The sequence below is a fragment of the Phaenicophaeus curvirostris genome, chromosome 17 (assembly GCF_032191515.1).
Source record: "Phaenicophaeus curvirostris isolate KB17595 chromosome 17, BPBGC_Pcur_1.0, whole genome shotgun sequence".
Classification (NCBI taxonomy): Eukaryota; Metazoa; Chordata; class Aves; order Cuculiformes; family Cuculidae; genus Phaenicophaeus; species Phaenicophaeus curvirostris.
The window spans coordinates 4,486,074-4,757,646 of NC_091408.1; the positions used below are offsets into that span (position 1 = coordinate 4,486,074).

Consider the following 271,573-nt stretch of genomic DNA (forward strand, 5'->3'; position numbering starts at 1 on the left):
ATGCCAGGGTGAAAGCACTGACAAATCATCAACTCACAACAGGGCTGGAGCAGGAAAAAGGCAGCTTTGGCTCTTTATCCCTGCTGTGGGGCACGTTGCAACACTGCCTTCGGGACCGGCTGCCTAAAAGAAGTCCTGAAGGCCACACTGCTTCCCTCTGAACCACCCAGCCCCTGACCTACCTCCTCACAGAAGTCCCAGCTCAGACTGGCGTAAATATTCTTGGATGCTCCAAACCTGAACAAGAAGAGGGCACACAACTGGTTTTACTCCATCAGTGGCAGGACAGAGTCAGAGGAGTTCAATCTTCACAGGAGATAATGGGATATGAAAGGGACCAAGAGCCTCAGGTGGAGCCGGTGCTAAAGATGCTAGCATGACCTCACTACTCCAACAGCAGAGAGAGTTCTGCTGGCTCCAACCCTTCCAAAACAGCCAAGCTTGTTTGCTTTTGAATGATAAGGCAACAGGTGAAACAGTTTCTTGCTCTGAATGCAAATGTCTACTGGCCACAAGGACAATGTCATGTTGTGACACGCACCGTGAGTATGAAATCAGTGCTTTCTAGGAGGGATCAGAGAATGGTTTTAAAACTTCTGCAGAGAACTAGGACACCATCCCTCTTGGCCTTGGGGCTAGTCAGCGAATCACTTCTGCTATTTTTTCCTCTCCCCTGGTAACAAAGGGATAACAGGCTCTTCCCAAGTACTTTGTTAAAAGCAACTGAGAGGCACTGCATGGCATCTCCTGGACACAGTATTTTTGCAACACACCTCCCAGTGCGCCCCATCTCACTGTAGAGGTGCAATGCAAGCAACAACAGAAGAGCCTACCTGTAAAAAACTGTAGCTAGGGCTTTAGCCACTGATATGGGATCTTTCTTCTGCAAAGGAACAGCCTCAACCCACTTAGTGAAGTAGTCAGTCACAAGGAGGATGTGTGTATTGCTCTGGCTTGTCTCAGGAAAAGGTCCTGCATAAAGAGGCATCAAGAAAAATCAATGTGCCCCTGTAATAGCACCCAAATAAGGAAAGTTAAAAACCCAACCCAGCAAAACAAGCACTGTGAAAATGACCATGACTCTCATCTGCAATGTCACTTGGCCACTACGTTCCTGTGACCTTTGTCAGCAAAAATACACCCATCACAGATTCAGTTCTGGGAAGTAACGCACTCCCACAGCTCCCACTGTGTGTGGGGAGGCAGCCAAGCCAGTCATGCGGATCAGGTTGCAGCTTGGTTAGGCTGCTGTGACAGCCTTGAAAAGCCTGTCCACCAGCTGCAAGCACTCACCATGGATGTCTAATCCTAGCACTTCCCAGGGCGATTCCACTTTGACAGGCCTTGCTTTCCGTGATACGTTCTTGTGGTGCTCTGTGTTCTGGCACGTTTCACACATTTTAATCTGGGAAGGGGAAAAAACATATCAAAGGATTTGAAAATACACTGTCAAATTCTGTCAGACTGAGACTGGACAGGTTATGAAGGGATGAGATGGACAGCTTTCTCTGACACAATAACCAATTTTCTCAACGTGGCCTATAGCTAAGACATTTCTCACCCTGTTTTTAGAGAAATACTTATTGTATTTTAAACTTCTGCTGCTGGCTAGAAAAATCATCAACCTTAGGATGCTGGAGGAGCATGGGCTGCTCGGACCATGCAATGCAACCACACTGCTTCCAACCACACTGTTGCAGAGTCCTGCTGCAGGGAACTTTCAGCAATAAAACAGATGAGGCAAAGCACCCAAGAAGAGCTGGCAGGAACACCGAGCTCCTCCTGTTACAATAGTTTAGGGAACTGGGCAGCTCTGGCAGGAATTCAGCCTACTCAAAGCTAGACTCAGCAAAACTCGTTTGAAACAATCCCACATTCCCAACTTCGCCAAAACTGCCCTGCACGAGGAGTCCTACCTGTGCAGGTTTTCTGATGCTCAGGGGAAAGACATCCAATCTATCCAGCTGCTTCAGGACGTTCCAACAGTTTCACCTGCAGAGTTACTTAGTGCACGGTGTCAAAGCAACAGGCACTAGAAACGCCATCATCCCTGCATCAGGGCTCTTCTAGCTGCTCACTTGGGATTGCTGCCTGAACGTCCTGGGAAGTACTGGTGCCACTGACATGGTCAACGCTCTGCTCTCAACTTACCCAGTCCACAACATCCTTCACAATCCCTAGCCAGTAGTACCGGCTCTGAATCCGGTGCACTGTCTTTTTCTGGCCCAGATGGTTCCCGATTTCAGTGAAATGGCTTTCCAGAAAGACCTGCCGCCTCCGTTCAGGATCCACAATCACCTCACGCTTTTCCTCCTTCTTGGGTCCCACATAGTAGAGGCAGCCACCTGCAGATGTGAGAGGTTTATCTTAACCAACGAGATCTCGCAGCCACTCAGTCCCAGCTCAAAGGTAATTTTCTACACTGGGAAAAATAGGCGAGACACAACAAAGTGGGACTGTTGCCTTGGGAGCTTCTGTAACGCCTCTGGAGAAGCTGCTGAACTGAAATAATCCCCAGATAAGTCCAGGGATCTGTTTTCTGCAACAAGACTGAGCAAAATCCTCTGCTATGATACACGCCAGCTGAAACCTACCCTGCGGCGCACCGATGCTGCCCCACCTTGCCATGATCCCCATCCCGTACCCCAGAAGCGTCACAGAGAGAGGCAGCAGGTACCAGCAATGCTGCTCTCCATGGCGAGGGCCAAGAAGCCACGTATCATAGAATAGAATCAGAGAGTGGTTTGGGTTGGAAAGGACTGTGAAGGTCATCCAGTCCACCCACCCTGCAGGGAGCAGGGATATCTTCCACTCGATCAGGCTGCTCAGAGCCCCATCTGACCTGACCTTGAATGTTTCCAGGGATGAGGCATCTACCACCTCTCTGGGCAACCTGTGCCAGTGTTTCACCATCCTCAGCGTAAAGATTCCTTCCTAATATCTAGTCCAAATATCCCCTCTTTTAGTTTAAAGCTGTTACCCTTTGATTGCTAAAAGCCCTGCTAAAAAACTTTCCCCTCATCTTTCTTACAAGCCCCCTTTAAGTATTGAAAGGCTGCACAACTTCTCCTCGGAGTCTTCTCTCCTCTAGGCTGGACAACCCCAACCCTCCCAGCTTCTCTTCACAGGGGAGGTGTTCTAGGCCTTTGATCATTTTGGTGCCCTGCTCTGGACTCGCTCCAACGGCTCCATGTCCTCCCTGTGCCGAGGACTCCAGGACTGCACACAGGGCTCCAGGTTTGGTCTCAGCAGAGGGGAGCAGAGGGGTAGAATCCTCTCCCTTCCCCTGCCGGCCCCTCTGCTTTGGATGCAGCCCAGGATACGGTACCCCCTCTCCTCGGCTGTGGGGAGGGTGGCTCTGTCCTCACGTCTGGGGCTGCAGAGATGCCACCCCCTCCTCCCAGCGGGTCCCTGTCCCCACAGCCCCCATACCCGGCCACCCCAGCCCTCATTCGTGCCGCCCCGCGGTGCCACCCGCGTCCCCACCGTCCACGACGAACTTCTGGGCGTAGCGCTTGAGGTTCTTCCTCTTGATGGAGCAGAAGCTGGGCGGGAAGCAGCCCTCGGCCAGCAGCCGGTAAATGTCCTCGAATTTGCTGTTGGGGCCGCACGGTTCGGCTGCCACCACCTCCTCGGCCACCTGCAGCGCCGAGTCCATGGCCGGTCACCCCGGGGCCGGGAAAGGGGCTGGAAGCGGGGCCGGCCCGGCCGCCCCGGGGCTGGGGTCGAGGCAGGGAGCGGCGCTGGAACCGGGACCGGCGCTGGGGTGGAGGCAGGGACCTTAACACGCGGGGCAGGGCCGGTTGCCTCGGGGCTGGGGCGGGACCGGGCGCGGTCGCCTCGGGGAAGGGGCGGGGGTCGAAGAAGCAAGAGCCGCGGCCGGAGCCGGTCACCCCGGGGCCGGGGTCCCCCCCAGGCTCGGTGTCAGCCCCGGGGCGGCGCCGCCGCGGGCTCCGACTGCCGTGACACCGCCGGAATGCCAAAAAAAAGAGGAAATAAGTGTAAAACGGGAAAAATCAACCGAGCTTCGCCTCTCCTCCACTCGCGCGGGATTCCTCTCAGCTCCCTCGGCCGGAAGTGGCGCGGCGGAGCCCTTTGGCGGCCGCACCGGCTCGCGGTGCCGCGCTGTCCTTCCCTGCACCCCCCCCCCCCCCCCGCACCCCCCCAACCCCCTCCGGCGGGAAACATGGCCGCGCGCCGTCCGTTCCTGTCCTGCGCCTGCTTCTTCACCGACAACGTCTTCGTGGGGCGCTACGGGCTGCACGTTCGGTACCGGGACGAGGAGCAGCTCCGCCGCGACCACGGGCGGGTAACGGCGGCGTCGTGTCCCGTCCCCCCTGTCCCCCTCGTCCTCCTTCGGCCGGGGCCGGGCGCGGGGTGACGGCGCCGCGTGCGTTGCAGGCGCTGCGGGAGCGGGGCTGCAGGACCGAGGAGGCCTTCGCCGCCGCCGTGAGGGAGGTGAGCGCGGCCCGGGGCGGGGAGCCGTGTTCCTGCCCCTGCAGGGGACCCCCCGCACCCCCGGCTCTCCTTAGGGACCCCTTTCTCCCCCTCCACAGGCGACCCGAGGGGACCCCGTGTCCCTGCTCTGTCAGGGATCCCCCCTCGTGCATGGGTGCCCTGAGGGGACCCCCTGTCCCTGCCCTTGCAGGGGACCCCTCGCACCCACGGGTGGGACAGTGGGGACCCCATGTTCCGGCCCCCCTTAGGGACCCCTCTCCTGCACGGGTGGCCCGTGGGGACCCCGCAGTCTGGCTCCATGAAGGATCTCCCCTCATGAACGAGTGTCCTGGCTCTCCTCAGGACCCCCCATTCACACACAGGCAGCCTGGGGGGACCCCCTGTCCCTGTCCCCCATTGGTGGGACAGGAGGACCCCACAGCCTGGCTCTCCTTAGGGACCCCCCATCACACACAGGCAGCCTGGGGGGACCCCATATCCCAGCCCCCCGTGGGGACCCCCATCATGCATAAGTGGCCTCTGCGCCCTGGCTCCCCGCAGGACCCCCCTGTCACACACAGGCAGCCTCGGGGGGGGCCTTGTCCCTGCAGGGGACCCTCCCCACCCATGGGTAGGACAAGGGGACATCACACCCCCCTTAGGGACACATCCCCCTTTAGGGACTCCCTGCTCCTGCGCGGGTGACCTAGGGGGACCCCACACCCTGGCTCCTTGCAGGGACCCCCCTCATACATGGGTGGCCTCTGCGCCCTGGCTCTCCTCAGGACCCCCCCTCACACACAGGAAGCCTGGAGGAACCCTGCACCCCAGCCCCTGCAGGGACCCCCCCATTCATGGCATCTCCACACACAGAAGCACTCGCTGAAGCCACCAGCCCTGCCCCAGACACCCGTGGGACACTGCTCCTCGTGGGACGCTGCTCCTCAGTGCCTTGTCCAGGTCAAACCCGCTGCCAGGTTGAGACCAACAGGGAAATTCCACGCTGACACCTTGACCTGGGGCAGGATGCAGTCTGCGAATCATGTGGACAGGGAACACCCTGCAAGTAAATACTGGAAAAAAACTGGAACACATTATGAAAATGGCCTTCCGTGCCGCACCCTGACTGGTTTCATTCAGCTGGCTCCCAGCACCCTGCTTGTTTGTCTTTCCTCATCCCTTCTTTTATCAATTAAAGGGTGCCTTGGGCTGGGATCACTCAGGATTCCAGAGCGCACGTGAAGTCTACTGAAGAAGGCAGCGCTACCCAGCGTATATCGCGGGAACTCTCTCCAGGACACTTTCTTCGGGAGGGATCTGTCTGTCTTTCCTTCCAGGCCAGGGATCTGTCACACAACCAGCCCCAGTTTCACCGTGACATTAAGGGGACAGCCAGGTTCTTTTAAGGATCCTTGTCAGGATGATGCCAGCACTAAACCATAGTTACAATTAAGGTTTTATTTTCTTAGCAGGACATTTTGATTAGTATAGCGCAGAATTTATTATTAGAGTGGCACAGGATTTCTGCAAGCAGAATTGATGTAGCACGGTATGCAGCATAAAAAAAATTATAACACAAGTTAACTTTGGATTTCTAAATCCTAGTTTAACTTCCAGATTCTGATCACTTAGACCCTAACTTAGGTTAAAATTTCTAACCACCTGGAGCATCTGCTGATTGGGTCAGATCTTAATACATGGTTTGCTGTATCAATATAGCAATCATAATCTATACTTGAAAATCATATAAAAGAATATGAGTCACTCAGTCCTCAGAGGAAGGAGACCATGGTGCAGGTGCCTCTGGCCACTATGGGGTCCATGTCTAGCAGCCGTTTCAGTCCAAGTTGCTCACTTAGGTGCCCAGGAAGCTTGAGGCTGGCAGGGAGGGGAAGAAGGAATCTGTTTGGTTTGGTTTGGTTCACAGGACCTCCAGGGCCTGATAATGAGGAAAAGGAACTAATGCATGACCCGCTCAGTCACAGAGAATGGCTGCTTGCCTTATAAAATGGTGTTAGTTATGCTAACCACATTACTAGGGGTTGGGAGCAGGGGGTACCGGTCATACCCCTTTTCCTTTGATTGCTAAGGAATGTTATAAACTAGTCTCATGGGGGTGTTATTAAATAGGAAGAGCTGCCTGAATGAGCTGCTGCTACAGCTCTTTCATCTGAATTGACAGATGAGACTATCCCCACAACACTTAGTGGTAATCCCTGCGTGTCAAGTCTTGTCTCCCTCCCAGCTGATGTCTTTATTTTGGACAATGCTTATATTGTCAGAACATAAGCCAGACTCCTAAAGCGCAGGCCAGTGATTACTGAGGTGTCAGAATGCCTGAAAGGGCTGAAACCTCACAGCTCCACTTGACATATCTGCAGAAAGACCTTAGTTATTTTTTAAGCCATCTGTAATGAGAATATGTCTCAAATCCCTCTTAGGCATTTGGCTTTTCAGATATTTATTGGACTTGTCTTGACTATAGAAAAGCAAAGCTGTATACTTTGTCTTCCAGAGATGCCCAGAACAAAACCAACTGGTTTAAAACAATGAGCAAGTTCCTAGAATTTAGTTATATCTTTTGATTTTCTAACAATATGATCTATTGTTTACTTGTAGATTGAGGCAGAAGTGGAGAGAAGAAAACAATTAATTCATCAGTCAGTAGAACGCAAAGCCATCATCTCAAAGAGCTACAAACGAAAACACCCAGAAGTGTACATTCTGCAGGTAGACAGTATGTTTGGAATCTATTTTGCACTCAAGTTTATTTTTACAGTAGGAAGACCCCTTCTTGGGACTGATCACAGTGCTAGAGCTGGACTGAATTAAAACCAAAGCGTAGCATATTAAAACTGAATTAAAAACTTTCACAGCATAGCGTATTCTCCAGGCAAGATAGCTGGGTAAGGGTCCCTCTGTATTGAAGCTGCACCAGCCCCTGGTACTGGACTCAGAATATCATCAGGAATTGAGACTTAAAGTATCACTGCAGCAAACGGGGTCGGTGAGGTCTGTCTAACAAACAGCCACAGAAATCGGCCTTGATGGGCTTAACACACAGACAAGTATTTAGTGGCAGCTGAAGGGGACAGCAGGCTGCTGGCATGTGTGCATCCCAGCGCAAATGCAGGGGAGCCCTTGTCGTGGGTTACTCTGCTTTGAATTTTCTCATGTTTGCCAGACCCAAGACTTGCCAGCTGGATAATAACCACAGATCAGCAGTAACACACAAATAAGTTCACACAGATTTACTGCTCTATGAACCTTTAGTAACAAGTTCTGGCGTTGCCTGTTCTGCTGCTGTCTCTCTTGAGCTGCCTGGGGAAGTGCTTATAGCAGAGCACAGTCACTCTGTTGTGCTGAGACCATGACAAGATGCAAAATCTGCTAGAGAAGACTTTGCACTTACCTGTTAGGAGTCGATCATGCCAAGCCAGGCTCTTTCCCATCAAACTAAGGATAAATTTAGCCAGATATACTTGGAAACCGCTGAACTAGAGCAAGCAGCAACTTACCTAAACCACCAAGAAAAATACCAGCAACATTCTGCATTTCCTGCCACAGCAGTAAGCTAAATGTGAGTCTCAACCTTGCTCTCTAGTCCCTACATATTTTCCTGTGGCTGCCTGAAAGTCCATTTCCCTCTTGGGCTGTAAAAAACTGCACAGGCTAATTGTGTTTCTGTGTATTTTTATCATCCTTCCCTGGATGCCAGGAATCATTCCTGGCCCCAGATTTTCTAGAAATTGTGAGATACTGCAGGTCACCGGATGCTCGTCTCCACGGCCTCCTGCGCTACATTGAGTCCTTCTCAGGTAAGGAAAACAAAGATCTCCGTGTGTGACACTGCAAATTCAGTGCTGACAGCTGTTTCCAAGCCCTGTCTTTAATAGCTCAGATTTGATACGCAGCTGAGACAAACAGGATGTTATTTTCTGCTTGACAAGAGTCTCTGGAGAGGCAGTATTGCTCTGGATGAGGTCCTGCATTCTGCTTTTCCAGTCCCAGTCTGCTGGTGTTTCATCAGAGGCTTTAGCTGCAGCAGGGCTGGGGTTTTGCTTTTACCATGACCTTGCTGGGGAGCCTGCTGAAGGAACACTGTTAGCCCGGGGAGCTTGGTTTTCTCTCCCAAAGTGCTTTACCATTTCAGATAATCTCTGTTGGTTAGTCTGAGCTGAAAAAGCTTCAGTCTGGGTTTCAGCCTTTTTAAAAGAGATCTGGGTTTTAAGCTTCCCTGGAGGCATCTGTGAAGCATTCTCCCTCCCAGACATGCTGACAACATGTAGAGGGGAAGCTGCAAAGTTACCCGCTTTTCTCAAGACAAAAAGAAAGACACAAATGTTGCATATGTGCAGGGCTCCTGGATTTGTCCAAGGGGTGATTTCCAGACACAGAGCCTTTTCATGTTTTTTTTATCTCAGCTTCCTCGATACTGAGCTTTACACAGACCTTTAGGGCTTTACGCTGGTTTTCCCAGAAGACTGGCACTGGATAAGTGAATCCCACATCCCCTAAATGACCTTGGGCCTCCTTCTTCCAGGAGACTGTGTTTGGACAGCCTGTGATGAGCCGTTGGTTCATTGCCCTCCCTCTAGATTTAAAACATTTCCTTGGCGCTTGCAGGAGGCCTTTAAATCAGTGCCAGATCCCCCGAATGGATGGGGAAGCCTGGAAATGAGGGGCTAACATGAAAAACAACAAATGCATCCCAGAGCTGATCCCAGGGAAAAGTTCCAGCCCTTACAGAAGTCTGAGCACAAAGTGAAGTGTGTGGGTCCTGCTTTCTCACCAACAGCAGCACAGCATAGCTGGACAGCATGAGAGCCAAGAGTCTCACCTGTTTCTGTCTCCAGCAAACGGTGTCTCCCTTCTCTTGACAGATAAGAGGATCTATCGACTCCCAGTGTTCACAGAGGAGTTCTGCCAGGCTTTTGTGGATGAGCTGGAGAACTTCGAGCAGTCGGATATGCCTAAAGGCAGGCCCAACACTATGAATAACTATGGGGTAGGACTCACTATCTCTTGTGCTTGTTTAGGGGGTGCATTCAGGAGCAGACACTACCTCCACTACCTCCTTGCTTCACACTCCTTTTTCTTCCAAAATGCCTGTAATTTGAGCACAGAGCAATTTAAGTACAGCCCCCTTGAAGTGCAAAGGTTGAGGGAGCGTGAATTCAACAGACAAAAGGGCAGGGAAAGGTGATAGAAGTTGGTATCTCAGAGCAAAAGGGCAGGGCAACCCAGGGGAAGGGGATAGGAGTTGGTATCTCAGAGCAAAGAACACCTTGTATTGAAGCAATACACATTTAAATCAAGGAGTGAGTTTCTAAAGAACACTCAGCTTTTGATCTTACTCTGTCTTTTCCTTGTCACTTTCCACCTTGATCCTCCTCCTTTTGCCTGTAGCTGGAGCCACCGCTCTCACGTTCTTTATCTGAACAAGCAGCAGGGTTGGAAGAGAACAAGACAGCTCTGATGAAGCAGCAGATACAGTTGATCAGCTTTTCCCATCTCCTCTCTTTGAGACAGGTTTTGCTAAATGAGCTTGGGATGGATGAAACTTTCATCACACCCCTGCGTGAAAAATACCTGCAGCCCATAACGGCCCTGCTTTATCCTGACTTGGGAGGCGCTTGTCTGGACAGCCATAGAGCATTTGTTGTCAAGTACTCGCTCCATGAAGATCTGGATTTGAGCTCTCACTATGACAATGCAGAAGTCACCTTAAACGTTTCACTGGGAAAAGACTTCACAGAAGGCAACTTGTACTTTGGGGATTTCAGCCAGGTACTGAGCATATTCCTAATCTAGACCCTGATTCTCTTCCCCATCATCCGCTCACATGCAGTTTTAAGGCACTAACTGTGTTCTAAAATACAATTATTCAGTTCTGATGGTCAGATTTGCTTTGTCCCTTCTTTTTTTTAAAATATCTTGGTTATATGGGAGCATTTTCTGCCACAAGCATGTTACTAATATTAAAGCTAATTGCAGCCAATTCAGAGGGGACAGAAACTGGAGTGAAACAAACCAGCCCGTCTTTCCCTAACTGCTGAGCGAGAGAAAAGTAATTTCAGATGAGACAAACCTAAATCTGTAGCCCCTTGGCAAGAGAAGGGTAAAAGCACCTAAATGCTGTTGAAACAATGTTTTTGATTGAAACTGTCTTTAAATTCCCTCTGGATCTGGCACTGACAGTGTCTTACTTGGAAACAGTTGTACTAAACTGCTGGCAGGGACTGCTGAAGTGGCTGCATGGTGCAGTGAGGCCTCTCCATGTTGCTTACTGGGTGCTGTGGATAAAGAGGTGACAAGTAAAAGTTTCAACTATTTGAGCATTGTTCTGCTAGGGACATTCTGGTGTGATGCTCTATCTGTCTCCCTTTGTTCCAGGATCCTAGCCCTGTACCAAAATACATAGAGATTGAACATGTGGGAGCCCAGGGGCTGTTACACCGAGGAGGGCAGATCCACGGGGCGCTTCCCATTGCCTCTGGGGAACGCTGGAACCTCATTATTTGGATGCGATCATCTGCCATCCGCAACCAGCTCTGCCCCATGTGCAACAAGAAACCTGAGCTGGTGGAAGCAGAGGGGTTTGGAGATGGGTTCACGGAAACCCTTGAAGATGATGTGCCTGAGACTGTGAATCTCTGTTCCTTGTGGTAGCAGACAGCAGGGCCTGATTACTCCAGACCAAGTTGCCTAAAGCTCCTTTCTGACCTCTCAGCCTGCACTAACGGATGGATGCACGAGTCATATAAGAAGTAGTTCTTGCCTTGGAAAGTGATGCAAACCCAATCCTGCTGCGAGGAGGGAAGCCAACTGCTTTGGCAGCTGAATTTGAAGCTGGTTCTTTGGCTCGTCAGCACTTGCGTTGGTGCTGGAGAGCTGGGGGACTGCTTGAAAGATGTAGAAAAACCTCAACACTTTGTTTTCCTGCAAAGGCTCTGTAAATATTTTCAGGTGGACGGAGGAAACACCCAAAGCTGCTTGGCCATTGTGAAAAACCCCTGTGCAGTATTGCGGGTCCTGCTGTAAACTGAAAAGAACAGCACAATAAAGCTTTGCACTTACCACTCTGCTGTTCATGGGGACTCCTGTCCTCTGCTAGGGGAAGAGCTTTTGTGTTTCTGCTTGACAGTGAAGGGTCTGCTCGAAAGCGAGATACAGGTGATTGACAACAGGCTGCTGGGAATGGCTTGGACTTATCGTCACCGGAGGCTTACCCTAACCCAGGCTCAGAAAAATCCATCAGGAGCAATACAGCACCAAGCATCACTCACTTGGTATATTCTTTTATTAGTATTATTATTGTTATGATTTTTCTTCCTTTGCAGTTCTGACCTGTCTTTATCCCAATCCACAAGTTCCACCTTTTTCTTTCCAATTCTCCTCCTCATCCCACCAGGAGAAGGAGTGAGCAATCGGCCATGAAGTGCATAGTTGCTGGCTGCACCATAGCAGCTATTAAGGAGGAAATTAACTCCAACCTAGCCAAAACCACAACAGTCTGTTTCACTTGATGTTCCTGCAGGCGTGCACCTTTTGGTCATGCTGCGTTTCTTCAAAGCACCAGGCTGTAGGGGAGTTCAGTTTTCTGAGCACCAAGTTCATGGACATCTTGTCGTGGCAGACCTGAGAAGCTGGCCAGCCAGAGAACTCAGAGTGAGCCACTTAAGCCTCAAGTGATCTGCTAGGAGCTGTAGTGCAGCCTTTGCCTGGGAGGACACGGGAAAGGCATCTTACTTGCTGCTGACCCAGGGCGAGATGGGACTCAGGGCTCCAAAGGCTCCAAATTCCAGCACTCTGATGAAATTACCTGGAAGAGCAAGTTGATCAAAGCAGTGCAAGCCTGACAGAGTGACAACAGAATAGAGGGTCACTTTAGCTCATCAAAGAGCTCTTGAGCCATTGCATCTCAAAGAATCAGCAGCAAAAGTATGCAATAAGGTGACTGCTAGGAAAGATTCTATGCTCCAGCGCTCTTCCTGATGATCCCAGGTCCCTGCAGCAGCCCAGGAGGCCACCCTCTTCTACAAGGATCCTTAGCCTCTGACTTTTAGCCTGGTGACAACTCCACCTGTATCCAGAAACCTCTGATTCAGGAACCTCACAGGCAAGTGCTAACTTGCCACCTCAAACCACCAAGATGTCACCTCCTCCACTCACGCTTACACAGGGACCGTGTTTTGATCTCCTCTGTGCTGCTCCAAGTCTTAGTCCTGGCCTCCTCTTCCATAACCCAAGACTTATTTTTAAGTTGCTGCGAGGTTCTTACTGAGACTCTGTGCCAGGCAGGACGTTCTGCTCTGCCAGGCACAGCATGTGAATAACCCCTATTTGCGAAAAGGGTACTCGCACTTCTCCCTCACTGTAACCACCCAGCCGCCCCTCCCGGTGTGTCAGGCACAGCTCCTAGTTATTTTAAAAATAAATATTTATAAAAGAAGGAGTTTCAGAGAACTATGTTAACAATCTTCCTGCCCACAGCACAAATGTCTTTTTCAGGTAAAGTCCCAAGTTGTACACCAACTGGCTAGAATCCCTGTCTCCTCATCAGCCACCATCGTCTTCCACCACAGGAATCTGCGCCTTGCATCGCAGCAGCCAGCTCCTCTGCGCTTCTCCAGGACTTGGGCTGGGGCTTCTCAGTCTCCTTTTGTGATCAAGTCCTCGATGTACGCATCCAATTCATCATCTGTGTTGATATCAATGTCCTGGAACCAAAGGCACAAGAAATACCAGTGAGAAGTGACTCTTGGAAGAACAGTGCGAGCACAGAGAAGACAGCAGCACAGCACCCTCTGCAGCATCTGTCCTGGGCAGCCTTCATGCCCCAGCTCCCAGCATTCTCCAGCTCCTAATATCTGTGGAAACACCACCAGCTTTGCTCGCTGGAGCCTGACAGACCGTGCCTGGACACCAGCCAGCACTTGCTGTTCATGCAACGCACTCAGGCCACAATGCTCCTGGGCTGATCAGGGCCACGTCAGTAGTTCCCTTTTAGCTTTAACGCACCTTGTGCTAACAGGGAGCAGCTACTTCCATCTGCTTTCAGTAGCTTTTCAATTGGAAGGTCTTACAGTTATCTCAAGTAGTTTATTTTTTTAATTTAAGGTTTTGTTTTTTAAAGCTTTTATTTAAATCTATATTTGCTAGTTAAATTTAATATTTAATAATATAATAAAAAAAAGATTTCACCGTACTTTTAAAAATATATTATTATTTGTTTAGAGGCTTGCATTTCTATACATGAGGTTCAGAATCTTGTACCACCTTTCTGCCCAAGAATGGGACAGAAATTCCCTGCAGAAGCCTGCCCAGGCCCAGGGGAATTCTGCAGCCTCATGTTAAAGAGCAGAAAGCAGAAAACTGACAGAAGCTGTGCACCACAAACATGCCATGAAAAATCCGTCTGTGAAAATTGACTTATTGGGATCCCCAGGGCCCAGACCCCAAAGGTGGGCAGCAACAGCAGCCACGCACTCCGCTGCTTCTCATGGTCCAGGCTGCATCCAACTAAGAAAAGGCTGGAGCCCAGGTAATTGCTGGATTAAACATCTCGGTGCCTGGAGGGGCCCGGGGAAGGCTGCCGCCCGCGGGGCAGCTCTGGTTTCACACTCTGTCCTCACCCACCTCTTGCACTTTCTGCAGAAGGGCCACAATGTTGGTCCTCAGCTTCTGCAGTTTCTCCTCCGTCTCCTTCAGCTTCCTCTCCATGTTGCAGAGGTTCTCCTCACAGGCTTTGGCCCGGGCATCGGCACGCGTCTGATACGAGTTGCACAGGTTCTGCAGACCGACCTCATACTGTTTGAAATATTCTTTCTGTAGAGGACAAAACACAACAGATGACACTTTAAGAAGTGGCACCGAGCATCAAGAAACCCCCAGCACTTGTGCCTTATAGAGGAATCCAGCTCCCAGCACCCCGTGACCAAAGCCCCAGCCTAATGCCGTGCCTCAGCACGCCCTGCCCGCGGCCGTTACCACGCTCACATTTCCATTTCTGATTTGCCTACTGCAGGCGGCATGAAAATCACATGGGTTTTCCCATTCCTCAAAGACCAGAACTACAACAAAAGGCAGTAACTGTGCTTTAGGCTTTTTAAAACATGATGTATCCTTATCTGAGCACAGTTACGCTGTAGAGAGATCTGGCAACCTCAGTGCAGGGGAGCACACAGCTGATGGCTGCGAGGCAGGAACACACTCACAGAAAACTCCAGATGAGCCCAGCGTGTCCTGTGGATGCAGCGAGGCGTAACTCAAGCCGCCTCCTGAATTAATGGAGAGAAAAGAGGAATAGACAAGAGAAACTGCCAGTGCATGCACTTGAAGGGAGGGCACTTTGAAGACTAATGCAGAAGCTTTTGTCCTGTAGAGGATCGTGTCACACAGAGATGCCTCTGGAAAAAAGGCCTCCTTCTGCAACCCCCTAACTTGGCCTCTCCTTTTTAAAAGCTTCACAGTGATGGACAAGAAGTGAGAACAGCAGCAACCAAGAGCTCTCCCAAAGCTAGGTGGTCATTACAAAAGTCCTCAGGCAACACTGTCAAAGGCCTGAGGCACATTTCAGAAGCGCTCGTTCTTTTCCTCAGCCACATTCGCTTGCTGAGGATCCAAACAACCTTCTGAAGAGTGCAGTCTTGCACCAATAGGATGTACGCTTGCTGTAACAATGGAATGTGAGTGGAGAAAAACCTCATCCTTACTTGACAGAAATATTGAACTCACCAATGGAAACGCCAACAACCCTTCCGAGCTCATGGAACTCAGCTCCGTCTTGGAGATTGGAAAATTTGGAGGCAAGAAGTACCGCAAACAATTTCTATGAGGGAAAGAAAACCACAAAGCCAGAATTGGGATTTTAACAGACTGAAGAATCAGACTGCAGTAGCTCACAAGAACTGCAGGGAACCCACCGAAGGATCTGGACGAGTGAGTCTACTGTTTCTTGGCTGATGCTGGGACCAGTGGTGTCTGGCTCAATTCTGACGCAGTCTGAGGTAGAAGGTTCAGCCACAACCACCTCTTCTTCCTGCTGCGTATCTGGAGCCTGGTACTCAGGAGAGGGGGGCTTCATCAACCTCACATCCTCACTGCCCTTCTCCACCCTGAAAAAAAAAATAAGGGAAAGTCAGGAGATGGTTTCCTACGCTGGCCATACCCGAAACACTGTGAGCAGACTCCTCAGAACCTGTACCCAGCTGATAACACATCAATCTGCACAGGAACATCACTGTAGGGAGTCTGTCCTGCTTACTTCTCATGAAGCAGCTGACAGGCCTAAGCACACACGTGCTGCCTGACATGATGACAACATACTTGTCTTCAGCATCGATGGAAGTAAAATAGGTTCCTCCTCCTAAAAGCAAAACAAGTCTCCAAAATCCAGTAGCCTGAGATAATTACCAGCGATCCCTCGGTGTGGTGTCTGTAGGGACATAATCAAACTTCACTTTCCAGCGCACTGCATGCTTGCCCACTTCCACAGCTGTGACACGGCCTGTGAACCACTCCTTGTTCACACGCACTTCCACATGCAGCCCTTTATCTGCAAGGACAACAGTAAAGGTGTTTGCAAGCACTCAGATGGCGGCCAACACATTCTGCACTGAGTCACGGCAAACCTAAACCTGGGACAATTCCTTTGAATGGCGCGGAACCCATAAAGCCACTCCTGTCACATGGTTTGGCTCCTGCTGAGAAACATGAGGATGCAAGGAAATTCCATGGCACTTTCAGAGGTTTCTCCTGCACTGTGGGCTCTCTGGCATGGGCTTTCCAGGCTTGTGTTGGCCACCAGGACAATTTGTCATGTGTTCCTAGAGAGTCATTTTCCAGACAGCTCCTTGGGAACAAGCTGAAGAGATGCTGTGCTCTGGTAGAAGGTGAAATACCATCCCTGCTGTCATCTTCCTTGGGAGTCTCTCAGCCCTTCTCCTCTCACAGCAGGTCTCAATACAGGCCTCAGCGCTTCCCAGCTAACATATTCCACAATCCACTCAGTTAGGAAGGGCAAGCACGATACCAGCCAACACCACAGAGCCAAGCACCGCACCTGCTAATGGGGTGCAGCCCACAGATGATAGATCCTCCCACCATAATTGCCTCTTGTCTAATCAAGAGGTTCCCGGCCAAAATGTTTCATGTGAATTAAGAGTCACATCAGGGTTTGAGATCCAAATTTACACTAGTTCTTATTCTAAAAGGCTCATTAATGAAATTGCACATCTCAACAGCAAGTCTAGTTCTGCAACAGTTCTTTCCCACTGTGTCTGATGCCAGAGGCAGCTCAAGGGCTCATTTCTCACCTTTCTGAGCTTTCTTCAGTTCCGCCAGCTCTTCTTCCCCAGCGCTGTCCGTGAGCTGCGAGCAGAAAGCGCATATTAGCTGCCTCCCAACAAGAGTATGAACACTTGACACCTTGAAACCAGCGCACTCTCACCTCCACCACTACCTCACCAGTGTCCTTCTTCTTTGCTTCTTCCGCTGCCGCAAATCTGGCCCGTTTGGCCTTCTCTTTCTTGTGCTCTCCCTCCTCCTCAGACGTATCCTCTGTGCTGTTCAAGGTCCTCTTCCGAGTGGTGGAGCCCTGCAAGAAGCACACAAGCTCCAGCTCTAATTCCCACCTGCTATCGACCAAAACTTTAAGTTTAAAAAGCTCAGCATCAATGTGCTTCCTTTGCAGTTTATTGGTGTTTCCAGCAGGTGTCAGTGAGTGCTGTGTGAGCATAGAAATGCTCACACTGTCACTCCACTATTTTTTTTTTCTGGGGGAAGCATCTGGTCTAACAGGGAACAGACAGAACAAGTCCTTATGAGAGGTGCGGAACAGCACCCTAACCCAAGAGACAAAGCAAAAGTTATCCTGTCCTGCACAGGGACCGCAGTGCAAACCCCGTGTGACAGGGCGAGACAGGCTACACAGGAGGGCAGGGAAGCAGCCGACAGCTTTCATTCCATCAAGTCTCACCTGTGGGCATTTGACAGTGGCAGATTTCTTTAGTGCTGGCGACTTGGCAGCTTTTGGAGAGGATGTTTCACAGGAGCTTTTGGGGTTCTGCTGGGCAGCAGACAGTGCTTTCGTTGTTGAACCTGCTTTGGCAAGAGTTTTTAAAGTGCTGTTAGACTTCCCAGCTGTCACAGCATGCTGGGGTGTCCTGGAAGTGTTGGCCTCCTCCTTGGAGAGGACGCTCGCTGCTTTGGAAGTGCTGGTGTTTGGCGAAGTTGAAGAGCTCTTTTTCAGCTGACTGCTGGACTTGGAAGGAAGTGTTGATGACGGTGGTCTGCTGGGAGCGTTCTTGATTACATCAGGTAACGGAGGAGATCGCGGGCGCTGGAGCTGGGTCTGTGACTGGGGATTCTGAAACAAATGAGCGAATAGAGAGAGAAAGGACAGAAGAGTCAGGCACTACTGTTCAGAGCAGCCAAGGAGAGCACAGACAGCACAAAGCCAACAGTGGTCCCCTGTTTACCTCCCCTGTAGGCCGTGTGCTCACTTCCAGTGGCAGTTTCTTTAAGTCAGCTTGAGATCGAACCGGAGTGGTTTTCTGTTGAAAAAAATATAACAAAGATCAGCAAGGGCATCTCTACAAGCTGTCAGGGCCTGCCTGCACCAGCCCATCAAACAGTTTTCCAGTTTAAAATCAGGTGTGTTCTGTGGCCTTCAAGAGACATCTCTTCATCCAAACACCTGCAGTCACTCCTGTTTGCCTAGCAGAAAATGAAACACAAGCCAAGATGTTCGTTTTCTGTTACTAAAACCACCCCTGTCCTCTGGAGGAGTGCAGGTGGCACTAGAGGCTGCGACAGACATGACTCGGCATCATCCGTTTGCACTAGGGAGGTCCCTCAAACCTGCTGGGCTTCGCTGGAGATTCACCTGCAGAGCTTCCAGCTTTTCCTGCTGCTGGCGGATTTTCTCTGTCAGTTGTTTCTGCTTCGCCTCCTGCGATTTCAAGTCTTTCTTCAGAGTTCCCAGTGGTACTTTCTGCTTCTGCTCTGCAGCTTCACAGCTAGCACGGAAGGAATGCAAAACGACCTCAGCAACGCCAGCAGAACCTGTCCTGTCTCACACCCACAGCACTGTCCCCACATCCCACCCCAAATGCAGCAGCAAAACCACTTCACGTCCCACAGTAGCCACAATCTCAAAACCAATGGTTTTCTTTTTGGCAACCACATACATGATGTGAGCATCAAAAGCAGAGCTGTTAAAAACCAAGCCATTTGATGCTGGGAATTACCAGTTCCAAGCACTGAAGCTGAACACAGCTTAGGATTGGCTGCGGTGAGCTTTCTGTACCTTTTCTGCACTCTGACTTTTACAGCAATTTTCCTTCTTATCAACTTACATCTTCATCACAATTACTCTTTTTACAGACCTCATCCCCATTTTAGAAAGAATCATAGAATGGTTTGAGTTGGAAGGGACCTTAAAGATCATCTAATTCCAACACGCACCAGACCAGGCTGCTCAATGCCCCATCCAACCTGGCCCTGAACATCTCCAGGGATGGGGCAGCCACCACTTCCCTAGGCAGCCTGTTCCAGTGTCTCACCACCCTCGCTGTGAAGAAAGGAATGCTTATGATCAGTAACTCGCAAGTGAGATCCCATTTACACAAGCCTTCCCAGAGGCTGCCTTTCGCCTCGCTGCCCGAGGCCGCGCTTCCCTTTGCAATAAGCTGGAACTATTTGCTTTTCCCATCCTGTTCACCTTGTGGCCTACAAAGCGGTGGTGAGCATCCCACTGCCACAGGTTCTCGCAGATGCAGAATCCTGGAAGGGAGCTTGAGAGAGGAGGAAAACAAAGGGAGGAAAGACATGAAAGTGGACTGGCATCGCTTTCAAGCTTGTAGCTGAGCAGCTGGTCAGGAGCACTGCCAGAGGGGACTGAGGAGTTCCCAGGCTCATCTCCTGTCACAGGAATGAGTCACAGACAGACGCAAATGGGATCAGCTCCTTCAGGACAAAGTCACACAGGGATGATATGAGTTAGGAAAGCAGTAGCACTAAGACAACTCTTGCACTACACAGGAGACCCAACCAACTCCTGCAGTGGGCTGGGCGGGTGATACTGCACAGCCCCCCATGGTGCACCAGCTTGAGGCCACAACCATGGTGGGGACAGCAATGCTTCCTGAATCCTCAGTCCTCCCTCCTACAGCACAAATACCTGGAATGGAACAGCTAGGGTGCACGGTCAAGATACAGAGGGGAAGGTATCCAAACCCACAGCACAAGGACACAGCAGGAAACATCAGGGAGTAGAGCCCTTGGGAGGGAGGTTCGGAAGTGCAGTGACTGTGCAAGGAAGCCCTGCTTTCTGCTGGCTCCAGCCAAGCCAGAACACGGCCAGCACAGTTCCTGCAGAAACCCTAGTGCCTGCTGTAAAAGGACACAACTGCACCCACTGTTGGAAAATGCACGAGCCTACTCGATCCAAAAATATGAGTTACTTATTCTCCCAGAGATCCCTTTTGAAGAAGCTGAAATGACCAGAGTTTTGGATCACCTCTCCAAAGCACCTCAGCTGCAAGGGGGACGTGGGCCAACTCCATGTGTGCACCCACTGCGGAGGCACTCTAACTTGCTTCAGCCAGCATCCCAACATGTTCCCACGTGAAATGCAGCCAAACTCCTTCAAATTTGCAAGGTATTGCAAATACAAAATGTAAATTCTTCCATTAGTAAATCAAATTCCTGTTAGGTTACACGGTAAAAACACTCGTCTGCAAGCAAACAAGCAGAAACATGGCTGCAGGTGGGAGAACCTGAGTGTCTACCAGAAATGCATTCCCAGCCTTGCTACTCCTGCCCGGGGGCTGGAGGTGCCTGCAGATGGGGCCCTATCCCAGCAGTTTTGTGGGGGAACACCCCCGGCACCACCATGCTCTGTGCAACTCCACACCAGGGCACAAAGATACAGAGCAAGAGGGAAGTCAGCATCGGCATTCCTCCCAGGATGAGTGCCAGAAGGAAGAAGCCAGAAAATCACTACTTGCCAAATACCACTACCACTTCTTTTCTAGCCTTTTCAGCCAAGATGTTAAAATTGTTACTCAAATTCAAAGTTACCACCTGGATTCATTCCCTTTGTCTTTGAGCCAAGGCACCCAAGTTGTGGTTGAGGAGCTCCCCTCTTTATAGAGAGACAAGGATCAGCTTCTGGCAGAGTCTCTCCCTACAGACAAGCAGCAACCTACAGCAGTTGTATTCCTATTTCAAATGAATGACCAGATTCTACCTAGATGTTATCACCATGAAGCACATCACTGAGAAATGAATCATTGCCTTGCTCCGTGAAGGGTCCACAAGGTTGTTCCTCACTGCACCTCAGAGGTGCTGCTGCAGTTTGGGTGCCAAACAGCTGTGGTAACAATAAAGGCAATTGCAGAGCCCCCACTGAACACCCATCATTTCCAGCCTGCGCTTGTGACTGTTCTGAAATTGCTCTGGTGCTACCTCAAATAAAATTAACATACATAAACTAAAGCTATGACTGTATGTCCAGTGACAGTGCAGAAAATCCGTAAAGGAACCTAATGTCATCAAACCCTTAGCAGAGGCTGAAGGCAGCTCCGAGGTCCATTAGGTCCCATCGCTGCTCAGGCAGGGCCACCCAGAGCCATCTACCAAGGATCATGTCCTGGAATATCTCCAGCGATAGAGACTCCCCAGCTTCCCCAGGCAATTGGTGCCAGGGCTCGGTCACCCTCACAGAGGCAAAGTGTTTCCTGATGGGCAGAGGGAACCTCCCGTGTTTCGGTTTGTGTCCATGGCCTCTGGTCCTGCCACTGGGCACCACCGAGAAAAGCCAGGCTCTGTCCTTTCTGCCATCGCCACTGCTCTTTCACAGACTGCAAGCACAGCACAAAGGCTCTGCCTGTCCCCCCAGCTCTTCTCAAAGAACAGATGACCAGAAAACCAGTCCCACGTATGCAAATACCGCATGCTGTGGAGAAGTCTCTGAATTAACCGGTTCTCACCTGTCCTGCTCAGGATCGGGGTTCATGGAGCACACCCAGCTGTCAGGGTAATTCTTCTCCACGGAGCTCAGCTGGAATGGGAGCGTCCGCCACTTCAGACACACATCTGTCAGACAAACACCGTGCCCGTCAGGAACGCACAGCCGGAACCACAGAACTGTTTCTTTCCATAGCACTTCTCAAGCCCATTGAACGCCCAAGGACCACACCGATTTCCCAGGTCTATCCCATGCAATAAGACCAGTGTGAGAAGCCACAGGAGATGCTGAGTCAGTTCTTGCTTCATGTTCACAAAATGCTTGGTGGAGACCTCACGCCTGGCATCATCCAGTGCTAGAGGAGCTCACGCTCACTGCTGCAGTGACAGCACGTACTGAGCACACTGAGCAGCCACTCCGGAAATCGCTGCTCACCACAGCAATCCAGCTGTCTCTTACCGACAGCAACACAAAACAAATCTGAGAGTTATCCACCAGAAAAAGAGTTTGTAACAATCTAATCAACTTTAGATGAACAAGGAAGATCGATTTGGCTCCCAGAGCATTGCTGGCCTACCAGGAAACGAACTGCTTAACTCAAATCCAAATTTTGCCAAGAAAACAAACATTCTTAAATCAGGCTCTGGAAGGATATCAACAGCAGTGGACAAGCAGAATGATGGGAAAGCTCCTCCTCCTTGGGTAGAACTTGGAAAGGCCTGAGAAAACCATCAAGGCAGGAAAGCCTAACAACATAACTCTGTAAGACTCACATTCTTCGCTACATCTTCATCCCCAAGTCCTGTGGTGAAAATGAGGTCAAGGGAGTCTAGTGACCCTCTACCATGAGACAAAGTGGTTGTGCTGACATCTCCCATACCCCAAGTAAGGGCTCAGCCAGAGCTGATTAGAGATGCACACCAGGGAACTCGCACTGCATTTAAAAGTTGACTGTAAATGGTTCCCTTCTGCGCTCACATCTGGTTCCAATTAGCAGGCCAGTGCATCAGAATAGAAATTACTGGGCCACTTCCCACTACCTATGGGGAAATTTCAGATCTTATTCTGGTGCCGAGGTGGGTGCTTTGGACAGTTCCTGTTCATGACCTGTTCTCGGCACTGCCACTGGCTGCAGCTGCTCCGTTCCCTAAGGGCACCTGAGAACATCATGGTTATAAACTGTGGAGGGAAGGAACTCTGCCAGGATGTCCAAGTGCAAAGGCAACCCACAGAAGGAGACAAGCCCTAGAAACAGATAGTGACTGTGAAGCTCATCTCAGATCTCCTCCCCACTGATCTGCTCCGCAGCTGCTGCCAGGAGTCCCCTCCTCCGTCCCCAGGATCAGCCTCATTACCACAGCTGGCTTGGACACACCGCATTGAATCGTGGTAGGGATCTCCATGGCTCTCCGGCGTTTGTACCGCAGTTCACTGGATGGAGGCTGGTTCCAGTTTGCTGACAAATAACCAAATTCATCCCAAAATTTGATGATACCTCTCTGGGCTGGAAAACAAACAAGCCCTTGCTTAGAATGAAGCCATTTCCACAAACATTCCCCCCTGCTCCTGGCTGCCCTGCCCCTCAGCTGCCTTCAGCCACCAGAGCTTCCCCTTCCAGCCCCTGGTACCTGCAAAGCTTTGTTACCTATAGCAACGTCCTTCCAGTACTGAGCCAAATGCTCTCCCATGGCCTTCAGCAAGTGTCGATACTCTTTGGCATCAGCAAAGTCCTGTTTATTATGGGTTGGCTCCAGAACCAAATAGGGCACATCCACCACGCCCACCACTCCACCACAGGCCCTGCAAGAGGGACATGCGGTCACAACCACAGTTAACTACCAGGTCACTGCTCACAGAGTTGCCCAGAGAAGTCATGGCTGCCCCATCCCTGGAGGTGTTCAAGGCCAGGCTGGATGGGGCTTGGAGCAACCTGATCCAGTGGGAGGTGTCCCTGCCCATGGCAGGGGCGTTGGAACTGGGTGGACTTCAAGGTCCCTTCCAACCCAAACCAGCCTGTGATTCTATGATACTGAAGTCAGCAGGTCATGCTCACCCACCCACCCACTCCTGCAGCAGCAGCAGCTTTAGTTCATTGGCTTTCTAAGACTTGAGCCAGCATGCAGAAAGTAAGGTAGGCTCAAATATTTGTATTTGCTTCAGGACTTATTCTCCTGTCCCTAGAGTGATGCAGCATTGCTACCAGCACTCATCACCCCAAACACTAGCACTGAGCACAAACATGTCACAGTGCTGCAGGCGTGACCAAAATCTGCGCTGAGAGCTCTATCCAGAACCCAGGGAACTACGGGGCAATATTGAATATGATTTGTTTGGTAGAATCCAAACTAAAGGCTGACAAAATGAGTGAACCTCATTCTGGTGAAGAATGATTAATACAGAAGCAGGTTATGGCACAGCCTAAAATGTACATGGGGACGCGCCCGGCTTACACAAAATGACTGTGGGAAGATCTGCAGGGACTCACATGCCGCCCTCCAGCTGCGGGCCCACCTTCTCATACATCTTTATCAGCCGGCTGCAGTTATAGATGAACATGCCGTCCAGCTCACGCTGCTCAATATTCACCCCAAAGATGAAATTCAGTTCTTTAGGTTCCTTCAGTGCCCTGTAAGACAATGGAACAGAGCCCCAGGGACAGTGAAAATAGAACAAATGATTGGCTGTCATTAGATAGGGGGTGTGGAAATGCAGCACCTTTTGGCACTAGGGGTCTGCTGACACTGCTCCTGCAGTCTGCTCTTTCTCAAACCCACAAAGCATTTGTTGGATGTGCGTTACAACTCAACAGGAACAAAACACAACAGCCACAGGAACCTGGGCTTTGGGCTGAACTGCTCCCTCCAGCACACAGGCAAAGCAAGAGGCATCCAACCGCACGGAGTGACGAGCCTGGGAAAATCAGAGCTTTGAACCAACCCGCACTCACCGCTGCTTTGCATCTTTGATCCTTTTTTTGACATCAGCCTCCCGGCGCAGGGTTATTGCAGAGTTCTGGACCTGACGCAGTGTGACCTGCAAATGGCATCACACAGTAAAAACACTGCTGTGAGATCCTTGATGTTAACTCACTTCCATAATTTTCCCCCCCCATTCAAGAAGATTTCAGGAATGTTTTGAAGAATTCATATAAAGAACTGTAAAGAACTCAGAAATTACAGAGGGTGACACTCAGCACAGCTTTGCATTAAGGCAGCACTAGCTGCTGGGTTCAGCAGCTGCACAGCAGCTGGAAGAAAATGTCTGAATGTAATAAATGCCCACGGTAACCAGAATCAGAGGGCACGGAGGCACAGGGAAATGGCCAGGGTTCTTGGATACTGCTTTTTCCATTAGATGCCAATAGGAAGTACAGTTATTTTAAGCTGGTGTCATCTGCTGACCTACCGCGTGTTGCCACAAACCCTCCTCCCAAAGCTTCCTCCTGGGAAGCAAACAGCTCCTCTCCAAGAGCCGCTGCCCAAATGCTCGAGAGCCAGCTGTGCCAGCAGGGAGAGGGAACAGTTGAAAAGCACTGAGTTCTGCTGCTGTTCAAACACCTCACTCTGGCCCCTTCTGCAGAGTCTGACATCAAACAATATGCCCAGGGGCCAGGGATTGCCTTCCCAATACAAATATACTGGAGGCTGCAGGCAGGGGAACATCAGTACAGGCTGAAAACCACAGGTAGATGTTTGAGCACAGCCTTTGGTGATGAGAGCACAGAGCTGCTGGAACGCTGCAGGCAACTTGCTGCTGACTGAGGTTGCCACTCAGCTATCCTACACACCTGGGGCTACCCCTGGGCCACTGACTGGCCAGCACGGCGAGTTGCCCCTCAGTGCCCAACCCATGAGGTGCTGCCGAAGCACAAGGCTCACCCTGGACTCCCGCGTGAGATCCCCTCCAAGGCGCAGCTCAAGGGCACGGGCTTTACTCTCTGCCTCGTGAGCCTTCTCCTCCGCTGAAACAGACCGGGAAAGGGGGCTGTCAGTCAGTCAGAACAGACAATGTGTCCCGAGGCACTCACCTGAGGAGACCAGTTTCCATGCAGCCTTTGCTAGACCAGCATGCGCAGGGGTACAAAGGTCACACAGAAGGATACGAGGTAAAGCCTTACATACAAGAACGCACCACTAACATCCCATGTGAAACCTGCTCAGAGCCTGCAGGCACCACCAGCACAGCAGCAAGGCTAAACTCTGCAAAAAAAGGTTTAAAGGAAGAATCCTTGAGGAAGTCAGTGAGGAACTGGGAAGAGGGAGGATGCAAACAGCCCTGTCTGTGCTGCACAAAAGCATGAAGGCAGAGAAAAGCTCTCACAGAACAAAGACTGAGTTCAGGCTTGAAAAGGAGTTGGAAAGGGGTAATTTTCTTGCAGAGATGAAGAGAAAGGAGTCTTTCAGAAATGCTTTTATCTTTGATAATTGCTAAACTTTGCCTGGAAAAAGACAAATCAGCACTGCACACAAAACAAGATGCAGCATTCAGAAACCTCCCGCTACACCTGATCTTTGCGTGCACAAAGTTCACCCCTAAAAGCAGATTCTCCTTTTGTTTCTCTCCCAGACTCCCACAAGCCTGCCTGATGGCAGGTTCACATCACTCAAATTGTTCAAGATTCATTCAATAAATTTAATTTTTGGCAAGGGGACCCGTTCCTAAAACAGACACAGGATGCTTTGGTAAAAGAGCAGGTGTGACTTGAAGGGGGAAAAAAACCCACAAGAAACAAACCCAGAGCCCCTCATGCCTCCAGATCAATTGCTGTGCATCGAGTGACACAACAAAAATCTGGTTTTAGAAATATTGCCTCAACAGGGAAGGAGCAGAAGGAGAACAGAACTAAAAGCTAATGATGTGCACGCGGTGAGAGCAGAAATGCAGGTAAAAGGCCAGCAGCTTCAGATTCTACACAGAGCAAAGGCAGAGGGCAGTGAGTCCCAGGGTTATTCTGTACATGGATTCCCCAGAGGAAGTGGGCTAAATAACAATGCACGTGCCTTTCCCTTGCAAGGAAGTAAGGCTGAGTCATCCATAGTCGCTGATTCCCTGAGCAACCACAATGATCAGAGAAGCAAGCAATTTCAGGTCATATTCAGCAAGGCAGCCTCTTTGTCCTTTCCTTCACTACAGAAAATCAGGATGAATGCATACCCCAGAGACTCACCTATCCTCGCCACGTGTTCTGCTTTCTTCACTTCTTGTTCTGCACGGGTCTTGAAACGGTTTGAAGTGTATTTGTACATCCTGTGACGATTAAAACTCATTAATTAGCAAACTCAGCAGTAAGGTCAAAGCAAGCTTCCATCACTGTGTGAGAGAACAAGGTCTCTGCTTGCTGCTCTACTCTTCCCAACATACTCCCTGCCACATGACAGAGAATTCACGAGAAATCACCTTACACATGTGAAAAAATTCATTTAGGTATGTTTCTGTGGGTGAGCATGCATGGATGTTAATGCTGATGTCAGAAACAGTCTCACCAACAGAAATCTCTTGTTCTCAAATCCAGAAAATTCACACCACAAGCACAGCCCACAGCAGTGGGACAATGAGCAGTTGAGACCAGAGATCCCACATTTTTAGTGTGATGTAAGTTGTTTGTTTAACGATATAAAATCTGAACCCTTCGCAGCAATCGTTGGAGACCCCACCTATGAGTGGACGTGCTGCGTAGGACCCCTAGTTGTCTGGGATAGACTCCCCAAATCTTCACAACTGTGGATCACTCTAGATGTGTTGCCTTAAAAGCTGCTACTGCTAACTTGTTAATCACTACTAATCATTTGTTAACTTTCTTGTTATAGTAAGTTAAGTAAAACTTGACTTCACAGAGTATTTCAAAGTATGAGCTTTTATGCTGATTGTGCTTTGTGCTTAGCGCCCTGTGGTAAAAAGAAACCCTACAGCCCATGCTGGATTTCCATCCTTTGCTCTCCAGCACTGACACATGGCCCTGCAGCCAAGCCATTGCACGTGCCTTCCCGGCAGAGGTGAAGGCACCCTGGCCCGCAGCCGAATGCAGAAGGGGAGCTGCTGCAGCTGGAAGACAATCCTGCTGAGAAGATCTTGGGAGCAGCCCTGACAGAGACAAGTCAAGGGCTGTATCAACCGATGCTCAAAGTAAGGTATGAAAGCATGGGTAGATAAGGAAAGGAATTTCCCAATCTCTACTTAAACCCAGATCAGGTACCTAAAAAAGTGAATTCCCAAAGCAGCTGTTGCAAAGTGCTCAGTCTGGTTTCTTTTTAGTAGCCATTCTAACACCCACCACATGTATCTCCTTGTCCTTCCTAAAAAAAACAGTTACCCAACAGTTCTGGATGGACACAGCATCTTGAGCAACCAGGACTTCATTGGTTTGCTCTGAGAAGGAGCCCAGTTGCAGAAATTACACAGGCAATTTTCAAAGGCATTTGATTTTCCACTCTCCATCTCTTTTTCCATGACGTCAATACCATATCCCATTCTTACAATCTGTGTCTGGAGCTTTAGCGTGGAATCATGCAGGACACACCTGGAAATGCTAAAGCTTTTCTGTAGGGAAACTCCAAAGGCCCCACGCGCCTGCAGACCCTGGGCCCCACACGCACCTTGGCTTGTACAGGCAGCACGACAGTCGCTTGGTTTGGACTTTGTGCCCATTGATGAAGATCCTCATTCTGGGATCAATGTAAAGCACAGCCGTGTAGGCACGGAAGGAGCGGCGCTCGGGCTTCCTGCAAGAGAGGAGACGCTTAAAGAGACCACCCGGCTTGTGTGGCGCCTCCTTGTAGGGATTCCCCTAGTCTGGTCCATGTGGCCCCAAGATGGGTCCCTCAGTTCATCCCCTGAGCAACGGGCAACTCTTTAGTCAGAGTGCTCCTCGTAGCTCATTCTTCAGGCTGCGTTCTGCTTCCTCCTCCCTTCCCAGTTTTTCCCCTTCATTCCCCTCCAACTGAGAAGAGCCAGGACACACCACCGCACACAGCAACTCCAAACTGCTGAAGAATGAACACAATATTTTCTAAATTCTTCAATTCACCACAGGAAGAGCAGCTCTTAAAACGTGTGCACACAGAATACAGCCAGCCCTGCCCCAGCTTTTGATCAGAGCCCAAGGGCCCATAACACTCCTCACACTTACGTTCCCTCAGGGGGTGTTCCTGCCATCTGAATGTCACGGGGGTCAGAAGTCACATCCAGCTCTGGCTCTCCATTATCCATTAGTTTGAGGTTAAAGATGATCACCAGGGTGCCTGAGCAAGGGACAAGTCGATCAGGTGAATCCCAGCCAAACCCCAAACACCTTGCCCTTAACCGCACCCTCCGTACTGACCTTTCTCACCAGGAATCTTATTAAACTGCTCCATCACCTCCCGTTCTGATTTGAACGGGGAATACTTGTAAATCAGTTCCGTCTCAATAGCAAACTTCTCCATGTTGTCAGTCACAGGCTCCCAACTCCGTGCACTCCAAGAGGGCAGGGGAACGATGACCTGCAAATCGCACAGTGCCAAGAGCGACTCAGGCTCACCACTCCAGTCAGACCTTCCTGCACATCACAGTGAGCGACTTCACCCCTCCCAACAGCCTCTACACCACTGCAAGAGCCCCTCCTAGCTTGTCAGTAGTTTGCATGCCTGTCAAACGCTTGAGGACAGCTCTTTGCCAGCCTCTGAGCTGCCTTTCTCCAACATCTCCTCAGACCGCGCCATCCCCAGTAATCTGTACAGTAACAGCTGCTCACACACTCAGGGGTATTTTTCCTTTCCTCTTGTAAAAACTTTGAAAACACCACCCAAAACTATCAGCCCCTGCACTTAACTCCTCTCTTGAACTCAAATTCCCTTCACTCGTGTTTAACACAATCACACTTTATTATTCTCATGGGAGTCTAGCAAGGTTATCGGTAGTTTCTGTCCTTTAGAACAAAATCACTGATGGAATTACAGACTGCAGCTGCCTGTCAGGCACAGTGAATCCCCTCCTCAGGTTAGAGCCAAACGCAAGCCAAGATCTCTGACTTCAGAGCCAGAGGGAACCACAACCCTGTCCCCAGCTCGCCTCACCCAGCAATCGCCACCAGCAAGCACCGCTCCCTCCCTGCTTCTCTTTAGAGCTCTCTCTACGATCACAGTGGGAAAGGCTTCCTTCAATACCATCCCAGGGCAATTTCAACACATTATTGACCTTGCTTGGAAAATACTTGTGCTTGAGCACAAAAATACTTCCACATTAGAGTCTGGATCCAGGACAATGCTGTCTGAATTATCTGTTCAGATCCACAAGTGTTCAAGGTAGAACCACACTAATTTGTTATTAAAAAAGATCCAAAAGAAGAGATATGTCCACTGTTTTGTGACCTTTAATTCTCTACAGCAAATCAAATCAGATCAATAAGATTAAATATATCCCAAACTAAAAATTTTGCAGAAAAAAGAAAATGGAAGAAGTCTGGGCACATCCCGAACTCAGCAGCAGTGACTGTGAGTGCCCAAGATGAGCCCTTCAAACCTACTAGTGTTCAGAGTGGCCTCTTAAACAGAACCAAAACCCAAAGGAAAATGCCTCTGATGACTTCTCAGATCCCTATGAGTGTCTCACCAAAGTAAAAACCAACACTGACCCAATCCAAGCAGCACCCACCCCTGACACAGACCCTTTTGGGGGAGCTGGGCAAACCTCATCGATGCCTTCTTCCTCATGGAACGTTCGTGACAAAAGGAGGCAAGTCATGGTGTTGTCCTTCTTCGTGAACAGGATAAAATCCTTCCCAATCCGCATGGAGCCCCTGCAGACAGGTTTCAGGCCACACATTACCCCAATGCACAGCATGTCCTAGAACACAGACCCCAACACTGAATGTCCCTCCCACCACAGTCGATTATCACACGCCAGAACCAGGGGGAGCAGAACAGGAGCTCAAAGAGCTACTACCATTTCTTTCCAAACAGCTCATTCTTTCCACCAGACAACTCATGCTGGTCATTTCCATAACTTTTCAAAACAACTAACACCAGCCTCCCAGTTGCAGCCGCTCAGTGCAGCTTGCCAGGCTCAGGCTGCATAGAGACTTTTTTTTAATCTTAAGATGAGCAAGACGAGATGAGACAACAATCTGCAAATGTATGAGCAGGAACGTGAGAAAGTGCAAGCACCCTTCGTTGTACTGTACACAGAAGGAAGAGCAGCAGGCAAGTTTCTGGGAGACAGAATTTATTTCATGTCTAACTCAAAAGACTTGCCGACACCTCAGCTGAAGTGACGTCGCAGCCAGTTGTGAGGAAAAGGGACAGTCCCACCTTCCTCCCCAGTCTCCTGTCCTCAGTGGTGCCTTCCCCATCTCCCTTTTTCCCCTCTTACCCAACTCGTCCCAGAAACCTCAACAGAGAAAAGCAGCATTGCATCCAAAGAATGATGGGCGTTCTGCCAGCACTGTTCACTATGGACTAGCTCAAGGTGACACCAAAGCTCACCCTGCACATGGCGAGCCCTCAGGCTGCATTTCTCAGCTGAAATCTAGTGCCTCTCTTGTTCGAGAGTAAGAACAGGACAGGGATCTCTCCTGGAAGTGCACAGGCGGGATCCGGGATCTGTCCTGCACTACAGCTCAATCAACCGTATCTCAAGATCCCTTTTTCTGTCTCTCCCCAGATTACAGAGTCCCACAAATTTCCCCTCTAGGATGCAAAGAAATAACCAAGCCCCAGAGAACAGCAGGAAGCAGAGCAGCTGATTGGAGTGAGCCCCTGTCTTGGTTTGTCTGGGATAGTTAATTCTCTTCCCAGTAGCTGGGATAGTGCTGTGTTTTGGATTCAGGATGAGAATAACGCACTGACTGTGCTGCTGCTCCTAAGTAATGTTTACACTAACTCAAGGACTTCTCAGCTTCCCACATCCATTCTCATATGCCGCGAGAAGCCTTGAGGTGCGCAGGACACAGCAAAGAGAATGGACCCGCAAGATATTCCACACAAAGGACATTGTGTTCAGCACATGAACTGGGAGGAAGGTGGGGGTGCAACCACGGCTCAGGGCCAGGCTGGGCATCAGTCAACAGATGGGGAGCAATCATGTTGTGCAGCACTGGTTGTGTTTGCTCTGTTATTATCATTACATTTTCTTCCTCTGCTGTCCTACTGATCTGTCTGTATCCCAACCCAGGAGTTTCGACTCATTTTCCCAAATCTCTCCCCATCCCGCGGGGTCGGTGTGAGCAGACGGCTGCATGCTGCTTTGCTGCCAGTCAGAGCCATGAAAGCCCAAAGACATCAGTTCACCATAGCAAACTCACCTCTTTTCTAGCAAAACTCTTCCAACCCTTCCTACTACTGTTCCTCTGCCATTCTGTATCACTCCTCCTCTCATCCTTTCCATCATTCCCCTCTTCTCCTTGCATATGTTTAAGAACAAAAGTTTCAGTCCCTCTGACCTGCCCCCCACAACTTTCCCGGTGAGAGCCTGCAGTGCTGTTTTGCTACAATTTCCCTGCCTTCCACAGGGTTTGTTATGGGTTTGTTTCCTGCTCTTTCACCACCTTCCCTAGCTCTGATCTGTATCCTCTGCACCGTGCAAACACAACAGCAATCGCTGCCATCAGCTGTGGGCAGACATCTCTGCTACAGCGGGTGTTCAGAGCTCCTGCCCACCAAACCATAAACTCTGTATTTAGATTGCATCTGCTTTTCTCCTTTTTTTTCCTGGAAAAAGGCTCTACAGCTCTAAGCAAACCCACAATTACCACGTGCCCTCTGACCTCCGCAGGCCTGGGAGGCCGGCTCTTGTTATACCTACGATTTCAAGCCGTTCCCGTACTGCCCAATCTGGGTTGACTCTGGTGACTGCTTGGCTGATTTCCCAAACTGAATAACACTGGCGGCTTCACCTGGGAAGAGATTGGGAACAAACAAAGCTTATTTTAACCTACAGACACCTTTTAAAGAAACTTATTCACTGCTGTAAGTAGCACAGAAGGAGCAGGAGCCCAAGCTGAAGCCTCATCCTGAAGCTCCACCAACCCACCCTCCCAGCCCCATGCTGCTCTCTGGTGCTGATGTTATTGAGACAACGTTTTAAGCTCTAGACCAGGCCAGTGCTTCAGCTGGAGGCACAAAGACATTTCCTTTTACGAAAACAGTCTATCAGATTATCTGTTGTGTCTCCCACAGTTATCAACACACCCACAACCCACACACACCCAGGGCCACTGCCGCTCTGCCAGCATCATGGACCTGACCGCGCTGGCACAGAGCAGGGGTCAGCACTGTAAAGAAGGCCTGGAGTTTGGATAAATACTGCTTCTTCTCCCCAGTGTTGAGCTGAACGCCACAATCAATGAAGGGAAAAGCAGCTGAACAGGTACCGCAGCAATTAATGAGGATTTCATTACCTCAAGACAAAAGAAAAGGACAAGATGACTTTACAGCTGAGAGGAGCTGTCATTTTTAGTCCGCGCCTTTCTATTGTTCAAGGGACAAAGCCTTTTCACATCACCCACAGGACAGAACAATTCCTTCCCCTCCCCCAGGAGATTGCTATCATTTCACCAGAGAGGCTACTTTGAGAAATGAAATGCATTCCAGAAACGAAGAACACGAAGTGCTTTACCAGGAAGAACACTGACAATCACCGCCCTCAAACACACACAGCAGCCAGCGATGGACAGACTGGATGGAATCCCATGGGAAACTCCCACAGGCACCGACAGGGACCTGTTCCGGCAGGGTGTTCAGTATCAGCTCCACCGAGCTGGGAGTCAGAATGCCTTTGCCATGGAAATCACATTCAGATTTAAAGCCACAAATTACAAGCTGAAACTACAGGAGAAAGACTGTGTGAGCACCCGTTGCCTTGACTTGGGGTGCTCAGAGCAGAGGCTTCAGCTGTTTCCAGCCAGTTCCCGACTGGACGTGCGTCTCCTGCTGGTCCAGCCCACAGCAGCGTGTTCCAGCCTAACACAGAAACACGAGGCTCTCTCGGATTTGAGACCCGGGTAAGGCTCTTGGTGATGATCTTTTTACTATCACTATTATCACACTGTGTCAGCTTTACAGCCTGCTCAAAGAAGGGGACAGGAGACGCTGGGAAGAGGCGGCTTGGGAGCCCTTTTTGCTCTACGAAAACTTCCATCAACTACTATTTTTAACAGCACTTGAAGAAGCCTTAAAGGGTAAAGGAAGGACTGTCTGAAGCATTTCCTCTCTCAGAAAGCGCGTCCATGTGTTTTATCACTCAGTGCTGAGCGCTCAAACCCACCCCATGGAGATTCCTGGGCGATGCTGAGCAGATGGGATCACGCAGGAGCAGGGCAGCACCTCCCTCTGCCCATGCTTGCTGTCTCCGAGAGAGATTTCACCTTCATCTCCACAAAGGGATCGAGACACAAGCAGGTTTATTACGGTGTTCCTGATCCCGTCTCTGCAGACAGCAGCTCTGCAGGCTATTTCAGTCCCACCACGTTCATTTTGTCCTCTTGCACAGTTACTGGATTTAAAAAAAAGCAAGCTTCCTGTCAACAAGAAGGAGGTGATGGGTTCTCTGCCAGACAGAGAGGAAAACCAGTCCAAAGGGATTCAGTCAGGATGGCAGAGATCTTCAGAGCCCCAGAACAGGAACCAAGGGCACAGATGTTTCCTAATAAGAAACTTCAGCCACCTAGGATGTGCAGCATGAGATCCAATGCTTGGTTTTCTCACTGACTCCTGTTGAGTCCCTTATGAAGGAGCCAAACTCCTGGGCCAGCACTGCCGTCCTAACACCTCCCTATGGGAATGCCTTCTTAAAAAGTCTCTGTACCGGGGCACCACTGAACTCTCAGATCTGCTGACAACCTGCGATGCTACAGCACGAGACATTCCAGCTCGAGGACAAACGTACTTTGATCTCAGATCACAGGAACCCCTGTGATCATTAACAGAACCAATGCCCAAGGTCTGAATGCGACTGCAGGAGTCACTTGACAGACACATCAGGTTTTCAGAAATGCTGATCACTTACTCCCACTAATTTTAGTTGCAGAGCTGCGGTCTGGTTTGACAACTGGGGGCTCTCAGAGCACTCAAACTTGGCCCTCTGCCCGCTGTACCCTTCTCTTACCAGACAGATCCAGAGCCATCCAACATAGAACAAGACTGGAGGGCAGCAGGACAGAGTAACACAGAGAACATGTTAACAGAGCCGTTCAGCTCTTCCCTATGTGTGCAAGTGCCCAGAGATACCTGGGTTCATCCACTAATTCTCCTAGACGATGCTCAGTCAAAAGCAACTGAAAACTCAACCAACACATGAATCCGAGTTCATCACAAACTTGGCTTTGTCGGAGCAACAAGGCTGTAAGCATCACTCTCAGACTTCGCAGCATCAGAACAGATGTTGTCACTTGCTGCTCTTGATCCAGAGACAAACACACAGTTTTCCATGAAGTAAAGTCATGTTTCTGTACTTCTTCCCCGGGGTCCAAACACTTGCTTGAAGACCACAGCTCAGTCTCTGAATCTGTTTTATTGATGGGCCTTAATCGCTTCCTTCCATCACACCAGTGACAGAAAAGCACTCTCAGCAGACCTGTTCAGCATCCTTGACCACATTCCAGAGAACACACAGAAGGTATCAGAGTTCAAACTGAACTCCTTCAGACAGGTCAGAAATCCATGTATCAGAGACACTGATGTGTGTTTATAAGCATTAACAAATGGAACTAAACATTTCCAATCACCAGAGGGCCTCAAAATACTGAGAGACCAGAATAAAAACGTTGTTTGACACTTGTTTATCCATCTCCATGCCTTCTCCAAAACCTTCCAATTCAGTCCAGCTTTCCTGCCCAGCAGAGGAATCCTCTTCGTGGGAGGATTTACTCATCTCCAGCACACAAAGGTGAGGTGGGTCGGCACTGCTGTTTGCGGACGCTACATCAAAGCAAGAAGACACAACAGGGATGTCCAGCAACTCTCACGGTGAGGCAGAAGCACGTGTGTTATATTTTTCTCGTACTCCTACAATTGTCGAGTGCTGATCCCCATCACAACGCCAATGATGGAACGATGGTGAAACACTTCCAAAGCCAAGCTTTTCACTTCTGCCACAGCGAACATTCTGATCAGCACAGAGATACACTGACTGCTTGGCAGACTCTCATGGGAAAAGGCTTGTGTCCATCAAATCTTCTGCTTGTTCCCTTTTCTAGCCACACTATTCCCCATCCAGCCTCAAGGTTGTGCTGGAAAAATGTGGGCCAGGCAGACTCAGCTTTATTATGCAGCAAAACAATTCTCTTTGTTCTCTTTCGGTGAGAACATTTTTCTGCATCTGAAGAGGCAAGTGGTTTGATCAACGATATGGTGTGAAAGACGCCGTGCAGAGGTGGGAACACAGATCCAGGCACGGAACACGCCCCTTTCAATTGAACCAAGCTGTTAATTCAGCTTAAGTCATACCATGAAACCTTAGGAAGTGTAACCTCCTGTCACTTACTTGGATTCATTCCCGTTCCATCATCCAAAAAGCACAGCATGAATCCACCTCGTAGTTCCTCCCGTTGCTCTGCAAGAGAAGAGTAATTCACTGCCCCCACCAAACAAGGGTTACAATTTCCATGAAAAGGAATAGAAGTTCATGATGGCAGTAACACAACGCAGAGGGCTTCCACAGCTCTGACATGGCTGAGCTGTAGGGAAAGGCACCAGATTTGTGTCACGCAATGACTAGAATTTCTTCTGCCCTCTAGGCTGTATCTGAACACACGCTAGAGGAGTTTGCTGTATGAGCAGGTTCCCGACACATCCAGGACACACAGCTCCTCCTCGCCAGGCTGCAGCTGAGCACTGATCCAAACGCTCAGCACTGGGGCACAGGACAAACTGTGGAATCCTAGAATCCTACAACTATTTAGGTTGGAAAAGACCCATAAATCCAACCATAAACCTCACACTCTCAAGTTCACCACTAAACCCTATCCCTGTACACCACATCCAGTTACCTGCGGATGAACTGCTGACTGGCAAGGGAGCAGCAGGAGTGACTTACCAGGATAAATGTCTATTCTCGTGGCATCTGCGTCTCTACAAAGCAACAAACACACAATCAGTATTTAAACGCCAAACAGAAGTGAAGTACAAACCCAGGCACATACAATAATTTCTGGAATGAACTGGCTGTACAGGTCGAAGCCCACGGAGGCCCCACAGTCAGCACCGGCAGACAGGAGAAAAGAGACAATGTTCTACTTTGTGCTGGCTTAAGCCCAAACTCCAGCACAAGACTTTGCTGCCACACGACTAAACCAGGTATGTTATTTCTGGCATTTTAACACTGGTCAGGTTGGATGGGGAGATCAAACAAGCCCACACTGCTGGACTCCTTCCTGTACCAAACAAACACCACCTCTTTGTTTTCTGCCAAGCTGCCTATGAGAAGTTTAGTAACTCCACATAAAACGCCATCCACATACACTCAAGGCTGTCAGAGGAAACACTCATTGCAAGATCATTCCAGCGATGCCCCTCATCTACTGTGCCTCTGACAGAGCAGCGCACACAGCACCTCTGCCCTCCTCAGACCTAGGTCTGATGTGTTTTTCATACAGAACATCACACTATGGGTTTGCTAAGCAGAACAGCCCAGTTGTGCTGCTGTATGAAACCCCACTTTCCAATTGCCCCAGGTACTCTGTGCTGTCCTTGATTCCCCAGCCGAGCATGGTCACCTCTTCCCAGGCAGCCAACCTCTCTCCTGCCTGAACTGATAGGATGAGGATGAAGCGTAATCACCCCTAACCCCAGAGATGTGACAGGTTGTAGCAGGTTGTGTGTGTTGTAGCAGAAGCAAGGACAGCACCAGCATGCACACACGGCTGATTCCTGCTCAGAATATCTCCTGTCCAGCAATGTCCCAGTTCCAGCTCCTCACATTAGGAACTGCAGAGTGTGACAGTTCACACTTGACAGAAAATGATCGCCAAGTGTTTCCATAATGCCACATCAGAATATTTTGAGAAGCTCAGAGATCAGCTTGCAAGGCGTTGGACACAGCAAGAGATGGGATTCCCTAGTGCAACGATGAGAAACATGGCTTCACACCTGCAATTGCCAACCACCACGTCTCCTCTCAGCTGTCACAACTGCTCCAACTGGCTCTGTTTTCCAGTATCCTGCTTCTGATTTCATTTTTACCCTGTCACCACACCTGACACTATGAACTGAGGGTCCCAGCTCCAGTAATTATCATTTTACCAATTTATTTAAACAAAAAGGCACAGTTTTTCCTAAATCTCTCTTGTATCTCTAACAATCTCCCTCCCTATCTGAGTTGCTCCATGATCCATTCACACTTACCTTCTCAGGAAGAGTGTATTTTTATTTTCAGGGGGTGGCAGTATGAGAGGACCAGGGGCACCGTTCACACAAAGCTACAGAAAAGGCGTCTATTCTGCATTTTCTGTACAGGGCACTGTTAGTGAAAATTACTCCAGACCGACAGGCTAATTAGATCCAAACTGGATTCACCCCCGGAGTCAGGCATGCTCAGGTACGTACCTGGCATTATCCACAAGCTCAGCAAGGGCCCCAAACAGGAACTCGTGGGTAGTTCTGTAATGAGACAGAGAGTCAGCAGGGCTACAGGGACACTCGCAAAGAGAGACCTTCAAGTAAACGAGAATCCCAACCCCATTTTGAACAGACCCTACTGTCCATCCACCACGCTACCGCCTGCTGCAGGCAGCAGGCTGGACATGAGCATTTTATCATCCACCCGAGGCAGCTGCCAGCCTGGCCTGAGGAGGCTGATCCAACAAACCGCTGTTCATTGTAGCCTAAAAAACCTCATATGGTGAACAGCCCCACCAGAGAACATTAGTGACCTAATACATCAGTCTATGAACCACACAGCAGTTCACACAAACCCTTAATTATTCTCCACGCTGACATCAAATGAACACTGCCCATGTGGTGAAACACCAACAGATGGGGATTAGGCACGAGGTCCATCTCCCCATGCGCACTTCCACTTTGCAGGAGTTATTTCTGACAGAAAAGAAGCTTCCAGATCCTGGAAGTCTTCCCATAGCTGCAACTGCTCCTGATGTAGAGTAGGACAGCCTGCTGCCTCCACTCTACCACGCCGCTGCCCAAACTCAGCACTAAATCATCTCATCAGGTGCCATTTCAGCACAATCCCCAAAGCCACATTCAGGTCCCAGCTGGTGAATTGTTGCCTTGCACAAGCAGCACCCATTGGTTGGACTTGATGATCCAGTGGGTCTTTTCTGTCCTAGTGGTTCTGCAATTCTGTGAAAGCCATTACTGTGCTTTGGCCACAGAAGAAGATACATATTTAGAAAACCTAACAGAACTAATGAAACTGCTACAGTACGTTGTCTGCCAACATCTCCACTGAATGCTCAATCAGGAATCACAGAGTGTTTGTGGTTGGATGGAGCCCTAAAGCCCATCCAGATCCAACCTGGTGACCTGTCTTCAAAATCCAACAGTTATTTTGGGTGCTGATGAGCCACATGGACCCTGATATTAACAGCAGCTACAAGACTGGAGAAACAGCTGCTGGAATTGTTGCTCTTCTAGGATGTTCGATGAAGAGACTGAGTCCTCAGAAACTGGTGTTATCAACATTTGTATTTGCATGAAACGTCCTCACACACAGCTGCTTCACAGCTGCACAGAGGCCAGCAGGTGACAAACAGAAAAGGTTATATATTCATATTTCCAGCTTTTGAAGAACAGACACACAGACACTTCCCACACATGAAATACAGAGCTATCTGTGGTGCTAATAATCACAGAATGGACCTTTGTACCCTTCTTTGGTGTCAGGACACCTAACGTATCAGTGTAGCTCCAGAGATAAAACACTTTGGCTTTCAAAGTTGTAACTAGAACCACGGAAATGGAGCTCTGCAAGCCGCCATCTGCCCAGGCAGAGACAGAAGACAGCAGGGAATGGTGTTTGGAAGGCTGTCTTCCCGACCGGAAAGCTCCACAGCTCAAACTTGGCTTTCTTCCCTTGGAGCAGGATTTCCTGTGCATGGATTTCAAGTGCTCGCTGAAGTTCACAAGCACCCATTCAGCTCCACAAACCAACAATGGGAAAACGTTTCAGTTTGGCACCTGTGCCAAGGAACATGAGCGATCCTTGCTGTACGGCATTCCGCTTCAGGCCAGAACAGAAAACACGCACAGAAGAGATATCAGAGCTCAGGATGATGTCATTGATCTACCATCAGCAGCACTCCTCAAGCCCACTGCATCGAAATAAAATCTGTCTGAGCTCACACGCTTTCCTGGGCAGAAGAGCAGCCCAAATGAACATTGTCCTCAGGCTGCTCTGGATAGCTCAGATTTGCTCAGGTTTCTCTTGGGTAAGCAGAAGCGTTGTTTCTTGGTCATGGATTGGTTTGGGGTTGATTTTGCTTTTAAAAATGACTTCCAGTGTTTCCATTCACATTCTTAGGGAAATGTATCAATCCCCGTGATCTTGCACAGCTCTTCACTCTTGACGGAAGGAGAGCCCTGGCTTGTGTTTATTCACATGCACCAGCCTCCAGCTCCTCCCAGCCGTTCTGCAGGCAGTCACACACTGCAGACATGCAGCATACTGGGAGCAGAACAGAGAGCACAGTGACTACGTGAAGCAGCTTGAACGTTGAACGCCACAGGGAGGCCGCAACACAGCAGCCCTCCTGCAGCCGGAGCGCTGGTGCTTGACAGCAAACCCCAGCTGCTGACAGAGCTCCGCCATTGAGTCTTCCAATCCATAAAAATGTTTGTTCTCTGCAACCAAACACCAGAATTTCACACCTCAGCGACAGCACCATGAATGTGAATCACTATCGTCCCTCATCTTTAGGCACCAGACCACTTGTTCCGCACGCGGCTGCTCCCAGCTGCAGCAAAGCCACAGGACGCGGACGTGAGGGCTGTTATCAGGATCTTCTATGCAGAACATTTTACTTTCCTGATCCTTAGAAGAAATGGGTGATAACGCTCTTGGCACACAGTTCATCTTAGTTGCTCTTGCAGATGTGCCTGGTTTCATTAACAAAACCAGTCAGATCAACTCCAAAATCAAGACACCAGTGTTTCTGTGCATGAGAAGTCTCCAGATGGCTGCACAGCACTGCAGTCCCCTGCTAAACCTTATCTTCACACACCGAAAAGGGAAAGGGAGAAGATAAGCCTGCGTTTTATTTCTTCTTCTGTTGACAGCGACAGTAAACATCGACTCTCCCACAAAACATCAGAAGACAACCTTACTCCTGTGAGCAACTTATGAGAATGAAGAAATACCAGGACCAGTTCCCATTGTTCTTCCAGGGCAGTCAGACCAGGACCAGCTTTCTTTAAATTCCTCTGTAGGTAGCACTACAGGTGTAGGTGCAACACACAGGGCTCAGATGGGTGCTCAGCACCATTCCCTAGTGGCACCTCTCATCTTCCAGACATATACTCGGCAGCACTCATGTTAAAGAAGAACTTTGTCTCTTCTCAGATTTTATTTGAAGGGATTCATCAATGACAGGCTGTCCTGGTTCCAGCTGACATAAATTCTCTTCCTCGCAGCTGGTTCAGTGCCGGGTTCTTTATTTAGGATGCCAATCATGTTGATAACACACTGATGGCGCAGTTGCTGCTAAGACAAGGACTACTCAGCTTCCCACACCCTGCAGCGAGGAGGCTGGAGGTGCGTGGGACACGGGGAAGGGGCACAGCTGGGAGACCAGACCCATGGGATATTCCACACTAGTGATATCGTGTTCAGCACATGGACTGGAGGGAAGGTGGGGTGCAACTGCTGCTCAGGGCCAGGCTGGGCATCGGTCAGCAGATGGGGAGCAATCGTGTTGTGCAGCACTGGTTGTGTTTGTTCTGTTATCAGTTATTATCTTCCCCAATGAATTCGGTGGCCTTCTATGACAGGGCCACAAAACTGGTGGATGAGGAAACAGTAACCTGCATTTGACACTGTCTCGTACAACAGCCTTATCCCTAAACTGGAGAGATAGAGATTTGATGGATGGACCACTTGGTGGATTAGGAATTGGGTGTATGGTCAATGGCTCAATGTCCAAGTGGAAACTGGTGATAAGCAGCATCTGCAGGTGTTGGGATTTGGACCACTGCTGTTTAACATCTTTGTTGCAGACATGGACAGTAGGATTGAGGGCACCCTCAGCGAGTTTGCTGACAACACCAAGCTGTGTGTTGCAGTCGACATGCTGGAGGGAAGGATCCAGAGACACCTGGACAGGAGGGAGAAGTGGGGCTGTGCAAACCTCATGAGGTTCAGCAAGGCCAAGTGCAAGGTGTTCTGCCTGGTTCAAGATAATCCTACGCACAACTAAAGGCGGGGTGGAGAATGGATTGAGAGCAGTCCTGAGAAGGATTTGGGATGCTTGGGGATGAGAAGCTCAACATGAGCCAGAAACGTGTGCTTGCAGCCCAGAAACCAACCGTGTCTTGGGCTGCATCCAGAGCAGTGGGACCAGCAAGGCCAGAGAGGGGATTCTGTCCCTCTGCTCCACTTTGGTGAGACCTCTCCTGGAGCCCTGTGTCCAGTTCTCAAAGTCTTCAGCACAGGAAGGACATGGAGCTGTTGGAGCAAGTCCAGAGGAGGCCACGGAGATGATCCAAAGGCTGGAGCACCTCCCGTACAAGGTCAGGCTGAGAGAGTTGGGGCTGTTCAGCCTGGAGAAGAGAAGGCTGTGGGGAGACCTTAGAGCAGCTTCCAGTGCTGAAAGGGGCTCCAGGAAAGCTGGGGAGGGGCTCTTGATCAGGGAGTGCAGGGATAGGATGGAGGGAATGGTTTTGAGATGAAAGAGGGGAGATAGATGAGATGAGATCTTCAGGAAAAACGCTTTGCTGTGAGGGTGGGGAGGCCCTGGCCCAGGTTGCCCAGAGAAGTTATGGTTGCTCCATCCCTGGAGGTGTTCAAGGCCAGGTTGGATGGGACTTGGAGCCCCTGATCCAGCGGGAGGTGTCCCTGCCCATGGCAGGGGTGGAACTGGCTGGGCTTTGAGGTCTCTTCCAGCCCAAACCATTCCACGGTTATTCCCTCGCTGTCCCGCTGCTGCCTTTATCCCAACCCGGCAGCTCCGCCTCCCTCCGTGCCCCGCAGGGCCGGCGTGGCCGTTGGCTGGGCGGGGCCCTCTCGGAGCCCTCAGGCTCCGCCGGTAAAACCGGCAGGGCCCCCTCAGCGCCTCCCGTTACTCACGAGTTGGTGTGCAGGTACTCGAACGTCAGCTGCGCGCGGCTCAGGCCGCTGTAGTTGCCCAGGGCCATGGCGGCCGCGTGCCCCTCCCGTTGTCCTCCTCGTTGTTGTTGTTCTTCTCCTTCTTCTCCTCCTCCTCCTCCTCCTCGTCGCCCCCCTCCCCCCCCGGCCCCGGTCCCCGCCGCCCCCGCCGCGCTTTGTCCCGGCTCGGGGCGTGGCGGCGCCTCCCGCCGCCCGTTGGCTGCGGCGCGTCACGTGACCTCCCCCCCCCTCGCGCCGCAGAGGGGCGGGGCTTCCGCGCGCCGCGTGACGGGCGCGAGCGGTGAGTGCGGCGCGCGCACGGGGGACCCCCCGCGCACCAACCCCCCCCCCCCCCCCCGGACAGACAGACAGACAGACCGACCGGGGAGGGAGAAGGGGGGGGGGGTTTAAATGGGGGAATGGGGGTGAGGGGGGCGCATCGCCTGCGCCGTGACGCGAACCGAGCTCCGCGAGATGCGGGGAGGGCGGCGGAGGGGGGCGGGGACCGAGATGTGCCAGGTCTGAGCCGTCCGAGATGCGCGGTGTCCAGGATGCACAGAGTCCAGGATGCAGAGAATCCAAGGTGCACAGAGTCCAGGATGCACAGAGTCCAGGATGCACTGAATCCAGGATGCGCGGTGCCCAGGATGCACAGAATCCAGGATGCACAGAATCCAGGATGCACAGAGTCCAGGATGCACAGAATCCAAGGTGCATGGTGTCCTGGATGCGCAGTGTCCAGGATGCACAGAGTCCAGGATGCACAGAATCCAAGGTGCATGCAGTTCTGGATGCACGGTGTCCGAGATGCGCAGTGCCCAGGATGCACAGAGTCCAGGATGCACAGAGTCCAAGGTGCACGCAGTCCTGGGTGTGCGGTGTCCGAGATGCATGGTGCCCAGGATGCACAGAGTCCAGGAGGCACAGAATCCAAGGTGCATGGTGTCCTGGATGCACAGATTCCAGGAGGCACAGAATCCAAGGTGCATGGTGTCCTGGATGCGCAGTGTCCAGGATGCACAGTGTCCAGGATGCACAGAATCCAAGGTGCATGGTGTCCTGGATGCGCAGTGTCCAGGATGCACAGAATCCAAGGTGCACGCAGTCCTGGATGCGCGGTGTCCGAGATGCGCGGTGCCCAGGATGCACAGAATCCAGGATGCACAGAATCCAGGATGCACAGAGTCCAGGATGCACAGAATCCAAGGTGCACGCAGTTCTGGATGCACGGTGTCCGAGATGCGCAGTGCCCAGGATGCACAGAGTCCAAGGTGCACGCAGTCCTGGATGCACGGTGTCCGAGATGCGCAGTGCCCAGGATGCACAGATTCCAGGAGGCACAGAATCCAAGGTGCATGGTGTCCTGGATGCGCAGTGTCCAGGATGCACAGAGTCCAGGATGCACAGAGTCCAAGGTGCACGCAGTCCTGGGTGTGCGGTGTCCGAGATGCATGGTGCCCAGGATGCACAGAGTCCAGGAGGCACAGAATCCAAGGTGCACGGTGTCCTGGATGCACAGATTCCAGGAGGCACAGAATCCAAGGTGCACAGAGTCCAGGATGCACAGAATCCAAGGTGCACACAGTCCTGGATGCGCAGTGTCTGAGATGTGCGGTGCTCCGGATGCACAGAATCCAAGGTGCACGGTGTCCTGGATGCACGGTGTCCAAGATGCGCAGTGCCCAGGATGCACAGAGTCCAGGATGCACGGTGTCCGAGATGCAGAGTGTCTGAGACATGCATTCACCATGCTGCACAGTGTCCAAGATGCACATTGAGATGCGCAGATTCCAAGATGTGCAGAGATCGAGATGCGCAGTGTGTTGAGATGCACAACATCCAAGGTGCACGGAGTCAAGGATGCACACAGTCCAGGATGCACAGATTCCACGATGCACAGAGTCCAAGATGCACGGTCACCATGCTGCACGGTGTCCAAGATACACAATGTCTGAGATGCACAGTGTCCGAGATGCACGTTCACCGTACTGCACAGTGTCCAAGATGCGCAGTGTCTGAAATATGCGGTCACCATGCTGCACAGTGTCCAAGATACGCAGTATCGAAGCTTCACAGTGTCCAAGGTGCGCAGAGTCTGAGGTCTGCAGCATCCAAGATGTGCAGTGTCTGAGGGGCACAGTGCTGAGCTTCACGGTGTCCAAGGTGCACAGAGTCCGAGGTGTGCAGTGTCCAAGATGCGCAGTATTGAAGCTTCACAGTGTCCAAGGTGCACAGAGTCTGTGGTCTGCAGCATCCAAGATGTGCAGTGTCCGAGGGGCGCAGTGACGAAGCCGTGCAGGGAGCGAGCCGCACAGTGTCCAAGGTGCACAGTGCCCAAGCAGCGCGTCTGAGCAGCATGTTGTCCGAGGGGCACGGTGTCGAAGATGTGCAGAGTCTGAGCTGCACAGTGTCCAAGGTGCACAGTCCAAGATGCACGGTGTCCGAGGGACGCAGTGCTGAGCTTCACAGTGTCCAAGGTGTGCAGTGTCCAAGATGTGCAGTGTCCGAGGTGCACAGTCTGACGTGCACAGTATCCAAAGTGCACAGAGTCAGAGGTGCACAGTATCCAAGATACACAGTGTCCGAGCTGCACAGTGTCCAAGGTGCGGAGCGTCCGAGGTGCGCGGTATCCAAGATGTGCAGTATCCAGGATGCACAGTGTCCAAGATACGCAATGTCTGAGCAGCGCAGTGTCTGAGGGGCGCAGTGTTCGAGCCACGCAGCATCCAACCTGCACAGTCACCATGCTGCACAGTGTCCGAGCCACACAACATCCGAGCAGCACAGTGACCAAGCCACGCAGTGTTGAGGTGCATGGTATCTGAGCCACACAGTGTTGAGGTGCATGATATCTGAGCCACACAGTGTCCTAGCAGCACAGTGTCCAAGCTGCACAATGTCTGAGCCACACAATGTCTGAGCTGCACTGTGTCCAAGGTACACAATGTCCAAGCCACACAGTGCCCAGGATGGTCGATGTCCAAGCTGCACAGTGTCTGAGGTGCTCAGTGTCCAACCCCCACAGGTGAGTAGCTGGAGCCCAGGCTGCTGTGAGAGCCACTTGTACCCCAGTCTGTTGGCCACACCACCAGATTGGTGTTTGTGACGGGTTTCCTGAGCTGGTGAGTTGGTGGCACTGCCCGTAGCACTTCACCACCTGGTGCTCTGTCCAGTTCTGTTCATCCTTTTCCACCTCTGCGGGGCTAAAGACTTGTTCCAGCTGCTGGGATCACTGCACGTGTGCCGGGAGAGGCTGACACAGCGATGGAGCATGGCAGCGCTTGGGAGCAGAGCCCTTGGGCACTTGCCTGATGCTCTGGTGGGATCTCATTTGCTCCCAGGACTGATGGGCTGGTTCCAGTGCTTCCCATCTGGCCCTTGGGAGAAGACCAGTGCATTGCAGTTCTGGTGTACTTGGCCAGTCTCAGGTGAGTCCCTCAGGACTCCTCTCTAGAACAACACGCACAGCAAAGCACTGGAGCAACAGCTAAGAGTTGGGAAAACTGCTGGCAACAGCTGTGTTTGGGTCATCGAGTTTGTGACAGAATGTGCTGGTGTTGGCTTGAACCTTTTAAAGACTGCGGCATCATCTATTGTCCTCAGCTTTTACTCCTTCATTGCAGTCAGTATCAGCAGCAGAGTGGTGAGGAGGAATGTGAATCCCAGGAGCTTGACTAATTCAATGTGTGTTCCTCACAATGTGTGGATAGAAACCACGGAGTATTTCCCCCTGGCTTTTCCTGGTAAGGAGCAACGTCTCACGTGACCGGCACAGCCTTGGTCCTTGTGTTCATAGCCACATCTGTCCACATCATGGAATCTGTGTCACGCAGCAGAGCCCTTGCTGACTAAAGGCTAAGGAGTCATGAGGTGAGACCACTCTTCGTGGAAGTCTCTCTGGCTCCATTGTTGGGAGGCTTCACTCTTGCCTTCCTTCCCTCTGGAACACTCTGAGCGGTCTGTGAGTCAGTCCTTAAAGACACACAGAGCAGGTTGTTCCAATGCAGACCAAGGTGTTGAAACACGAGTTCGTGGCATCAAAGCTTCAAGACCTTTCCTGGAGTGCCACACATCATCTCCTTGCTGTTTTCTCTCCAGAGAATGTCCCAGCATGGGTTTGAACACATTGCTTCCATCTAGGAGCTATTTGCAGCATGACAGTGACTCTGTGAGTGAGTTTGCAGGAATGGAAAGGGGAGGGATAGATGGGATCACGGAGACGTCTTGAAGTGAGAATTGGGAAGTGGCCAACAGAATGGTGAATGGAGAGGATCCAGCCAGGCTCCCTCTGTCCCAAGCCCAGCTTTGATGGATGAACTGACCAAAGCATGGAATTGGCAGACAAGAACAAAATGTGAGATATCTGTCATGTTGCTCCACCCTTTCAGGCCTAAGACAGGAAAAACTTGCTGTCTTTGTAAGAAGACGTCAGAGAGCCCACAGGGAGCCAGGAGAAGAGCAGCGATGGTGGCATCTCAGAAGAATTTATTTAAACGTCTACTGTCGTCTCTGAAGGCATTTACCTCCCCTAAACAGATCTGGACAGGTACAAGATGCACCAGGACCCCAGGCTGCCTATCTGCATGAGATGAAGGGGACATCAGAGAAGACAGCGGGGCTGCTGTGGTGGGAAGGAATGAAGGGAACGCAGAGCTGCACAGCATCTTCTCTGGTGTGTGATGGTTCGCAGTGGTGCCATCTGATAACTGCACACATGAAAGCAGGAGGTGCAGCAAGAGTGGGGTCAGTACACAGCTCCAGAGGCTGTCCTGCACTAGAGCAGGGGCTGCCAGGAAGCCTGGATGTTCTTAGGAGGCAAAATAAAAGAAGCTGTGGGGCGATGGCATTTTTTTCAGTAACTTTGCTCTGAAGTTATTTGTTCTTGCTGCTCAAATCCATCATCCAGACATGGTTATTTTCACTAAGCAACTCAGGAAAGGTTTCATTAGCACGGTTGGATCATCAGTGTGATGGTGTAACCAGTCCTCAGCAGTGCTGCAATCTTTCACCATCCAGTGTGGAGATCATGGAGATGCCACCATGCTTGTTCCATGCATTCTGAGCTCCTCTTCCCCATGGAGTCTGGCTTTGTCCTGCATGAGTGATCTGGAGAGGACATGTTCTCCATAGTCCATATTCTCCATGTCTGTGCTTTTCTCACATGAGCCTAAACATTTTAGAAAGACAAAGACCTCTGTACAGTTGGCTTTGCCAACGTGCCTCTTCCAAACTGTGTCTCTGCCCCTCCCCACCTAACCTGGCTTGACAAGTGAGAACAAGTATTTGTAGGCTCACGAGAAGCGTGGTCGAGGCATGTTCCCTGCAGGCATGTGGGATGGTGGGGATATGAAAGGGAAGATTTGTCTCCAGCCTGCGCTGGAGCTGGCTGAGACGCTGTGGGAGCTGTGGTGGCAGTGGGAAGGTCGGGAGATGCCAGTGTTGGTGGCATTGGGGCCGTGGTTGTGGCACACGGAGGGTACAGCCAGGGCTGTTGAGAGTGGAGAGGCGGCACTGGGGCTGAGCAAATGGAGCAAGGAACACCAGACAGAGTGCTGGAAGGTGGGGTCAGACCTGTCCTGGCTGCAGAGCACCTGCCTGGCTGGGGTCGTGCACCAGGGCTGCAATTACTGAGCAAGGGTGCAAAGTCAGTGAAACTTAAGCTTGCAGGAGAGTGGGTGAGAGGGGAAGAACTCGGAGGGGTTGTTGGTATGGCAAGGGGGAATGGGGTGGAAAAGAGGGCAAAGCAAAGCCTGTGGCTGAGGTCTTGGGGGCTGAGGTGGTCAGAGACAGTCAGGAGCAGGACAGTAAATCTGCCATGGCCACACCAGTGGGTTTACCTGGCTTCTGCAACCAGGCCAGCAGGGCAGCAGCCCCCAGCACCCTGGAATAAATACCCTCATGATGATGTCTGCAGGAGGCGTGGCTCCAATTAGCATCTCCATTCATCTTGAATCTCAGAAAAGATGACCTGTGTCTCCATGATGCGTGGTGACCTGTCTCTCCATGATGCATGATGACTCTCCATCTGCAGAGTCCTCCATACAAAACAACTGGAGAAGGGAGGAACGTCATGCAAGACCCACTACTCCTGCCCAAGCATCTGAACTGCAATGTTCCCGAGCATCTGGCTTGCCCTGGGAGGTGACCCTTGCCAGAAGGAGCTCTGCCATGTGCCACCAGACTGGCAGGGCACCCCGCTGCCACCAGGAGCCATCCTGACTCCAGACCCTACATGGGGAAGCTGCCTGGGACATGAGGAAAAGCTCGTGTATCAGGAGTGACTCAGGGGCTGGTATATTGCGTTCCCAAATATTTATTTCAGTGTTCTTGTAAATGTTTTCTTTGAAGAAAAATATTGTAATTGGCCAATATTCCACAGAATCCAAATATTTTGCTGTGAGACAGCACTTTCCGCTCAGAGGTTTGATTCTTTGCTGCTGACGTGGACTGAGCTCTGGGCATGCCGAGGGCTCCCCCCCTCTGCCGGCTGTTCCCGTGGGACTCAGGCCCAATCCGACCAGAGCCACAGCAGGAGAGGACAGTTTAGCCTTGGGGAAAGTTGAAAAACAGTTTTTCATCTGGCAGCCCATTCCATGGAGAGCAAGGAGGGTGGAGAAAGTGTGCTTGGGAAGAGGATGGGACAACTTGGAGGAAAAGCTAAGCCTTCCACTGGCACCAGCTGTGCTGGGAATGAGGGGCACGCACGGGTGGTCTCCAAGGTTGTGGGGAGCGAGAAGTGGGGGCTCCATGCTGCGCCGAGACTCTCTGAGCTCCTCGAGGATGAGCTTCTTGGGATGAGCTCCTTGGGATGAGCTCCTTGGGATGAGCTGTTGCCAGGTTTCTGTCTCTGCTGTCCTACCATTAGGCAGAAGAAGCAGCCGGGAGGGCAGGCAACAGCCGCCAGTCGGGTGTTTCCAGTGGGGCTGCAGGATTTCTGCTGTGAGATGCTGCTGTTCCTCCAGAGGTGTGGGTGGGGGTGTCAGGGCAGCAAAACTCAGGAGAGAACAAACTGCAGCGATCAGAACTGTGACGCTGAGGTCCCCTGGGGCTTTTACTGTGCAATAGGCCTGGGAAAAGTCCAGCGGCCACGGAGGATGCTGTGAGGCATCAGATGCTGGGAAGTCTGCTGTTTTGCAGGGAGGTTCCTGCCCCTTGGCTTCATATGGGAAATAAAATGACCTCCAAGCCACCACCAGTACCTTCTTTAGAGCAGGTCTGTGATGTTGCAGGTAGCAGCCTTTCCCCTCACTAGGCCTCCTGGTGCTGGGCTTTTGGGAGGTGATGGTTGCAGTGGTGGAAGCCAAAGAGGCTGCAGAGCTCCACACATAGAAGGCAGCAACTCTTCTGTTCCCGTGGCGTGGGGGAAAAGGACAAAGGAATGATACCCTCTAAGAAGAGCCGGTGTTCTGAAAGCGAGCAAAGAGCCCTTGCGACACAGCAAACACCGGTGCAAGAGCAGCACAGACGGGGTTGGTGGGGGTAGAGAACACAGGGGCTCATCTACCTCTGGGTAACCAGAGCCAGAGCTCAGCAGTCGCTGAAGTGCAGGATCTGCTGATGTGCAACGCTCAGCTGTAAGAGATGCCAGGGAACACACAACTGGGCTGTGAGTGCCACACGTGCTGGAGCAGCAGATGACCCCAACTTTGTGGCTGAAGTTGGGATTTGCGAGAATGACCTCCAGAGAAGGGAAGGGAAGGAAATCACATGGAGCCCATGGAGCAACATGGGGTGTTGGTGCGAGCGTTTGCTGTGGGATAAGGACCTGTATGTACTGGCAAATCCATCTTACATCTCCAAAGGGAATTTGAAGCAACATATGAAATGCTGAACGGTGTGCTAGAAGTGTTTTTATGCGCGGACAGGGCATTTTAATGCAACACAGCTCGGCCTGCCTGCAGCAGACTGGACGTGCTGAGGAGGATTGAGTCCATTGCAAGACTTGGCAGAGTCGGAGCCGGGCAGGGACGACTCCTGACAAGGCGGCTGTTTGGTGCTTTCTTATATAAACTGTCTAGACCAGATAAGAAGGAATGAAGCGAGCCCTGGCATGGGACCATTGCTCCCTGAACAGATGGTCTCCAACCTACAGCCATCGTATTTGAGCTTGTGCAAAGCAAGGGGGAGCAGAAGAAGGATGTTGGTATCTGGCCAGATGGCATCAGGGAAAAGTCTGTGGACAACTATAAAAATAATGGAAAAGAACCGTAAGCAGTGAGATTTGTTACAGCAAGGAAAAGCTTTGAAGGGCTGGAGCACCTCCCGTACGAGGACAGGCTGAGAGAGTTGGGGTTGTTCAGCCTGGAGAAGAGAAGGTTCCAAGGAGACCTTAGAGCGACCTTCCAGTACCTGAAGGGGCTACAAGAAAGCTGGGGAGGGACTGTTTGCAAAGGCTTGGAGTGACAGGACAAGGCACAATGGCTATAAACTGGAGAGGGGCAGATTTAGACCAGATATAAGGAGGAATTTCTTCACTGTGAGAGTGGTGAGGCACTGGAACAGTGAAGCTGTGGCTGTCCCATCCCTGGAGGTGCTCAATGCCAGCTTGGATGGGGCTTTGGACAGCCTGATCCAGTAGGACGTGTCCCTTCCCCTCGCAGGGAGTTTGGAGCTAGATGATCTTTGAGATCCCTTCCAACCCAAACTATTCTATGATTCTATATTTCGCACATTGAAGGGAGAGTGTGGCCAAGCAATGGGTCCCCGCGACTCGGGCAGTGCTGGGGGACACGGCATGGGGTGGTGGGAGAGGGGAAGGGTGATCCTGGGGAGCAGCAGCCCTGCAGGGCACAGGCACACTCAGAGATGTTTCACCTTAATTCCTTGTGGCTGGCCCAGCGGAGAATCAAGGGAAGATCAGGAAACAGCCTGGCCTTCAAACAGGTCACCTGGGAAATGAGACGGAACGGCTGGGTCAGGCTCTGAGGCCACCAGAGCTTTCACCGGAGAGCAGCAGAGCAAGGCTCATCCTCTGGGTGTAGGGACATGAGTCCTGAAGCAGCATCACTGCCAGCGGACTGGAGGAAGCCAGAGATGTGAGATGCAGCCAAACTGTGTCGCATGACAGGGCACGACGTGCTGGGTGCAGCTCATGACAGCCCCTCTCCGGCTTTCCTGGAGCCCCTGGAAGCTGCTCTAAGGTCTCCCCACAGCCTTCTCTTCTCTAGGCTGAACAACCCCAACTCTTCCAGCCTGTCCTTGGCTCCCCCTCAGTGTCCTGATGGCCAAACCACCCAGCAGACAAGGAAGCTTCTCGGGGATGCGGGTGGCTGCTGTGGGGGCTGGCAGGGCTGGCGTGTCTCCTGGTGTCTGAAGTCCGAGGTTTAGGGGTAAGTTACCAGGAGTGGCATCTTTCCTGACCCCGGGTCCTTTTTCCATGCTCTTCCTTTCTTGGCCACAGCAGATCTCGGCATTGTGATTTATCGGCTCTAGAGGTGTCCCAAAAAGGGAAAAAATAGCTGTGTTCACTCAGTGTGACAAAGAAATTGGAAAGGCAAGGGCGGGGGGGGGGGGTGGTACTGGGGAGGGACAGGTCACCTCTTAGGAATGTCCTGCCCATGGAAACACTGGAGCAGCTTCCCTCCTCGTCCCACAGCCAGGGCCTCGCACAAGCTTCCAGTGCTGAGGCTGAGCCGTAGCCTCCCGTGGGCTGGAAGTCCCCAGGCTGGGTTCTGAGCAGGTAGCAGCTCCAGCTCCAGGTCAGCCTCTGCTTCCAACCTCCCTCTGCTCCTGGTGGACACGACGTCCTGCTGTGGCCGCATCCTGTGCTGTGGGCTGCTCTGCATCCATGGTCCATCCCCGGGGTTGCTGGGCTCCTGCAGTGCTGGGCACTGACAGCTCTTCCCTCTCCTCCCTAGGGGCCCAGGCAAGGTGGCTTCATGGCCAAGAGGTCCCCGGGGAGGACCAGGCAGTGTCCCGGGCGCTGCAGCAGGAGCAGATCCAGGCTCCCATGGTGGATGTGGTGCCACAGGACAGACCATGGCACAGGGGTCTGTGTGGTCCCTGGCAGGGCTGCTCCTCAGGATCCCTGGGGAACCACGCAGGACAGGGGCCACAGGTGAGCAGAGGGAACATTCCAGTTGATGGATCCACTCGTCTGAGGTTTAACTCCTGCCGCCCAGAGCCATGGCAGAGGAGCTCAGTGCCCCGGTGCTGCAGCCCCTGCCGTGGGACATGGAGATGCTGTGTGTGCTCCATGCCTGCTGGTTCCTGTATGTGCCAGCCCAGCATGACAATCGGAGTCCTCGGTGCCCACAGTACCAGGAGTTGGACCTTCCCTATCACATGGCTCCTTCCCATCCCGGATGATGCAGGAGCCCCTGGATGGGGGCAAACAACAGGATGCGAGGATTCCATCACACCTGATCCTGCCCTGGCTCCCAGCAGGATGCGAGGATTCCATCATACCTGATCCTGCCCTGGCTCCCAGCAGGATGCGAGGATTCCATCACACCTGATCCTGCCCTGGCTCCCAGCAGGATGCGAGGATTCCATCATACCTGGTTGTGCTCTGGCTCCCAGCAGGATGTGAGTCACACCTGGGTAATGGGGACATGTGCTCAGGCATGCGTGCCCTGTCCTGAGCAAACAGCACCAGCTCACCAGTTCTGTGCTGCCTTCTCGGACCTCTTTGCACTGCTGCTCCAGGGATGGTGTCCCCTGCATCCCCCCAGCCCCGAGCCGAGCCTCCATCCCCACCCAGGGCAGAGCTGGGGGGCAGTTCTCACCCGTCCCTCGTGCTGCCACAGCTCCATGGGCTGCACCCGACCCAGGGGTGCCCTGGCAAGCAAATCTGAGCACCCCGAAACTCAGCCAGGGTGACCTCACCGGTTCTACTAGCAGGGTGCTGCTGCTGGCACGCAGAGGAGGGGCAGCGTCATGCTGCACGTGTGCTTGCCGTGGGCAAACAGCGCAGCACTGTGAAGCCAAGAGCTGTCCTCCTCGCTCTGCTCCTTCTCCTCCCTAAGCTCTTCCAGCTTCCAGAGGAGATTGAGATGAGATTTTGGGAAGAAATGTTTGGCTGCAAGGGTGATGAGGCTCTAGCCCAGGTTGCCCAGAGAAGTGGTGGCTGCCCCATCCCTGGAGGTGTTCAAGGCTAAGTTGGATGGGGCTTGGAGCAACCTGATCAGTGGGAGGTGTCCTTGCCCGTGGCAGGAGGTTGGAACTGGATGGGCTGTGCAGTCCCTTCCATTCTGTGATTCTATGAATTCTCCTTACCTGGCGCTGCAGCCAGTCCCCTACCCTGACCTGCATCCTCCCACCCTTGAGTCAGGCAAAGGTCCCCAAACCTGTGCTGGCACAATAAAATTCTATCACTAGTATTTGCGATTACGTTTAGAATCTACAAGAGGAATCCAAAGGACTAAGCCCTCCTCCTGCGCTTCTCCCCTGGCTGGAGGAGCCCCAGGGCCCAGCCATCCTGGTTATTGCTGCGGGCAGGTGAGATCCCCCCCTCACCTGGCTGGTGCCGACCCTCCCTCCTCTCCCTAGAGCCCCTGTGACCCCGAGGGGGTTGGACATCTCCCCTCGCTCCACTTTCACGGGAACAAGGAGGTGTGCTCCTCCGGTGATGGGCGAACCTCACTGCCCTGGGGAGCCCAGGGGACTGTGCGGGGCAGGGACGGGGACAGGGACAGGGGAAAGGGAAGGGACGGGGGCTCGAGACAGGGACAGGGGCTCAGGGTAAGGGCTCAGGACAGGGGGAAGGGGCTGGGGCAGGGTCAGAGGAGGGGACAGGGACAGGGGTAGGGAGAGGGATGAGGACAGGGACAGTGGAGGGGACAGGGGCAGTGACAGGGGAAGGGACAAGGACGGGGCAGGGATGGGGACTGGGAAGGGGACGGGGAAGGGACAGGGATGGGGATGGGGGACAGGGAAGGGGATGGGGACAGGGACGGGGACAGTGATATTGGAAGGGACAGAGGCTCGAGGCAGGGACAGAGGTAGGTGCAGGGACAGGAGCAGGAGCTGGGGCTTAGGACAGGGACAGGTGCTTAGGACAGGAGCAGGGGCTGGGGCAGGGGACAGGGGCTGAAACAGGGATAGGGGCTGGGGCAGTGGCTGGGAACAGGGGCAGGGGCTGGGGACAGGGGGCAGGGGCTGGGGACGGGGGGCAGAGGCTGGGGACAGAGGCAGGGGATGGGGACAGGGGGCAGGGATAGAGTCAGAGGCTGGGGCGGGGGAGGGGGACAGGGGCTGGGGACAGGGGACAGGGGCTGAAACAGGGATAGGGGCTGGGGCAGTGGCTGGGAGCAGGGGCAGGGGCTAGGGACAGAGGCAGGGACAGTGGCAGGGGATGGGGACAGGGGGCAGGGATAGAGTCAGAGGCTGGGGCAGGGGAGGGGGACAGGGGGCTGGGGCAGGGGACAGGGGGCTGGGGACAGGGGACAGGGGCTGAAACAGGAATAGGGGATGGGGACAGGGGGCTGAGGCGGGGACAGAGGGCTGAGGCAGGGGCAGGGGCTGGGGACAGGGGGCAGGGGCTGGGGACAGTGGCAGGGGACGGGGACGGGGGCAGGGATAGAGTCAGAGGCTGGGGGGCAGGGGCTGGGGACAGGGACTGGGGCAGGGGACAGGGGATGGGGACAGGGGACAGGGGACAGGGGCTGAAACAGGGATAGGGGCTGGGGCAGTGGCTGGGGACAGGGGGCAGTGGCTGGGGACAGGGAGCAGTGGCTGGGGACAGGGGGCAGGAGCTGGGGACAGGGGGCAGGGATAGAGTCAGAGGCTGGGGCAGGGGAGGGGCACAGGGGCTGGGGACAGGGGACAGGGGACAGGGGCTGAAACAGGGATAGGGGCTGGGGCAGTGGCTGGGAGCAGGGGCAGGGGCTAGGGACAGAGGCAGGGACAGTGGCAGGGGATGGGGACAGGGGGCAGGGGCTAGAGACAGAAGCAGGGGCAGAGGCAGGAGCTGGGGACAGGGGGCAGGGATAGAGTCAGAGGCTGGGGCAGGGGAGGGGGACAGGGGGCTGAGGCAGGGACAGGTGATGGGGCAGGGGACAGGGCCTGGGGACAGGGGACAGGGGCTGAAAGAGGGACATAGGATGGGGCCAGGGGGCTGGGGCGGGGCCAGGGGCTGGGGACCGAGGGGCAGGGCCAGGCTGTCGGGGGCGGGCTCCGCGGGGCGGGCCGGGCCCGTCCCTCCGCGGGCTCAGCCAGTGCGGGGCCGGGCCGGGGCGGGCGCGGGGCCGGAGCGCGGGGAGCGGAGCCGCGGCGGCCGCCCAGCCCCGGCGGGCGCGATGTCGCAGGAGAGCCTGCTCGGCATGGACGAGGCGGCGCTGCGGAGGCTGGTGAGACCCCGCGGGGCTCCGGCGGCGCCCGGTGCCGGTGGGACCCGCGCTCCGGGGTTCCTTCCCCCCCGAACCCCGATTCCCTCCCGGCCGCTTCCCTGCTCCCTTTGTTCCCCGGCGAGCGAGAGCCGGGGCCGCGCGGGCCCGGGGGGGTCAGCGCCCTCGGCCCGGGGGCTGCGGGGGCTCTAAGGGGTCTGCTTGGGGGGGCTCTAAGGGGTCTGCTTGGGGGGCTCTAAGGGGTCTGCTGGGGGGGGCCCTAGGGGTCTGCTGGGGGGGGCCCTAGGGGTCTGCTTGGGGGGCTCTAAGGGGTCTGCTTGGGGGGGCTCTATGGGGTCTGCTGGGGGGGGTTCTAAGGGGTCTGCTTGGGGGGGCCCTAGGGGTCTGCTTGGGGGGGCTCTATGGGGTCTGCTGGGGGGGCTCTAGGGGTTTGCTGGGGGGGGCTCTAAGGGGTCTGCGGGGGAGGCTGTAAGGGGTTTGCTGGGGGGTCTGCGGGAGTTTCTAGGGGGTCTGCGGGGGCTCTAGGTGCGGGGCTCTCTGGGCTCTGCGAGGGGACCCTGTGGGGGGGTCGACGGGGGTGGGGCTCTGGGGTCTGCTAGGGGGGCTCTACTGGTCTGCGGGGGTTCTGGGTGCGGGGGGCTCTATGGGGTCCGCGGGGGGCTGGGTGCGGGCTCGGGGGGGGGCTCTGGGTGCAGGGTTCGGAGCGCTGGGCTCTATGGGGTCTGCTTGGGGGAGCTCTATGAGGTGTGCTGGGAGGGCTCTAAGGGGTCCACGAGGGGCTGGGTGCGGACTCTGAGGGGCTCCAGGTGCAAGGTTCGGAGCGCTGGGCTCTGTGGGGTCTGCTTGGGGGGGGCTCTAAGGGGTCTGCTTGGGGGGCCTCTATGGGGTCCGCGAGGGGCTGGGTGCGGGCTCTGGGTGCAGAGTTCGGAGCGCTGGGCTCTATGGGGTCTGCTGGGGGGGCTCTAGGGGGTCCGCGAGGGGTTGGGTGCGGGCTCTGGGGGGGCTCTGGGTGCAGGGTTTGGAGCGCTGGGCTCTATAGGGTCTGCTTGGGGGGGCTCTGTGGGGTCTGCTGGGGGGGCTCTGTGGGGTCCGCGGTGGGCTGGGTGCGGGCTCTGGGGGGGCTCTGGCTGCAGGGTTCGGAGCGCTGGGCTCTACGGGGTCTGCGGGGGCACTAGTTGCGGGGCTCCGGGGGTCCGCGGGGTCTCTGGGTGCAGCGTTCGAGGCTGCCGAGGCCCGGCGGGGAGGCTCGGTGCAGGGTTGGGGGCTGCGAGGACGGGAAGGAGCCGGGGGAGCGGAGCAGCGGGGTCCGGCACCGCCCGGGGGACGCGGATGGGCGGGCCGGTTCCTCCCTGTCCGGCCCGGGGCTCTGCCGGAGCCCGGTCGGGTCCCCGGGGGTCCCGTACGAGCCCCGAGCGCGGCTTTGAGCCGCTGGGCTCCGCGGGTCTGAGCAGGGACAGCCCGCTCCGAGCTGACGTGAGGCGGGGAAGCGAGTATTTTTCTTTCTGGTGAGGTTTTGGCTCCGCTCAGCTGGCAGGCGATTAGCCCTTATAAGGGAAAACTGCGTCTCCCACCGCTTCCTCCCGGCTTCCCCCAGTCCTCAGCCCCAGGCTGCTTCTCCTCCACCTTTCTGGGGCTGTGTAACATCCCTGGGGGTCCTGGAAGAAGGCTGGGGGGACACGAGTAGGTCCCCGCAGCCCGCCTTGCAGGGTTTGTTGTGCTGGCTGGGCTGGGGGCTGCGAGGAGCATCCTGCTTCACCCCCACCCCAGCGTCACCCTCCTGTAGGCATTGAATCATAGAATAGTTTGGGTTGGAAGGGACCTCAAAGATCATCCAGTTCCAATCCCTCTGTGATGAGCAGGGACACCCCTCACTGGATCAGGCTGCCCAAGCCCCATCCAACCTGGCCTTGAACACCTCCAGGGATGGGGCAGCCACAGCTTCCCTGGGCAACCTGTTCCAGTGCCTCACTGCTCTCATCATGAAGAATTTCCTCCTTATGTCTCGTGTAATTCTGCCCCTCTCCAGCTGATAACCATTGCCCCTAGTCCTATTGCTACAATCCCCATGGCTCCCTTGCCAGCTGCCTGCTGGTACCCCGGGGCTGGAGAGCCTGGCTGGGATGAGCCCGTGATGCAGCGTGAAGTTGACCAAGGGCTTGGAGGAGCCCAGGGAGCGAGGTGGGTGCTGCTGCAGGGTGGCCCTTAGCTTGGTGTCTAGAAACAGTTATTTGGGTGCTCCAGGCTGTGCTGATCTCCAAGATGTGGTCTCCTGGCCCTGGGCTGTGGAATACTCCCCTCTCCTGGCCTCTCCTGATCTCAGCCTGGTTAATTAGATAGGCAGGATGCAAATCCCCTTGCAGGCAGAGGCAGGGCAGGCTTGAGCTTGGAAAGTCACAACCATGAGGTCCCTTCTTCTCATACCCGGTGGCCTTTGGGAAAAGCTTTGATGGCCCTGAAGAGTGCAGCATCCCAGCCGCGTCCCCATCGTCCAGCTGTCCTTCCTGCTTCCCTCTGCCTGGGAGACAGCCCTGCTCTCTAGAGCTCCTTCCAGAGGTGACAGCAAAGCGTGGGGCAGCAGCAGATGCTCAGCGTGCCTGGCTCCTGTCCCCAGAGCAGCTTCCCTGTGCCTGAGCTCCAGCCTCCAAGTGCTTTGGGGAGCCGGATGGATGCTGGGTTGATCGCAGCCCTCCCTACACGCTGGTGTGTGTGGGCATCATCGGGAGAGCAGCCCACGGGGGCCTTGCCAGCGCCCTTTCCACAAAGCCACTTTGTGTGTGTGCCGAGGCGGGCGTTTGCTCCTCACCATCTAATTTACTATGGGCTGGGCAGGGCTGGCGGGGCCCTGGCATGTGCGGATCCCTGCCCGTGCCGGCAGCGCTGGGGCCCTCGGCCCCTTCCCACCCCCGGCTCCAGCTGTGGTTTCTGACGTGCTGCCTCTCGCCACTGGCCACGGAGCTTCCAAAGCTGCTCATTTCGCCTCATCCTGGCTCCCTGCTGACGTGGGCTCGGGACGAGGCTCTTTCTCCTGCTCTGCTGCTGTTTCTGCTGTGGGAAGAAGCCTTCCAGGACGCGGCTGCAGGTCGGGTCCCAGCTGGACAGACCCTAGAGCTGGTGGGTGGGTGTCGCACAGCGTGCAGGTGCCAGGGTGTCCCGTGCTCCGAGGGGCGTGGGGCTGCTGTCTTGTTGCGTCCCCTGTTTCCCAGCACTCACAGCTGCTGCCCCCCTGACCCGGCTGCCAGCAGCTCACGCAGGGAAGGGCTGGGGGCACATGTGCTCAGTGCTGGGTTGAGCTGCCCTGGAGGTCAGCAGGTCTGGCCAACCAGCATCCTGCTGGGCTCTCCAGGCAGGTGCTTTGGCTGGAGAAGAGAAGGCTGTGGGTTCATCTTAGACCTGCTTCCAGTACTGAAACGGGCTCCAGAAAAGCTGGGATGGGGCTCTTGATCAGAGACTGCAGGGATAGGAGGAGGGGGAATGGTTTTCAGCTGCAAGAGGGGAGATTGAGGTGAGATCTCAGGGAGAAATGTTTTGGTGTGAGGGTGGGGAGGCCCTGGACCAAGTTGCCCAGAGCAGTGGTGGCTGCCCCATCCCTGGAGGGGTTCAAGGCCAGGTTGGATGGGGCTTGGAGCCCCTGATCCAGCGGGAGGTGTCCCTGCCCATGGCAGGGGTGCAACTGGATGGGCTTTGAGGTTCCTTCCAACCCAAACCATTCTATGGTTCTATGATCTTCCCAGCTGGGGAAGAAGGCGGCTCCTGGCTGGGTCTCTTCAGTGTCAGGAGCCCGAGTACCACAGTTTTGGCTGTCACTGGGGCTGCACATGGCAAGTCTACTCCTGCTGGCTTCCCTACGTTGGGAATATCCTCCTCTGGTCCTCAGCTACTAAGCAGAGAGGGCAAAGGGTGATGGCTTTGCTGGGGGCTCTATGCAGGGGCTGCTTCTTGCAGGCAGTGGGTTGGGGCCCCCGGTGCTGGGTCTGGCTGAGGGACCAGTTCTAGATTCCAGCTGCAGCAGAACCTGCAGAGCCTGGCTCAGTGGCCTGGCGGACTGGAGGGAGGAGACTGATGTTTTTGTCCCGTGGCGCAGTCGCGGCTGCTCCCAGCGTGCCAGGGCTTGGTGCTGACAGCAGCTGGTGTGGGTCATGGGGTTTATTTTTAACGAGCTCCTTGGGAAATGGCCTCCTGGGTTCCCACAGTGGCTTGGTCCTGATGTCCCACAGCAGGACAGCGGGAGCACAGCGGAGCTCTGCCTGCCCTGGCTGGCCTTTCCCTGCCGATCCAGCTGCCGTCTGTCGTGCTTCAGCGCAGAGGGACTTGTGCGCAGCCCCCTCAGAGCACTTGGGCCAGCGGCAAGGCTGGGGCTGTGGAACTGACTTGGAAGAGGGGAAGCAGCTTTGGGTGCCCATGCCAGGTCCTGGTGGTGGCCCTGGGTGGCTGAGGAGCACCCTTCGGATTTTACGGGCTGTTGAGGGGGGGTGTCGTGGCCGCGTTTCCCACATTCAGGAGGACTTGGATTTCTCTCTAAGCTGCCTGTCATTCAGGGGAGGTTCAGGCTGAACATTAAGAAAAAACTTATCACGGAAAGGGTCACTGGGCACTGGCAGAGGCTGCCCAGGGGGCTGGTTGAGTCACCTTCCCTGGAGGTGTTGAAGGGACGGGTGGACGAGGTGCTGTGGGACATGGGTTAGTGATTGATGGGAATGGTTGGACTCGATGATCCCATGGGTCTTTCCAACCGGGTGATTCTATGATTCTATGATCCCTTTGCCCTGGGTGAGGGTGGGAACTGGGGTTGCCCTCCTTGGTGCAGTGCTGAGACCCTCCCAACCAGCACATGCTGGGGCTGTGTGGTGGGATGGACGCAGGCTCTGCTGTCCCTCCCTGCTGCTGGAGGGGGGCTGGCATGGATGGGAGGGCTCGTCCCTGTGAGGAGGGGTGCAGGGCTGCACAGAACTGACCCCAGGACACGCACAGACAGCAGCATTCATGCCCCCTGCCCCTATCTTCTTGCCCCTCGCAAACCAGGAGGTCTTGCTTGCCACTGTGGCAGCCCCTCCTCCCCATGGCTAGTGCCAGCATCCTGTCCTGGGGTAGGAGGGCTGCCCGTGGGGCCAGGCTGTGCTGGGCAGCGTGCGCCGTGCGCGTGGGCTCCACCAGACAGACGAGCCCATTGTCCGGCGCATGGACAGCCCCATTGTCCAGTGCGTGGGCAGCCGGGCAGAGGGTGGCACCAGGGCCAGGCCGGGGGCTACAGTGGCCGGAGCTGAGCCCTGCCCTGTCACTCCCAGCTGGAGGCAACGCTGGACTTGGCTGAGCGGCGTCGCATCCGCTCGGCCATCAGGGAGCTGCAGCGGCAGGAGCTGGAGCGGGACGAGGAGGCGCTGGCATCCAAGCGCTTCCGCCCCGAGCGCGGGAGCCACCGACAAGACGATAAGGAGAACTGGCCACGGTGAGTCCAGCGTGAGGCTGAGGGTTCTGCTCGCGCCCTGCGGCTTCGATGCCCCCTCCTTGGACAGGTTTGGGTGGGCGCAAGGGTGGGAGCAGCCTGGCGCATCCAGGGGGGGAAATTATCTGAATTTGCCAGCTGCCCACGAGGGCATTTTGCTCGTGCGCGCCCATGGCAGCTCCTGGCTGCTCTTGCCCCTGCGCAGGTCGCGGCGCCTGGAGGAGGAGCAGCAGGCAGCACTGGCTGCCTTATCCCAGCAGCTCGAAGCCATCACTGATGTGGAGGAGCTGACGAAACTGGTGAGTAGCTGCGTGCCGGGGATGGCTGTGTGCGGGGCCGGCTGCGTGCTGGGATAAGCCTCCTTCTCTCCCGGGTCTTTCCCTCTTGCAGCTGCGAGCGGCGGGTGAGTATGAGGAGCGCAAGCTGATCCGAGCTGCCATCCGCAAGCTGCGGGCAGAGGAGATCGAAGGTGAGGCCCGATCCATGTGTCCTGGGGCAGTTACCCCATACAGCCTGCGATGTGCGTGGGCAGCTCCTTCCTAACCTGAGTTTCCTTCCCTTTTGCTCCAATCCAGCTGCAGCGCTGGCTGGGAATGTGCAGTGCAGGCAGAGGGATGACAGCGAGCCCCACGTTGTGCCTGGGGATGTGAAAAGCAGCCGGAGGGGCGATGCTGAAACACCAGCCCTGGCTGGGAGCGGGATGAGCAGCCAGAGGGGAGATACTGAGCCACCAGCCCTGGTCAGGAGTGAGGAGAGCTGCGCTGAGGGCAGCGCTGAGGCCCAGACCACAGCCAGGAGCGTGAAGAGCAGCCAGGGAAATGATGCCGAGCAGCCGGTGCTGGCTGGGGCGGAGGAGAGTGGCTGTGTCAGGGCTGGGGACCTTGCCCAGGAGCCCCAGCAGGCAGTGGTGAGTGTACAGGGGGCTGCTGGGGGGGGAACGGGACCAGCAAAGACCTCGCCCTTCCTTGGGCACCTGTGATATGAGGCACAAACCCCCTTGTAGCACAATCCCCTGAGCCTGCTAACCCTTAGGGACCGAGGCAGGTGGAGCTGGGGTCTCTGTGGGCAGGGGGGCCGCGGCTGGGCTGTGCAGGGGTGATCTGGGGCTGGGGTCTGCAGGACCTCAGTATGCTTGGTGCAGCCCTTCCTGCTGCAGATCAGGGTGAGGGGCCTCTTTGGGGGCGACAGCTGCTCAGTCTGCCTGCATCAGTTCCCTTGCACAGGCAGAAACCTGCATTCCCCCGTCTTCCCACGCTGGCTGTTCCTGCTGGCACCGAGGGGCTGGTGCCAGTGACTGGGGGGTGGATCAGGCTGGGGGAGGGAGAGGCTGGTGGGCAGGAATGGGCACAAGCCTGGGTTTCTTGCACAGCAGCAGTGACCCCGCAGGGAACTGTGGCTCTCGTGAGCGTAAGAGCTCCCTGCAGAGGTACCGTACAGGGTTGTCCTCCGAGGGAATGGGTGGGAAGTGATGGTTATAACCGCAGCCGAGCAGGAAGGTGTGGGTCCCCACATCCACCTCTGTTCAGCCCAGCTTCCCCCTCCACCAGCTCCGGGGCCATGGCAAGAGGCTGCAGGGGTTTTGTGGCTCTGTGCCACCTTTCAGCACTGTTTGCCTTCTCCATCCAGATGTGCTGGCACGTTGCCTCTGGTCCTGGTTGTACTGAGACATCTCCCGAGCAGCCAGTGGGGTTTGTCCCACTCTGTCCGGCCAATCGCTCCAAACCCGATGTCATTTTTCTTGCATGGTGGCTGCGGTGGTGCCAGGGTTTGGGTCCTGGTTCCCCTGTAACCCCTCTGGGGTATGAGCCCCTTTCTGCCTCACCCTGCCCTGGAGTCAGGCCAGCACTTGGAGCCTGTGGCGCCCTGTGCCTTGGCTGGTGACACCAGGACACCCTGGCCCTGCTCAGCACGTCAGGGATGCTCCTGTCACCTGCGTGTGGTTCTGTGGCCCAGAGCATCCCATCATTTGCTGAGCAAAGCTGCCTGTGCTATGGGCAGGGACAGAGCGATGCAAAACTGGGTGCTCCCTGCTTTGTGGAGCCCTGGGGACAAAAGGGGATGGGGACGCTGACTGGGGGCCGTCCTCTTCTCCCACCTCCTGGCATTCTTGCTGGACGAGGCTGGTGTACGTGTGGCAGAGGCTGCAGAGGGACTCAAGAGCCAGCTCCTTGCTACGTGTCTTGGTGCTTATCAGCCCCCTGCAGAGGAGCACCAGGAGCCGTGGGGTGCGCAGGTTTTGGGGCCCCCCTTCAGCAGACACAGCACCCGCCTCCCAGGCAGTGTGCAGACTGGGACCCGCGTGGCATGGGAAGAGGTCACAGCCCACAGCGTGTCCCCAGCCGGGTGGCAGGGAGGGGACAGGGTGACCTAGTCAGAAGCCGGAGCAGGGCTGGTCCCACTCTCAACCCCTGTTCTCCCGAGGCCCCTGAGCAGGATGATGCAGAGGAGCAGGAGCACATCCCTGCTGGGATGCAGGAGCTACGCAGCCAGGAGATTGGAGACCCCCAGCCGCCCAGCACCCAAGGTGAGTCCCCGTGAATGCTGGTGGCACAGCCCCATCAGGGTGCGTGCCCAGGGCCACAGCAGCACCGGGGCTGGAAGAACGGGGTTGGAAACACGGCATCTCCCAAAGGTGCGGGCAGGGGAGCCAGGGAGCAGGGATGCTCCGCAAGCAGCTTGGGCTTCCCCTGTGCAAGAGCCCCTTCTCTCTCCCACAGCCGTGGTCTCGGGGACCCTTGTGCTCCTGGAGCTGCAGCCGGCCCTGGAGCCGAATACGGAGTCTGGAGATGATAGTGAAGAGCCGGAGCGGGGCCAGCCGTGCTCCTCAGATGCTGCCCAGCCCAAGGGGCAGCACCAGGCAGCCTGGAAGGAAAGCAGCCCTGCCACTGCCACCGAGCAAAGCCGGGTGGAGCAGCCCCCTCCGGAGCAGCCCAGCGCTACCAGGCAGGGCAGCCAGGTACGGAACTGGGGCAGCTGGGGCTGCCGCTGCCCTCCTTGCCGGTGGCTGGTGGTCCTGGCAGGGTGGCAGCTCGAGGGCATGGGGACGGGGTGCGTGGGGTCCCCCCAGCTGACTGCTTTGTCCCTTTCGCTCCTTGCAGCTCGGTATCCGTGTGCAGGGGCCGGCAGGGAGGCGCGGGGAGCCACCAGTGGGTAAGTGCCATCCCACAGGGGGACATGTGGCACTGTGCCCCCTTGCTGGGCGGTGCTGCCCAGGACCCCTCCTGCCCCGCAGCAGCGTGGGATGGGCGTCAGCCTCGATAATGTGACTCAAGCCCACGCAGGCTGGGGCAGGAACGGGAGGGGACGTGGTGCAGGACGTGGCTGGGCCAAGGGCCATCCCCAGCCGGTGGCCGCTTGCCACCTGGCCGTGCGGTGTCGGTGCTGCCCAGGCTGAGTGTCAGGGGAGCAGGGGTGCCAGCCGGGCTGTTTACCAGTCTCTCTGCTCCGGGCAGCAGCAGGGCCATGAAAGGGAATCGGTGCAGGCAGCTAAACCCCAGCCTTTTGCATTCTTTGTCCCAATAAGGCCAGGAACCGCACGGCTGCTGGCCCCGACCCCCCCCGGGGGCCAAGCTCACTGGCCTGGCCGGGGCCTCGCACCCTCCAGGTCCTCCCCACAGCCCTGAGCGATGGTGGTGGCCAGCAGCTGCCCTCTTCGTACTGCTGGGAACGTTGTCCCTGCACCTGTGCTGGGGGAAAAAGGGGCAAGGGGGGCAACGGAGAGCAGTTCTCCACTCCCAAGGGTCACGGTCCCACTTAAAGCCACCCTTGCAGGCAGAGACCCTGCCCCTCCAAGGACCCCTGGGGGATCTGGGGGATGCAGAGACCCTGGGGCAAGGCAGAGGGGTGGGGGCTGCAGCGTGTGCAGCCCTGGGATGGAGGGAAACGTGCAGGACCTGACTGCCCTCACCTCACCTGTGAGCTCAGACCTGGGCACTGGGGAAAGAATGAGCCCCCCACTACTTGGGCATCAGTGGCTTGAGCCCCAGGCCAGAGCAATGCCTGTTTGGTACCTGCCTGCACCCTGGGGGAGGGCTAAGCCACGAGCCTCCACGCTCTCCTCTGGAAGTGATGCTCAGGGCTGATCCCAGTCGTTTGGCACAGCCCCCCCGGTACCGCTCACTGCCCAGCTGGGGTGCAGGTACCCACCTCGCCCCCTCTTCACCTTGGTTTGGCACAGCAGAGCGGCCTCCGAGCGCTGCTTGGGTTTGACACCGCGCTCTGGGAAATGTGGGGTGATGGGGGGGAGCCCTGGGGCAGGGGTGGCAGCATCACCCTGAGCTGCGCTCACCCTCTGCTCTGCTTGTCCTGTCCCTTCCCTAGTGGCAGTGCCCACCCAGGATGCAGCAGGGACCCCGGCCGGCCCCAACACTCACCCGTGGGAGCAGGTGTCCTCCTCCACGCGCCCAGCCGGCTGCACGGGTAAGGGCCCGGCGGCAGCTGCCTCCGCTCTCTCTGCTTCCCCGTGGTGGAGCCTGGGCAGGCGCAGGGCTCTGGGGTGGCGGGATGCCACGCGTCGCTGCTGTGAGGGCTGGCTGCTGGCTGCTCACCTTTTCCAGCACCCATCCCTCCCCACCAGGAGCCGAGGGCTGCAGGCACCTGGGGGGCGACAGCGAGTGGCAGGGCAGCCAGAGGAGTTGCATGCGGCTAGGGGTATCCTGGGGGGGCTGGAGCAGGAGATGTAGCATGTGTGGAAGTGACCCCTGTGGGTGGCTGCAGCCCCGGTGACCCTGGCCCCAGGTGCTCCCATCCTGCCTGCTTCCCCAGGCTCCCCATGGTCCCCCCTGTCCCCCACAGCCCTGATGTCCCAGTGCCCCTTGTCCCCACACATCCTGGTGACCCTGGTCCACCCTGTCCCTGCACCCCCAGTGACCCAATCCCCACTGTCCCTGCAGCCCCTGCTCCCTGGTGACTCTTGTCTCCTGATCCTGCATGTCCCTGCACCCTGGTGACTCTATCCCCCTGTCCCGCATCCCGCTTGCTCCCCTTTTCCCCCCGACCTTGCTCCCCTTTCCCCCCGACTCCGCCTGCTCCCTGCTGATGCTGTTCCTTGTCCCTTCTCCTCAGTGACTCTCGGTGTCCCCTTCTCCCCGCTGACCCCAGGTCTCCCGAAGCTCCTGCTCCCCTTTCCCCCCCTGTCCCCTTCTCCCGGTGCCTCTCCATGTCCCCGCTCTCCTCTCCCCGGTGCCTCTGTCCCCACCCCTTCTCCCCACTGACCCCAGGTGTCCCACAGCCCCCTGTCCCCCCGCCTTCTCCCCCTTTCCCCCGTCCCCCCCCTTCTCCCCACTGACCCTGGGTGTCCCCCCCTTTCTCCCCTGTCCCCCCCTTTCTCCCCTGTTCCCACACTTCTCCCTTTTCTCCCCTGTTCTCCCCCTTCTCTCCACTGACCCCAGGTGTCCCCCCCTTTCTCCCCTGTCCCCCCTTTCTCCCCACTGACCCCGGGTGTCCCACAGACACCTGTCCCCCTGCCTTCCCCCCCTTTCTCCCCCTGCCTTCCCCCCCTTTCTCCCCCTGCCTTCCCCCCCTTTCTCCCCCTGCCTTCCCCCCCTTTCTCCCCCTGCCTTCCCCCCCTTTCTCCCCCTGCCTTCCCCCCCTTTCTCCCCCTGTCCCCCCCCTTTCTCCCCCTGTCCCCCCCCCTTTCTCCCTCTGTCCCCCCCTTCTCCTCCTTCCCCCAGTCCCCCACCTTTTTCCCCCCGTCCCCCCCTTCTCCCCTTTTTCCCCCCGTCCCCCCCTTTCTCCCCTGTCCCCCCTTTCTCCCCACTGACCCCGGGTGTCCCACAGACACCTGTCCCCCTGCCTTCCCCCCCTTTTTCCCCCCGTCCCCCCCTTTTTCCCCCGTCCCCCCCTTTTTCCCCCCGTCCCCCCCTTTTTCCCCCCGTCCCCCCTTTTTCCCCCCGTCCCCCCTTTCTCCCCTGTCCCTCTCCTTCTCCTCCTTCCCCCCTTCGTCCCCCCGCTTTCTCCCCCGTCCCCCCCCTTCTCCCCCGTCCCCCCCGGTCCCTTCTCCCCGGTGACTGTCCCCTGTCCCGCAGCCCCCGGCCGCTCCTCGGTGCGGGAGCGCGCCCAGCGGTTCGGGGCGGGGGCGGGCGCGGGGGGGGGCCGGCCCGGCGCGGGCCAATGGCAGCGGGAGCCCCGCGCGGCCCCGCCGAGCCCCGCTCAAAACGCGGCTCCCCGCCCGCACCCGGCCCCGCTCCGCGGCGGCCTCGACGCCATGAAGACCTGCTTCACCATCGAGATCCGCGACGGGCGCCTGCAGCCCCGCGGCCCCGCGCCGCGCACGCAGCGCGCAGGTGGGTGCGGGAGAGGGGGTGCGCGGGGGGAGGCTGGGGGTCCCCATCGCCTCGGGACACCGCGGGGGGAGAGAAGTGGCTCCTGGGCGCCTTGGGGACGATGGGTTTAAGCGGACGGTGCTCACGTGGGGCTGGAAATGGGGGGTGTCATGGGGCGCAGGGGCACCCAGCAATGGGGTGGGATGAGGGGGATGCATGGGGTGGGATGAGAAGGATCCATGGGGCGAGGCAGGAGGTCTCCATCGTGTCAGGAGATTGGGTGGGGAGGGTGGCACCTGGGTGCCTTGGGGACGATGGGTTTAAGCGGATATCGCTCGTGGGGCTGGAAATGTGGGTGTCATGGGGTGCGGGGGCACCCAGCGGTGGGGTGGGATGAGAAGGATCCATGGGGCAAGGTAGGAGTTCTCCATCGTGTCAGGAGATTGTGTGGGGAGCATGGCAGCTGGGCACTTTGGGGACAATGGGTTTAAGCAGACGGCGCTCACATGGGGCTGGAAATGTGGGTGTCATGGGGCGCAGGGGCACCCAGCAATGGGGTGGGATGAGGGAGATGCGTGGGGCGGGATGAGAAGGATCCATGGGGCAAGGCAGGAGGTCTCCATCGTGTCAGGAGACTGGGTGGGGAGGGTGGCACCTGGGCCCCTTGGGGATGATGGGTTTAAGCGGATATCGCTCGTGGGGCTGGAAATGTGGGTGTCATAGGGTGTGGGGGCACCCAGCGGTGGGGTGGGATGAGAAGGATCCATGGGGCAAGGTAGGAGTTCTCCATCGTGTCAGGAGACTGGGTGGGGAGCATGGCAGCTGGGCACCTTGGGGATGATGGGTTTAAGCGGACATCGCTCACGTGGGGCTGGAAATGTGGGTGTCATGGGGTGTGGGGGCACCCAGCAGTGGGATGGGATGAGGGAGATGCATGGGGTCAAATGAGGAAGATCCATGGGGCAAGGCAGGAGTTCTCCATCGTGTCAGGAGATTGGGTGGGGAGGGTGGCCCTGGGCACCTTGGGGACGGTGGGTTTAAACGGATGGCACTCACATGGGGCTGGAAAATGTGGGTGTTGTGGGTGCGGGGGCATGCAGCGGTGGGGTGGGATAAGAAGGATCCATGAGGCAAGGCAGGAGTTCTCCATCATGTCAGGAGATTGGGTGGGGAGCATGGCAGCTGGGCACCTTTGGGACGATGGGTTTAAGTGGACGGTGCTCACGTAGGGCTGGAAAGGTGGGTGTCATGGGGCGCAGGGGCACCCAGCAATGGGGTGGGATGAGGGAGATGCGTGGGGTCAAATGAGGAAGGTGTGTGGGGCGGGATGAGAAAGATCCATGGGGCGAGGCAGGTGTTCTCCATTGTGTCAGGAGACTGGGTGGGGAGGATGGCAGCTGGGCACCTTTGGGATGATGGGCTCGAGTGGGCATCACTTGGATGAGGCTGGAAAGGTGGGCGTCGTGGGGCAGTAGAGGAACAATTGACAGGGTGAGATGAGGGAGATCTGTGGCGTGAGGCAGTTCTCCATCGTGTCAGGAGATTGGGTGGGGCAGATGGCAACTGAGCATCTTTAGGATGATGGGTTCACGTGGGGCTGGAAAGGTGGGTGCCATGGGGTGCAGAGGTAACCATCGATGGGGTGGGATGAAGGAGATCCGTGGGGTGGGAAAGGGAGGTCCATGGGGTGAGGCAGGAGTTCTCCGTCACATCACAAGACTGGTCAGGGAGGATGGCAGCTGGGCACCATGGGGGTGATGGGATCAGGTGGGTGTAACTGGTGTGGGGCTGGAAAGGTGGGTGTCATGGGGCAATAGAGGAACCATTGACAAGGAGAAGGATCCATGGTGTAAGGCCAGAGTTCTGCATCGCGTCAGGAGATTGGGTGGGGAAGATGGCAGCTGAGCATCTTTGGGATGATGGACTCGAGTGGGCATCGCTCACGTGGGGCTGGAAAAGCGTGTGTCATGGGGCGCAGGGGCAACCATCAATGGGGTGGGATGAGGAAGATCTGTGGTGTGAGGCGGGAGTTCTCTGTCATGTCAGGAACCTGACAAGGGAGGATGGGAGCTGGGCACCTTTGGGATGATGGGTTCACGTGGGCGTCGCTCGTGTGGGGCTGGAAAGGTGGACGTCGTGGGGCAATGGGCGCAGTGGAGTGGGACAGGGAAGATGTACAGCACAGGTAGGATTTCTCCGCATCAAGAGACTGGGCGGTGCGGATGGGCAGTGAGGACAGCTGGGCACTGTCAGGATGATGGGCATGAGCAGGAATCGCTCAAGGAGACGGGGCTGGAATAGCTGGGCAGTGGGCACCAGCGGGCAGGGCTGTAAGCGCCGTGGGCTGGTGCTCTTGTTGGGATGATGTGTGCAGTCAGGCAGCGGAGCAAGTGGGCACAGTGGGCATCTGGGCACTGTTAGGGCAGAGGGCACTGGTGAGCAGGTGGAAACCAGCAGCAGCGGGCAGTGGTTGGTGGTGGGACATGCCAGCAGCCAGTGGCATTTGGGTGCTGGCGGCCCTGAGGCTGAGCGGAGCCGAGTCCACAAGCAGGAACGTGCCTGGCAGCCCGTGCTATTTGGCAGGGATGTTCAGCCCACATGTGGCATCCCAGTCCAGGGAGGCTGTCTGGCCCTGCTGCCTGTCCCCAGCCACACCATCCTGCCAAACCGTGCCCAGGGCCCTACCCGAGCTCCCTGTCCTATGTCCATGCTCTGTCCCCACTGTCCTGCTGGTCCCTGCTGGCCTGCTCTGTCCCATCCCTGCGTCCTATCCTGTAGGTGTGGCTGGCTCGGGATTCTTCTGGGGCAATCCCTTACACCAGGAGGTCTTGGCTCCAGCTGGAATGCTGTGGAAAGTGTCCTTCTGTGGGGAGGTGCATGAGCCAGGGTGGCAAGGAGGGCGCCCTGTGGCTTTCCCCAGAGCCTTTGCCTGTGCCAGAGCTCAGCACCTAGTGCTGAGGCTGGATGTGTGCTGCAGCTCAGCCGGAGATGCTCCCCAGGTGTGGGGCTGAGCCTGCTGGGATGGGACTGAGATAAACCCTGTGTCCTCCTTGCTTCCCTTGTAGAGGTGACCCTGGGGCTGCAGAGCTCCCCCATCCGCATCACTGCTGTCCCCAACACCATCACCACCATCCCTGGTACCCCTATCCGCATCACCACCGTTCCCGGGCCCGTCGGCAGTGTCACCACCGTTCCCGGGCCCGTCGGCAGTGTCACCACCGTTCCCGGGCCCGTCGGCAGCGTCACCACCGTCCCCAGGACCATCGGCAGCGTCACCACCATCCCCGGGACCGTCAGCAGCATCACCACCATCCCCAGGACCGTCAGCAGCATCACCACTGTCCCTGGGTCCATTGGCAGCGTCACCACTGTCCCTGGGTCCATTGGCAGCGTCACCACTGTCCCTGGGTCCATTGGCAGCGTCACCACCGTCCCCGGGACCATTGGCAGTGTCACCACCGTCCCCGGGCCCGTCGGCAGCATCACCACCATACCCAGTGCCCCTGTCCACATCACCACCATCCCCAGCAGTGTCCCCACTGTCCCCACCAGCACCAGCAGCAATGTCACCAAGGTGAGTGCCCCAAAGGACAGGTGCCATGAGGCTGTGCCCTGCTTGGGCATGGTCTGGGGTGAGGAGCGATGACCAAGGTGGGCAGGTTGGTGGTGGCAGCACAGTCCAGAGGTTCTGACTGGTTTGTTTTTACAAAGAGGCCCTGGGTTCTGAACGCCCTGGGCTGTGCCGTCCTGTATGGAGACGTGTGGGAGTATAGGGGAGGGTGGACTGGAAGCCTTTTGTGGGTCTCCCCTCTGTTTTAAACACTTCTAGGGTGGCAGCAGCTCAGAGAAAAAAACATTGCCATGCACCCCTCTGTTTTCCCTCCTGGGAGTGGATTCTGGTGGTGGTGGTCTCTGAGGGTCTCTCACCCACCTTGTGGCGCTGGGCTGGGGTCCTGCCTCCTCCCACTTTCCAATCCTGAGCTGCTGGTGGAGCAGCAGCGCCAGCTGCCTGGCCCAGGAAGGGATTCCTGGGTGCGAATGGAGGAAAACAAAATATCCCTCTGCTCTGAGCAGGGGGGGAGAGCACGGGCCGTGACCGCGCTGGCCCCTGCGGGTGGCAGGGCTGGGTGTGCGCAGGAGGCAGCCCCACACGTGCAGCCCTTCAAGTGCCTTTATCTGCTCCTGGCCATCTAGGGTAATGCGAGATGCTCACGCGCCCGACCTTGGCAGGAGCTGGGGTATTGAGCACGGAGCTGGGATGTTGAGCGCAGCGCTGCCTCGCTCGTGGCCCTGCGTCCGCACGCCTTTGCTGCTGGCCATGGCACTGCTGGTGGCTGCGGTGCCCCAGGCTGGCTCTGTCCTCGGCGTGCGACAGGCAGTGCCCGCGGTCCCGCTGCCCTGCGCAGCGCGCTGCCTGCAGAGAGGTGGCTTCCCCGTGCTAATGCGCTTGGGCAGGCTTGGCCCCGAGCAGCCCGTCAGCTCGCATTAAGGTATTAGCGGCGCTGCCCAGCGCGCTGCGGGGCTTGGGATCCAGCGGCTGCCGGGCTGGAGACGTGGGCTCCAGGTGTGCTTCCAGGGGGCAGGGAGGAGGAGGCGGCAGCGGTGCCCGCAGCCCTGCCAGGTAGGGGTGAGAGAGAGGGTCTGATGGGATGTGGGTGTCTGTGCGGTTCTCTCGCTGCCGGGGCACCGCCGGTGCCCGTTGTGCAGGGAATGGCTCCCACTGGGGCACTTGTTGGGCAGTGTGGGGCGATGAGGGCCCCAGAAATCGGCTGAGGTTCTGACAGCAGAACTGGAGGTGCCTGCGTGGAGCTGTGAGGCTGCTCTGGTGCAAGGGTGTGTGCGGGGTCCGCAGGCTGGTGGCACACTTAGGCCAGCAATGATCTGGGGCAGATCCCAGGGCAGCCTCTACCCCCCCTACTGTGCCCCACACCCCCCCCAGGATGGCGTTGAGGACAGGCGGACCCCCTTGGCAGGGCTCCCCCTTGCCGGGCCACCTGGTCCTGGGGCTAGGAATGCTGCTGAGCGGTGACATCTGCTTGACACCCCGGCTGTGGCGACAGGAATAGCCCAGAGGACACAGAGCCGAGCCAGCCCCCGGCTGGAGGAGGTGCCCCCGCGCCCCTATAAAGGGCAGCTGCGCCGCGGGGCTCGCCACGGCACCGCCACCATGCCGGGGATCAGCCCGGAGGGGCTCCCGTGCGCCGGGGCAGCCGAGCTGGAGGAGCTGCGGCAGGAGCTGGGGGCTTTCCGGGGGGAGCTGGAGGAGCAGCTGGAGCAGGTGCTGCGGCAAGTGCAGCCCCTGGTACGGGCACTGCAGGCGCTGGAGGACGAGCACCTGGAGCTGCGGGCAGAGCTGGCGCGCCTGGGCCACCACCTCGACCTCCTGGCACCGCGGCTCGTGCCACCGGAGCCCCCCCGGCAGGACCTCAGCGCCCTCCTTCTGGAAGCACAGGACCCTTGTGCCCAGTTTGAGGGCACCGAGGAGCCCGGTGGCCCTGTGGCTCATCCGCCTGCGTTCTCCAACATGTGTCCGCGCCTCTCCCGGAGCAACAGCAGCGTGAGTGCGGGTAGCCCTGCCCCACGGCAGCGCCCAGCACAGGGCAGGAGGGGTTGGTGTGGGTCGAGGTTGGTGTTGGAGGGGGGGTCTGGAGCTATGAGGAAGCTCCTGGCGCAAGATGGGACTGCGGCTGCGGGACAGGAGCCGACACGGTGACACCAGGATCTGCCGCCATTCGGGCTCGCTGCGCGGCATTGCAAGCTGCGGGCGGCTGTCCTGCCCTGGCTCAGACCCAGCAGTGGGGAGCACAGGTGGTGGCACAGGTGGTGGCAGAGCCCTGCGTGGCCAGCGTCCCCTCCCACCGGCGGCTTTGCCGTGGGGCGCAGGATGGGGCAGCTGAGCAGCGGGGCTGCTCCGGCCCGACGCCAGCACCTCCTGCCCTGCGGGGCCTGGCCCGCTGCCTGTGCGCATTGCTGGGGGGCCGTGCTGAAAGGGACTTGGCGTCCTGGCTTCGCTCCGGTGGGGGCCGAGCTGGCCTAGATCCTGAGCAGAGATGCGGGGGAGGCTCTTGATCTCCTGCACAAGCTCTTCTCTCTGCTAAGTCCCTTAATTCCCTGAAAATCCCTTGCGCTGCTAACAGCGCGCGCTGGTCTTGCTAGTACCTTGCTGCTGGGAGGGTCTGGCAGCCTGCAGTGGTGGGGAATATTTGAAGACTTGTTGGCAGCCAAACTGGCAGCAGATGAGAGACTCTCTGGCTTTCCTAGTGCTGCAGGGAAGGATGTGGAGCTCTCCTGCCTGTCTTGGTAGTTGCAGGTGCCTGTGGCACCTCACCAGCTGTGAGCTCTTGTGCCACATCTTCTCCAGGGTCCCAGCTGCCTGTGGTACTGGGCAAGTGTCAGGATGATGGAGGCTTGGACCCTGAGTAGGATGGAAAGGGGTTTGCGGAGCTGGTGGGGGCTCAGTTGCACAGTGCTGTCCTTGTAGATGGAACCGGAGGTGGTGGAGCAGCCCCGTGCACCAAGGCTGGAGCCGGAGCTGCCTAACAGCACGGAGAAGGTCCAAGTGAAGGAGCCGGAGAGAAGGAGCAAGCTGAACATTGAGGAGCTGAACCGGATTGAGGATGAGGATGTCCTGGATAAGATGGTACCTCTTCTGCTGCCGGGCTTGTGAGGGAAGGTGAGGGGAGCCTGAGCTGGTGGCAGTAGAGTGATGCTGACCTCCACTTCCTCCTGCAGCTGGATCGGACAGTGGACTTTGAGGAGCGCCGACTGATCCGAAATGCCATGCGGGAGCTGCGCCAGCGCAAGCGAGGTACTCAGATAGGGTGACCCCCGAGGGGGTCCAGGCTCTGGTGGTGGCATTGCAGGTGGAGTCAGCAGGGAGCTGGAGCGGGGCCGTCCGGCTGTGATGAAGCAGGAGGGGTGCGGTGGGTCTTCTGGCTGTACCAGGCTGAGGACATCATCCTCCCTAGGAGCCAGTTACGGAGTGACAGCAGCTGACAGGGCCCCTGGCCTCTCACTGCTGACGCTGTCTCCTGTTTACATTTGCAGAGCAGCGGGAGAAGGAGCGGGACCAGCGGCTGCAGGAGATGAGGAGCCAGGCTTTGGCAGGGCGAGCTGGCCATACCACGGAGACGACCACCACGCAGAGCAGCCAGAGCGCCGATGGCTCCGCACGCAGCACTGTCACCAAGACTGAGCGCCTCGTCCAGTCCAGTACGGGTTGTGCTATGGGGCACGGGGCTCACTTGCCCAGCAGGGCTGGTTGCCAGCCCTGTGGGAAGCCACGAAGAGCGTTTCTTGGTTCTGCTTCTCTCTGCCGCTCTCGCCTCTTGCCCTGTGTCTGGCTTGACTGTGCTGGGAAGAGAACTGAGGTCTGGGGCTGCGTTCTCTGGCTTGCCCAGAGCCTGCCTGGGGATCCTTAAGGAATCTGCTCTGGAGCCTTCCTGCAGGATCCTCTGCCCCGTTGGGTGGCAGAGACCTCGTCTGCACCTCCGGGCATGTCTCCTGTCCGAGCCCCAGAGCAGCAGGGTCACTGCTGGCAGCTGAGGGATGCTCCATCTCCCCTCTTTGTTCTGCCTGGGAGGAAGCGCTGGCTGTCCCCACTCTGCCTGCCCTGGCCAGGGCTCTGCCACTGAGGACTTTTCCCTGTTACGCTTTCCGGATGGAGGGGGCTTGGCAGCAGTGGGTGGCTGTGGGTGCTGCTACCCGGCCCCAGCTGATCCCACGTTGCTTTGCCACCCGTAGGTGATGGCACCAAGACCTCCCGTACCACAACAATGGAATCAAGTTATGTGAAGAGATCAGACAGTAAGAGCTTTTGCTGCCCTTTCCCCGTGGCACCCCCTGGCTCTGACCCCAGGGGTGTTGCTGCCACTGAGCTAGCCCTGCCCGTGGTGTGAGCAGAGCTCTCCTGCCTGATGCTGCTTCCCTCAGCTCCTGCCCAAGGCGTCTCTTTCTTTCTCTCATTCTGCAGCTGGCAACAGCACGTTTGTTCAAACCAAGTCATCCTACAGCTCCTCTGCCAAGAAGACAGGCAGGTGAGCGGCCGTGCCTCCCTGGGGCTGCTCTGTGCAGTCCCTGCCAGCTCTCCGCTTGCCCAAACCCTCTGCCCAGCACGTGGTGTCCCTGCATGGGGAGAAAACCAAAGTCTGGTCCTTGGGGCATGATCGCTGTCTCCAGCGGTGTCCCCATGGGTCCCTCCATGGACACAGGGACATCTGCCAGCTGGGGACCTTTAGTCACCCCTCTTCTGTCCCGGGGATTTGGAGGTCTCTGAAGCACCTGGGCTGGCAATGGGCTGAGGCCACTACCTGCTAGGCTGGCTACATCTCCGCTTAACTTTGTCTCTCTCCTAGCATCTTCGACCGGGAAGACGAGAGTGCCTCCAGGCAGAGTAGCCTGGCTGCTCTGGAGCGACGCCAGGCTGAGAAGAAGAAGGAACTGATGAAAGCTCAGAGCTTGCCCAAGACATCGGCCTCGCAGGCCCGCAAGGCCATGATGGAGAAGCTGCAGAAGGAGGGCGGGAGGTGAGACTGGGCCAGGGGCAGGCTGGCCGGGGCGGCAGCGAGCACCACGTGGGTAACTCCCTGCATCTTCTGCTTCAGCTCGCCAAACCCTGCGGCAGCGGGCACCGCTGTGCAACGCTCCTCCAGCTTCGGTGTGCCCAACGCCAACAGCATCAAGCAGATGTTGCTGGACTGGTGCAGAGCCAAGACCCGGGGCTACGAGGTGAGCACCACCTCCTTTCCCCATCCCCGGGGCTGGTTGCTCTGCCTCTCTCAGTAACTCACCTGCCCTTGTAGCACGTGGACATCCAGAACTTCTCATCCAGCTGGAGTGATGGCATGGCCTTCTGCGCCCTGGTCCACAACTTCTTCCCTGAGGCGTTTGACTACAGCCAACTAACACCCCAGAACCGCCGCCACAACTTCGAGGTGGCCTTCTCCTCCGCAGAGTACGTAGCACTCGTGCCATCGCGTGGGCTTGGGGCAGCTGGGAGCAGCAATCCCGCTTGCCGCCTGGGGCAGGAGGGATGCGGGCAGGGGCGATGGCGCTGGAGATAGGGGCTCATCAGCATCGCTGCCCCCATCTTGCGCAGCAAAGTTTGAAGCCCAGGGGGGAGCGGTGGCTGTGTGGACAGAGCCACGAGAGGCCAGCGCAACCCAGTCTGGTGTGGCAAGGGTGGGCACGGGCACCTGGGCTGCATGGGTGTGGGGCAGAGCCCCCCAGCAGGCCGATCAGCAGCCCCCCAAGCCTGCCAGGCTGTGGGAAGTAGATCCCATGAGATGCAGTGCCAGGTGTAGGACTGCAGTCCCTGGGGAGGGTTTGTTTGTCCCAGGTGCCTCCTTTCCCGGTTGTAGGGGCTCAAACACCATCGCAGCTTCTCCAGTCTCTTCCCTTCCCTTTTTGCTTCTGGTTTTCCTGGGTGCTGAGAGATGGGAGCGCGTCCAGCTGGAGGGCTGGCAGCCAGGCCCTCTCTCCTTCCTTCTGTCTCTCTCCCACCCGCTCTTCCTCCCCTCCAGCCTCCTGAGCAGGGGCAGGGCTGGGAGGGGTGGGCATTCCATCCCAGCCGGTGCCTGGGGTGGTGGTGTGAGCTGGGAGCTCCCGCGAGCTCCCTGGGTGCCACGGTGCTGTTTGGTGGAGTGAGAAGGGTGCCGTGTGCCTGGCTCTTGGTGCTCCTGGTAATGGACTTTTTGCCTTAATTGGGAAACCGGTGCGTGGACTTGAGAGAGCCATCATCTCTCCGACCTGGAAGCCAGGTGGCCTCTCGTCCTTCCTCCTCCTCCAGCTCTTGTGAGCGTCTTCTCCCAAGCTTCCTGCACCAGAGCTGTGCTGTGTGGTTCCAAGCGGAGCTGGGCAGGAGAGCTGGGCTTGTCCCGCTATCCTCTCGGCGGGTCTATATAGGGCTATATAGAGCGCCGCTCCGCTCTGGAACCCACTCCCCGAGCACCCGGCGTGCCAGAACACCTCACTCCTCCTCCTCCTCCATCTGTCCTTCCCTCTGGACCTCACGCCTCTCCACGCTGCTCACTGCCCTCCCCCTCCCTTGCTTGTGCCCCCCAAATCTCACTGAATGGCCTTGGCGCGGCGATGCCTGGAGCCCTCCCGCCCCTGCATCGCGCACCCCCAGAGCATGAGAGCAGAGCAGCATCTGCCCCGGGGGAGGGATGGGAACTGCACTGATCTGTGTCTCTTGTTTTCTCTCTTCCTCCCCTCCTCGACTGGGCTGCGGTCACTGGCTTGCCCCTCTCTCTCCCTGCCCCCAGGAAGCACGCGGAGTGTCCGCAGTTGCTGGACGTGGAGGACATGGTCCGGATGCGTGAGCCAGATTGGAAGTGTGTGTACACATACATTCAGGAATTCTATCGCTGCCTGGTCCAGAAGGGGCTGGTAAAAACCAAAAAGTCGTAGCCCATTTCCATCCCCCTGGGAGCGATGGTGAGAACCTTCCCCTCTGAATATCTGCCTGCACCCCACCGCTGCCGCTCGGCCGGGGAGCGGCCGCCGTGGCCGGGGAAGAGGCTGGGGGATGCTGGTGGGTGACGGGTGAGTCCTGGTGGGGCCAAGCTGTGGCCAGGAGAGGGATGGAGGCGGCTCTCTGTCCTCTGGCCTTTTAGAACGGCACCTCTGGGGCTTCGGGGAGGGGGCGACTGCCTCGCCTGGGGGTCTGTTGGCTCTCAGCCGGGGGGAGCACGGTAGTAGGAGGGAATGGAGCTGCCACAGCTCTTCCCTCCCCAGAGGATGAGCTGCTGGGGCTGCCGCTCGGGGTGCGGCGCAGCAGCGTGAGCCCCAGCGGTGCCGCCTGTGGGTGGTGGGCGAGCGCCCCAGGGCTGCTCCAGCATCACTGCTCGCCCTGGTTGGGGTGCGTGGGGGCTGCAGCCGCGGGGCCCGGCGTGGGAAGGGTGTTTGTCCTCGAGGCGCTGCCACCTGCTCATATATGGGCACGAGTGGGGAGCCTGGAAAGTGTGACTCAAGGCTTGATCCTGCCTCGGCTTGCGGTGTTTGCGCCTGTCTTCAGGGGCATCCCAGCTGGCGCCGGAGCTGCTGCTCCCCCGCCTCCGTGCAGCCCCAGCAGGGCCCAAACAATGGCTTTATAAGGGCACGGCCGCTCTCCTGGCGCTGCTCTTCCTCTGCCATCGGCCCCAGAGCCGGGGCTGCAGGAGCAGGGTCCTGGCAGAGCCCTAGGTGATGTGCGCTGGGGTTCCTGCAGCGGGGGACGAGGGGAGAGAGGGCTCGAGGGGTGGCAACTCTGAGCGCAGCCCTTTCTCTTGTGCACCTTGTGCTGGGGCAGAGCTCCTGCTGGAGGGTGGCCCAGGGCTGGAGCAGCTGTGCCGGCCCTGGCATCAAGAGGGGCCACCGCTGCCAGCATCATCCCTGCCCTGCGCACTCACGGCTACTTCAGCTGTTATCGGAGCAGCAGCCTGGGATGCTCCGGTACTGCCTGTTCCCAGCCATGCTGCTGGGCAGGGACCCAGGCAGGGACAGGGTCTGTGCCCCCAGAAGAGCTCAGAGGCAAACAGATCCCCTTCCTGCCCTGCCTGGCGCTGCTCTGCTGGACCCCTCGGGGTCAGCAACCTTGGGAGCCCCCAGCGTGGCACCAGAGCCATACTGGGAGGCGGTAGGCACAGGCCAGTGTTGAGCTGGGGTGCTTCCTGGTCATCAAACTCAGCCCAGGGCGCGGGTGAGAACCCAGCTGGTAGAGCTGATGGGAGGCTGGAGAGGCAGGAGGAGTGAGGGGCAGCACAGGCCCAGGATCCTCATCCTGGTTGTGGCCTGGCCGCTGGCGTTGGGGATGGGGGCACAGTGCAGACCCGTGGGCAGGCAGGGCTCTCCTTCTGCTGCACCGGCATCACCTGAGGAGGAGGATGGTGGCCACCAGCACCATGAGCTGGGGCAGAGAGCACGAGGGTGGTGACGAGCACAGGCAGCGTGCACTCCTGCTCCGTGCCAGGAGCAGCAGGACTAGGGGAACGACGGGGCAGGCAGGAGCTTGGTGACCCAGGGTCCCCACGGCAGCCCCCGAGGCTGTGCTGAGGCTGCGTCTCCACAGGATGCTGGCGGACTGCGTTCCCCTGGTGGAGGTGGAAGACATGATGATCATGGGGAAGAAGCCGGACTCCAAGTGCGTCTTCACCTACGTGCAGTCCCTCTACAACCACCTGCGTCGCCACGAGTTGCGCATGCGGCAGAAAGAGGGTTAGCGCCCGTCCCGCCTGCCACCCCGCTGCCCCGCGGGGCTGCTGCCGCCCAGGGGCACCTCCTGCCCCTCCAGGGTCCGGGGAGGGACGGGACCAGTGCTGGGGACGGGGGGGCTCTGCCCCTGCGCCGCAGGAGCTGCCGCTGGCCCATCCTGGGGACCGGGCACGGCAGGGCCAGGCGCTGCCAGGGCTGCTCGCCTCGCTCCAGCACGTTAAGTTATTCTTTTTCTCAGGTGGGGGCTGATGCGGGGTGGGGCTGCGCAGCCTGGGCTGGGGTGCAGCACCCCTGGGAGCGCTCTCTTGGCCCCTGTGAGGAAGCCCCTGTACCCAACCCCTGCTTCCCCCCGCTCACCTGCACCCTGAGGTGCTTCCACACTGGGGCGGATGCAGCCCCCGTGTGCCGGGGAGGCGAGGGGGTCCCGGGGAGCGTGGGGTCCATGGAGGGAGCCTGAAGGGCAGTCCCCCCCTCTCCTCCCCAGCCCTGCTCAGGCACCACGTGCTCAGTGCCGCTCACCCCTCCAGCACCAGCTCTACACCCACGCTGCCGTGTACAACACCAGCCAGACAATAAAGGTTTACTGCTACAGGGTGACACCTCCACCTTGGGTGCTTCTCTCCAGCCACGCTGCTTCGTGCCACTGGGGCAGCGCCTAGGGCTGCTGCTCCCTGAGCCCTCTGCCTGCAGGCTCATGGCTCAGCTGCCCCAGGGAGAGATGTGGGACGTGTGCTGCTCTGAGATGATGCCCAGAGCTTTGGTTCAGCTCCACAGGACCCTGTGCGAGCAGGTCAGCCCAGGCTGTGGTGCCCCATCCACCCACCCATTGCACTGGGGTCAGGGGTGGCGCAGGAGCAGGGGTTTAGCAGCAGAGGCTGTGACCCTGCGCTCCATTCCTACCTCTGTGAGCGGCTCTGGGGCTCTCGGCGCCTCCCAGCACCCAGAGCTGGGCAGGATGTGCCCCCCCAAGCCCTCCCTGGGAAGATGACACAGTACAGCCGATTGTACGCAAGGGCTTTACTTGGGAGCTTGATAAAACACAACCCGGCTGCAGGGGCATAACGTCACCACCCTCCCCCCTGGCAGCTGTCCCACCTCTGGGACTCAGCACATCTACCCTCAGCACCTGGGGTTTCTGCTGAGGGCTTCATCCTGTCCCATGCAGGTGAGATAATGCTGCCCAGCACCAGGAGGCAGCTAAACCTCGGAGCATGGGGAGGGGGGACTCCGGTGCTCCTCCCAACTGGTCAGGGATGCTGGGCTGCTGCGGGGAGAGGGCAACAGGCACACAGAACCCCTGGGGTGTCCTCAGTGCCCAAGCGCCTGCTTGAAGCTGGAGCTGTCAGAGCATCCTCGGGGCAGAGGCTGCACAGAAGCAGCAGCCGGAGCACGTTGGCCACCCTGCAGCCCCATCCCCGGCTGCTCTAACGCCCTCATCCCTGCGCACTGCAGGACCTGAGCTCAGCACCCCTCGCTTAGAGGTCTGGGTGTGCTCCCTCCTCACGTTCATCTGATGTCTTGTCATCAGCAGCCGGAGCTTTGTGGGGCAGCAGGGTGGGCAGGGGCCTGGCAGGGGCAAACTGGAATTCCTCGGGCACAGGGGCATCAGGGGTTTCCTTGCGGTAGAAGCCCAGCTCCTGCACCAGCCGGTTGATCTCCTCCCGGGTCATGTCACTCAAGGGGATTCTCTGCGTGCAGACAGGGATTGCAGCCTGGGGGGCACCAACCACCCCAGCCCCTGTTGGGGCAGTAGGTGCTATGCTACCCACTCACCTCGAGTTCCTCGTATCGGTGGCTGAGGAGCACAAGCTCGGGGTCAGCACCAGGCAGATGTTTCATCTCCAGGTTATGGCTGGGCAGTGTGTTAAGGAGCAGACAGTACTGGGCAGGCCATGCAGCTCCCCATCCCACCCTGTTCTATCCCACATCCCAACCTGCCTCATCCTCATCCCACCCCATCTTTTCCTATCCTTTCTTCATTTTATCCCATCCTGCCCTCCACCCCTCATCCAGTTCTACTCTCCATTCCGTCCTGTCCTCTGTCTCTGCCCTTCTTGTATCGCCCTCCATCCCATCTCCCATCACATCCTACAACCAATCCCATACTCCATCCCATCTCATCTCCTCCTCCATCCCATCTCATTTCCTCTTCCATCCCACCCTATCTCATTTCCTCCTCCATCCCATCCCATCTCCTTCCTCATCCCATCTCAACTCTGCTCTCCACTGCATCCTGTTCCATTCTCCATCCCATCCAGCCCAGTCTTACCCTATCCCATCCCACCGCGGGTACTAGAGAGGGATGTCCTGGGTGACGAAAGCCTTGACCTGTGGGCACAGCGGTGACACAGCCAGATCAGCCTGGGGGTCCCGGCCTCAGCCCCAAACCCAGCCCCGTTCCTGGCACCTACCTCCCTCAGCCGGTTCAGCCATCACCCGCCACACGTCTGGGGAGGAGACACTGTCACCTCGGTGCCCCCACATCCCTGGCATCCCACACCCTGGCACCCCTATACCCAGCACCCCCAGAATCCCTACATCCCTGCATCCCCACATCCCAGGCATCGTCCACCCCTGTACCCAGCACCCCCAGCATCCCCGCACCCCAGCACTCCCCCCAATCCTGGGCATCCCACACCTTTGTACCCAGCACCCCAGAATCCCTGCATCCCCATGGCCCCACACCCCCCATCCCGGGCATCCAGCACTCCCATGCCCCAGCACCCCTGAACCCCGACGTTACAGACATTGTACACTCTGACACCCCTGTACCCAGCACCCCCAGAATCCCTGAACCCCTGCATCCCCACAACCCAGCCATCCGGCACCCCCATATCCAGCACCTTGGCACCCCTACACCCAGCACCCCCAGAATCCCTGCATCCCCCATCCCGAGCATCCCGCACCCAGCCCCCCCGCCCCGCTCTCGCCTCCACTTTGCCCCTCGCCAGGTCCCTCAGCGCGGCCCCGCGGGGTCGGGGGGGTCCCGAGCCGCCCCCCAGCGCCAGCGCCGCCGCCAGCAGCGACAGCGACAGCGGCAGCCGCGTCCCCGTCCTCATCCTCATCCTCATCCCGCGGCGCCACGTCAGGACCGGGAGGGGCGGGAGCGAGCGCGGGGACCTCCGCCTCCCGCCCCCCCGCGTGTGCAAACCCCGCCCCGCGTGTGCAAACCCCGCCCCCCCGCTCAGACGGTGCAAACACGGACACACGCACAGCTGGGAGTGTGCACACGTGCAGCGAAGAGCCGAGCATACACTGAACTGCAGGCACACACGTTTACACACCCACAGAGCTCGGTACACACACACATTTACACACCCACAGCTCTGTATGCACACGCACACCTGCACACACAGAGGCCTGTATGCACACACACATTCACACACGCAGAGCTCTGTATGCACACACACATTTACACATGCAGAGCTCTTTATATGCACACACACACATTTACACACACCCAGCTCTATGCACACACCCATTTACACACACAGAGCTCTGTATGCATACGCTCAGCTGCTCACACACAGCTCTGTATGCACACACACATTTACACACACACAGAGCTCTATGCACATACATATTTACACACACAGAACTCTGTATGCACACGCACTGCTGCACACACACCTGCACACACACATTTACACACAGAGAGCTCTGTGTGCATACGCTCAGCTGCTCACACGCAGCTCTGTATGCACACACACATTTACATACACGGAGCTCTGTTTGCACACGCAGCTATACACACAGAGCTCTGTATGCACACATTTACACACACAGAGCTCTGTATGCATATGCTCAGCTGCTCACACGCAGCTCTGTATGCACACACACATTCACACATGCAGAGCTCTGTATGCACACACACACCTGCACACACAGAGAGCTCTAGATATGCACACACACAGAGCTCTGTATGCACACACACACATTTACACACACACAGCTCTATGCACACACCCATTTACACACACAGAGCTCTGTATGCATACGCTCAGCTGCTCACACACAGCTCTGTATGCACACACACATTTACACACACACAGAGCTCTATGCACATACATATTTACACACACAGAACTCTGTATGCACACGCACACCTGCACACACATCTGCACACACACCTGCACATGCAGGGCTCTGCATGCACTCACACATTTACACACACAGAGCTCTGTATGCATACGCTCAGCTGCTCACATGCAGCTCTGTATGCACACACACATTTACATACACGGAGCTCTGTTTGCACACGCAGCTATACACACAGAGCTCTGTATGCACACATTTACACACACAGCTCTGTATGCATACGCTCAGCTGCTCACACGCAGCTCTGTATGCACACACACATTTACACATGCAGATCTCTGTATGCACACACACACCTGCACACACAGAGAGCTCTAGATATGCACACACACAGAGCTCTATGCACACACACACATTTACACACACACAGCTCTATGCACACACCCATTTACACACACAGAGCTCTGTATGCATACGCTCAGCTGCTCACACGCAGCTCTGTATGCACACACACATTTACACACACAGAGAGCTCTATGCACGTACATGTTTACACACACAGAATTCTGTGTGCACACTCACATCTGCACACAGCTCTGTGTGCACACACAGCTGGACGTACACAGAGCTCTGTATGCACACACACATTTACACACACAGAGCTCTGTATGCATATGCTCAGCTGCTCACACGCAGCTCTGTATGCACACACACATTTACACACGCAGATCTCTGTACGCACACACACACCTGCACACACAGAGCTCTGTATGCACACGTATCTATACACGCAGAGCTCTGTATGAACACACACACACAGAGAGCTGTGTATGCACACGCTCAGCTGCTCACATGCAGCTTGGTAGGTACACACACATTTACACACACACAGCTCTGTATGCACACACACATTTACACACACACCTGCACACACACCTGCACATGCAGAGCTCTGTATGCACTCACACATTTACACACACACAGAGCTCTGTATGCACACGTAGCTATATACACAGAGCTCTGCATGCACACATTTACACACACATTTACACACACACAGAGCTCTGTATGCACACGCTCAGGTGCTCGCACACAGCTCTATGCACACACACATTTACACGCACAGAGCTCTATGCACATGCATATTTACACATGCAGAGCTCTGTATGCACACGCACTGCTGCACACACACCTCTATACACACAGAGCTCTGAATGCACACTCACATCTGCACACAGCTCTGTGTGCACACACAGCTGGACGTACACAGAGCTCTGTACGAACACGCACACCTGCACACACACCTGCACACGCAGAGGTCTATATGCACACACACATTTACACACACAGAGCTCTGTGTGCATACGCTCAGCTGCTCACACGCAGCTCTGTATGCACACACACATTTACACATGCAGGTCTCTGTATGCACACACACACCTGCACACACAGAGAGCTCTAGATATGCACACACACAGAGCTCTGTATGCACACACACATTTACACACACAGAGAGCTCTATGCACATACATATTTAGAACACACAGAATTCTGTGTGCACACTCACATCTGCACACAGCTCTGTGTGCACACAGCTGGACGTACACAGAGCTCTGTATGCACACACACATTTACACACACAGAGCTCTGTATGCATACGCTCAGCTGCTCACACGCAGCTCTGTATGCACACACACATTTACACATGCAGATCTCTGTACGCACACACACACCTGCACACACAGAGCTCTGTATGCACATGTATCTATACACGCAGAGCTCTGTATGAACACACACACAGAGAGAGCTGTGTATGCACACGCTCAGCTGCTCACATGCAGCTTGGTAGGTACACACACATTTACACGCACAGAGCTCTATGCACATGCATATTTACACATGCAGAGCTCTGTATGCACACGCACTGCTGCACACACCCCTCTATACACACAGAGCTCTGAATGCACACTCACATCTGCACACAGCTCTGTGTGCACACACAGCTGGACGTACACAGAGCTCTGTACGAACACGCACACCTGCACACACACCTGCACACGCAGAGGTCTGTATGCACACACACATTTACACACACAGAGCTCTGTTTGCACACGTAGCTATACACACAGAGCTCTGTATGCACACATTCACACACACAGAGCTCTATATATGCGCAGACACACACGCGCGCACATTTGCACGCGCACAGCCCTCTGCACACACCCATTTACACGCACACACACGCTCAGCCCCGCACACACACACTGTAAGCGCCGCGGGGGCTGCAGCAGCTCCAGCTCGGGGCTCTCGCTCGGCTCTGTCGGGCTCGGGGGAGGGGGGGGGGTGTCCGCCCCTCCAGCACCGCCCCCCGCTCCCTCCCCGTTCCCGGTGACGCGGGGCAGGTGGGGCGGTGTGGGGGGCGGTCCCGCAAGGTGCGCGGGGCTCCCCCCCCCCCGGCGATGGAGCCGGCGCGGCGCGGCGGCGCCGCCGATGCCCCCGGGCCGCCCCCACCGACCCCGGCCCCAGCCCCGGCCCCGGCCCCGGGCCGCCCCGCCCGCAGGAGCCCCCGGCCGGGCCCCCCGGGCCCCGCGCGGCCGCTGCCCAAGGCCGAGTCCAGCGAGCGCATCGCCCCCCGCGGCCCCGCGCTGCCCCGCGCCGCCTCCAGCGAGGCCATCGGCAGCCGCGGCCCCGCGCCCCCGGCCCTCCGGTGAGCGGGGACGGCGGGGAGGGGGCCGGGGAGAGGGGGGGAACGGGGGTGGGAGGGGGGGAGCGGGGCTGGAGCGGGGATAGAATGAGGCTGGGGGGGGATAGAGCGGGGATGAGGGGGAGAGCGGGGCTGGAGGGGGATGAACGGGGATGGGAGGGGGAGAACGGGGCTGGAGGGGGGATAGAATGAGGAGGAGGGGGGATAGAGCAGGGATGAGGGGGAGAACGGGGCTGGAGGGGGGATAGAATGAGGCTGGGGGGATAGAACGGGGATTGGGGGGAGAACGGGGCTGGAGGGGGATGAACGGGGATGGGAGGGGGGTAATGGGGCTTGGGAGGGGGATAGAACGGGAATAGAACGGGACTGGGGGGGATAGAACGAGGCTGGAGGGGATAAAAGCGGGCTTGGGGGGAGGACGGGGCTTGAGGGGGATGGGGATGGATGGGATAGAACGGGAAGAGGGGGAGAACGGGGCTGGGGGGGATAAAACGAGGAGGGGGGGAGAACGGGGCTGGATGGGATAGAATGAGGAGGGGGATAGAATGAGGAGGGGGGGAGAGTGGGTAGAGGGGGGAGAATGGGGCTGTGGGGGAGAACCGGGATGGATGGGATAGAATGGGGCTGGGTGGGGATGGAACGGGGCTGGGGGAGAACAGGGTTGGTGGGAGATAGAATGGGGCTTGAGGGGGGGAGAACAGGGATGGGAGGGGGATAGAATGGAGCTGAGGAGGAGAACAGGGATGGATGGGATAGACCAAGGCTGGGGGTAAGCGGGATGGGGGGGTGAACAGGGATGGATGGGGTGAACGGGGCTGTTGGGGGATGAACGAGGCTGAGAGGATACAGTAGGGCTGGGGGGATGAATGGGGGTCTGAGGGAGAACAGGAATAGTGGGATGAATGGTGCTGGGGGGTGAACAGGGTTGGAGGAGAGCAGGGACATGGGGGGTGAATGTGGCTGGTGGCGAGTGGGTCTGGAGGGGGAGCTGGGGGGAGAGAGTGGGCAAGCAGAGTTGGAGGGAGGACTAGGGGCAAGTGGGGCTGGTAGGAGGGCGAGCAGGGCTGGAGGGGGAGGTGGGGGCAAGTGGAGCTGGTAGGGGGTGAGCAGAGCTGGAGTTGGGGCTGTGGGCAAGTGGAGCTGGCTGGGGAGCCAGTGGGGCTGGAGCGGGGCTTGAAGGCAAGTGGAGTTGGCTGGGGGCGAGCCAGACTGGAGCGGGAGCTGGGGGTGAGTGGACCTGTGTGGGGGGCAAGTGGGACTGGAGAGGGGGCTGTGGGCATGCAGGGCTGGAGAGGGGGCGAGCAGAGCTGGAGGGGGAGATGGGGGTGAGCAGGCCTGGCGCGAGGGCGAGCAGGGCTGGAGGGGGCACTGGGGGCGAGCTGGGCTGGTTGGGAAGCTGTGGGCTAGTGGGGCTGGATGGGGGTGAGTGGGGTGAGTGGGAGGGTGCCTGGTGCCCGTGTTGGCACAGGGGGCATCCAGGGCAGTGGGTGCTGCGCAGGCTGCCCTGCCACTCGTCCCTGCTGTGCCTGAGCTCGGGGGGGCCGTGGTGCTGCCCCCCCTCCGTGCTGAAACGTGTGTCCCCCCCCGTGACCGAGGCTGTCCTCATGCTGCCGAGAGAGCCCGCGGCTGCTGGCGCGTGCTGCGTGACGGCATTGATGTGTTGTGACGGGTGGTGGCTCTGCTGCGGTGAAGGACACTGCTGCGGGGTGGCAGCGCTGCTGTCACACGCCGTGCCCTGGCCTTTGGGGCTGGCAGGCTCCGGGGACTGAGATCTAGGTCCTTTTCTCCAGAAGCCTGCGGAAAGCGTGATTCCTGAGGAAGGGAAGCGCTTTCCCAGGGACACGCTGTCTGGCAGGCTGTGCCACCCTGCCTGTGGCAGCCGGCGGCGACGCGAGCGAGGGTTCTTTGTGCTGGTTTCTGGTGTTTCACCAGCAGGGCCGCCACGTGCGGAGCTGTAGGAATTCATAGAATCACCAGGTTGGAAAAGACCCACCGGATCATCGAGTCCAACCATTCCTATCAAACACTAACCCATGTCCCTCAGCACCTCGTCCACCCGTCCCTTAAACACCTCCAGGGAAGGTGACTCAACCCCCTCCCTGGGCAGCCTCTGCCAGGGACCAATGACCCTCTCCGTGAAAATCTTTTTCCTAATATTCAGCCTGAACCTCCCCTGGTGGAGGCAACGACCCATGTCCCTCAAACAGGAGTTTCAGCTGTGGCCCCTTCTTTTGCAGGCAGAGCTTTCTTGGTGAGGCTAAGGGCTGAACGGCGGTTACGGGGAACAGCTCTGAGCCTCTGTTTTTCCTTTATCCTCCCAAGCATCACCGTGGTCACCTGGAACGTGGGCACAGCCATGCCCCCGAGCGATGTGACGTCCCTGCTGCACCTCAACACGGGCGAGACAAACGACGCGGATGTGATCGCCATTGGGTAAGAGGGCGAGGACGGGGCTCCCTCCCCACCACGTCCCTTCGCAGGGATCCTCGGAGAGCTGGGAATGGAAGACCTGTAGCCCCAGCCTCCCTAGGGCATGGTGAGCAGGGAGGGATGCGCATCCCAAGCAGTAAAATAGCAGAAAAGGGGATGGAGAATCGGCTTGTGGAGAGCAGGAGCGCTCAGAGGAACTGGAGCCCTCAAATCCTGAGTAACACTGAACCTTGGAACAGGCTGCACCTGGCTGTGCTGCGCGGTGCTGGGCCTCAGCGAGCCCCGCTCTTGCCGTGCGCCCCGGCAGTCCTGGCAGCAGGTCCGTAGAGGCATTGAAGAGTCCTCTGGGACCGTTTTCCTCGTCTCAGCTTTTGCCCGTAGCGTGCAGGCCTCAAGGGCACAGATCTGCTGCTCTCTCGCAGCTGGGTTGGCGCTGTGCCCCGGCAGCGCCGCCTCCGCGCACTCGTCCTGAGCTGGGGTGGCTGGCGAGGTGAGCTCTGCCGGAGGCGAAGGGAAAACCGGTCCCTCGGGCTTTGCCGTGGGGCCTGTGGGTTCCTGCTGAGGCCAGGGACGTGCTGCCTTTGCGCCAAGCATGAGGTCGAAGAGCTGTCTCTGCCTCCAGGGGCTCCCCCGGTTCTCCTCGTCCCGCAGAGGTGAGCAGTGAGGCTGCTGGAGCGATGCTGCTGTGCTGGAGTCATTCTCCTGGTCCCCTGGCCCTGCAGACCAGCGGGATGGGGCTGTAGAGACCAGAGCCTGGATGGATGGGGCAGAGGGTGTAGCTGGTGGCAAGGGGACCGTGTGCAGGACAGGGTGTCCTTCTGCTCCCCGCCGCCAGGACGCCTCCGCCAGGCTCTGTCCTTCCTCTGACCTGCATCTTTGCGCCCTGAGCACTTGATATTTTTGGGCAAGACGTTTCTGATTCTGCCACTCTCTGCGGATGTTCTCCTTTCCTCTCTTCACCAATAGCTGAGCCAGGAGGAGCACTGTTAACCCTCTGTGTGCTGCTGCTCTGAGCTGGGTGGCTAGGATGCATCTGGACTCCCTGTGCTGAACTACCTATGAGACCTGGCTTCTCTGTAGAGACCAGTGCAGCTGAAATGTCCCGTAAGCTCCTCTTGCACCTCGAGATAGGCTTCAGGCTGCTGCCCAGCCCTTTGCAGCTGAACTGCTCCTGGTTTAAAAAGGGCCAAGGCCCTTGTGGGTGCAGGGCCACTTGTGCCTTCTGCTAGCGCGTGACCCAGCATCGCTGGAGCAAGGATATGGCTGGTTTGTGCTCTAAGCCCTGGGTCCTCCCTGGAATTGCCCTTCCCGGCCTGGCCCCGCTCCCCAGCACTGTGCTTTGGCACCTCTCCCGAAGAGCGCTCGCTAGCTGGGACGCAGATGCCTTCCCGGTGTGGCTGAGGGACCTGTCCCTCTTCCTCCCAGGCTGCAAGAGGTAAACTCCAAGATAAACAAGCGCCTCAAGGATGCCCTCTTCACCGATCAGTGGAGTGAGCTCTTCATGGATGTGCTGAGCCCCTTCCACTTTGTCCTGGTAAGGAGGTCCCAGAGGGGCTGAGCGGTTTGGCGTTCCCTCTGTCTGCCAGGCACCGGGAGGGAGAGGGGGAGGCGTGGTGGGAGGGCTGGCTGGAGCCACCGCCTGCCAGAGGGACAGCTTGAAGCCATCCGAGCGGTGTGCGGGGCTGTCCTGCACCTTAGGCAGCCCCCACGGTGCTCTGGGGATGCCTCTTGTTGCCGGCTGCATCGCACCAGGCCGAGGAGGTGGATGTGGGAACAAGCTTGTGCTTCTGGCAGCAGCCTGCGGCTCCCAGGGCAGGGTCTGCTCCCCAGGGCGCTTATCCCAGCGCATCCATGAGCCTTAAGACCGCTGGGCTGACCTTGCTGGAGGACGTGCACGGGTCTCTGAGCTCAACGTGTGCAAGGAGGGGGCACACAGAGGATGGAGGTGCCACCTGGCTGGCCTGGAGGTGGGGCAAGCTGGCCCGGCCGCTATGGGCTGTGCTGTGGCTACTGTCGCGTTTCATCCCGTGTTCCCATTCCAGGTCAGCACGGTGCGGATGCAAGGTGTGATCCTACTGGTATTTGCCAAATATTACCACCTGCCCTTCCTGCAGGACATCCAGACAGACTGCACGCGGACGGGGCTGGGAGGCTACTGGGTGAGTGTGGCCCTGGGGTGGATGGAGAGGGGCTGCCTTCCCCAGGAGTCACGGGATCCTCTCGGTGCAGGGCAACAAGGGTGGGGTGAGCGTTCGTCTCTCCATCTTCGGCCACATGGTCTGCTTCCTGAACTGCCACCTGCCAGCGCACCTGGAGAAGGCGGAGCAGCGCAAGGAGGACTTTGCCACCATACTGCACATGCAGCAGTTTGAGGGGCGTGCAGCCAGCGGCATCCTGGACCACGAGTGCGTACCCGACCACTTTGCTCCCCACTCTGGGCCAGGGCTTTAGCGCCAACCTCCATCCTTGGCCGCCTTCCGATAGGGTCTGGGCTCTGGCCCCTGAATCCCAGCGCAGGTCGGAGCTGAGGTCTTGCCTGCTGATGTGCAGAATTGTCCCGTGGCCCAGTGGGGACCCGGCACGGGCGTTAAGGTCCTTGGTCTCCCCCGGGGCACATCCAGGCTTGGTGCAGCTCTTGTTGTGCTGGTGCTGTTGGGGTTGAGCACTGGTGGGGTGGGAGGGCCCGACTCTGTGCCAGTGTCTTGGCTCTGTGATCTGACCCCACCATGGGCTTCACGGTTGAAGTGTCTGCCTGCAATTCCTGCCCAGGGAGGTCAAGCCCGCATGGTTCCTGGTGCTTGGAGGGCTGGGAGAGCTGTTGGCCGAGCGCTGACCGGCCCCAGTGCTCCTGGCTGAGCTGCCCACGGGCTGAGGACGTTGTCCCCCTGGCTTCGGGAGCCTTAGCCCTTCCAGTCCACCCACCTCCCTCCCACCTGCAGCCTCGTGTTCTGGTTTGGGGACCTCAACTTCCGCATCGAGAGCCTCGACATCCGCTTTGTGAAGTACGCCATCGACAGCAACATCCTGAGCCAGCTCTGGGAGAAGGACCAGGTGAGCGGGCTGGGCGCGCTGCTGCTCCTCGGCCCCTCGTGGCTCTGGGCTCTCGCTAAACCTCCCTGTGCAGCTGTGGGACGGGGCACATGCCCACACTGCCCTGAGGGCTCTCCTGGCTCTGTGGGGAGGGGGCAGCACAGTCCCAGGATCAGAGAATCGTCGAGTCCCTAGGTAGGCACAGAGGGTGGAGAGGTCTCGGAGGCATGTGGAGGGGTCTGACCTGCTCTTTCTCCCACAGCTGAACATCGCTAAGAGCACCTGGCCTGTCCTCAGTGGCTTTCAGGAGGGCCCCCTCAACTTCCCACCCACCTTCAAGTTCGATGTGGGCACCAACAAGTACGACAGCAGGTGGGAAAGCAGAATGGGGCCGGCGGGCTCTGGGGGTGCTGGTGCTGGCAGGGCAGGGGGTGACGCTGGTGCGGATGGTTGGGAGGAGCCGTGCTGGGGAGCGGGGATGGCAGGTGGGACGCGGCTGTTGTGCTGGTGCCAGCACGGGTCTGTCCCTGCAGCCGCACGGAGCCGTGTGCCGAGATGAGCCGTGTGCGGTAGTGCCGGGGGAGGCAGTTTGGGGTGCAGCCCCCTGCCCTCTGCCAGGCGAGAGATGCCCCTCTGTGCCCCGCAGTGCCAAGAAGCGAAAACCTGCCTGGACCGATCGCATCCTCTGGAAGATCAAATCTCCCGGTGCCGGGTTGGGTGCAGGCGGGCGCCGACCGAGCCGGGGGGTCCTGTCGGTGAGCCAGCTCTGCTACTGCAGCCACATGGAGTACACGGTCAGCGACCACAAGCCCGTAGCTGCAATTTTTGCAGTGCAGGTGAGCGCTGGGCACGCAGGCAGGAGCCGCGGGGCTGCGTGCGGTGGCTTGGATTATCTTTGGCAAGCGCAGCTTCTCGCCGCTGGGGCTGGAGCTGCTGGCGGGGTCTGCGTGAGGGCCAGACCCTTGGTGGGCAGCATGGGGGACTCTTTGGCCCCGTCTCGCTTACCACGCGCACGTCTCTGGCAGTTTGCTTCCAAGGCAGACAAGCCCCCGGTCGAGATCTTTGTGGCTGACGAGTGGAGCAGGCCGGAGCAAGCAGTTGTCAGGTACAAGATCGCTGCTGGCTTCCACCGGAGCTCCTGGGACTGGATAGGACTCTACCGGGTAGGGGCTTGGGGGCTGCTGGGGCTGGAGGGAGTGGGGAGCGCTGCACAGCACCGCGGGGGCCCTTTGCAACTGCCTCCAGCCGGCAGGCGCGGGTGCATGGCACGGACCTGCGCTGTGCGCTCCCTTCCCCTGGGAGGCCCTGGCAGTTAGCGGCAGGATTGGTCCCTGCGTCAGGAGGCTCGTGTCTGGCAGTTCCCTCTTTCTTCTGCTCCGTGGGGGCTGCAGGGTCCAAAGCCTGGTGTTCCCAGGGTGCTGGGTGGGCGCGGAGCAGCTCTTGGTGCCTCTGGGCGAGGAGAGTTCAGGCTGGGTGTGGGTGCGGGGGCTGAGCGGGGCTGATGTTCTCCCAGTCACCCCTCTTCTCCCGTGTATGTGCACCCAGGTGGGCTTCCGGCATCCCAAAGACTATGTGTCCTACGTCTGGGCCAGGAGCGATGATGGAGAGCGCTGCCTGGAGAAGCAGCTGTGTGCACAGGTGAGCTGGGGCCAGCCCTGCTGTCACACATAGACAAGCGTGTCCCATTGGGGGAGGACAGTGACCCCTTTACACCCCTGATGGAGTGGGAGGACACCTCCTTAGAGCTTTGTGTGGGGCTGGAGGTGGGATGGGGTCCAGCCCTGGTGCCCAGCAGCTCTTTCTGGGCTGCAGGTGATGTTCTCGGATGAGGCCCTGCCTAAGGGGAAGGGCGAGTACATCCTCGGATACTACAGCAACAACTCCAGTAGCATCGCCGGCGTGACCGAGCCCTTCCAGGTGAGTGCGGGCAGCAGGTGAGGGTGGGGGTGCCTGGCGGGAGGAGGCTGGTGCCTCACAGCCTCCGGTGAGGATCAGCCAGCAGTGCTGATGCCAGGGTGCAGATCTCCCTGCCCAGGTCGGAGGAGGGCAGCAGCTCCACAGACAGCTCAGGCAGCAGCTCCGAAGAGGAGGATGACAGCACCCTTGTCCTGCTGGCCCCCAAATCCCGTAGCCCCAGCCCGGGCAAGATGAAACGGCACCGGAGCCGAAGCCCCAGCCTGGCCAAGTTCCAGGGCCTCATCCTGCGGCCGTCGAGCCGGGACAGGGCTACGAGCCGCAGCCCTTCACCCCAGAGCCGCCGAGGCCTCCCTGGGGACATCCCCACCATCCACCTGCCCCAGGAGGAGCCAGGGGGGCTTGGAGCCAAAGCCAAGGAGCCAGGGCGGGCGGCTGACGGCCACGAGGGCAGCTCCTTCTACCAGACTGTGCGGGAGCAGAGCCGCCCGCGGCGCGTCTCTGCCGACAACCCCCTGGCCAGGGCCGACCCCAGGAACCTGGGGCTGCTGCCCGCGCTCCGCCTGGAGATGATCGACCAGGCCATGGGCTGGCGCCGGGAGAGCGGGGACCAGGGCTACCCGTGCCGGAGGATGAGCCCCACCAGCCCCCCCGGCTGCAGCACCTCCCCGAAGGAGGGGAGCAGCCCTCAGGAGCTGGGCAGCCCTGGCTGTGCCATGGGCCGCTGAGGCAGCGGCTCCCTCCGTCCTCCCCATAGCGCGCTTGCTGTGTGCTTTCCTCTGCCCCTTTCCTGCTGAGCCGCCCCCCTCCCTTATTTATTGACTCCTCACCCCTGGCGCGTGCCTGGCAGGGGCCTCCCCCCAGCCTGAGCTGCTGCCCTGGTAGGGCTGGGAGGTGGCATGGGGTGGCGGGGAGCCCCTTGTGACATTCCAAGCGCAAGATGCTTTGGTCCTAGGGGAGGAGTGCTGGCCTCACACCTGGGTGGGACAGGAGGCCAGGGCAGGGCTCTGGCGATGGGCAGAGAGCGAGGACCACCCCAGGGTACCCCCGAGATCAAAGCTCGCTCCTTCCTTGCTGCTACCACCGTGCCTCAGCCTTGGATGTAGTGTGCGTGACAAAATAAACCATCCTGCCCACCTCAGCCACCCTGTGCTTACTGTGGGGGGCAGGATCAGCCCCTGCCGGGTTGGGGCACAAGGCTCGGCCCCGGCACCACCCTCAGCCCACCCTTTATTTATCTTTCCCTGCGCACGGGGGCCAACTCCTTGCCAGGGCAGAGCCTGGCACCTGCTTTTGGCTCCTGCACAGACCCCAGCCCTCCCCTGCAGCCCCTCTGCCCTTCCTGGGGAAGCGACCAGGATCCCCACCACACTGAAGGGGCACAAATCCAGGGGTGGGGGGGCCTGCCACCCCCTGCACCAGTGAAATCCTCCAGGATGCAAAGGGGGGGGAAGATGGGGGGTTTCCCCCTTTTCTCAGTTCCCCCCCTCCCTTTCCTTGTGCCTTGATGCTCACTCGCAGGTGGCCACAGCCACCCTACAGTCACAGCTCCTTGAGAGCCACCTCAGTCCCTCTCCCTGTGCTCCCCAACTGTGTGCCCTGTGCTCAGTGCTAGCCTTCATCTCAAGGACCAGAAATCGAGCAGCTCCACGCAGTGGCTGCTGCACAGCGCATCTTCCTCGCGTGAGGCAGGGCTTCTCCGGCACTGGGGCACCACGTGAGGCAGAGCATTGGGCTTCTGCTCCGAGGCTGCTTGGAACTGCTCGGCTTGGTTTGGAACCACTTGGCTCAGCTCCTCTCAGGTACTGTGTCTGCTTCTTCTGGGACCTGGGGCCCTGGCTTCTCCCCAGGCACTCCTCGGGACTCTTCTCCCTTGCAGGATCCTCTCTCCCTGGCCCCTCACGGCTCCCCTGCGCCTTCCCGCAGGACCCCCTGCCTGCAGCCTCGCCCCTCGCCTGGGCAGGAGGGACCTGTGGCATGGGGAGGGAGCCTTTCCCACCAGGACGCTGGGCAGAAACCCTGTGGCTCTGGGCTGACAGCACTGTCACCTCCCTATGGCCCCAAGATTGCCTGCACTGATGCTGCTCTCTCGTCCTTCCCCCACCAGTGCCAGGGGAACTGGGGCAGCCCTGGCCCCAGGGGCGGTGCCAGCCCTGGGCACCTTGACCTCGCTGCGGGGTGTTGGCGCTGGGGACACAGCTTTGTCACCAGGTGTGGCCTTGCCCATGCTGCGAAGCACAGGATGGGATCCATCCAGGTACTGGCAACCTTGGCTGCTGCGTGTAGGGAAAGATTGTTTCCTGCCAGGGTCGGACAGATTAAGATCCCAACAGTTCCCATTTGGTGCTGGTTTTATTGGAATCCCATGGAATGCTTTCTCAGTGTCACCATCCCGAGTTCTGACGCTTGGGATCGTAAAGCTTGTTGCTTTTTGCCTAAAAACTCCAGGGTGTGAAGAAAAAAGACATTGGAACTCAACAGCTTCAGGATGCTAATTTGAACACGGAAACAAAGTAGAATTCCATTGGAAGCATTTGCCAGCTAGGAGCAGCAGCAGGAAAAGCTGAACCGCAACAGAAACAACAGCCTCTGCCACTCACTGCATGTTTCCCTTTCCACACCAATCCCTGTTTCAGGTCAGTTCTTCCCACCAAAAAGATGCTGCAGTGGCGCAAAGATGATGCTGGGGAAACAAGAGCAACAGGAGCGTGTTAGATGGGAAATGAGCTTGGAGAAGGAGGGAATTTCTGCCTCCCAGAATGATACAACCCCAGCACAAAATAACAGAGAGGGAGCCTGAAAAAAACAGAGGGAACCAAAAGCTGTGCCAGCCTGGCTGTGCCCACTCACTGCTGCAGGACCAGTACCTTCTCCAGAGCTGGGAGAGACCTCTTCCTGCCAACTCCCCGGGGCCTTTGGGATCTGTTTGGTCCGGTTGCTGATGTGGCCAAACCGCTCCCTCAGCCGGATTAGCCTCTGCTCTTTGGTCCAGGTTTGATGCCACAAGGCCCCCTGCAAGAACAGCAGTGACAACAGAATCCTGAGCTCTCTCTCCCAACATCCCCAGCAGCAAAGCTGGACGTGGATAGGGCATCCAGCCTGGCTGATGGGATGCTGGGGAGTTTTCTAAGCAATCCTAGAGTAGATTGATCCAGGGGGAGGCTCTCATCCCACAATTCCGCTCGGAAAGAGCTGCATGGCCTGGCTCCAGGGGCAGGAGTTGTTAGGCGGGATTAGAGTCCCAGCCGCGGGCACCACCGCAAGGGTGGGAGTTGGAATTCCCAGTCTCACAGGCTGGAAAATCCCAACCAGGATTTGTAAAGGAAAAGCAATGCCAAGGTCATCCTTGCAGCTTTGGATTGAACATGGCCAGTGTGAACGGAACAGCCCAGGAATTCCTCACTTACAGCAACTCCCGCGGTCCCAGCCCTCGGGAAGGGCTGCTGGGCTGAAATCACCCTCATCGGCGGTGGAGGAATTCTGAAAGGAAAAGGAGCCTCAGTGGGAGTTCTAGTGTGCGGGAGATTTTTCTTTCTTTGGTTGCTCAAAGAACTAAAAGGCCAGTGATTCAAAAATCAAATCAAATCACGGCTGTGATTTGATTCCTTTTAGTGCTACTGCCAGAACTTTCTTCCCCAAGGAATTCCTGCTCCTCCCTCCTCAGGCCATTCCCAGGCCGAAGGCAAAGCTTGGATGCGCTGAGCACACTTCAGAATTGCAGAGAGGGAAAGAACAGCAGCAGCTCTGGCAGAGACAGAGATTTTAAAGAACATGAGCAGAGGTGCTGTGGGAAATAACAGCTCCTGGACACCAGTCCTGCTGAGACACAGCTGGGGCTCTGCACAAAGGAGGTTGGAGGGCAAAGAGGCCTGGAGTTGGGAAGACAAAGTAGGGATCCTGCAGGCACAACTCTGAGAGGCTCCGCTCACCCCTGGAGTTCTTGAGAGCCAGGAAAGCTCCCTGTGATACTCGCCTGCAAGCTGAGTTTAATTAGAAGGAATCACCCTTGCAGGGGATGCAGGCAAAAAGGGACAAAACATCACCTGCATGCATTTCTCTGCTGGGCACTTTGAGAACCTGGGACCAAACAGATGCCGTGGACTCTTCCTGAATTTCCCATAGCTTCCCGCTTCCAGTCGATGCTTGGCTTTACGCAGATGGGGAACACACTTGGCTCCAGCGCTGGAAAGAAGTCAAATAAGGAAGAACTGAGTAGATAAAAATACATAAAAAGGAAGCAATCTTGGCAATGGCTGCTCCAAGGATTCCATTAGAAACCAGGATTTTAGTGCCCCAAGCCAACACGATGGAGATCTCGAATTTCTACTGGTGTTCACTGCTCAAAGTCTCATTCAAACAATGAAAATTCACCTGCATCCCAGTACCCGGCTTTCTGCTTTTCCAGTAAAACCAACAAGCAGTTCCAGAGACAACTCATTCCAGGACCAGGAAAGAGGGAGAAGCAGAGAGGGGAGAAAGCTGGCAAATCCCAGCAGGTTCCTGATGCCAGGAGAAGGGCAGGGAGCAAAGAACCACCGAGAGGTTCCACCAGCCTTGGCCTTGGAGGAAGGTCCAAGAAGATATTAAACGCTGACAGAGGGATCCTGGGAGATGAGTTTGTAGCCCACTGACCTGTCCATGCCTGACTGAGGGCATGAGGGTTCTGCTCCGGCTGCCACTCTGCTCCACTGCCCAGAGCCTTCCCCTGCAGCCCCTGCAGTTTCACTGCTCCTCCTGACCTTCAGACCATCACAGCTGGGCGCTGGTAACGTCTGATGGGGACTTTGCTGCTTCAGATCAAAACCCAGAGTTAATGCACATTCCTGTTGTACAAAACTGTTCCTGTATATACGACAGAACCCAAATGATTCAGGAATCCCAGGTCGGCTGCCTTGTTCCAGCAGAAGGGAAGCACCGAGAGCCCGCCCAGAGAATTGTGCTCCGCATTTTTAAACAAGAAATTCTGCTTTCCCAGACACTGGATGGGCTCCGTTCTTACAGCATGGCCCAGTAAGGGATCGTAATTAGCAGGAATGTGATGCTGGCAGAGCCAGGGGGATTTTCTGTTGGGAATCTGGATAGGGCATCTTCCCTCATTCACTGCATCTCCAGACCTTGACCCGCGCTGAAAACAAACCCACTCAGAGCACCCATGAAACAAAAATTTCCCCAAGCAGCTGCACTTGGCTGTTCATGGCACACAGCCCCGAGGAGACAACGGAATCACCCAGCACTATCGCCTTCCCGCAGGCCCTCACAGCCAGGAAAGCCCTGGGCAGCTCAGCTCAGCCCTGCACAAACCCACAGAGCTGGAGCCAGTGGGGCTTCCGGTCCGGAGCCAGGAATGCCTTCTGAGTTCGATGGGTCTGGTGGGAAGAGTTTTCCTAGCATGGAGAGCTCTGGGTGAGAATTCAGGGCCACTTCCCCTTGCCTGACAGACCCCAGCCAGACCAGTGCTGCCCTGAGAGAGATTTTGCTGCTGTGACAGTAGAACCTGAGAACATTCCCATCCCTTTGGAATGTTTAGAACAGAACTTCTAACCCAACTGCAGCACGGGAACACAGGCACTACTTACGAGCTTCTCCCTGCCTGTAGTTCCTTCTGTACCTGGAACAGAGGGATTAGAACATTTGGTGAATATTTGGTGCCTGGCCTTTCTTTCCCCAACTTCAAAGCTCCCTTGCCCCTTGCTCTGAGAACAAGATCAGCTCCTCAGAAACAGCGCTGGGCTCGCACAGGAGCGGTTGAAGAGGAAAAACTGCAAAGCCAGCACTCTGCACAGGATCCCTGGTGATGAACGGCACACAGTGATAGCAGAGGGACAACTGCTTTTCCTGGGGCAGTGCGGGGGGGGCTGCAGAAGAACAGGAGGAACTGGAGAGCTGCTAGCATTCCCTGTGCTCCGGGCACCAGGTGGAAGCTGCCCGGGTGGCTGGAGCCCACCCCCACAGAACATTCCCAGCTGAACTGTGCCACAGGGATCCATCCATGGCTTCCTGGGGAAAAAGCCCTGCCAACAGGAACTGGGAACATCCCTATCAGCCTGACAGGAACAGCACATTCTGCAGAGAGTATGGCTGTCAGCAGAGGGCAATTCCATGCTGGAGGGAGGGGCACAGGGAAGGGAGTAGCTTCTCCACGGTCAGAAGTGTTGTCACCCTAACATGGGGTGTTTGATGGGGGATGCTGCATGCAAGCAAATGGGTGAGACTGAGGAATGGCTCCAAGTCCGTTTTATACAGGACAGCAGAACATCCATGGCACAGGCGTCAGGAATACCAGCAGCTTTTCCAGGGACCCAGAACCAGAGCAGGGAATTGTGAGCATCAGCACCTGGGTTAGATGGCAGAGGAGGGGAAACATCGAGTCCCAGCCAGGTCTCAGCTGGGGCTGGAGGCTTTGCAGGGAATTCATAGAAACCTGGAAAAGCAGACCCCGGTGGGGTAGCAACATCTGCCAATCGCAGCAAAGGCACTGTCACCATTGCTGCTGCCAGGACTGAGAAACACCAACACATTCTTTCTTTAGGAAAAGAGAAACAAAGAGTGAGAATTCACCCTCAACAAATGTAGTCAGGGACAAGGGAAAAAAACATGCGTTCACATCCATATCCACATCCATATCCATGTCCCTATCTATATCCCCATCTCTGTGCTGGCTGTAGCCCAGCTCCTGACATCTGGGAATGAAGCTGGGGGCCACAGAGCATGGGTCCATAAAACCCCAGCTGAGGAGCTGGCAGTGGCTGGGAAGGCTAAGAGGAATTTGGAAATGCTGGGCAAAGCAAAATGGCACAAAGGAGAACACCCGGCTCAGCTCTATCCTGAGCCCACGGCACAGCCACCCCGCACACAGCTCTGCTCCCTCCAATTCCAAGATGCAGGAGATGAAGGGAATGGGAAAAGTGAGACAGAGGGCACCGTTGTTCCCAGCAATTCCCCAAGCATCCCCACAGTGACTCACCAGTGGATCCGTGCTGCGGGAAGGAGTTCCGCTCCAGGTACAGAGTGCACACGTAGGGATACGGCGTGAGACGGGTGTTCCCATGAGTGAATCTCATCTTCCACGCTCTCTCCCATTTGCTCAGATCTGAGTGGGATGCTCACAGCTAAGGACACAGCACAGACATTCCTGAGGTCAGGAGTCCAGACAGGGTCTTCTTGGAAAGCTCCACTAGCCAGACCCCTGTACGTCCAGACCCAGAAGCAAATCCAGTCTGTCGTTGTGGGACTGGGAGAAACACCAGGACTGTGGGCCTAGAAACATGTATCCAGGGATCCTCTCCCATTGGCCAGTGTTCCCGGTGCTGGGTTTCCCTCACTGTGCCTGGCTGCAGCCCTGACGTTCTCCTGCGAGAAACAATGTGCCAGGCTCTCCCAGCCCTGAGAATAAAACCTCATCGGTTTCCCTAACGGAAAAGGAATTCCTTTAAAAATGAGCTCAGAAATGGCAAAGGACAAGGATTCAGAGGAGCAGCATCCTGACATCCCCTCCTCCCTGCTGTTCTGAGCAGGAAAGAAAGGATACATGGGAAGACAGTGAAGTGGTCTGTAGAAAAGGGATGCAAATCATCCAGATTGCCGAGGATCACTCGAATCGCTTCCTGAAGAGGCCAAAACCAGAAATGAAGGAAGAGCATTAACAGCAGTGCCACAATTCCACTGGGAAGGGCAGCTACAAGGCTTGTGAACAATTTGTAATCATCGTTTTCTTGAACCATGGCAGAGCAGGGGCAAGAGTTTTGCTTTTCCCTTTCCCCTCCTTCACCTGCTCCCTCCCATCCCCTTGGAGTTGTGGTACCAACAGACTCCGAGGAACTGAGGGGAATTCTTGTCTGACTCTTGGATGGAGCCAGCAGTGCTGCTCTGGAGAGCAGGGCTGGACTGGGACAGGGGCCACATCTGACCATTAAGAAGCCTCCTTTTTCCCAGCAAACACCAGCAGCGTCGACCTGTCCCAAAAATCAACAGAGAATTCCCCGTTTCTCCTACTGGAAATGCTGCATTGGACAAAATGTCCTCCCCCTCCTCACGAACCAAAGGTTTGCTCAGCTGAATGCTAAGCTCAGGGCCCTGTCCCTACTCCAGCTCCTACCTCCAGCTCCTCAGCAGCCCCTGGAGTGCTGTCAGGATCAGGAGCACTGGGAAGCAAACAGAGAGAGTCAGGCCCAGCCCAAGCAAAAAAAAAAAAAAGGATCAACATTTGCTGGGAGAGTTTCAATGCCACCTCTGCCTTGTTCCCACGGCAGAGGGAAAACACTCAGCAGGCAGAGGAATTCCTAACTCACTGTTCTTAAAAACCATCTGTTATTCCATAGGGACTGTTCCTTGGGAATTTCATGCCCATTTGTATTTTGCGTGGCTGAGGATACGATGGATGGGAGATGGGATCTTTCCAGCTGAGCCTGAGGAACCTTTAGGTGTGGCACGAGACCTAACGTGGCTGCAGGCCAGGAGATAGTCAGACTGGTGGGATGTTCCCAACACTTTCTCTTCTGTTTCCTCCGCAGCTGGCAGCCCCCACTTCCAGAACAAACTCTGGCTCTGGCCAGGGATCTCAGCCTGCTGGGATCGCAGCCTCCAGGATCCCAAGTCCTCTCCCAAATTCAAAGCCCCAGAGCTCCATGGCAGAGCTGCCAAAGCCTTCACCCAGCATCCCCAAGGAACCGTCAAGCATGACGGAGCCCTTATTTCCCAAGGCAAATCCCCTGCTTGTTGATGGAAAGCATGGAATGAATTCCTGATTCTGCTTTGCTTGCATGCATGGCTTTGGCTTTACTTAGGAAGCTGTCTTTATCCCAATCCGCAAGCTCTCTTCCTGGGACCTTTCTGCCTCTCTCCCTCATCCCACTGTGGGCAGGGAGGGAGCAGCCGCGTGGGGCAGCAGAACAGGAGCATTTTTACAGCTCCCATTGTTCTCCCAGGTCAATGCTCAGCCCGGGCAAAAGCAGCAGCAACTTTTAAAAGCCCGCTTTCCCGGGAAGTGGGAGAAAGCAGGGAATGAGGAGCCCACGTGTAACCATTAAACCACAGGCAGACTTTCCAGCAGGAGCGCGCTCACCTGGGGAAGCGGCCGTACCGGATTTTAAACTTGTAGACGTGCCGGCCCGCATGGAGGAACCTCGTCTGGGGCAGCAGTGAGGGGAGCGGTTCCAGAGGCATCTCCCGCTTTCCGAGTGCCGGCCTAGGGAAGCAGGAGCAGCCCAGGTCAATCCCCCCTCACAGCTCGAGCGTTGCCTGGAGAGAAGAGCCCACAGGTGGCTTCTCCTCTCAGAGACAGATTCCCACCTGGCCCCATATTCCTGACCCCAGTGCCCGTTCCAGAGGAGCCGGGCATTCCCCATGGGATCAGGGCATTCCCTGTGGGATCAGGGCATTCCCCACAGGAATAAGGCATCATTCCCCACAGGATCAGGGCATTCTTTGTGGGATGAGGGCATTCCCCTTGGGATCAGGGCGTTTCCCACAGGATCAAGGCATTTTTGCGATGAGGGCATTCCCTGTGGGATTAGGGCACTCGCCCCCAGGAGTAAGGCATTATTCCCCACAGGATCAGGGCATTCCCTGTGGGATCAGGGCATTCCCTGTGGGATTAGGGCATTCCCCACAGGAATAAGGCATTATTCCCCACAGGATCAGGGCATTCTTTGTGGGATGAGGGCATTCCCTGCAGGATCAGGGCATTCCCCACAAGAATAAGGCTTTCCCACAGGCTCAGAGCATTCCCACAGGATCAGGCCCGCGCTCCCAGCCGCTGCACGCCTGTGCCTGAGAGGAGCAGAGCCGAACCCACCCGAGCGGAGCCGAGCGGAGCCGAACCCACCCGAGCAGAGCCGAGCGGAGCCCATCCCGCCCGAGCAGAGCAGATCCCGCCGAGCGGAGCCGAACCCACCCGAGCGGAGCCGAACCCACCCGAGCGGAACCGAACCCACCCGAGCGGAACCGAACCCACCCGAGCGGAGCCGAAGCCGTCCGATCCCGCCCCTCGGCTCCCCCCGCCCCGCTGCTGGTGGCGCTACCGCTTCATAGGTTGCTGCATCTCGGGGCTTGGAGCCCCGTGGGCGCCAGCGGGAGCCCAGAGCATCGGAGGAGGCGGCCCTGACCTTGTGGCAGGTCTGGCAGCCGCTCTCAGAGGGGCCTGGGCTCTGCCCGTGCCTCTCAGGCCAGCGTTCACTCTGGTGCCTAATGACGGCCCCTCGACCGGTCCTTTTTCTCCCAGGCTGTAATGGTGCCAGGTTTGCCTTTTCCAGGTTCAGGCACCTTTCCTGCCCGGAGTCCCAGGGGTTTTTCCACCCCTCTGCTGCACACACCGAGGGATCCCTGGAGACACCACGGAAATGCAGGAGTAGCCGCAGCTTGAGTCTTATATGGGGTTTGGGGAGGAAACTCCCTATTTGAGCCACTTTTTATCCCTTGATGCCAGACAGCGGCATTTGCAGGGAAAACAACGTCCCGCTCCATTCTCTGTCCACTCCAAGGCTCTGCACTGGCCTCTCTCTTTGCCTGCACTGGCTGAGAAGGCGCTTTAACATCAGGCCAGCCTTGACGTCACCCAGCACTTTCAGTTTCTTGGGAAGTGACAGAATCAAGACCTTCGCCATCCTGTACGACTAGCGGAGCCACCATGGCCGAACAGCAGCTCCCGGATGAGGGGCCCAGCGAGTTCCCCATCACCTTTACCTTAGGATTCGTCACAGAGGCCACAGTGTTGGTGTCTCCAGATGAGACCGTGCAGGAGTTCGTGGACAGGCTGAAAACCAGATACTCCTGCGTGTCCCTCAAACTGGGAAAGCTGATCCACAAAACCAAGTTGCTGGAGGCTGGGAAGACCCTGCGCCACTACGGAATCACCCCCAACTCCAAGGTGCACTATATCCAAAATAGTAAGTGCAGTGTGGCCGGGGCAGGCTCTGTCTGGAGGTGGGAGAGGGGCTGTGGGTGCAGATCTGGTGCCTCCCGAGCAGGGACCCCGGCCAGGACCGCAGGTGGGAGGGAAGGGGCAAGGTGGCTGTGGCCGTGAGCGCATCAGGGAGCTGCCTCGCTGGGAGGAAGTTGAGGGCCTGCGAATAGGAGCATTCTGTGCTCCTGTGCAGGGGGATGGCAGGAGGGAGAGGAAGGACTCTGCTCCTGGAAGTGGAGCAAGAAATCTGCTCTCTGGGTGGGAGCAGGGAGGGATGGAGAGGTGGCAGCTGGGAGCACGTTTGCAGCCCCGCAGGGGCAGCTGGGGGGATTCTTGTAGGAATCAAACTGGAGGGAAGAGGCTTCATGGCAAAGGTGTGAAGAAGAGAGAGAAGACGGGCAGAGGTACGGGCAGATACTGAAAGTATCCCATCCTCTGCGACCTTCCAGTACCTGAAGGGGGTGCACAAGAAAGCTGAGGACGGGCTTTTTACAAAGGCTTGGGGTGATAGGATGAGGGGGAATGGCTTTATATTGAAGCGGGGCAGATTTAGACTAGACATAAGGAGGAAATTCTTCACAACGAGGGCGGAGAGGCCCTGGCCCAGGTGGCTCAGGGAGGTTGTGGCTGCTCCATCCCTGGAGGTGTTGAAGGACAGGTTGGATGGGCCTTGAGCAGCCTGATCCAGTGGGAGGTGTCCCTGTCCGTGGCAGGGGGGGTTTGGAATTAGATGATCTTTAAGGTGCCTACCAACACAAACGATTCTGTGATTCCATGATACTCCTCTGACTGTGACCTGGCTCCTGAGCTCTCCTCTGCTTTGTGTTCCTGTTGTAGTTCGAGGTGGAGATGATCGATTCCTGTCTGGATCTACAAGTAAGGCCATGCCCTGGTCCTCACTGACCACCCGGTGCAGCAGGGCTGGGGGAGCTGCACGGTGGTCAGCAAAGGACCTCAGCTCACAGCGTGGTGGTGAGCGTGTCCCTGCCACAGCCCATGAGGAGGGTGGGAGCTGCGGTTGATGTGGGAGTGTGAGGTGGTGCAGGATGGGGTCAGCGTGGTTAGTGGGATTGGGAAGGCTGGGCAAAGGCTGCTTGAGGACGGCTTCTTCTCCCAAATTTGAGGCAAAAATGACCATGTATTCCTCTTGTTCCAGGTAGACACTTGTTCTCTGCCCTAAGGCGGATGAAAGTCTCTGACAGCAGTGATAAGGTCTCAGAAAGCACAGAGGTGAGGTCTTGCAGGACGTGATAGCTGGGGCTGCAGTGCCTGAGTGAAGAGCTCACAGCCCGCCCTGTGCGTGGGGGTCCCGCGCTGCCCATCACACCACAGCACTACGCTGGGTGGCAGGAGCTGGTGGGTGCTGCCCTTGGTCCCAGCAGAGGGATCTCACCCTGCGGGCAGGCCAGGCGGGCACAGCGCCTGCGCCAGCCTGCTGCCTCCCTGCAGGATCGAGGAGCAGCACCAGCTCTCCACCCGGTGCTGGGGCTGTTGCTCTTGCCCTCAGCAGACCTTCTTCCTGTAGGCACCGCGGTCTTCAGAGCAGACACACAGCTTGGGAGCGCCTCCTCCCATGGTCCCTACACAGGAGACACCTCACTGGCAGAACCTGGGCTCACGATCGCAGGGACACTGCTGGGTCTGCCAAGAGCCGGTAAGGGCTTTGCTGTCAAGGACAGGTAACGCTTTGCTGGTTCTGACAGGGCACTGCCACGCTTAAAGAAAACAGCAGCGCAGGGAGCCTGGGACTGACTCTGTCTAGGGGTTTTTGCATCCCTTCCAATTCTGTTATTCCCAGCAATTTGTCATGCTCCAGAAGAGTCCAGTCCCTTTTGCTACACTAACTCAGCACACAGCACCCCAGTTTTCAGGTTTGTGGGAAGACACTTGCATCCCACAATCATTCTCTCTGCGTCTGCCTGTGGCTGCTGTCCTCTTGCTGCTTCACCACAGCAGAAGGGGAAGAGCCCAGGCTTCCCTCACAAGAAAGGCCCCAAGCTCCCACTCTAAGCTGCCTTGTGCTTCACTGTAAATCCCAGCACCCCATTCAGGCCCAAACTGGCCACACTTGTGTTCCAGAGTTTTCCAGAAGTGACGCCAACCATAACCCAAGTCTCTTCGAAGAACCGCCTCAAGTACCAGTAAGAGCCGTTGGGTGAAGCAGGAGCACCCAAAAGCCGTGCCACGGGTGGCATGAGCCTGTCATCTCTCCCACCTGCAGAGCTCACCTGCCTCGTGAAGGTATCTACCAGTGCTCCATCACAGGCCTTGCATTTGAGGTGAAATCAGCAGTGACCGTCACCTACTGGAACACCAGGTGGACCAGGCACCTGAGCGAGGATGAGCAGGACACCCTAATGCCTGTCGGACCCCTCTTCCACATTGAGGTGCAGGCTGGAGTTGTGCAGAAAGTGTTTCTCCCGCATTTCATCTGCCTCGCAGGTACAGCAGCTGCAGGGACCTGGGCCTCCCAAGTTATCATCCCTCAGCCTGTCCCCCTCCAGGACATCTCCAGCTCCTTGGAGACCTCTCTCCAAGGTCCCTTGTGTTCCCCTGCTAAAGCCTTCCTGAGAAGGAGGCAGCCCGAGAGGTGCCAGGATGACTCAACAGAACCTCGATGCCTTTGCTGTCTGCCTCTTGCAGAGTGTGGAGCTGACAGACCATGCTTCATTGCCCATTTTAAATATGAGAAGATGACCCTGGAGACACCGACCCTACTGATGCCTTTCTATGCTGTCCTAGACAATCCCAGCTTCTCACTGCTTGGGGTGCTCTGGAGGAAAATGCGTTCAAGCTTTGGTTCAGTGCCTGTGCACTCCCTGGTGCTGCTCTTCCAGCAGCTCAGTGCTGCAAACACAACCCTTCACCTCTACCTCATCCCAAATGACAAATCTGTGAAGCAGGTAAGATGGAGGGAGCTTGGCCACCTCAAAAGAGGATGACATCTGTGGTGGCTGCAGGAGCAGGGACTGGGTTTGATAAGCAAATGCCTCCCACTTTTTCTGCCACCAGCCTCTGATTCAGTGAGAATGACTGAGGTTGGAAAAGCCCTCTGAGATAACGCAGTCCAACCGTGCCCGTGTTCGTGCCCGTGCTGAGCACGCCCCAGAGCGCGGTGCTGCCTGTGGCACACGCTCAGCAGGCTGTTCTGACTGGGTCAGTTTCATCTCGACTTGCTGTGTCCATAGCTCTGGGGTTTATTCCTCTCTTAGAAGTGATGCTTGATGTTTGCAGGACATCGAAAAACAAGAAATGGATTGGAATTCAAAGGTTATTCCCAAGCCTTCCCCACTCAACCCTCTGTTCCTCGGCTGCGTTTACCGTGTGGCCGGCACAAATTCCGTGGAGATAACGCCTGACGTAAGTGGGATGAGAAAACAGAAGAAGGCTCTGCCTTCAGCCACGTCCCACGGCCAGAATCTGCCTCACCAGGTCTCAGGGCCTGCAGTGCTGGGGGCTGTTCTGGTTACACGTGGCAAAGGCATTTCATGATACACATAGAAACAGGGAGTGGTTTGGGTCAAAGGGACCTCAAAGCCCACCCAGTTCCAACCCCCTGCCATGGATCAGGTTGCTCCAAGCCCCATCCAACCTGGCCTTGAACCCCTCCAGGGACGGGGCAGCCACCCCTGCTCTGGGCAACCTGTGCCAGGGCCTCCCCTTCCTCACAACAAAACATTTCTCTCTAAGATCTCATCTCAATCTCCCCTCTTTCAAATCAAAACCGTTCCCCCTCATCCTAGCCCTGCACCCCCTGATCCCAGTTTTCCTTTAGCCCCCTTCAATACTGGAAGCTTCTCTAAGCTCTCCCCACAGCCTTCTCTTCTCCAGGCTGAACAACCCCAACTCTCTCAGCCTGTCCTCATACAGGAGGTGCTCCAGCCCTCAGATCACCTCCATGGCCTCTCCTGGACTCACTCTAACATCCCCAGAAACAGCTCAGAGCATACCCCAGCGTCCCAGTGGGGCTGTGTTTGGTTACAGGATGATGTATGTGGATTCCCTGCAGCTCTCCGTGCTGAGGGAGACTCAACTTGCTTCTTCCCTTGGCAGGAACACTTGACGTTCTGCTACAAGAGTCCAAAGAAACAGCAGCTCTTTGTTGAGATCTACATCAAGAATGTGGAGGAGGACACTGAGCTTTCTATGACAAACACACGCGACAATGTCCGGGTCTGGAAGACGTTACTGAGATCAGGTGGGAACAGCAGGTCCATCTAGGGGCTCATTCACCTTAGCAAAAGCAGAGGGGCAGCACCCAAACAGACCTCCTGCATGTTGTGGTCATGGTCATCCATGCCTCCTGCAGGGAAATCAACCCCTGCGTGTGCTATTGGCTACTGAAGGGCTTGGAAGGACACCCCACTGTCATTAAATCAGAGCCTCAGATTGAACCTGGAGTTTCAGATGCTGGAGTTTAAGAGAGCCTGACAGCGCTGTTGGTGGCTCTCTGTTCCCTTGGCTACTGCTTGGGTAGAAATGTGTCTGCTCTTTAAAAGTGAATGTAACGAGCACCCATGCACGTGCTGGTGCGACCACTGTGCGATGCAGAGCAGGGAAGGAGAATGCCACCATTTTAGTAAAAAGCAACATCAAAACCTACATGTAACAGTCAGCGCTGCTCTTGGGATTTGCTGGGTGTGACACTGGTGTGTGAAACAACACCCAGAGTGCCCGGAATTGGAGCAAGGACAGGTGGAGCAGAGCCTGCCTTCACCACCCCTTTCTGCTCACAGTAGCATCATGGACGTGCTGGGGATCTGCTCTCCTGTGGCAGCAAGAGACCCTTGCTTAGAGCTGTTCTGCTTTAGGGCTTTTGGGAGGGGCTCTTGATCAAGAGCACAGGGTTAGAACGAGGGGGAACGGTTTTGAGATGAATGAGGGGAGACTGAGATGAGATCTTAGGCAGAAATATTTAGCTGTGAGTGTGGAGAGGCCCTGGCCCAGGTTGCCCACGGCAGTGGTGGCTGCCCCATCCCTGGAGGGGTTCAAGGCCAGGTTGGATGGGGCTTGGAGCCCCTGATCCAGTGGGAGGTGTCCCTGCCCATGGCAGGGGGGGAACTGGATGGGCTTTGAGGTCCCTTCGACCCAAACCATTCCATGATTTTGTGATCCTATCAAAAGGAGGAAGCTGGGAACAAGGCCATGCAAGGACACAGACCTTCTATGATTTCAGTGTTCAGTGATGTCTCTCTCCTTTCTCTTTCAGGTGATATAAGGCTTACTCCCCAAAAGCCTCCTCCCCACGGCTGCCACACCCCATCAGGTCAGTACAGAGTTTCAGAGCTGACACAAAGCTGGACATTTCAGTGTTCCCTGATGGGCAGGTGCAGTCACCACACTGACCTACAACCTGCCCGAGAGAGCAGGAGAGTAGAGGGGCAGGCAAGAGCAAAGATAGGACCAGGGGTTTTCAGCTGAAAGGGGAGATTGAGATGACATCTGGGGAAGAAATGTTTTGCTGTGAGCATGGGGAGGCCCTAGGCCAGGTTGCCCCATCCCTAGAGGCCAGGTTGGATAGGCTTGGAGCCCCTGATCAGTGGGAGGTGTCCTGCCTCTGGCAGGGGGGTGGACTGTAAGATGTTCAAAGTCCCTTCCAACTCAAACCATTTTGCGATTCTACAAGGAAATGCCACCTGGGTGCCCAATTCAGCCTCACATAGGAGGACTGGGTGGAGGCTCAGGAGGAGAAGCTGGGCAGCGCTGCCCTGCCCCGAGGTTGCTCAGCACCCTGCTGGTGTCACCTGCCTTCCCAGCTTCTGTATCTTTACAAACTGCTTGCAACCCTGTGAGGTCTCAGGGCTCTGAGGCAGCAGCTCCTCATCTTGCAGGTGGGTGCAGGACAGCAGCTTCAGCCCCAGGCACTGCAGGAATCCCAGCGGGGACAGGTGCCACCACCTGACCTCCCCCAGCCCCTTCCCCTTCCCACCCCTTTCCCTGTCCGGCCTCGGGTGCTCCCGTCCTTCTTGGTGGAGGATGGAGACCCGTGGCCGTGGGACAGGGTGCGCAGCCGTGGTGTCGCTGGCTCAGGGAGCCCCAGACCGTGGCGTGGACACCCCTGCGGCTGCCTGGCCGCTTGCAGCACAGTGACGTGGGCTTGGCCTCTGCTAGGAGCAGCCTTTGTGAAGAAGAACAAGACCGAGCTTTGCTCCAGGATGGCACAGGTGCCCTCCATTGTGCTACACCTACAGGATGCAAACGTCATCAACAAGGATGAAGAAGAGGAGGTGCTCAGCCAAGATACACGTCAAAGGAAGAACCGAGTCTTGCTGGACCTACTGGAGAGGAAAGGCCCGGAGGCCCAGGAGCAGCTCTACCAGATCCTCAGGGATAAAGACCCATACCTCATCGCAGACCTGGAGAAGTCCAGCTAGGCCTGGGAGGGCAGATTGCATCTGCTCCCACTGCTCAGCCTGAGTTGGGCTCCAAGGAGCTCCAAGTGCCTGGTTTGGTATCCCCGCCCCAGCCGAAGGGGCAGCTGTATCCCAATTCCTCCCCAGGGAAAGGGGGGAGGAAATGAGAGAAAGAGGGGCCTGCGGGTTGGAAATGAAAACTAAAGCAGCTTTAAAGAAACAATAAGCCTAAAAGAGAAACCGCAATAATAGATACTGGACTCAAGAACTGGATTCAGGAACATGCGGATGGGTTCAGGGCCAGCAGACAGATGGGATCCTCCCCGAATGTCGCCTGTCGAGGACACAGGGGTGATCCTTGGGATCCCTAAGCTTTTATCCCAAGTACGACGTGTACGGCCACCACCACCAGAGGCAGCCGCTGCCTGAAAAACATGCTGGTGCCTTTCAGAAGCCGAAGACCCTCAGAGGAGGCTTAGCTGGGAAATCAGAGGACACGTTTTGCTCAACCCAGAACGAAAGAGCTGAACCTCCCTGGCAGAGCTGCAGGCATCCAGCCAGGGAGAGCAGCCGCTCTGCTGAAAGGAGCCATGGAAGGACTGTTGGGTTCACCGACGCCAGAGTCCTTGCATTTCAAAGCCTCTCTTGCCTTTTTGTATTTTCACATTAAATATTTTCTTAACTATATCTCCACACCATCTCTCGCTCTGTCCCGTGTGAGCGTGTGCTGCGGGGACTGAGGGCCACAGCCTGCTGAGCCTGCGGGTCAGGGGCCTTGGGGTCACCGACTGGAGGGATTGGGGCCCGGGTGCAGATCCCAGAGGGAACGGGGTCCTGGTGCAGCTCCCGGAGGGATCGGGATGCCAGTGCATCTCCTGCAGGGATTGGGGTCCAGTTCAGGTATCCTCAGCCCACGAAGGACATAAAGCTGTTGGAGTGAGTCCAGAGGAGGCCATGGAGAGGATGCGAGCACCTCCCGTGCGAAGACAGGCTGAGAGAATTGGGGTTGTTGAGCCTGGAGAAGGCTCAGGGAAACATCACAGCAGCTTCCAGGCCAGAAACCTCTCCCTAGGCCAGGCTTAGCAGGCTCTGCTTGCATCTCACCTCAGTCCAGGCAGGGTGCCTCATCCCAGCTCAGCTCCTCTGAGGATGCCCTGGCTCACCCCATCACTACAGCCCCTCATCCTGGCTCTGGGGACGGCATCACATGCCCCTGGGAGCCCCTTCCCCAGTAGCAGAGCCTTCACCTTCCTACACGACAGATCCCAAGGGCTCCTGGTGCCATGGGGCCAGAGCATGACTGGAGCACAGAATCACAGAACGTCCTGAGCTGGAAGGGACCCACGAGGATCATCGAGTCCAGCTCCTGTCCCTGCACAGGACAACCCCAACATTCACACTGTGGGGCTGAGAGCATTGGCCCAAGGCTGCTGCAATATTGTCAGGCTTCAAAGCCTCTCTTACCTTTTTGTATTTTCACATTAAATATTTTCTTAATTGAGAAATTGAGGTTTGGGGGGATCCAACATGGCGGGCACCAATCAGCGAGCGGTCCCGCCTCCCCCTTCCGGGGGAGGCGGGACCGCTCGCTGATTGGTGCCCGCAGGGGGCGGGACCAGAGGAATCTCTCACCCCATTGGTGGAGGCGCCCGCGCGGGGCTGTGACGCTGCTCTCTGATTGGCGGGCGCTCCCCGCGGGGGTGGGGAGGGCTGCGCTCTGATTGGTTCTCTCGGCGCGGGGCGGTTCCGCGGGAAGCGCGCGCCGCGCGGGAAATCCGCGGCCGCGGGACCGGGATGCGCCGGGGCCGCCGGGACGGGGCGGGGGGGGTTGATGGAGCCGGGACCGGGGGGGCTGATAGGGACGATGGCCCCGCGCTGTCCGCTCTCAAGCGCCTGGAGCGCTCGCAGCGCACGGACAGGTTGGATGCGCTGTTCGGCTTCGAGCGGCCGGCGGAGCCCGGCGAGCGCACGGGCTGGCTCGTCAACATGCACCCGGTACGGGGCCGGGGGGGGGTGCTAGGGTGGGCCCCGGGGAGAACCCCCGGTAAAGGTGGCTGGCTGGCCTGGGGAGACCCTCCGGGGGCCTTGGGAGGGGTGAGTGACCCTCAGGGACATCCCTGGTTGGGCCCGGGGTGGGTGTCCCATGGGGAGACCCCCAGTAGGGCCCAGGGAGACCCCTAGTAGGGACTGGGAGGGGTGGGTGACCCGGGGAGGAGTGGGTGTCCTATGAGGAGAACCCTAGTAAGGGCTGGGAGGGGTGAGTGAGCTCCAAGGAGGCCCCCAGTAGGGCTCAGGTAGGGAGTAGGTGAGTTCCAGGGAGACCCCTAGTAGGGATGGAGAGGGGTGGGTGACCGGGGGAAGGGGCAGGTGTCCCATGGGGAGACCCCCAGTAGGGCCCAGGGAGACCCCTAGTAGGGACTGGGAGGGGTGGATGAGCTCCAAGGAGGCCCCCAGTAGGGCTTAGGTAGGGAGTAGGTGAGTTCCAGGGAGACCCCTAGTAGGGATGGAGAGGGGTGGTTGACCTGGAGAGGGGCAGGTGTCCCCTGGGGAGATCCCCAAGTAGGGCCCAGGGAGACCCCTAGTAGGGACTGGGAGGGGTGGGTGACCTGGTGAAGGATGGATGTCCCATGGGGAGAACCCTAGTAGGGACTGGGAGGGGTGGGTGAGCTCCAAGGAGACCCCCAGTAGGGCCTTTTTGGGGGTAGGTGAGCTCCAGGGAGACCCCTAGTAGGGATGGAGAGGGGTGGGTGACTGAGGGAGGGGCAGGTGTCCCATGGGGAGACCCCCAGTAGGGCCCAGGGAGACCCCTAGTAGGGACTGGGAGGGGTGGGTGACCCGGGGAGGGGTGGGTGTCCCATGAGGAGAACCCTAGTAAGGGCTGGGAAGGGGTGGGTGAGCTCCAGGAAGACCCCCCGATTGGGTCTAGTGTGGAGAGTGATGTGGGGAGGGGTAGGGGATCCGTGAAGAGACCCCCATTAGGGGCTGGCCTGGTTGTGTGTCCATATGGAAACCCCCACTAGGACCTCGGGAGGTGTAGGTGACTCCTAGGCAGATCTCCTGGTAGGATCAGGGGGTGGTGGGTGATCCCGAGGCCCTTTCCCCTGCCCCGATAGGGCCTGGGGAGGGGTGGGTGACCAGAAGAGGGGTGGGTGTCCCTCTGGGACACCTCTAGTAGGGCTGGGGAGTGGTGGATTATCCTGCTGAGCCCTTGATGCCCACGGGCAGACGGAGGTATTGGATGAGGACCGGCGGTCGGTGAGCGCTGTGGACTACTACTTCATCCAGGAAGATGGGAGCCGCTTCAAGGTAAGTCCCTAGGGGTCTGGGCAAGGCGTGGGATCCCCATAGAGGGACCTACTGCCAACAGTCATCTACTGTCTCCTAGGTGGCACTGCCCTACAAGCCCTACTTCTACATTGCTACCCAAAAGGTGAGGAGGGGCCCCTGGGAGGGCTGAAGTCCCTAAGGAGGGGGACAGCAGGTCCTGGGGAGTCAAGACCTACTGGGCATTCTGCTTTGGGATGGTCTTCTCCTATCAGATAGAGCCGTGCTGCTCAGCCTCTGCATCACTCAACAGGGCTGTGAGCGAGAAGTGTCCTCCTTCCTCTCCAAGAAGTTCCAAGGGAAGATTGCAAAGTTGGAAACTGTCCCCAAAGAAGACTTGGACCTGGTCTGTATCCTCTGCCCTTGCTGCTCTTGTGTAGTGGAGGAATCTGGGGCCTTGCACAGCTCCGGTGAGGTGGGAAGGGACAGAGCAGTGAAGTGGAACAACATGCTTGATGGTATTCTCTCCTTGTGCTGCTTGTGGTGCCCATCAGAAATGTGTCAGGGCGTGCTGATTGCTTCTCAGGAGTAATTATATTCCTCTCCTTGGGCTTTCCTCAACATGTCCAAGTTTAACTGCAGGAACAAGTTGCTCAGAGAAGCTGTGGCTGCCTCATCCCTGGAGGTGTTCAAGGCCAAGTTGGATGGGGCTTGGAGCCCCTGATCCAGTGGGAGGTGTCCCTGCCCATGGCAGTGAGGGTGGAAATGGGTGGGCTTTAATGTCCCTTCCAACCCAAACCATTCTATGATTCTATGAATTAAAGAATGATTGGAGCAGGGGAGGGTACTGTTGAAAGGAGATGCAGCTCATGGTTCCTCCTCTTTCCAGGGTGCATCCCTCCAGTGGTCCCAGGGCAGCAGGGCTGACTGGGTGCTTGCTGTGAACCAGTGCGGCTCTTGCTCTCTTTCCTGACACACCACTAGGGTCTCTTCTCTGTGCTTGACTCTCCCACCATTGGCACCTCTTTTTTTGGCCTATTTTTCCACCTGTATCAGCCTGCTCTGCCTTTCCAACCCTCTCGTGGTGGCCATCCCTCAGTGTTCGTCCCCCTGAGCCTGCGTTGTCTTGCTGCTTTGCAGCCAAACCACTTGGTGGGCCTGAAGAGGAACTACATCAAGCTGTCCTTCAACACGGTGGATGACTTGGTGAAGGTGCGGAAGGAGATCTCTCCTGCTGTGAGGAAAAACAGAGAGCGAGACCAGGCGAGCGATGTCTACACGGCCATGCTGTCGAGGTGGGGACTCTCCTTATGCCAGCCGCTCAGTCTCTCGTGTTGATGATGAGACTCCCTTGGCTGTCTCTTAGCGATGCCTGTGGATGTGTGCTCCGGTAAGGCGGCTGCGTCCTCTCCTTGCAGCGCTCTGAGCGGAGGCAGCCTGAGCATGGATGAGGAAGGTGCTTCCAGGAAGGTTGCCAACCAGATGGACAACATCGTGGACATGCGGGAGTATGACGTACCCTACCACATTCGCCTCTCCATCGACCTCAAGATCCACGTGGTGAGTAAGGAACAGGGAAACTGGAAGAGCTTCGCTTTCCTGCTGCCAGGGAAGAAATATTTTCTTTCCAGGAGCTTTGTGAGGGTGTCAGTGGTGATGAGTTAATGTGTAAAGCTCAGTTCTGGATGGCTTTGCCTTCTCCTTAATTAATGATATGCAGAGAATTGAGATGCTTGATGCGCAGCCACAGTTGGAGCCTTGCTCCGGGCTGGGTTGACATCGCACAGCTCGGTCCCCAGCAGCCGGACAGGAGGGACTGGAGGAGGTGGCTCTGCAGTCAGGCGCTGCCTGCCCTCCTCTCTTGGCAGGCTCACTGGTACAACGTGAGATACCGCGGCAGCACCTACCCCCCCGAAATCACCCGCCGGGACGACCTCGTGGAGCGACCGGTGAGCGTTGAGTGGGCAGGCATCGCTCTGTTCGGGTGCGCGGCCCTGAGGAGCTGGTTCTGATGTAGGGGAAAAGCTTTGTCTCCGGGCTTGTGGGGTGATTTTGGGGTTGATAAAGCACTGAATGGTTACTGGGGAGGGTGTGGATCGCTTGTTGGGCTTAATGGGAATCACTCTTCAACTTCCAGTCAGCTTTAGAATATTTCCTAATGGGTTTGGTCCTGCGCAGGATCCGGTTGTCCTTGCCTTCGACATCGAAACTACCAAACTCCCTTTGAAGTTCCCTGATGCAGAGACAGACCAGATCATGATGATCTCCTACATGATTGATGGGCAGGTAAGGGACAGCAGAGTGGTTTTCTCTGTCCTCCAGTTCAATTTGCAGATGACACTGAGCTGAGTGGGAGTGTCTATATCCTGGAGGGCAGGGAGGTTCTGCAGAGGGATCTGGACAGGTTAGATCTGTGGGCTGTGACCAACGGGATGAGGTTCAACGAGGCCAAGCGCCAGGTCCTGCGCTCGGGTCACAACAAGCCCAGGCAGCGCTCCAGGCTTGAGGAAATGCAGCTGGAAAACTGTGTGGCGAAGGAGGACCTGGGAGTGCTGGTCAACAGCAGCTGAACATGAGCCAGCAGTGGCCCAGATGGCCAGGAAGACCAACAGCATCCTGGCTTGGATCAGCCATGGGGTGGCCAGCAGGAGCAGTGCAGGGATTATCCTCTGGACTCAGTGCTCTTGAGGCTACACCTTGAATCCTGGGGTCAGTTCTGGGCCTCTCACTCCAAGAAGGACATTGAAGGGCTGGAGTGTTTCCAGAGAAGGGAATGGAGCTGGGCAAGGGTCTGGAGCACAGGGGCTCTGCTGTCGCACGGTGTCTTTCCATGCCCTCCACAGCTGATGGGCAGCAATGACTCCCAAACAGTTCTTCCCTGTGACAAAAGCTCTGGTTGTCAAGAGGAAGATGTCCTATTGTTTGGACAGCATTGTTGGGTTGCCTGCAAGCTGTGTCTTCCCGATTACCTTCTTGTCACCTCCCTAGGGCTACCTGATCACCAACAGGGAGATTGTCTCGGAGGATATAGAAGACTTCGAGTTTACTCCCAAGCCAGAGTATGAGGGTCCATTCTGTGTCTTTAATGAACCAGATGAAGTAAGTCAACTCTTCCCTGCAGACCTTTTACCTGCCTGGGGCCCTTGTTGGCCAGAGAGAGCTGATTGCTGGGCAGGTGGCCCTGCTAGAGTCGTGATGGGTGCGGCAGCCCTGGGCAGGCTCCAGGAAATCTGGGGAAGGGCTTTTGATCAGGCTGTGCAGCGATAGGATGAGGGGGAATGATTTTGAGCTGAACGAGGGGAGATCGAGATGAGAACTTGGGAAGAAATTCTTCATGATGCATGTGAGGAGGCCCTGTCCCAGGTTGCCCAGAGTAGTTGATTACTACCCTGTCCCTGGAGATGCTCAAGGTCAGGTTGGATGGGACTTGGAGGAACCTGATCCAGTGGGAGGTGTCCCTGGCTATGGCAGAGGGTTGGTATGGACAGCCTGTAAGGGTCCCTTCCAATCCAAATAATTCTGTGTTTTTATTGTTCTATATCCACCACCTCTCCCCAGAGGAGATGAAATTGCTTTGTATGTCTATCTTCTCTTCCATTTCATCCTAGGCTCATTTAATCCAGAGGTGGTTTGAACATGTTCAGGAGACCAAACCCACCATCATTGTCACGTACAACGGAGACTTCTTTGACTGGTAAGCTCAGGAATGAAAGCTCAGCTGCGTAGGTGCCATCTGAGCTATGGGCCAGGGTCAGGAACCGGCCTTGATGTCGTTTCGTAGCTCACATGGTGGTGTGTGATCCGTGCTGACTGTCTGGCCAGTTTGAGCACCTCACCAAATCCTGTTGTCACTGGCTTGGAAGCATGAGCTTCCGTAGAGACCCATCCACTTGGCTGAGCTGCTTTAAACCCTTGTCAAGGTGGCAATGTTGGTGTGTGGATGAGTCCAGCCTCAGAGAGTGGGGAGAGGGGTGCAGGCAAGCCTTAGGGAGGAGGAGCCATGAGAGTCATCTCCTGGTGCAGGATGCAAGCAGCTTGGCCTTGGGTCATGCTGCAGCCCTGCCCTGCAGGAAGCTTTTCCACGGCCAGATACCTCAGACACATCACACGAGGAATTCTTTAGGTGGTTTGTAATGAAGCAGTGGCAAAGCTGTAGGTGGAAATGGAAGGGAAATGGCTATTCTGTTCTTCTCTTCACGTTGCCTCCTTCTCCAGGCCCTTTGTGGAAGCAAGAGCAGCAGCTCACGGAATGGATATGTATCAGGAAATTGGATTTCAGAAGGACAGCCAGGGGGAGTACAAAGCGTCCCAGTGCATCCACATGGACTGTCTAAGGTACCAAATGCTGCCCCTCTGCCCTATACCTGTGTCTTTATCTCTTGGGTTTATATAAGACACCTACAGCTACTTTGGCTTGAGTTCCTTAAATGTTTATTTCAAAGCTGCTGGTGGGGTTGGAAGGTAGCAAATGTGAACAATGGAGACGTTGGGGAGAGTGGGGTTTGATTTAACTGGCTAAAGCTGAGCAGCCTCTGATTCGGTTGTGCTGGGATGCTTGGCTCTCAGCTGCCCTCTGTGGGAGTCAGGTCCCCTTCACAAGCCTGCGCCCGTTTTGGAAGGGCAGGGCTGGTTCCTCTGCACAAACTGGTCGTGTCCTCTTTCTTTGCAGGTGGGTGAAGAGAGACAGTTACCTCCCAGTGGGGAGTCACAACCTGAAAGCAGCAGCTAAAGCCAAACTGGGTTACGATCCAGTGGAGCTGGACCCTGAAGAGATGTGCCGGATGGCTACGGAGGAGCCTCAGGTATTCCTTCCCTTCTGAGCAATTGGAAACCAAACCTTAAAGCAGCTGCAATGGCATTGAACCGTTAAGTTCTACCTTAACCTGGTGGGTCTGAGAAGAGAACTCCATCTGTCTCTCCAAACTGCAGATTCCTTAAACATTTGAGCTCTTGGCGAGGGCTGGATTCCTCTGTAGTGGTTCTCACGCCAGCATTGCGCTGTGTATTCTCTGTATTTCTTTAGGTCAGTGTGAGGTGGAAGGCACCACCTCGCTCTGAAATACCACACAGAGCCATGATTTGCTGGAGGGACCAGAAACAAACTTAGTGCTCCAAGTGTTGTTTCTGTTGAAGTCTTGGAGCACCCTCCTGGTGCCCAAACAGGGCAGCACCTGTGCCATGAGCACATCCTCCCCGCTTCTTGTTCAAAGCTGGCATATCGCTGTGTGTGTAGAGCTGGAGCATGATGTCCTGGAAACAAATGGATTATTCCTTACGATCCAGGATAAGGCGAATTACACCTTTCCCTTCTTCCTGCTGATATCATAGGATAGTTTGGGTTGGAAAGCACCTTTACAGGTCATCCAATCCAACCCCCCTGCAAGAGCTGGGACATCTTTAACCAGATCAGGTTGCTCAGAGCCCCATCTGACCTTACCTTGAATGTTTCCAGGGGTGAGGCCTCCACCACCTGCCTGGGCAACCTGAGCCACTCTCATTATGCTCATATGAGCATGTCCAGCAAGAAGCTATGAGAGATTGTTGTCATTGAGCTGCTCTGCCACATGGAACTGGGATTTATTTGCCTCTCACCTTTCTCCACAGACCTTGGCCACCTATTCAGTGTCCGATGCTGTTGCTACCTATTACATGTACATGAAGTACGTGCACCCTTTCATTTTCGCCTTGTGCACCATCATTCCGATGGAGCCTGATGAGGTGGGTGTGCTATTCAAGTGATGAGTTCTTTGCTGGGTGAAGAGCCACGTCTCTCGTGCTGCAGGGATGCTCTGGCCATGGAGCTGATTCCTGGACACCTTCCCATCCATGTCAGAGAGGGCAGGAAGATGGATTGGGAAGCTATTTCTTTCTTTCCACAGCCTCTTAAGAACACGAGGCCCAAGGGCTGGTGGTGTGCAGGTGGAGGAAGAACATATGGTTGATGCTCCATGCTCAGCCAATTTTATTTGCAGTCGTGGTCCTGCAAAGCTGGATCTTCTGGTGGCTGTTGTCAGCTGTAGGGAGGATGGTTGTGCAGCTCTCTGGTGTAGCTGTAAGGCCAGGCCAGGCCCCACAGCACTAGTGCACCACCTCTGGCTGAACCACAGCATGGTTTGGGCTGGAAAGGGCTCTCAAAGATCACCACCGCCCTGCCATGGGCAGGGACTCCTCCCACTGGATCAGGGTGCTCTAAGCCCCATCCAACCTGGCCTGGAACACCTCCAGGGATGGGGCAGCCACCATTTCTCTGAGCAGCCTGGGCCTCCCCGCTCTCACAGCAAAACATTTCTGCCTTGTACCTAATCTAAATCTCCTCTTTTGGAGTTTAAAACTACCTTTGTCTCTCCTGCAGGTGTTAAGGAAAGGATCTGGGACGCTGTGTGAGGCACTGCTGATGGTTCAGGCATATCACGCCAACATCATCTTCCCCAACAAGCAGGAGCAGGAATTCAACAAACTTACAGAAGATGGTCATGTGCTGGACTCAGAGACGTACGTGGGAGGTCATGTGGAAGCACTGGAGTCTGGAGTCTTCCGCAGCGACATCCCCTGCCGCTTCAAAATGGTGAGGGGCCACACAGGCAAGGCCTGTCCTTGTGGAGCAAAGTGGTGAGGAACCACCCTCTGCTCCTCCTGTGCATCTCCTGTGTGTCCCTGCTGGGCTTGGGCAGTACTTGTGCTTCAGGAGACCTTGAGCTGGGCTGGGAAGGGATGGGAAGAGGCTTCCAAGTGACTGTGCTTCCCTGGGAGAGCAAGTGTCTTAGGTATCACTGGAAGCAAACCAGACCTTGCTGACAGCAGTGGAGAGAAGTGGTGGCTGCCCCATCCCTGGAGGTGTTCAAGGCCAGGTTGGATGGGGCTTGGAGCAACCTTATCCAATGGGAGGTGTCCCTTCCCTTGGCAGTGGATGAGCTTTGAGGTCCCTTCCAGCCCAAACCATTCCATGATTCTATAAGTCAGGCAGGGACATGGCCTGTGGCCAAGCACGGCTGCCTGTGGTCTCAGTGCTGTCCTCACAACCCTGCAGAATCCTGCTGCCTTTGACTACCTGGTGCAGCATGTAGAGAAGACGCTGCGGCACGCCATCGAGGAGGAGGAGGGTTTGCCACTCGATCAAGTCACCAACTTCCAGGAGGTTTGTCGGCTTGGCTGGGAGGGCTGAGCTGCCAGACTGTGGCTGCAGCTTTAAAGTGCCTGTTTGGCTCATTTTATGCAGCAGAGAGGGACCAAGCAGCCCAGCACTGGGTACCTGCAGAGGAGGTGGTGTTAAGGGATGTTTTAAGTAGCTGCTGCCTCCAGTGGCCCCAGCCAGGACCCTCCTACCCAGCCTGGGGACCCAGGGTCTCTGTCCCAGCTGAGGGATGTGGTCCTGCTTTCTTTCCCCTTGCAGTTTCTATCAGGAGCAAAGCTCTGAGGGTGCTGCAAAGGGATTTAGTGAGAAGACAGACCCCTCAGATAGCACAAATACATTCTTCCTGTTCCCTGCTTCTTATCTACCAAGTGCTGGCTGCCCCTCTCCAAAGCCGAGTCTAGAGTTTCCTGGAGGACATCATCCATAAGTGACTGGGGACTTCTGATCTTCTCTGTTGTCTTATTTAACACATTTGCACTGAAAAGGTCCTTGATTGAGTAACCTTTAGGAAGCAGCTGCTTTCACCTTCCCTGCACCCCTACAGATAAAGCCTGCCTTGGGGGTCCAAAACAAATCCCAGAGTCCTGGTGGCTGAGGGGGCCCTCATACTGCTCCTTTGGTCCCCAGCATCAGTGGCTCGTGTCCCTGGGCAGGAGTAAAGGACAAATTCAATGAGTATTTGACTCATGAACTTCTTCCTCTGAGTTTCACTTCTTCTCATCTTACCATCTTGCTGCAGGTTTGTGATGAAATCAAGGCCAAATTAAATTCCCTGAAGGATGTTCCAAACAGGATCGAGTGTCCCCTGATCTATCATCTTGACGTAGGGGCCATGTACCCCAACATCATTCTGACCAACAGGCTGCAGGTGGGTAACATCAACCTCCTCTCTTTTAATTTGGCTTTTGGGTGACCTCGGTGTTCCCTTATGTTCGATCCCCTCAACAGCAAGGGGTGAACTTTCTGCTCGGGGCTGGAGGATCATATCAGCCTGGGTGGGAAATTCAGCCAAGCTACCATAGGTGCCAGGTCTGCGGAGGTTGAGCTACAACTTTAGCTAGGACTCTGACCAGAAACAGCTATTGGTTTTGTGAGTTTTGTGTTCCTGAAGGGTTCTGGACAGGAGAACTCGCTGAGTGCTCTCTCAGATGTTCCCACCTTTGCCCTGCAGTGCCTGTTCTGGTCTGAGCCATCACTTGGAGAGCTGTCCCCTCTATTGTAACGCTCCTGTGTCTTTTCTTGTGTCCAGCCCTCAGCCATGGTGGATGAGGCCACGTGCGCTGCCTGCGACTTCAACAAGCCGGGGGCCAACTGCCAGCGCCGCATGACTTGGCAGTGGAGAGGAGAGTTCAGTAAGTACAGAAAGGACCGTGCGGTCCGACCCACGGAGATGGAGAGGAATTTCAGCCCCTCCGCTGGGGATCTGAGAGCCTCCCTCCTCTGCAGTGCCCGCCAGCCGCAGTGAATATCACCGCATCCAGCAGCAGCTGGAGTCGGAGAAGTTCCCTCCCCTGTTCCCCGATGGAGCCCCCCGCGCCTTCCATGAGCTCTCCCGGGAAGAGCAGGCCAAGTACGAGAAAAAGCGGCTTGCAGGTAAAAAAAAAAAAAAGACCCAAGCAATGTTGCAATCAGTGGTGGTTTTGCAGTCTGGGCTGAGTGGTGCTTACCATTAATGACCCTTGGGATGAACCCCACAGCCATCAGAGCAGGTCTGGGCTCGCACAGACCTTCTCCAGGATCCCCACAGGCTCCTGTGTGCTTCCCAGAGAGGAGCCCAGCCCTGATGCCTGTGTCAGCGTTTCTCATTTTTGCCTATTGAGAGCCATGAATGTGAGCTGAAATGTGCTTGGCTCCATTTTTTGACAGGCTGCTAATTAAAGCCCGTTAATGAACGGGCAGCAATGTTCTCCCATCACCTGGAGGGATGCTGTTCAGCAGAACCATCCAGATGGCTGGGGGCAGAGCCTGGTGTTGTGGATGGGCCACACATGCAGCACTATGAGTTTATTTCTGTCCCTGCATCTCCAAATCGGAAGTGCTGCTTCTCCACATGCTGATGTTTTTCCTTCCCCTCCCATTGCAGCATGATTTTCCCCACTCTCCCACGTCTGATGCTTGGCTGTCTCCCTGTCCATGCTGTGCCTGTCCCCCTGTCCGTGGTGGAGCACCCATCCCTCTGTCTTTCCTTGACCAGATTACTGCCGCAAGGCGTACAAGAAGATCCACGTCACCAAGGTGGAGGAACGAGTCACCACCATCTGCCAGCGAGAGAACTCTTTCTATGTGGACACGGTGCGAGCTTTCAGGGACCGCCGCTACGAGTTCAAGGGGCTGCATAAGGTACCGAGCTCTACTTCTGGTTCAACTTCTCTTGCCAGGCCTGGGGACCTCTCGTCTCTCACTGAAAACCTGAGCCTTAAACGGTTGCTCTACTCAGCCTTTGTGTTCAAGAGAGATGAAATGGTTGGAGACCAGGAAATGATAGAGGTGTTGAGTCTTGATGAAGAAAGGAGAGGAGGCAACAAAACCACTACCAGGGGATTGTGGAGAGCAGACTTTGGCCTGTTCAGGTCACTGGTTGAGAGAGTCCCTTGGGAAACAGTCCTCCAGGAAGGGTGAACATCCTTCAAGAGGGATGGAAGAGGCTGCCCAGGGCAGTGGTGGAGTCTTCCTTCTCTGGAGGGGTTCAAAAACCACGTAGAAGTGGCACTTCGGGGCGTGGTTTAGTGGGCGTGATGGGGTTGGGCTGATGTTTGGACTGGATGAGCCAAGAGGGCTTTTCTAACCTTCACAATTCTATGATTCTCTCTGCGAAATCTTCAGCAGCTGCTGCCGCAGCATTTACAGCCGCTGTGGGGCTGTCAGAAACAAAGCTGCATCTCCAGTTTTCTCTGGGTTTAGGAAATCCTCAGCTGGTCTCTGTTCTGATGTATCTGGCCTGGCAAGGTTCACCATGTTCTCCTTGTGTGAAGAAAAGAGACAAGCTGAGGAGCAAGGTCTAGACCTGGAGCTGAGGAATAGTTGATTCCAGGAGGACATTCCAGTTCTCTGCTGGTTGAGGTTCATGCTAGAGGAGACCAGGGCGTGTGATTCTTGGAGTGGCAGTGTCATTATTTTTGGAGAAGGCAGTGAGAAGGCCCTGGCACTCTGCCTCTGGGGGAGTTAATTAACGAGTTATTTGCTTTGTGGTTAGTCCCAGCTGCCTCTTCTGCCAAGGCTTTTCCTACGCAGGTGGTTCTGCTGTTTAGCCAGACACCATCGACTGCTGCAGGTGGTGGCTTTGGTTCTTGCCTGTGTACGTGTGGCGCAGCTGATGCAGGTGGCAGCGCTGCTGGCACAGGATGAATTGGGACCATCACTGTTAGGGTTATGGTTGGTGCTGAAGGTCCCTCCTACCATGTAGCCAAGAGCCTCTGGCCAACTCCTCAAAGGAAGATTTAGCTCGCACCACTGATCTTTGGCAAAGATGCTATTCTAGATTTGTGATGCTGCACCAGATTGAAGGGAAAGAGTTGGGTACCACTGGGATGGGTGGGATTATCCTGACTCTGCCTGTGCTTGCAGGTGTGGAAGAAGAAGCTCTCTGCTGCGGTAGAGACGGGAGATGCCTCTGAAGTGAAACGCTGCAAGAACATGGAAATTCTCTATGAGTCCCTGCAGCTGGCCCACAAGTGCATCCTCAACTCTTTCTATGGCTACGTCATGCGGAAAGGGTGAGTCTTCCCACAGGTGGTGCTGGGTCTTCCAGAGGAAACTGAGATTGTCCTGCCACTTGCTTCATCTACTTCTGAAGCACCAGGAGGAAAGGGGTTGCTGCCTGTAATGCTCTCTTCTTGCTACTATCGATGACTTCTCATCCTGGAGACTCCTGCTATACCTTAAGCTTTGGGAATAAGTGAAGTGACAGGAACCTTGTTTGTTAGTGGGTTTCCAGCTTTTCTGAAGCATTGTAACTAGGGCAATGAGACCAACCTACTGAGGGCTGGTGCTGATGTCTCTTGTCCTTCTTCCTCTGGATGTCCTCCTGCTCTTGGGAGGAGCTGCATTTGGGACGGAGGACTTCATGCTCTTCACTTTGTGTCCTGTGCTTGCAGAGCTCGCTGGTATTCTATGGAAATGGCTGGCATCGTTTGCTTCACAGGAGCGAATATCATCACCCAGGCGAGGGAACTGATCGAGCAGATTGGGTGAGTGTTTGCTGAAGAAAGGTTGTCTGAGTTGAGGACAGGCAGGGGAGCATGTTAAACAGCTGAACTTTCAGCAGGACATACTGCAGATTCAGTTATCTGACACTGCTGTGGGTTTTTTTTTCTTGTGCTTAAATGGATTGAGAGCAGACCTGAGGAGAAGGACTTGGGGTGCTGGGGGAGGAGCAGATCCATGTGAGCTGGCAATGTGTGCTCACAGCCCAGAAACCAACAGTGTCCTGTGCTGCATCCGAAGCAGTGGGACCTGGAGGTGTTCAAGGCCAGGCTGGATGGGGCTTGGAGCAACCTGATCCAGTGGGAGGTGTTCCTGCCCATGGCAGGGGTGTTGGAACTGGATGGGCTTTGAGTTCCCTTCCAACCCAGTCTGTTCCATGGTTCTTTGATTCACATTTCTGATGCTGCTGTGGTTTTCTCTGTGTTTATGAGGGTTTGGTTTGCAGGAGGGACCAGAATGTGGTTGTCACAGGCTGCCTCCCCATTTATGGGGGGACACAGAGCCAATCCTCGCCTACCATCCACTCTGCTTCTGCTAGTAAACTTCCTTCCTTCCTTTCTTTAGGAGACCTCTGGAGCTGGATACCGATGGGATTTGGTGTGTCCTTCCTAACAGCTTCCCAGAGAACTTTGTCATCAAGTCCACCAATGCCAAGAAGCCGAAGGTGACAATCTCCTACCCTGGTGCCATGCTGAACATCCTGGTGAAGGTGAGCTTGCACCCAGCCAGGCCAGCTCTGCAGCCTAGAAAAAAAGAGGTGGAGGCTGACAAAGGAGAGGGGCCTCTCTTCTACTTCTGCTCCCCATGGAGCCAGCAGGATTTGGGGCTGATGGCCTTGTTCCCTGTCCCGTCGAGCATCTGAGTGGTGGGAAAGGCTCTGCTATCCCTGCAGTGGAGAGGGTGGGGTGTCCGAGGCCAGGGTTGGTGTGTGCTCACCTATGCAGGCTGGGATTCCAAGCTAGAGCAAGGTCCAACCCATCTTTGGCTTGGTCCATCTTCTGTAAGACAAAACAACACAACTTCAGGGTCTGAAGTGGTTTTCTTTCCAACAAACAGGTCAAATGTTTTGATTTTTGAGTCTGAAATTGTGCGGTAGCTTTTAGAGAGGGGGTGCTTGGGGTTCCCTTTGGGGCATCTCCTGGTATAACCACCCAGCTGTTGAGTGAAGCTGTTCTGGGTCTGTGCCCGTAGGAAGGCTTCACCAATAATCAGTACCAGGAACTGCAGGACCCCGCCTCTCTCACCTATGTCACACGCTCAGAGAACAGCATCTTTTTTGAAGTGGATGGCCCCTACCTGGCCATGATCCTCCCAGCTTCCAAGGAAGAGGGCAAGAAGCTGAAGAAAAGGTGAGATTTCAAAGTCTGAAATATTATTATTTCCTCCAGGTAGGAGGTTGAGGGTCTCTTTCCCTTTGTGCATGTGGAGCGTATTGGTTCTTGCCTCAGGAACTGGCAGCATGCTTGGTTCTCTGGCTTTAAACAGCAGGTTCCTTACACCAGGTCATCTTTGAATCCAGCTCTGTGCTTGCCTCCCGTGCTGCTCTAGGGCAATACATGTTAGTAGATGACAGCAAACCAACCCTGGTGACCAGACACGATCTCCCTGCTTGGCTCTGAGGTGCAGGAGAACTTTGACTTTGCCTCTGAGCACTCCTAATGCTGCTTATATTCAACCTGATCTGTTTAAACTCACCGGCTGCTGCCTTCCCATCCCTCGGGAATTCACAGACCTCCAATAATGGAGGTGTCTCCTAGACATCTCCCTTCCCTTTTCCATCTGGAAGAAGGAACAGGTGCTGCTGTTATTGTCATGTATGGGATAGTTGTACTTGAATGTCACCTCTGCAGCTTCCTGAATAGGAATGTGAGCAGGAGCAATAGCAGCCACAAGCTAGAGGGTGCCTGCAGACCAGGGTCTGGATCCAAGAGATGCCTTTGCTGCCCTCCAGCCCCTCTGCCCTTACAGCTCTTTGCTTCCTTCTGCTTAATGCCCCACTGTTTGAGCTCCACCATCTCCTTGGGGCCTTCCAGCCAGCACTGAGGCTCTGCTGTAGGAGCTGAGGCGATGGGAAGCACTGAGTGGGCTCTGCTTGTAGGACTTTGATCTCAAGGAGATCCTGGCCCAGGCTGCCCAGAGGAGCGGTGGCTGCCCCGTCCCTGGAGGTGTTGAAGGCCAAGTTGGATGGGGCTTAGAGCAACCTGATCCAGTGGAAGGGGTTGGAACTAGATAGGCTTTAAGGTTCCTTCTGTCCCTAACTATTCCATCATTCTATGAATGTGGTCAGGTAGGAGAAGGGCTTGCCAGGTGATGCCCACGCTGTCTCCTAGGTACGCGGTATTCAACGAGGATGGGTCCCTGGCTGAGCTGAAGGGATTCGAGGTGAAGCGCCGAGGAGAGTTGCAGCTGGTGAAGATATTCCAGTCCTCTGTGTTTGAAGCCTTTCTGAAAGGCAGCACCCTGGAGGAGGTCTATGCTTCTGTGGCTAAGGTGGCTGATTACTGGTTGGATGTGCTCTACAGCAAGGTAAGCACGGCTCGGCGTGCCTTGCTCTCAAGGTGGGGCCAGAGAACAAGTATCAGAGCTGATCAGGCACTATTTGAAGGGTTGGGCTTCACTTACAAAGCATACGTGCCTGCTGGGCCTCAGGTCACTTCCATCTTATTTCTGCTGCTTTGGCTCTCTAGGGCTGCTGGTCAGGGTATTTTAGTGCTAGTGCTCATCATTCAGCTATGACTGTGGGTGAGTGGTGTCCTTCTCCAGTTGCCTCCTTCATGGAGCTGGTTAGGTGACCCTCATGGCCCAAGGACTTCGGCGCTTGCTGAGGTAGAGAATGACAGTCACTTGTTTTAACCGTGTCCTGGGCTACGTCCAAAGCAGTAGAACCAGCAGGGCCAGGGAGGGGATTCTGCCCCTCTGCTCCACTCCGGCGAGACCCTACCTGGAGCTCTGGGTCCAGTTCTGGAGTCCTCAGCACAGGAAGGACATGGAGCTGTTGGAGTGAGTCCAGAGGAAGCCATGGAGATGACCCAAGGACTGGAGCACCTCATGTACGAGGATGAGCTGAGAGAGTTGGGGTTGTTCAGGCTGGAGAAGAGAAGGCTGTGGGGAGGCCTTAGAGCAGCTTTCAGCACTGAAAGGGGGCTGACAAAAAAACGGGGACAGGCTTTTTGTCAGGCTCTGTAGTGACGGGACAAGGGGAATGATTTTAAACTAAACGAGAAGAGAATTAGACTGGATATAAGGAGGAAATGTTTTGCTGTGAGAGTAGGGTGGCCATGTCCCAGGCTGCCCAGAGAAGTGGTGGCTGCTCCATCTCTGGAGATGTTGGAGGCCAGGTTGATCAGCACCCCTAGGTCCTTCTCTGCCAGGCAGCTTTCCAGCTGCTCTTTCCCAAGCCTGGAGTGCTGCCTGGGGTTGTTTGGTGTAGGCGGTCCCTGTATCTGACAGCTGCAAGTTTTGATCATAGATTCTTTCTAGCTTTGGGGCTTTTTTCCACCTCTCTTCCAGGCTGCCAACATGCCTGATTCAGAGCTGTTTGAGCTGATCTCAGAGAACCGGTCCATGTCGCGTAAGTTGGAGGACTACGGGGAGCAGAAATCCACGTCCATCAGCACTGCCAAGCGCCTGGCAGAGTTCCTGGGGGACCAGATGGTGAAGGACGCAGGGCTGAGCTGCCGGTTCATCATTTCCAAGAAACCAGAAGGGTCTCCAGTCACCGAGAGGTAACCTCGTCCTGAGGGGCCAGGGTGCGGGTAGCATGAGGGGAAGGGCAGGGCAGCAGGAGGATAGTGAGCTGGGGTGGTGACCAAGTGATGACCTGTCTGCTGTCTCAGACCGTGAGCAGGACTGGCCATGGGTAATGCCGTGCAGCTACTGTGTGATGGTCTCATGGGCCTGGAGGTTTCCCCAGGCTGGGAGAGGGCATCCTGTGCTGCCAGAACCTTGCTCTGGGTGGATAAATTCTTCCCTGCCTTCCCCAGGGCCATCCCCCTCGCCATCTTCCAAGCCGAGCCCAGCGTGCGCAAGCACTACCTGCGGAAGTGGCTGAAGAGCCCCTCGCTGCAGGACTTCAACATCCGCGCGGTGAGTTGGGGCAACCTCGCTGGCTCACGGTCAGCATCCCCAGGTCCTGCTCTGCCAGGCAGTTTTCCAGCTGCTCTTCCCCAACCCTGGAGCGCTGCACGGGAGCTGTTGTGACCCAAGTGCAGGATCTGGTACTTGGCCTTGTTGAACCTCATCCCGTTGGTCACAGCCCATGGATCCTGCCTGTCCAGAGCCTCACTGCCCTCAAGCAGATGAACAATTCTGTCCAGCTTAGTGTCATCTGCCGATACAGTGTCTGAGGCACTTGATCCTGCATCTGGTTGCCTTCTGCTCAGCTTTCTTCGCTACCTTGTGCTCTGCCCTCTTCACAGATCCTGGACTGGGACTACTACATCGAGAGGCTGGGCAGCACTATCCAGAAAATCATCACCATTCCTGCCGCCCTGCAACAGGTACGGAGCGTGGGGGGTTCGGGAGGAGGGCTTTGCTGGGGGGGCTTACTGTGATGTGGAGTTGCTCTGCAGGTGAAGAACCCAGTACCACGGGTCCGGCACCCAGATTGGCTCCACAAGAAGCTCCTGGAGAAGAATGATATTTACAAACAGAAGAAAATCAATGAGCTCTTCACTTCAGAAGGCAAGAGACAGGTAAGGAGCAGGAGTGAAGGTGCTGTCTGTGCTGATGGGACTCTTCCTGCAACCTACGTCCTCCTGCTGTTCTTGCACCCTCAGGTCCTTGCCAACCAGCTCCCAGAGGGGACACCCAGCTCACAGATTGGTGACATAGAGGACTTTGGGGCTGCCAAGACCCTTCAGCCCCTGGTTCCCATTGCAAATAAGAGGAAGCGGGTGCCTGCGGCAGAGGAAAGCCAACAGATGTCCCAGTATTTGGAGCTCTTCCAGTCCTGGCGAGAGATCCTGGGTCCACCTCCACCCCTGGGCACCACTAAGGTAGGTGAAGCAGACTGGGCAGGAGATGCCTTGGGGCTGGGTGCATCTACCCAAGCAGCTTGGGCGCTGCCAGAAGTGAGCTGTGGGTCTCCTGGAACCCTCTGTTCGCCTGTGGCTTAGGGCTGCAAGGAGGAATTGGACCAGGAAATAGAGAAATGTAACCACTGATGGAGCAAGGTGGGCTGTTGGTGGCTTCACAGCTGGGGCCCGGATGTGGTGTGGGTCTGAGGGGTGGAGGGCTTGGCTGTGGCTTGGTGTAGGCGGGCTGGGAAGCCTGCGCTGGTTTCTGACTGGACACATTTGCTGTCACCCCATGAAGGAAGAGTGGCTGGTGTGGTTGCGCTACCACCAGAAGAAGTGGGAGCTGCAGGCTCGGCAGCGGCGGGAGCGGCGGAAGAGGCGGCGTCTGGAGGACTCTGGGGTGGCAGCAGATGGAGGAGTGGTCCGTGATGCCCTTTCCAAAGGGCTGGGCAGCTACCTGCGCAGGACCGCACGCAGCATCCTGGACCTGCCCTGGCAGATCGTGCAGGTACCAGGGAGGCAGCCTGGGGCGTAAGCCTCAAATTTACACTGTCTGTGGTCAAATGCTGGCCCCAGCACCACTCCGGTGTCCCAGTTCATGTCCATGACCTCTGGTCCTGCCACTGGGCACCACTAGGAAGCTTGGCTCCATCCTTTTTTGCACTTCTCTTCAGATCTTCCTGTACACTGATGAGATTCCCCCTGAGCTTCCTCTGCTCCAGGTGGGACAGTCCCAGCTCTCCCAGCTGTTCCTCATGTGAAAGATACTCCAGTCTCTTCTTCATCCTTGTGACCCTTTGTGAGACTCTCTCTGGGATGTCTGTCTCTCTCCTGTCCTGGGAAGCCCAGCGCTGGGCACAGTGTGCCTGGAATGGATGCAGAATTCCAGTGATCCCTGGTAGCAGCCTATATACAAACACAAAGATGGGGATGATCCGGTGGGTCTCTTCCAACCTGGTTATTCTATGATTCTGTGATTTCACAGATCTTCATTACCCATGGCTGTCTGAGCCCAGCTGCCTTGTCACCCCTTTCACCTTCCAGAAGGGCCTCCAGAGCCACAAACAACCCTTCTCAAGATGAGTCCCTGAGCTTGAGATGGGGTGGCTGGTCTAGGACAGCAAGTGGCTTAGCTGACATCAAGGGTTGGCTTGAGTTGGGTGGCCAGCCTTAGCCAAAGGGTTTTCCCCTTGGTGGACTGGGACATTAGCAGGACACGCTGTGTTCCAGTGCTAGTCAAGCATTGGAAGAGACTGCCCAAGGCAGTGATGGAGTTTCCTTCTCTGGAGGGGTTCAAAAACCATGTAGCTATGGCACTTGGGGACATGGTTCAGTAGACACAGTGGGGTTGGGCGGACAGTTAGACTGGATGAGCTTAGAGGGCTTTTCCAACCACAGTGATTCCATGATTCTATGACGCGGGGACTCCAGTGTGGAGAGTGATGACACTTTAAGCCCCGTGCTTTCTTTGTGACCACCAGCTGGCCATAGATCCACTAAGTGCTCCACAGCTTAGACATAAGCCTAGATAACTTGTTGAGGTCTCCCTACTGATACTACCTTTGATCCCCGTGTGTCCTGCAGATTGCCGAGACCAGCCAGCCTGGGCTGTTTAGGCTGTGGGCTGTGATTGGGAAAGACCTGCATTGCATCAAGCTGAGCATCCCCCGGGTCTTCTACGTCAACCAACGTGTCCCGAAGCCAGAGGAGGGAGCAGCCTACAGGAGGGTGAGGAGCTCCCCTTCTGGAAGGGGAAACAGCTGCTTGCTTTGGGATCAGGCTCTTCACCTCTGCTGCAAGTGGGTCTTGCAAGCGTCTGCCATACAGGACCTTGCTCTCCTTTTGCACGGATGTACCTCACCCTCCCTGGTCCCTCTGCAGATCCCAGCCTGCCCAGAGAACAGGTTCTCTGTGATGGGAATTTGTGACATGTGTGACCACAAGCCACTGGTGTCCTTAGGAAGGTGAAACCATAGGAGCTGTGCTGGCTCGGACCCCAGTGGTGCCGCTGTGCCCCCTCAGCGTGTCCCTTGCCTCGGCAGGTGAACAGGATCCTGCCCCGCTCAAACCTGGTGTACAACCTCTATGAATACTCTGTCCCTGAAGACATGTACCAAGAGCACATCAATGAAATCAACGCTGACCTCTCTGCTCCAGACATCGAGGGAGTGTATGAGACCCAGGTAACTCCTCCACGGGCCTGTTTTTAAGGATTGCTGACTGGTGGCCATTAGTTGGAGTGGTAGTGGGGCAGGAGGACACCTGGTACTTAAAAATTCAACAGCTTGGTGAGACACCAGAATCAAAGACAAAGAACTGGCTGTGTCCAAAGCAGTGGGACCAGCAAGGCCAGGGAGGGGATTTTGCCCCTTGACAGTGACATCTGGGGTGAGGTGTGAATGGGTGTGAGTTAAGAATTAAGATACTTGTTCTGTATCTCTGGCACTGGCAAGGGTGGTAACACCAAGCTCATGCTGGACACACCTCAGGTATGTCCTGCCTGTGGGTTTTAAGCCAGGTTGATCTATGTCTGAAAGCCCCGAGAGGAGCTTGGTAGCAGAACATGGTTCCACCACATCTCTCCCCATCCTTAAAGGTGCCGCTCCTCTTCTGTGCCCTGATCCACCTGGGTTGCGTGTGCATGGTCAGCAGGCAGCTTGTCCGGCACCTGGAGGGGCGAGAAGCTGAAACCTTTGACATTAAACACCTGGAGATGCGTTCGCTGGCCCAGTTCACCTACCTGGAGCCAGGTAAGGCCCACGGGAAGAGGGGCTGATAGAGCACCCAAGACCTGGCGCCCATGGGCACAACTGATGCTCTGCACTCTGTGTCCCTAGGAAGCATTCGCCACATCTACCTCTACCACAGCTCCCAGGGCAGCAAGGCGCTCTTGGGCCTCTTCATCCCCTCGCAGCGCAAAGCCGCTGTCTTTGTGCTGGACAAGGTAAGGTGGGATTTCAGAGGCTGGAAGAACTGGGGGTGCTGGTGGATGAAAAGCTGGACATGAGCTGGCACTGTGCACTCACAGCTCAGAAAGCAAATGTGTCCTGGGCTGCCCCCAGAGCGGCAGGTCCAGCAGAGCCAGGGAGGGGATTCTGTGCCTCTGCTCACTATGGTGAGACCCCACCTGGAGCCCTGCATCCAGTTCTGGAGTCCTCAGCACAGGAAGGACATGGAGCTGTTGGAGTGAAGCCAGAGGAGGCCACAGAGATGATCTGGGGACTGGAGCACCTCCCGTATGAGGACAGGCTGAGAGAGTTGGGGTTGTTCAGCCTGGAGAAGAGAAGGCTGCAGGGAGACCTTAGAGCAGCTTCCAGTACTGAAAGGGGCTCCAGGAAAGCTGGGGATGGACTGTTGTGATAGGACACTGGGTTATGGCTTTAAACTAAAAGAAGAGAGATTTAGACTGGGTGTAAGGAGGAAGTGTTTTGCTGTGAGGGTGATGAAGCAGTGGCTCACGTTGCCCAGAGGTTTTGAAGGTCCCATCGCTGGAAACATTCGCAATCAGGTTGGATGGGGCTCTGAGCAACCTGATCTGGTTGTAGATGGCCCCGCTCGTTGTACGGGGTCTGAACTGGATGGGTTTTAAAGGTCCCTTCCAACCCAGACCATAGGGGTCAGGCACTGGGAGGATTCTCTGAGCACGTTTCGGCAGGTCTGGGTGGAAGGCATCTCATGGTGCATGGAGGGGAGACAGACACCCCCAGGATCATGCAATCTGGAGTCCCTCTCCCCCAGCTCTGACCCAGTCCCCCTTGGGCACAGGTACGCAGCAACCAGATGCCGAATCTGACCACCCTCTTCTCAGCGGAGCGCAGCGCCTTGCTGGAGAAGGCAGGCGAAGAGCTGCTGCCCCCGGACAAGCACACCTTTGAAGTGCGTGCTGAGACTGACCCCAAGGCCGTCTACAGAGCCATCCAGCGGTTGCTGCAGGGCTACAAGGTGAGGTGAAGATGTGAGGGAGATCCCAGTGGGACCTGGTCCATGCAGGCATGTGGGATGGGGAAGCTGCTGCAGAAGGCACTGCTGCTCCAGCTCCAACAGCACCTGCAATGGAGCTGTTGGCCTGAAGGTCAGAGGGTAGAAGTGGATGTTGCTCAAGGGCTTTGGCTTGCTTGGGTGGCTTGCTGAGGACAGTGCAAGCAGTAAGGCCACCTCAATATTCCCCCATCCCCGTGTGCAGCTGGAGAGTTGATTGCGTGGAGGTGGGTGCTTCAGGAGTGCAGAGGAGTGTGGTCCTGCCTGTTCCCTGCTGAGCAGAGGCTCTCTCTGGAGAGGTGCACCAGGACATGTCCTCTTCTTCCTGTAGGATGAGCGCCGGGGCCCCACGCTGGTCGCTGTGCAGTCTAACTGGGATGTGAAACGGCTGGCGAGTGGGATCCCCATCATTGAGGAGTTCCCCTTGGTCCCCATCCGGTTGGTAGACGACATCAGCTACTCGGTCCTGGACTGGCAGCGCCACGCCGCCCGCCGCATGATCCGCCACTACCTCAACCTGGACACCTGCCTCTCCCAGGCTTTTGAGATGAGCAGGTACCCAAGGCGGCTGCGTTCCCCTGGGGCTGCTGTGCCCTTGGTGGGACCACAGGAGGTTGCCCCATCCCTTGAGGGGACAAGTAGGGATCCCCGACTTCTCAGCAGCTGCACTTACCCCAGTGACTGTTTCCCTCTGCGCCAGGTACTACCACATCCCCATTGGCAACCTCCCTGAGGACATCTCCACCTTCGGCTCTGACCTCTTCTTCTCACGCCACCTCCGTCGTCACAACCACTTGCTGTGGCTCTCGCCCACAGCCCGCCCAGACCTGGGGGGGAAGGAGGCTGATGACAACCGCCTTGTCATGGAGTTTGATGAGAGAGCCTCCGTGGAGATCAACAACCCTGGCTGCTACTCCACAGGTGAGGAGGGTGGTAGCGCTGAGCGGGGACAGAGCTGGATCCTGCTCTGCAAGCCCTGCGGGAGGGATGAGTGCGCTTTCTGAAGAGTCTGTGTTGACAGCAGTCACCAGAAGCTTAGATGTTCCAGCAGCAATCTGGGCAAGGGGCATGCAAGGGGCATGGGGGGTCTCAACTGCAACACGTGCAGGCATCTGAACGTAGATTCCTTCCCAACTCTTGGCCACCTGATGGGAGACCTCATCCCAGTTTACTGCTCCCTGTGAAGGGGAGGCGCAGGTACTGATCTCTTCTTTCTGGTGACCAATGACAGGACCCGAAGGAACAGCTGGAAGATGCCAGGGAAGGGTTAGGTTGGGCATTAGGAGCAGGTTCTTCCCCCAGAGGGTGATGGAGCACTGGAACAGGGAAGCAGTCACGGCTCCAAGCCTGTAAATATTGCAGAATACTTTGGCCAAAGCCCTTAGTTCTACCATGTGAATTGACAGGATGAGAGGGAATGGCCTCAAGCTCCGCCAGGGGAGGTTTAGGCTGAACATTAGGAAAAAAATTTTCACGGAAAGGGTCATTGGGCACTGGAACAGGCTGCCCAGGGAGGTGGTTGAGTCACCTTCCCTGGAGGTGTTTAAGGGACGGGTGGTCGAGGTGCTGAGGGGCATGGTTTAGTGTTTGATAGGAATGGTTGGACTCAATGATCTGGTGGGTCTTTTCCAACCTGGTGATTCTATGATGTGAATGTTGGGGTTGTCCTGTGCAGGGATAGGAGTTGGACTTGATGATCCTTGTGGGTCCCTTCCCAAACATTCTATGATTCAATGACCACCTGCGGTGTCAGCTCAGCTGGTCACCCCTGGTGACCCTAGGACAGGTCTTTTTCAAGCAGAAACAGGTTGAGCGGCAGTCATTTCTTCTGAGCTCCTTTGCTGCAACTTTCAGAAAGAAATGGTGGTCCCCAAAGACTTAGTAGGTCCTAGTCTTGTTGGGAGGCATGTGCTGGTCAAAGCAACCACACTGTGAAACCATCTTGCCACCCATAGTGGCAGCACCTATTTATCACCCTTACAACTGTGAATCATAGAATTATAGAATCACCAGGTTGGAAAAGACCCACCAGATCATCAAGTCCAACCATTCCACAGAGAAGCGCTTCTGGCAGAGGGGCAGGGAGGATGGCCACAGTCCCTCGCCCTGCCTGCTGAGCATTGTGTTTGCTGTTAGTGTGCCTGGAGCTGGACATCCAGAGCCTGGCTGTAAACACGGTCCTGCAGTCCCACCACATAAATGACATGGAAGGAGGCTCCAGCATGAGCATCAGCTTTGACGTGATTCAGCAGGCATCCCTAGAAGACATGGTGACAGGAAACCAAGCTGCAAACATCCCGGCAAGCTATGATGAAACCGCCCTCTGCTCCAACACTTTCAGGTATGGCTGTAGGAGCCAGCAGGAGATGGAGCATCTGATCTCTTGTTCTCTGCCTTTCACCTTTCCCTGACTTGTGCCAGCAGTGGGGCTTGTGGGGTGCTCTAAATATAAATCCAGATCTCGAGGGCAGGGTGGGCATCTTCTCCAATGGACTTCTGAAGATCCTGGGCTTGGAACTTCCTGGTGGCTCAGCTAGTAGATGCATGGGGATGCTAGTGAAGACTTTGCCCTTTCCTATTTCTACTTCCTTTGTGTTCCACCAGGTTTATGGAAGCACATATTTACTCTGTGGCAGGTGTGCTGGGGGCTTACACATCTCTGCTCTGGCAGAGTTCCTGCTCTCAATCCTCCAGCATTACCTGCACACGTCCCTCCCTGTCTGCAAGGGGAAGGGATTGCTGGTGGCGGGTAGGGTGACAGTGGTCTCTCCGCTCCTGGCAGGATCCTGAAGAGCATGGTGGTGAGCTGGGTGAAGGAGATCACGCAGTATCACAATGTCTACGCAGACAACCAGGTCATTCACTTTTACCGCTGGCTCCGCTCTCCTTCCTCCCTGCTCTACGACCCGGCCCTTCACCGCACACTCCACAACATGATGAAGAAGCTCTTCCTGCAGTAAGTGAGACCTGGAGAGGGCCAGGCTGGGGAAGGGGAAGGGACAGGCATGGCGTTGGTGACTGGGATGCTTTTGGCACCCGGTCACTCTGCCGCAGCCTCCAGAGAGGTAGGCAGTGGGTTGGACCTCTCCCTGCTGTTTGGGTGTCCTTTGCATGGTTGGACTTGATGATCCGGTGGGTCTTTTCCAACCTGGTGATTCTATGACCACTGACACACTTGACTCCTGACTGTGCTGGCTCAGCCCTTCCTTCACGGGATGCATCAGGCTTTGCCTTCCTGACCATTGACCCCTCTGCCTTGCCTGCAGGCTGGTGGCAGAGTTCAAGCGTCTGGGCTCCTCGGTGGTTTACGCCAACTTCAACCGGGTCATCCTGTGCACCAAGAAGCGGCGCATTGAGGATGCCATCAGCTACATGGAGTACATCATCAACAGGTGGGGTGCTCAGGGGGGTGGTGGAGCTGAGGCAGGGCTCAGGACCAGGGAGGGGATCCCTACCCCTCACTCAGAGCCCCCTGTTCAGTTTTGGAGTCCTCAGCACAGGAAGGAGCTGTTGGGGCAAGTCTAGAGGAAGCCACGGAGACAATGCGCGGGCTGGAGCACTTCCTGTATGGGGACAGGCTGGGAGAGTTGGTGTTGTTCTGGAGAAGAGAAAGTTGTGAGGAGATCTTAGAGCAGCCTCTAATACTGAAAGGGGCTCCTGGAAAGCTGGGAGGGGGCTCTTGATCAGGGAGTGCAGGGATAGGATGAGGGGTATGGTTTTAAGCTGAAAGAGGGAAGATTGAGATTAAGGAGGAATGTTTTCCTGTGAGGGTGGGGGAGGCCCTGGCCCAGGTTGCTCAGAGCAGTGGTGGCTGCCCCATTCCTGGAGGCATTCAGAACCAGATTGGATGGGACTTTGAGCAACCTGATCCAGTGGGAGATGTCCCTGCCTGTGCCAGGTGATTGGAACTAGATGGGCTTTGTAGTCCCTTCCAAGCCAAACCATTCCCTGATTTTCTGCCTTTTGATGGGGCCTCAGCTCTGAATTGCTTTTATTTTGTAAAGCTTCTGAAGGGACAAAGCTGCCCAGATCTCGCTGCCCTATCTGGCACAGGGATCTGTCCCTTAGCTCTCCTCTATAGGTAATATTCCAAGAATACTCATAGTATTCAATCCAGAAGAGACCTTCAGGAGAGCTTCAGGTGCCTAGCACCTCATTCCCTGGTTGGCCCTCAGCATCCCAGCCACCTCAACACAAGTGTATGGAGCCAAGACTCCTTGGCCATGGCTTCTTCTGGAGACTCTACCGATGGTTAGATGAGAGAGGGGAACCCTCTCTTCTTGCCAGCATCACCTCCTCCCCATGGTGGCCCAAGGAGAAGGCCCTGAATTAGGGACAGTGCCAATGCTGTGAGTGAGTGCAGTTTCTTCCTTCCAGCATCCACTCCAAGGAGATCTTCCACTCTCTGACCATCTCCTTCTCCCACTGCTGGGAGTTCCTGCTCTGGATGGATCCAGCGAATTATGGAGGTATCAAGGGAAAAGTGGATTCTCGCATCCACTATGGGGAGGTAAGAGATGGGAAGCGCCTGTTTCCCCAGCAACAGGGTGCTGGGGGTTGAGAGAAGCAGAGAGACTTTGGCTGGGCATGAGGAGCCGCTACAGTATCACTGTCTCCTCCAGGACATCAGCAATAGGCAGGTGGTGGAGGAAGAGGACAGCGAGGAAGAGGAGGAGGAGGAGGCAGCAGGGAAAGAAGAGGAGGAGGAAGGGGAGTCAAACGTGGAGGAACTGCTGGAGAACAACTGGAACATCGTGCAGTTCCTGCCCCAGGCTGCCTCCTGCCAGAGCTACTTCCTGATGATTGTGTCTGGTGAGCTGTCTCAGGGAGGAGATAATGTCTCTTGGGCCTCCCTGGTGGCAAGGAGCACCTGCAGTGGGGCAGCTGCTGTGATGCAGCTGTAGCTGGAGCCTTCCTTATGTCTCCCCAGCCTACATTGTGGCCGTGTACCACAGCATGAAGGAGGAGCTGCGGCGCAATGCTCCTGGGAGCACCCCGGTCAAGAGGAGGAGCACCAGCCAGGTGTCCCAAGAGGCACTGGGGGAGATGGGAGCCATGCCTGGTGCGTGTCGAGCTGTGGGACAGCCCTAGTGCCTGTGGGGAGCCACCCACCTTGCTCTCCTCATATGCCACTGTATGGTCCATATGCTTTCTGCTCCATCTTTCTAGGCATGATCACCTTCTCGCAGGATTATGTGGCCAATGAGCTCACGCAGAGCTTCTTCACCATCACTCAGAAGATCCAGAAGAAGATGGCTGGGTCTCGTAATGCTACTGAGCCTTCAGACCTATTCCCGGTGCTGCCTGGCTCTTATTTGCCGCTCAACAACCCAGCTCTGGAGTTCATCAAATATGTTTGCAAGGTTAGTGGGGTGGGACCTGCCCCTTTTCTGAAGGTCTGTGGTCACGTCTCAGATTCTCGTCCTTGTCCATGGCTCAGATTTGCTACAGCTTCCCTCCAGGAGTGACTTCAAACCATTTTGTCTTGCCCTGTGTCCATATGAGGTCATGAGAATTTGAGTGTCCCTGGTGAGGACACTCCTCTGCTGCTAGGGTCACCTCACTCTGCGTTCTTGTAGGTCCTCTCCTTGGATGCCAATGTCACCAACCAGGTGAACAAACTGCGCCGAGACCTGCTGCGCCTCATCGAGGTGGGCGAGTTCTCAGAAGAAGCCCAGTTTCGGGACCCTTGCCGCTCCTATGTGCTCCCTGAAGTCATCTGCAGGAACTGCAACTTCTGCAGGGACCTGGACCTGTGCAAGGACCCTGCCCTCTCCCAGGTGAAATCTCTGTCCTGGGGACACCAAAGCCCCAGCATGGCAATGCTGGAGGCTGCTCAATCCCACTGGCCATCCTCTCTCTCAACATCTTTGCTGTTAACCTCCTTTTCCAGCTGCTTGTGACAGGTCTGAGCATCCTTGGGCTGATGCTCCATCCTCTCTAGAATCGGTTCCAACATCCCTGTGCTTGGGACTCTTGGTGCTCACCTCCCTGCTCTTTGCCCCTAGGATGGGTCGGTGTTGCCCAGCTGGGTCTGCTCCAACTGCCAGGCACCATACGACTCCGGTGCCATCGAAACCTTGCTGGTGGAAGCCCTGCAGAAGAAGCTGATGGCCTTTGTCCTGCAGGACCTGGTGAGTGCAGGGCTCCACCCTTCTTTCTGTGCCCCTGGCTTGCTGAGGCCGACGCATTCACTCTGCCCTTGGCCTCTGCTCCTGACTCACCTAAAACTCCAGGTGTGCAAGAAGTGTCATGGTGTGAAGGAGACGCATATGCCCGTGTACTGCAGTTGTGCTGGAGACTTCACCCTGACCATCTCCTCCCAGGTACGCGTGCTCCCTCCTGCCTTGCCCAGCCCCAAGCCAGCAGCTCCTAAGAGGGACAGCAAGGAGCCCTGCACTGTCCTCTTCCTCCTCTGCCCCTTTTCTAACTGTTTGTCTCCTTGGGACCTGCTGTGCTGCCCTCTGCCCCACCATCCCTGCCCGTTGGTGCCCTCTGGAGACCCTCTACTACCATCATGAAATGATTTGAATTGGAAGGGACCTTAAATTTCATCCACTTCCAGCCTCTGCCATGGGTAGGGATACTTCCCACTGGATCAGGTTGCCTCTTTCCTTCCCTTCTCTGCAGACCTTCATGGAGCACATTAACATCTTCCAGAACATTGCCCGGCACTACAGCATGAACTACCTGCTGGAAACCATCGAGTGGCTGCTGTCCACCAACCCCCAGCTCCGGCCATGAGGTGGGGGGCTGCTGCTCTCACGTCCACAGGGGATGGGCCAGGGCTGCCCTTGGCCATGGGCTGGACCCCAAGAGAAGATGCACCCCCCCTCCTGTGACAAGGGAGGGAATGCAGGTGCTGTGCCAGGGCTGGGGAGGACACTTAGGGGCACCAGGGCTGGAGCTGCGCTCCACACGTCCACGCTGGCCCCATGTGTGGTTTTAATGTTGAATTTGAATAAAGAAAGGGATTGGAGAAGGCAGGGGTCAATGTGGGGAGGGGGAAGGAGGGGATGTGGCAGGAAGATGTCAGGGGAGGGTTAGGGTGGACATTAGGAGCAGGTTCATCCCTCAGAGGGTGGTGGAGCACTGGAACAGCTACCAGGGAAGCAGTTGTGGCACCAAGCCTGACAATATTGCAGCAGCCTTGGGCCAACGCTCTTGGCCCCACAGTGTGAATGATGGGGTTTTCCTGTGCAGGGACAGGAGCTGGACTCGATGATCCTTGTGGGTCCCTTCCAGCTCAGGACGTTCTGTGATTCTGTGCCCCAGCCGTGCTCTGGCCCCGTGGCACCAGGAGCCCTTGGGATCTGTCATGTAGGAAGATGAAGGCTCTGCTACTGGGGAAGGGGCTCCCAGGGGCATGTGATGCCGTCCCCAGAGCCAGGATGAGGGGCTGTAGTGATGGGGTGAGCCAGGGCATCCTCAGAGGAGCTGAGCTGGGATGAGGCACCCTGCCTGGACTGAGGTGAGATGCAAGCAGAGCCTGCTAAGCCTGGCCTAGGGAGAGGTTTCTGGCCTGGAAGCTGCTGTGATGTTTCCCTGAGCCTTCTCCAGGCTCAACAACCCCAATTCTCTCAGCCTGTCTTCGCACGGGAGGTGCTCGCATCCTCTCCATGGCCTCCTCTGGACTCACTCCAACAGCTTTATGTCCTTCGTGGGCTGAGGATACCTGAACTGGACCCCAATCCCTGCAGGAGATGCACTGGCATCCTGATCCCTCCGGGAGCTGCACCAGGACCCCGTTCCCTCTGGGATCTGCACCCGGGCCCCAATCCCTCCAGTCGGTGACTCCAAGGCCCCTGACCCGCAGGCTCAGCAGGCTGTGGCCCTCAGTCCCCGCAGCACACGCTCACACGGGACAGAGCGAGAGATGGTGTGGAGATATAGTTAAGAAAATATTTAATGTGAAAATACAAAAAGGCAAGAGAGGCTTTGAAATGCAAGGACTCTGGCGTCGGTGAACCCAACAGTCCTTCCATGGCTCCTTTCAGCAGAGCGGCTGCTCTCCCTGGCTGGATGCCTGCAGCTCTGCCAGGAGGTTCAGCTCGTTCATTCTGGGTTGAGCAAAACGTGTCCTCTGATTTCCCAGCTAAGCCGCCTCTGAGGGTCTTCGGCTTCTGAAAGGCACCAGCATGTTTTTCAGGCAGCGGCTGCCTCTGGTGGTGGTGGCCGTACACGTCGTACTTGGGATAAAAGCTTAGGGATCCCAAGGATCACCCCTGTGTCCTCGACAGGCGACATTCGGGGAGGATCCCATCTGTCTGCTGGCCCTGAACCCATCCGCATGTTCCTGAATCCAGTTCTTGAGTCCAGTATCTATTATTGCGGTTTCTCTTTTAGGCTTATTGTTTCTTTAAAGCTGCTTTAGTTTTCATTTCCAACCCGCAGGCCCCTCTTTCTCTCATTTCCTCCCCCCTTTCCCTGGGGAGGAATTGGGATACAGCTGCCCCTTCGGCTGGGGCGGGGATACCAAACCAGGCACTTGGAGCTCCTTGGAGCCCAACTCAGGCTGAGCAGTGGGAGCAGATGCAATCTGCCCTCCCAGGCCTAGCTGGACTTCTCCAGGTCTGCGATGAGGTATGGGTCTTTATCCCTGAGGATCTGGTAGAGCTGCTCCTGGGCCTCCGGGCCTTTCCTCTCCAGTAGCTCCAGCAAGACTCGGTTCTTCCTTTGACGTGTATCTTGGCTGAGCACCTCCTCTTCTTCATCCTTGTTGATGACGTTTGCATCCTGTAGGTGTAGCACAATGGAGGGGACCTGTGCCATCCTGGAGCAAAGCTCGGTCTTGTTCTTCTTCACAAAGGCTGCTCCTAGCAGAGGCCAAGCCCACGTCACTGTGCTGCAAGCGGCCAGGCAGCCGCAGGGGTGTCCACGCCACGGTCTGGGGCTCCCCGAGCCAGCGACACCACGGCTGCGCACCCTGTCCCACGGCCACGGGTCTCCATCCTCCACCAAGAAGGACGGGAGCACCCGAGGCCGGGCAGGGAAAGGGGTGGGAATGGGAAGGGGCTGGGGGAGGTCAGGTGGTGGCACCTGTCCCCGCTGGGATTCCTGCAGTGCCTGGGGCTGAAGCTGCTGTCCTGCACCCACCTGCAAGGTGAGGAGCTGCTGCCTCAGAGCCCTGAGACCTCACAGGGTTGCAAGCAGTTTGTAAAGATACAGAAGCTGGGAAGGCAGGTGACACCAGCAGGGTGCTGAGCAACCTCGGGGCAGGGCAGCGCTGCCCAGCTTCTCCTCCTGAGCCTCCACCCAGTCCTCCTATGTGAGGCTGAATTGGGCACCCAGGTGGCATTTCCTTGTAGAATCGCAAAATGGTTTGAGTTGGAAGGGACTTTGAACATCTTACAGTCCACCCCCCTGCCAGGGGCAGGACACCTCCCACTGATCAGGGGCTCCAAGCCTATCCAACCTGGCCTCTAGGGATGGGGCAACCTGGCCTAGGGCCTCCCCATGCTCACAGCAAAACATTTCTTGCCCAGATGTCATCTCAATCTCCCCTTTCAGCTGAAAACCCCTGGTCCTATCTTTGCTCTTGCCTGCCCCTCTACTCTCCTGCTCTCTCGGGCAGGTTGTAGGTCAGTGTGCTGACTGCACCTGCCCATCAGGGAACACTGAAATGTCCAGCTTTGTGTCAGCTCTGAAACTCTGTACTGACCTGATGGGGTGTGGCAGCCGTGGGGAGGAGGCTTTTGGGGAGTAAGCCTTATATCACCTGAAAGAGAAAGGAGAGAGACATCACTGAACACTGAAATCATAGAAGGTCTGTGTCCTTGCATGGCCTTGTTCCCAGCTTCCTCCTTTTGATAGGATCACAAAATCATGGAATGGTTTGGGTCGAAGGGACCTCAAAGCCCATCCAGTTCCCCCCCTGCCATGGGCAGGGACACCTCCCACTGGATCAGGGGCTCCAAGCCCCATCCAACCTGGCCTTGAACCCCTCCAGGGATGGGGCAGCCACCACTGCCGTGGGCAACCTGGGCCAGGGCCTCTCCACACTCACAGCTAAATATTTCTGCCTAAGATCTCATCTCAATCTCCCCTCATTCATCTCAAAACCGTTCCCCCTCGTTCTAACCCTGTGCTCTTGATCAAGAGCCTCTCCCAAAAGCCCTAAAGCAGAACAGCTCTAAGCAAGGGTCTTGCCACAGGAGAGCAGATCCCCATGACCACAACATGCGGGAGGTCTGTTTGGGTGCTGCCCCTCTGCTTTTGCTAAGGTGAATGAGCCCCTAGATGGACCTGCTGTTCCCACCTGATCTCAGTAACGTCTTCCAGACCCGGACGTTGTCGCGTGTGTTTGTTATAGAGAGCTCAGTGTCCTCCTCCACATTCTTGATGTAGATCTCAACAAAGAGCTGCTGTTTCTTTGGACTCCGGTAGCAGAACGTCAAGTGTTCCTGCCAAGGGAAGAAGCAAGTTGAGTCTCCCTCAGCACGGAGAGCTGCAGGGAATCCACATACATCATCCTGTAACCAAACACAGCCCCACTGGGACGCTGGGGTATGCTCTGAGCTGTTTCTGGGGATGTTAGAGTGAGTCCAGGAGAGGCCATGGAGGTGATCTGAGGGCTGGAGCACCTCCTGTATGAGGACAGGCTGAGAGAGTTGGGGTTGTTCAGCCTGGAGAAGAGAAGGCTGTGGGGAGAGCTTAGAGAAGCTTCCAGTATTGAAGGGGGCTAAAGGAAAACTGGGATCAGGGGGTGCAGGGCTAGGATGAGGGGGAACGGTTTTGATTTGAAAGAGGGGAGATTGAGATGAGATCTTAGAGAGAAATGTTTTGTTGTGAGGAAGGGGAGGCCCTGGCACAGGTTGCCCAGAGCAGGGGTGGCTGCCCCGTCCCTGGAGGGGTTCAAGGCCAGGTTGGATGGGGCTTGGAGCAACCTGATCCATGGCAGGGGGTTGGAACTGGGTGGGCTTTGAGGTCCCTTCGACCCAAACCACTCCCTGTTTCTATGTGTATCATGAAATGCCTTTGCCACGTGTAACCAGAACAGCCCCCAGCACTGCAGGCCCTGAGACCTGGTGAGGCAGATTCTGGCCGTGGGACGTGGCTGAAGGCAGAGCCTTCTTCTGTTTTCTCATCCCACTTACGTCAGGCGTTATCTCCACGGAATTTGTGCCGGCCACACGGTAAACGCAGCCGAGGAACAGAGGGGTGAGTGGGGGAGGCTTGGGAATAACCTTTGAATTCCAATCCGTTTCTTGTTCGATAATGGCCTGCAAACATCAAGCATCACTTCTAAGAGAGGAATAAACCCCAGAGCTATGGACACAGCAAGTCGAGATGAAACTGACCCAGTCAGAACAGCCTGCTGAGCGTGTGCCACAGGCAGCACCGCGCTCTGGGGCGTGCTCAGCACGGGCACGAACACGGGCACGGTTGGACTGCGTTATCTCAGAGGGCTTTTCCAACCTCAGTCATTCTCACTGAATCAGAGGCTGGTGGCAGAAAAAGTGGGAGGCATTTGCTTATCAAACCCAGTCCCTGCTCCTGCAGCCACCACAGATGTCATCCTCTTTTGAGGTGGCCAAGCTCCCTCCATCTTACCTGCTTCACAGATTTGTCATTTGGGATGAGGTAGAGGTGAAGGGTTGTGTTTGCAGCACTGAGCTGCTGGAAGAGCAGCACCAGGGAGTGCACAGGCACTGAACCAAAGCTTGAACGCATTTTCCTCCAGAGCACCCCAAGCAGTGAGAAGCTGGGATTGTCTAGGACAGCATAGAAAGGCATCAGTAGGGTCGGTGTCTCCAGGGTCATCATCTCATATTCAAAATGGGCAATGAAGCATGGTCTGTCAGCTCCACACTCTGCAAGAGGCAGACAGCAAAGGCATCGAGGTTCTGTTGAGTCATCCTGGCACCTCTCGGGCTGCCTCCTTCTCAGGAAGGCTTTAGCAGGGGAACACAAGGGACCTTGGAGAGAGGTCTCCAAGGAGCTGGAGATGTCCTGGAGGGGGACAGACTGAGGGATGATAACTTGGGAGGCCCAGGTCCCTGCAGCTGCTGTACCTGCGAGGCAGATGAAATGCGGGAGAAACACTTTCTGCACAACTCCAGCCTGCACCTTAATGTGGAAGAGGGGTCCGGCAGGCATTAGGGTGTCCTGCTCATCCTCGCTCAGGTGCCTGGTCCACCTGGTGTTCCAGTAGGTGACGGTCACTGCTGATTTCACCTCAAATGCAAGGCCTGTGATGGAGCACTGGTAGATACCTTCACGAGGCAGGTGAGCTCTGCAGGTGGGAGAGATGACAGGCTCATGCCACCCGTGGCACAGCTTTTGGGTGCTCCTGCTTCACCCAACGGCTCTTACTGGTACTTGAGGCGGTTCTTCGAGGAGACTTGGGTTATGGTTGGCGTCACTTCTGGAAAACTCTGGAACACAAGTGTGGCCAGTTTGGGCCTGAATGGGGTGCTGGGATTTACAGTGAAGCACAAGGCAGCTTAGAGTGGGAGCTTGGGGCCTTTCTTGTGAGGGAAGCCTGGGCTCTTCCCCTTCTGCTGTGGTGAAGCAGCAAGAGGACAGCAGCCACAGGCAGACGCAGAGAGAATGATTGTGGGATGCAAGTGTCTTCCCACAAACCTGAAAACTGGGGTGCTGTGTGCTGAGTTAGTGTAGCAAAAGGGACTGGACTCTTCTGGAGCATGACAAATTGCTGGGAATAACAGAATTGGAAGGGATGCAAAAACCCCTAGACAGAGTCAGTCCCAGGCTCCCTGCGCTGCTGTTTTCTTTGAGCGTGGCAGTGCCCTGTCAGAACCAGCAAAGCGTTACCTGTCCTTGACAGCAAAGCCCTTACCGGCTCTTGGCAGACCCAGCAGTGTCCCTGCGATCGTGAGCCCAGGTTCTGCCAGTGAGGTGTCTCCTGCGTAGGGACCATGGGAGGAGGCGCTCCCAAGCTGTGTGTCTGCTCTGAAGACCGCGGTGCCTACAGGAAGAAGGTCTGCTGAGGGCAAGAGCAACAGGCCCAGCACCGGGTGGAGAGCTGGTGCTGCTCCTCGATCCTGCAGGGAGGCAGCAGGCTGGCGCAGGCGCTGTGCCCGCCTGGCCTGCCGGCAGGGTGAGATCCCTCTGCTGGGACCAAGGGCAGCACCCACCAGCTCCTGCCACCCAGCGTAGTGCTGTGGTGTGATGGGCAGCGCGGGACCCCCACGCACAGGGCGGGCTGTGAGCTCTTCACTCAGGCACTGCAGCCCCAGCTATCACGTCCTGCAAGACCTCACCTCTGTGCTTTCCGAGACCTTATCACTGCTGTCAGAGACTTTCATCCACCTTAGGGCAAAGAACAAGTCTCTAGCTGGAACAAGAGGAATACATGGTCATTTTTGCCTCAAATTTGGGAGAAGAAGCCGTCCTCAAGCAGCCTTTGCCCAGCCTTCCCAATCCCACTAACCACGCTGACCCCATCCTGCACCACCTCACACTCCCACATCAACCACAGCTCCCACCCTCCTCATGGGCTGTGGCAGGGACACGCTCACCACCACGCTGTGAGCTGAGGTCCTTTGCTGACCACCGTGCAGCTCCCCCAGCCCTGCTGCACCGGGTGGTCAGTGAGGACCAGGGCATGGCCTTACTTGCAGATTCAATGGTTCCAGAACCAGCTGGTTGAACTAGGACATCAGGAACTGCAACACAAAGCAGAGGAGAGCTCAGGAGCCAGGTCACAGTCAGAGGAGTATCATGGAATCACAGAATCGTTTGTGTTGGTAGGCACCTTAAAGATCATCTAATTCCAAACCCCCCCTGCCACGGACAGGGACACCTCCCACTGGATCAGGCTGCTCAAGGCCCATCCAACCTGTCCTTCAACACCTCCAGGGATGGAGCAGCCACAACCTCCCTGAGCCACCTGGGCCAGGGCCTCTCCGCCCTCGTTGTGAAGAATTTCCTCCTTATGTCTAGTCTAAATCTGCCCCGCTTCAATATAAAGCCATTCCCCCTCATCCTATCACCCCAAGCCTTTGTAAAAAGCCCGTCCTCAGCTTTCTTGTGCACCCCCTTCAGGTACTGGAAGGTCGCAGAGGATGGGATACTTTCAGTATCTGCCCGTACCTCTGCCTGTCTTCTCTCTCTTCTTCACACCTTTGCCATGAAGCCTCTTCCCTCCAGTTTGATTCCTACAAGAATCCCCCCAGCTGCCCCTGCGGGGCTGCAAACGTGCTCCCAGCTGCCACCTCTCCATCCCTCCCTGCTCCCGCGCAGAGAGCAGATTTCTTGCTCCACTTCCAGGAGCAGAGTCCTTCCTCTCCCTCCTGCCATCCCCCTGCACAGGAGCACAGAATGCTCCTATTCGCAGGCCCTCATCTTCCTCCCAGCGAGGCAGCTCCCTGATGCGCTCACGGCCACAGCCACCTTGCCCCTTCCCTCCCACCTGCGGTCCTGGCCGGGGTCCCTGCTCGGGAGGCACCAGATCTGCACCCACAGCCCCTCTCCCACCTCCAGACAGAGCCTGCCCCAGCCACACTGCACTTACAACTTTGGATATAGTACAGAACGGAGTTGGGGGTGATTCCATAGTGGCGCAGGGTCTTCTTGCCCTCCAGCTGCTTATTTCTGTAGAACAGCTTTCCCTTTGCTAACCTCACGGTGATGTCCAGGTCTTTCAGCTTGTCTATGAGCTCCTGCACAGTCTGATCTGGAGACACCAGCACTGTTAATTTTTTCCAGGACGTAGTGTGAACAAAAATGTGGAACTTCCCTGGCCCCTCAGCCGAGGGCTGCCATGCGGCCATGGTGGCTCCTTTAGCTGCACAGGATGGCGAAGGTCTTGATTCCGTCACTTCCCAAGAAACTGAAAGTGCTGGCCTGATGTCACAGCTCCTTCCTGCCTCAGCTCAGCAGTCTTGCTCCAGCCTGCACTGGCGCTCCACACCCAGCTTCATCCTTGCCTGCACTGGGATATCTCTGTGCCTGCACTGGGTTCTCTCTGTGCCTACACTGATTTCTCTCTCTCTGCCTGCACTGGGCTCTCTCTGTGCCTGCACTGGGCTCTCTCTATGCCTGCACTGGGCTCTCTCTCTCTGCCTGCACTGGGTTCTCTCTGTGCCTGCACTGATTTCTCTCTCTCTGCCTGCACTGGGTTCTCTCTCTGTGCCTGCACTGGGCTCTCTCTCTCTGTGCCTGCACTGGGCTCTCTCTGTGCCTGCACTGATTTCTCTCTCTCTGCCTGCACTGATTTCTCTCTCTCTGTGCCTGCACTGGGTTCTCTCTCTGTGCTTGCACTGGGTTCTCTCTCTCTGTGCCTGCACTGGGCTCTCTCTGTGCCTGCACTGATTTCTCTCTCTCTGCCTGCACTGATTTCTCTCTCTCTCTGCCTGCACTGGGTTCTCTCTCTCTGTGCCTGCACTGGGCTCTCTCTCTGTGCCTGCACTGGGTTCTCTCTCTCTGTGCCTGCACTGGGCTCTCTCTCTGTGCCTGCACTGGGTTCTCTCTCTGTGCCTGCACTGGGCTCTCTCTCTGCCTGCACTGGGTTCTCTCTCTGTGCCTGCACTGGGCTCTCTCTGTGCCTGCACTGGGCTCTCTCTCTCTGCCTGCACTGGGTTCTCTCTCTCTGTGCCTGTGCTGGGTTCTCTCTCTCTGCCTGCACTGGGCTCTGAACTTGCATGGATACGTTAAAAAAATTAAAAATCGTGTACTTAATTCATATTGCTCCTAATCTTGGCTGTTATGCTTCTTAGATGTGATAGATACCCATTGTCGATAGTGGCTATAATCTGTACTGCTAATGTATTTAATATTTTTTTGGTTGGGGTTTGAATTAGATGAGCTCTAAAATATTTCACAGAAAGGGTCATTGGTCCCTGGCAGAGGCTGCCCAGGGAGGGGGTTGAGTCACCTTCCCTGGAGGGGTTTAAGGGACCTGTGGATGAGGTGCTGAGGGACATGGGTTAGTGATTGATGGGAATGGCTGGACTCGATGACCCAGTGGGTCCTTTCCAACCTGGTGATTCTGTGATTCTAAGGTCCCTTCCCACTCAAACCGTTCTGTGAGGGTATGAAATAAAGGGCATATTGGGGGCATGTGATGGAAAGGGGGAAAGGGTTCGCTGGGGAGAGCAGAAACGTGCCCGGCAGGAGCGGGCAGCGACCCCCCCTGCACAGGGGGAGCGGAGGGGGATCCCGAAGGGAACGATCAAACGAGCGCCCCGGGAAAGGCCGGGCCGGGCTCCTCCTAGGAGGGCAGGAACGGCCCCGGGGGGGGCGGGGGGGGGGGGCGGTGGCGATGCCCCCAGCCCCGCGAGCCGCCCGAGCATCCCGGGAGCCCCGGCGGCGCTGCCCGGGACCGGGACCGGGACCGCCCCGCGCCCCGCCCCGCGCCCCGCCCCGCGCCGGCACCGGCATCAGCGCAGGGACCGGCACCGGCACGGGAACCGGCTACCCGGGTAAGCGCGGGGGACAGCGGGGGCTCCGGCCCAGGGCTCATCCCGGGGGCTCCCGGAGCATCGTCTGCGCCTCCAGGCTTGGGGAACCGGCGCTGCTCCCTCTCCAGGCACGGGGGGACCGCACTGGGGGAACCGGTGCTGCCCCCCCAGACGCGAAGGAACCGGAGGGACCGGGCTGGGGGAACCGGTGCTGCCCCCCCAGACACGAAGGAACCGGAGGGACCGGGCTGGGGGAACCGGTGCTGCCCCCCCAGACGCGAAGGAACCGGAGGGACCGGGCTGGGGGAACCGGTGCTGCCCCCCCAGACGCGAAGGAACCGGAGGGACCGGGCTGGGGGAACCGGTGCTGCCCCTCCAGGCACGGAGGGACCGGGCTGAGGGAGCCGGCGCTGCCTCCCCCTCTAGACACGGGGAACCGGAGGCTCCTCCGCGGTAGGAGCTGCCGGTAGGACCGTGTCCGGGGGCCCGGGGGGGGCTCGGGGGCGTCCGGTGGCCGCCGAGAGGCGAGAGTCGCTCTTTTTGCGCATCCCCAGAGATGCGGCAGCCGCTTGGGAAAGCGAAGCGGTGAAAACACGGGCTGCGATTTTAGCGTGGAAAAAGCCGGTTTCTCCTCAAGGTTCGAGGGTTTGAGGGGCAGTTTGGGGTCTGCTCCTCCTCCTCCGCGTTCTCCAAGTTTGTTTTCCCTGGCTGCGGGGCTGAATTCCTATCCCCCCCCCACCCCGGCCCCGGAGCAGCCGGGGGTCCCGACCCGCAGCGCTGCGGGTGATGCTCTGGGCTGCGGGGGCTGCTCGGAGAGGGATCCCCGGGTCCCGGGGAAGCGGGGGGCTGAAATTTGGTGGCCGTGGGCTTTAGCTGTCGCCCTGAGGAGCTCCTTCAGCTCCTGGAGGGAACGCGGTTTTCTCTTGTGCAACCGGGAACCGGCAGGGGCAGCCGGCAGGAGGACCTGCCTCCCTCGGGCAGTGATTGAGAATGAAAACTCATGTATTTTTGTGAAATGTTATGGGTTTTTTACATCAAACGGGCTGCACCTGGGGAGAATTTTCAGCATTTGCACTTTTTATCGGCGCACCTTTGAGATCCGAACCAGACCTCGTGTATAATTATTAATTCGGAATATTTCCAACCCAGCTTGCGGAGGGCGAGTTGGGAGAGGTGGCAAAGCTGGTGCTGCCGGAGGAGCCTTTAACCTGGAGCCCATAAACTGCTGAAGCAGCAGCCAGTAAAGCAATCGGGGCTGATTGTGTGACAGTGCTTCTCCGGGAGCCGGGGGACACGGTCCAGGGCAGCTTTGTAGCTCCTTGTGCTGCCCTGACACAAACTCCCAGGGACGAGGGGACAAGGTGACATGTGCCAGCATCCCTCCCTCCCCGTCCTCGCTGGGATGAGGCGTACAGGGGGAGTTTTGCTTCTGTTTCCTGGGGCCTTCCGTAAGCAAAGCCACAGAATTTATGGGGTGTGGGCAAAGCACATCTCAGTTTCTGCCAGGAAGAGCTGGAGAAGGAAAGATTTGGTGGGGAAGGGTTTGCTGAGGAGTGGGCAGGGGCTGGGGGTGGAAGGTGTTGGAGAAGCAGGAGGGAAAGTGGGGGGAGCAGTGGGGTCTGATAGGGTCGCTGGTGTCAGCAGCTGGGGGACCCCCAGAGCGGAGCCAGGCAGCAGGATCCAGAGAGGTATGGAAAACTGGGAGCTGGAGGGGTGGGCAGAGGGAAGGGGTGACTGGCTGGAGAGCTTTCCAGGGGGAAAAAGAGGGGTGAAAAGCTGGAGAGGTATAGGGGAGGTGGGGGTGCTGGGGAGAGGAGAGAAGGGGGTTCCCATGTGCTTGAGTTTGGCTCCTCTGCTGTGCGGGCAGGGGATGCGAGCACAGGGACAGTGTCAGGAGTGCAGTGTCCCCGAGGTGGAGGGACAGGAGGTGGGTACTGGGTGTTTTCCCCCCACATCGGGTACCCTGTGCTGTGAACCTGGTCTGTGCGAGCACTGGGAGCTGGAGCTGGAGGGGTGAGAGTCCCGTGTTCAGCCTTTGTAGTGCAGTCCAGAAACCAGCCATGGCTTAAAAATAGAAGTTCTCCCTGCCCTAAAAACGTCGTCCTCTGTCACGCTCTCTTCTGTGTGCGTTGGTTGTCTTCCCACTGGCTCTTGCCAGGCTTCTCTCGTGGTGGGTGAGCCCCGTGCACCTCCCCGGGCTCAGAGCAGGGCTGGTAACACAGAGCGCTCAGCGTGGTCTGTGGGGTGTGGGGCAGAGCCTTGGGACCCCTGATGCTCCAGCTGCAGCAGAAGTGGGGCACGAGGCTGTGTGTGGCGAGACCAAGAGTGAAACAGGGGCTGAGCTTCAAGGAGATGATGGAAGAGGACAGTCTGGGTGTCCTCATCAGGGATAGGGGGTTATGGTGCCATCACTATTGAATCTTTCTGATGTTGTGCCAGGCGTGGGAGAACCTAACTCTACAACTACCTAAAAGGAAGTTGTGGAGAGGAGGGAGCTGGGCTCTTCTCCCAAGTGACAGGGGACAGGACGAGAGGGAATGGCCTCAAGCTCTGCCAGGGGAGGTTTAGGCTGAACATTAGGAAAAAAAAATTCACGGAAAGGGTCATTGGGCACTGGAACAGGCTGCCCAGGGAAGGGTTGAGTCACCTTCCCTGGAGGGGTTTAAGGGATGGGTGGCCAAGGTGCTGAGGGACATGTTTTAGTATTTGATGGAATGGTTGGACTCGGTGATCCGATAGGTCTTTTCCAACCTGGTGATTCTAGGAGTCTATGAGGGCTCAGGATCCCGGTGAAGTTCAGGACTTAGTGGGCAGAGGAGGTGCCCTGCCCCCAGGCTGCCCTGCAGGATGGGCTGTGCAGGACACCGGAGAGGCTGTGGTGGGGTCCATGCGTCACTTTGTTTGTAGGGTGTGTCCAGAACGGGTCTGCTGCTGGGATGGCTCCACAGTTCCCGCTGAGCCTTGTGTTAAAGACAATATTTTGCATGTATGGAGAATTGGCAAGGAGGCAGCTCTGCGGTAGATAAGAGTATGGCTGGGTCAAGGGTTGACTTCTTCCACAGTGGGGACCAGAGTCAGAGCCAGCCCTTCCCTGTGAGTGTGAAGGGTGCCACCAGATGCTCTGAGCCTCCTTCTACCCCCTCCTCTGGTGCTCCTGCTGCTGGGGCGCAGCCTGCAGAGCCAGGTCTCACTGGCTGGAAAAGGCACATGGTCCTCTCCGCTCTGCAGGGTCGGAAAGGCTGTTTGCAGACAAGTGAGTCTTGCAGGAGATGTGAAATGTTGTGGATGTGGATGTCCCCTGGTCCCTGGTGTGCCTGGCACATGTGGGATTGCGTGCTGGCAGGTGAGGAATCGAGGAGCATGGGGCAGGGTGCCTGCAGGCTTATAGATAAAGTTTAGCTTTCCTGTTTCTGAAGATGGATTCTGTCCAGAATAAAGAGTTCAGATGGAAAATCAGCTGTCTGCGACAATCAGCCACAAGCTCTCACCTGAGCAGTAAGTGTGGTAGGAAAAGGATATTATTGACAGACATCAGGGACCTTCCTACAGCTCCTGGTGTTTGTTGAGATGGTGTCCTTGAGTACAGGGGCCTCCACTGACTTGCTTTTCCTGGCTGTAGGGCCTTCTCTCAGACCTGAGCTGAAAGAGAGGAGATTGAGATGAGGTCTTAGGAATCATCTCCTGTGAGGGTGGGGAGGCCCTGGCCCAGGTTGCCCAAGAAAGTGGTGGCTGCCCCATCCCTGGAGGTGTTCAAGGCCAGGTTGGATGGGGCTTGGAGCCCCTGATCCAGTGGGAGGTGTCCCTGCCCATGGAGGGATCTGGGACTTGATGGGCTTTGAGGTCCCTTCCAACCCAAACTATTCCAAGATTCTATGATTCTACGTAGGTTGTTGTGGTAGCTGGTGGGATCTAAGTGTGCAGAGCACAAGGGTGTTGGTGAACCCATTCTAGGTGCCCTTATACTGAGAAGGAAATAAATAACTCTGGCGTGCCTTGGCATGGACGCTTCAGAGACATCTTTGTCCTGAGAAATAAGTACTGAGTGGTTTGAATGTGATAACACAGCTGAGAGTCCAAGAATTGTAGTAACTGATAATTCTACTGAAGGACAAAGTCCTCAAGGCAGAAATAAGTGTGTGTTTGCCTGTAGCAGAACTGAGATACAATAAAAAGAACCGTTTATTGTATGCAGGGGCAGTTAAGAACCAGCAGCCGCTGCTGCGTGTGGAGCTGTAAGATGTAGCCTTAGAAGACCTGTGCTCCAAATGACCGAAAACTAGAAAAACAAAGTTGCTGAAGGGAAGAGAGGTGGAGAGATCACGAATGCAGCTGGGCTCCTGGTGCTGCAGTAAATCCCTGGCCAGAACTGGCCCCCAGGACCAGGGCAAGGGGCTGCACTCTCTGCTGCGTGGGGAGGCCCTGACCCAGTTTGCCCAAAGGAATGTTGTCTGTCCCATCCCTGGAGGTGTTGAAGGCCAAGTTGGATGGGGCTTGGAGCAACCTGATCCAGTGGGAGGTGTCCTTGCCTATGTAGGGGGTTGGAGCTTGCTGGCCTTTGAGGTCCCTTCCAACCCAAACCATTCTATGATCCTCAGCATCGCAACAGTTGCATCATATTTTGATAACCCACTCCCTGCTGCCCTCTTTGAGCAGGGGCTGAAGGTGTGTGTTCCTGTACAGCAGGGAAGCAGAGTGTTGTTCAGGAAACAGGTGATGAATTGGTTTAGCGAGGCATGGTCATCACCTGCCTGACCTTGTGTAAGTCAGGGTGCACCCTTCAAGAGTTTTGTGAATGAGCCTGGGCTCCATACATTGTGTTGTGTTTGAGCTTATTTCCCTATCCTAACAGAGGAGATTCCATGACTTCTGCAGATTCCAGCTTTGTATCAGTCCCTCTGGATGCTGTTAGTGGTGGCACAATCCCATTGTGTCTCATGAATCATTCTGGCTGATGCTTGGGTCTCAGGTGGCTTTCTGAAACGTCTCTTACTGTGGGCAGCCAGGCAGCTTCTCCTCTGGTGGTGTCAGCTGAAATCCTACCAAGAACCACTTTGGTTCACTCCAGGAGTGGAGGAAGGACACCCAGCACCATGCACTGTGCTCTGCTCTGACCTGCTCTAGAAGGTTGTGGGTGATTCAGCTGGAGAACCATGGAAAGGTCTGGGGTGGGTGGAGGACCATCAGTGGAGAAATCAGGAGATGTGAAGGGGCCCTGAGGGGATGTCTTCAGATTGTCATCTTGTAAGGCCAAACAAAGCAAAGGCATCTCAGACAAATGGCTGATACTCAGGAACAGGAGCCCTGACTTGCCCCCCAGAGTCCCGCAAAACCAGCCAGGCCACCTGGAAACCAGTCCCACAGCCACTGGACTGGGCATCAGCATCTCTGGGGGGGCTGGAGGAGACAAAGGCATCCTCAGTTGTGGCACGTTTGGGAGACACACTTGTGCCATCCGCTCCACTGCCTGCCCTGGTGGTTGGAGGTTCCTGCTGTGCCCCCTGATGCCTTCACCATGCTGAGGGCTGGCTCTGATGCTGCCTGGTCACCTGCCTGGTGCGTGGCCTCGTCCCACCAGCATGGCCCCCACTTTCTGCTGCAAGAAGCCCAATGCAAACAGCTGCTCTGCGTAAGCAGGGAGTTGGTTTGCTCCTGAATCAGCTATCGCGGAGCTGGGAGGAGGCTGGTTGCCTTCCAGAAGGAAGTTCAGCCTCTGCATAGGTGACACTGTCTTTGTTTTAGCTTTCTGTTAGCTCTCACAGCATCCAATCCCAGGATGGTTGGAGTTAGAAGGGCCTTCTGGAGCTCATCTGGTCCAAGCCCCTGCTAAAGTTGCACCAGGGGAGGTTCAGATTGGATATTGAGAACAATTTCTTTACTGAAAGAGTGGTGAAACATAGGAATTGGTTGCCGAGAACAGTGGTGGAGTCGCCATCCCTGGAGGGTTTCAAAAAGCTTGTGTCCATGGCACTTCAGGAGATGGTTTAGCAGGCGCTTTGGGGACTGATGGTTGGACTGGATGAGCTTGAAGGGCTTTTCCAACCTTAATGGTTCTATGACATACCCCACCATCTGTGGGATTCCTCCAAGTAGGTCTTTGAAGAGGCTGAAGTTAGGTCTCCTGAAGTCCAGCCCTGCTCCTTGCCCTGCTTCTTCCACTCAGGATCCCAAACTCAAAAGGATTTCTCCTAATTCTTTGTTCTGTACCAAACCTGAGAGCCCTGCCCGTATAAGTTAATGGGATGAACCCGACTCAGAGTGGACCCCTTGCCTGTCCTGCTTCAACGTTAAAAACATCTTCTCTTAACAGAATAAAAATTGAGCTTTAGTGCAAAACAAGCTGATATTGAAACCCCTCCTCAAATTAATAATTACTCCAAAGCAAATGGGATTTCTGGAGAGATGAGCATTACTGGAAAGGGAAACTCATGTGGTTGGGCAATAAAATAGATTTCTTTTTTTCCATCATCTAATAATAAAAGAAAAAAACGTGCCTGAAATTTATTTATGGTTTAATCATTGTATTTGGGCTGTGACCTATGTGCTTAGAGATTTAATTCCCAACAGCAGGGCTTTGCAAAGTTATTAAAGTCAGAACATAAGTGATACGAGGGGTTTTGTCATTTGAAACTTCACGAGGACGATTGCATTTACAAACTTCAAAGCTGAATTTCCCGGTGACGGCTGGCACGGTGACCCCAGCAGCACATTGTCCCCTCGCCGCTCGGGTCCCCAGGGATGCACGGGGCTCAGGGTTCCTCACTCTTTGCTCCACGCTGCATCTCATGGAGCTTTTCTACCCCACATAGGTTGTGAACGACACCTGGAGCCTGGAACAGTGGTTTGTCATGCCAGGATGTGCCTACGCCCTCGTTGACTTGCCCGCTGTCCCCACTGCCTGTCCTGGCTGGAGCCATGGGAGGATGCTTCTCCAAACCCAAACCAGGTAAGTGCCCTCTGCTGCCGTGCCCCCATCCTGCCAACCCCGGGGGGAGAAGTAGGTCAGCGGTGGCGGGCGCTGGCCAGGGGAATGTTAATTCCCGGCTCCCGCAGCGAGGATTACTGGCCCGTTAATCCCCCCAAATTCCTGGCTCCCGAGCAGGGCACTGTGCGGGGGCTGCAGGGCTAGGGGGGCGGTGGGCAGGTGGGAGGAGAGCTCAGCCCACACCCTGCAACCCGCTGCCAGCTCTCCTCATCCCGACTCCTCGTAACCCCATTACCCTCCCTGCTCCTGCCTTCCCACAGCGCTGGGGGCAGAGCTTGTGGCCCAGGAGGGGTTGGTGTGACCGCTGTCCCCATACAGACCTGGGTGGCTCCAGCACCTTTCTTGCCGCTGCAAGACTTAATTTTGTCCCTGCTGGAAGGGAATGATGCAGGAGGGAGCAGGACCACCTACTGCTTGATTTCTTTGTGCTGGCCCAGTCCCACCACTCAGGCCAGACCCTGGGGATGCTCCATTCTTTGGATTTTATTTTGGATTTTATTTTCTCCAGCCAAGCAGCTGGAGGCACCTGGGCATCCAAGGATGCTCTCCTGGCCCTGCACGCTCTGCTGCAGCTGGGCTGGATGGACTCTTGATGAAGGTTGACGTTCACAGGGGAGGATGGGGCTGCAGTGGGGGCTGTGTAGGCAAACTGGCTGGGGAGGAAGGTCTGGTGTGGAAGTGTGAATGTTCAGCCTTGTCCTGAGCCCGTGCTGGCAGCGTGAGCATAATCTGGTGCTGTGTGGTCGCCCAGACTCATCATATCCAGCAGCACCCGTGTTGCTGCAGCGCTGGTCCCCAGGGTTTCTGGTGCAGCTGGTGTTGGTGAAGCTTTTTGAGGAGAGCTCCCATCCTGCTGCTTGCTTTGGCCACCTAAGAGACAGCTGAAGGATGACCCTGGCCTTGTTATCTACTCGTGCCCAAGGGCAAGGGGAATCGGATAGCTGTGCTGGTGCGTTGGATCAGTGAGCATCCACACAGAGCCTTTTCGGGTGGAGAAATGTCTTTTGGGGACCTTTTCTTGGCAATTTGTCCTCATTGCCTCAGACAGTGGGGGTTTCAGGATGAAGGACTTGGTCAGAAGGGGTCTCTGACCCTCTGAGCATCCACTGTGTGAGGTCCTCTGTCTTTGGAAGGCACAGGAAGGACATGGAGCTGTTGGAGCGAGTCCGGAGGAGGCCACGGAGATGATCCAAGGGCTGGATCCAAGGGCACCTCCTATGTGAGGACAGACTGAGAGAGTTGGAGTTGTTCAACCTGGAGAACAGAAGGCTACAGGGAGACCTTAGAGCAGCTTCTAGGAGGGCATAAAGGTGTTTTCTGCCCTTTCCCCAGGCTGTGATTATTTCCCAGGTCACTGCAGTGCCAGGGTAACAGGATGGGGTGCTCACACTGCTTATATCCTTCCTTGAAAGGTTTCAGGAGTGAAAACGCATCCAGGAATAAATGCCTTTGTTGACCAAACTTATAACAAACTCTGCTGGCAGCTCCACTTTTTGTTCTATGCCATCAGCAAAATTGTGTTTCATCTTGGCCCGGTGCAGGGATAAAAAGCGCTCTGCAGGCACATTTCCTGACCTGCGGATTTTCACGTAGAGCTCTGTTTGCATAGCGGGGCCAAAAAGACTGAAAATGCCATCCTGTAACGTCACACTCTCCCTGCGGCGCTGCTTTTGATTAGCAGCCTTCAAAGGCTTTGCCAAGCCTTCCGCCAGCCCCTGCTTCGCACACCCCTGGCTGTGGGGTTTTGGCTCGCTGCTTATAGAACCTGCAAATGCAGTCAGGTAAACGCATTTGCACCTGCCAATTGGTCTGGCAAAGAGGTTTCATGGTCTTTTTATGATATTTGGCATTCCTGTTTCTTGCGGGAACTGTGCAGCATCAGATCTAACTGAAGGGGACTGTCCTCTTTCTACAAATCCCCTGTACGAATGAGAAGCACATCACGCAGGGACAGAACAGAGCTATTTTCTCCCATCGGTGCCGTTTCAACATGAAGGGAACACTTCAGATGCAGCCTGAAGTCAACAGAATCACTTAGATGTTTTTGAAAGATGTGTACAAGGTCATCATCTCCTCTGTCTTCCTATATCCAGCCCATATCCAGCCCTTCCCATATGCAGCCCAGAAAGCCAACGATGTCCTGGGCTGCACCCAGAGCAGTGAGACCAGCAGAGCCAGGGAGGGGATTCTTCCCCTCTGTTCCACTCTGGTGAGACCTCACCTGGAGCCCTGGGTCCAGTTCTGGAATCCTCAGCACAGGAAGGACATGGAGCTGTTGGAGCGAGTCCAGAGGAGTCCATAGAGATGATCTGAGGGCTGGAGCAGCTTCTGTAGGAGGACAGGCTGAGAGAGTTGGGGTTGTTCAGCCTGGAGAAGAGAAGGCTGTGAGAGGACCTTTGAGCAGCTTCCAGCACTGAAAGGGGCTCCAGGAAAGCTGAGGGGAGGCTCTGGCCCAGGTTGCCTGGAGAAGGGGTGGCTGCCCCATCCCTGGAGGTGTTCAAGGCCAGGTTGGATGGGGCTTGGAGCCCCTGATCCAGTGGGAGGTGTCCCTGGCTGTGGCAGGGAGGTAGAACTGGCTGGGTTTTAATGTCTTTTCCAACCCAAACCATTCCGTAATTCTGTTATTTTATAATCGGTGACCTCAGCTTTTCTCAGGATAACCTGGACATTGCACACGTGTTACTGTTTGCCAAGATGACCTTTTGATGATCAGATCTCTGGTGCAGGAGCTTTGAGGAGTGGAGCAGCAGTGAAGAGCTGGGCAGGCTGTACCGGAGGCCGGCGCACACGCTGCCTGCTGCAGCAGCGCCTGCCCCATTGGGATATTGAAGTGTTTAATTAAGAGCTTATGTTCAGGCAGCGAAGTCATCTTCTGTTATCTCTAGTGCTGCAGTCCCGTGATGCCAGATCCTCTTCTGAAGGCCCCAGTTCTCAATTTCTGCATAATTTTTCCTCTCTGCTTTCTCCCTGGGTGTGTGGTGCATACGTGATGAGCTGCCAGCTGGCAGCCCTATGGGATCCCAGCACCCGCTCCGGGAGAGGCAGCCAGGGCAGGATGAGGGGTGGAGGGAACCAACGTGCTCGGTGTGAGCTGCAGCAGCACCGTTTCTACACAAGGCTCGGGGGGAGTAGCTTGCAAACCCTACATAGTTGAGGTTGTTTCTCTTTGCACACTCTGCTAGGCTGGGTGCTGGGGCAGCAGCTCTGGCACAGCACAACCTGTCTGCAGGTGAGCTTTGCCCCCACAGGGAGGATGCGTTTGTCTCGGAGCTGGGAGCGTGTCCTCTTTGTGGGGATGCTGCATGCTGCTGGATGGGATGATGTGTCCTTCTGAGCTTGACTCCAAGGGCTTGGCTGGCATCTCCTACCTCCTGGTTTCTGGGAGCGTGGATTTTGCTGAACGGGGCACCTGGAGGGAGAAGGTAGAGCTGGGGTGTGCTTGATGTGATGGTTTTGTTGTTAGAAATAGAGGTGTCCTAGAGCTGGGTGTGCTTGATGTGATGGTTTTGTTGTTAGAAAAAGAGGTGTCCCTGCCTGTGGCACAGGGATGGAACTGGATAGGCTTTAAGGTACCTTCCAACCCAACGCATTCCATGATTCTATGATATATGTATGTATATAGATAAAAATACATTTATATATCATAGAATCACCAGGTTGGAAAAGACCCATCAGATCATCGAGTCCAACCATTCCTATATGTACATGGACAGGTAGTAAGCCATACATACACATAGATGTACATGTGATGCTGGTGGCACGGGCAAGTAGGCATATTTATACATCTCTGTCTCTATCTCTAGATGCATACGTATATGTGCTCAGAGAGCAGTTGTCTAAAACATCCCAAACAGTTTGCTTTAGGTCAGGAACCTCTCCTAGCAGGTCAAGAAAATGACTGTCAAAGGAACGGAGCGTGCTGGACCCACCACCCCGTGCCAATCGGACTGCAGAGTTAACCTGGGGTTTATAAATATTTCATTTAAATGTCATTTTCCCTGCTGGCACTTGAAGTGGTTTTGCTGGATCAGCTCAGGTGCCACTGAGCCCCAGATTCCTGGAGGGATCATCCCTTGGGAATGCAGGTCTGTAGCCAGAGGGACACCCCACGCAGGGCCAGTGGGGATGAGGAGGAGGAAGGGGTGTAAAGTGTTAGGGAGCAATGAGTGGGAGTTCCTCTCCATGGAGCCACGTGGGGAAGTAGGAGGAGGGATGACCTTATCCCCCTTTTTCTTTTCCTCTGGACTTCCATCCAGCAGTGTCCGTGAGAGCCGAATCAGGATGCTGGGAATGCTGTTACACACTCGTGCCAGGGACCTGCTGCTTCCTGCATATGCTTTTCTGACCAAGAAAGAAGCACAGAGCTTGGAGCTAAATGCCATCCTCATCTCCACAGATTCATGAGCCCAGGGATCAGTGAGCACCTCGGGTGCTCACCAGACACAAATGTAATTTGGAAAGCAAATCTCTGAGGCATCAGCAAGGGGAAGGATACATAGCTACACGTTTTTATAACCCCTCCAGGGATGGAGGCTTCACCACCTCCTGGTTACGTCATGAGCTTTGTTCTTTATCTTATGTACAGCTTTTCCTCTTCGTGACATTTATGGACAAGGAAAGCTCAGCAACCTCCCATTTGATTGAGACTTTTCTTCAGTTTCTGGCACTCCGCACCCCAGTTCGCAGTAGAGCTCCCCTGGGGTTATTATAAATATTAATGGCTTTGGGTTTTTTGAAGTCCCTAGGAGGTTAAGTGATGTTTTTCATTTTATGATGTGAGAGCTCATCAACACCTTCTTCTGATGCTTCTGCCTCTGGTCTGCTCCTCCTGGGCATTGGCAGTAGGTCGGTGCTGCCCTCCGAGGAGCTCAGGTGAACATCTCCATGGCTTCACTCAGATGGGTGAGGAGAGCCTTGCTTTTCCCGTTTGGTGCTGAAGACTCACTTTATGCTGAAAACCTCATGCAGAAATAATTTTTGGATATTTCTAGTTCCTTATTAATTGGTTTCCATCTAATGAAGCAGCTTTATACACCATGCGGTGTTGCCTTTCCCTTTCAGTTAATGTTATCTGCAGACAATTAAAGGGGTTTTGAAGTCTGTCTGAGCCCTGGAGGCCTTGGCACGCCTCACATTTAGCTGCCTGGAGCTGTTTTCCACTAAACAGGAGAGGAATTGTGACTGTGGGGTTGTTTTGCACTGATGACTAATGTCTGATTGCAAGAATATGTACCTTATGCATACAAAGGTGGAGAAGGAACAGTGGAATAATGGGCTTGGATGATCAAGCTGAATTTGATGTTAAATGTTTTATCTTCCCAAGCAAATCAACAATAAATGTTTGTTCTAATGTCTGTCAGTGCCTTTCGAAGTCCAGGGGAGGATGGAGAGGCAGAACGGCAGCAAAGCCCCTGGCTTCAGTTTAATGAATATTTCTGTTCCTGCAGTTGAAGTGAAAATTGAAGTGGTGATACCTGAGAAGGAGAGAAGCAAGGAGGAGATGTCGCCCAATGGGAAAGCCAGTCCCCTGATCTACAAAGTCAACGGAACTGCCCGGCATTATCACCTTGAAGAGCATCCCATTGCTAGCAATCCCTATCACAACCCAAAGGATGTGGTGGAAGCGTCCGTGTGCCATGTGAAGGACCTGGAGAACGGACAGTAAGTGCCTACCATTTTTGCAGGTAAAGCTTGAGAGACCTTATAACACAGACTAAACCTCCTGTCTTGTTCTTTGGAGTTCCTGGAGATGATAATTTAACTTCATAGAATCATGGAATAATTTGGTTTGGAAGGGACCTCAAAGGCCATCCAATTCCAACCCCCCGCCATGGGCAGGGACACCTCCTACTGGATCAGGTTGCTCCAATCCCCATCCAACCTGGCTTTGAACACCTCCAGGGATGGGGCAGCCACAGCTTCTCTAGGCAACTTGTTCCTGCAGGGATTGTTTGGGCAGAGCAGCAGTGCCAGGCACTGGCACAAGAGTTTGGGCTTCTCTGCATGGTGTTAGTGGAGTTTGCAAGCACAGGCTGCTCTTTCTGCCCAACCTTTCTGTCTTTCTGGTACCAAGATGGTCTCAGCAGAACCAATAAAAGATACTGGAGGATAAATTCTGCCCCAGCCTCCCAGCAGGCTGTTGGGGGAGGTCAATGAACTGCAGACAGAAAACAACCCCAAGTGCTCCTTCAGCTCTGGAGTAAAGGTCTTTCACAGGCCAGAGCCCGGTTTTAGCTGGTGCTTCTCAAGTAGGGAATGCAATGGGGCAAGAGGACAAATTCCCAGCTGAGTAAATAGCTCAGTGGGGAACAGTGCAGCGTAAATCATCTTCTCCCTCGCTCTGGAGTGAGCGTGGGTTCTGGAGCCTTGCAAGTGGCTGCGTGCTGCCTTGAAGACACCAGGGCTTGTTTGTGACTCTCGGATCACAGGGGTTCTTGGGTATGCTGTAAACTCCTTCTTATCTGTCTTATCTTATCTTCCCACAGAGTTACAGCTGTCATTTAAGCCCAGGTGTTATCTGAAGTGCTGCACAGCTGAGGAATGCAGCAGGACTTGTACTGCTCCGTTCCCCTGGTGCTGACAGAAGGACCTCCAAGTGCCATGTGTCCTACACAGGGAAGGAGCAGAGCTGCATTGCTCTGGAGTGGGGCTGTCAGTTTACTGGGACAAAAGAGTTCCTGAGGGCAGGCATGATGGGCTGTGCTGCTGTTTTCACTCAAGGTGGCAAGGAGGTTGAACATTTGCCATTACTTGATGAGGCCCTGGTGCAGGTTGCCCAGATAAGTGGTGACTGCCCCATCCTGGAGGTGTTCAAGGCCAGGTTGGATGGGGCTGTGAGCACCCTGATCCAGTGGGAGGTGTTCCAGGGGGTAGAACTGGGTGGGCTTTAAGGTCCCTTCCAACTCAAACCGTTCCACAATTTTATGATTTGTAGATAGACACCAAGTTGTGTGAGGACGGGCTTTCTGACTGGAAGAGTGGAGGTTTCCACATAAGAGCAGTCTGCGCTCTGCACCCAGGTCCCAGAAAAACAACGGCTCACTCTTCATCTCTTCTCTTTCCTTTGTGGTTGGCTGAAATGCTCTGCTGTAGGAGAACAGCTGTGGACAACTGCCTCGGGAAGGGGTTCAGTGCCTGACACAGGGATGAACCTGAATTGCACAGGGTGTATCAGGGCCGTTGGTTGGAATGGGAGCATCCAAGTGGTGAGAAAAGGTGGTGAAGACAGGACTTGCTGGGATGAAGACCTGATGGAGACATAGTGAGAGGGCTGAGGGTAAATGTCTGCTCTGAACAGAATCATAGAATCATGGAATGGTTTTCTTGGAAAGGACCTTAAAGCCCATCCAGACCAACCCTCTGCCATGGGCAGGAACACCTCCCACTGGATCAAGGTGCTCACAGCCCCATCCAACCTGGCCTTGAACACCTCCAGCTTTGCTTTTCACAAACATCACGGGGGTCACATGGAGGTGTCAGCTTTCCTGGAGGTTTTAGCAGGAGTAGGTGAGCGATGGTGTTGAGCCTGGGATGCAGCCAGGACCAGAGCGCGGCTCTCTGCGGCACAGGGAAGCAGACTCTGAGACTGAGCATGCAAAGGGTCAGAGTCACCTCTGAGCCTCAGAAATGTTGTGTTTGCTTTGAGTGAATACGAGGCTGGCAGGGACCTGCTGAGCTGCTGGGGCCAGGAGGGAGGTCATGGAGTAGTAAAAACAGTTTGGTTTCTCGCTCCCGCTACATGCTGAAAAGCTTTATCCTGAACCCCTGGCCTTGGGTGGAGCCCTTCTTTGCAAGAAAAATCAACTTTTTGCAGAGTTTCCCCTTAGCATGGGAAAAGGAACCTGCCCAGAAATTCCAGTTTTCCATGAAAATTTTCCATTTTTGAAAACTGTTGTTGTTTTTTTTTTCCTGGGGAAGTCAAAGTGCCATGGAACGTGTTCCTATTCCAGTGTTTTCAGCAAAATCTTGGAAAAAAGAAACCAAACTGATATCTGTGTGGGTAAAGATGTGTGCCAGCTGCTTCCTGAGCAGAGAAGGTGCTGTGGGCCCCCTCCTGGCATGGTGATGGATGAAGAAGCTCCACTCAATGGCCCAGCTTGGATGTACCCCAGGCTGGGAAAGCAGAGCCACTTCCCAAGCTGGCTCGGTGCGGGAATGATCTATAAGGCACCTGGAGCCCCTGATGAGCAAATTGAAGGAAAGGGGGAGCTGGGGTGCAGGGCGAGGGGGCCACGTCTGCTGCCAGGCAGCTGCTCTGCCATGTGTTTTCCATGCTTCTCCTCCCCAGGATGCGGGAAGTGGACCTGGGCTGCGGGAAGGCTCTGCTCATCAAGGAGAGCGGCGAGTTCCACGCCGTGGGACACAAGTGTCCCCACTACGGGGCTCCACTGGTCAAAGGTCAGTCTGCATCACACCCCAGGAGACCAAGCAAGGGCAATAAAAGGTTGGCAAAAGGTAGCCTGGTGTCCATCTGGCTGTGCTGCCTGGTGTGGGGCAGAGCCGTGCTGCTCACTCAGGATCATCTTAGCATCTTCTTACATGGGCAAAAAGCTGAGGATGCCCAAGCCTGAAGAGCCCAGCCTGGCACTGCTGGTCACAGGGCTAGGGCTTCTCTGGGTGACTTTGAAGAACCAAACAGCATGGGCATCATTAAATTCAGTGTCTGCTTCTTTCTCCAGCTGGAGTTGCGCCTCTGGGATGAAGCAGCTGCAGGTCTCTGGTCTCACACAAAGCCTGCTTTTGTGAGGCTTTTTATATTGTTCTGTTTATTAGTTCTCAGCCACTTAGGAGTTAAAAAAATGTCTTAAAGGGAAAAAAAAACCCACCACCTTATGATTCTTCAGGCCACTCAGTCTTTAAAAACCACAAACCCCAGCTCCCTGTAAATCAAAATACTGTCTGGTGGGAAGGAAGGAGCTCTTTGGGCTGATGGGATCCTTTCAGAAGCCAGAGGAGGTGAGAGCCCACCTGTGGGTGCATCCCTGGGACAGCTCACTCGCACAGGGAATGCAGGATTTGCCATAGAAGTGATGGCAGGGGCTGCCCCTGCATCCTCAGGGGCGGTGGGTGATGAGCCATGGCACTGCTGGTCCTCAGCAAGTGAAGGCGCATACTCAGGACCAGTCCAGCAGGGCTGAATTGTAGCTGTTTGCTCCACCTTGGCCTCGTGAACCAGCTCTTCCAGGCAGGGGAAGCCAAAGTCCAAGGTAGCAGCCTCTGAGCAAACACTTGCAAGGAGTGAACTCATGGCTTTGACGTGCCCTATGTGCTCCTGGAGGTGAGCAGGCTCCTCGCTGTACCAGGATGTGTCCTGAAACACTCTTGCTCTGAATAAGTGATGCTCGAAGCGCTGCTGGCTCCAGGCGCTCTGGGGGCTCGTGGAGTTGACTGTGAGAGCCTGGAGACTTCAGCCCTTGGCTGTGCCAGAGAGCGAGGCTGTACTCCAGGTGGAGCAGACAGCTTTGGAGCTGGGCTCAGAGGCCCTGGAAGGGCACTACCAGCAAAGACATTTTCAAAGGGATCCCTCATCCAGCATCCTGTTTGGTAGCTGTACTCAACCTCTCTCTGAAATGGCTGGATCAGTCCCACAGGCAAGTTAAGAGAACTCCACATCAAGCAGCCAAGATGCTGTTGACCATCCAGGTCTGCAACAACTGCCACGTGTCCTGTAGGAGCGGTGACACCTCTGGGTTTAGGTTGCAGAGTCTGAACTCTGAAGCTGCTCTGTGTGGAGCAGCACAGCTTCTGCTGCTATACTGACCTTCAGTCTTGCTCAGCAGTGACGTTCACATGGAGAAGCCAAGGCTCCACCATCAGTGAGCTGGGCTCAGGGATGAGAGGCAGCTGCAGGGCAGCACCAACTCTGCTCTGTGATGTTCCCTGCAGGGGTTTTGTCCAGAGGAAGAATCCGCTGTCCTTGGCATGGAGCTTGCTTTAACATCGGCACAGGAGACATAGAGGACTTCCCTGGCTTGGACAGTTTACCCAGGTTCCAGGTGAGACTGTCATTCTTGCAGCAGCAAGAGCTTTGAGGGCTTTTCCAACTATAAGCATTCCATGATTCTGTGATTCATACTGGAGCTTCTCGCTGTCCTGCACACTGCTGCTGTTCTGTCACCCCCAGGTGAAGATCGAGAAGGAGAAGGTGTACATCCGAGCAAGCAAGCAGGTGAGGGACCACTGGCAACCCAAAAAGGGGTGAGAAATGCTTTTTTGTGGGCTCTCTGGGAGGGGAAGCAGTGCCTGACCAGAAGGATGAATGTCCAACGTGGGTAAACCAAAGGTCCACTGAGCCTGGTGTTGTCTCAAGCGTCAGCAGCCCACAAGCTTGTGCAGAGACATGAATTGGAGCAAGGCAGAGGTGCTTTGTCCTGCTCCCGTCCTGTCTGTGTCCCCCCCAGCCTCCTTGCAGCTGCTGGGCACCTGAGCACCTATGTGTGAATCCAGCAGCTCAGACTCAGCTCAGACCCTGGGTTAGATCCAAAGAGGTCATCTGAGTGGCAGCACTTCTACTCCAGCTGCTTTGGGTGGGATGCGATGAAGGAGCTTGAGCCGATTTCCTCTACCAGAAATGGATTTTGGCCTCCAATGGTTGGCAAGAGGGGGTCTGTGCAGCAGATATCGGGATAAGAATGGGTTTGGAGCCCTGGTGGGTACGAGGGTGCATTTGGTCCCCTTCTACGCAGGCAAGTTTATGACAATATCGTAGTTGTCCCTGTTCCTGCCCTGCTACCCATGTTAAAGCTGAGAAAAGAGGATGACTTCTCTTCTTGTTGTTGGTGGTGTAGGCTCTTCAGACACAGAGGAGGACAAAGATGATGGCAAAGTGCATCTCCTTGAGCAACTACAACCTCAGCAGTACCAATGTGCTGATCATCGGTGCAGGTATTGGGGTGTGTGTGCTAGGACTGTGTGTCCCCCATCCTGGGCAGCGAGCAGGGTGTCTGTGTGCTCTGCACCTTCTGTCCTTCTGTGCCCCTCTCTGAGCAAAGGGTCAGACCAGGGGGTCTTCCTGAGCTGTTTTGTCCTACACACTAATGGTCCAAAGCTCCCCTGCGAAGCTTTGCGTTCCATCAGAGCCCTTCCTAGTGGATGCCCTGAACCTTCTCTCCACACCCTCCCTGGATACATCAGTAATGCTTCATCTTGATGAGAGCGTTGAAAGGGGCTCCAGGAAAGCTGGGGAGGGGTTCTTGATCAGGGAGTGCAGGGATAGGATGAGGGGGAATGGTTTTCAGCTGAAAGAGAGGAAATTGAGATGAGATCTTAAGGAGAAATGTTTTGCTGTGAGGGAGGGGAGGCCCTGGCCCAGGCTGCCCAAAGAAGTGGTGACTGCCCCATCCCTGGAGGCATTGAAAGGCAGGTAGGATGGGACTTGGGAAGAGTTGTGATGTAAGGCTGGGGCTATCGGATATGGGGATTTTGGAATCAGCCCTGGTGGGTTTAGGAACAAAGGGTTCAGACCTCCAGGTGCCCCACGTGCCTGGCTGCCATCGCTCATCCTTCTCCTGCAGGGGCGGCCGGGCTGGTCTGCGCAGAGACCTTGCGCCAGGAGGGCTTCTCAGACAGGATCGTGATGTGCACCATGGACAGACACTTGCCCTATGACAGACCGAAGCTCAGTAAGGTTTGTTCCATTTCATGGAATCATGGAATGGTTTGGGTTGGAAGGGATATTAAAGCCCATCCAGTTCCACCCCGTTGCCATGGGCAGGGACACCTCCCACTGGCCCAGGTTACTCAGCCTCATGCACTGGAACGTGAAGCAGCCTGCACGCAGGTCACTTGGTGCTCAGATTGTCCTCAGCCTACGTCGGAGCTTAAGTCCAGAGCGTTAGGAGGACAGATGAACTTGGGCTCAGATGTGAGCTCAACCCTGTGGGCAAACATGAGGTAGGTCTCACCCAAGTGACCAGGGAAGATCAGGAAGAATAAAAACCTTTACCTTGCAGCCAAAGATGAGCAGGTATGGACCAGATGCCCCTGCTTCAGCTTTTGAGGGAACTTGTGCTACATAAGTTTGGGTTTGAAAGTGTTGCCCTTGCTGTGTTCATGTTGACTGTTCCTATTTCCTTTTTAGCTTCCATTTCCCCCACAACTGGTTGTTTTCCAAGGAACGGGGCTTTTCTTTTGCTTCTATGAGCTCGTGTGTGTTACGAGGAGCTGCAGTCAGAGCTGATGCTGTGATCCTGTTGGTCAGTGCCAGCCCCGAGCCGAGCAGGCAGAGAAGAAACCAACACACAGTCCAGTGTCTTGTGGAGACTTTGACTTGGGCAGGCTTTGATTGCAGCCCCTGCAGAGCCACTCTTAACTCATGCTGTGAGGATCAGCTTCAGACCACTTCTGACTTGTGTTGGGACCAGGCTTTTCTCTGTTCCTCTCGTCAACCCACAGTGGTTGACAGGAAAATGGCTTTTTTTTTTTTTTTTTTTTGCAGTCGATGGATTCCCACCCAGAGCAGATCGCCCTGCGCTCCAAGGAGTTTTTCCGCACCTACGACATCGAAGTCCTGACTGAAATGCAGGTAAGGAGAGTCCTAGGTGTACCTACGGGCTGTCTTCTCCCCGAGCTGGTGCCAAATGCTGCGTGTAGGCAGTGTGGCAGCTGCCTCTGCTCTCAGCTTACTGGGTGCCACTGCAGAAACGCTGGCTGTCCTCCAGATCTCCTGCTTGATGCCCGAGATCACAGGCTGCCTGAGGTTGTTCGGAACCGCAGTTAATGCGATTCCTCCCTCTGCAAACCCTGTGGTGCCCATCACTTCTTACCTTCAGTTGTGAGCATCCTCATACGGATCTGGGGTGACCAGCTGGGCCACCCAGGGCAGTGGTGGAGTCTCCTTCACTGGAGGGTTTCAAAAAGCATGTGAATGTGGCACTTGGGGACGTGGTTTAGTAGGCATGGTGGGGTTGGGCTGACAGTTGGACTGAATGAGCTTAGAGGTCTTTTCCAACCTTAATATTTCCATGATTCTGTGGCCTTCAAGGATTTGTGAAAAAGGCAACAAAGAATATTTAAGGTCTGGGTTGCCTGAGCTGCGGACAGGAGCACAGGGGACTAAAACCTAACAGATAAGTTGACTGGGCTGGAGCTCAGTGAATGTCTGGGCTTCATCCCATAACATTATTTAGGAATGATTTCAGGTTGCGGCTGTGGATATCAAGAACAAGACAGCCGTGTTCAAGGATGGATTTAAGATGGAATACAACAAACTGCTGATAGCGACAGGAAACACGTAAGCTATGAAACAAACATTTTATAGATCAAGAGAAACTGTTTTATCTGAGAATGAGAGGAGCTTGTGCCTGGGGGTGTGGGAACAGCCCTGAGGAAAAGGGGTACTGAGGGATGAGAGGCTCAACATGAGCCAGCAACGGGCGCTCACAGCCCAGAAACCAACCATGTCCTGGGCTGCGTCCAAAACAGTGGGACCAGCAGGGCAAGGGAGAGGATTCTGCCCCTCTGCTCCGCTCTGGTGAGACCCCACCTGGAGCTCTGCCCTCAATACCCTGGGCAAACTCCATGGTGACCATCATTTCTTACCCCTATTTGTGAGCCTCCTCACATGGATGTTCAACCAGCCACCGAACTGGGTTCAGAAGAACATTAAGCCTTTGGCAATGATTTCAGAATCCTTAGGCACAAGCTCCAGGTGCAGCGAGTAAATGGTTTTAAGGTACCTAAATTATTTAGGATCACCCATCCGATTTCCTGCTGCGAGTCAGTTATGCAGGAGCCAGATATGGAAAGATATAAAGGCTCCAGTAAGTGTGCGGAGAGGGCACAATTGAACTGGTACAGCACTGGCAGCGAGGAGCAGGGAACAGAGTGCAGCCTGCATCCGCAGAGGGTTATGAAACTTTCAATACATGGCTCCGAAGTGTCTGCTGGAGGACCCAGGGAGTTTTCTTTATCCCATTAAGCCACGTTTTCCAGTGTCCCAGCAGCTGAGCACGACCTTGTGAAGTGGTGTCCATCCTGCACTGTGCTGTGCTGGCCCAGGAGGGAGCTCAGCCCTGTGGGTGCACGGGGTCCGGGCGCCCACCGAGCCCCTCTTGCCACACAGGCACTTGCTGTCATCCTCTGGCCATGGTCCACCAGCATTTGGGGTTTCCATGGCAGGTCTCAGCTAAGAGAAAGGCGAAGAAAGGAAAGCTGAGATTCTGCTGGAGCCCCATCAAAGGGGTTTGCAGTCCCCGTTGCCACCAAGGGGTCAAGAAAAGCCCCTGTATTGCCTTCAATGTGTGTTTTGCAGGCCCAAAGCTCTCAGCTGCAAAGGCAAGGAGGTTGAAAATGTTTTCAACATCCGGACACCTGAAGATGCCAACCGTGTCGTGAAGCTGGCCACAAGCAAAAACGTGGTTATTGTGGGAGCATCCTTCCTGGGTGAGCGCTCGCTCCGTGGGTGTCTGCGTCTTGGCTTTCCGTGTCCTCCTGCAGGCAGCCCCAGTCCCTCGCCCAGTCTGTCCCTGCCCAGTTAGAGGTAACTCCCCTCCAGAACCTTGGGGGAGTCCAACTCCCAGTTCCAGATGGGTGGTGAGGAGAAACTGGTTTTACTGGAGAGGATCAGCCATTCAGCTTGCGTGGACACAGGTATTGCTATCCCGGTCTGAAAAGCACAGGGCGAGTCCAGTACTGGAGACTGAGTGGTTTCAAATCCAATGTAGCCAGGTTTGCCTTCGCTTGGCAGGGTCTCATTCATAGGGGAAGGCCTTTGGGTTTAGTTTTTCTTGGACTTCTTAGCAGAGTGGTGAAATTTAAAATACACAGGAAAAATCTTACAGTTTCTTTGCTAGTTCTGCTTTTTGCTTGATAAGGTCCTAAGAAAGTTATTGTGGGTCCTGCAAGCTTTGAGTATAAAAGATTTTGAGGCAGGGAATTTATGATAAACGTTCAGTATTTCTTCTTTTTAAAAAAAATCTGGTTTAAAGATTCAATTGATCCCATCTACAGAAAAGCAGGGGAGAAGGCAACTGCAAGCTGCAGGTCATCAAAAAGATCTGTTTCCAAATAAAGTTCTATAGATAGAAAATGTCTTGGTGAAGGTTCCCATGCAATTGCCAGCACCAAATTTGTCATAAATCCTAAGTCTCACCTGAAATGTTGTGGCCACCAGGACTGGTGGCATTCCAGATCTCCCAGTAGAGCAGCTCCAGCCTTCCTAGCCGGGAGCAGATAAGGCAGCATTAGGGGTTCCTGCAGCCACTCGAACCTGCTTCTCTTCCCCAGGGATGGAGGTGGCTGCCTACCTCACGGAGAGGGCCCACTCGGTGTCCGTGGTGGAGCTGGAGGAAGTCCCCTTCAAGAAGTTCTTTGGGGAGAGGGTTGGCCGCGCTGTCATGAAGGTGACTTTGCTTCCCCTGTAGGCGAGCGGTTTTGGTGACAGAGGGGGTTCTGCCTGTTTCACTTATTGCACCAATTAATTGGTTATTTGATGTTTGTTGATTCAGCTGTGATGGCAGCAGTCATTAGAAAGCAAGAATAGGCTGCATCTTCCCTCTCGTGGTCCATGTGCTGTAAAGCACCTTCTTCAGGACACTTGTTGGGGTGGGAGGTGGTGCTTGACCCCCTTTGCAGTGCAGCTGGTGGTGAGCACAGAGGGTGGACAGGGTAGGGGGAACAGGGAGAACAACAAAGGGGATGGTTCAGGGTCTTGATGTCCCCTGCTCTGTCCCATGTCCCCCCTTCCAGATGTTCGAGAGCAACAGGGTGAAGTTTTACATGCAAACAGAGGTGTCGGAGCTGCGGGAGCAGGAGGGCAAGGTATGGTGTGTTGTGTTGCAGCTTCCAGCACTGAAAGGGGCTCCAGGGCAGCTGGGGAGGGGCTCTTGATCAGGGAGGGCAGGGATAAGATGAGGGGAATGGTTTTCAGCTGAAAGAGAGGAAATTGAGATGAGATCTTAAGGAAACATGTTTTCTTGTGAGGGTTGTGAGGCCCTGGCCCAGGTTGCCCAGGGAAGTGGTGGTTGCCCCATCCCTGGAGGGGTTCAAGGCCAGGTTGGATGGGGCTTGGAGCCCCTGATCCAGTGGGAGGTGTCCCTGCCCATGGCAGGGGGTGGAACTGGATGGGGTTTGAGTTCCCTTCCAACCTAAAACCATCCCATGGTTCTATGATTGGGGTGAACTTGCATGTTAAAAACAAAGTGAGCTGCCAGCTTGGTTTGCTGCTGCTGCAGTGTTGTTTTATGCCCCTTAAAATAACTGCAATGTCTCCTTGCCTCCTGCAGCTGAAGGAGGTTGTGCTGAAGAGTGGGAAGGTCCTGCGTGCTGACGTCTGTGTGGTTGGTGTTGGTAAGGGCTGTTGCTGGGGGCAGAGCCTGGCGGGCAGGGGGAGGAGAAGCTGGAGAGGAGGGGGTAGCTGTGGCTCCGCAGGGCTGGGGGACTGGATGTGCTGGTGGTGATGTCCTAGTCCTGCTTGACTGCTGCACAGATCTGCATAGCAGAGCTGGGAAAAGCTGTTCTAGGGCCTCCACCCAAAAAACACTTCTGGAAATTTGTTTGGAAAAGAGGAGCTTTTTTATTTTTCCAGAAGAAATGCCTCATTTGAGCCAATGTCATCCTCTCAAGTTGTCTTTTTTAAAACCTCTCCAAACTGCATCTAAGAAAAAGGTAGTGAGCAGATGACAGCGGTGCAGTGGTGGCTTGGAGAGCAGTGGGGTCCCCTGGGGTGTGGGGCGTGATGGGGATGGTGAGGATTCTGGAGGGTGCCAGGCTCTGCTCTGGGAGCCACCTGCTGCCTTTCCTTTGGGGCAGATGAGTTGTGTGGCCATGGTGGAGAACTGCTGGCCTCAGGGTCAGCCCCCAATGCTACGAGATACCCTTGCCTTCTCCTACAGGTGCAGTCCCAGCGACGGGGTTTCTCAAACAGAGCGGCATCAATATTGACTCCAAAGGCTTCATTGTGGTCAACAAGGTGAGCCCAGGGGGCAGGAGGAGCTGGGTGTGCTCTACTGTGAGATGAGCTGCACTGGGACTCCAAACTGCTGCTGGAGAGGGATGCTGTAGGCACCTGCCTGCTTTGAAAGTGAAGAATGCTAAATCACATCCTACCTGGGGTCCCAGAGCCAAGCAGAGGTTGTCCGTGTGTTCTCGGGGACCGTGACATCTCTGGAGCAGCGCCCTGTTTTGGTTTGTGTAGGGTGGAGCCCCCTCTGATACACGCTTCTGCTTCCCCCCTGCAGATGATGCAAACCAGCATCCCTGGAGTCTTTGCAGCTGGTGACGCTGTCACGTTCCCACTGGCCTTGAGGAATAATAAGAAGGTGAACGTCCCTCACTGGCAGATGGCCCATATGCATGGTAGGTGTTTTTCAATCTCTTCTCTTTGCAACAGCAAATTGCTTACAAAAAAATAGCCTTTTCCAGATCACCAAGAAATTTCCAAGCCCCTAGTGTGCAAATGAGCCAACAGGGACCCTAAGTGGTTGTATGGAATATTTCAAAGCGTGTGGATTTTATCCTGGTTGATACATCTGCGTTTGTCAGCCTTCTCAGTGTGTGTTGCCTAATGATCTGAACGTGGAGGTGCCCAGGGAAAGGCTTTTCCATACGCTCTGTGTTCCCTGGCACCTACAGTCATTGGAGGAACCTGATCGTCTCCTTGCCCTAGGACACCTAGGAGCTCACATCCTAATATTAGCTCAGGATTGAATCCTTGTCTGATGAGCTGGCCCAGGACCACACTGCAGAGCTGAGACCATTCTCCCAGAACACCAGCCTGGAAACCCTGGTGTGATCAGCTGCCCTCCAGCTTTCTGCAGCCACAGCCCTGTGGGGAGGTTGACCTCTGGGTGCATGCTCAGGGTGAGAGGTTTTGGAACGCCACCTCCAAAGTCAGCCTTTGGACACAAACCCTGGTAATGCTGCTCTGTATCAGGGACTCTGCTCTATGTGATCTCCATGCACTCAGCAGGCTTATCCATCCCATCCTCATCTGCAGTGGGAGCTCAGCAAGCTCAGCCCTGTCACTGTTGCAGAAATTCTGTGGAAACAGGCTCATGAGCATGTTGCTCATGCTGATGGAGATGATGAGTCGGTAGGAGCTGTACAGCCAGGAAGGAATCCAAGCCCAGCCTTGGATGATGTGAGGTGCTTCCATCTTAGTGTTTGTTGCCCTATGGGGTTTGTTCAGGTCTTGGTTTCCCTGTGCCCTGGGACTGGAGATGTCAGTGCTGCACTGCAGCCTCAGGGCAGACCACAACACTTGCCCCGCTGTGGAGATCCCTCATTTATTCTGCTGCTTCTCCCTTCCAGGCCGCATAGCTGCGCTGAACATGCTGGCCCACGGCATGGAGATCAGCACAGTCCCCTACCTGTGGACCGCGATGTTTGGGAAGAGCATCCGATATGCGGGTAAGGAGCTCCCCAAGGCTGCTGTAGAGATTTGCTGATAGAGGTGTCCTGGGACAGAGGAGCCACAGCCACCTCACTTGCTGTAGATCCTTCCATGGCAGCTTCTGACAGGGGTCTGCTCCCTTCCTGGCTCCTGAAAGTTTTGGGATCTCCTCCAAAACCTGTCTGCTTATGGCTGTGGGGTGCAGAGCAGGAGGGATGGCCGTAGTCACAAGGGATGGACCAGCATGGACAGAGAAAATCACGCTGAACTTGTGTCTCTCTGAAGAAGGGATGCTCTTTGGTACCCTCATCTTCTGGTGCTGGTTTCCTGGTGACTGCAGGATGCTCTTCGTGTAGCTCTGGATTGAGACACTGTCTTAGGGGCTAGATCCAGGGGATTTCATAGAATCATAGAATCACCAGGTTGGAAAAGACCCACTGGATCATCAAGTCCAACCGTTCCTATCAATCACTAACCCATGTCCCTCAGTGCCTCGTCCACCTGTCCCTTAAACCCCTCCAGGGAAGGTGACTCAACCACCTCCCTGGGCAGATTCTGTCAGTGCCCAATGACCCTTTCCGTGAAAAAATTTTTCCTAATGTTCAGCCTGAACCTCCCCTGGTGGAGCTTGAGGCCATTCCCTCTCGTCCTGTCCCCTGTCACTTGGGAGAAGAGCCCAGCTCCCTCCTCTCCACAACCTCCTTTCAGGTAGTTGGAGAGAGCAATGAGGTCTCCCCTCAGCCTCCTCTTCTCCAGCCTAAACACCCCCAGCTCTCTCAGCCGTTCCTCAAATTTGCTGCTGAATCCACTTCTTCTCTGCCTTCCAGGCCACGGGGAAGGATTTGATGATGTTGTCATTCAGGGAGATTTAGATGAACTGAAGTTTGTGGCATTTTATACCAAGTAAGTGTTTGTCTTCTCTGTGTTCCTGCACGGCTCCCGGGAGGGCTGCCTGGGCGCACTGGCCAGCACGTGGGAAAGCCAGGGATGTGGGGAGTTTGATACCCTCTTCCCTTTCGCGTCATTTGTTTCTCACTCAGCCTTTGAGGTTGCCTTGTGTCACTGGCCTTGGCATCCTATGTGTGGTGGTCAGCTGGACTGGGATGTGCTGCTGGACACCCCATAGACACAGGACTTTCGCCACTGGGGCTAATGGGACCCTGGTGTGGGCACCAGGGCTGTCCTGGTGCTTTAGGAGGAGCGTGGCTGTGGAGTGGCTCAGAGGTGGGATCAGGAAGGGGCTGTGGAGCCACACAACTGGGTGTCCTACCAGGAAATCCTGACTGCCTACTTCTCCACTACCTTGGGACAGGGCAGCAGCACAGAATCCCCTGCCTGGATGGCAGCAGCCACTAGGATTCCTTGCTGATGTCCAGGGTTTATCCACACCATCAGATCCACCTTTGCTGGTGTTTCCCCAGAGATACCAGGGTGCCCAAAGCTGTCTCTGTCTCCTGGGCACCCTGGTGATGCTCATCACACCAGCACGTGAGCATTGGTGAGACCAGAGTGGGGCCAGCCTGCAGGACCAGCTCTGAGCCCTCTCCTGTCCCTTGTCCCACTCCAGAAGCATGGTCCCCGTAGTGCTCACCCTGGGATGGGTCCTGACCCTGGAGCAGGGGGTGTTTCTCTTTGCCTCCCACTTCTCTCCAGCGTGTTGCTTTTTGGGTGATGGAGCTGTGGCTGCCCTGGCGCTGCCCTAACTGCTGTGCTCGGCCCTAGGAGCGACGAGGTGGTGGCTGTGGCCAGCATGAACTATGACCCTATCGTGTCCAAGGTGGCTGAGGTCCTGGCTGCTGGTAGGACCATCCGAAAGCGTGATGTGGAGTAAGTAGACACATTGCAGGGACTGAAGGTGCCAGGGCAGGGCTGAGCATGCCAAGGCACGATGCTGATGGGCACAGCAGGTCTTCTCTGCTGCTCCTCCTGCAAGAGCAAAACTTGGAGAGCTTGTGGTGCTGGGACATCAACCCTCAGCCTCAGCTTTCAGTTCACAGGGGTGTAGCTCATATCCAAAGGGCATTTTCCTCCCCTCACTTTGTTTTTAAGACCTTGCACAGGAAAGAGTGAGCCCCTGCACGCAGAGGGTGGGTGCAGAACATGGCAAATGCTGGGAAGGAGCCTTTAAAGTAGGAATCAGAGCTGAGGAGGGAATGCGGGTCCCTGTTCTTATGGTGCTTCCACGTCTGGAATAAAAGCAGGCTTTTCCAAAAGCCAAGGGAGAGAAAGACATGCAGTCCTGAGCCACCTCAGGCACCCTGGGATGGGGTCCCCTCAGCTACCAGTGACCTGTGCATGGCTGTGCCCATCATCTCCATTGGGAAATGCTTTCTGGCTGCCCAGTTTGTGGCTGGGAAGGAAGTGACCACCCAGAAAAGCAGGATACTGCTGGCCCCCATGGTAGGATTCGGCAAGCCTGGAGAAAGACAGACCACCTCAACCTGAGTGTCTTTTCTCTCTCTGTCTCCTTCTGCTTTCGCACCTTTTAGGCTGTTTGTCCGTCACGGCAAGTACGTTTGGTTTGGGGTGCTGGGGGTGCTGGGCATGGAGGGCTGGCCGGGGGGACAGCTCGGGCTGTGTCCCTCATTCCTGCCTGGGGACACTGGTTATGGCTCTGTGCTGCAGGGGTTGGTGCTACCACGCTGGGTGGTGGGGCTGGGGGTGGCTTCCTGTGAATTCTCAGCTGGATGCCAGAAGGGTTTGATTTAATTTAAAAAAATACTGTTTGAACTCAGTTTTACATGGAATTGAGGATCTGCACATGAGTTTGAGGGCAGTTTTAGTGATATGTGAGTGAGGATGGAGGAAGGAGAGCAGGATGGGTGCTGGGATGGGGACTGATGGTCAAACAGTGCCCAGGCACCCTGAAGACCTTTGCTTGTGGGCACTGGGAACCACCTCACAGCACTGGTGGGGTTTTCTCTTTTTTAGGACTGGAGACATGTCCTGGCTAACTGGGAAAGGCTCCTAACACCACTGGTGGCTGCACCCTCCTGATGCTGCGCTCACCATGGGGAGATGGGATGGCAGCTCCATGGACAAGCGGAAAACTGTGGCTGAGTCATTTCCCTTTGAGACCTGGATAAACCTGGCGCCGGTCACTGCGCTTGTACCTTTCCAGCAGACCCTTAACAGCTCCTCTACCTTGGTGCCAACCGGGCTGGGGCTCTGTTGTTGCAGTTCCCATGGGATGTTGGAAAAGCATCCCCAGCAAGAGTGGGGTTTGGCACTGGGCACGGGTGCTGCACAGCCGTGGATGCTGCTGACGGGCTAGGGGCTCCCAGGAGGGTCTGCTCCAAGCACATCCCTCGCCCCCACAAGCAGCGCAGGTGCCTTTTGTTGCTCCTTGTGCTTCCGAGCACGTTGGCCCTTCCCAAATCCTCTTTGCTCCTACCAGAGCTCTGATGTGCATCCTCGCAGAGCCTGACATCGGCTCCCCCTCCGCATGGCTGCAGCACTCACCACGGCTCCCCCCGTGCCCACCCACCCCGGGAAGCACGTCAGGGTGCAGGGAACTGGGGTCACACTGGGTGTCTCGGTACAGCCCATGCTTGTGTTTGGTGTTCTCCTTCTCCAGCCTACTCACCCCGTGTCCCCCCCACAGCAGAGGTGGGGCAGGGACCTCCTCAATCCCCATGCTGGCACCTGCAGCATCTCCCCATCTTGCAGCAAGACAAGGGGCTGGAGCGCTGCCCCCAACCTCTGGTTGTGCCAACCCAGGGCACAGAGCAGGGAGAAGGGCGACAGCTGGATTGCAGCCCCCAGGCTTGCCTGGTGGCCATCCTGCCAGCCTTGTGGTGTCTCCCTCCTTAAGGATCAGCGCAGGATTTGTGCTGCTGAGATATTGCTCAAGGAAAAGTAGCCGGAGTATTTCTGGCCACCCTCCAGCCTTCGCCGCTCATTCCTGCTGTTGCCTGGTGACAAAGCTGCGTTTCTCATCTCTGCTTTCCATGCCGGTGCTCGGCTGTCGTGTTTTCTGCTCCTTGATGGAAGAAGAGCCCCATCTCCAGCTCGCGAGCCAACCTGACCAGCCCACAGCCCCATGTCCAGCAGAGCCAGGGGATGAGAACCCCCCCGGGAGAGCCTCCAGCTCTGTCGTGGTGGAGGTATTTCCCCAGCAATCAGTGTTTTAGGCTGAGCCCAAAGTAAGAGGACTTATATTTTTAATTTTATTCCCCTCCCTGTGAATTAAAGCAATACAATTCTTTGGGTCTGGATCATCTCTGGTTACTTCCAAGGCCTTGAGAGACCTCTGCAGGTCAGCCAGGTGTTGCAAGCTCCACTTCTGTGGAGGATTCCAGTTGTGTCCAGCTTGCCTGTATTTATTTCATAGAATCATGGAGTAGTTTGGGTTGGAAGGGAACTCAAAGGGCAACGAGCTCTGCAGCTTCATTTTGGCTTTCTCAAGCAGAAGAATCCTCTTTATATTTATTTGTTTTCCCATCTCTCTTGCTGGTGCCTGGCCCTTAAGGACCACATTTACAATACTCTCTCCCAACATTTAGGCAGCTGTCCTTATGCACCTTCTGGGATGGATTGGAGGCTGCAGATTATGAGATGAGACCATGCCTGTTGGGTAGCATGAACCACGAAAGCCTCAAAGCCCCATCCCCTTTCCCTGCCACTCACCTCCAGCTCAGCCACTTTCTCCACACGCTGTCCCCTACCAGCAGGACCCCTGAGTCTAGTGGGACTGGAGGAAGCTCATGGTGATGGGTAAAATGCTCCCTAGAGTCTAGAGGCCTTGAAGAAGTGTTTCTGGCAAAGAGCATCATCCCCTCTCTGGGCATCCTTAGCTGTCAGGGAGTTTGGAACAATAATTATGTTGGTACAATCCATCTGGGAGCGGGAATGGCAGAGCAGAGTGGGGTGCACAGGCTGGGGACACCACTGTGTCCCCATCACAGTGGTGGGTCAACCTGCTGCTCACCCCTGCAAGCTCCTGCACAGTGGAGACGCTTGATATCCATGCACGGTCTTGGGTGTCCTGGGGGGAATTTCCCTTCCTCACATCCTTCTGGCTCAGCAGCCCCACTCCCAGCTGCCCCTGCGCAACCTCTCATCCCATTAATTACCTTCTGGCTAATCCTGGCTGAGCTGGGCTGGGGCGAGTGGGGCTCCATGGCCGCGCACACCCCTCTGCCCCCCAACCTCCGCCGGGGCTTGGCGGCCTTCAGTGGTTCCCTCTTCATCAACAACAAGACACGGGACAGTGGCGCTGCCCACACCAACCGCCCAGGTATGGGAAGCAGGGGGGCTTGGGGAGGGGGGTGATGGTGCTTGGGCATCACAAGCCAGCTCAGCTCATCCCCAAATTATAAAATCATAGAAGCCTTAAGTTGGAAAAGACCTTTTGAGCTCATCATCAAGCCCAACCGTACCTGTCTGCTACTAAATCACATACCTAAGTACTTTATTGACCCGTCTTTTAATACCTCCAGGGATGGTGACTCCACCACCTCCCTAGGCAGCCTCTGCCAGTGCTTCAGAACCCTATTGGTGAAGAAGTTTTTCCTAATGACCAATCTGAACCTCCCTGCCAAGCACCTGGGAGCAGCTGAAGGGGCCCTGCACCCACCCACCCACCAGTAAGGGGGAGCAAAAATAAGTGTGTTTGCTGCTCTCCCCTCTGCGAGGGGCAAGGCTGGAGGTTCCCTCTGGCTCTGGGGGTGCTGGCAGCCCTAGCAGCCCTGCCTGCCCTGTGCAGCTCGGGAGGTGCTGGCCAGCCTGCCCCTCCAGATGATGCTCTACTTCAACGCCTACTACTGCCCAGTCTGGTGCCTGGTGGAGGGGATGATGCTGCAGCTGAAGGTACCATCCTGTGGGGAAGGGGACTATGACTCTTGCTCCTGCCAACCCTCCCTGGGCACACAGGGGCCACATGGAGCAGGGAAGAGGGGAGGTTCTTCAAAATTAATGGGTCTCCCCCAACCTGAGCGAATGTCCTGCCCTCTACAAGGTGAGGTGTCTTGTCTGCAGCCCCAAAAATGGTGAGGACAACCACTGAGCTTCCAGGCAGGGGAGGTTAAACTGGGAGGGCAGAGCTGGACACTGGCACGGGTAGGAGCTGGTAGAGCATGGGGAGCAGTGGACAAGGCAAAGGGGAGGGGGGCACAGGGAGCTGGGAATGGGAAACTGGGCATGGGGCAAAAAGGAGACAGGGAGCTGGGGATGGAGAGCAGGGGTCAGGGCAGAGGGGATGGAGCAAAGGGGATGGGGAGCAGGGGACATGGTAGAGGGGATGGAGAGGTGGACACAGGGAGCTGGGCATGGGGAGCAGGGGACAAGGCAGAGGGGATGGAGAGGTGGGCACGAGGAGTTGGGGATGGAGCACAGGGCAAAGGGGATGGGGAGGTGGGCACAGGGAATTGGGGAGCAGGAGATGGCAAACTGGGCATGGAGAGCTGGGCCCAGGCGCTGGCAGAACCAGGCTGTGGTCCCTTACAGTACCACCTGCTGCCCTGGCACTATCAGTTCCTGCTGGTCACTGCCTTCATCATCCTCTCGCTGGGCGAGGGCTCCCGCCTCTACCTGGGCTACGTGGGGAACCTGCAGGAGAAGGTAAGCACCATCTCTCCGCACTGGCTGCGACTCCCCTGTGCTTGGCAAGGGATGGTCCTGCTGGGGGAGCTCAGCACCCAAGTGCCTGTTCCTTCTGGAGTCATGGGTGCAGGCAGGACCTGCAGGCAGGGGACAAAGGGGACCCATTCACTCTCGTGCTGGATCTCACCCTGTGCTGTGAGTGTGATGCTGCAGCACCAGGCTTGACAGCATCTGACTGCATCCAGGCACGGCTCTGCATGGCAGGGATGTCCCCGGGTGCCAATACCAAGGATGTCCCTGGTACTGAGGGTGCCACCAGCACCTGGGTGTTAAGGCTGGCAGTGTGGCCAAAGCAGGGAGCTCCTGGAGCAGAGACAGTCCCCCAGCCCCCCTCAATGGCCTCTGCTCCCACAGGTACCTGAGCTCGCCGGGTTCCTCCTCCTCTCCTTCTTGATCCAGCTCCCTCTCCTGCTCTTCCTGATGACAGACAACCACATCATCCGCCTGCCACTGGAGATGGCCGTGCACAGCCTTTTCCTGGCTTTCCTCATCGCTGAGATCGTGGCTGCCTTCTTTGCGTTGAAGACCATGACCAAGCAGCTGGCAGCACAGTTCTACCTGCGCCAGTTCAAGGAGGGTGGCCGGGGGGGCAGCAGCTGAGGAGGGGTGATGCTCAGGACCTCTTCATCCCACATATTCAATGCAGCAGGGAGCATTAAAGGATGCCCGGCTGCCCTCTGTGCCTCCAGACACTGTTTTTGGGCTTCCCAGGCCACCTGCAGGCATGGACGCAGCTGGTGGGCAAAAGCAGAGGGTTCTGCACCTCCAAAAGGCTCAGGCTCACCCCAGGGCTGCACTTAGCCTGGCTAAGCATCAGCCCTGGTAGAAGGCAGGAATGGGAGACAGGAACCAGCAAGCACCAACCTCGGGCTGCGCCACAAGCTCAGCTCTCAAACCCTCCCTAAGAACAGCCAGAGGGTAGGGGAGGACAGCCCTGCTACATCCTAGGGAGCTCCTGAGGATGCAGGCACCTCCTGGGAAATCATCCTTGCTGTTGCCCTGGGGAGCTCTCAGGAAGCCATCCCTGTTGCTTGCATGCAGCGTGCTGCAAGGTGCAAGAACAGCACCCCAAAACCTTTGCAGCTGCCTCCAGGGCCAATGACAGAGCAGAGCCACTGCCCGCTTTCTCAACTGCTTTATTTTGTGCGTCCCCCTTTTTCACATGGAACCAAGGCCCATTGACGTCTGGAACATGACGAAGTGCAAAGTGCTTTAAGCCTCTTGTGCTGAGTGTGGGCAGCTGCTTCCCAGCAAGCTCCAGTTCCCACAGCAGCTCCACAGTGCAGCTGGGCAGCATCACAAGCCACACATGGGATGCTTCGTGCTCCGGAAGCCAGGAACTGCTGCTGATGCAAGTGTTCCTCCAGGAAAGCCCCGTCCTAACCCCAGCAGTGCATGCTTGTATTGGGAGAACTGGGCCACCGCTGTTCCCTCATTGCACCTTCCTAGAGGTTGCTCCAGAGTGAAGGGTGCTTTGTGGAGAGGTGTTCCCAATGTCCCTAAGCTGCAGCCTCAGGCTTACCTTTAGGAGGTTTTGCCTGCAAAATGAACAGGGGCGTTTTAGTGAACCAAAGACAAAGGGCTAGGCAGGAGAGGTGGCCCTGTGCCCCTCCATATAGTCCCCTGCATCCAGATTCACTATTTGAGACCCCCCACTCCACCTGGGGGCAATAAGGAACAACTGGTTTCCCCCCCTATATAATCACAGAACGCCCTGAGCTGGAAGGGACCCACAAGGACCATCGAGTCCAACGCTGGCCCCTGCACAGGACAACCCCAACATTCACACCATATGGCTGAGGATTCTGCAATATCGTCAGGTTTGGTGCTGTGACTGCTTCCCTGGGAGCTGTTCCAGTGCTCCACCACCCTCTGGGGGAAGAACCTGCTCCCAGTGTCCAACCTAACCCTCCCCTGGCATCCTCCTGCCATTCCCTCAGGTCCTGTCATTGATGAGCAGAGAGAAGAGTTCAGTGCCTGCTCCTCCTCCTCTCTGTGTGAGGAAGCTGCAGAGCATGATGAAGTCTCCCATCTCTTCTTCTCCAGGCTGAGCAGACCCCGTGACTTCAGCCTCTCCTCAAGCCCAGGAGTCGAAGACTAAGAATTGCTCCACCAAGGTTTTCCCTTGTGAACCAAGTTTTAACCAAAGGGCAAAAAAAATATTAAATCCGCTTGCAAAGATCCACTCCAACCTCTCTCTGAAGTGGCCCCACTCTTACCTCCTCAAACTTCTCCTTCCAATACAAGTCAGCATCCTTATCCAGGTAGAGCAGAACCAGATCGCAGATCACTGTGGCCTGGAGACAGGCAGACAAATGTAGTGAAACTCCCCTCTGCCCTGGCAGAGTCATCACTGCTAACGATCACGGAGAGGAAAACGGGAGCTAACACCCTGCCAATCCCCCCTCCCAGGGTGGCACTCAGGAAGCCTCGTGCCCAGGCAAGCAGGGTAACGACAGACGAGTGGCAAATCCCAACCACGGATTGGAGGAAAAGAGAACACCTGGAGTACTCACAGCCCCAAAGAACGCGATGCCAGTGCCAAAGGTCACGGCAGCAGGAATTATGCTGAACTTCCCAGCCTAATGAGAAAGAAAGAGTGGATGGAGAGAGAAGACAATGGGTGGAGAGCGGCGAGGGGCAGTGTGCTGAAAGCCAGGGAGGTGCTGGAGGAAACTTCTCCCAAGTAATAAGCAATAGGACAAGAGGAAATGGCCTCAAGTTGCACCAGAGGAGGTTCAGATTGGGTATTGGGAGATATTTCTTTACTGAGAAAGTGGTGAAGCCCTGGCAGAGGCTGCCCAGGGCAGTGGTGGAGTCTCCATCCCTGGAGGGGTTCAAAAAGTGTGTGGATGTGGCACTTAGGGACATGGTTTAGCAGGCATGGTGGGGTTGGGATGACAGTTGGCCTGGATGAGCTTAGAGATCTTTTCTGACCCAAATGATTCCTTAAGACCCACAGCTCTCTGCCCAGAGAACTTACCTACAGGGCCCAGCACATCACAACACCTTTGCCAGGACCTCAAAGGAAGCCTCCCTGCTCAGGGTGCTACCAAGAAGTTTTCTTCAAATGGAAGAGACCATTTTTTCCTGCTCTTCTTGGAAAGAGGCGAGGAGCTCACCGGGGTGGGGAGAAGCGATGCCAGCAGGAATCAATGGGTCTGGCCGTGGGAGAAGAGCAGGGAGTGATGCGAGGACTCAGCCATGGGGACAGGGTTGCAGGGACAGCGCATGCGAGGGCTGCAGAGGAGATGGTACCTGGCCATGCACGGAGATGTCGAAGCGGATGCCGTAGAGCTTCAGCAGGGTTCGGTAGAGCCGCCGCTGGGAGTCCCAGTAGTAGGAGGCAGTTCTGTGGGAGACATGGGGCACAGCACAGAAAGCCGTGGGAGTTCTGCACAGGCAGCGAGGATGAGCGCGTGGCTCCCAGTGCATCCAACCAGCACGGTGTGGAGAGCCACGCCTTCCTGCCCTCAGGCAGGTGACACCTCCAAAAGTGACAGGTGACAGCTCCAAAGACAGCAGAGCTACAAGGTGTGGGAACTCCCCTGGTACTGACGGACCCTGTGCTGAGTTACCACATCTAGTTTCCCTGCGGCTCCTTTCAGAGCATCCATCAGGAACATGGACATCCCAACCGACTGCTGTACACTCCACCTGCAGTCCCGCGTGGCCACTGACCCAGAATCCTCACCTGAAATTGTACCTCCTGTCCTGCAGGCTGAAGGAATACTGTGGCTGGCACTGGGCTGCCGGGCGATCCAGGTCGCAGTCCCACTTGATGCGAATGCTGATGCTCCCCCCCTGCCAAACATTCCAGGAGAAGCCCGGGAACAGAGATTTGCCTAGTTCTTTACTGTTCAGACCTCCCCAGATCACACATTCCCTGGGTCCGTCCTGTCCCCCACCGTTTGCCTGCATCCTTGGGGACATTGGAGTCATCTACCATGCTTTTAGAAGTCACGTACCAGCAGCGCGAGGTCTCCAAAGGTCTCCCCAGCAGCCTCCACCACATCACGGACACGGAAGACAGGGCAGAAGGGATTGGAGAAGGGATTGTACGTGCAAGTTTTGAAATAGGTGGAGTCATTGGTTTGCAGAGCATTGCACCTGGGGGAGGAGAGGATGTCATGGATGGAGAGGGTGTGGGAGGATAGAGAGTGCTGCGGCAGGACTGGAAAGGAGACCTTCCCACTGGAGCAGGACCGTGACTCCTCCTTTGGGAGAAGATAGCTATTGTCTTTCCTAGAGCCTCAGCTGGAAGAAGGGTAGAGGGAAACCAGCCCGGAGGAAGCATACGTGGAGTTATCACCCTTTACAGCACCTGCCATGGTCCTCGTCCTTTGCGCTTCTTCTTTCTTCCCCAGCACCCAGCTCCCACCACTATGAGATGCAACACCCCAGCTTGAGCCAGCGCTCTGCAGTGACAGCAGGAACAGTTCAGCCACCTCTCTTGTCTCCTGGGGCCGTGAGGCCACTGGGAAACCACTTTGCAGTGACCAAGATGCAAAATCATATGGGGTAAAACAAACCCTTGGGAAGAATTGGCCTTGTCTGTGGTGCTCCAGACAGGCAGAGGGACACCAAGCTTTCTCTCTGATTGCTTCCCATCCCATTGCTGTCACATCTGCAAACACAGCTGTTGCTGAAGAACCCAGAATTCTCCTGAACACATCACCCTGCAGCGTGACTGCCCGAGCCCCGACCCATCCCAAACGGCACCAGGCTGCCCAGCCGCAAGGCGGATCCCGGCCGGAGCAGCATGGCACTTACCGGGAGAAGTTAAATTTGGTGAAGTGGACAGTGTTTTTTATAAAAAGAGTGAAATTCTCTGCTTCAGCCAGAAGAGGTTTCCTGGAAAACAAACCACCAATGAAGTCAAATATTGCACAGTAGCCAAGGAGCATCCCCATTCCCCTTGCACACTTCCACGATCCCAAAATGTGGATACAATGGGCAGTTGAAACGTCTTTGTGTGAAGCTCCTCATGGCCAGAGGAGGCCATGGAGATGATCTGAGGGCTGGAGCATCTCCCGTATGAGGACAGGCTGGGAGAGTTGGGGTTGTTCAGCCTGGAGAAGGGAAGGCTCCAGGGAGACCTTAGAGCAGCTTCCAGCACTGAAAGGGGCTCCAGGAAAGCTGGGGAGGGTCTCTTGATCAGGGAGAGCAGGGACGGGATGAGGGGGAATGGTTTTCAGCTGAAAGAGGGGAGATTGAGATGAAATCTTGGGAAGCAATGTTTTGCTGTGAGGGTGGGGAGATGCTGGCCCGTGTTGCCCAAGAAAGTGGTGGCTGCCCCATCCCTGGAGGGGTTTCAAGGCCAGGTTGGATGGGGCTTGGAGCACCCTGATGCACTGGGAGGTGTCCCTGCCCATGGCAGGGGGTTGGAACTAGATGGGCTTTGAGGTCCCTTTCAACCCAAACCATTCCACGATTCTTTGATCAATGTCAAAGCCCTCCCGAAGCCCGGCTGCCCCGTGGGCCCAGGGCTATTGAGAGCACAGAGGGTCAGAGCCAAGCTCTTGCACTGCTCCCCTCGCCCTGTGCCTCACCTTGGCATGGTGCTGCTCTCCACAGGACACCAGCCATAGATCTCACAGGTGGAATGGGTGCTGTTGAACATCACACATTTCCCTGTTTTTATCCCTAGAAATAAGACAATATTTATCCATTTACTGTTCCTTTTGGAACACCTCCTCAGCTCCCCTCCCAGGTCAGTGACTTGAGGCTACTGACTTGGTCTGGCTTCAAAACCTGAACTGCAAAGACCATGCTGGGATCATCAGTCTTTTTCCCATCCAACAACATCCCCATGGAACCTTCCCTTGAGGCTGAATGACTGTTTCACAAAGACAAGAAGCTGCTCCTTTTATTGCGTCTTCTGCCCCCGGAACAGGAACAGGGATGGGAGCCGGGACAATCCTGCCCACAAAGCTTTGGCAACCAACCTCCTAGACCTGAAATATCCTCTTCACAGCTGACCTCACCTGGGCTGCTGATATTATTCAGCATGAAATACAAGCCAAGTTTTAATACAAAAGGGAAACCTGCCAATCACTCAGCACATGGCTTTCCATTCCAGCAGCCAACATCAGAAATAAAGCATCACCATGCTGAGCAACCTGAGCCAGTGGGAGGTGTCCCTGCCCATGGCAGGGGGGCTGGACCTGGATGGGCTTGGAGGTCCCTTCCAACCCAAACCATTCCCTGATGATACCATTGCCACGAGGCACTGGGTTTCCCACGGGACAGTCCGCATCTTCCATGCACTGCGCGTCAGGAACAGTGGGGCTCTGCGGGAGACAGAGAAGCACGAGGTCTCTCCATCACTCATGTCGCTGCTCCTGTCTCAAAGCACTGTTTTTTTCCCAAGTCCCTGCACAGCCACAAAGCAGCAGCAACACTGGCTTGACAAACCCAACCCCACTGGAGCCCCGTGTCTCGCTCACCTCGGGGCAACTGCCCTGGCTCTGCTGCGTTGTGGCGATGAAGTTGGTCACCAGAAAAAGACCGTTTTCTCCCTGGAAGGCAAGAAGATGCTGTCAGAGGGGCTGCGCCCACCATGCTCCTTGGCAGCACCACCGCCACCACCAACTCTACTTCTTTGGGCTCTGTAACTCAAAAAATTAACGCTGACTTTCTGCTCCCATGAAGTTTGACCACAGCGTCTACCCTGCTCCCCGAGAACCCTCCTGTACCTGTGGGACCTGAGCGTACCCCTCACCCCCAGTGGGACCCCAGCTGTACCCTGTCCCTGGGGGTCCTGAACCATACCTCTTGCCCTCCAGGTGGACCCAGCTGTACCATGGACTCTGGTCGTACCCCTCCCGAGAGACCTAGCCATACCCTCTCACCAGGGAGACCCCGGCCGTTCCCCTTTCCCCCTGGGGGGGTCTGGTCTATACCTCATGCTGCAGAGACCCAGCAGTACCCCCTCCCCTGGGAGGGACCCCCATCCAAACCCTTAATCCATGGGAATGACCCCATCCCATACCTCTTGCCACAAAGGGGGACCCTGGCTTGAGCCCCCTCCCACACCTGGCTGTACCCCATCCCCAGGGGGACCTGAGCCGTATCTTCAGACCCCAGCTGTCCCCTTCCCCATAGCTCCCCCTGTACCCCTTCCCCAGCGGGGATCCTGGCTCATACTGCCTTCCCAGACCCCTTCCCCAGCAGGACCCCAGCCATTCCCCTCCATCCCCCTCCCCAGGGCCCCTGCCATACCCCCTCCCCATCCTGTCCCCCCCCCATACCGGCTGTTCCCCTCCACATCCCCAGGGTCCCCCCCTGCCCCCCTTCTCTGACCATCCTCCCCCTTTACCAGGGGTCCCCTCCCCGTTCCCCCCCCCGTACTGGAGGTCGCTTCCCCGTACCCCTCTCCTACCCCTCCCAAGACATTCCCCCCGCCCCCCCCATCCTTTCTGTCCCCGACCCCCAACCCTCCCCCGGCCGTTCTCCCCCCAGACCCCCCCCCCCGGGCCCCGTACCCCCCTCCCATTACCGGTGCCCCCCAGCCGTAGTCCGCCGAGTCCCAGAGCCGCCGCCCCCCCGCCGCCACCGCCGCCCCCTTGAGCTTGGCGAGCAGCGCGGAGTGGGGCGAGGGGTCCGTGTCCTGGTAGCCCTTCCCGGCCAGCAGCACCCACCTGCGGGGAGGGGGGGCTCAGGGACCCCCTCTAGCAAAGCCCACCTGAGTGAGGGACCCCCCCTAGCAGAGCCCACCTGAGTCAGGGAGCCCCCAGCATCACCCACCTGCAGGGAGGGGGCTCTCAGGGACCCCCCAGCAGAGCCCACCTGAGTGAGGGACCCCCCCTAGCAAAGCCCACCTGAGTGAGGGACCCCCCCTAGCAGAGCCCACCTGAGTGAGGGACCCCCCCCAGCAGAGCCCACCTGAGTCAGGGACCCCTCCTAGCAGAGCCCACCTGAGTCAGGGACCCCTCCTAGCAGAGCCCACCTGAGTGAGGGACCCCCCCAAGCAGAGCCCACCTGAGTGAGGGACCCCTCCTAGCAGAGCCCACCTGAGTGAGGGACCCCCCCCAGCAGAGCCCACCTGAGTGAGGGACCCCCCCCAGAAGAGCCCACCTGAGTCAGGGACCCCCCCTAGCAGAGCCCACCTGAGTCAGGGACCCCCCCTAGCAGAGCCCACCTGAGTCAGGGACCCCCCCTAGCAGAGCCCACCTGAGTCAGGGACCCCCCCTAGCAGAGCCCACCTGAGTCAGGGACCCCCCCTAGCAGAGCCCACCTGAGTCAGGGACCCCCCCTAGCAGAGCCCACCTGAGTCAGGGACCCCCCTAGCAGAGCCCACCTGAGTCAGGGACCCCCCCTAGCAGAGCCCACCTGAGTCAGGGACCCCCCCAGCAGAGCCCACCTGAGTCAGGGACCCCCCCCTAGCAGAGCCCACCTGAGTCAGGGACCCCCCCCTACCAGAGCCCACCTGAGTCAGGGACCCCTCCTAGCAGAGCCCACCTGAGTCAGGGACCCCCCCTACCAGAGCCCACCTGAGTCAGGGACCCCCCCCAGCAGAGCCCACCTGAGTCAGGGACCCCCCCTAGCAGAGCCCACCTGAGTCAGGGACCCCCCCAGCAGAGCCCACCTGAGTCAGGGACCCCCCCCCAGCAGAGCCCACCTGAGTCAGGGACCCCTCCTAGCAGAGCCCACCTGAGTCAGGGACCCCCCCCTACCAGAGCCCACCTGAGTCAGGGACCCCTCCTAGCAGAGCCCACCTGAGTCAGGGACCCCTCCTAGCAGAGCCCACCTGAGTCAGGGACCCCTCCTAGCAGAGCCCACCTGAGTCAGGGACCCCCCCCTACCAGAGCCCACCTGAGTCAGGGACCCCTCCTAGCAGAGCCCACCTGAGTCAGGGACCCCTCCTAGCAGAGCCCACCTGAGTCAGGGACCCCCCAGCAGAGCCCACCTGCGGGGAGGGGTGTCCCGGGGCCCCGTACCCGAGCAGGTAGCCCAGCAGGGCGAGCTGCAGCAGGCGGTGCAGCGCCCCCACCCGGCGGTTCCGCGTCAGCGCCAGCTTCGCCGTCCGGTAGTCCAGGAGCCACGGGCAGGGGGCCGGCCCCGCGCTCGCCATCGGGGCTACGGGGGGGTGGGGGGGAGGGGGAGAGGGGAACCGGGGAATGCGGGAGGAACGGGGATGCGGGGGGGGAAAAACGGGGATGCGGGGGGGAAAAACGGGGATGCGGGGGGGAAAAACGGGGATGCGGGGGGGAAAAACGGGGATGCGAGACCCCGGGAATGCGGAGCAACGAGGATGCAGGAGAGCCGGGGATGCAGGAGTGCCGGGGATGGGGAGAAACGGGGCTGCGGGAGAGCCGGGGCGGCGGAACAGCCGGGAATACGGGAGAACCGGCCCCGCCGGAGCGGCCGCACTGCGGGAGCACCGGGAGCTGCCGAGCCTCCCCGCCCCTCGCAGCCCCGCTCCTCCCTGTGGGATGCGGAGCAGCCCCGAGGGGAGGGCTCGGGTACCCGCTAAGGGATGAGGAGCTCAGCGTAAAGCAGCGAGGGGCATTCACAGCCCAGAAACCAGCCGCATCCTGAGCTGCATCCAAAGCAGAGGGAGCAGCAGGACCAGAGAGGAGATTCTGCCCCTCTGCTGAGACCAAACCTGGAGTCCTGTGTCCAGTTCTGGAGTCCTCAGCACAGGAAGGACATGGAGCTGTTGGAGCGAGTCCAGAGGAGGCCACGGAGATGATCTGAGGGCTGAAGCAGCTCCTGTGTGAGGACAGGCTGAGAGAGTTGGGGTTGTTCAGCTGGAGAAGAGAAGGCTGCAGGGAGATCTTAGAGCAGCTTCCAGCGCTGAAAGGGGCTCCAGGAAAGCTGGGGAGGGGCTCTTGATCAGAGACTGCAGTGATAGGATGAGGGGAATGGTTTTCAGCTGAAAGAAGGGAGATTGAGACGTGATCTTAAGGAAACATGTTTTGCTGTGAGGGTGGGGAGGCCCTGACCAAGATTGCCCAGAGAAATGCTGTCTGCCCCATCCCTGGAGGTGTTCAAGGCCAGGCTGGATGGAGCTTTGAGCAACCTGATGCAGTGGGAGGCGCCCCTGCCCATGGCAGAGAGCTGGAACTGGATGGGCTTTGAGGTCCCTTCCAGCCCAAACCATTCTACGATTATTTGATTCTTCTAAGCTGGGTGTAGATGAGCAGAGAAGCTTGTATTTGGGTCCCAGTATCTGTATTCACACCCATTCCATCTTTTCCGTTTAGCGTTGCTGTGTCTCCCTGCCTACACTTTTTCTTTCAAGCTGTGATGAGGAACCAAGAAACCCCGTCTAACAGCTGAGTGCAGGCTGTGCTGGGAGTGGGAAGTATGGATGTACAAGAAGTGCTTCTGTCTCATGTGGCACCATGTGAACAAGCCTGTCTTGGAGACCAGTAGTGAATTTAAGTATGTTCTGTTGTTCCTACAAAAACACTGTGTTAGACCAGGTTAATCCTTATTTTCCAAGCCTGACACTACTTCTGCCATGGCAGTGCAGGGCTCAGCTGCTGGTTTGATTCAATCTGATGATCTGATCATGCTGGTCCTTCTGCTTTGGATACACTTTATTGATTTATGCTGAGCTTCTCATCCCTCAGTACCCCAAGTCCTCCTCCTCAGTGCTGCTCTTGATCACATCATACCCCCCCTCCTTTACAATTCTGAGCGTGTGGCTGTTCACACAGATGCCCTGGCTCCTCTCCCAGCAAGGACCAGGACCCACAGTGTTTTGTGCTGCCCTAAAGTGCCTCCAGTCTGCTGAGCGAAGTCCAGGCAGGTGGGATAGGGAGAAACCAGCTGTCCTTACTCCAGAGGCAGAGAGCTCACTGCACCCCACTCCTAACAGCATCTGATGGGCTTTTCATAATCTCTTGGGCAAAGCTGTCGTTGCCCAGAAGAGGCATTTCTGGACTCTTGCCTAAAACTCCCTTGCGACAGTTTAAGTCGATTGCTTCTTGCTGTGTCTCCCGTGCACGTGGTGAAGATTTATTCCCCTTTTGTGGCTGCGTGGTTGGAGACTGATGCGTGTGCTGCCGGAAAGAAGCTGGGACGGGACCGCATCGTTCATGCATGCACTTACACAACTCGGTAAAAAACGTCTGCAGGGTTTGGTGAGAGAGGGAGGAGCTGCATCCCTGATAAGGAGCTGCATCCCTGATAGGGGAGAGCTGCATCCCTGATAAGGAGCTGCATCCCTGATGTGGAAGAGCCATGTCCCCAACAGAAAAGAAGAGCTGTACCTGTCCCTGAGCAGCCAGAGACACCCAGACAGGAGCACAATCCTGCAGTTCTTTGGGTCTCCTTGTGCTCAGCACCTGGGCTGCTGGCCTGGCCTCAATGCTTTGCGGAAGGACAAGGGGACAAGATGCACTGTAATTTTCTAGCCGTGGAGCAGCGGATGCGTGGCTGCTGCTGGTGTCTCAGGGATGAAGCTGAGTGCTTACCTCATCCTCTGGCTGTGCCTGCAGGAGAAGGAGGGGAGGAGGGCAGGAATAATGAGAGGATTACTTACTGCAGCCTTAAATGAGCCCTGCAGCTTGGCTGTGCTGCTTCCAGAGCTGGGGAAGGGGGAGAAGGGATACCTTAGAGGGCTGCAAAGAGGTTTAATTGGGACATTGAGCTGCTCTCCTGGGTCCCTGCCCACCAAACCCTTCCAGTACTCTGGGCTCCCTTTTTCCTTGCTCTAGCATGGACACAGCTCCAGGACACAACTGGGTCAGTGCCTGCTTATTCCAGCATCTGTGATTAAGCTGTCTCTGAAATGGTGCTGGGATGCACCTGCAACCATGGCCTCTGGCACCTCACTGAGCTCCCGCAGCTCCTGCTGGTGGTGTGTGTCTCCTGGAGCCTCCGAGATCCCCACCAGCTCTGTCCCAGTCTGTCACCTCTGCAGCTGGGCTGGGTATGGCCCTCATGGAGCTGCATGGCAGGGCTGGAGTTGGCGGGGGGGGACACGACACAGGCTGAGGGAGAGTCTCTGCCATTTCAATGATGCTGGGTAGCATCCCTAGCATGGATTTTCCTCCCTAGTACAAACCCTATGTTATTGCCACTTGGAATTTGCATTTCTCCTTGCACTCACATTGTGGGAGAGCCCCAGGCACAGTAAACGTGTGGCCCCGGGGGCTGCTCTGCCCTCCCAGCCCCAGCATCCCACTCTTACGAGGGCGGTGGGGATTAGCATCCCAGGATCCCGGTAACCCTCTTAGCCCAGCCTGGAGCGCATGTGCTGGAGCTGCTCGTGCCCCTAAACCCCTTCCAGGTTCCCAGAGCCCAACACCAGCCGTTACACCGCTGACCTACATACCTCCCGGCTGCATTGTAATGGGATTGATTTCCACGCGGTCCAGCTTGGCGGATCAGGGCGGCGCCATGAGTCCCAGAGAACACCATTTATTTTTAAACTCATTTGGAGAAGGATGCTCCCTATGGCAAACAGGGAAACACCAGCACCGTGTTCTGCTCTGGGCAGCCTGGTTTCTGCGCTGCACATCTGTTGGTTTGGATCTGGATCTCACATGTGGGCTACAGCTGGGGAACTGATGCTTTTCTCCGACACTTCCAGGTTGACAGCTTAAAGCTCTGCCCACCGTGCTCCACTGTGATATTGTTTTTCCCTGCTGATGCAATTTTCAGGACAAAATCCTGGCTCCCTTGGCAGCAGAGGCTGTTGACCCCTGTTTTGTGTGCCTGAGCAGGTGGACACTTCAACTATTCATGTCCTGTGCCTGTGCAGGGAGCCTTCCTGCCATGGGGTGGTGGGTGCCACAGGTCATAGAATCATGGAATGGTTTGAGTTAGAAGGGACCTCCCTGTGCTGAAGACTCCAGAGCTGGATGCAGGGCTCCAGGTGAGATCTCACGAGCAGAGCAGAGGGCAGAATCCCCTCCCTGGCCCTGCTGCTCCCACTGCTTTATATGCAGCCCAGGACATGGTTGGTTTCTGGGCTGTGAGCACACGTTGCCAGCTCATGTTGAGCTGCTCCTCCCCAAGCACCCCAAGTCCTTCTCCTCAGAGATGCTCCCAATCCATTCTCCACCCAGTGTGGATTTGTGGTTGGGATTGCCCCTACTCCAGTGCAGAACCTTGCCGTTGGCTTTGTTGAACCTCATGAGGTTCAGCCTTTGCAGGGCTGGGGAGGAGGAGGTGGCCGCAGAGCAGCATCACTGGCACCACCTTGCCCTTCCCAAAGCTTTCCGGGGTTTTCCTGAGCAGCAGCTGTGGAGCAGCTGCCCCACAGGGACTCCAGGGGGGCACACACAGCACCAACAACCAGAGCCATCAGACAACCAGTATTTATGCGGGTGACCAAGTCAGCCCGTTGCTCACAAGCCACTACACAGAGGTGCCAAGCAGGGCCACCGCACGGCTGGGACAAGCCGCTCCGCTGGCAGCAGCAGCACAGGGGGATGCGGGATACAGAGCAGCACTGGCAGACAGAGGGCATCGCACCAAGACCCCTCGCAGCCCCTCTTGGCCCTCCCCAAGGCCAGGACAGTGATAAGCAATGGGACCTGCTTGCCTGTGGTCACCGGCTCCTCTCAGGATGTGACACACGTCCTGCAGGGAGCAGGGTGTCCATGCTGCAAGGCCTGGCAGTTCAGCAACCTCATGCTCAACTCATCGTTTCCTCCACCTATTTCTTCCCAAATGTGCTAAACCCCCTTTCCTTCTCCTTCGGGGCTGCCCACGGGCTAACCCCATGGAGACCACGGCAGCTGGGATGAGCCCCAGAGCACAGGGATGCTCACAAGGGAGGGAGCAACACTGAAAAGCACCCACAGAGCCCATCCCGAGGCACCGAGAGCCTGGGAGGTGCATCCTGGGGATGTTGAGCCCCCCCCACTAGACGGGCAGCAGTGCAGGGGAAGCAGGGAGCTGGATCTCTGGGGATCTCCAGGGAGAAGGCAACAATTCCAGAGTCCTGAGTGCCCACAACTGGCACAGGGCTGGGGCAAGAGCCTGGCCTGGGCAGGACCACGGCTCCCTCACCCCCTGTGGAACAGCAGATGCCAGTGGCTGGGAAGATGGTTGGGCTTCTTCAACCTCCCCAGGGTCCCTGCCCAGCCCCTTGCTCTGGTCCTGTCTGTTCTCCACCTCATGTCCCCAGCTCAACCCAACCCAGGGATGGGGATGGCAGGGATGCTGGTAGGAAAGCTCATTTGGCCCCTGCCTCCTTCTGCAGGTAGGCTCAGTGGGAGGCAGGGTCTCACGGGGCTGCAGCCGGGAGGAGACCCAGGACAGGCAGCACTGGGCTCTGTCCTGGTCCCCAGGGCCCCTCTGCATCCCCGGCTGCATGGAGGGGCCAGCAGAAAGGTGGGGAGGAGGTGGCTCCTGGTGAGCAGGGCAGGCACTGGGCTAGGGGTGCTCAGCCCCAGTCCCTGAGCTCTGGGGATGGGGAGGGAGGGAGGGAGCCAGAAGCCCCTTCACATTCTGTGGGAGCCAGTGGGGAAGGACGAGCATCCTCAGCATCTCCGGATGGAGCCACAAACCCAGGGCAGCCCTGGTGAGACCAGGAGGAGGAGGAGAAGGGGATTCTGGGGAGGGGGGCAGGTGTCCCTGTCCCCAGGCTGTCATCTCTTGCAGTCTTCAGTGTCGGTGTCTGGCAGGCTGGCAGCAGGCTGGGAGCTGGGCTGCACCGCCTGCACCCTCTCCTCGAGGCTGCCGCTGGGGAACACCACGTAGCGGGCACTGACACGCTGTGGCCGGGGCTCCCGCAGGTTCTCCTTGCTGTGCCAGATGCCGTAGCCGAAGTAGACAAGCAGGCCTGCAGTGGGGACACGGGGAGCGGCAGCTTGAGCAGAGGCCAGGGCTGGTACGGATGCAGCCCAGCATCCCGGTGGAGCAGCACAAGCCACAGCACCCGCGGGGCTTTAACAGCTGCTTGCAGATAGGAAAGGATCCCACAGGGTGTGAATCAGAATGGTTTGGGTTGGAAGGGACCTCATAGATCATCTAATTCCAACCTAATTCCATCCCTGACACGCTTCTTGGTCACAGCGCCCACCACCCATCAGCATCAACACCGCTCCCAGCAGTCACTGGTGGTGGGAAGGAAACCATAAATCATGGAATGGTTTGGATTGGAAGGGACCTCAAAGCCCATCCAGTTCCAGCCCCTCTGCCCATCAGGGACACCTCCCACTGGATCAGGTTGCTCCAAGCCCCATCCAGCCTGGCCTTGAACACCTCCAGGGATGGGGCAGCCACCACTGCTCTGGGCAACATGGGTCATGGCCTCTCTAACCTCATTGTGAAGAATTTCTTCGCAATGTCTAATCTAAATAATTTAAATTCACTCCCCCTCATCCTATGCCATGAAGAGCAAGGACAACCCCAGTCCCCATGGAACAGAAGCCTCACACTGGGAAGGGCTCCCCAGGAAGCCACCTTGGGAGCAGGGGAATGTTCTGGTCCAGAGCTTGAAGGAGGATCGGAACCTCAACAGAAACAAACTCTGGGCAGCAGAGAGGGCCAGGGAGACACTGGCTTGTGTCTCTGAAGGGGAACTGCAGGCACAAAGGGGAACCATGCACTTCAGAAACCCATCACCAGCGAAAGAGCCGCCGAAGCTGCTGGCCAGTGCTGACACAAGCCCAGTTCCCATCTGCCCAAGAACAGCTGTGACCTTGGGACTCCTATGATTCTACGATTCCTGCTGCCACGGAGCACTCACCTAGGAGCAGCCAGACAGCAAAGCGGAGCCACGTCATGTAGCTGAGCTTCAGCATCAGGTAGATATTGAGGACGATGCTCAGCGCAGGGGAGAGTGGAACCAGGGGGATCTATGGGAGAAATGGAGCCAGGAGGTGGTGAGAGCATCCTTAAAACCATGGAGACAAAACCCAGCACTTGTAAATGCAGAGAAAAAAGCGATTTTGACCCTAGGCTTCCTGAAAATGACTTTTTTCTCTGGTAAAAAAAAAAAAAGCAGACAAAAGGAACAGTTGTCAGGGAGTCGTGAGCTGGAAGACAGGCTGTGTGCCGGGCTGGTGGGGTGGGCACAGGCTCTGGGAACAGCCCTGAGGCTCCATCACGAGGACCAAACCAACCCCAAGCACAATTCAGAGCCAACACGCTCTTTGCTGGAGAAGCTGGGACAGGGGCTCGGTATGGAGCTGCTGTTGCTGTTGGTGTTTCCATCCATGCACCACACCAGGGTCAGAGGGGCTGAAAACTGGAGAGGGAGGGGAGCAAGAGAGGCATCAGTGTGATTTGGGGGTTGGAGAAGAGCCCTGCTTGCAGCTCAAGGGGAGATCAAAGGCAGAAGGAGTTGGGATGGGCATGAGGGGCTCTTTGGATGTGGAGGAGGGGGGGCCAGGGTGGGCAGGAGTGATCCTGCAGGATGGACAGGGAGCTGCTGGGAATGCTTCCTATGCAGGGTGACACCACAGGCACCAACACCGTCCCACACCCCGTGCTTCCGCACAGCCTCTGCCTCTTCCTCCTCCTCCTCCAGGAGCTGCGCTGCTTCCCTGCATCCCCCAGATCTGCTCCCACCCCACCCACCCCAGCAAAGAGACGGATCCTGCCCGTCCCCCTCGATGTACCTGGAAGGTCTGAGTGTTGCGCTGCTGCTCGTGCGCCCAGATGAGGAGGAGGCTGAGCAGGAAGCCCAGGCTGAAGAGGACGAGCAGCAAGGAATAGCTCCAGGTGGGCAGGTGGAGATGGGTGTTGCCGAACACCAGGATGGAGCAGAGGCAGACGGCAGACACCATCAGGGTCACCACAGCCACAGTGACCACCTCGCCTGGGTAGAAATCGCTGAGGAACTCCAGGTAGGGTTCAAACGCTGCCTTCAGCTGCCCTGGCTCCCGGTGCTCTTTGCTTTTCTCCCTGTCCACCAGCTGGAGTTTGTCTGAGAAGGACTCGTACTCCTTCATCTCGCCGGCGGACGGACCCTCGCGGGGCTCGGGGCTGGGCCGCCCAGCGGCTGCTGGTGCAGGGGCGTCCGCTTTCTGCTGTTGGAAGCGCAGAACGATGATGCTGGCAGCCACGAAGGTGTAGGCCAGCAGCGTTCCGATGGACAGGAACTGCACCAGGGCCTCCAGGTCAAAGACAAGGGCCAACAGGGCCATGAGCAGCCCGAAAACCACGATGCCGACCACGGGCACCTGCGTGCGGGGATGCACTCGGGAGAAGACCTGGAAGAAGAGCCCATCCTCGGCCATGGCGTAGACAATGCGTGGCAGGGAGAAGAGGTTGCTCAGCAGGACCGTGTTCATGGCTGAGGGACGGGCAAAAGGAGGACCACGTCAGACACAAACTGTCCCAGTTCCCAGCCCCCAGCGCAAGCGAGGCGAGCGGCTCCCACCACCGCTGTACTCACCACAGATGGAGCCAGCAGCCACCAGGAACCCTGCCCAGGCGTAGCCCCTCCTGTAAAACGCATCGGCCAGGGCTGAGTCGGGGTCCAGCGTGTGCCAGGGCACCATCAGCGTCAGCACCACCGACACCAGGATGTAAGCCCCGGTGGCCAGCCCCAAGGAGCAAGCGATGGCCCTGGGGACAGCCCGCTGCGGGTTCCTGGCCTCTTCGCTGGAGGCCGCGATGACGTCGAAGCCCACGAAGGCGTAGAAGCAAGTGGCTGTGCCAGCCATGATGCCCGACAGCCCATAGGGGGCAAAGCCACCCTCCTGGGCACTCCAGTTCTTAGGCTGCGCGAGGACAAAGCCCATGATGAGGATGAAGAGGATGACACCCATGCTGATGGCAGAGAAGACGTGGTTGAGCCAGGAGGATACTTTGGCCCCAAAGGAGATGAAGGCAGTGGCTACCAGCAGGATGGCAGCTGCCAAAAAGTCAGGGTAGCGGGCAAGGAATGGCACCTGCCAGGCACCCACGTGGGTCTCGGTGAAGTTCTTTATCTTGTGGTTGAAGATGGAATCCAGGTAGCCACTCCAGGCCCTGGCCACTGCAGCTCCCCCTATCATGTACTCCAGCAGCACGTTCCAGCCGATGAGGAAAGCCCAGATCTCACCCACGGACACGTAGGTGAACATGTAGGCAGAGCCTGTCTTGGGTACCCGGGCTCCAAACTCAGCATAGCAGAGAGCAGCCAGGAGCGAGGCAAAGCCAGCGATGATGAAGGAGACGATGACGGCAGGGCCAGCTATCTCCTTGGCCACGGTGCCCGTGAGTACATAGAGCCCAGAGCCCACCATGCCCCCGATGCCCAGCAGCGTCAGGTCGATGGTGGTGAGGCATCTGTTGAAGGACGTTTCCATCATGTCGTCTTCCAAGGTCTTCACCCGGTTGAGTTTCTGGCAGAAGCGGGTCAGGTCGGTGGAGCGAGGCAGCCACCTCGCCATCCTGGAGGCACCAGACCCTGCCCTCGGCAGGGTGAGGGCTCCACGGCCACGAGACCCAGCCCAGACACCTGGAGAGGAGCAGGAAGGTGTGAGCAGCCCCTCCTGCAGGTGGTGGGGATGGGGTGGGAAAGCCACCGGGGCACAGTCAGGGTGTTCCTTGCTCCTCAGCCATCCAGGGGCTCAGAAGCGGAGCGTGCCCTTCTCCAGGGTGGTGACACATGACAGCCAGCCACCCGGCATGAGGACCTGTGCTTGTGCTCCAGGTGTGAGAAAAACCACAGCACCCCCATGGTAGCATCTCCTAGACTTTTCTTTATAAAACGGAGCTGTATTAAAGCCCAAACCAGGCTGCTCTGGCTCTGCTTAAGGTTTCTTTGATGGTTCCCCTCCACTTTATTCAACCTGATCTTCTCCTTGGTGTGCCCAGAGCCCACCGAGGGACCATGGAGCATCTCCCTGGTGTGCCCAGAGCCCACCGAGGTGCCTTGCAGCATCCCCCTGCTCCCAGTATCTCGCTACTTCCCCAGGGAAAGCCCCGGCGTGGCACACAGGTGTGCAGCAGGAAGTCCGGAGCAGCAAGGATGTGGATGTTCCTGGCCAGTCCAGGAAACACACCCAGCACCTGGGAAGCAGCCCCAGCTGCCAGCCGACAGCGGGAGGACACAGCTCTGGGGACCTTTGGGTGCTGCGTCCTTCACAACTGCTCTGTGGGGTGATCTGTGATTTCAGAGATGCTCCCCCCTTCCAGCCACCCTTTGCACCCCCACCCCACCCCTCTCCCTGCTAGGATATAATTTCTCCCACGTCCCCAACCCGCAGGAACAGCTCAGAGGGCTAGTGCCACTCGTGCACCCCTGCTCCCTGGGTCTGTCAGTCTCTGAGACCATAAAAACCCCATAAAGGCCACCATGAGCTGGTGGCACGACACTGGCTGACCCCCTCGCCGCCTGTGTCTGAGTCCCCTTGACCAGTTGGGCTCGCAGTTTTGGGGTGTGGAGCTGGGCGAGCGAGCAGCCCTCCCCAGCTAGTTGGGTGGGGACTCCGTGGGGACACCAGGGCAGGGGGCTGGGTTTAGTGTCTGGATTCATCCTTGGGCAGGAGAGGTGAAAGTTTCGCCCCTGCTCAGCCTCATCGTGATGCTGGCCCCAGCCCTGACCCCTGGGGTGTACCCCATGCACCGACCCAACCCGAGTCCCACACCCCTGGTCCCAGTCCTGATCCCTGGGACTCACCCTACACACCATCCCGGTCCCAGTTTTGCATCCCACACACCATCCCGGTCCCAGTCCCGCATCTCACACACCATCCCGGTCCCAGTCCTGTCTCCCACGCATCATCCTGGTACCAGTCTTGCATCCCATGCATCATCCCGGTCCTAGTCCTGTATCCCACACACCATCCCGGTCCCAGTCCTGCATCCCACGCATCATCCCGGTCCCAGTCCTGTATCCCACACACCATCCCGGTCCCAGTCCTGCATCCCACGCATCATCCCGGTCCCAGTCCTGTATCCCACACACCATCCTGGTCCCAGTCCTGCATCCCACACACCATCCCGGTCCCAGTCCTGCATCCCACGCATCATCCCGGTCCCAGTCCCGTATCCCACGCACCATCCCGGTCCCAGTCCTGTATCCCACGCACCATCCCGGTCCCAGTCCTGTATCCCACGCACCATCCCGGTCCCAGTCCCGCATCCCACGCACCATCCCGGTCCCAGTCCCGCATCCCACGCACCATCCCGGTCCCCGTCCCAGCCCTAGCCCCGCACCCCCGGGACGCCACCCGTCGCCCCGATTCTGGTCCCAATCCCGACCCGCTCCCATTCCCGCATCCTCGGGGCGACCCCCACGCCCCGGTCCCGGTGCCGCTCGGTCCCCGCTCACCTGCACGGCCCGGGCCCCGATCCGCCCGGCTCCGCCACCGCCCCGGCTCCGCCTCCCGGCGCGGCGGAAGGGAGGGACCGGCGGGGGAACCACCGGGAGCGGCGGGGACCCGGCGGGGACCGGGGATGCTGCGGGAAAAACCGGGGGATGCTGCGGGAAAGAAAAAACCGGGGGATGCTGCGGGGGGGGGGATAAAAAACGAGGGATGCTGCGGGGTGGGGGGTATAAAAAACGAGGGATGTTGCGGGGGGGGGGGGGATAAAAAACGAGGGATGCTGCGGGGGGGGGATAAAAAACGAGGGATGCTGCGGGGGGGGGATAAAAAACGAGGGATGCTGCGGGGGGGGGATAAAAAACGAGGGATGCTGCGGGGGGGGATAAAAAACGAGGGATGCTGCAGTGGAGAGACAGGGATGACCCTGACGCACTGGGAGGTGTCCCTGCCCATGGTGGGGGGTGGAACTGGATGACCTGTAAAGGTCTCTTCCAACCCAAATCACTCTATGATTCTATGAAATACAAGCCTTGTGCTAGAAATGCCAGAAAACCCTTAAGCAGTGACCCCAGTTGTAATCAAAGCCCTTCAACGCTCAATAGCACAAGCCCTTGAGCCACCCCCAACAGCTTCCCTAACTTGAACTTCACCCATGGAGGACAGAACTGCTCAGGGGCTCCACCTGGCCCCATCCCATTCTCTCTGGGCAGACAGTTCCTGTCACATTCCCTTTCTTACACCCTTAGAATGATCTTTCAGCACTTGCCCCACCTCCTCCTGCGCATCATGTCCACGAGAGCTGGCTCGGGCTCTCTGGCTCACCAGTTCAGCCCAGAGATCTCACAAACACCCAAGGTTCCTCTCCAATTTTGATCTTATACCCCCTAAACCCAATGCTCATCAAGCAGCAACGGCACAAACATCACCACAATTGTTTAGAGATACAGCCCCAGCAGACAGGACAGAAGATTTTATTTATCTCCATTTGAAAACTGGTTTTAAGTAACAAAACAAAAGCTCTCAAGCCTCCTCTGCTGTCCAAGTGAGGTGGGAACACTGCAAACGTCACAGCCTAGCAACAGCGGGAGAGGCAAGGAAACCCCTTTCACTACAGCCGAGATCTGCATGCAGGCCTCCCTGGGTCCATGAGTGTTTCTACACACACACAGAACCATCTCCTTGGGATTAAACCTTGGAGGTTTGTCCTCCAACCCTCTGCCATGGCAAGGTGGCACTGGGTGGCGAATCCTCTTTGTGTCCCTCTCCCATACGGCCGCTCCTCGCCTCTCCCATTCCCTACAAGCGATGCTTGCTCCTCCTTCTCAAACTGGAAGAGGAGGCTGGAGCCTGAGGGAGTTCACACTGCTCGCCTGGATTCATCTGGGCACAGGTTTGGGTTTGCTGCCTCGGTGCCCGGCCCTGGCTCCGTAATCGGCCTCACCGACGCTGGGGGCTATCCAAGGCAGGGAACACCCTCCCTCATCTCTATTCCTGGCACCCTCCCTCATCTCTATTCCTGGCGGGATGTGCAGCATGCACCTAGCTCCAAGGAGCGAGGAGGCAGGCAGGTCCCGGGCTCTGCTTCCCCGACCTCCAAGGGTACCCTAAGGGCCTCAGCTAGTTCCACAGCAGCAGCTGCTCCTGACACCAGATAAACCAAAGGCATGAACGGTTGATTCTTCAGAGGGAAGGAAGAAAAAAACTCTGGGAAATAAACAGCAGATTTGCTTGTTCAGGAAAAAGCCTTCTCAGACTCTGCTTCCTTTTGCTGTAATTTCCGAATCAGTTCCAGTAAATTCATCTGTAAAGTCAGCTCCTGCAAAAGGAGAGAGATGTTTTTGCAAGAATACCATGACCCCATTCCCTGCTGCAGGCAGCAGCACAGACTGGTTTGTGCCACCCACTCCAGAGCTACAGATCTGCAGGGAACAGGAAAAAAAAAACCAAACAGGCAGCACAAACCAAATGCTTCATCTCGTTCAAGCATCTGTCAAGAATGCATCCAGAGGAGGCCACGGAGATGATCCAAAGGCTTGAGCCCCTCCCATATAAGGATAGGCTGAGAGAATTGGGGTTGTTCAGCCTGGAGAAGGCTGCAGGGAGACCTTAGAGCAGCTTCCAGTACTGAAAGCGGCTCCAGGGAAGCTGGGGAGGGGCGCTTGATCAGGGAGTGCAGGGATAGGACAAGGGGGAATGGTTTTCATTCTACGGTACTGGATCCATCAGCGGACAAGGCAAAGGACAGATCATTTGCTCTGACCCAGTGACTTGGAATTCATTAGGAGCAAGACGTTTTAAAACCCAAAGGCATTAACAGAAGAGCGCTGTTGGTCTGTACGCTCCCCACATGAACACTGACCTGTGGGTTGGTGGTGATGTAGAAGCCAGACACCCCCGCCTTCTCCAGGGTGCTCTGCTGGTCTATGACTTTTTGGTCCAGTTCCAAGACTATCTTCTCATCCATCATTCGCTGCTCCTCTCGAATCCGTTGCTCCATAGCCTGAAAAAGATAAACCGATAGAAAAACAATGGAAGATAATTTTTCTCATCTCTAAGCCTTTTAGTGAGCCTGAAGAGCAACCAGATCCTGAAGCGCTCCTACTCCGAGTCCCAAGAACAGTGGAAGGCAGTAGGTACAGTCCTGCTCTCACTGCCTCCACTGGCCACGTCTGATCGCAAAGTTACCACTTTGCCAGGCAAAACCAAAGAGAAAGAATCATAGAATCACCAGGTTGGAAGAGACCCACCGGATCATCGAGTCCAACCATTCCCACCAACCTCTAAACCATGCCCCTCTACCTCATCCACCCATCCCTTAAACACCTCCAGGGAAGGCAAGTCAACCACCTCCCTGGGCAGACCATTCCATTGCCTAATGACCCTTTCAGTGAAGAATTTTCTTCTTATGTCGAGCCTGAACCACCCCTGGCGGAGCTTGAGGCCATTCCCTCTTGTCCTGTCCCCTGTCACTTGGGAGAAGAGGCCAGCTCCCTCCTCTCCACAACCTCCCTTCAGGTAGTTGTAGGTAGAGGTAGAGGGTAAATAAGGTAAAGGTAGAGGGTGCAGTTCTCCTGAGATGCAGGAGGGTCTTGCCCTACTGCAGAGGGGCTGTGAGCCCCCAGGAGGGACCCCTACCTACCTAGGTCCCCCCTCTCACCTCCATCTCCCGCTGCTGGGCGGCACGGAGGAGCGGCAGGTTGTGGGGGCGGCAGCACTGCTGGGCCTCCTTGTGCCGGTGGAAGAGCTCCTGTTTCATCCCTGCCATGGAAATGGGCCATGTGTCAGAGACTGTCAGTGCCACCAACTCTCCCTCCCCACCACCTCTGTGTACCCCAGCCTCCCTGAGTGTCCTTACTGCCTGCTTCATTCCCCCAGTGTCCCCACTGCCCCTCCACCCAGTGTCTCCATTCCTGCCCCGCACTGCTGGTGCCCTCCCTGATGTCCTGAGGTCCCATCCCCACCCCGGCTCTGTTCCCCAACACCCCCCTTTGGGTCTGTTTCTCTCTCAGTGCCCCCCTTTGTCCAAGTGTCCCCCTACTGCCACCCCCTAGTGTCCCAATGTCCCTCCCGGGTCCACTTCTCCCCCAGCACCAACCCCCCCACCTTGCCCACATGCCCCTCCAGTGCCGCCCCCCCTCACCTCGGTGCTCACTGTGCAGCTGCCGCCGCTGGCTGTACAGGTTCTTCTCGGTGAGGTGCTGGATCTCCAGCAGCCCCTGCACGATCTCAAACACCGTCCCGTCCAGCAGCGCCAGTGCCAGGTCGCTCAGAGTCGTGTACGACAGACGCTGTTGGCAGGAGCTGCAGCACCCAGGGAGCACAGGTCAGCACCAGCATCCCCCCCCCTCAGGGTCCTGCGTGCCTCTTGTCCCCAAAATGCTCCCCACCTCGGTGTCCCCAGTGCTTCTCCACTCCCAAGTGCCCCCCCCCCCCCCGCAGTGCCCCCCCGCAGTGTCCCTGTGCCTCTCCTTCCCCAAGTGACCCCTCCCCGGTGTCCCCCTACCCTCAACCGCCCCTCCCCCCGCGGTGTCCCCCATCCATCAAGTGTGTCCCCCCCCACCCGGTGCCCCCCCCCCCTCAAGCGCCACCCCCCCACACCGGTGCCCCCCCCCCCCAGTGTCCCCCCTCCCTCAAGCGTCCCCACCCCTCCTCCCGGTGTCCCCCCTCCCACAGGCGCCCGCCCTCCCCAACCCCGGTGTCCCCCGTGCCTCTCCTCCCCCAAGCCCGCCCCCTCCCGGTGTCCCCCAGTGCCTGCTCCCCCGCCCTCGTGTCCAGCACCGGCCGCGGTCCCGCCACTCACCTGGGCAGCGCCTTGACGAGCGCCTGCAGCTCGGAGAGCAGCCGGTAGTGCCGCTCCTGCTGCCGGGACAGCTGCTCCGCCGCCGCCTCGTACCCAGCGGCCCCTCCGACGCGATCCATGGCACCACCCGGCCAAGCGGGCGCCTGCGCGATGACGCAATCGTCCCGTGGCCGCGCCCATATATGACGTCACTGCAGCGCTAGCTCCACCCACACCCCGTACCCACGCCCCTTCCCGCCCGCCCAGGCCCCGCCCATCCCGCCTCGTCAGCCGCGCCCCTTTCCCCCCGCCCACCCCCTTTGGCCCCGCCCACTCAGTAGCCCCGCCCACTCCGTGTCCTCATAATATAGTTCCTCATAAGGCCTGTTCTCCAGCCCCTTCACCAGCTTTGTTGCTCTTCTCTGGACTCGCTCCAGAGCCTCAACATCCAGAAGGATGGTGAGGGGCCCAGAACTGACCCCAGTATTCGAGGAGCGGTCTCACCAGTGCTGAGTCCAGAGGGAGAAGAACCTCCCTGGCCCTGCTGGTCACGCCGTTTCTGATCCAAGCCAAGATGCCATTGGCCTTCTTGGCCACCTGGGCCACTGCTGGCTCGTATTCAGTCACTGTCAACCAACACCCCCAGGTCCTTTTCCTCCAGGCAGCTTTCCAGCTAGACTTCTCCTAGTCCGCAGCGTGTGGCCGTGGCGCTTGGGGGACGTGGTTTAAGGGCCACGGTGGGGTTCTGCTGGTGGTTGGACTGGATGAGCTTGGAGCTCTTGTCCAGCCGCAATGATTCTGTGATTCTATGAGCCTGAGCCTGAGCAGCACCAGACTGGCAGGAGAGGGACCACGTGTGCGGCTTGGGGGGCCAGCACGGGAGCCAGTGCACCCCTCCAAGCGGAGAGGGAGGCACCCAGGGTGAGGGGGGCTCATCCCGGGGAGATGGGGAGGATGTTCCCAAGCATAAGGTCCCGCAGGGCAGGCAGAGGAGCAAAGGTGCGATCCCGTGCCGTTGTGCCCCTTCCAAAGGTGTCGCAGCTGTGCCAGGAGGGAGAGGGGGGACGCTGGGACCTCCGCTCCGCCACGGACATTCCTCTCCTTTCCTTTGTGCTGCGGGAAAGCTGAATTTCCTCCCTTCCCAGCACTGCTCTGTGCTCAATCGCTACCAGATGTGGGTCCCATGCGCTCCTCATTAGCCCAGCAGGCTCCAGGCGCTGCCTTTGGCTGCGCAGGCTGTGATTTGGAGGTCCTGGTGCCAATACCAGAGCTGGTGTACATGCCCCGAGGTAGCTGGGACTGGTTTGTGTAGGGCATGGACCATCATCACTGGGCCAGGATGCTGGTGGTGATGCAGGGCAAGCTCGCTGCAGTGGATGGACCTCCTCTCCTGCCCTCACCTGGACTGGTTTGGATGGTTTCCCTGAGTTTCCTCCAGCTCCTCCTTGGACCCTCCAGGAGCTGCACCAGCCCCCTGCACCCCTGGGGAAGGAGGTCCAGCCCCAGCCCCCCATCTCCATCCTGCTCTGGGTGTGTGGTCACCAACAGCAGTGGCTTCACTGCCTATTTCCAGCACCCCCACTTCTCCTTTTTTGGGCCACTTTAACCTTGTGCCTGACCTCAGCCCCATGCTTGCTTGTCCCCTGGGCAAGGGGAGCGTGTGGCCTGGACCTCTGGAGCCTGATGGCCTCGGGCTCACTGGATTTATTCCAATTTAAACACTGCAAAGTAAATGTGTTTCCCCTGCTCTGGCCTCTGGAAATGAGTATCTGAATGGGAATTTCACCCCTGAGCTGCAGCTAAAATAAGATCTGGATTGAGGTGGGCGCTGGCTCGTGGTGGTGCCGGGTGAAACCTCCGTGCTCCCTTTCCAACCAGCTGCTGAGGGAGCCAGTAGAGCAAGGGCTACTGAGCTGGAAAAGCAGGGGCTGACCTGTTGAGAGGAGCAGGCACGGTCAGAAAGGTGTTGGAAAACACCTGAGCTTCGGTTGTTAGAGGAAAACATCCATGGGACTCAGAGGAGATGCTGCCATGCAAGAGATGCAGCAGAATGCAAGGGGTACAAAAGATGCAAGGGATGCAATGGATTCAAGTATAGAGTGTGATGCAGAGGGTGCTGTGGGTGCAAGGGATGCAGGAGGCTGCAAAGAATGGAAATGAAGCAAGGTTGCAATAAGGCTGCAAGAGACGCAAGGGATGCAGAGGTTGCGGTGGGCTGCAAGGAATGCAAAGTATTCAAGGTTACAGCATGATTAAAAGGATGTGTGGAGTGCAGTGGACTGCAAGGAGTGCAGTGGAGGCAAGAAATGCAGCAGGCTGCAAAGAATCATAGAATGGTTTAGGCTGGAAGGGACATGAAAGCTCCTCCAGTTCCAACCCCTGCCATAGGCAGGGACACCTCTCACAGGATTAGGCTGCCCGAGGCTCCAAGAATGCAAGGGAAACAAGGGTTGCAGCAAGGCTGCAAGGGATGTAAAGGATGTGCCTGGGGCTGCCTGTTTGCTACCTCAGGGTCAGCAGCCTGATTTTGGGGAGGGGCAGTGATCCCAACGGGTAGGTCCTGGCTTCTTGGTAGCTCCACACGGTCCATCTTGCTGTCACTGCGCTAGCAGAGACAACATCAGACCCTGCTCCTTTCCCTAAGGACATCATAAGGGTCCCCTGCAGGGGCCAAACCCCATCCCACAGGGTAGGCTGCTCCTCACCTGCGGACAAGGCACTGATTCACCCCACGCCCACTCCTGCGTCCCGTGCCGCGCGGCAGCAGCTGAAGCCGATCATGTGGCTCCTAATGAAATCCAGACACTGGCAGCATGATGACATCGTGTCGTGATTTGTGCTCCCACACAGACTAAACAAGGCCGGGCACGTTCCAGCGCGGCTGTGGGGATAAATCAGGTAGTGGCGCTGCGGGTGCCTCTGCCTTTCTCCTCCCTGATTATTCTTCTCCTGCTCTGAGCACTTAGATGCAAACACACACATGCTTTCCATAAAGTAAAAATAGGGATTGTTCCAAAATGATGCTGGATGGAGCTTTCACAGGCTGGAAAAATTGCTCAGGCTCTTGGATCTGCTCAGAGAGGGCTCCGCATACTAGAAATGGGTTTAGAATCACAGAATCATGGGATCATTCAGATTGGAAAAGACCTCTCAGCTCATCCAGTCCAAACATCAGCCCAACCCCACCATGCCTGCTAAACCATGTCCCCAAGTGTCACATCTACACGGTTTTTGAATCCCTCCAGGGGTGGAGACTCCATCACTGCCCTGGGCAGCCTCTGCCAGGGCTTCAACAGTCTGTCAGTAAGGACATTTTCCCAATATCCAATCTGAACCTCCCCTGGCACAACTTGAGGCCATTTCCTCTCATCCCATCCCTTGTTACCTGGGAGCAGAACCCAGTACCCACCTCGCCACAACCTCCCCTCCAGGAGCTGCAGAGAGCAATGAGGTCTCCCCTCAGCCTCCTTCAGGCTAAACAGCCCCAGAGTCCTAAGCCACTTGCAGAATCCCTGGGCTCCAGACCCTTCCCCATCTCTGTTCTGTTCTCCAGATGTGCTCCAGCCCCTCAATGTCCTTCTTGGAGTGAGGGTCCCAAAACTGAACCCAGGATTCGAGGTGCAGCCTTACCAATGCCAAGTGCAGGGGGATGTTACCTTCCCTGGTCCTGCAGGCTACCCCAGGGCTGATCCAAGCCAGGATGCTGTTGGCCTTCTTGGCCTGGGCCACCGCTGGCTCATGGTCAGTTTGCTGAGCTTTGTCCCTTTACTGCTGTAAGGTCTCTCTGGAGCCTTCTCCAGGCTGAACAACCTCAACTTTCTCAGCCTGTCCTCGTAGCAGAGGTGCTCCAGCCTTTGGATCATCTCCGTGGCCTCCTCTGGAGCAGTTCCAACAGTTCCATAGCCTTACGATTTTGGAGATTCCAGACCTGGACACAGGACTCCAGGTGTATATCCAATATATTTATATCCCATAATCATAGCTTGTGCTGTAGTGCCAGCAGAGCTGATGGAGCTCCCCAAGCTTCCCACAATCTCCCCTTCAGCATGAACCACCTCTGGTACTGCTGTCCCTCCTCCCACCAAGAGAGAAATTTCCTGTATAATTCCAGGACTCCGTTGTCTCATGCGCATTTAGTTCTCATTGGAGTTTCCCTTCTGAGTTTATTTTTGGTAGGGCCTGAAATAGGAAATGAGTTGTTGGCAATAAGCTCACTTTTATCGCTGCTCGCTGGCCCAGCCAAAACAAATGTGCCGTTGTCCAATGCAACAACTCCTTCTTCAGTCTGGGAAAGTGGGATGAAATAGGAAGAAGCCTGGTGTTACAGGGTTGGTGGAGTAGAGGCTGCATATGCCTCTGGCCTCCTCATCCTCCCCTCGCCACGGTCCTGGTGGAGATGAAGGATGGGATCCATCAGGTGGTTCCTGCTCCATCACAGGATCTCCTGCCAGCCTCATGCAGTGCTTCTCCTTGGCCACAGGAGGCCACGAAGTGTTAGCCAAGTCCAGAAAGCCAACTGTGTCCTGGGTTGCATCCAAAGCAGTGGGACCAGCAGGGCCAGGGAGGGGATTCTGCCCCTCTGCTCTGCTCTGGTGAGACCCCACCTGGAGCTCTATGTCCAGTTCTGGAGTCCTCAGCACAGAGAGGACATGGAGCTGGTCTCCTCCTGGGCCATCAACTCCAGAGCAGAGGGGGACAAGCTCAGGATGACACTGCAGTGGGCACCAGCGCTCCAATCTAACCCTCTCCTGGTGCAACTTGAAACCATTTCCTCTCATCCCTTGTCAGCGCTCCAATCTAACCCTCTCCTGGTGCAACTTGAAACCATTTCCTCTCATCCCTTGTTCCCTAGGAGAAGATCTCAGCTCCCATCTCACAACAACCTCCTTTCTGGGAGTTGCAGAGAGCGATGAGGACTCCCCTCAGCCTCTTCTTCTCCAGACTAAACAGCCCCAGGTCCCTCAGCAGCAGCTGCAGCAGGAACCCCTGTCCCCACTGCATCGCGCTCAGGACCAGGCTGAGCACTTGAGCAAGACCCACGGGGAGCGTGGGGCATGTAGAAATGACACCCGACTATGGAAGAAATACACTTTTATTAGGAAAGCGCTCTGCAGAGGTGCCAGGCTCTGTCGTACCAAACTAATCCCTCCAACTTTGCTGGATGGGATGCGCAACCCCAAAGGGGCATCCAACTCCGGCCATAAATAGTGCTTTCCTCCTGGCCAGAAGCGAGCCCGGGAGCAGAGGGGAGGGCGGCATCGGTCGAAACCAGCTCGACCCCATGCCGGTACCGGCACTGGAGAGCTGTGCTTGGAGCCCAGGGGGTATTTGCTCCTGATAAGGGATGCAGGGTGCATCCCTGGCAACGCCCTGGGCGCTGGGCAGCAGCACCCTCCCTCTCCCGCGCTCCACAAGCCCGACAGACCGGAGTGGGGCGTGGGAAGCGAGCGGCTCCGTTACTGCAGAATATACCGTGGGGACGTCTAGTACAACAAGCGCTGCTTATGCGATCGATAATACTGCTACAAAAAAAAGGGGGAGAGGGATTTGCCACGCATGGACTGGTCCCCCCTGCCCCGGGTTGGCGGCCGGGCTGGCTCCCACCATCCTGCCAGGATGAGGGCTGCCAGCCCCGGCACGGAGCATGGATGGGGAGGACCAGGTCCTGGGGCAAGGGAGGCTAGAGGAAAACAGGGGATGGGAGAGATGGAGTCGGGGGAAAACAGAGGCTCAAGGCTCTTCCAGTACCCCCTGCCCAGTCCAGGCATCCACGTCCGCTGGCTGTGCCGGCAAATGTCCTTCTTCCCAGCATGTGGCCGGCATGGGGCCAGTGCACGGCGCCCGGTCACTGCACGGCCTGAGCGGGCACGGTGGCTGCCCTGGGCTGCTCCAGGCTGGTTTCCCGGCTCTTCTTCCTAGGAGGCTTTTTAATGGGGGTTTTCTTGGCAGCCTGCTCGGTGGGGACAGCCTGGTCCTGGCTGCTGCCAGCGCTCGGCTTCTCCACCCGCTTGGGCTCCCCAGCTGCCGGCTCGGCCACGCCGGGGATCAGTTTTTGCAGATGGGGTGAGGTGGGCAGCAGGGGCTTGCTGGTCTTCTGGCCGCCGGCGGCCGCCGAGCGCTTGGCTTTCTGCGGAGGGGTGGGCTTCTCCCGCTGGGCACCCACCCCGTTCGCCCGGGTGCCTCCATCCCCCTTGTTGAGGCTCTGAGTCTTTTCCTTCAGCTGGGCGGCCAGCTCGGAGGCCAGCTGGGGATGCAGTGGCTCGGAGCGCGATTTGCTGGTGCTGGGGCTGCGGGGAGCATCCCTGTTGTCCCCAGCTCGCCGCTCGGGCTGGAAGGTGCCCATCTTTCTAAAGGCATTCTGCACCGCCCCGTTGATGCTCTCCGTCGCCTCCGAGCTGGCTTTGCTCCTCTGCTTGGGCTTGGATGGGGACTGGGGCTCCCCGGTGAGGTTGGCTTTGCCCTCAGGGACGCCAGGCTCCTTCGGTTGCTTCTGTGCTTTCTCCTTGCCTCGTGCGCTGCCCTTCTCCTCCGCTCGGCCCTGCACACCAGCCGATGTCTCGCTCGGGCTCCTCTTCCTCTTGGCCAAGCCCTGGCCATGCTCGGGGCTGTCAGTGTGGGTGGCTGCTCGCTCCGGGGACCTGCTGGGTGCTGGCAGCGAGTTGGACTGGCCGGAGCCGTACCTGCCGTGGATCCAGGAGACTTTGGGCTTCGTGGACGGGTCTGGGGGACGAGGCTTGGTCCTCTCCGGGGACGGTGGTTTCCCAGGGCTGCGTGGCTCCGTGACAGCATCCTCCTCCTCCTTGGACTGCTTGGAGAGACGGGCGACCCGGGCGTAGAGTGCGGCACCGGCCGAGCCTGAGCCGCAGGAGGAGCGCTCGCTGTCCGAGGACTTGAGCAGGGGCGTTTCGCTGCTGTCAGCCGGGAAGGCTCTGACGGAGCCCGTCTCCTTCAGAACGGTGTATTCGCCTGCTTCCTCCCCGCTGGCTGGAGGCACCAGCTTGTCCCCAGGGCTGGCGGGTGTCCCTCTGTCCCTGCTGTCGCCCACGCTCTCTGTGGGAGGAGAGCAAGGGGTGTCAGGGGGGACGTGTCCAGGGACAGGAAGGATTGAGATGCTCCTGCATCACAGGACAGCATCCCACTCGGTCCCACCCTGCACCCTGGTGTGTCCCAGGTCCCCCAATCTCTGCCTCCCAGTCAGGGATCATAAAATCACGGAATGGTTTGGGTTGGAAGGGACCTCAAAGCTCGTACAGTTCCAACCCCACTGCCATGGGCAGGGACACCTCCCGCTGGCTCAGGGGCTCCAAGCCCCATCCAACCTGGCCTTGAACCCCTCCAGGGATGGGGCAGCCACCACTGCTTTGGGCAACCTGGGCCAGGGCCTCCCCACCCTCATTGTGAAGAATTTCTTCCTAATGTCTAACCTAAATCTTCCCCCCTCCAATTTAAAGTCATTTCCTCATGTCCTATCACTACATGCACTTGTAGAAAGCCCCACCCCAGATTTCTTTTAGGTCCCCTTCAGGTACTGGAAGCTGCTCTAAGGTCCAGCAGAAAAAGGCTCTTAAAGCAACATTGGGGCAGCAAACACTGGAGGAGGGAGCTGTGAAACTGCACGGGAGGCCACATCAGCACCTGCATCCCTTCCCAGATCATGAGGGGCCAAGGCGACATGGTCCCCACCATGCACGAGTGACACCTCTCCACTGAGCAGGAGGTGTCCCTGGATATAGCCCTGAAATCCCCTGGGGAAGCACCCCATCCCCCTGCTCACCTTCATGGGGGACACAGTACACTGGCCCCTCATCTGTGGTGTCAAAGGAGGAGAAGGAGCCACGGGAGGACCAGGATGGGGAAGGCTGCTCCACCACAGAGGGCGGCTCGATGAAGCTGCAGTTCAGGGTGTTCTCCAGGTCATGATGGGCCACTGTGAGGGCAAGAAACCTCTGTAAGTGCCCGTCCTGCCAGCCCCCCGAGCTCCCATGCCAGCGAGGAGGGTGGGATGCTGCACAGCCCCCACCTGCCCAGCTTGGCACTAGGTCTTGAGGATGGGGACAACACCCCTGGCTTGGGGACAGCTCTCGCTGCACATGTCCACCAGGTCCCCTAGCCAAGTGCCCATATGCTGAGGCCACCAACATGCGCGGCATCCCCCATGCCTGGGGACAAGTGGCTGTGGGCAGCAGAACCCTGTGAGCTTTACACCTCCCACCCATCCCCTCTCCATGGCAGGTCTCCAGCTGCCCACACTGAGGATGCACATGGCAGAGGGATGAACCACCCAAAACTCTCCATCCCATGAGGACCTGGCGAGCATCCTGGTGTCACCCAGGAGCTGCACAACCACCCTGCCTACTTTAATTGCACTAACTTTCACTTCAGCATCGCTGTTTGCATTTTCCTTTTGTGAAAGGAGGTTAAAGGATGCCCTCAGCATGGGGATGCACAGCACTATTTATTTCCCTGCCCCTGCATAATTGGCTTCTTGGAGAAAAGGAAATAAAACCAAAAAGCAGCGATATTTAAAGAGCAAACGGCCTGCAGAGGGGGAAGTGGCAGTTTCACCATGGCTTTCCTTGTAATAAAAACCAAAAAGGGAAAATTAAAAGCAGCCGTCTGGAAGTGGATGAAGGGAGATGCTTCCTGCGAGGGGGCGTGACGAGAGGTTGGGACTCACAGCCACGAGGCGTCTCTGTGACTTGATGAGACCCAGGATCCAACCAAAGGATCAAAATAGGATGTGCATGGTCCCCTTGGATTTATCCCTCCAGTTGCTATATCACAGACTGATGGGGCTGGGAGAACGGCACCCGCTTCCCTCAGGTCCCCTCCCTCTGCTTCTCCCCAAACCCGGTGTGAACGTTGGGGTTGTCCTGTGCAGGGACAGGTGTTGGACTTGATGATCCCTGTGGGTCCCTTCCAACTCAGGTCACTTTGTACCCCACAGCCAGGCTCCAGGAAGAGCCCGCAGCCTGGCTGGGATGTGAGACCACCCCAAGAATCCCTCTGGCACCAGTGCCACATCCTCAGCCGATCCCGGGGCTGCTGCCGCCCTGTTTGCACGGAGCAGCTGGGATGGTGCCAGAGGCCTCCAGGCTGACGCGGGGAAGGCGCACGCAGCCCCCTTGAGCCCCCCCTGCCCTTGCAGCACACAGGCACCCGCTGTCCTCCCCGAGCCCTGCCTGGCCCCTTCCACAAACACATCCTCTGTTATCCTTGCAGCAGGAATGTTTCTCCGGCCCCGGCGCACCCTGCTCTGGGCAGGGCTTTGCTGTGCCCCAGCATGAAGAGGAGTTGTCTCCCCCTCAGCGATGATGCTGGAGCTGGGGAACACCACGCTGGGACAGGGGCCAGCTCCGTGTCCCATCTGGGATGGGGGATTTGGTCTCACACTGAGCCGCTGTTCACCTGGATGCGGCTGCTTGGAGCACCCCAGCAGCACTGCTGCCCAGGGCGGTGCTGGGCTCGGGAAGGGGAGTACGGAGCTGAGTTCTGTGGCACCACAGGGTGGGGAGCACTGCCTTTGCCCCCCAGGTTATTCAACGGGGTCCCCTCTGAGCTGGGAGATCCCCATCCTCACGCTGGGAGTGAGGGTGTAAGAGGGTGTTCCTGGTGCCTGGTTCCAGGGGCACCCCAGGGGCAGTATGTGAGCAGCCTCTGCTGAGCCTGGTTTGCACCCCAGCAGTGCAGGAAGGTCCCCCCTAATCTCTGCCCCTCCATCCCGCTGCCTGCAGCAGCACGGGGTGCTCCAGCCCCAGCTCGGATGCTCTTGCCCCACGCAAAGCTGGGGCAGGCTTGGGTCAGGACCGAAGGGGCACACAAGGCATTCGTTGCTTCACCAGGGACTGTTCCTCTGCCTGGGGAACCCAAGAACCTCCCACACCAGCTCAGCAGAGCACTTGGTACCCACCCTTGTGAAGCCAAACAATGTGCTTTGAGATCCAGAAGCTGCAGCATAAGAAAGGGCTGAGCACCTGCAAGCCAGGCAGCCCATACCAAGAATTGTGATGGTTCCAGGGACCTGCGTGTCCCTGTCACCGCTCTGCTGTGCTCACTACCCTGAGTTTGGGGCTTGAAAGGATGCTGGGAGCAACACGCACTGTGCTGCCAGGAGGAAAGCTCCCAGGGTTTGGCTCTCTGCCCCCTTCCCAAAGCCCAGCACCTTACCCACGACCTTGGGGAGCTTCTGGCGGCGCAGGGGGATGCGCGGGAGCTTCATGCCGATCCGACTGAATCGCCCACACAAGCGTCTTGGTGGCTTCTTGGCTGCTGCTGGGTCATGGCTGGAGCTGCAAGAGAAGGTGAGGTGTCACCAGAGAGGGACTGGCACCCGTTTGGTAGCGGGGAAACCCTTCACCGAGCCTGGCAGGAGCTCAGCGGTGCTGACAGCACAAAGGGATTGGGGGAGAGATAACGGATCAAAGCAGGGGATGCCCAGGGCACAGGGGATCGGGGATGAGTGGGGGCTGCTGCCAGCTCGCACTGTGCCAGGATGCAGAGCGGTGTCACGAGGTGGTGGCAAGGCCAGATGCAGCCCCGAACCACCCAACAGCGCCCAGCCAAGACCATGAAGCTTTAAGACATAAATCTCATCCCAACCCCAAAACAAACACGTGGCTTCTTTTTATTTGCTCTCTGGTTTTGCAGCCTCCTGGGGCTGAGTTTTTAAGCAATTTTCTGCAGCCGCAGGAGCGAGCAGCGTCATGTGTTGATGCAGGGCAGCCTGTGACAGGCCCGCTGCTCTGTGGTCCCTCGGGATGGTCCTGCAAGGGATCTCTACTGGGATGGCCCCGTGACCCAGCTGTTTTGGGACACTGGAAGTTTGGGCACCCCGGGAAGGAGAAAACTGTTTTGAGCCGTTTCCCCTCTCCCTGAGCGATGCTTTACCACGCGGGGCTGCGTTTGTGCTTCCATCTGTGGGATAATTCCGTGCAGCCCCCAGGCTCTCCACGCCAGATGTGCTGGGCTTGGGACTGAGCTGGCAGGACTGCAAGGGGAGGCTTCTGGAAAATTCCCGTGCAGCAGCAGCCGGCAGCAGGAGGGGAAGCTTCCTCAGCTCCCACGGCCCGCTCGTCCCTTGCTGAGCTGCACAAGCCTTCCCTTCCTGCAACAGGGCTGTCCCCATGGTGGGATGTCACCCAGTGCTGAGAAAACACTGCTGGCATCCTGAACTTGCTGCAGGACCTCCTCCTCCCTGCCTGGAACGCCCTGCTGCGGGACAGCCAGCAGTGCTGCAGCCTATTACCCCCTAAGAGGTTTATTCTGGGGGTTTTGTTCCCATCTTGATGCCCTCACTGTATTTTAGGGTTCCCTTTGCAGAAGAGCTCCGGGCCTCCAGAGATTGGGGGGGACCTGCTGGGTCTCCATGGCCCACAAGAGGGAAACAAAATCAGGGAGAGAGGGGAAGGGTTCTCCAGGCAGAGCCCCCCCCTCCACCACCCCCGCAGATGGGTGCTGCCCTTAGGATGCAGCGGGACCTGCTCAGACCCTGGGGACTGCACGGTGCTGGGTGGTTGGTGCTGCTCTGCCTCAGTTTCCCTGCAGCATCACTGTCCCAGTGCGGTCCCTGCATCCCTGCTGTGATCACTGACATCCCCAGACCTGCAGCTGTCCCCCTGCCCAGGCTCTGCGAGCCCACCTGGCCCCGGCACTCACCCATGAACATCATCCTTCTTGCGGCAGACGCAGCAGCAACAGAGCAGGGAGAGCAGGAGGATGAGCAGCAGGGCCAGGAGGGCTCCTGCCCCGATCACCCCCATCCGCTGGTTGGCTTCTGCAAGACAAAGCCACTGGCTCAGCACCAGCCCCGCAGCAGAGCCCGGCACCCGGAGTCGTGCCCGCGGCACTCACCCATGTGGCAGGCGCCCGTCAGCGGGTCGCAGGCGCCGTCGTGGCAGCTGCAGGCATCGGCGCAGTTGGCTCCATAACGGCCAGGGGGGCACGTCAAGTTACAGCTGGAAAGAAGGGACTGGATGAGAGCAGAGCATCCCCCCTGGTGTCCACTGGGCTGTGACCTCCCCCCAAACCTCCACGCTCTGGTGAAAAGCAGGGTTCCCTCTGCCTGCTGGGACACAGCCCCCTGCACCCTGCAGGACCCTGTGATCTGCAGGGAGCAGAAGCCCCTCACTCATAGATCATAGAATCATAGAATCACCAGGTTGGAAAAGACCCACCGGATCATCGAGTCCAACCATTCCTATCAAACACTAAACCATGTCCCTCAGCGCCTTGTCCACCTCAACCACCTCCAGGGAAGGTGACTCAACCCCCTCCCTGGGCAGCCTCTGCCAGTGCCCAATGACCCTTTCCATGAAAAATTTTTTCCTGATGTCCAGCCCGAACCTCCCCTGGTGGAGCTTGAGGCCATTCCCTATCATCCTGTCCCCTGTCACTTGGGAGAAGAGCCCAGCTCCCTCCTCTCCACAACCTCCTTTCAGCTAGTTGTAGAGAGCAATGAGGTCTCCCCTCAGCCTCCTCTTCTCCAGGTTCACCCACTGGATTTGACATAACTCACGGGACCTGGCCCAGCTGTAGCTAGGATGTTAATGTTGCTCCTTGTGCGGGCGCTTTGTAATTAGAGACAGCAATTACCAAAGGTCATTAACCCAGCAGCTGCATCCAAAGACAGCCTGGGATCATGCGCAGGGCTTTCAGCTCAGCTTGGTGGCCACATGGCCATGGCACTCGCAGCCTCTCCACACCACGCTGGGCACAGGCACCGCAGATATGACCTGAGAAGGTGCCCAGGCTTATTTTACTTTCATCTTTTTGGTCTCCAAGGAGAAAAAACAACTGAGCAGCCCTGAGGCATCTGCTCTGTCAAGGTGGACCCTCCCAGTTTGGCAAAGCCCAGTGTCATCTCCATCACTGGCAAAATGACCTCCCTTGTAGTGTCACCAAGGCAATGGGGACATGTATGAACAGGCACCGAACAGTGGGCATCAAGGGTTTCAGCATGAAAAACAAGCACCAGGCACGCACCAAAGCAACCGGGGCTCTTGATGCTGGCATCTGACCTACCTGCCATGCCAGCTGCAGGTCAGGCATCACGGCGCAGAACCCAGATGGATTTGGGGGATGCCAGCACCTCTCCTGGGCACCAAATCCTCCTCCAGCCATGGGAGAGACACCGTGGTGCTGCACCCAAAGGGATTTGGGGGATGCCAGCGGCTCCGCTGGGCACCAAACCCTCCTCCAGCCATGGGAGAGACACCGTGGTGCTGCACCCAAAGGGATTTGGAGGATGCCAGCAGCTCTGCTGGGCACCAAACCCTCCTCCAGCTGCTCGCCAGCAACCGCCACCCGGCCAGAGCAGCTTTAGCGGTAAGAAGCCAGTGGGCCCCAGCCCAAACACTTTTCCTCAGGGATGCAGCTGCCTCCCAGCCCTCGGCGCTGTGCCCGGAGCTGGCTCAACCCATTTCACGCTCTGCAGACTTGCAAAGTGCTGCCCCAGCTGAGCCTTGTGCCCGCCAGGTGCCACGTGCCCACTGGCAGAGGTGCTGAGCCCCACAAGTGCAGCAGGGTGGGAGCAGAGATACTTCCCCAGTAACCCAAACCCCCTCATCCCACCGCTTGGACCCACATTTCTGCCCCAGGCAGTGATTTTGGGAGAGCAGAGGGGCTGACTTTTTTTTCCAAGAGGGTCCTACCCGCTCTGGGAATGACGCAGGGAAGAGAAAGTGCTTTGTGCCTGCCACAAATAGTTCAGCAGCCTTTCCTTAAGCACCCTCCTAATACAGAGCTTTGAGGACACCCTGACAAAATGAGGACGTCCCTTCTGCTTTCTTTGCAGAAATCACCCCCTTTTCAGCAAAATTATATGCTGCTGACAAAACCACCAGCTTGCACATAGTCACAGGGACCCACTCTAGCTCCAGGGAAGTTCCTGGCGAGCACCCGTGTGGCACAGTGCAGCCTGCAGTTACAGCTCTGGGGTGCTGCTGGGGCTGGGGCTGCATCCGAGCAACTTCAGTCCCTGCACCCGGACATCCTTGATCCCCACATCCTGAGCATCCCCAATCCCTGCATCCTGAGCATCCCTGGTCCGTGCAGCCCAAGCATTCCTGGTCCCTGTAACCCACACATCGTTACTCCCTGCATCTCAAGCATCCCCAGTCCTTGCATACTGAGCATCTCCAGTCCCTGCATCCTGAGCATCCTTGGTCCACTTACCCCAAGCATCCCTGGTCCCCTTGCCCCAAGCATCCCCGATCCCTGTGTCCCAAGTATCCCTAGTGCCTGCATCTTGAGCATCCCTGGTCCCCACATCCCAAATATCCCTGGTCCCCGCATCCCCAGGGCCTCAGAACAATTTAAATCACGCGCTGCCCTCCATCACCATATGAAATTGTTGCCACACCACCCTGCTGAGCACCAGGACCCTCTCCCCTCTGGCTTTGCTAATAAAGGTGTTGACACTGCCCAGGCTGGGCTGCCTCCCTGCTCACCTTCGCAGTTCTTCCAGCAGCACAACTGGTCAGTGAAGCCCCCCAAACCCTCTGAAATGCAAACTCTCCCTATTTCTACAACCTGAGTAAAACACTGGCATGGATGGGATGCCTGCCCCGCATCCCTGCCCCTGCGTCCAACCTCACGGTGTGTTCATGGCACAATCTGAGCAGGACATGGAGGAGCCTCCTCTTTCCAAACAGCACTGGAAAATCACCCCACACTGCAATAAACTAGCAGGGAATGAGAGTAGGACTTTGTCATCCCTTGTGCCCCTTCCTTGGGCAGGGGGAAAAGGGCAGGACCATGGGGTTCATCCTGGGGCTGAGGAGCTCGGCCAGAGCCGCAGCTCGCGGCAGGAGCACCCCATGGATGCCATCCCTGTGAGGCTGTTTGCTATTCTGGGATGCGGCTTTCTCTCTCTAGTTGGCTAGAAATTCCACCCTGGACTTAAGGGAAAAAACCCAAACCACCGTTTTGTCGACAGCATTTGTTTTTGCCAAAGAGCCATTTCCTAAAGCACAATCCCTCTCTCTCAGCGTTACCTTGCTGCTAACGGCTCTGAGACCGTGTCCATTCCCCTCCGCTCCAAAAGTAGCTGGATTATTGCCTGTGAGTGCTTCCACCACAGGAAACCTCTTGGCTGGGATCCATGTAGAACACAGGGAGGCGGGAGGTTCCTGAGCATCACTCGCACCCCAGGGTGCAGCCCGGAGCATGGGTCACTTACTAGGTGCCGTGGGAGCCGGGGTGGCAGAGGCACCGGCCAGTCTCGAAGTGGCACTGCCCGTTGACGCAGTCGCTGCAGACAAAGGCACAGTTTTCCCCATACGTCCCATTCCGGCACTTGGTTTCACACCTGGGAAGGGATAAGGGCAGAGGTTGGAGCACCCGCAGCTCCTGAGGGATTTCCAGGAACCCCTAACCCTCCTGCCTGCAAGCAGGGAGATGGGTCTGTGCGGTGTCAGCCCCCTCTAGGTGCTGCAAAGTGCTGGACCTAGTCCCAGGCACAAAAGCCTGCAGGAAAGCATCCCAGCTTCAGGCTGAGCTCTACCACGAGCGCCCAACATTACCCGGGAACCTGGCACTGGGGTCTCACAGCTGAAAACCATTCCCCCTCATCCTATCCCTGCACTCCCTCATCAAGAGCCCCTCCACAGCTTTCCTGGAGCCCCTTTCAGTACTGGAAGCTGCTCTAGGGTCTCCTCACAGCCTTCTCTTCTCCAGGCTGAACAAGCCCAACTCTCAGCCCATGCCAGTGGGCTCAGCCGATCCCTGCCTGCCCCACCTGGTCCCCAGGCAGGGAGCAGAGGGAAGGTGGTCATCGCTCCTCTGGGGCCCGACCCTCACCAGCCCCACTCACCGGTCTCCGATCCAGCCTGGGTTGCAGTGGGAGCACTTCCCATTGATGTGGTTGCAGGTGTGGCCGTCCTTGCAGGGGGGACAGAGCTTCTCGCAGCCCTCTCCGTAGAAGCCGGGCGAGCAGGGTTGGTCACACTTGGTGCCGTTCCAGCCCGCCTCGCAGGTCAGGCAGCGCCCGTCTGCCACGGTGCACGGCTGCAGGCTCTTGCACTGCCCGCACCTGCAGCGCATGAGGGGATCCCGTCACCCCACGCAGCACCTCCACGCCACCTGCTGCCACCTCCCATCGCACCCACGGTGCCGGATCAAGCCCAACAGGGTCCAGCCACTCACCTCCTCCTGCATCCTTGGCCGTAGAAGCCAGCCGGGCACGGCTCGCGGCAATATTTGCCCCGGTAGCCGGGTTCGCACGTGCAGGTCCCATCTACCTGGTTGCATTTGCCCTTGTAGCACTGGCAGTAGCGGTCACAGCGGGGCCCGAACGTTCGCTCTCGGCACTGGCAGCGCCCCGTGAACTGCTCGCAGGGCGAATTGTTGCAGGAGCACTGGTTGTTGCAGCTACGGCCCCACCAGCCGGGCTGGCACAGGCAGTTACCCGTCTGCTGGTCGCACTGGGAGTTGTGGCTGCAGTAGCAGGAGCTGGAGCACTGGGGTCCCCACCACTTGGGCTCGCAGGTGCATTTCCCCGTCTTCTGGTCACACTTGCCGTGCTTGCAGAGGCAGATGTTCTCGCATTTGGGACCCCAGCGGTTGGGGTTGCAGGTGCACTGGCCAGTCACGTCCTCGCACTGCCCGTTGGGGTGGCAGCTGCACATCTCCTTGCAGTCGGGACCCCAGAACTGCCGGGGACACTCTGTGGGGCAAAGCCATCAGCCCTGGGACAACCCAGCACCAGCCACCGGTGGAGAACCCCAGCACCAGCCACCGGTGGAGAACCCCAGCACTAGCTACTGGTGGAGAACCCCAGCACTAGCCACCGGTGGAGAACCCCAGCACTAGGCACCGGTGGAGAACCCCAGCACTAGCCACTGGTGGAGAACCCCAGCCCCAATGGGACCACTCGACCGCAGCCCCCACTACTCCTCCCAGTGGCAGAGGAGGACCCTCCAAAGGGGACAATGCCCTGGGGACAAAGCCAGGGGGACAGGCAAGAGCAGCTGCAGCCCCAGCCCTGATGCTCTGGAGTCACCCCAGGATGAGGCAGCTCTCCTGGTGAACCCCACCGAGGACAGCGGGCGCCTGTCTGTACTCACTGGTGTCGCAGTTGGCGCCAAAGTAGCCGTGGCGGCAGCGGCACTCGCCGGGCCGGACGCACACCTCGTTCTCCTTGCAGGTGAAGTTCCCCTCGCACACGGCTGGATGAATGGACAGACAGCAGGCATGAGCACCAGTGCTACCAAGCTTGTCCCTGCTCCCCCAACCCTCCCCGGCACCACACAGCAGGAGAAAGGGCTGCTGGTGGCACACTGGGTGCTGCTGAGCTGCAGCACCATGACTGACCTGGCAAACAGCCGGGCAGGCTGGATGGAACCATTGTCAGAAAGATGCCACCACCCACTCAGCTCAGTTCCATCCCCGCCACCAATCTCCAGCCACCCAGCTCAGCTCCATCCCTGTCACCAACCTCCAGCCACCCAGCTCAGCTCCATCCCTGCTACCAACCTCCTGCCACCCAGGTTGGATCCATCCCTGCCACCAACCTCCTGCCACCCAAGCTAAGCTCCAGTCCTGCCACCAACCTCCTGCCACCCAGCTCAGCTCCAGTCCTGCCACCAGTCTCCTGTGACCCAGCTTGGATCCATCCCTGCCTCCCAGCTCAGCTCCAATCTTGCCACCAGTCCCCTAGCTCAGCTCCATCCCAGCCTCCCAGCTCAGCTCCATCCCTTTTTCCCGTGTCCCTGCCACCGGGCTGCTCCCGCTGGCAGCATCCCTCGCTCAGCCTCATCGTCAGAGGCAGCTCGGGGCAGGAGCTGCCTGCAGGTGCTGGGGGAAACGGGAACATGAGGTGTGGGGTTGTGGACAGCCATGAGCGCAGTCCCTTTGTCCCCCTCCCCACGCTCCTAACGGCGTCACTGCCACCCCTCCAGCACCTCTCCTGCGGTGGAGGCAGCCCCCAAAGGTCCCAGCCCCTCTCCTGCTGGGGCCAAGGTGCAGAGCAGGGTGTGGGACAGGCAGTGCTGTGGTGCAGGCAGGCGCAGGCAGATCCCAAGCTTTCTTAGAGAGAGGGAGAGCAAACCACCCAGCCCAGCCACCTTACCTGGGAGTTCTTAGACCTATGGTGATGGATACTATAGAAAGCCCTAAAATAGACAGATCACACAGGTTAGGAGCAGTGAGTCTAATGGTTAGAGCAGCCTTGGGGTGAGGAGAAAGGGACAGGTCGCTGGCAGGACCATCCTCCCCCCGCTGTCCTGGCAGACCTCGTCCTCCCTTCCTGCTGGTACGAAGGGACCGTGTCCCGTTCCCAGTGCCCGAGCACCCAACGCATGCAGCGAGCAGTTACGATGGCTCATGCACGGTGGGTTAGTTGGTTACGTGGTCTTTGCCGCTGCCTGCAAACTGCTGATGCCCTGGGTCAGTGCGCAGAGCTCCTCCGTCTCTCCTGGGGCACGGTGAGCCCTGTGGCCAGCAGAGCCTGCGGGGAGCAGCAGGGGGACCCCAAAACTGGCAGCGGTGCAGGAGATGAGAGCTCCTAGGGCTTCACACTCAGCATTCATGGCCCCAGTGAGAACCAGAACACCCGGTGCTGCCCTGGCTGGGCTGTCCTGCCCACAGGCTCGCTGGCCTCTGCCTGGCAGACACGCGTGCCTGGTCCTGGCAGCTTCTCCTCCACCAACAGCTCTTGTGGGGGCTCTCTGGCTCCCACCAACGCAGCTGCAAGTTCCCTGTCCCCACGCTTCACCCTGCAGGACAACTCGCTGTCATTTGAGTCCCAGAGCAGCCCCTCAAATCCTTTGACCCAACGCTGGCCAGCACAGAGAGAACCCCCCAACACTGGGAGCGAGGGCGATGCTCCCCGCAGAGCAGGCTGCTGCGGGTTTGGGGGGACATCAGTGTGGGGCAGGGGGTACCTTGGGCTGGACGCTGTCACCAGCACCCATTCCATCCACGTGTTGCTGGCTCCAAGCAGTGCCAGGAGGCTGGAGAGCCACCAGCATCCCCAGGGAGGCTGCCTGCAGGCAGAGGTCCCCAGGGCAGTGGCTCCCTGCCATGGGGCACCAGGAGGTCTCAGCAAAGATGAAGAGCAGTGTCCAGTGAAGCAAAACACCAGTACTTACCTATTAAACACTCGCTTCCCTGTTGCCTCCATCCTGGGCAGCACACGAGCACTGAGGAGCTGCAGGGGGAAAAAACACCACAGTTACAATCCTCAGAAAGTCCTAGTCCTTCCCGAAACTACACCAGGAGCTCACTGTGATGGTGAGAGGTCCTGCTCCCAGTCAGTTGAACCCTAACCAGGGGCTGCTGCAAGCTCTGGAAGTCCCAGGGGAAAACATCCCTGGGCTGGGCTGGCTCGGTGCTGGCAGGTAGGTGCCCAGCTTGTCTCCCCGTGGCACTGGACCTCCCTGCTCAGGAATGTCAATCCCTGCCCGCAGCACAAACAGCCAGGTGAAGGCAACTGCAGGACGGGTCCTTGAGCCCTTGGCTGTCCTGGAGTGCCAGGAATCCCCATAGAATCATAAAATCGCTAGGTTGGAAAAAACCCATCGGATCATTGAGTCCAACCATTCCCATCAATCACTAACCCATGTCCCTCAGCACCTCATCCACCCGTCCCTTAAACACCTCCAGGGAAGGTGACTCAAACACCTCCCTGGGCAGCCTCTGCCAGTGCCCAGTGACCCTTTCCATGAAATATTTTTTCCTAATGTCCAGCCTAAACTTCCCCTGGTGGAGCTTGAGGCCATTCCCTCTCGTCCTGTCCCCTGTCACTTGGGAGAAGAGGCCAGCTCCTTGCCCCCTCCTTGGGGGGCACCACACATCCCTGGGTGACCTGCTCATCCCCTGGGACGACACACATCCCTGTGGTGAGGTTCTCATCCCTGGGGTAACCTGCTGATTCCTGGGGCGACCAACTCATCCCCTGAGGTGTCTCACACCTCCTGGTCCCCATCAGCGATGGGAGTGATGCTGGAGGGTTATAAACACTCCAAGAGGACGCTGCTGCAGTCGAGGAAAACTCCACCCGGACTGGTCCGGCGGCGCAGTCTGGAATGCGTTCCTTTTCCTCTTTATATGTAACAAATGCAGAAGAGGAGGAGGAGACAGCGAGGAAGTATTCACTTGAAACCCAGCGCAGTCACAGGACCGAGTCTGGCTGCCAGACCGCCTCGTCCTGGGGCCGGGGAGGGAGCTGCCAGCAGCCCCCCATGCCAAACGCGGGGGTCCCAGCAGGCTGGGTGCAGCTCCCACCACCAGCCCCCTCCGAGGCAGCACCCGCACATCGAGCTGGGAGCATCGCCTCCCCCAACTTTTTCGTGGCAGACAGGGAAAAATTGGAAAGGAGGCAGAAAAGAACCACAAAAATGATTCAAGGCCTGGAAAAAATGCCTTGCAGCTGGAGCCCAAAATAGCTCCATCCCTTCAGCCTGGTGAAGCGGTCGCAAGATGCTGCAACGGCAAGCGGCGCGGACCCCCTGCACGGGGACCCCGGGGCTCGAGAGGGGGGCTCTGCTCTGGCTGAGCGTGCAAGGGGGTGCACGGTGTTAAAGGCAAAGGGGGGTCAACCCCCAAGCCACCGCCCTGAGGACCGGGAGAGCTGGAGACAAGGGTCCTCACTGCAAGAGGCTTCCTCTCTGCAAAGCCTCACCCAACGTGCGGCAATGCTCAGCAAAATTACACAATGTCCTGAGTTAGAAGGAACCCACAGAATTACAGAATCATAGAATCACCAGATTGGAAAAGATGCACCGGATCATCGAGTCCAAACATTCCTATCAAATACTAATGACCTGCGCTGGAAGGGACCCACAAGGACCATGGAGCCCAAGCCCAACCTTCACACTGTGAGGTTGATGTGTAGCCAAAGCACCCGCTGTCCCACCTGGGGCTGCTTACACCACTTCACCCTTGAGAACTTGAGTGTTGGGTGGGTTTTAGATGAAACCACTGCAGGTTTTCCTGGGGAAATCCTTCCACTTGGGAAAATCGCCCTCAAATAGTTCAGCCTGGCCACCAAAACAGGCAGAAGGGGTGATGACCAAAGAGAAGCACCCATGATAAATGCCCCAAGCTGACAGCAGGGAGCTGGGTGCTGCTGAAACACGGTGGCAGGAGGGAAAAAATCTTCTACTGCCACAAGCTGGAGAAGGCAAGTGGCACCGTGACCACCACCAGCCGGGATGCAGCCCACCCACCGCCTTGCCAGATGCAGGATTCATGCTTATCTCCCCCCTGATAGCTAATCTCACTCCCTGTGCCCGCTGGTGGTGTCCCACACCCCTCCACTCAGCCCTCGCCTCATCCATCAGCGCCTCTGACAGCAAATAAACTCACTCTTGTTGCACTGAGAGGCAGCTAGGATGCAGCACTAGGGAACTGGTGCTCCCAGTGCGGCACATGGACTGGTCCCTGAACACAGCCAGCCCCAGGGAGGGTCAGTGCTGTCTGTAGAGGTGACCAGCACCCATTAGGACAGGTCTAAAACACATCTCATGGTCTCAGTTCCTCCAAAGAGGGCTCATTCCACGCACCATGTGACACTAGAACCGGGATAACTGGGAGATCTGTTTAAACACTCACTCCTGACCCGCACAGATTTGCCACCACAGACATGAACAGCACAAATACACCTTCTATTTCTTTTTCTTTACTTCAAAGCCCTAAAAAAAAGAGTGGGAAAAAGAAGAAAAGCTGCCTCCAAGATGGGGATGGGGCTTGGGAACTTTGCTGAGGTGGAGGAAAAGGAGCAGGGACGTGGGCATCTCCAGAGAGGGTCACGCTAACTTCGAACTTCACATTTAGGACCTTTAACACCAAACAACTCCCAAACAGACCCTTGTGTTCTGCCCTCAATAACCTTCCTTGAATTGCAACCCACTAGCTGGATCTCAGGAGTCTGCAGGAGGGGCTGGAGCAGAATCTCCTCCAGCCCTCCAGAGGGATGCTGGCATCTCCAAGGGATGACTGGATGTGCTGGGCAGAGCCACATGGCCAGGAGTCCAACCAGCAGCTTTTCCAAGCTGGGGTGGGGGACACTGGGACCCCCTCCCAGCCCCAGGTACAGGGCAGGACCCGCAGCTCCTGCCAGATCGTGGTTCTTGGGGGCATCAAGTTTGCATGGATGGTGGCACGTGGGGCAACCTCCATGCTGAGGGAGCAGCACAGGAAAGACAAGGCTGGGTGCCAGCTGCACGCGTGGGGAGGTAAACAAGGTTTGTGCAAGGGTGAAGGGTGGAAAATGATGCAGCCATCACCTCAGCCTCCTGAGGAGCATCCTCCTCCCCACCTTGTCCGGCTTTCAGGCTCTGTTTGGCACAGGAGGGCAGACACCACCATCCACCCATCCCATGTACCCCATCCATGGCACCCATGGGTGGTGCAGGGAGGGAGTCTGAGCCCCGTGGCACTGGGGCAGCATCACCCCTGCCTCCAGACGGTGGAATTGGGGGGTGCACCCAGGCCCCCCACTCCTCGTGCGTGGGGCAGGACACCAGCTGGGACCCTTGTGCCACCAATCAGCCAGGCAGCTCCTGGGCAGCAGCACAGGGAGCGCTCCCCGCATCGTCCCCTGCTGAGGAGCAGCACGGGGCAGGGAGCTGCGGGGAATACAGGAAAATTCTGGCTCCTGAAATGCCTCCTTCGGAAACTGGGGCTGTAACTTGAGGAGGGGGCACCAGCGCCCCGCGGCCCTGCTGAATGGAGCCTTTATGCGGCCCCTCGCGCGCACAGCACATGTTTTCCTTGAGGACTCGTCTGACCTCACGGGCGAGATGTAAAGGTGCATTTATGGCCTGGGCCCCCCATCTAGGGCACGGATCCTGCTCTTGGCTGCAGGGGCTCTTCCCCCTTGGCTGGGGCCACCCTGGCCAGCACCAGCGTTGGCCCGAGGTGATGCTCTGCACAGTGACCTGTGGTACCCGGAGAAGCACTGGGAATGGGGACAAGGCAGTGCCAGCTCCCAGATCCCCGTTCCTGGCCAGCCAGGCAGGATGTGATCCACCCGGCACAGCCTAGCAGTGCCAGCATCCACTTTCTGAAGCCAAACCCAAAGGTCCTGGAGCTGCCAAGTCCATCATTCCAAGCAGCTCCAGTGGGATGCCCAGAGCATCTGCATCCTGCCAGCTGCATCCTGGCCCCGGGGTGGGGGCAGAACCAGCCCCGGGGTTGCAGGACTAGCCCCCAGAGCACAACTCCATCCCTAGAGGCACTCAGGACCCGTTTCCTACAGCAGAACCAGCCCTGGGGATGCAGGATTGGCCCCTACAGCACGACTCCATCCATGGAGGCACTCAGGACCAGCTCCCCGCAGCAGGACTGGCCCAAGGGGGATCAGGACCGTCCCCTCCAGCCCTGGCCTCAGCTCCTCGCCCCCTCCCCAGTGCTGGCTCCCCCCCCCTCAGCTCCACACAAGCTGGACTTTGTCTTGGAAGGCGCCCAGCGCGGCGGCTGGCCCGGGGGAGGGGAGCAGGGAGCCCGTCCGTGTGTCCCCCCGTCCACTCAGCATCCCCCGGCCCCCAAACCGTGGGGCAAGGGTCCCATCCCACCCTCCTTCCCCCTGCCTGGGGGTCCCATTCTGCCTCCTCCTTCCCCCCACCCAGGGGTTCCATCCCACCCCCCCCAACTCCCCCATCCCGGGGGTCCCATTCCATCCCCCTCCTCCCCGCCGGGGGGGTGTCACCCCATCCCCTATTCGGGGGTCCCATCCTACCCCCTCACTCCCTCTGCTTGGAAGGAGGGGTGTCCCTCTCTCTCTCTCCTCGGGGGTCCCATCCCATCACCCCTCCCTGCCCGGGGGTCCCATTTCAACCCCCTCCATCTCAAGGATCCCATCCTGCACCCCCCATTCCCGCATCCCTGGGCTCCCATCCCGCATCCCGGGGTTCCCATCCCGCACACCCCCCCACCCCCGCCCCCAAGCCCCCCCGGGGGTCCCGTGCCCCTCGTACCCGGCGGCCCTGCAGACGTTTCTTCCGCGGGGGCTCAGCTCCTGCGCGGCCGCTCCGCTCAGCACCAGCATCCCCAGCATCCCCAGCATCGCGGGGAGGGCGCGGCGGGGACCCGGAGCCGCCATCGCCGGCGGAGAAGGATGGAAGGGAGGGGAAGGGGAGGCGGGGGGGGGCGGTGCCCGGTTATCCCGAACCGAACCGTCCCGTGCGGGGCTACCCGGTCCCGCGTCAACCCCCCCCCCCTTCAACCCCGTCCCGGCTGCGCTTGCGGGCGGAAGGCGCGGTGCGGGCCACCCCCCCCTCCTCTCCTTCCCCGGCCTCGGCGGCAGCGGGAGGGGCTAAAAAATTCCGCATTGGTTCCCCTGACGGCGGGCCAGGCTCCGGGGGCCCCGGGCAGCGCCGCCCCCACCGGCCGCACCGAGCGGGAGCCCCGCGGAGCCAGCGCGGGGGGACCCGGGGGAGGGGGGGGGAAAGGGGGTCCCGGGAGTGCGGGAGCCCCCGGGGTTCGGGGTGTGTGGGGGGTGGGGGGCAGAGGCGCAGCAGCACCGGGATTCGGCTGTCACGGGGAGCTGGCGGCGCCGGGTGCCCGGGAGCCCCGCTGGTCCAGCAGCTCCGGCATCCCTGGGGATGCAGGAGCACCGGGATCGGGCTGTCCCAGGGGGTGTAAGAGCACCGGGATAGGGCTGTCCCAGGGGATCCAGCATCCTAGCATCGCTGGGGATGCAGGAGCTCCGGGATGGGACTGCCCCAGGGGATTCAGTGTCCCTGGGGATGCAAGAGCACCGGGATAGGGCTGCCCCAGGGGATCCAGCATCCTAGCATCCCTGGGAATGCAGGAGCACCGGGATCGGGCTGTCCCAGGAGATCCAGCATCCCTCGGGACGCAAGAGCACCAGGATCGGGCTGTCCCAGGGGATCCAGCATCCTAGGATCCCTGGGAATGCAGGAGCACCAGGATCGGGCTGTCCCAGGGGATCCAGCGTCCCTGGGGATGCAAGAACACCGGGATAGGGCTGTCCCAGGGGATCCAGCAGTTCCAGCAGCCCAGAGACCCTGGAGGTGTAAGAGCCCCGAGGTCGGGCTCTGGCAGCCTCAGGTGTCCTACAGCTCTGGGGTCTGGCTCCTCATGGTCTGGTATGAGAGAAGTGGCTGTAGCTGTCTGAGGGTTCCAGCAACTCCACGTGCCCATCAACCCCAGGATCTGGCTGTCCTACCTGGCACCTCCGGTCCCTGGGGGTCAGGCAGCCCAGGGGTCTGGCTGACAGAGATCCTGCAGCTCCAGATGTCCGGCAACACCAGGGTCTGGCTGTTTCGGGCATCCAGCAGCCCTAGGTGTATGATAGTCTGGGGTCCAACTATCCTGGGGGTCCAGCTGTCCTGGTCATCTGGTATCTCCATGTGTCCAGCAGTCCTGGGTGTCCAACAGCCCCTGGATCATCCAGTTAGGAGCTGCACAGGGACCTGTGGGAACCAGGACAGAGGGGCTCCAGGGCAGCTACTGGTTAACCCACCAGAAGGACACTTCTGGGAACTGGGGGGACATCCTGGGCATCTGCAGGGTCCCACCCCCCTGGCCCAGCAGGGCAGCCTGGTCAGTAAAGCCTCCTCATCCTGTGCCACGGGTACCACGTATTGTGGCAACTATCCCACCAGCAGCATCCTTGGGGCAGATGGAAGGTCTGGTGGTTTGCCCAGTGCAACCCACTGCCTGCCCTCTTCAGCCTAGAGGAAAAAAGAGGCTGAGGGGAGACCTCATCACTGTCTCTGACTACCTGAAAGGAGGTCATAGCAAGGTAGGTGATAGCCTTTTCTTCCAAGTTACAGGTGATAGCACAAGAGGCAACAGCCTTGAGCTGCACTAGGGCAGGTGCAGACACTAGGGAAAATTTGTTCACCAAAAGGATTCCCAGGCACTAGCAGAGGCTGCCCAGGGAGGTGGTGGGGTCTCCATACCTGGAGGTGTTTAAAAGACAGGTGGACAAGGTGCTCAGGGGTGGCTGAGTAGCAGACAGGTGTGGTTGGACTCAATGATCTCAAAGGTCCTTTCCTACCAAAAAACGCTGTGATTCTATGATTCTAAGACCTGAGCTTTCAAACGGGCTTGTGATGATGGGGTAGCCCCCTTTTTTCCCCTTCTATAGCCCCCAGGCCCCTTCCACATGTTGGGAAGCAGCATCCATTGCCAGGCTTTCCATACCTCCACCTTCCAGTCCACCAGTTACCCTGGAGGGTGCCCAGAAACCCACAGGTGGCCCTGTTCAGCCCCCCCCAAGGCAGAAATGCCAGGACCCTGGTGACCTGGCAGCACCAACACGTGAGGAGTTCCCTCAGGATGAGTCTCAGCCCTGGGCTGAGCTCTGCACCCCATTCTGTCCAGGAAAACAGCCTGGGAGGTGGATTTAACTCCAAAGCTAGACAGGAATCCAGGCTTGGTGGTTGCATCCCCTGGCAGCTGTGCCCACCTGGAGATTTAGACTCACTCAGCTGCTTCCATGACTGGGATTCCCTCCTTCTTTACTCTCTCCCTCATCTCTCCACTGGGCTAAGTGTTGCTGGTGCTCCTCGGTCCCGCTCCTGCTGAACCAGGGCAGGCTCCCGCTGCCAAACCTTCTCCAGCTTTCCTGGAGCCCCTTTCAGTGCTGGGAGCTGCTCTAAGGCACCAGGTAGAGCAGAGGGACAGAATCCCCTCCCTGGCTCTGCTGGCTCCAGTGCTTTGGGTGCAGCCCAGGAGGGGGTTGGTGAGAAAAATCAGAGAAAAAAAAAAAAGGCAACCCACTATTGTAGCATTCCGAAACACAAAAATAAAGAAAAATATGTTGTTTTGTTAATGGCTCAGCCCCCCTGCAGCATTTCAAGCCAGCAGGACTGCACAGACAGGCAGCTGTACAGCATGAGGCTCTCGTCACCATCCTGCAGGGATGCAGCCAGGCTCTGCTCCTTGGAAGAACCCCCTGCTCACGTGTGTGCTCGTGGTGTTTGAGCACAAGGCTCCCAATACGATTGCTGCGAGGATATGGGCTCTTTCTCCTTGCAACTCCCCCTGCTGCTGTAGCCAGGATCCATGGAAGCGAGCAGGCTGCAGCACCAGCGACCAGCACAGCCACCACTGTTTCGTGCCTCTTCTTCCTTGGAGAAGAGCAGAAAGCAGCTTCCAGCAGCAAGAGCTAAAACTGAGCAGCGTGAGGAAAGCCTGGGGTGCAGAAAAGGTTGGGTCAGTGCTCCCAAAAATAAAAGGAAGGGTTGTGGGTTTTCGACTGAGCAGGGGTAAAAGTTGCTACGAATCATAGAACGCTGTGGGTTGAAAGGGACTTTTAGAGGTTATACAGTTCCACTCCCTGCCATGGGCAGGGACACCTCCCACTCCATCAGGTTGCTCCAAGCCCCATCCAACCTGGCCTTGAACACCTCCAGGGATGGGGCAGCCACCCCTGCTCTGGGCAACCTGGGCCATTGACTCCCCCCACCAACACATTTCTAAGACCTCATCTCAATTTCCCCTCCTTTAGTTTAAAACCATTACTCCTTGTCCTGCCAAAACAGACTTTGCTCTCAAGCCTAGCCCCAGCTTTCCTGGAGCCCCTTCCAGTACTGGAAGCTGCTCTAAGGTCTCCCTGCAGCCTTCTCTCCTCCAGCCTGAGCAACCCCAACTCTCTCAGCCTGTCCTCGTACAGGAGGTGCTTCAGCCCTTGGATCATCTGTGTGGCCTCCTCTGGATTCGCTCCAACAGCTTCGTGCCCTTCCTGATTTCAGAGGTGGACGCAGGGCTCTGGGTATCACAAACACGAGAATCTGGGGGCTTCAAGGGCATTCAGTGCCTTGGGTAGCGAGGAGGTGGCACCCTGCACCCTGACTCCATCCACAACTCCTGCAAACAGCAGCTCCCAACCCCAGAGATGCTGCAGTTCGGCTCTGGCTCCTTTTGTCCAGCATGCAGCTGGAGGGGGCCGAGAAGGCACTAAACCTCATTTCAAACCCAGGGAACAAGCAGCTGCCCAATAACTGCAAGAGAGAGACAAGAGCAAGAACAGCTACGATTTAATCATTACCATTCTCTGCAAATCCAGTGTACAGCAGAGCCGAGCTGTGCTCTGGCTCCCAGTGCTCCTACGTGGCCACCACCCCTGCTCACAGCACAGCCCAGAGCTGGGAACACAGGCAGGGCAGGACCAGTGCCCCCTTGCCCCACTGGACATGAACCTTGTGAGCACAGGGATGGAGAACCTCACCTCAGGCAGCTTTGGCTCGTGGTGGGACAGAGGAGAGCCTGGTCCAGCCCGGCTCTGGTCTGTGCAAGCTGGTGAGCAGCCAGGGACTCATCCTGCCCAGTGACCTGCACAGGTCGCTGTGACCTCTGTCTCCGTGGGGGTGGAAGACCAAACAAACCCACAGCCCCAGCAGAGGCTGGAAGAGCTTCTGGCTGAAGCCAAGCTTGTCCCCTAGCTACCCAACCCACTCCAGACCTGACCCCATGGCGTGATGTAAACAGCCACATCTCCCATCGCAAACCCACAAGGGGAAAATGCTCGGAGAGCCTTCACGGAGGTGAGGGGGGCAGCAGGGGAGCCCCAGCATCTCCCCCAAAACCAGCTCAGGAGCCCTTGGGACAGCAAAAGGACAGCCCAGAGGTTGGACAGCCCTCCAGAAGGGACCTCCAGGAGGTGTGTGTGGTTCAGACAGCAGCGAGGACACCTCCTGTCCCAGCACAGAGGGTGTCGGGGGAGAAACTGCAGCAGGATGGGACAGGAGGGATGGCAACAGCGGTGACAGGCTAAGGCACCAGAGAGAGCCCGGGCTGGGCACCGTGGCTGCCTCCTCAGGGGTTGGGGCTGAAGAGGCTGCCGTCCAGGAGCCGTCGCTTCACCTCCTGCCACAGCAGGTCCCGCTCCCGGTTCGCTCGCTGCATGAAGCCCCGGTTCTCCTGCGCCCGGCGTGACAGGTACGGCAGCACCTCGTTCACCGGCCCGTACGGCACATACTTGTACACTGGGAAACCAGCCTGGCCTGCAGAGAGATGGAACACGGGATTGGAAGGGGGCAAAGAAGTAGAAGGGAGGAAAAAAAAATGGGGGACAAAAACCAGAAGGGAGGAAAAAAAAAATGGGGGACAAAAACCAGAAGGGAGGAAAAAAGGGGACAGAAACCAGAAGGAACAAAAAGGAAAGGAAGAAGAGAGAAGGGGAAAAAGGGGGAAAAAAAAAAAATGAAGTGGGGTAAAAAGTGAAGAGAGAAAAAAAGGGTGGAAAAGCAGAAGGAATGATAAACAGGAGCAAAAACTAGCAGTGAGATAAAAAGGGGTGGGAGGGGAAACAGCAGAGAGGAGGAAAAAAAGAGGGAAAAGCAGAGGAGGAAAAAAAAAACCCATGGGAAAATTGAGGGAAAATGAAAAATAAAGGGGGAAAAAAAGGCCCCCACCTCCCTTGCCCCCAAGGCTGTGCCCATGGGGCTGTGGTTGAGGAGGGGAAGCCTGGGAGCGAGCAGGGCAGCAGGGCTGGGTCCCTGCCCTGGCTCAGCGTGGGGAGCTTGGAAACGGAGCCGGCCGAGGTCACCGGGAGCCCTGGGAACGTCAGCAGCCAGGGCTGGGCCAATTCAGGAAGCGTTCGACCAGAAACATCGAGTTCACACATTTTTCCAGCATGAGCAGAGGAGCTGCAGCCAAAGCCTGCGTGAGGGGAACTCCAGGATGAAGCAGCATCCTTGCTGGACAAGGACCTCATCTGCCTCCCACTGCTCCAGGTGAGGTCTCACCAGAGCAGAACTTCATCCCTGGCCCTGCTGGCCCCACTGCTCTGGATACAGCCAAGGACATGGTTGGTTTCAGGGCTGTAAGCACTCGTTGCTGGTTCATGTGGAGCTTCTCATCCTCCAGCACCCCAAGCCCCTTTCTTCAGGGCTGCTCTCAATCCATTCTCTGCCCAGGCTGTATTTGTGTTTGGGATTGCAGGACACTTCTCGTAGTCCAAAGCAGGTTTCTCCCTGTCCACCCACCACAGTCTTATGAGACCTCTGGGAACCAGATGTGATTCTCCACTTACATCCTCATTTACATCCTCCCCAAACAACACAGCTGGGGAAGAGGCAACCAGGCCTGATCCTCATCCATTCCCACTCTCCAACAGCCCTGACTTCACAAGGGTGGACGCATAGCCCAGCTCCATCTGTCCTTCAGACCCCACAACAGCTCCTCCAGGAGACCTCAGGGGTCAAGGTGGGGCAAGGAGAGTGTCTGCCAATTCTTAAGGGTCTCAGCACTCACCTAGGGGGAAGGTGATCTGGTCACACATGCCCAGCAACTGCCCAAAGCACACCTTCTTCTCTGAGGGATGGATCCCAAGCTCCATCATCCTGCAAGCCAAGCCTCACATTAGGGAAGAGTAGAGACTGCAGTGCAGCGTGTCCCACCAGAGGATCATCTCCAAGTACAAGAACCACATCCCAGGTGGATGCTGAGATGCAAGAACTTGAAGGGTTTCTTTTCAAAACAGCCTCTAGGCTGGGCCATGGGGCCAGCTGTGCACTCGCTGTGGGCTACTGCACCACTGCTGAGGGCTACCATGCTTGCATCCCAGCTCCAAGCTCCAACCAAAGCCCTGAGCAGCAGACGGGAGCTGGGATCCCACTGGGTGAGCACAGAGACCTGATGACCCACAGCACATCTTGCTACAGCTCTGCTGGGCCCATAGTCCTCAGTCCCTGCCATGTGGCCTCTCCAACACTCACCTGCGCAGGGTGAACTTCACCGTGTCCTCATTGTGAGATGCCACCATCACACTGGCTTTCCGGTGGTGCTTGATTTCTTCCAGGATATAATCCAGGCACCTGTAGGATAGTATGGGGCTGCATGGTGAGGCCACTCAAGCCCTACGCAGAAGGGCAGGAGAGAGAAACGTGGCTGGGACAGCCCCTACCTGTGATACATCTCATTGGTCTTCTCATAGGTGGGGTTGATGGGATCCTCATAGCCAATCTTGGCTGCCCTCTCCCTCTCCTGCTCCATGTAGGCACCACGGACCAGCTTGGTGCCGAAGTGCCAGCCCTCCCGGCGCGACAGCTCCACATCCACCGTCACGTTGTCGTAAGCCTCCTGGGATCAGATGGAAGAGATGCAACGAAGTCACCACAAAAGTGCCACCTCTGCCCCTGCATCAGACCATCACACAGCCTTGGCTTCAGGAGTGGAGACCTCCCCATCCAGCAGCTCCGGCAGGTCCTTCCTGCCCCACAACCTGCCCGGAGCTCACCTTCAGGTAGCACTGGTAGGTGTTGAAGATGACCGCTCGATCCCTGTTGAAGCGGCGCTGCATCTCCAGGGTGAGGCGGCTGATAGCTGGCTGGAAGTAGCTCTGCTCTGCATCCACCATCAGCCTCACGCCCTTCTCTGTGGCTCTCTGTGAATGATATGCAGGTTGGGTTTGAGAGGCCACCAGCTCCATGTCTTCCCCTCTGTGCTCAGGTCCAGGTCCCACAGCCCCAGCACTTCCTCACCTTGGCAAGGACGTCCATTCGCTGCAGCATCCGCTTCATCTGCAGATCCTCCTCCTCGGTGAAGCGCGAGAGCAGAGGTTCCAGCTGCCCAGTCTGAAACAAGAGCAGCTTGTGGCTCCCTGCCTGTGGCCAGCCCTGCCCATGGGGACACAAACACCCTGGGGGGACCCCATCTCCAGCGCTGCCTGGAGAAGAGAGGCTGGAAAGCTGCCCAGTGGAAAAGGACCTGGGGGTGCCGGTCAACAGCAGCTGAACATGAGCCAGCAGTGGGCCAGGTGGCCAAGAAAGCCAATGGCATCCTGGCTTGGATCAGCCATGGGGTGGCCAGCAGGAGCAGGGCAGGGATCAAGTTTTGGGCCCCTCACTCCAAGAAGGACAATGAGGGGCTGGAGCGTATCCAGAGAAGAGAATGGAGCTGGGGAAGGGTCTGGAGCCCAGGGGTTCATGGAGCAGCTGATGGACCTGAGGGTGTTTAACTAGGAAGAGGCTGAGCATCACTCTCTGCAGCTCCTGGAAAGGAGATTGTGATGAGGTGGGTGCTGGGCTCTTCTCCAGTGGCCATGGCACTTGGGGACATGGTTTAGCAGGCACGGTGGGGTTGGGCTCGTGGTTGGACTGGATAAGCTTGGAGGTCTTTTCCAACCTGAGTGATTCTATGATCCCAGCTCCCCAGCATAGCACAGGGTGACACACGGTGGATCACAGCATGGCCTGGCTCTGGCACCACAGCCACCAGTGAGCTCCTGGGCAGGGATGCAGCAGACCCACCCCCTGCTCCCCCAGCCTCCCAGGGCCCCTGCAGGGCTGCTCTGGGTGTAGTGTAGATGGGTACCCACCTTGATGTTGGGGACAAGCAGCAGCTTGGAAATCTTGGTGCGGCTGTCGATCAGGCTGTTCCAGTCCAGCAGGTCCACAGTGCTGGGAGCACAGAGACAAGTCCCATACTAGTGTCTTGCTGAGGCAGAGGGGTCTCCACCAGCTCCCAGTCCCCACCAGCAAGCAGGGGGCACAGCATTTGCCACCCTGACCTATCTTGTCACCTCCACCCAAATCTCCTCTGTGCTTGGTTGCTGTGCTGAACCAATGCTGGGTTTTGGAGACCTCCTCTTGCTGCCCCCACTGTCCCAGAACAAGGACAAGGTCCCCCACAATCCCGAGGCCACAGGCAGCTTACCCGCTCACACCCAGGTTCTCACCAGTGAACCAGTGCTGACTCTCTGCCTTGGTCGCGATGCCGAGGTTGGCCAGGGCCTCCTGCCACCAAAAGAAGCATCAATGTCAAGGGGCTACAGGGGGTCTTGCAGCTCCAGGTTCAAAGATGTCACACATCGGGGCTGCTCCGGGACCTCCACGGCCACCAGCCACCTCCAGCAGCACATCCCTAGCAGCACAGCATCCTCACCTGCAGCTTCTCTGCCTCCAGCTTCATCTCCAGTGCTGCCCGCCCAGCCTGGCCCTGCTCTGCTGCCATTTGGTGGAAGAACCTCCTCCACTTCACCAGCACCTCTGAGAACTGCAGCTGCGGGGACAGAGGTGGAGGTAAGACAGCCTGGATGGAGCCCAGCCGCCTTGGAGACTCCTATCATGCCAGAGCTTTGCAGGATCAGACCCAGCCTGGAGCAAACCCTGGCAGGGGACCTCGCCCACAGGGACCTCTAAATTTTTGAGCTCTTCAGGTGTCCCCCAAAGTTGAGACAGCATCTCCAGGGTGGCATCAGCCTGTTGCTGTCCACTTCTCTCTGCCACTGCAGTAAGGCTGGCACCCCAAAGTGCCTGCTGCCCCAGATCACAAAATAACCAGGTTGGAAAAGACCCATCGGATCGTTGAGTCCAACCGTACATCACCAGTGGCCCTGGCTCTGCCCTGGTACTCACCAGAAACTGAGGTCTGCCCAACGCCGTCAGCTTGATGGCTGAGAAGCCTTCCACTGAGCTGCCACCTGGAGGGAGCCACAAAGACAGAGCTGACAGGTTCTCTTGGGCAGAAGGGAGGCCCCTGAGATACAGTGGTGAGCTGTGGGTTCCCTGCAGTCCCCAGGAACAGCGAGGCTGCTCAGGAAGGAGCATTTACCTGAAGCATCGATGCAGCGGAGGAAGGTCTCCATGTGCTGGTCACACTTGGCCTCATCTGCGTAGAAATAAGTGCGGGCGCCAATGACCCCACCGCGGCGATCCCCAAATCCTGGATGGGCTCGGAATTGCTTCTCCCTTTGCTCTGCACCTGGGGTGGAAGAGGATGGAGATGGGCCACGCAGCCCTGCTGAGCTCCTACCAGCCTCCCCAGGAGCATCTGCAGGGGAAAGGGGCTCCAGCTTGGACCTCAGGAGAGCCAAGGGCTGCAATGCGCCCTGCCTGCTCTGCTGCCTGAGTAGGGGCTGAGCCTTTGCAGAGGAGCAGGGCTGGCCAAGAACCAAGTTGTTAATCGTCCAGCTCATGGTTTGAGGCTGTGGGAGCTGGTTCCTTCCCCCATGCCAGGCCCGCAGTGCCCAGATCAACTGGACCTTCAGGCTATCTCCTGTCAGCAGGAGAGGCTGGGTCACTCACCTCCCATCTCCTTCTCGGCTGCAGAGGTGCAGGAGCTAAGAAGAGAAACAGGGAAGGTAAGGGCCAGGTCAGCAACCACCCACAACGCCGCGCTGGTGCTCAGGGCAGCGTTGAGGCTCCCCCAGCCTGGCTTTGGACCCTGCTCTTCCCTCACCAACCCATGGATCAAATGCTGCTCAGCGCAAGCTCCGCCGGCAGGTGAGATGCCCCAAACCGCAGAAGGAGTTTCAACATCCAGGGAAGTTTTAGCTGGAGGTCCTGAGGCAGCCCAGGGATGATGCGCTGTCCCAGGGTCCAGAGCAGCTCTCAAACAGCCCACCCCACAGCAAGGACAAGCCCTGGTGGGGCTGCGTGGTCTGTCTCCAGCCACGCTAGCCTATGGTCCTCACTGTGGTGACACCAAACCTCAACCCAATGCCTCCCCACTTCACAGGCATCAGCAGCCAGACCATGATGCAAGGAAATCCTCCAAACCCAGGGCGCAATGAGCAGTAGGATGCTCTGCTGCCACCTCACGTTCCTCTGCGCCCTGGTATCAGCCAGCAGCTTACAAGCAAGGTCTCAGCTTCCACTCACGCTGACCTCAGATGTAATTCCAAGCCTGAGCTCTTTGCCACAGAGAAGACAAGAGCTCTGACAGCCCAGGTGGACACAGGCCAAGTCATGAGACCTTCCTCAAGCTCCAGCAGCTAAGCCTTCCCGCTGACACCCTAAACCCAGCCTGCAGAGCTTAGGTCTCGCCCAGGAACGCTACCAGCCCCTGGAGAGCAGGCTGAGTGACAGCAGAGCCATCTCCTCCAGGAGACCTCTGCTGTGGAGGCACTGTCCCCAAACTGGCCTTGCTCAACAGCGGGGAAGCGCTCTGCCAGCCACGCAGCAAAGCCACCCGCCTAGAGCCAGAGGACTTGCACAAGAGAGCAGAGAAGCACGCAGCATGGGCCCAGAATATGCTCTCCCACATGGAAACCCTGTGACAGGGATTAGGGGCTGCTGGAAGCATAAACAAGTGGAGACAAGCCCTTCCCTCCTGCTCCCTGGGGCCAGGAACAGCTCTGCTTTGCTCAAAGTGCAGCGAAGCCTGGCGTGAACCAGGGCATCCGGAGCTCCCGGGGAGCAGAGGCACCAGAGCTGCCACAGGCTCTGCTCTGATTGTGTGAGTACAGGAGGTCACAAAGCAGTTTGGGTTGGAAGGGACCACAAAACCCATCCAGTTCCACCTCCCTGCATCAGGGTGATCAAAGCCCCATCCAACTTGGCCTTGAACACCTCCAGGGATGGGGCAGCCACCACTGCTCTGGGCAGCCTGGGCCAGGGCCTCCCCAACCTCACAGGAAACCATTTCTGCCGAAGATCTTATCTCAATCTCCCCTCTTGCAGCTGAAAACCATTCCCATCATCCTATCCCTGCACTCCCTCATCAAGAGCCCCTCCCCAGCTTTCCTGGAGCCCCTTTCAGTACTAGAAGCTGCTCTAAGGTCTCCCCACAGCCTTCTCTTCTCCAGGCTGAACAACCTCAACTCCCCCAGCCTGTCCTCAGTCAAGAAGCTTTCTGCTCCTGACTACAGGTAAAGGGAAGGAAGGGAGAGACTTCATACACCAGGGCTGGGATGCAATAACAAAGCCTACAGCAGATAGAAGGTCTCCTTGGAGCAGGCACCACAGGCTCCAGCTGGACACACTGCTGGGACTCTGCAGACATGAGGAGAGACGTGTCCTGTGTGCAGCTCTGAACCCTGGCACACACCTCACACCTGATCCCCAAGACACTGGAGACAAAGGGCTGGGAGCAGAGCTGCCTCCGAGCTACCCAGAGTGAATGCACGAAACCAAGGAGCAAACAGCACCCTTGAGTTTGAAGTGTTTTGAGTTCCTCAGGACAATCACACCCTCTTCAGCAGCATTCCTGCTGCATGACAGCAGCAAGCCCTTCTCCCCGAGGGGGGCATTCAAAGCAGTGCCATGGTGCTCGCTTTATTGTTCTGCACCAAGACAAATAAATGAGGCTCCTTCCAGCTGAAAAAATACTTCTCAGGGGGTATCATCTTCTTTCTCTACAACATCTTGGCCAGCAAAGCCATTCCTACACCAACCAAGTGCCACTTAACCCAGCTTACACCTGGCCACTCCTTCTGTGGACCGAAAGCAGAGCTCCCAGAGGAGGACATATCTCCAGGCATTGCCTGTGACCACAAAAGAGCCACCTGCAAGGCTCATTTGGGACTTGGGAGCTCACACTCATGCCCAGCACACGCAAACCAGGCCCTCCAAGGGCTGCAAAGCAGGTTATGATGACTGGATGCTGCCTGCTGGCTTGCTGGGAAGGGCAATCCCACTGACACAGCAGACTTGGGCATTCAGGAAGTTTTTGCTGAGGCTCAAATAAGCAGTCTCAGAAGAAACACAAAGGTCGTCTTGTCAGAAATCAGGAGGCAATAATCCATTCTGCCCTGGAGGTTACCATGAGGGCGTCAGGAGCTTTGCTTGCAGCAGTGTATGAATCTGGCAGAGGGAGAAGTTGCCACTGAATTACCATATCCAAGAGAAAACTCACATGGTCACATGAAGCCCAAACTTGTAGCTGCGGGTGTTGTTTAAAATCCTGCAGGCAGGAATAAAGCAAAGCTTTTGCTAGAAGAGAGTCTTCCAAGCCTGCCCCATGCATGAATTGCCACACGCACCAACCCAGTGCTGGGACCACCGCAAGATCTCCTCGTGCAACTTCAAGCAAAACAGAAGCCACCTCATGTCCCCAGGGACCGCGGCACATGCAGGTAGAACCCTGGGCATGGGTGGCAGCAGCACTGGGAGCAGGAGGAGAAGGGGAGGAGGCAGCTCGGGGAGGCTGACTGGCCGGGCTGGATCATAATCCCACACCAAGACAGATATCAGGTGTCCACACAAGGAATCTCTAGGGGAAGCGAGGTCCATGTGCTGTGTGGCAGAGCCCAGGGGCAGGATTGTCCTTCCTCTTGTTAGCACAACCCACCCCAGCTCCTGGCTTGGGATGCCCATGCGAAGCAAAGGCCCCAAGGCTGCCAGGGGACCACGACCTCTTCTGCTGATGGGGGAGCTCCTCTTTCACACCTCAGGGAGAGGAAGCCTCTCCACACCCCACATGGGGCTGCACCCATCCCGAAGTCCCATGTGGAGCAACACCCAGGCTGCTCTGCCTGCAGGACAGCCTTCTCCAGCCATGTCACCAAGCTCTGGAGCCAGCCTTCGGCACACAGCCAAAGACTCCCAGGACAAGCTGGCAAAGCGCTGGATGCCAGCCCAGGCAGGGCAGGGCAGGGACGAGCTGCAGCGGGCAGGATAAGCCGGTGCCTGCCCCCAGTGATTGCTGTTCCCAGCCAGTCCATGGCAAGGAGTGGCCAGGGCGCATTGCTGAGGAGAAAAGGGCATTTCCTTGCTGTTATCTCCACCTTGTTCCAGAACTGGCAAGCCCAGCAGGGCTCTGCCTGGGAAAAACAACAGTAGATGACACCAAAACACCCACTAGTTGCGTCTCCTTTGGACCTCTGCTTGCTGGCAGCACGGTGGAACCCTGAAGGGCTCGCAGGAGGGAGGAAAACATCTCCGAGTCCAGCAGCCACAAGCCCTTCCTCGCTCACCTCAATCACACACAACCCAGCCCAGCATCATCCTTGGCAGAATCATGAAATCATTCAGATTGGAAAAGACCTCTAAGCGCATCCAGTCCAACCCACCGCTGGGGACCAGCACAGCCCAGGCAGCCCCCAAACCACCTGCGCTCGCCCAGCTGTGAGCAGGATGCAGGTACAGGCAGAGCCCGTAGTGGTCAACCACAGGAAAGCACCGGGCACAGGTACAACCAGACTGCAGCAGCGATGCCAGCCCGGCAGCACCAGCACTGCCAGCTCAGCCCCACGCCTGGACCACGGCCACATGCCTGGGGAAGAAGCCAGTCCCTCCCCAGAACACGGTTGCCGCACGCCTTTGAGAGCGCCTTCTCCTCCCAGGCTGCAAGCAGGGCATTTTGAAGCTTTCTATTCAAAAAGTGGAATCTGCAGCTCGGTGTCCCCCGTCACAAGCTGCCCAATCCTACTTGTGCCAATAGGATTTTGAGGGGCAGCGTTATCGCAGCACGGCAAGCGGCTCTGATAAGCAGCAGCCGGGTGGGGAGCAGCGATAAGGCTCCTGGGAGATGAGCAGCACCACCTGCATCACCGCAGACCCAAAACCTTATTTGTAAACCACCCCAAAAAAGCCATTTGGGCTGCAATTTGAGCCACGTATGGGTCACGAGGCGGTTGCAGCGTTGCCCAAGGGAGTGCTGCCCCCCTAGCCTGCGCTACCCTTGTCCTGGGTGGGTGGGGGGACGACACCGCCCCCCTCACTGTGACCGTGGGTCATGGGCCCATCGATCGGGCAAGCGGAGGCACCCAGGACTGGGGCACCAGTGGTGGAAAGTTACTGGTGGCTCTGGGCCAACGCCTGCGCTTGGCAGAGAGCAGGAGATGGGAAAGGCTGCCCAGGATGGGGGGGCTCTGCGGGAAGGGATGCGTCCCGTGAGGGGGGGACACTGTGGAAGGGGGCACCCTCCTGGCTTTTTGAGGAAGAAAAGGTGCTGAGCAGCACCCCACTGTGTGCGTTGTGGGGGATGGAGGAGGGAAGGGAAACTGGAGGGGGGCAGCACCCCAATGTACGTAGGGGGTTGAAGGGGACAGCACCCTAGTGTAGGAGGAAAAGGGGGTGGTGGGAGGGATGAGGAAGGGGGGCTGCATCCCATTGCGGGTATAGAAGCAGGGACAGCCCCCCAGTGGGTCCCGGGAGATGGGGACAGGGGGGCTGCATCCCCCTGGGGGTGCAGAGGCTGGGCAGCCCCCCAGTGTGTGCAGGGGGATGGGGAAGGGGGACTGCAACCCCTTGGGGGTGCAGAGGCTGGGCAGCCCCCCAGTGCATGCAGCGGGATGGGGAAGGGGGGCTGCATCCCCTTGGGGGTGCAGAGGCTGGGCAGCCCCCCAGTGGGTGCAGAAGGATGGGGAAGGGGGGTTGCATCCTCTTGGGGGTGTAGAAACAGGGACAGCCCCCTAGTGCGTGCAGGGGTAAGGGGGCTGCATCCCCTTGGGGGTGCAGAGGGATGAGGATGGGGGGGGCTGCATCCCCTTGCGGGTGCAGAGGCAGGAACAGCCCCCATGACCGCGGCTGGGGCGGGCGGGCGGAGGGACCCAGGGGCGCGGTGGGGGGGGGGCGGAGGGGGCGGGGCTCTGGCTCGCGGCGCAGCCAATGGGATCGGGGGGCCGGGTGCGCGCAGCCAATGGGGCCGCGGGCGGTTCCCGCGCGCGCGCCGCCGCCTCCCTCCCGCCGGGCCCCGCGCTCACTCCAGCTCCTTGCGCTCGGCCTCGGCGGCGCTCAGGTCCTCCTCGACGCTGTAATCCAGCACGGCGCCCACGCCGAACGCCTGGTTCCGCCGGATGAGGGGCTTGATGGCCTCCTGGTCCTCCCCGGCCACGAACTGGCCGTAGAACGTCATCTTCATCAGCCGCTCGAACAGCGTCTGGCCCAGCACCCGCTGGCACAGCTGCAGCAGCTGCGGGACCGCGGCTCGTCAGTGCGGGACCGGCACCCGCACCCCACCCTAGTCGCGTCCCCCCCCCCCCATCCGGAGCACGCAGCCCCCCTCCATCGCCCGGCTGGGGACCCGCATCCCCTCTGGAGCAGGCAGTCCCCAAGGCCCAGGACCCCCTTGTCCCCCCAGAACAGACTCCACTCTCCCCAGGACTGGTTCTCCCCTCCATCTGGGTGGGGCACCCCCCTTAACAGGACCGGTCGACGCCTCCACCCCCGCCGGTGACCGGTACCCCCTCACACGGAGCAGTCCCGTCCCCCTCCCAGAGCAAGAGCCTCCACCCAAAGACCTGTCTTTCCCCATTCTAAGCAGGAACCCCGTCCCCAGGGCCAGCATCCTCCTTTACCTCCTCCACTGTATCCCCTTTCCTCGGTACCTGCACACCCCTAATCCCAACTGGGGTCCCCCCTACCCGGTACTGGGGTCCCCCCTACCCGGTACTGGGGTCCCCCCTACCCGGTACTGGCACAGCCAACACCCCTTATCCCAATCGGGGTCCCCCCTATCCCAATGAGGGTCCCCCCTATCCCGGTACCTGCACAGCCAACACCCCTTATCCCAACCGGGGTCCCCCCTATCCCAACCAGGGTCCCTCATACCCGGTACTGGGGTCCCCCCTTCCCCGGTACCTGCACAGCCAACACCCCTTATCCCAACCGGGGTGCCCATTACACCGGTACCGGCACAGCCAACACCCCCTATCCCAACCGGGGTGCCCCCTATCCCAACCGGGGTGCCCCCTATCCGGTACCGGGGTCCCCCCTACCCGGTACCGGGGTCCCCCCTACCCGGTACCGGGGTCCCCCCTACCCGGTACCTGCACAGCCCCCCAGCCATCGCAACGCCCCCTATCCCCAGGACCGGTCCCCACTGGGCGCGGGACCCCCGTATCCCCAGGACTCCCCCTTCCCAAGACCCCCCCGCCCCCGGAGCCCCATGCTCACCTCCCGGTTGTGCTGCACGAGCGGCTCGACGGCGCAGAGCCCGAGCACCAGCAGCCCCCGCAGCAGCTCGGCGCTGCTCTTGCTCCGGAACGCCTGCCGGGGGTCCCCGAAATCCACGGCCGGCGGGGGGCCCCGCGGCCGGGCCGCCCTGCCCGGGGCTGCCGGGGCGGAGCGGGGGCGCCGGGGAGCGACCATGCGGGCGGCGGCGGCGGCTCCTCGGAGCGCTCGGGCCGCGGGCGGCGGAGCCATCGGGGCGGCGGGACCGCCCAGCCCCGCGCTGCGGCCTTAAATAACGCCCGGCACCGCCCCCGGCCCCGCCCCGGCCCCGCTCCCCGCCCCGACAGTCCCCGGTCCCCTCGGCCTGGCCCCGCTGTCCCCGATCCCAGCTTCCCTGCAGCCCCTTGCAGCGCTGGAAGATGCTCTAAGGTCACCCCGCAGCCTTCTCCAGGCTAAACAAGCCCAGCTCTCGCAGCCTGTCCTCCTACAGGAGCTGCTCCAGCCCTCAGATCATCTCCGGGGTCTCCTCTGGCCTCGCTCCAACAGCTCCATGTCCATCCTGTGCTGAGGATTCCAGAATGGGATGCAGAGCTCCAGCTGACGTCTCACCAGAGAGAAGCAGAGGAGTAGAATCCACCCCCTGGTCCCACTGCTCTGGATGCAGCCCAGGACACGGTTGGTTTCTGGGCTGTGAGCGCACGTTGCTGGCTGATAGAATCATAGAATCATAGAATCACCAGGTTGGAAGAGACCCACCGGATCATCAGGTCCAACCATTCCCATCAATCACTAAACCATGTCCCTCAGCACCTCGTCCACCCGTCCCTTAAACACCGCCAGGGAAGGTGACTCAACCCCCTCCCTGGGCAGCCTCTGCCAGTGCCCAATGACCCTTTCTGTGAAGAATTTTTTCCTAACGTCCAGCCTAAATCTCCCCTGGCAGAGCTTGAGGCCATTCCTTCTCATCCTGTCCCCCGTCACTTGGGAGAAGAGCCCAGCTCCCTCCTCTCTACAACCTCCTTTCAGGTAGTTGTAGAGAGCAATGAGGTCTCCCCTCAGCCTCCTCTTCTCCAGGCTGAACACCCCCAGCTCTCTCAGCCCTTCCTCATAAGGCCTGTTCTCCAGCCCCCTCACCAGCTTCGTTGCTCTTCTCTGGACTCGCTCCAGAGCCTCAACATCCTTCTTGTGGTGAGGGGCCCAGAACTGAACACAGGATTCGAGGAGCGGTCTCACCAGTGCCGAGTAAATCATAGAATCATAGTTACAGAATCATAGAATCATAGAATAGTTTGAGTTGGAAGGGACCTTAGAGATCATCTAGTTCCAACCTCCCTGCCATGGGCAGGGACATCCCACTCTTTCAGGTTACCCAAGGCCCATCCAACCCGGCCTTAAACACCTCCAGGAATGGGGCAGCCACAACCTCCCTTGGTAACCTGTTCCAGTGTCTCACCGCTCTCATGGTGAAGAAATTAACAGGCTGCCCAGGGAGGGGGTTGAGTCCCCTTCCCAGGAGGTGTTTAAGGCACGGGTGGACGAGGTGCTAAGGGACATGGTTTAGTGTTTGATAGGAATGGTTGGACTTGATGATCTGGTGGGTCTCTTCCAACCTGGTTGTTCTATGATTCTGTGATTCTATGAAATTCTTCCATTATGGAGCATCTCATCCCCCAGCACCCCTAGTTCCTTTCCTCGGGGCTGCTCTCAAGCCATTTGGTCAGGGTTCCTGGGTGCTGGGTTGTTGGGGCATGGCGGGGGCAGTTGGGCTTCACCTCCCCTGTGGGTCCTCATCACGGAGCGGGCTGGCAGGACCCTGTGTCCATGCTCTCCTGGCAGGTGTTGACCTAAGCTGTTCCTCCCTTGCACGCCCGGTGCTGAACTCCAGAGATCACCCAGCACCCCAGGGCCAGATCTGTTCCCGACTCTTGTCCTTGGGGGGCAGAGAGCTGGGACCTCCCTAACTTTTTGCAGGAGCATTTGCACAAGCAGCATCGCAGCTGCATCTCCTTTCTGTCACCTTGTCCCCTCTCCCTGACCTTGTCCCCTCTCCCTGACCTTGTCCCCTTCTCCGTGACCTGGTCCCCTCTCCTTGCCCGCTTCTCCACCCTCAGTCTTGCAGTGGAGGAGGACTCAGAGCTGGTGCAGCCCTTCCCAAACCCAGCTCCTCACTGACATCTCGTGCCTGGGGATGCTCAGTGCAGGGAGAAGTGAGCACGGAGAGCGCGACAGGAGCAGGTGGCATGGAGCAGGAGCATGGAGCAGGTGGCTTGGAGCAGGGAGCAAGGACCAAGGAGTATGGAGCATGTGGCATGGAGCCTGTGAGATTTGCTAGGCTGGGAAACCATGTCCTGAGGGGGGTGAAGAGGAGGACCTCAGAGCTTTGAGAAGGATCCAGCAGGTGTAACGCAAAACTTCTCTTTTCCAAAACAACCCCCAGTCCGCAAACGAGAACCACTAGGAATCTCCACCCTGGCTGGGTGTGGTGCCCCTACGTACGGGAAAAATCAGTTGCAGCAAATGTTTCTTCCTCCACGCCCCAGCACCAGCATCACTGTAACTGGTGGGGAATCACGGGAGTTTCTTGAGCAAGATTCCCCCTTCTGGGACGTCCCATCCTTCCACGGTGAAATTCCAGGCAATGCCAACACCCAGAGCAGAGCTGGGTTAAAACCTCAGCTGTGGAAAAGCATCCATTTCCTTCAAAATATTTCCTGTGCTGTATTAACCCTTTTGTGCTGTTTAGTATGAAATAATTAACTGGAAATTCTGAGGGAGATTGCGATGAGATCTTAAGTAGAAATGTTTTCCTGTGAGGGTGGGGAGGCCCTGGAGAAGAGAAGGCTCTGGGAATGCCTTAGAGCCACTTCCAGTACTGAGAGGGGCTTCAGGAAAGCTGGAGAGGGACTTTTTACAAGGGCGTGAAGTGAGACGTCAAGGGAGAATGGCTTTAAATTGGAAGGGAGAAGATTTAGATTAGACATTAGGAAGAAATTCTTCATGATGAGGGTGGAGAGGTGCTGGTCCATGTTGCCCAGAGCAGTGGTGGCTGCCCCATCCCTGGAGGTGTTCGAGGCCAGGTTGGGCTTTGAGCACCCAGATCCAGTGGGAGGTGTTCTTGCTTTGGCAGGGGGTTGGGACTGGATGAGCTTTAAGGTCCCTTCCAACCCAACCCATTCCATGATTCTCTGATAGTGCCTGCTCCAGCTCTGCTCCCGCTGGCACAGTGGCTGGTCCGTGCATGGTGTAGGAAGCCCATTCCAGCCCACAGCATGGGTCCTCACATCACAAACGCAGCCAGGCTGCTGTGTCCTGCACAGGGAATGTGCCTCCAGCCTGAAGGTGCCCATCCAAGTCCTCTAGCGGGCAAGCTTGGCTGCACAGGTTATGATGCTGAGCCAATGAGAGGCCGTAGAGAAGTCATAGGATGTAAAGAAACAAATATGGATGTGAGACAAATAGGTGAGCAGGGGATTTAGTGCATGAGGAGATGGCAGTCTGGAAGCGGGGAGGCCAGGGCATGCGTGTTCCATGGGCTGGTGTCAGCAGAGAGGCATTTCTGACACCACAAAAATAACAGATGGCAGCAGCAGCCACTCAGGGCATCTGGACAGGAGAGCTGGGAGATGAAATCGCTCCTCCTGCTGATGGGAGAGCTGGGCATGGCGGGGCAGCCTGGGGCTGCTGGGATGAGGGGTATCACTGGGGCACAGGGATCAGTCTTCCTCACCATCCTCTTCCTCCAGCTCCATCCTTGGGACTGAGGCTCCACCCTGGCTGTCCCAGATCTCTGGGGTGCAGAGATCAGCCTTCCTCACCATCATCTTCCTCAATCTCCATCCTTGGGACGGGGGCTCCATCCTGGCTGTCCTGTAGCTCTGCCGGCCCTGCCTGCTCCAGCAGCCCTGACTGTGCCGGGCACCCTGTACTCCCAGCACCCCTCCTCTGCTGTTTCCCTGCAGAGGCTGATTCAGATCCTCCTCTGCAGGGTTTTTCTCAAGCTGATCACACGCCTCACTCGTGTCCAGTACTAACACCGCCAAATCGCCTCCAGCCAGCGTGCTGGGAGGGACATCCCAACCCTGCCAGCAAGCATAGAGGGTTGTGAGTAGCGTGGACCCTCAGCTGACTTCTGACTCTGCTCAACACACCCTTTGGAGTAAAATTTGATGGGGTGGCCAGGATCTGCAGCCTTTCCTCGGCAGGTGTCAAGCACAGTGTCTGCCCTGGAGCCACCAACAAAACCCAGAAGAAGGTGGAGGTGGGAACGATGCCTCCTGGATTGCAGCTGAATGGGGTTCATCATCTGCTTGAGGGTGATTTTTGGGGTTGTTTTTCTTCATGAGAGGCTGTGCCACCTTTCAGGTAGACCCCAGACCAAGTGCTACTCACACTGATAGGAACAACCCCCCCGTGGGGTGCCCAGGAGCTCCCAGCACCAGGACAAGGGTGTATTTAATTGAGGTGCTGGTTCTTTCTAACCCCTCCAAGAGGCTCTGCTTTGATCTGCTGTGCTGGCAGTAGGGTGGAGGAACTATCTCGTCCTCCCAGAGTTGGGGAACCCCATCCTTCCCCTTCCTCCGGTTGCTAAAGAGGCCCCTGAACGTTTAACCACACAGCGAGGGTAGCCGGGAGCCCACCTACAGGACATGGATAGAGAGTTTTGGGGACTTTTTAGGGTCACGGAGATGTTTCTGTAGGTCAGAAATCCTGGTGAGAGCAGCTGAGCTCTGCCACAGGCTCTGCTGGCCGAGAGAGATGCTGAGGGCTCCTCTTGCAGCCAATCTCCCAGCCATCTCAGACCCTGCTCCCCCAGTGCAGCTGGGATTTGGCTCCATCCCTGGCACTTCCCACTTGCATCGCAATGATTTTTAGTGAATCACTTGCAGCCTGAGAAATAAAAGTCCCCTGGATTCTCCATCTGAGCTCTAGCAGGTCTGGGATGGCACTGCAGCCACGAGAGAATACCCGGGCGAATTCCTATCTCCATAAAGGTCAATGTTATCAAAAAAAAGGCAGTTGACTCTGCAAGGGCACCTAGGAAATACCCAAGGCAGGGAAAGGCATACCAGACTTCCCACATCACCTCATATTTATTTCCTTCCAAAGGGCCCCTCTGGTTTTTCATCCATGGGTAGAGGCGAGTCCCAGGAGATGTCCACGAGTGTGCCCGGGGGAAAAGGAGGGTCAGCCAATGCCTGAAACGATTTTGCTGCATTTACAACCAAGCAAGGATCGTGCTGGAAGGTTTCTGTGGAAGTGGGGTCTGGGGAATTGACATAAAAAGCCTTTTTTTCCAGGCTGCTTCCCTTGGCGGGTGGGTTGTTTACAGAGCCTGGATGCCAGAGTGCCTGGAGGGGAGCCAGCTCTATTTTAGCCCTGTGTAAATGATTTAAACACCTCGTGCTGGGGGAGCATTCCCTGGAAGGCAGCGAGGAGAGGAAGGCGAGGGAGAGGAGCGCTTCGGGGTGGAAGGGGGGCTGTGTGGAGGGAAGGGGCTGCTCAGCTCTATGATTCTGGTGGAGCAGGGCTGGAGGAGTCATGGGTGCCCCATCCTTGGAGGTGTTCAAGGTCAGGTTGGATGGGGCTTGGAGCACCCTGATCCAGTGGGAGGTGCCCCTGCCCATGGCAGGGGGTTGGAACTGGATGGGCTTTGAGGTCCCTTCCAACCTAAACCATTCCATGGTTCTACGATCCCTGGGCTGGGGCAGGCAGCTCAGGACCTCAGTGCAAGGGAGAAGCCAGAACTGAGCCCACTCCAGAGCTCTGCAGGATGCTCCCGCCAGGGACAGATAGAGGACACCAGGCCTGAGACAGGAGGGCTGGCAGTAGCCACCAAAACTCACACCTTGACTGTATGAACTCTCAAATAACTTTTCAACATCACTGGCTAAATTCCTGCAGGTTTTCCCAGGGATGCAAGAAGGCAACACTCCAAGTCCCCGTTCTACCAGCTGGCAGCGTGACAGCTTTCCACTGGAGTGACTGATGGGTCTTTTTCTTAATGCAGGCCAAACAAAGTCATTTTCTCTCATTAGAGCTGCTGATACAGCTGGAAAAAGTGAGCTCGCTCTCTGAAAGCTCATCTGCTGCTACCACAAAGGGCACCATCCCCGCTCGGGGCATTTGGCTGCCCCGGCTTCAGTGCTCCTTGTCCTGTGATGGTTTGCACTGAAACTTGGAAAGAAAAAGACTCCAGAATGGAAAATTTCAACCCTCAAGTGTGAGGCTGGACAAAATCCAGGCAGGACTTGGCAGACAGAGACCGCAGAAGTTGCTCCTCTTCCTGACGTTTTTACTTCTGTGCTTTCCAGAGCCACTCTGTGTCTCTGCTCTGGCTGGGTTGTGTTCTGCCAGTGTCAGAGGTGACGTTACCACCACAATGGCTGATGTTCTCTGGGCTTCCCCAAATTATTTTTTTTTTGTCTCCAAAGCTGTGGATATACCAGAAGTAGACAATGCAGCAGTCCAGTATCTTGTAGGGGTGGCTGTCCCATCACCTGATGTGGCTCCCTTGTCAGCCCAGAGATGGCCAGAGGGCTTTGCTTCGCACAGCAGACACTGTCTATCCCTCACTGCACCAGGACAACACAGCTCAGACAAACCACCTGGTGGCAATGAGGTCCTGGGATCTGATTGCAAGCTCTGGTCATGGGCAACCAGCTGCTAGTCAATACCTCTGTGCCTTGCAAGCCAGCTCTGCGGTGCAGGTGAGGCTGCTTTGAACAAGGAACAACATAACTGGGATGAATCCGTCTGCCTCCTGGGAATTCTTGTGCTCAGGTCTTGCCAGAAGGACAAGCCATCTCATCCCTGCAAGTCTTGAGGAGCTCTACAGAGGGACCCTCACAGGCTGTGCTGAGTCCTGAGCTCCTCTGCAGCAGGAGGGACCCTACAGCACCCCACGGGGACTGAGTCCTTCCTTCAGGAAACCCCCACATGCTGAGGCCAAAGGCAAACCAGCTTCACCTGCAGAGAAACAGCTGCATGAGGAAACTGAATCTGAGTCATTCCCGGTGTTTAAACCTTGCCTTTCTGTGTTCTTGAAAAGGTGCCTTTAAGGGAGCTTTTTTAAGTGCAAGGCAGCTGTTCCAGTTCAGAAAAAGCAGGTTGGAGATGGTCCTTTCCAACCCAAATCATTCTATGATTCCTTCCCTCCAGGGAGCACTGTGACACCTCTTTCCCCCTGCATTTTGGAGAGCCCAGGTTTGTGTTACTCCCCCAGAAACAGAAATACAGCTCTGACAAAGCACGTGAGGGGTCTTGGTGTGAGAGGTGGTGTCTCCTGTTGCCTTCTCCACTGACCAGCTTCCTTCACCCAGGGATGACCAGTGGCTAAAACTGCACCAAGACCCACAGGTGTCCAGGAAAGGGGCTGCTCAGAGCTCCCACCCTTCTATGATGGTTTGGGTTGGAAGGGACCCCAAAGCCCATCCAGTTCCGCCCCCCCTGCCACGGGCAGGGACACCTCCCGCTGGATCAGGCTGTCAGTGCAGATGTTCCCCCGTGCAGATGTTCCCCCGTGCAGATGTGTCTGTGCAGATGTGGTGGCGGGGGCTGCAGTACCGCTAGATGGCCGCTGGGTGGCGCTGCGGCCCCGCCCGCCGGCACGGGGCGGGTACCGGTAACGGGGTGGGGGGGGGGGGGGGGGTGGGCGGTGCCGGGGGATGCTCGGGGTTCCCTGCCGGTGACCCTACGGGAGGTACTGGCCGCATCACCGACACCCCCGGCTTCGAGACACCGAGGGGCATCCCGCTGCAGCCTCTCCAGCTCCTCCAGCCCCTGCGCTGGCCGCCATCCCATCCCATCCCATCCCATCCCATCCCATCCCATCCATTCCCATCCCATCCCATCCCATCCCATCCCATCCCATCCCATCCCATCCATTCCCATCCCATCCCATCCCATCCCATCCCATCCCATCCCATCCATTCCCATCCCATCCCATCCCATCCCATCCCATCCCATCCCATCCCATCCATTCCCATCCCATCCCATCCCATCCCATCCCATCCCATCCCATCCCATCCCATCCATTCCCATCCCATCCCATCCCATCCCATCCCATCCCATCCCATCCCATCCCATCCCATCCCATCCATTCCCATCCCATCCCATCCCATCCCATCCCCACAGGCCTTTCGAGTCTAAAAAACTCAAGTTTTTTCTGCTCCAGCTGTGCTACAGCCAAAGTATCCTGGTGTCCAGTCCCCTGCCAGGGCATCCCAGTATGTGGTTCCTTGCAAAGGCATCCTGGTGTCTGGTTCTGCTGCCACAGCATCCCAGTGCCCAGTTCTCCTGCCAGGGCATCCCAGAGTCTGGTCCCCTACCAGGACATCCCAGTGTCCAGTCCCCTGCCCTGAGCTGCCCTGCAGCTGGGTGAAGGGGCAAAGCTGCATTCCCTTCTCGCGTGGGCAAAATTCTCCTTTCCCCCCAGCGTGGGATCCTGAGATAACAGGATCTTGGGCAGCACCCCGGGGAGAGACAGTGTTGGTGCACCAAGCCACACTGGGATGCCACCCTGCCCTTGGGGTCTGCATCTACTCCCTACCTACTCTTTCCCACCTGGCAGCACGTAGGGATCCCACAGGGTGCTGGGAGAGGGGAGGTGGCTTGGGGACACCCTGGGGTACCTGACTGATGCAGGAGTCCCCCCAAAAGGTGCTTATCAGGCCCTGCTCCGTGTGCCTTGTCCTGATCTGAATGGCAATGGCATTTTATTGCTGCTCCCTGGCAAAGCCGCTGGAGCTGCTGCCGAGAGCATCCTGGGAGGAGCTCCCAGCCCATCCATCACCCACTGACTTGGCATTTATGAGGGATCCGAAGCAATAAATTCTCCCTGGGATGCGCCTGGCAGTTGGTGTCAAGGACAGGCTGGGCAAAACCTCCACTGCCGGCTGGCACCGTGAGCCCATGCTTGCTGCCTGCTCCCTCCTGGTGCCCATGGGGCCACCCCTGCGTTGTCCCCGGCTGAGGCTCAGCCTTTTCCTATGCTCATGCATCCCCTTAGACATGGTGCAGCATCCCTACCTGCCAGCCGCGCCCCACAGTGACGACTGAGCCATGGTTATGAGCTTCTCTCCAGGAGAGGTGCAGCTCCCATAGCCTGGCTCTCTGATGCCAGCGGAGAAGTAGGTTTACTTGAAAGACAAGGGTGGTGGCATCTAGAATATTGCACCCAGTTGTGAGCTCCCCAGTACAAGACAGACATTAGCACTCCAGATCGAGGCCAACAAAGAGCTGTGAAGATGATTAAGTCATTGGGGAGAAGCGCTGAGGAGGTTCTTTTCCTCATGAGAGAAGCAGTGCTCCTCCATCCTTGGAGATACTCAAATCCCAACGCGTGATGGCCCTGAGCGGGCTGCTCTAGGCCACCCTGACTGAGCAGGGGTTGCACTACACCATGTCCAGAGGCTCCTCCAACCTCAGCAGTTCCATGAGTCTAATGAGATTGAGCCCTGGAAAGATGGGGCAAATGTCCAAGACCAGAAAACAGAGAAATAAGAAGACATTCCATCGCCTTCCTTGCTTTTCTTTGGATGCACCTTCAGTTGCAGAGTGTGGACAGTGATTAATGACCACGCTGAATGGTTTTAGGGGACGGAAGAGAAGAACTAATCTCCCAGATCTCCTTTTGACCATTCAGCATCACCAGAGGGCATCACTGCGGAACGTGGCACATTCCCAAAGAAAACAACAGCTTTGACCCAGTGCCATATTTCTCTGCCTGTTACTGGATCACAGTAACAAAAAAGATGATAAAAACTCCCACAGATAGTCCAAAATTTGGCATTTTTTTTAATGTGAATGGTGCTGGATTCTGATGAAACCTGGGTTTCTCGTGACATTTTGCTCTGTGAGAAAACTCTTCTTGGCTCTGCCCAGCGCTGCGTGTTGCTCAGCAGAGCACAGACGGCCTGACAACAATTTGGCTGCTGAAACTTCTAAAAATAAAAGCCATCCTTTCTTCTTTATTTTTTTCCCCCTCTTAAGAAGTGCTACTGCATCCCACCTCCCTCCCAGTCCAAACTGTCAGGACTCTTCAGGCGGAGGGGCTGCAGGCATGACGCTGAGCTCCTGGATTGTGTCACTTTGGTTTTCTGCCGGATTTTGTTCTGGGAATGGAGTATTTTCTCAGGTCTCGGCAGTGGTGGAGGAAAGAGGGAAGCAAAGGTTGCAGGGTGGATTTATTGTTGTCGTTTGGGGCTACCCAGAGAGGAGTGTTTGAGGTTGCCCAGAGCAGTGGTGGCTGCCCCATCCCTGGAGGTGTTCAAGGCCAGGTTGGATGGGGCTTTGATCACCCTGATGCAGTGGGGGGTGTCCCTGGCAGGGTGCAGAATTGGATGGGCTTTGAGGTCCATTCCAACCCAAACCATTCCATGATTCTATGATTTCCTTCCCACGACCAGTGACTCTGATGGGAGCGGTGTTGATGCTGATGGGTGGTGGGCGCTGTGACCAAGAAACATGTCGGGGAGGGAATTAGGTTGGAATTAGATGATCTGTGTTTGGTTGGAAAAGACCTTTGAGATCATTGAGTCCAACTACCCACTACAAAGCCATCCCTGAGCACCTGATCTACCCAGCTTTTAAACACCCCCAGGGACAGGGACTCCACCACCTCCCTGGGCAGCCTCTGCCACTCCCTAAGAACCCTTACAGTGAAGAAATTTCTCTTGACGTCTAATCTGAATCCACCCTGGTGCAACTTGAGGCCATGTTCTCTCATCCTATTCCTTGTTCCTTGGGAGAAGAGCCCAGTACCCCTCACCACAACCTCCTTTCTGGGAGCTGCAGAGAGTGATGAGGTCTCTCCTCAGCCTCTGCTTTGTTTATGAGAATGTGTGCAGAACAGCACCAGGGGCTCTGTGTAAGATCCACCACTATCTCTTCCTCCATTTGACCAATCACCCTGGCAAAGAGGGCAATCAGATTGTCCTGCTGTAATTCCTTCTTGATAAAATTGTTCTGCCTGGTGTTTAGTCTTTATTTTTTACCACATTATTGTCCTCTAGATGTTTCCAAGTGGATCAATCAATAATTTATTCCAAATTCTTTGAGGACCTGAGGCCAGGCTGGTTGATCTGTAACTCCCCAGCTTCTCCATCTCTTTTTTTTTTCCCTTTCATTTAATCTTTACAGACAGACTTCTGGGCTCCTCTGGGATCTCTGGAGCCTTCAAGATTTGTCACAAACTGGTGACTCTACTTCAGAGATTGCTTACATTTTCCAGGGTAATTTTTCTTGACCCCTGACTGCTCACACACATGGAGTTTATCTGGGCACCGTGTAACTGCCTCCTTCCCGATGCCGACCGCAGCTCATGGTGAGGAAGGCAATTTTTACTACTCTATATGATGGCTTTGCTGCTTTTCTCTGTCACAAGACACCAGTGCTGACTCTCTTTTCTCTCCATTCCACTTCCACTGTATTTCTAGAACAATTTTTGTTGCTTTTTATGCTCCTCACAGGCTGTAACTCACCCAGCTCCTTAGCCTTTCTCTTTCTACCCCTATCACTTGAGCTTTCCCTTTACGCTCAGCCTTATACCCTCATCCCCATTTTTATAGGATTCTTTTTTGATTTCCAGCACTCTAAATTGCTCCTGATGCAACAATATTTGTCTTTTATTGTTGTCCTGTGGTTCTTCTGCATCAGGATGTTTAGATGCCGAGTACCCAATACACCCTCTTTAGTAACTTCCCGCACTCCTGTATTTCTCTTTTCCCTAGGATGCTCTCCCAAGGGACTCTTGGTGCTAAAGCATCCCCACCAGTCTATTAAGTTTGTGTTTTTGCAGACAACTGTCTTTTTTTTTTTGGTGTATACTCTCTTTCTCTTAACGCCAAACCAAATGAACCCCACCGTTTGGGATCGCTGTCCCCAACATGATGCCCAAATGGTCCTTGGTCAGAAGCAAGGCTGGAAGAGCTGCAGAAAACACAGCCAGGGAACTTTCCAATCATTATCTGGGCAGGCTACACCCTCCTGCATTTGTTTGTGTGATGGAATGTCAAAGTGAGATGATTTGGACATGAAAAGTTGCTGTTTATTCAGCCAACTGCTTGCTGAATGAGGCCTTAACTTGAGAATAATTGCAGATGAAATGAAGCTGTATTTTTGATGAATAAATTGTTCTTCTTTCAAATGTGCTCAATTTGAGTTTTAGTGCTATGATAAATCTTTACAAACTTCTGTTCCGGAGAGAAGTGGCAGACAGGGAGGGAATGTGCCCAGCGCTGGGGCAGGGCAGATGGGCCACGTAGAAATCCTGCAGGAACGGAGCCTCCTCTCCACCAGCAAGAGTGGTGGGAGCTGGCCAGGTCTGAGCTCAGGAGTCTTCGCCATGGTCTGTACAGCCTGAAAGGGGAAGGGGAATGGGAATGGAAATGCATGCATCCATCCATCCCTTTATCCATCCATCCATCCCTTTATCCATCCATCCATCCCTCCCTCCCTCCCTCCCTCCCTCCATCCAGACATCCCTTCACAGGATCATAGAATCATTGAATGGTTTGGGTTGGAAGGGACCACGAAGCCCATCCAGTTCCGCCCCCTGGACTCACTCCAACAGCTCCATGTCCTTCCTGTGCTGAGGACTCCAGAACTGGACACAGGATTCCAGGTGAGGTCTCACCAGAGCAGAGCAGAGGGGCAGAATCCCCTCTCTGGCCTTGCTGGTCCCCCTGCTCTGGATGCAGCCCAGGACATGGTTGGTTTTGGGGCTGCGAGCACACATTTCTGACTCATGTTGAGCTTTTCGTCCCCCAGCACCCCAAGTCCTTCTCCTCAGGGCTGCTCTCAGTCCATTCTCTGCCCAGCCTGTGTTTGTGCTTGGGATTGTCTCCTCCTTGGTGTAGGACCTTGCACTTCAGGATTTCACCAGCTCACAGCGCTGCCTTGGTGGGGACCACGTGTCTTGCTGGGAGAGGTGGTGATGCTCATTATCTCACACATGTCTCCTCAGATCTGAGAGGAGCGTGGGATTTGCCAGGCACAGGCTGGGCAGTGCAGGACCTGAGGACATCTGCTGCTTGTGCCACCAGGGAAGTCAGCACAGGGCTGGTCCTTAACCCAAGGTGCTGTGAGGGCTGCCCAGACCTGCTCTTACAACGACCATGGCTCAGAGGGCCACACGTCACAGATGTGACCTCAAAAGGGAAGCGCTAAGCAGCTCTGCTTTTGGAGAAGCTTAGCACACAAAGCTGATTTCAACAGCTTTTGCTGAAAGTTTTAAGACCCATCACTAATCAGCAGCTGCTCTGCAGCTGGAGTAAAAGATCAGACAAAAATAAAGAACTCTACCAAAGTCGGGAGGCAGCGCTTCCCAGCTCCCACATCCATCACCAGCCGTGCCGACATTTACGAGCGCAGGGAGCCATAAATCCGCACGGGGCCGACACCGTCCAGGGATTCGGCACTGAAGGGGAAGCGTTGTGTCTGAATCCGTGTCCTGCCCTGGGAGAAACTTTATTAATGCTTCACACTGTAAGCCAGACATCCAAGCCCTTGGACATCCATCTCTGGATGTTTCAGGCTCTCCTGCCGGTTCCTGCCTCAGCCTGGTGCTCCTGCTGAGTGATTTTTCTGCTCCAGAGCTTCTTTTGGGCTAAAGAGCTGGGTATTTTATTGGGAAGCGGGACAGGAGGTGGCACATTTTGGTGTGATTTCAGTTACCCTCCTGTCTCCCCTTCTTCCTGGAGCAGATACGGTGCAAACTACATCCGTCCTTGGATTCGGAAGTGAAAATTTGGGTCCAGACTGGTCCCCTGTGCAGAACCGCTTGTCCCCTAGATGAAGCTGCTCTGGCTGGGTCAACTGAAGTGAGGAGAGGCTGAGGGGATGGCTCAATCCCCATCCTGGTGAGCACAAGCAGAATGAGGCGCCGATGCAATCCAGCAACTTGTGCCAAGGACGCCTTGGGCACCAACGATGCCTTGAGCACCAACGATGCCGCATGCTCACTCGGCCACCAGAACTCAACAGCCCTGCTTCCAGGGTGAGACCTTCCCCCATCGCCTCGTGAAATATTTTCTTTGTAAACCCAAGGAAACTGCACGTGTGTGTGTGCAGGGGGAGAGGCCGGAGACATCCCCAGCCACCGAGTTCGCTCCAATGACACATAAATTGACATCTTGTAAGAGAACTGTCCAGAATACTGAGTGATTACAGCCCGCACTGAATCACAGAGGAATGTGGGCACAGCACCTCTTACAAATCATCGCAAGGACCTTGCAGATTAAATCCTTCTTCCCCCCTAGAAAGGGCTGTGTTTGTGCTGTAAACTGTAAAAATAGCAAGCGCTGTTATTAACGAGGATGTGCTGCAACTGCTGACTCCGATGCAAAGCGCATCTCCATATGGTCATTACAGAGGAAGGACAAACCCAATATTTTATGTTTCTCACAGTTATTGTTCATCAAACGGTTATGAAAATGCATAATGACTGTGTATGACGAGCTCATCATTCAATAAAGGGAATGAGATGAGGACCCATGTGCGTTTCCAACCCAAATAATCAAGGCCGTTAAATTAATAGCTTAATTATGTGATAAATTTCAAAACATTTTTGAGGATTCATTTGGTTTTTATTTAGCCAAATAACACATTGATCTGCAGCTCTCTCTGGGATCTGTACAACTAACCCACAGCATTGGGGGTGCTTCACTGAGTCTCAGTTTCTGTTTTTATTGCTTTCCTGGAAGCCGCTGAGGACACAGGTCCCACCACCGCTTCATCCCATGGGATTGCCCAGGGCTGGTGGGAGGTGGTGCACAGTTGTACTCTGCTCTAATGTGTTGGTGATTGGATCCTCCAGCCAAAGGTGGCCTCCTCGCTTTGACACGGGTGTCAGGAAGCCTGAAGATGATCAGAAAAGAGCTGCAAGGTGGCTGGAAGTCCCATCTTACACCCTGAGTGAGGGGCAGGTCACAAAGTGACCAGTGCGTGTGGCGCCGGAGTCCTGGCTTTGGGAGAACAGTGCTGGTAAGAGATGGATGTTTGGATGATGTCAACTCAGCCCTGTCGATCTGGGGTGTGGGGACTGCTGGTCACGGTCGTTCCTCCACATCCCAATCCCTCGTTGCTCCTGTGTCCTCGTTCCCTTGGAGCTGTGTGCCCCAAACCCCTCCTGTCTCCTCTTCCACATCTCCCACGGTGCCCACTCATCCAAAACACCAGCCCTTGCCCCAGGGGCCAAGGAAACCCTCTGGGAATTGTTCATGTAGGGAACTTTGTCTCAGAATGGGTCATGTGGGAATCTTGGGAGCATTTAGGTGGTGCCCCATCGCTGTCCTCTCATGGCTGGGCTCTAGACTCACCTTATGCACGTTGCTTTGGATAATCAGGGCAGTTTCTTTCCAAATCCATGATGTAAACCAGCAGTCGGGGTCTTTTCTGCTCAATTTTCTGGCTGCACTGTGAGTGGAAATGTCCCTGCATGCCGTTAATGTGTCAGGGAAGGAGATTTGAGGCTTGTGCTCCTCGACAGCTCCGCTAAACGCTCTCTGAAACCCAGCTACAGGTAATTCAGCGATAACCAGCGCCCCATTAACAGCGAGCAGGGCCTTGCAGCAGGCTTTTGCATGTTGCAATTAGCTGAAATGTCTGTAAACTATAAATATATAATTAGAGCCTGTCTAACGAATTACAGCGGTGGAGGTGGGGGGGTGTGGAGGCTTCCTGGGCACAAATGCCTCCCTGGTTGGGAGCAGCACGTTTGAGCATCGGCTAACCGTTTGTGCCCACTTAATATTCCACTCGCAGAAAGGTGTTTTATTAAATGACGGTTTGAAAGTTAATTGTATTAATTTTCCATTGATGGCGTATCTAATTCTAAATGAACTTGCTGGCACCTCACTTCCCTACCTGCACGTTGAATTAATCTCAACAGGCAACATCCTTTCAAAAACACAAGCTGACAGAGTCGCAGGCTTTGTCACCCACGTGTCACCCATTTATGAAGGTGCTGAATCTTCACCCTTTTCACCCAAAGAAAGAGGATGATGGTTTTGCTCTGCAGAGAATGGTGCTCTCATGGGTTTCCATTCAGTCAGTGCTCCTAGTCTTACTCTGTTGAAGCTATGTTGGAGGAAGGCTCAGGATTCATGCCAAGCTCATCACTATCAGCACATGTGAGTCTCTTGTAGCTGGTGTCCCACCACAGCAACATGCTGGCATCCTTGGCTTGAAGCCTTCTCTAGGGATGGTCAAGCCTGTAAAAGAGCAGGATTGCTCTCCTCTTACTTTGCAGGGAAAAGTGGCTTGGGCCAGAACCTTCTCTGTGTCCCTTTGCTGTGGGGCTGTAGCTCACTGTTCATGGCCACCACTGGTCCCAAGCCACCTTCTAGGCCCTCCTTCTTTGGTGGTCCCCCTGTGTGCCCAAGCACTGAGGTGGCTGGAGAGGTGGGTGCACACGCAGGGGTGTACAGCAGGATGGGATGGACTATCAGGACCAAATGAAGGGTTCTCTGTACTCTGCTGCCCTGGACCCAACTCCCCACCTTCCTAACCAAAGCAAAGAGCACGCACCTCACTCGTGACTACTCACACCTTGGTTCTCACTCCCAGAGCAGCTACTGCAGCCACATCAGGCCTAGAGAAGATGTCTGGAGCCCACTAAATTCCAGCAGTGTGAAGGACCAGGTCCCTGGATGGACAGGGTGGTGCAAGAGCCTTCTGGGAGGGTGGTGGGAGTTGTTTAGTGGCCAGGATGGGGATGGTGGATCTTCCCTTCAAAGAGACATGAAGCACCTTAGGCTGAGGGGCTGTGGGGTGACCCCCAGTGTGTGACACAGGCTGCTGGAGCAGACACACGGTGAAGCATCACCCAGTTAGTGCTTGGGGTGCGGGGATGGGTGCTCCCAGCCACAGGAGCTGTGCGACGTCCTTGCCCCAGGCACCAGTGTCCCCGCTGCTGCTGCACCCAGGCTCAGCATCTCTGCTGAACACAGAGATCGTTGCTTTTATGGGCACTACAGCAGCCATCACTTTATTCGAATGGAGGCTTCTTATGGTTTAATATCATTAAATACAGATGCAACTTGTGTTCTCTAAAGCCATAATGCCCCTTCCTGTTACTGCCTTACAATTAACTGGGCTATAAAGCTTTCAAACATATTGCAGGCACTAATTCAACTGGATGGTGAAGAAACATGGTTTTATTGGGCAATTACAGTGCTTGGAACACGTTCCAGCCCTCGTGGTACCTTCCCAATAGAAGCAGGGGCTCTCAGGACATGCCACAAAGGAAGGTTCAAAGGTGCTATCACAACAGCCCCATCTCCATGCTGCAGGGATGGTTTTATTTACATCTCAATAAAAAGCTACCCCGGCTTGATGTTAAAGCTTGGGAAAGCAGAGAGCGCAGTGAGCTGTGCAGGTCAGAGCTGGGCCAGCTCCTTCACCCCTCTGCTCTGATCCAGGGGGAGGTGTCCCTGCCCATGGCAGGGGGGTAGAACTGGATGGACTTCAAGGTCCCTTCCATCCCAAACCATTCTGTGATTCTATGATTCTATGAACATTCCCGAGATGCAGATGTAGTGTCCTGGCCTCCTCCTCCTCCCAGGTACAGCCATTGCCGCTATTGTGCTTTGCTACCCTGCACAAAATAATGTCTCATAAGAGGGTGATTCAAGTGAAGAGGTTCAAGAAGTGCTTCTTTGTCACATGTGACACCTCTGCTGGTGCAGCCAACCGGGCAATGATCTTAACCAGGTCACCCTCATGCGCTAGAGATGCTTTAGGCTGTTTTATAGAGTGGAAGACCCCTTGACATGAGATGTGGATGCTCAGCAGACCTGGAAGGCAAGATATTCACTGCTGAGGAAGGGAAAAACATTCTGGGGGAGCCTTTGCCCTTGAGAGCTTCTCCTGGTCAACCACAGCAACCATGAAGACAAGCATCACAGCCAGAGGGTGGCTGTTGGGCTAGAGAGCACTGCTGGTGCTGGCACAGCCCTGCCACCCCGCTGAGCCCAAATGCCTTCTGCAAATAGCAAGATGCAAGTGGAGTGTTTGATGTAGGGATTTCTTTAGAGTTAATATCCACATTTGTGGTAGAACTCAGAATCAAACACTCCCTCTTGACCACACTGATCTACACAGCCCAGGCTGGGAGTACGAGCAGACCTTTTTCATGTTTCTATTTATTTTTTTTTCCCCATTTTAGAGATGGAGGAAATTTGTGAAGTCTTGAAGAAAAATGTTTTTATTTCTGCCGTGGTAGCAGCACTTCTTATTCCTGTTTATCCTTGCTGTGACTGCTGCTCTCATGGCATTGCCTTCAAGAAAGAGTTTCTCATTTGTACATTTCCCTCTGGAGAGGAAGGTCATACCCTTCATGAACGGGAAAACTAATTAGGGAGGTAATTCAGCAGTTGCCTGATAGGTCAGATATCAGAAATAAATACATAGGTTAGAGCATTATTATGAAGACGGTTTTTGCTCCTTTAGTGAGTCACGACGAAACCAAGCTGTATTAAGAGTAGATTAATTTTATCACCCACTGGTGGAGCAGAGGGTGTGCCACGCATGGCATGCTCAGCAGTGCACAGCCCGGAGTGACTCGTCTGCAGCTCTCTCAGCACCCTGGTCCAGTGGAAGGTGTCCCTGCCCATGGCAGGGGGTTGGGCTTTGAGGTTCCTTCCAAACCAAACCTTTCTACAACTCCATGATCCCCTTCCTGGCCCTGCTAGTCTCACTGCTTTTGATGCAGCCCAGGATAAAATTGGCTTTCTGGGTTGCAAGCGTGCATTTTGCTGGCTCATGTTGAGGTTTTTCCTTGAATGTGCCTGTCTGGGAGAGTGCTGAGAAGCCTTGTGAAGCTAGCATGTTATTGGGAGGCTCATTAGTGGTTTTACACTGTGATCTTTGGACTGAAAGTGCTGCGTTACTACAGGGGAGGCTCATTTCTGTGAGCCCCCAGCACTGCTCGTAGCTCAAGGGACAGGAGAAGCATCCCCAGGAGCCGCGTCCCATGGGTGGGAAGCACACTGTCCCTTCCCTGGATCCTCAGAGCTAGAGTCAGTGTGATGGGGCCAGCAAAGCAATGTACGTCCTTGTAGCTCTTTACTACTTGCAGACGAGTTACAGTCTAAGAATTGCTCACAGGAACAGCTCCAAGTAACAAATTCCTTTGAGAAAGCTGCAATCTGCTCATGGCTAATTCGAGAACAGAGAGAGAAGTGGCCCAGCACACGTGATGAATTATTCACATGGTGCCCAGGGGGGTGCATGAGGTCCACGGGGCAGATGTGTGATGCAGGAACGTCTTTGGACTTTGCAACTTCATACGGGGTGTACCCTGAACTGGCCCCAGGTGTGAGAGCAAATTCCGCTCCCTGTTCTTGACATAAGCAGAAGGAAGCACGATGCCTGACTGTTAAAGCGAGGTCACAGGCAGTGAGGTACCTGTGTGTGTGCCTATGCATTAATAAATTGTGATGCAGCAGGCAACGAGGTTACACCTGGGGAGACACCTAAACATAAACATCAGATGCTGCTGAACTGGGAAATAAAACCTACTGCCAGTCCAAGGGAGCCTGAGCCAGCTGAAAACTGTTCCCACTTGTCCTGTCCCAGCACTCCCTGATCAAGAGCCCCTCCCCAGCTTTCCGGGAGCCCCTTTCAGTGCTGGAAGCTGCTCCAAGGTCTCCCCACAGCCTTCTCTTCTCCAGGCTGAACAACCCCAACTCTCCCAGCCTGTCCTCATACGAGAGGTGCTGCAGCCTCACTGGGATAGCTGAGCCCATGAAGAGCAGGAAGACTTGTTGTGTGCCAGGCTTGCTGTCTGAAGGAGGTGGCAGCAGCGCTATTTTTCTGAGCGCTCATTGTTTGCTGTGGGAGATAAGTCTGCTGTAAGCTACAGAGATTGAAAGTGTTCTGACAGCAGTGCTTTCTGCAAATATTTGTTGAGTGCATTTGATTCCCTCTGAGGAGAGACCACCAGCATGGCCTGTCTGTAATGGAGAGATTGTTTTCCTGGTTGTGAGGGAAATTCTATTTGTTGTCTCCATCTGAAACTGTTTTCAGTTGCAAGCTCATGTCCTCAGCCTACTTTGGTCTTGAATCAGCCCGGGACTGACCCAGCAGTGCCAATCACAAGAGGTGGAAGGGTTTCTGTAAAGCAGGAGCTTGGATGCAGCACTTTCTGAAAGTTCCCTGGTGCTCTGTCTGGTGACAGGGACACCTACCAATTTCCTTTTCCTGCTTGCTCACTAGGACATTTCTCTGCTGTTTAAAGCTTCTTCCAGCACAAAGTATTTTCTCCACAGGAAGGTGCTTATGTGGGATGATGAAGTCAGCCTGCAGGTTTCCTGTTTGTCAAGATAGGTGCATTGAGCTCTTTCAAATCCCTCATTTCCCAACTCATCTGACCGCTCACCAGCCTCCAGTCTGCACAGGCAGGCTGGCTGCAGTGTGCACATCACTTTTCCCTGTCCATGCTCAGAGGTGAAATCACTGCCCTGCTCTCTCCACCCCCAGCCCACTTGGGAACTGCACAGGCTTCCTGCACACCCTCATCATGACCCCACGGGCAGACCTGTAGGTTCCCTTGATGAAGCACTAGGCTGTAACGCAGCACTTACTGGAAAGGGTCCAGTTTCATGAGCGATCCCAGTCCCTCTCCAGCCCAGCTCGATGTGATTTATCAATCTCTCCATTCTTTGCGTCAGCCACAAATTCTTTATGAATGAGTTTTTAATACGTATGTTCGAATCATTGATGAAAATATTGATTACTTCAAGCCTCCTGCTACAAACCATTATGAGAAACACAGATTTAATGACAGCTCCCCGTCAGCGGCTGCTGTGCGAGCTCTGACCCGAGTCCCAGTCTATCTCACGTGTTTCTCCCTGATGCAGCTGAGTGCTCATTTTCAATCAGCCAGGCAGCACTAAGCCGGGCGCGTTCCTCGAGCTGAGCTGTATCGCATCTATTCAGTTACTTTTATCAGCCACACATGTAATCTCCTCTGTGAATGAAACGAAGGCTGACAAGACCTGTTTTCCATAAAACCTTATTGATTGGACTTAATTCCCCAGCTTCCTTTCAAGCGACTCTGGTATCGCTTTCCCTGGGCTTTGCCCATGTCTGATGCTTGGAGGCAGCTTCATGTGGTCTCCTTTGGGATCTCTGCTCCGGCTTCCCAGTGGTCTGAGATTTACTGGGGTTGCTCCTGAGTGATCTTCTCCAGACCTGCCCACCGGGTCACACATTTGATGCCGTTTAACACCACCCTTGATCTTAAAAGTGCTGGTGAGTTTTCCAGCATCCTAATCTGGCACAGACCCAAAGGCAGCCCAGAAACGTTTAATGCATTTCTGCCCTATCAAGAGTTCGATCATCTCTGCAAAGAAAACCACACCACTGGTTTTGTTCACAGAGCATTCCAGTTGTCTCCTCACTTTCCTCCATTCACCAAGTCATGAATTTTAACTGATCAGTGTATCTTCTTGTATCATTTTTCCATACTTCATAACTTCTAATTCAAAATCAATGATTATCTATTCCCTCTGCACTCCATTTTATTATATATTGCTTTTTACATTCCTAATAGATGCCTCCAATTCATCACTGAAGAGGAAAGGCATATGGCCAAACACGTCCTCTTCCTTGATTATCGAATAACAACTCATGCACTCTAAGAAAAAAATCCCTTTTTTAACCTCCATTTTTCCATCAATTCTTTGTCCTCCTGCTCAGTGTGGATCTGGATCTGTTGGAGCGAGTCCAGAGGAGGCCATGAGGATTATCTGAGGGCTGGAGCACCTCCCGTACAAGGAGAGGCTGAGGGAGTTGGGGTTGTTCAGCCTGGAAGGCTGAAGAGATGTTAGGGAGAAGGCTGTGGGGAGATGTTAGAGCAGCTTCCTGCACTGAAAGGGGCTCCAGGAAAGCTGGGGAGGGCAGCGATAGGACAAGGGGAAATGGTTTTGAGCTGAAAGAGGGAAGATTGAGATGAGATCTTCGGCAGAAATGTTTTGCTGTGAGGGTGGGGAGGCCCTGGCCCAGGCTGCCCCATCCCTGGAGGGGTTCAAGGCCAGGTTGGATGGAGCTTGGAGCCCCTGATGCAGTGGGAGGTGTCCCTGCCCATGGCAGAGGTTGGAACTGGATGGGCACACACCTTGCGTGTGTTTTTGTCATCAATACATGTCTGCTTTTCGCAGGACTGATTGTATCAGAGTGGCTAGAGAACCCCCCCAACCCAGGGTTGATGTGGGAGGACTGATTCTCTCCCAAAGGCAGAGCCAGGGATGCCAGGGAGAGCTGGTGCCCATCTCCATCAAGCCAGAGCACCCCTGGGACATGGCTCCAGTGAGAACCCTTGCTCCTCGCGAGCCTGCAACCCTGAAAAAAACCCAGGGCAAATTAAAATTAATACTTCATGAGTGACAGTGGCAATTTCCACTATTTGAGGAAGCAAAGAAAATTGTTCCATAAACATTTTTCTTTTCAATTTCCTACCAGTTACTTGAAATTTTATTTCCATCTCAGTTTGTTTCATCAAACCTCCTCAAAGTGATTTAAAAAGTGTCGCTGGCAATTACTCAGCTGCAGAAAGAAAGGACCAGCAGAGGGGCAGCTCTGCTTCACTGGCCCAAAAGGAACTGGGAGAAGGAGGGCTGGGGTTGCTGATAGAGAAATGATTAGGCAGCACCAGAAATCGCTTGATAGAAGCTGGGCTACGGCAGCCTCAGCCACGTTCAGCTGCTTGGCTGAGGTGTGATGAGGACAATGTAGTCCACTTCATGGGAACAGTTGAAGAGGTTCAGGGAGCGTGGGCGGCAGCAGGAGGCTGTGAATGAACCTGGCACAACATCTCACCTCCAAATTGCTGGCAGCTCCAGCTGTGGAGCTGCAATCCCAGTACTCCTGAAGTCCTCGGTTGAAACCTCCCACTTCTAACCCTGATGTAGCTGCGGTTGGTTTGCACCACGTGCTGTGGTTCTGCCTTTGCTAGAGTGAGGGATCTTCTGGGCTTGATGTGTGTTTGGCCAAGGGCATCCAACCTACAGATTGCTGTGGGCAGATGGGAGTGGCTCATCTTGGGGCTAGTTTGCCTCTCTGCGACACTGGCTTGGCTGTCCCACATGTTTTCTAGTCCATGCTCTACCTTGGGCTGTGTATATTGGCTGCAGGGAGGGGAAAAAAGGGGAGATTTGGACTGGATCTTAGGAAGAAACGTTTTGCTGTGAGGGTAAAGGAGGCCCTGGCCCAGGTTGCCCAGAGAAGATGCTCAAGGCCAGGTTGAGTGTGGCTTGGAGCCCCTGATCCAGTGGGAGTTGTCCCTGCCTATGGCAGGGGGTTGGAACTAGATGGGCTTTGAGGTCTCTTCCAACCCCAACCTTTCCGTGACTCTATGCTTCTATGATTTGATAATTGAAGAAGACAAGTGCAGAATAGGCAGCAGCCCTCCATGGACATCATCCAAGCCTGGAAGTGTTTACAGTGTCAGCTCTTTGAGCATAATGGCGAATTACATGAATAGGCTGGCTGAGTTTTAAAAGTAATAGCTTTGTTAGAAGCAGTTAGGATCAGGCTCTGCTCGTCAGTGCCACGGCCGTCTCATTGTCATGG

The 271,573-nt window shown here is 56.5% G+C and overlaps 16 protein-coding genes across 32 annotated transcripts; 7 read left to right on the forward strand and 9 right to left on the reverse strand.

The window, feature by feature from the left end:
• The first annotated feature begins 4,167 nt into the window (after positions 1-4,167).
• Positions 4,168-11,712, forward strand: OGFOD2 (2-oxoglutarate and iron dependent oxygenase domain containing 2). Its single transcript, XM_069871196.1, has 7 exons — positions 4,168-4,309; positions 4,402-4,458; positions 7,057-7,167; positions 8,156-8,255; positions 9,321-9,445; positions 9,970-10,227; positions 10,834-11,712. The coding sequence occupies exons 1-7, from the start codon at positions 4,187-4,189 to the stop codon at positions 11,107-11,109; spliced, it is 1,050 nt and encodes a 349-aa protein (XP_069727297.1). The 5' UTR covers positions 4,168-4,186; the 3' UTR covers positions 11,110-11,712.
• Positions 11,713-12,862: 1,150 nt separating this feature from the next.
• Positions 12,863-42,733, reverse strand: MORC2 (MORC family CW-type zinc finger 2). Its single transcript, XM_069871195.1, has 26 exons — positions 42,623-42,733; positions 37,930-37,983; positions 36,422-36,456; positions 35,870-35,938; positions 32,192-32,282; positions 30,080-30,188; positions 28,734-28,893; positions 28,542-28,653; positions 28,009-28,134; positions 26,583-26,662; positions 25,294-25,376; positions 24,363-24,448; positions 23,901-24,041; positions 23,061-23,215; positions 22,791-22,919; positions 21,438-21,543; positions 18,329-18,461; positions 17,922-17,996; positions 17,420-17,809; positions 16,892-17,038; positions 16,758-16,812; positions 15,856-15,997; positions 15,366-15,557; positions 15,178-15,271; positions 14,080-14,268; positions 12,863-13,160 (listed from the first exon to the last, which is right to left on the reverse strand). The coding sequence occupies exons 1-26, from the start codon at positions 42,688-42,690 to the stop codon at positions 13,092-13,094; spliced, it is 3,090 nt and encodes a 1,029-aa protein (XP_069727296.1). The 5' UTR covers positions 42,691-42,733; the 3' UTR covers positions 12,863-13,091.
• A 13,091-nt stretch (positions 42,734-55,824) lies between these two features.
• On the forward strand, positions 55,825-80,418 carry SMTN (smoothelin). Of its 2 annotated transcripts, XM_069871206.1 has the most exons (21): positions 55,825-55,929; positions 61,209-61,369; positions 61,572-61,665; positions 61,757-61,835; positions 61,942-62,273; positions 63,788-63,890; positions 64,084-64,322; positions 64,465-64,516; positions 65,687-65,785; positions 67,393-67,650; positions 70,695-71,203; positions 74,111-74,269; positions 74,362-74,437; positions 74,677-74,841; positions 75,373-75,435; positions 75,602-75,665; positions 75,984-76,154; positions 76,233-76,356; positions 76,431-76,582; positions 77,895-78,066; positions 79,679-79,819. In XM_069871206.1, the coding sequence occupies exons 1-20, from the start codon at positions 55,879-55,881 to the stop codon at positions 78,037-78,039; spliced, it is 3,096 nt and encodes a 1,031-aa protein (XP_069727307.1). In that variant the 5' UTR covers positions 55,825-55,878; the 3' UTR covers positions 78,040-78,066; positions 79,679-79,819. The 2 variants fall into 2 exon arrangements, with proteins under 2 accessions (XP_069727307.1, XP_069727306.1); XM_069871205.1 differs by lacking the exon at positions 77,895-78,066 and having other exon boundaries at positions 79,679-80,418.
• A 393-nt stretch (positions 80,419-80,811) lies between these two features.
• SELENOM (selenoprotein M) lies at positions 80,812-82,892 on the reverse strand. Its single transcript, XM_069870976.1, has 5 exons — positions 82,752-82,892; positions 82,233-82,268; positions 82,115-82,149; positions 81,595-81,673; positions 80,812-81,509 (listed from the first exon to the last, which is right to left on the reverse strand). Exons 1-5 carry the CDS (start codon positions 82,890-82,892, stop codon positions 81,297-81,299), a joined length of 504 nt encoding a protein of 167 aa, XP_069727077.1. The 3' UTR covers positions 80,812-81,296.
• Positions 82,893-88,794: 5,902 nt separating this feature from the next.
• INPP5J (inositol polyphosphate-5-phosphatase J) lies at positions 88,795-95,125 on the forward strand. 4 transcript variants are annotated; one of them, XM_069870888.1, is made up of 12 exons: positions 88,863-88,996; positions 89,960-90,259; positions 90,419-90,527; positions 91,036-91,152; positions 91,223-91,398; positions 91,933-92,044; positions 92,286-92,395; positions 92,670-92,859; positions 93,049-93,186; positions 93,569-93,661; positions 93,836-93,940; positions 94,045-95,125. In XM_069870888.1, the coding sequence occupies exons 3-12, from the start codon at positions 90,495-90,497 to the stop codon at positions 94,663-94,665; spliced, it is 1,695 nt and encodes a 564-aa protein (XP_069726989.1). In that variant the 5' UTR covers positions 88,863-88,996; positions 89,960-90,259; positions 90,419-90,494; the 3' UTR covers positions 94,666-95,125. The 4 variants fall into 4 exon arrangements, with proteins under 4 accessions (XP_069726992.1, XP_069726989.1, XP_069726990.1 ...); XM_069870889.1 differs by having other exon boundaries at positions 89,960-90,097; XM_069870891.1 differs by lacking the exon at positions 89,960-90,259 and having other exon boundaries at positions 88,795-88,996.
• Positions 95,126-96,287: 1,162 nt separating this feature from the next.
• On the reverse strand, positions 96,288-112,697 carry MAJIN (membrane anchored junction protein). 5 transcript variants are annotated; one of them, XM_069871215.1, is made up of 10 exons: positions 112,655-112,697; positions 102,999-103,121; positions 102,033-102,078; positions 101,466-101,541; positions 100,902-101,027; positions 99,514-99,545; positions 98,570-98,727; positions 97,981-98,119; positions 96,805-96,949; positions 96,288-96,620 (listed from the first exon to the last, which is right to left on the reverse strand). In XM_069871215.1, exons 2-10 carry the CDS (start codon positions 103,097-103,099, stop codon positions 96,421-96,423), a joined length of 1,023 nt encoding a protein of 340 aa, XP_069727316.1. In that variant the 5' UTR covers positions 103,100-103,121; positions 112,655-112,697; the 3' UTR covers positions 96,288-96,420. The 5 variants fall into 5 exon arrangements, with proteins under 5 accessions (XP_069727316.1, XP_069727317.1, XP_069727314.1 ...); XM_069871216.1 differs by lacking the exon at positions 112,655-112,697 and adding an exon at positions 103,761-103,839; XM_069871214.1 differs by lacking the exons at positions 102,033-102,078; positions 102,999-103,121; positions 112,655-112,697 and adding an exon at positions 97,345-97,417 and having other exon boundaries at positions 96,456-96,620; positions 101,466-101,873.
• On the forward strand, positions 104,534-111,877 carry LOC138728121 (caspase recruitment domain-containing protein 8-like). Of its 4 annotated transcripts, none has more exons than XM_069871208.1 (12): positions 104,534-104,820; positions 105,675-105,713; positions 105,994-106,067; positions 106,363-106,491; positions 106,917-106,978; positions 107,059-107,279; positions 107,481-107,740; positions 108,072-108,197; positions 108,891-109,035; positions 110,047-110,103; positions 110,669-110,725; positions 110,949-111,877. In XM_069871208.1, the coding sequence occupies exons 1-12, from the start codon at positions 104,562-104,564 to the stop codon at positions 111,209-111,211; spliced, it is 1,692 nt and encodes a 563-aa protein (XP_069727309.1). In that variant the 5' UTR covers positions 104,534-104,561; the 3' UTR covers positions 111,212-111,877. The 4 variants fall into 4 exon arrangements, with proteins under 4 accessions (XP_069727309.1, XP_069727311.1, XP_069727310.1 ...); XM_069871210.1 differs by having other exon boundaries at positions 111,029-111,201; XM_069871209.1 differs by lacking the exon at positions 110,669-110,725.
• A 287-nt stretch (positions 112,698-112,984) lies between the features above and the next one.
• Positions 112,985-141,762, forward strand: POLE (DNA polymerase epsilon, catalytic subunit). Its single transcript, XM_069871247.1, has 48 exons — positions 112,985-113,185; positions 114,416-114,496; positions 114,576-114,620; positions 114,768-114,860; positions 115,595-115,749; positions 115,873-116,014; positions 116,323-116,403; positions 116,633-116,740; positions 117,443-117,553; positions 118,063-118,148; positions 118,670-118,789; positions 119,124-119,256; positions 120,059-120,172; positions 120,807-121,019; positions 121,482-121,589; positions 122,326-122,454; positions 122,836-122,938; positions 123,033-123,179; positions 123,781-123,926; positions 125,151-125,299; positions 125,681-125,773; positions 126,354-126,498; positions 126,981-127,138; positions 128,120-128,315; positions 129,300-129,514; positions 129,773-129,875; positions 130,208-130,288; positions 130,361-130,483; positions 130,568-130,786; positions 131,106-131,315; positions 132,392-132,535; positions 132,850-132,990; positions 133,404-133,557; positions 133,645-133,751; positions 134,573-134,749; positions 135,117-135,340; positions 135,486-135,706; positions 136,922-137,126; positions 137,568-137,741; positions 138,052-138,177; positions 139,163-139,295; positions 139,408-139,597; positions 139,716-139,847; positions 139,955-140,148; positions 140,365-140,565; positions 140,794-140,919; positions 141,022-141,111; positions 141,416-141,762. The coding sequence occupies exons 1-48, from the start codon at positions 112,985-112,987 to the stop codon at positions 141,527-141,529; spliced, it is 6,861 nt and encodes a 2,286-aa protein (XP_069727348.1). The 3' UTR covers positions 141,530-141,762.
• Positions 141,763-142,673: 911 nt separating this feature from the next.
• LOC138728050 (caspase recruitment domain-containing protein 8-like) lies at positions 142,674-149,545 on the reverse strand. Of its 2 annotated transcripts, XM_069871034.1 has the most exons (12): positions 149,265-149,545; positions 148,366-148,416; positions 148,012-148,085; positions 147,588-147,716; positions 147,101-147,162; positions 146,800-147,020; positions 146,339-146,598; positions 145,882-146,007; positions 145,044-145,188; positions 144,447-144,503; positions 143,825-143,881; positions 142,674-143,601 (listed from the first exon to the last, which is right to left on the reverse strand). In XM_069871034.1, the coding sequence occupies exons 1-12, from the start codon at positions 149,521-149,523 to the stop codon at positions 143,339-143,341; spliced, it is 1,704 nt and encodes a 567-aa protein (XP_069727135.1). In that variant the 5' UTR covers positions 149,524-149,545; the 3' UTR covers positions 142,674-143,338. The 2 variants fall into 2 exon arrangements, with proteins under 2 accessions (XP_069727135.1, XP_069727136.1); XM_069871035.1 differs by lacking the exon at positions 143,825-143,881.
• An 8,413-nt stretch (positions 149,546-157,958) lies between these two features.
• Positions 157,959-180,073, forward strand: AIFM3 (AIF family member 3). 2 transcript variants are annotated; one of them, XM_069870986.1, is made up of 20 exons: positions 157,959-158,095; positions 163,582-163,795; positions 166,422-166,531; positions 168,020-168,129; positions 168,258-168,302; positions 168,922-169,018; positions 169,648-169,760; positions 170,571-170,657; positions 171,274-171,365; positions 172,386-172,516; positions 173,360-173,475; positions 173,822-173,893; positions 174,358-174,421; positions 174,967-175,043; positions 175,312-175,429; positions 176,384-176,482; positions 177,293-177,368; positions 178,188-178,292; positions 178,955-178,975; positions 179,397-180,073. In XM_069870986.1, the coding sequence occupies exons 1-20, from the start codon at positions 158,065-158,067 to the stop codon at positions 179,434-179,436; spliced, it is 1,818 nt and encodes a 605-aa protein (XP_069727087.1). In that variant the 5' UTR covers positions 157,959-158,064; the 3' UTR covers positions 179,437-180,073. The 2 variants fall into 2 exon arrangements, with proteins under 2 accessions (XP_069727087.1, XP_069727089.1); XM_069870988.1 differs by lacking the exon at positions 178,955-178,975.
• A 1,453-nt stretch (positions 180,074-181,526) lies between these two features.
• LOC138728145 (transmembrane protein 17B-like) lies at positions 181,527-183,668 on the forward strand. Its single transcript, XM_069871248.1, has 4 exons — positions 181,527-181,704; positions 182,173-182,276; positions 182,913-183,026; positions 183,423-183,668. Exons 1-4 carry the CDS (start codon positions 181,587-181,589, stop codon positions 183,666-183,668), a joined length of 582 nt encoding a protein of 193 aa, XP_069727349.1. The 5' UTR covers positions 181,527-181,586.
• Positions 183,669-184,488: 820 nt separating this feature from the next.
• P2RX6 (purinergic receptor P2X 6) lies at positions 184,489-192,154 on the reverse strand. Its single transcript, XM_069870825.1, has 12 exons — positions 192,011-192,154; positions 190,570-190,711; positions 189,518-189,589; positions 189,286-189,361; positions 188,621-188,714; positions 187,842-187,922; positions 187,037-187,178; positions 186,763-186,872; positions 186,327-186,420; positions 185,585-185,650; positions 185,288-185,365; positions 184,489-184,606 (listed from the first exon to the last, which is right to left on the reverse strand). The coding sequence occupies exons 1-12, from the start codon at positions 192,142-192,144 to the stop codon at positions 184,568-184,570; spliced, it is 1,128 nt and encodes a 375-aa protein (XP_069726926.1). The 5' UTR covers positions 192,145-192,154; the 3' UTR covers positions 184,489-184,567.
• A 5,287-nt stretch (positions 192,155-197,441) lies between these two features.
• SLC7A4 (solute carrier family 7 member 4) lies at positions 197,442-203,268 on the reverse strand. Its single transcript, XM_069870862.1, has 5 exons — positions 203,251-203,268; positions 200,383-201,432; positions 199,604-200,280; positions 198,730-198,838; positions 197,442-197,820 (listed from the first exon to the last, which is right to left on the reverse strand). The coding sequence occupies exons 2-5, from the start codon at positions 201,362-201,364 to the stop codon at positions 197,627-197,629; spliced, it is 1,962 nt and encodes a 653-aa protein (XP_069726963.1). The 5' UTR covers positions 201,365-201,432; positions 203,251-203,268; the 3' UTR covers positions 197,442-197,626.
• A 930-nt stretch (positions 203,269-204,198) lies between these two features.
• LOC138727959 (protein DGCR6) lies at positions 204,199-207,689 on the reverse strand. Its single transcript, XM_069870863.1, has 5 exons — positions 207,546-207,689; positions 206,886-207,046; positions 206,403-206,503; positions 205,605-205,745; positions 204,199-205,061 (listed from the first exon to the last, which is right to left on the reverse strand). The coding sequence occupies exons 1-5, from the start codon at positions 207,662-207,664 to the stop codon at positions 204,978-204,980; spliced, it is 606 nt and encodes a 201-aa protein (XP_069726964.1). The 5' UTR covers positions 207,665-207,689; the 3' UTR covers positions 204,199-204,977.
• A 4,909-nt stretch (positions 207,690-212,598) lies between these two features.
• Positions 212,599-233,056, reverse strand: SCARF2 (scavenger receptor class F member 2). Of its 4 annotated transcripts, XM_069871026.1 has the most exons (12): positions 232,657-233,056; positions 226,613-226,671; positions 225,592-225,634; positions 224,588-224,689; positions 223,668-224,187; positions 223,336-223,554; positions 222,703-222,831; positions 219,375-219,478; positions 219,180-219,297; positions 217,692-217,813; positions 215,299-215,451; positions 212,599-214,574 (listed from the first exon to the last, which is right to left on the reverse strand). In XM_069871026.1, the coding sequence occupies exons 5-12, from the start codon at positions 224,147-224,149 to the stop codon at positions 213,370-213,372; spliced, it is 2,532 nt and encodes an 843-aa protein (XP_069727127.1). In that variant the 5' UTR covers positions 224,150-224,187; positions 224,588-224,689; positions 225,592-225,634; positions 226,613-226,671; positions 232,657-233,056; the 3' UTR covers positions 212,599-213,369. The 4 variants fall into 4 exon arrangements, with proteins under 4 accessions (XP_069727127.1, XP_069727125.1, XP_069727126.1 ...); XM_069871024.1 differs by lacking the exons at positions 225,592-225,634; positions 232,657-233,056 and adding an exon at positions 231,443-231,587; XM_069871025.1 differs by lacking the exons at positions 226,613-226,671; positions 232,657-233,056 and adding an exon at positions 226,406-226,484.
• Positions 233,057-235,453: 2,397 nt separating this feature from the next.
• Positions 235,454-248,264, reverse strand: PRODH (proline dehydrogenase 1). Its single transcript, XM_069871033.1, has 14 exons — positions 248,003-248,264; positions 246,811-247,019; positions 241,469-241,503; positions 240,996-241,145; positions 240,800-240,864; positions 240,327-240,443; positions 240,099-240,178; positions 239,761-239,842; positions 238,925-239,017; positions 238,681-238,827; positions 238,348-238,523; positions 238,160-238,258; positions 237,696-237,784; positions 235,454-236,443 (listed from the first exon to the last, which is right to left on the reverse strand). Exons 1-14 carry the CDS (start codon positions 248,249-248,251, stop codon positions 236,256-236,258), a joined length of 1,779 nt encoding a protein of 592 aa, XP_069727134.1. The 5' UTR covers positions 248,252-248,264; the 3' UTR covers positions 235,454-236,255.
• Between the last annotated feature and the right edge of the window lie 23,309 nt (positions 248,265-271,573).

Coding starts and splice junctions, on each gene's coding strand:
- OGFOD2 (XM_069871196.1), top strand. CDS start 4,187: ATGGCCGCGCGCCGTCCGTTCCTGTCCTGCGCCTGCTTCTTCACCGAC. Junction 7,168..8,155: donor CAGAAGTGTACATTCTGCAG/GTAGACAGTATG, acceptor CCTGGATGCCAG/GAATCATTCCTGGCCCCAGA. Junction 10,228..10,833: donor ACTTTGGGGATTTCAGCCAG/GTACTGAGCATA, acceptor CCTTTGTTCCAG/GATCCTAGCCCTGTACCAAA.
- MORC2 (XM_069871195.1), bottom strand. CDS start 42,690: ATGGCCCTGGGCAACTACAGCGGCCTGAGCCGCGCGCAGCTGACGTTC. Junction 15,272..15,365: donor TCACTCGTCCAGATCCTTCG/GTGGGTTCCCTG, acceptor TTTCCCTCATAG/AAATTGTTTGCGGTACTTCT. Junction 13,161..14,079: donor TTCTGCAGAAAGTGCAAGAG/GTGGGTGAGGAC, acceptor CTTTGGTTCCAG/GACATTGATATCAACACAGA.
- SMTN (XM_069871205.1), top strand. CDS start 55,879: ATGTCGCAGGAGAGCCTGCTCGGCATGGACGAGGCGGCGCTGCGGAGG. Junction 62,274..63,787: donor AGGAGCCCCAGCAGGCAGTG/GTGAGTGTACAG, acceptor TGTTCTCCCGAG/GCCCCTGAGCAGGATGATGC. Junction 76,357..76,430: donor CCAAGACCCGGGGCTACGAG/GTGAGCACCACC, acceptor CTGCCCTTGTAG/CACGTGGACATCCAGAACTT.
- INPP5J (XM_069870891.1), top strand. CDS start 88,920: ATGCCCCCGAGCGATGTGACGTCCCTGCTGCACCTCAACACGGGCGAG. Junction 90,528..91,035: donor GCCCCTTCCACTTTGTCCTG/GTAAGGAGGTCC, acceptor TTCCCATTCCAG/GTCAGCACGGTGCGGATGCA. Junction 92,045..92,285: donor AGCTCTGGGAGAAGGACCAG/GTGAGCGGGCTG, acceptor TTTCTCCCACAG/CTGAACATCGCTAAGAGCAC.
- MAJIN (XM_069871212.1), bottom strand. CDS start 101,847: ATGGTCAGATGTGGCCCCTGTCCCAGTCCAGCCCTGCTCTCCAGAGCA. Junction 101,028..101,465: donor CCACTTCACTGTCTTCCCAT/GTATCCTTTCTT, acceptor CATCCCACTCAG/ATCTGAGCAAATGGGAGAGA. Junction 96,621..96,804: donor CTCTCCCAGCTCTGGAGAAG/GTACTGGTCCTG, acceptor TTGTTTCCCCAG/CATCATCTTTGCGCCACTGC.
- LOC138728121 (XM_069871208.1), top strand. CDS start 104,562: ATGGCCGAACAGCAGCTCCCGGATGAGGGGCCCAGCGAGTTCCCCATC. Junction 107,280..107,480: donor GCATTTCATCTGCCTCGCAG/GTACAGCAGCTG, acceptor TGCCTCTTGCAG/AGTGTGGAGCTGACAGACCA. Junction 108,198..108,890: donor CCGTGGAGATAACGCCTGAC/GTAAGTGGGATG, acceptor TTCCCTTGGCAG/GAACACTTGACGTTCTGCTA.
- POLE (XM_069871247.1), top strand. CDS start 112,985: ATGCGCCGGGGCCGCCGGGACGGGGCGGGGGGGGTTGATGGAGCCGGG. Junction 116,404..116,632: donor ACGACCTCGTGGAGCGACCG/GTGAGCGTTGAG, acceptor GGTCCTGCGCAG/GATCCGGTTGTCCTTGCCTT. Junction 130,289..130,360: donor TTCCTGCCGCCCTGCAACAG/GTACGGAGCGTG, acceptor GTTGCTCTGCAG/GTGAAGAACCCAGTACCACG.
- LOC138728050 (XM_069871034.1), bottom strand. CDS start 149,523: ATGGCCGCATGGCAGCCCTCGGCTGAGGGGCCAGGGAAGTTCCACATT. Junction 148,086..148,365: donor TGGAACCATTGAATCTGCAA/GTAAGGCCATGC, acceptor CTCTTGTTCCAG/CTAGAGACTTGTTCTTTGCC. Junction 145,189..145,881: donor CCGTGGAGATAACGCCTGAC/GTAAGTGGGATG, acceptor TTCCCTTGGCAG/GAACACTTGACGTTCTGCTA.
- AIFM3 (XM_069870986.1), top strand. CDS start 158,065: ATGGGAGGATGCTTCTCCAAACCCAAACCAG. Junction 163,796..166,421: donor AAGGACCTGGAGAACGGACA/GTAAGTGCCTAC, acceptor TCTCCTCCCCAG/GATGCGGGAAGTGGACCTGG. Junction 169,019..169,647: donor TGTGCTGATCATCGGTGCAG/GTATTGGGGTGT, acceptor CTTCTCCTGCAG/GGGCGGCCGGGCTGGTCTGC.
- LOC138728145 (XM_069871248.1), top strand. CDS start 181,587: ATGGCCGCGCACACCCCTCTGCCCCCCAACCTCCGCCGGGGCTTGGCG. Junction 181,705..182,172: donor TGCCCACACCAACCGCCCAG/GTATGGGAAGCA, acceptor TGCCCTGTGCAG/CTCGGGAGGTGCTGGCCAGC. Junction 182,277..182,912: donor GGATGATGCTGCAGCTGAAG/GTACCATCCTGT, acceptor GGTCCCTTACAG/TACCACCTGCTGCCCTGGCA.
- P2RX6 (XM_069870825.1), bottom strand. CDS start 192,144: ATGGCGAGCGCGGGGCCGGCCCCCTGCCCGTGGCTCCTGGACTACCGG. Junction 189,362..189,517: donor GCCAGGGCAGTTGCCCCGAG/GTGAGCGAGACA, acceptor TGTCTCCCGCAG/AGCCCCACTGTTCCTGACGC. Junction 187,923..188,620: donor GAGAGCAGCACCATGCCAAG/GTGAGGCACAGG, acceptor TTTGTTTTCCAG/GAAACCTCTTCTGGCTGAAG.
- SLC7A4 (XM_069870862.1), bottom strand. CDS start 201,364: ATGGCGAGGTGGCTGCCTCGCTCCACCGACCTGACCCGCTTCTGCCAG. Junction 200,281..200,382: donor GGCTGCTGGCTCCATCTGTG/GTGAGTACAGCG, acceptor CCCGTCCCTCAG/CCATGAACACGGTCCTGCTG. Junction 198,839..199,603: donor GCAACACTCAGACCTTCCAG/GTACATCGAGGG, acceptor TTTCTCCCATAG/ATCCCCCTGGTTCCACTCTC.
- LOC138727959 (XM_069870863.1), bottom strand. CDS start 207,664: ATGGATCGCGTCGGAGGGGCCGCTGGGTACGAGGCGGCGGCGGAGCAG. Junction 207,047..207,545: donor CTCGTCAAGGCGCTGCCCAG/GTGAGTGGCGGG, acceptor TGGGTGCTGCAG/CTCCTGCCAACAGCGTCTGT. Junction 205,746..206,402: donor CCCAGCAGCGGGAGATGGAG/GTGAGAGGGGGG, acceptor TATCTTTTTCAG/GCTATGGAGCAACGGATTCG.
- SCARF2 (XM_069871024.1), bottom strand. CDS start 231,567: ATGGCGGCTCCGGGTCCCCGCCGCGCCCTCCCCGCGATGCTGGGGATG. Junction 224,690..226,612: donor GGGAAGCGAGTGTTTAATAG/GTAAGTACTGGT, acceptor CCATTCATCCAG/CCGTGTGCGAGGGGAACTTC. Junction 222,832..223,335: donor CCAGGCTGGATCGGAGACCG/GTGAGTGGGGCT, acceptor ATCCCTTCCCAG/GTGTGAAACCAAGTGCCGGA.
- PRODH (XM_069871033.1), bottom strand. CDS start 248,251: ATGGCTCCGCCGCCCGCGGCCCGAGCGCTCCGAGGAGCCGCCGCCGCC. Junction 241,504..246,810: donor GCCGAGCGCAAGGAGCTGGA/GTGAGCGCGGGG, acceptor TTCTCTTCTTAG/CTCCTGCACCTCTGCAGCCG. Junction 240,444..240,799: donor TGGGCAGACCTCAGTTTCTG/GTGAGTACCAGG, acceptor CTGTCCCCGCAG/CTGCAGTTCTCAGAGGTGCT.